Source organism: Triturus cristatus, chromosome 12 (assembly GCF_964204655.1).
Source record: "Triturus cristatus chromosome 12, aTriCri1.1, whole genome shotgun sequence".
Classification (NCBI taxonomy): Eukaryota; Metazoa; Chordata; class Amphibia; order Caudata; family Salamandridae; genus Triturus; species Triturus cristatus.
In genome coordinates, this window is record NC_140595.1 from 346888992 (window position 1) to 347177349 (window position 288358).

Here is a 288358-nt window from a genome sequence, read left to right on the forward strand (position 1 = left end):
CTACTTTGAAGCATGCCCTAAAGCCTACCTCACTAAAAGACTACATGCTAAGTGACTGAATGATTACACTACTAAAAGGAGACACACTGGGTGAGTACCAGGGTGTTTGCTAGAAGTATATGAATACTAACTGGGGAATTGAAGGTGCGAAAGACAACTGTGTAGCTGATTAGAGAACTGAATGCATACTGGATAGGCATTTAAAGCAGTCCATGTGATAAGGCCCGGCTCACTGCATGAGTACTTGGGTATTGACTGAATGATTAGACTACAGCAAGGAGACTGCCTGGATGAATTTATAAGTGGTAGGCTTTTCACACAGGGAATGGATTAGTACTTGGTACTGAATGGGTCACTAGAAGAGTGCAAAGGGAGTGGCAGGATGTTTGCTGGAATATATGGATACTGACTAGGTAATTGAAAGTGTAAAAGACAAGCCTGTAGGTGGTTAGAAGACTGCATGCATAGTGCATAGGGGTTTGAAGCAGTCCATGTGCTAAGGCCTGGCTCAGTGCATGAATACTTTGACAGTGACTGAATCATTAGAGTACTGTAAAGAGAGTGTCTTAGTGAATTTATAAGTGTTTGGGTTTTGGCACAGTGAATGGATTACTACATGGTGCTGAATGGGTCACTAGAAGACTGCAGAGGGACTGACAGGGTGTTTCCTAGAAGTGTATGGATACTGACTAGGGAATTGAAGGTGTGAAAACAACTGTGTAGGTGGTTAGAGAACTACATGCATACTGCATAGACACTTGAAGCAGTCTATTTGGTAATGAATGGTTCACAACATAGGTACTTAGAACCTGACTAAATCATCAGACTACTTCTAGGACAGTGCCTGGGTAAAATATTTTTAATTTTCAGCTCTGGTGCAGTGAAGGCAATACTACATGGTACTGCACTTTAGTGTCAAATCATGACTCATTTTATCAATGCATAAGCAAACACTGGCTTCTAATGCTACTAAAACTTGACAACATGACAGGTTTTATAACAGTTATCTGTCAGCAAATACACGATGTTACCAAACGCTTCTCTCACGGTGGTTCCCAAGTGCACACAGACTCAAAGTCTGATTCTAGACAAGCACCACTATCCCTAGGAGTTTACCAAAACTCATTCACTACACTGGAAGTGGTAAGGGAACTGCACACAATCTACATATTTCACGACTACACTTTACAGTCAATACCTGACTCATTTAATGAAAGCATAAGCCATAACTGTCTTCTAATGCTACTAAAACTTGAGAACATGACATGTTTTAAAACAGTTATCTGTCAGCAAATACACAATGTTACCAAACGCTTCTATCACAGTGGTTCCCAAATGTACACAGACTCACAGTTTGATTCTAGACAAGCACCACTATCCCTAGGAGTTTACCAAAACTCATTCACTACAGTGGAAGATATAAGGGAACTGCACACAATCTACATATCTCACAACTGCACTTTAGTGTCAATGCCTGACTCATTTAATCAACACATAAGCAAAGACTGGCTTCTAATGCTACTAAAACTTGAGAACATGACATGTTTTAAAACAGTTATCTGTCAGCAAATACACGATGTTACCAAACGCTTCTCTCACAGTGGTTCCCAAATGTACACAGACTCACAGTGTGATTCTAGACAAGCACCACTATCCCTAGGACTTTACCAAAACTCATTCACTACAGTGGAAGTGATAAAGGAACTGCACACAATCTACATATTTCACGACTGCAGTCTTTAGCTGGTTCAACACCAATCACTTGAAATGCAACTCCGATAAATCTGAAATGATTTTTTTCGGCGGGGCACCGTTGAAAATTGGCGTGATTGGTGGCCGCCTAATATGCCTCCGCCGACCAACTTGGCTACCACGGTTAAGAACCTGGGGGATAAACTGGATAGTAAGCTCTCCATGAATGCCGAGGTTCAATCGGTGGTAGGCTCATGCTTCAGCTTACTCAGGATGTTACAGAAATTTCTTCCTCTGCTTTCTCAATCACACAGAAGGATAGTCGTGCAGGCCTTGATCTTGTCTCGCCTCGATTATGTGAATGTTCTGTATCTGGGTCTACAGGAATACCTACTTAATCGTCTCCAGGTGGCTCAGAATGCTGCTGCTTGAGCGATTTTTCTTGCTGATCGACGCACCCATACAACCCCCCTTCTGAGAACACTACACTGGCTGCCAATACGCAAGAGCATTCTCTTAAAAGCATTGGTACTTGCCTTTAAGGCCTCTCATAATATCGGCACACCTTATTTAAGAGCTCGCTGTCAACACTATGTACCTGCACGTTTGTTACGGTCCTCTTCTGCCTACCTGTTTTACACGCCCAGGTTCTACCTCTCACGACAGGGCGGCCGTACCTTTCAGGTACTGGTATCTTCATTATGGAATAAACTTCCTATTGATCTACGCCAGGAAAATGACCTTCTGTGCTTCCGTCGCAAATTAAAGACAGTGTTGTTTTAATTGCTCTCTGTTTGTGGTATCTGACTGCTGAGTGTTCTTGAGTTACGGGTCCTATGATAAGCGCCGGGACACTCTTGGGAGTAGCCGCGCGCTCAACAAATACCCAGTAACATAACATAACATAATGTCAATGCCTGATTAATGTAATCAACGCATAAGCAAGACTGGCTTCTAATGCTACTAAAACTTGACAACATGACAGCTTTTAAAACAGTTATCTGTCAGCAAATACACAATGTTACCAAACGCTTATCTCACAGTGGTTCTCAAATGCACACATACTCACAGTGTGATTCTAGACAATCACCACTATCCCTAGGAGTTTACCAAAACTCATTCACTACACTGGAAATGGTAAGGGAACTGCCCACAATCTACATATTTCACGACTACACTTTACTGTCAATACCTAACTCATTTAATGGAAGCATAAGCCATAACTGTCTTTTAATGCTACTAAAACTTGAGAACATGACATGTTTTAAAACAGTTATCTGTCAGCAAACCAGGAGTATTTGCTATTTTCATCTCACTAGTCACTTAATGATGACCAATATTGATATGTTTCCCCTTTTTTAGTGTTAATAACAAATACTAGTGTGTTTTGATGATATATCTTGTTAGGTTGACCATTAACCAGAACCCATTTGTACTTCTTTGTTTAATTTTAAGAATCTTTTTTCTTGCTCATGGTATTTTCGTTTTCCTACATATATTATTATTGTTGCCATGATAATTAGCTATATAAATTTCTTTAGGAATACTTGGATTGGTTGAATCGAAATATCCATAGTAGTGTTTGCATACACTACAAGCACTGAACCTGAATCTTGATGCTCACTCTGAAAGTGTTTTTGATATTCTTAGTAAGGTGAGATGCTCTCCTCTACTATTTTAAATGTTTTTTGATTCTGTCTAAGTACTCAAGATTTATTCCAATATCTTTTTCAGATGACTTTAGTTCTTTGTCTCTTTTTTGAGTTTGGTCACATCTCTCTCTCTGGTTTTTCGTATGGGTTATGATCCTTTGGCTTATTTGTCTCTTGCTCTGTTTCTGTTTTTTGTTTTTCCTTTTTCACTTATAGGTTATTTTTCGATGTGTAATTTAATTTTGGTATTTAGACTGATTTGTATTCAAATTGTACTGTGGTGAAAGTGACATCTATTTTCTTCTTTATTCTTTCTTCTTCTGCGTCTCTCTCTTATTTCTATGATGCTCCTTTCCTTTTTATCTCTTATCTGTATTATCTCCTGAGCATCACTTTTTGATCAATAAACATGATTATTTGTTCTTTTCTTGTGAACTTGAAATATACAGCTTTGTTCACTATTTATAGTATGTCATTATTGTCAATAAGTATTATCTTGGTTCTGGGCCAGTCATTCTTTGGTATTTTTGTTTCTTTGATATATATGTGTTTATGAATTTTTGTTTTTTTCATTTTTTCTCTCTTATTGTGTTGTACTGTGGATTGGTTGTCTTTATTGTGCTTTTTAATGTATATATATGTATATTTATGTACAAAAAATATATTTGTGATTGTTACAGCCCTGACGAAGTTCCCGTGGCACTAGGGAACGAAACGTGTTGGCTGTGTGCCGTTTTTAGTAAAACAACTGCGAATAAAAGAAGAGTTGTTTTGGACTTCAAGTGTATTTCCTGTTTGACTTCCATTAGAGTGCACCTTCCATTTTTTGTTTGGACTGATTCATTGATTGGCATCTCCCAACAGCGGATGCGGTGAGTTGTTGCACTTGACTTTTGATATACGCTATTATTGGAATTGAGGTGCTTGACCTTGGTCAGCTGTTGTTTTCTTAATTGATCTGTCAGCAAATACACGATGTTACCAAACGCTTCTCACAGTGGTACCCAAATGTACACAGACTCCCAGTGTGATTCTAGACAAGCACCACTATCCCTAGGAGTTTACCAAAACTCATTCACTACAGTGGAAGAGGTAAGGGAACTGCACACAGTCTACATATTTCACGACTGCACTTTAGTGTCAATGCCTTACTCATTTAATCAACACATAAGCAAAGACTGGCTTCTAATGCTACTAAAACTTGACAACATGACAGGTTTTAAAACAGTTATCTGTCAGCAAATACACAATGTTACCAAACGCTTCTCTCACAGTGGTTCCCAAATGCAAACAGACTCACAGTGTGATTCTAGACAAGCACCACTATCCCTAGGACTTTACCAAAACTCATTCACTACAGTGGAAGTGGTAAAGGAACTGCACACAATCTACATATTTCACGACTGCACTTTAATGTCAATGCCTGACTAATTTAATCAACGCATAAGCAAAGATTGTCTTCTAATGCTACTAAAACTTGACAACATGACATGTTTTAAAGCAGTTATCTGACAGCAAATACACAGTGTTACCAAAGGCTTCTCTCACAGTGGTTCGCAAATGCACACAGACTCACAGTGTGATTCTAGACAAGCACCACTATCCCTAGGAGTTTACCAAAACTCATTCACTACACTGGAAGTGATAAGGGAACTGCACACAATCTACATATTTCACGACTACACTTTACTGTCAATACCTAACTCATTTAATGAAAGCATAAGCCATAACTGTCTTCTAATGCTACTAAAACTTCACAACATGACATGTTTTAAAACAGTTATCTATCAGCAAATACACGATGTTACCAAGCGCTTCTCTCACAGTGGTTCCCAAATGTACACAGACTCACAGTGTGATGCTAGACAAGCACCACTATCCCTAGGAGTTTACCAAAACTCATTCAGTACAGTGGAAGAGGTAAGGGAACTGCACACAATCTACATATTTCACGACTGCACTTTAGTGTCAATGCCTGACTCTTTTAATCAACGCATAAGCAAAGACTGGCTTCTAATGCTACTAAAACTTGACAACATGACAGATTTTAAAACAGTTATCTGTCAGCAAATACACGATGTTACCAAACGCTTCTCTCACAGTGGTTCCCAAATGCACACAGACTCACAGTGTGATTCTACACAAGCACCACTATCCCTAGGAGTTTACCAAAACTAATTCACTACAGTGCAAGTGGTAAGGGAACTGCACACAATCTGCATATTTCACGACTACACTTTAGTGTCAATGCCTGACTCATTTAATCAACGCATAAACAATGACTGGCTTCTAATGCTACTAAAACTTGACAACATGACAGGATTTAAAATAGTTATCTGTCAGCAAATAAACAATGTTACCATATGCTTCTCTCACATTGGTTCCCAAATCACACAGACTCACAGTGTGATTCTAGACAACAACCACTATCCCTACGAGTTTACCAAACCTTATTTACTACTATGAAAGTGGTAAGAGAACTGCACACAATGTGCATATTCCAAAAGTGCACTTTTGTATCATTGCCTGACTCATTTAATCAACGCATAAGCAAACACTGGCTTCTCATGCTACTAAAACTTGACAACATGACAGGTTTTAAACGAGTTATCTGTCAGCAAATACAAGATGATCCTAAATGCTTCTCTCACAGTGGTTCCCAAATGCATACAGGCTCTCTGTGTGATTCTAAAATAACAACACTGTCCCTTGCACTATACCAAAACACATTTCTTCATCTACAAGGAATACTATATTTTACTGCAGAAACATAACTCATTTCACAAATTCATAAACAATGACTGGTTTCTAATTCTACCAAAATATAAAAACTGCATAGTTATCTGTCTACAAACACATGAAAAAAACAAATCCTTATCACAAAATGGTTTCTACATGCACACACACTGCCAATAAGATTGTAGAGAAAAAAAAGTACTCCCTACACTTTAGCAGAAGAAATACATTAGTCTGATTAAAATAAAAATAGTCTACATACATCCCCTCACAATTAAATAACTCACCTTTCAAGATGTTTTGTAGATTAAGAAGTATATCAGTCACACACCAGATATCAGTCACACACCAGATTTTCTTATACAGAATCTCTGCACTGTGCACCTGTCAGCAGAACCAAAGAATGGCAAAGTTTCCCTCTCATTTTCCACACATATACATGTAAACATCAAATCACATTCCTTCCCACATAAATTCAAAAGCAAACACACATTTCTATTGGTTAAACATTTCAACCCTTTCCAAATGACATAAACTTCAACCCTTCCCCCAATCTGCCTTCTGCCCGTTACCATAGAAATAGGTCATGGAACACTGTACTGAGCACACAGGTCACAAGTTCAGCACACACAATGTTGCTAATCAAAACAGCAAGTGTGCTTGATTTCTCAACATATCAGCTTATCATATATAATGTTCCTTTCACGCACTTTTTGTTAACCAATAAGAATCATGCGTTTAAAAAACAGAAACATGCACCCTAACTTTCAGTGTAGAAGATTGTTAAACAACCAATGATTTCTTGTCTTTTTTCAAAATTGCATCTTAGCCACCATTTTAGAAACATCTTACTTTCCAAACTGCCATTTCATTTACAGAGACCATCTGAGTGCATCCAGACCTCCTTAAAGTGTGGATTGTGGGACACAGCTACATTTTCTGGAGCCAACGGTATGCAGAAAACAAAGGCATTCACAAAGACCTAGGTTTGCCAAATGTAGAAATTAAATGGATTGAACAGAGAGGGTTAAAGTGGCACCAATTGATGCCATTGGTGAAATCCTTCATACAAATCCAACACCCTGACCTCATAATAGTGCACTGTGGTGGCAATGACCTAGGCACTTTGACTGGGGTAGGTCTGGAAATGCTTATGAAGGACACCTTTGCACAACTGATTTCACTTTTCCCTAAAACTGCTTTTGTGTACTCTAACATATGCCAAAGGCAGAAATGGAACTGGTCCGATCCTTTTTGTCCACAGATTGAGAAAGCGAGGAAACATGTGAATAAATCTGTTTCTGCTTTTCTCCGAGACTACAGAATGGGGTCCATTTACAATAACAATCTGCGCTTTCATATGCAAGAGATGTATAGGAGAGATGGAGTACACTTTACTGATGAAGGAAACAGAGTCTTCCTCAACAACTTTAGACTCTGTATAGGTACTTACTTATAAGTACCAAAAACTCTCAATGAACACAACAGCTCTTTTAAGAGCCACTCAAGAACACAACACTTAAGCTTAATCTTTATCTCCCAACAATTTCATTTTTTTTCCCTTGGATCCGCGAACCCACCGCGAGAGGATCCATGCATCCAATGCGATAGAATGCGCGCACCATATGCGCATTTCGCCGTTTGTTTGTTTTTTAAAAAAGGGGGGCCCCAGGGGGTCCTTCTGGGGCCCCCTAAGCACCTCTAGAGGGTCAGAGTATTTCCACTCTGCCCCCTTTATATGTTTTACACACTTATTCCAGTTGCATCCTCAGCCTCGCTTCTACCGAGGCAGAAAATGGCCGCCAACAGTTCCTGGTTTCGAATGTAGAGAGACACTCGACAGCCAATTAGCATTCAGCGCGCGATCGGGAGGGTGCGCGCTCGTTTCGGGGAGGGTGCGTTTACGGTGCGGGTAGGGTCCGCGGATCCTCCCCTGCCATAGATATCACTAACATTTTTACCCTAATTTTCTCAGGAACTACTGAACAGATTCACACCATATATGCATAAGGTACGAGTCCAAACTGAGGACTACCTCTTTGCCAAATTTGGTGTCATTCCGTTCAGCGGTTCGGGCTGTAGCTGCGACAACAGATCCTATGGGAAATTGCATGGGGAAAACGCGTTTTGGGACCCCCCTTTTTTCTCGGCCCCCGCTTGACGGATCACTGCAAAACTTTCAGGGTCGGAGCGGAGCTGGCCAAAAGTTTGGAAAATTTCGCGAGGATTCGTCAACCGGCGCCAACGTTATTCCAAATAGAATGTTGCGGATTTCCTATGCAAAATAGGTCCTAACTATAACTATCTACTGGCGACCGCCAGTAGATAATATAGATTTAGTGGCCCTCTCAGTCCCCTGTGACGTGCTGCTTATGATCTTTCCCCAATTCTAACTTGTTTACCGTTGCGTACACAGCTCTGCAGTTCAGGTGGCCTCTTAGGCTTGAGAGTGAGCTGAACATTTACGTTACAGGTAAGATTACCCCTCATGCAAGCATCCGTCACGATTGAGTATTCTTGTCCTAAAGAAAGCATTCTCCAACAGACAACTATGTTTTTTGTCCCTCTTTCTGTAATGTACCAGACATACTTAATGTGTATTCTATGTAGTTAGGAAGCAGTATGTTTCTGGTTGGGTTTCCTTCTCCCAATAGAACCTCTGTGTGTGTTTAGTTTGTAGAGTACTCATTTGTGAATTGGGACCCAGTGGAGCTCTTTAAGGTGCATGTAGGAAGTTGAGGGAGAGCCTGTCCACAGAGTTAAAAAACAAAAATGGTAATTGTAATATAACTGAAGAAAATTGGCATAGTGATCAAGAATAATAAAACAAATAGTCATCCCATAGGAAAGCAAGCCTTTGTGAAAGGTGAAATATGTGCGTCTCCCATGCAGTTATCTGGGTCCCAGTTAGCCTCTGTGGTTGACCCTTGAAATATCTGCTCGGGGTAGAAGCCTTATAGTTGTTCTACTTAAAGTTTTTACCTTCGAACTCAGAAACTTATCTGGCAGCAAGGTAGAATGTACTGTCCATACCTCTGTACCAGCCTACAACAGAAAAGACATCAGACCCCCTTGGAGAGTCTTCAATCTGCCGCAGTACTGACTCCCTTAACTCTTATGTGTCTGGTGATTTCCTAGATTTACCAGGGATGAGGGAAATCCGAAAACACTGGTGAGATTACAGCATGTGTGGAAGACCGGCTCAGACACAACTTCGAGGATGGCTGACTGTTTAAAAGGGAGAGACAATATCGATGCAGAGGGAAAGGCTGGCTTCCGGGTCGCCAGATGAAGATCTGCAGATTTATATATTTATATTTATATATAAATATATAAACCACTCGATTAGCCACTCCTGCCAAATGGATTGTGCACCCCTGTAAAGCAGACAACTATGTTTTTTGTCCCTCTTTCTGTAATGTACCAGACATACTTAATGTGTATTCTATGTAGTTAGGAAGCAGTATGTTTCTGGTTGGGTTTCCTTCTCCCAATAGAACCTCTGTGTGTGTTTAGTTTGTAGAGTACTCATTTGTGAATTGGGACCCAGTGGAGCTCTTTAAGGTGCATGTAGGAAGTTGAGGGAGAGCCTGTCCACAGAGTTAAAAAACAAAAATGGTAATTGTAATATAACTGAAGAAAATTGGCATAGTGATCAAGAATAATAAAACAAATAGTCATCCCATAGGAAAGCAAGCCTTTGTGAAAGGTGAAATATGTGCGTCTCCCATGCAGTTATCTGGGTCCCAGTTAGCCTCTGTGGTTGACCCTTGAAATATCTGCTCGGGGTAGAAGCCTTATAGTTGTTCTACTTAAAGTTTTTACCTTCGAACTCAGAAACTTATCTGGCAGCAAGGTAGAATGTACTGTCCATACCTCTGTACCAGCCTACAACAGAAAAGACATCAGACCCCCTTGGAGAGTCTTCAATCTGCCGCAGTACTGACTCCCTTAACTCTTATGTGTCTGGTGATTTCCTAGATTTACCAGGGATGAGGGAAATCCGAAAACACTGGTGAGATTACAGCATGTGTGGAAGACCGGCTCAGACACAACTTCGAGGATGGCTGACTGTTTAAAAGGGAGAGACAATATCGATGCAGAGGGAAAGGCTGGCTTCCGGGTCGCCAGATGAAGATCTGCAGATTTATATATTTATATTTATATATAAATATATAAACCACTCGATTAGCCACTCCTGCCAAATGGATTGTGCACCCCTGTAAAGCACCAGCTAATATGTAAGGGGGTCACCGGCACTTCAGCACAAACAAATTATGTATTTAGAAACTTATCAAGAGGTTGATTATTTTATCCTTTTCACCAGTGCAAGCCTATAATATATAGCTGGAAAATGTTCCACAAGGCAGGTATTTTGTAATCTCAACAGTCCTGCCAAATCTCAGACTCCTGTCCAGGTTTTCAATTGTAGCAGGGTTCCATAACTCTTCGCTTGGGTGCACAAGAATTGTTTGTTCTGTTCCAGGGAACAGGCAGGCAAATAGCTTATTTTCCTCAAAACTAATTGCATCCTGTAGCTGCAAGAGGGAAGTTACATTTTTGCAAGGCTGCTTCTCTGAAAGGACTGTGTCATCTTGTGTTCCATAGGTAGTAATTAGAATCAGAATTTCAAAACAGAGTTGGAGTCAACACCCTCCACTCAGGGGCAAGCAGTCCCTATGGAATTCTTCAGTGCAGCAGTTCAATGCAGAATTACTCCAGGGAGAGGGTGAAGGAGAGTGCTTTAAAGAAAAACTGGTCATTTATTGTTGTTGTCTCTAGCCAATCCTAATATACTCCTCAGGCTTTCCAGCAAAATTATGCATATCCAGAACTCGACACATTCTTGGGTGCAAATAAATAGGTAAATCTCTGTCTCACCTGTATGGGCTTTCTCCATACCTCAAAACTCCAGCACTGGTCCTATCAGTTCTTCCCACTGGATTTCAAAAGACATGCTGTCACCTGAGCCAACACTTGGTCCAGGCCTCTGTTGTGTCTGTCTCCACTGGGTCTGGATGATGAATTTCTCTGATTAGGAAAGGTACTAGAGATATTCAAACCCAGATGTTCTATTTTACATGTCTCACCCTCTCATTATGTGTATTGTGCAGCTACCCATTCAAAGTAGCAGCTGACAGCGAAGGCTAATAAAGGGCACCAATGAGGTGTATTTACAGATAGAAATGTGCATGCATTTTGGAATAAAGTTCAGCTAATCTCAGGCAGAATATGTTTCATAACTGAAAAGTGTATTAGAGTAAAAGGTAATAGAGATTTAACTCCAAATCAGATAGTTTTCATCCCAGCTACAGATACACTTTGAATTTGGTTTTAATATCACTTTGATATGAAATGTTGCCAATTAAATATTTAGTTTATAGTATTTCCTATAGCAGGGGCAAGTAGCAAAAACTTGTAACCTAAAACCGCAAGCTATGCTTTATAAGTAGGTTAACTTAATTTAACCTCTTACTAATATCTTTCCTCTCGGGAACTCACTCAGCTTTAATAACGTAGTGATAGTAGCGTTCCTCTCAAAATACATTTTATACTTACACAGAGCACTTTTAGCTCAGCCCATTTAACTGACCACATCAATGTCAGAGGTAAAACACCAAGGTTGAGAGCAAAGAAATGAGGGGTGTTAGAAATTGGGGTCCCTAGTTGGCAGTGGCTTGCACCTTGTCCAAGTAGGGACTCCTTCTAGTCAAGATACGGGAGTTACACAACCAAGATAACCCCTGCTCACCCCCTTGGTAGCTTGGCACCAGCAATCAGGCCTATCTCAGAGGTAATGTGTAAAGTATTTGCACATAACAAATACAGTGAAAACACTAAATATGGACACCGCACCAGTTTAGAAAAATAAACAGTCATTATAAACCAACAAAATGACAAATATCCAACATACAGAACTCAAGATATAAATTTTTAAGGTTTTAAGCAATTCTGTCCAAAGAACTCTATGTATGCTGTGGTTTTATATAAAGTACCATAGATGCATCGAAATCCACAAGGAAACACAGCTGCAGAGGAGGGAAGTGTCAGAAAACACAGTGGTGCAGCGGATCCTGAGTCCTTGGAAAGGTGATGTATAAGTTCAGTTGATCGCAGGAGAAGCTTTGCATCGAATCTGGAGTGTAAGGAGAAGAAATTGGGCGAAATCCAACACTGTATTGGTCTGCGGAGGAAAACGTGGCTCACAGGTGCAATGCATGGAAATCCGGATGTCCTGGAGGTCGAGGCAGGGGTGGCAAACAGGCATGCCAATTTCTTCAGCTGCGGTCCCACAAAGTGTTGATTCTTTCAGCCGCACAGCAGGGCCGCCTTCGAAGTCAGTGAGGTGGTCTCCAACTTCGGAGACATGGAGTGCTGAACGCGGGCTGCAGCGGATTCATTTGCCACAGGCAGGTGCCGCGCCAATATCTTCGGCTACATGGCAGTGGTGGGTGGAAACTTTGCCCCCACAGTGGTGCTGCATCTGGAACAGCAAGCACTGGAAGAGCAGAACGTACATTTTCAAGTCTTTTATAGCTTTTGGCCGCAGGAACTACCTCCAGGGGCCAAAAACTGGAATTGGCACCACTTGGCTGGTCAGAACTCCCAGCAGTGGAGTTCAGAGATGCTGCAGGTGATGTCTTTGATGGCCCTAAGGCTTCTTAACAGGAGGCAAGCACATACAAGCCCTTGGGGAAACTTCATAAGCAAGATACACAGAAAAGTCCAGTCCTTTTCCTCTCCAAGACAGAAGCAGCAACTGTAGACCAACGCAGCAAAGCAACACACAGCAAAGGGGCAGTACTCCTTACAGCTCTTCAGCTCTTCTTCTTAGCAGAGTATCCTCTTGATCAAGAAGTGTTCTAAGGGTCTGGGGTTTTAGGTCCAGTACTTACCCCATTTTTGCCTTTGAAGTTTTCATGCTTAAAAGGAGTGTCTTTGTAGTGCACAAGTTCTTGCGTTGCCTGATCCTGGCTCTAGACACACTCCAGGGTGATGGAGACATCATTGTGAGAGGCCAGGCACAGTCCTGTTCAGGTGTCAGTGACAACGTCTCCCATAACTCTAGCTCAGGAAGGCCCATCAGCCTAGTTATGGGCCATCGGGACATGCAGGGCGCATCTTAACTCCCTTTGTGTGACTGTCTGTCTAGAGTGAATGCAAAAACAGGCCCCTGTCAGTCTAAACCAGACATTGATTCCACAGGCAGGCAGAGTCACAGGATGGTAAATCAAGAAAATGCCCACTTTCTAAAAGTGGCGTTTTCAAATACACAATTTAAAAACCACCTGTACTAAAATATGTATTTTTAAATTCTGAGCTTAGAGAGCCCTAACTCCAAATCTCTAGCTGTTCCCAATTGAAAGTTATACTTGTAAGATGTTACAAGGCAGCTCCAATGATAACTATGGGAGAGCCAGTCTTACAATAGTAAAACATGAAATTGGCAGTATTTCATTATCAGGACATTTAAAACACACCAGCACATGTCCTACCTTTCACACATACTGCACCCTGCCCATGGGGGTACCTTGGGCCTACCATAGGTGCCTTGCATGTAGTAAAAGGGAAGGTTTGGGCCTGGCACACTTGCTAGATTGACATGGCAGTTGAAAACTGCACTCACAGACACTGGAATGGCAGGCCTTATAAAGGTTTGCAGTGCCACTTTTGTGGGAGGCAACACCAGTGCTGCAGGCCCACTAATAGCGTTTTATTTACAGGCCGTGGGCACACATAGTGCACTTTACTAGGGACTTATCAATTAAATCAAAGAAGCCAATCAGGGATAGACAATCGGAATAACAATTTACACAGAGAGCACTTTAGCACTGATCAGCAGTGGTAAAGTGACCAGAGTAGATAAACCAGCAAAAACAATGTCCAGCATAACATCAAAAATACAGGAGGGAGAGGCAAAAAGACTGGGGAAACCATGCAAAGGTTGCCAGGTCTAACACGTGTCCCCTCCATCTGAAAGTATGGAGAACTACCCAATCTTTTGGGAGTTCTCATCACTAAGGCGGAAGAATCTGGACAGACCATCAAACATTGGCGTGTTCGGCCACAGGACGCTGTTCCACCGTAAAGTCCACCTCTGGAGGGGAACTGTACCACCTCAGTAGTTTTTGGTTCTCACCCCTTATCTGCATTAATCATAGGAGGGGCCTGTGGTATGTCTGAACACAGAAGTGAGTCCCAAACAAGTAGGGTCTTAGCTTCTTCAGTGCCTGGAACACAGAAGAAGCTTCTCACTTAATTGTGTTCCATCTCTGTTCCCGGGGAAGTAAAACTCCTCTAATGAAGGCTACATATTGGTCTAGGTCCTCTTAATTTAGCTGTACTAGAACTGCCCCCACACCATGCTCTGAAGTGTCTGTCTAAACAACAAATTCCTTGGAGTCGTCGGGGGCCTCCAGCACGGGCGCCATGCACATGGTAGCCTTCAGGGCATCGAAAGTGTTATGACAAGCCTCAGTTCAGTTCACTTTCCTGGGATGCTACCTACAAGTCAGCTCATTCAAGGGAGCAACAATGGTGCCATACATCTTGACAAATCTCCTGTAATAACTGGTGAGACCTAAGAAGGCTCTCACCTCAAGCTATTCTGGGTCTTGGTGGACTTCCAAGCCGTAATGATGTCAAGCTTGGGTTGTAGGGGCACCACCTGGCAGCTTCCTTCCCGGTGTTCCAAGTACACCACAGAACCCTACCCTACCTGGCACTTACAGGCCTTGATAGGGAGGCCTGTATTCTGGAGAGCCTTCAACACTTCCCAGAGGTGATGCAAGTGATCCTACCAACTGGAAAAGAACACTGCAATGTCATGTAGGTAGGCAGCTTTGAAATCCTCCAGCACAGCCAAGACCTGGTTGACCAACCTCTGAACGGTGGCAGGTGTTCTTCAACCCAAAGGGCATCACACGGAGCTGGAAATGCCCCTCTGGCGTTGAGAACGCTGACTTCTCTTTGGCACATCGGTCAAGCCAATATGCCAGTACCCAGACATTAAGTCAAACGTACTGAGGAACTTGGCAGTTCCCAACCGATCTATGAGCTCATCAGCTCTGGGGATGGGGTAGGTGCCAGTCTTAGTGATGGCATTGATCCCATGGTAGTCTACACATAACAGTAGTAGGTGCGGCACCAGGTGCAGCAGCCTTTGTGACCAAGACCACTGGGCTGACCAAAGGACTGCTGGAGGGATCTATCACCCCTAATGCTAGCATTTTGGAAACCTCTTCATTGAAGCTGGCTTTGACCTTGTTAGTTAACTTGTACATGTTGTGCTTTACAGATGGACTATCCCCAGTATCCACATCATGTGTATACCAGTGGGTGACTCCTTGGGTAAAGGAAAACAGAGAGACAAACTGTCTCAGTCACTGGCGACAGTCAATCTGCTGTTCCAGGTTCAGTGTTGATGAGAGGTTCACGCCCTCCAAAGACCAATCTTGCTCCCTGGCAGACAGGAGGTCAGGAAGAGGCTCACTCTCCTTCTCCATTCTATCATCTGTAGCCAGGATCATAGTCACATCAGACCTCTCAAAGTGAGGTTTGGGGCGGTTCACATGTAGGACCCTCAAAATGTTCCTTGGAGTCTGCAAGTTCACCAGATGGGTGAAATCACTCTTGAGCTCCACCACCTCAAAAGGTCCAGTCCACTTGTCCTGGAGAGCTTGCAGCTCCACTGGGACCATGACCCATACTTTCTGGGCAGGCTGAATCTCAATCAGAGTGGTATTCTGGTCATACCAGCATTTCATGTCCTCCTGGCTTGCTTCCAGGTTCACCTGAGTGAGTTTCCTGAAACGGGAAGTCTGGTTTCTGAAGGCCAGCATGTAGCGAAATACATCCTGGAGGAGCTTCTTATCAGCCTTCTTTCACCAGACTGAGAGGTCCCCACATAGGGTGCCTGTACAGAAGGTCAAAGGGGCTAAAGCCAATTACCTTCGTTCTGTACCTCCGTGTAAGCAAAGAGAAGACATGGCAAGAGGACATTCCATTTACGCCTCATGGAGCCGGTTAGATCCACAATCATGCCCTTCGGGGTCGGTTGAATAGCTCAACCAACCCATTTCCTTAGGGGTGTTAAGGCGTGATGAACTTGTAGGTTACTCTACACTGCTCCTACAGACACTCTTTATATGTGGAGATGAAGTTTGTACCCCAGTCGGATAACACCTCTTTGGAGAAGCGCACACAGAAAAAGATCCCCATCAATCTCCGGCCCACCACAGACACTGTCATTGTTCTCAGAGGTATAGCCTCTAGATACTGGGTGATATGGTCCACCAAGACGAGGATTAACCTGTTGCCCATGGCTGTCTTGGGATCCAGAGGCCCCAAAATATCGATGCCCACCTTCTCAAAAGGGGTGCTCATGGCAGGGAAAGGCTGGAGCGGAGCCTTACATCTCCCTCCACTCTTGCCACTTGCCTGGAAAATTAGGGAAGTACTGCAAAGTGCATCGGAGTACCTTCTCATTGGGATGCAAAAGAAGTGGGTGATAAGCCTTTCAAAGGTCTTACTCTGCCCCAAATGTCCTGCCTAAGGCACATCACAAGCCAGACCCGGTAGAAAGGCTCTAAATCAGGGTACCGCCAGCACACTGGGCTGCCCCAAGCTTAGCAACCTTAGGCTCACTATACAGGAGACCATTCTACCAATAAATCCAATGGGATCCAGACTCCTTACCAGCTGCCTGGTACGCAGACCCTGAAGAGTGGGCACTGTTTCTGCTCACTGCAGAATTCCTCCCTGGTGGGGCCCCCTTCTTGCTGCCAATGGGTCAGCTCAGGCAAGTCTCCCAGTTTGGCCACTTGCTCCCCTGTAGGTTCCCTCCTCTTCCTGGTAGGGACCTGGGCCACTCTTTCAAGCTCCACGTCCTTCTGATCACCCTTATCGGCTGCCATGGACTGAGTGATCGTGCATGCCCCCTCTGACAACCTTTCCATCTCCTAGCAGACAATCAACATGAATAGATGGGCTCACAGCTACCCTCAAGGAACCTGAGAATGCCCCCCTCAAAGGGAACCTGAGCCACCTTGTACTGACGCTCCAAGTTGTCCACTGCAACTACTTGGTGGCACATATTGGGGACTACCTTCTCTTCAGACACCAGGTGACACCTTACCGTAGTCACCCTGGCTCCTGTGTCTCTTGGAGCCTCCACCCATTGATGGTCACCCACTGCCTGTACTTCTTAGTGTTTTCAGGCACGAGGATATTCTGGACCACCTCACTTTCCTCTAGTGACACAAGGGTCATCTCAGGTGGCTCCCACCCTTCTCCTGGAACTAACTCCTCTCCAGCTGCTACATTGGCCAGCCCCCATGACTGCGCACCAGTAGGTTCCGGTGTCCACTTGGGATTCCCTCTCATGTGTCCCTCTTGACCACATGCATATTACTTGTGGGGACCCCTCTCTGCAGGCTTCCCTGTAGAGATCCAAGGTGTTTTCTCACCTGGGGGGTGGAAATCCTCACCCTGGGAACTAGATTGGGGCCCTTGAGAGAACTCTCTCTGTTTAACCTTGTCCTCTCACACTTCTTCTGGGGACCCTGGCCACCCTTTGTGAGTCTCCCACTTACTCCTTGTGGACCATGGCACTCATCCACCGGTACGGCTCATGAGCAGGTTTTCTGTGGTCAGTCAGCTTGATGTCAATCAGATGCTGGTGCAGCTCTGAAAAACAAACACTATACAAGTGCTGCCATGCAATCAAGTTATACAACCCATTATAGTCAGTTACCTGGCTGCCCTATATCCAACCATCCAGTGCTCTGCAAAAAATGATCAACACATTCCAACCAAGTATGAGAATTAGTTTTCTTAAAAGATCTAAACTTCACCTTGTACTGGTGATTAGGGCATCCTTCATGGTAGAGTAGGTAAGATCATTGGGTTGCCCTAGGGCTGTCAAGGTGTCCCTCCCCTCTACCTCAGAGTGCTTCCACAGGCCCACCCACTAGTGTGTGTCAGGGACCTCATGCATGTGGAGAGAAGACACATACCCCAAAAAACACCTGTGTATGTCATCCTCCCTCTTGTAATCCTTTACCAAATCCATGGGACTGTGCACTCTCCCCTCAGACTGCATGGGGCACATGCTGCCATCTGTTGAACTGGACTCTGTCTGCTTGGCCTTGATGTCCAGCTCCTTCAAATACAACTCATTAACTTAAAGCAATTTTATTTCCTCCAGAGCAAGGGGATCCTTCTCAAACTTTTTGCTCTCGACCCTGAGCTTCTCAAGCTCCCTCTCATGCTTTCTGGCCTGTCCTCCAGCTCATCTGGGGACAGAGTCCTGGATGACATGCTGCTGCAACCCCTGGAAGTTGCTCCTAAAGGCAGATCCTGAGCTCCAAAATCCCCTTGCTAGCTCTGTGCATCCAAATCTATATACTGATTCTTAGCCTCCCCAGCTTCTCTTGCTGTCCATTAGGCCCTCAGCACCTTTCACAGCTCCTCCTTCCTAGAAAAGCTTGTCATTGGGCATTAAAAATACTTGCAGAACTGTTTAAGGTGAGCCACTGTGTAAGACTGCAACCTCTCAATCTCAAACACCAAATCTGCAACATCACTTTCTGGCTCACCATCCTGAGGCATGATTTGTGGATACTTTAAGGGTTGTCACAAGACAGGAAACATCAAAAAGCAGTATGTGGTCACGTATTGGTCTGCACTCAGTAGTAGTGTACAACAATCACTGTGTGTCAAAGTACAAAAACAAGTCCTATCCTCACTCCTGACCACCAATGTTAAACATGGGGGGCTCTAATTGGCAGTGGTTTGTACCCTGGTCAAGTAGTGACCCTTCCTTCTAGTCAGGATAAGGGAGTTACACACCCAAGATAACACCTGCTCACCCCCTTATTAGCTTGCCTTCAGAAGTCGGGCATACCTCAGAGGCAATGTGTGAGGTATTTGTACATAACCCAAACAGTAACACAGCGAAACCACTACAAAAGGACACCACACCAGTTTAGAAAAATAAACTTTCTTCATCTAAACCAAACAGGACCAAAACAACAAATATCCAACATACAGAACTCAAGATATCACTTTTTAAAGTCCAAATAACTCTACTGATAGAGTATACATGTTATCTCTCACCTATTTATGACACATGGTGCATTGAAAATGATTTATGACATTATTTTTACAATATGACAAATGTATAATAGGTTAACATGTTTTAAGAAAACACACAAATTAAGTTTGATTTAGATACTTCATCCTAAAGGCATGCATAATGTTAGAAGTAGGCTTCTGATAACACTTAACAGTTTGTGAAGTTAACAATTATATTGAGATGTTCTCATGCATAGATGAATATGTAAATAAAGAACACAGAACATTTCTCATGTGTTAGAAAAATGGTTAATAACACTAGAATGTGAAATGTGAGCACTGACATTGATGAGAAAAATAGATGTTACACAAAGTAATGCTATGATTTGTGCTTCATAAAAGTTTATTTCAAATGTGCTTTCAATCCTGAATGATGCATTGAACCTATAATGTGCATGAAGACTTACAATTTTATATGCAAAATAATAGTGAAGAGTTGATTTTTTTTATGTTTACCATATACTTACATGAAGTAATTGCAATTCATGAATCTGCTTAATTGAAGAACTAATGTACTGTTTTGAATAATGCGAGATTCATATTTTAACCCAAATTCATCGTGCACACGTTGTGTTTCATGAAGGCCTCAAAATGTGTGTTCTTTCTTTGTATAAACTTATGAACTGAATAGTCTGAAGCCTATGTGAACCTTTCTTGAAGTTTCCACTTGTACTCTAACACTCAATTGATTTTTTCCGTGCTTGTAGCTTACTTGACTATACTAGCAACAAAATGTGTCAAGTCCTAGATCCCATTCTTGGGAAAGGTCTGACAAAGAATGTAAACATTGATTCGCCCTACTTCCTAAAAGTCACAACCAATCATATGACTAAAGTACAGTGGTCCTAAGGAAAATGCAAAGTAATGGATTACTTAATTCTTCCAGATTTGTATATTTTAACCTATTACATCATCTTATCCTATCGAAACTGACCAATGGGGCAGAATGGTTCGGCAGTTTGGTGATGTCAAGGAGTGTAAACCTGGAATCAATGGAGTATAATTGCCTAAATTTTGAACTAAGGGTTAGTTCTCACATTACCCATCTTGTGGTACAGAGACTGTCAATTGAGACAGAAACAACGCGAACTGTTATGAAAAACTGCGTTTGCTGTTGGCTGGTATGCTCCTGTATGCTCCTGTAGTCGAACATTTTTGGCTGTTAGGGTTCTTGTCTGATCAGCTGTGGCATTAATGCTGCAGTACAAACAGGGGCAGACAATCCTGTCCATGAAATGGAACGGGTCATTTGGAATTCACTGAAATTTCATTATTAGGGTTAGTATGAGAAACAGCTGAGTTTTCTATAAAATTACTTCTTAGGGCATAATCTCTCTCGGCTGAGGGAGATAGCTTCCTTCATATCTGGGTTTCACTAGCTTGTCAATCCTTATTAAATCTGATCTCATTTAAGTTTAGGTTATATGCAAATGATTTGAAAGTAGATAAACTACAAATTTAAGATCAAAAATACTCTGCAGACTGTTTCATTATTTGTTGTGGCTAAAAATTAATTTTAATTAAGATCAACTGAGCGAGGGGTAGAAACTACCTGGGAGGTTACATCAACCTATTAAATGTTAGCAATTATCTTATTCTAGGTCCTCATATGATAATTGTTCATCCCCTAAGTATTCTAGCCCCTTACAACACAGAACAAGATCCATCAGAGAACCTTAGAGAGTTGGAATGGTAGGTGAGGTTATTCTGAGATAAGAGAAATTAAATCAAGTAAAATAATTTATGATGGCCAACATGTTTACGCTACAAAACTACGGATGCGTTGCTTTTACACAAAATACCTTAGATGCATCTTAATCTTCAAGGAAAAACAGCCGCACAGGAGGGAAGCTTCTGAAAACACAGCAATGCATCTGTTCCTGAGTCCCTGGGGAGGCAATGCTTCAGTTCTGCTGCATGCAAGAGAAGTGTTGCATCGAATCCAGACTGTAAGGGGAAGCGATTTGTCCACATCCAAGACGATTCCGATCTGTGAGTGATGCAGGGGAAAACTTGGAGCACAGATTTGATACGTGGAAATCCGGATGCACTTGAGGTTGATGCAGTGGTGGCAAACAGGTGCTGCCTAAGGGTCTTCAGCTGTGGTCCAATGATGCGTAGATTCTTTCAGCCGCACAGTGGGTCTGTGTTGGAGTCAGTGCGGTGGTCTCGGACTTCAGAGACACGGTGTGCTGATCTCGGGTTGCAGCAGTTTCTTTGTGTGCGGGCAGGTGCTGCGTAAATTGCTTCGGCTGACCAGCAGTAGTTCATGGAATCATTTCCCCCATGGCAATACTGCATCGGAAAAACAAGTGCTGGAAGGGCAAAGCATCGATTTTCAAGTCTTTTGTAGCTTTTGGAAGCAGAAACTACCTACAATGGCCCAGAACTGGAATTAGTATGTACCACTTGACAGGTGTGATCCCTGTGTAAATTTTGAATGATTGGTTCTCCATGATTGGCATATTTGATTTACTGGTAAGTCCCTAGTAAAGTGCACTGAGGGTGTCCAGCGCCTGTAAATCAAATGCTACTAGTGGACTGGCAGCTAGCGGCTGCACCGTACAGGACGTCACGCGGTTCCCGGCGTTTCCCGCTGCTCTCAGATTAAATCAGACACACGCATAGGCGGCGCGCTCTCTTCAAACCAAGAAGCACATTTGAGATACAAGGGTAAGGATCCCATAGATGGTGTATACTAACTATTGGGCCACATTCTTTAAATTCTTTTCCCCACATTTAGTTTGGTTTATTCGCCAGGCGCACTTTCGAGGTTAGGGAATGTCTTGTTTATTGCATTGCTAGCACGGCTTAAGCAGTTTCTCTCTGGGGATCGCATTGTCAATTTAATGATGTTTCAGGGGCCTCATGATATGCCGCTCACTCTGCATATCGCTACCACTAATTTTCAAACGTGTTAACGCCATAAGCAACTTTGCGCGTTGTGTCACCTTAGTTTGTTTATTACCCTTCGCACTTGCAAGCACGCGCCTTGTGAACCATAATGCTTTATTTTCCTAAACCACACTACGCGTTTTTCTAGTGCCTGCACTGCCATCATTCATGCCCGCCTTTTCGTGCTTTTTTACATTTCACATTCATGACTTTAGGTCCTAACACTGACGGTTGTTTCATCCCATGTTTTTGTTTTCTCTAGAATAATTTGAATTAATTCACTGCAGTGATTCGTGATTGTTATTACTTCTGGACCGATTGTCTGTCGGCCACGGTGTTCCCAACAGTATTCATACTGCATTGCAGAATTAGTATGGATTCCTTCCCCTTTTGTTGAGTAAGTTTGCCTTTTAATCATTATGGGCCTTTTCAATTTAGTGATCCTTCATTCATTAAAGGGTTTTTGACTGACACCTTATTCCTACAGGTGTTCATCACTTTCTCCCGACTCCCCCTTTCTTGGAGCCTCTGAAGCCCCCATTGCCTTTGATGATCTGCTGCACCCACAAGGCTATCTCTTTTAATTTAGATACGGTAAATATAGTGATCCATACCTGCCATACGTCTTCGCCTTAATTCACTTGTGGCCCTGACAATTCCTTATTTCATTGTACCCTTAGGTGCCCCTGTCCTTCCACTCTCACTTCCGTCCTGAGGAAGACCCCGCCAGTAAGGATTTGAAGAAATCTACACAGCTTCAGGGGTCGAAACGTCGACACATTACTGATGCCAGTATTGCCAACAGTGCATGTCGCACTGTGACTTTCCACATTACATGGCTGTGTAATTGACTGTTATCTATCTGATTTTGACTGTTTTAAGAATATGTGGCATTGAATTGCATACCCAACAATTTGTTTGTGATACTCATTAGAATTGTCTGTCACTTGCCTCACTACCTCAATTAAGTCACCATCCCCCCTCCCCCTACACTTAGTTGGGCAGATCATCTATGGGTTTTAATGATCATTGTAAAATGCGTGTCTTAAAAAATGGCATCATGTGTTGAGTGTGATTAAATAACACTCTAGCACCTATTTAATTATCTCTTGACTTATTGTTTTTGATTTAATTTCATTGCTTTCTTTTACACTTTTTGATGTGTTAGTACTGGGACCACCACGTTCTATACTGTTCTACACCCAGGTCCCAGAGATTTTGGGTTTACCCTTTTCTATAACGATTTGTGAGCAGGCGCACGCCTGTGAGGTATTTTAAGTGATACTTCTACACTTCTTTCTAAATTGGTAGAGAGTGAGGCTCTGTCATATGAGGAGGAGTACATTAATCAGTTGCTACAGGACCCAGCAAATCAATTCTTATCATCCGATACACCAAACATTGACTTCACACTTAATGATAAAATCGCACAACTAGAACGCCTCGAGAAGAAACTCATTCGCACTCGCCTCCATGGACATCTGCTCACAAAATATCTACAGGCCAACATAATCCCAGTTGGATTACAGATAAAAAATGAACCAGCAATATTCATTGATATACCGAAATTCAAGGAAGTCTTCAGTTTTGTTGCCAACAACGCCTCTCGACACTGGATGGTATTGGGAGTGGAGAGAGCAGCCGAGCAGGTCCAACTACTCACCAGAGAGATTGCATGCCTGAAACAGGAAATTGCAGCTGATTCTACACTGACCAATGCCAAAGATGCCCTAGAAAATTTGGGCAAATCGTTGAAGGATTGTGAAACGACCACCCAACATAAGAAACTTGAGAAACTGTCTAAAGATATCCGCTTCTACGAGAAGAAGATCACCTATCCTTACCTAAATGAAGACCATTACAAACAAGACACACAAGGTCGGTTTATAGGCAGAGGCAGAGGCGGCTACAGGGGAAGAAGGAACTATTCCACTTTTTCTGATTCATCGGTGAGTTCAGACAGCGATAACGAACCACAAGGTCCGAGTTTCGACTACAACCACCGTGATAACTGGTATCCACCGCAAGGTTATTTTCCTTTTTTAGGCGCAGGCCAATGGAGACCGCCGAGAGGACGGGGCACTCATAGGCAAAGGGACCCTCCGAGAGGCCAACAGCGCATCAGCATGAATTGGGACAGAGGCAGGGGCACTGTTCCCAAGCAGGTTTGGTTCCAACCAGAGAGCCACGGGGAAATTTCAACACGACGCAAGGTCTACAGATGGTAGAACCTAACAACAATCCAGTGGTGAATATCTCATCCTACACTTTACAGGAGGAAGAACAGAAAATACTATCCAAAGGTTTATCCTTCGTACCTACAGCCTACCCTAACACCTTCAACTTAAAGACAGAATTACATCGTTTTTTTCTGAAAATCCGCCTGAGATACTTTTTCAAAACCTCTGAGAGTAGTCCATCAAAACCACTGACAGGACTAAGGGTTCCGTCCACCTTCGTTCCACCCACCAATGCGATGACTAATAGGATTTTGGTTTACGAAAGCATGGTACTGAATGACGTGACGAAACTACTCTCCACACATAAACACACCATCCCGAATACCAGCAAGCTAGAGAGAGCCGCCCTCCTGAACCTGAAGGACAATGAGGATATCGTCATCAAATCCGCGGATAAGGGCGGAGCAATTGTAATACAGGACAAGACAGCATACATATCAGAGATTATGAGACAACTCCAAGATGGTGTCAGCTACTCTCCATTAAGATTAGACCCTTCAAAGGAGCTGGCTGAAGAAATCCTCAAGATCACGTCGGAAGCACAAGAACAAGGGTTTCTGAGAAAACTTGAATTTGATTACCTCAACCAAAAACATCAGCACAGTACTGATGCCAGTATTGCCAACAGTGCATGTCGCACTGTGACTTTCCACATTACATGGCTGTGTAATTGACTGTTATCTTTCAGATTTTTACTGTTTTAAGAATATGTGGCATTGAATTGCATGCCCAACAATTTGATTGTGATACTCATTAGAATTGTCTGTCACTCGCCTCACTACCTCACTTACGTCACCATTCCCCCTCCCCCTACACTTAGTTGGGCACTTTAACTATGGTTTTTAATGATCATTGTAAAATGCGTGTCTTAAAAAATTGCATCATGTGTTGAGTGTGATTAAATAACACTCTAGCACCTATTTATTTCTCTCTTGATTTATTGTTTTTGATTTAATTTCATTGCTTTCTTTTACACTTTTTGATGTATTAGTACTGGGGCCACCACGTTCTATACTGTTCTACACCCAGGTCCCAGAGCTTTTGGGTTTACCCTTTTCTATAACGACTAGTGGACCTGCAGCACTGGTTGTGCAACCCACCTAGGGAGCCCCGTAAACTTGTCTAAGGCCTGCCATTACAGAATCTGTGAGTGCAGTTTTAAATTGCCACGTCGTCCTGGCAAGGACAACCATTTGCTAGGCCAATACTTCCCTTGTACTACATGTAAGGCACACCTAGGGTAGGCCCAAGGTACCAGCGTGGGCAGGGTGCACTGTATGGGAAAGTAGGACTTGATGTGTTTTACATGTTCTGAATGTTTTTCACTATTGCAAGGTCTGTCTCTCTGAGGGGTTAGGAGGATAAGATCTGCCTTGTAACATTTTACAAGTGTAACTTTCAATTGGAAAGAGATAGAGATTTGGAGTTTGAGCTCCCTGAGCTCAGAATTTGAAAATACATATTTTACTAAAGATTGTTTTCAAATTGTGTGTTTGAAAATGCCACTTTTAGAAAGTGATAGATAGGTAAAGGTGCCAATGGTGCATTTGTGGTGTCAACGGGCAGTGTAGGAAACAACGCTGTCCGGATACTGCTTGACGGCAGCGAGCGATAGCTACAGCTAATCCATCCGATTGCTGTTAATGATTTTTTCAATCACCTTGGAGTTTTTAATTACTCATCCAGCGTTAGTTATATGGAATTATCAATCTAATTAGGATTCTGCTGGTCTACGAAATACATTACTTGACCAGATATAAGGGTCAATCATTAAACTTTTAATTCATCGTCCTAAAGATGGTCCAACTGACTTATCAGCCATAGAGACCGAAACGTCGACTAGCTCATCTATTTCCACAATTATTTGCTTTCCTGGAATTGTTTTCTGTTGCCTGAGATTCATTTTCCACTACACAAAAACCTTGGAATAGATGTTTACATACTGGACCCTGAGGTCATAATTTTGTACAAAACTGATTTACCTCGGTCTCTGTATGTAGGTATATTATTTTGTACCCTGGTTATTTGCTTGTATTAAATATTCTGATTTGTTGAGCTATACACACCCGTGTTTAAATTGTTTTCTGGAAGATTCATCAAGGTATAAATAAGTTGATTCAAATTTTGATTGTTCATTAGTCAGTCACCATTGCTTGATACTAGATTTATTCATGTGATTGGTGTTTATTTGACTTCTTTAAAGTAAATCCCTTGTTGGCACATTTACCTATTTATTTTTATATGTCCCAAGCCTTCAAGGGTCTTTTGGGTTCCCCACGTCTTGTTTACTTTTAGAAAGTGGGCATTTTCTTGCTTTACCTTTCTATGTCCCTCTGCCTACTTGTGGAATCAACGTATGGTTCAGATTGACTGGGGCTGTTTGTGCATTCACTCCAGACACTCACACAAAGGGAGCTGAGGTGTGCTCTGCACTAGAGTGGTGGGGGCAGTTGTCACTGACACCTGAATAGGGTTGTGTCTGCCTTTCACACTGCTGTCTCCAACCAATGTAGTGTGGCTGGACCAGGGAGAACAGAACTGGTTCTAGTAAGCTAGAGAGACTTTCTTTGAAATCTGCATACTTCAAAGGCTGAAAGTAGAATAAGTAGTGGGGCCCTGACCCCAGAACTTTTGAACACTTCTATCTGGACCAAGAGGAACCTCATCCAAGGAGAAGAGCTGATGTGCTGTGAGGAGGAGTATTGCCCCTTTGGTGTGTGTTGCTTTGCTGGGTTGGCCCACAGTTGCTGCTTCTGCTTTGGAGAAAAGTGAACTTTGCTTTGTATCCTGCTTTAGACGTTTCTCCAAGGGCTTGATGACAACTTGCCTCCTGTTAAGACGTTTGTAGGGACACAAAGACTTCACCTGCAGCATCCCTGAACTCTACTGCTGGGAGTTCTCACCTGCCTTGTGGTGCCAACTCCAGTTCTGGTTCCTTTGAGGTTTGTTGCTCCTGTTGCCGAAAATCCACACATCACCATGCCAGTGCCGTATTTCTGGCCACAAGCTGCCGGGGGTTGAAAAACACATGCTTCACTGAGGCTGAACATACCAACGCAACGCCTGTCTGCAGTAAAAGAAACCGCCATAGCCCGAGCAGCGAGTCTCCAAAGTCCAAAACTCCCACTCTGACTCTAACGCAGACCCTGCTGTGTGCCTGGAAATATCGGCTCGGCACATCACCTGTCTGCGGCTGCAGAAATCGATGCAGTGCCTGGATCACCGCTGCATCGATACGTAGCACCTGGATTTTCCCACTCATCCCATCTGTGCACCAAATCTACATCGACGCTGGGCTTCCAGTAAGAAACCAATGCATCACCTCCCCTCGCAGTAAGAAACCAACGCATCACCTCCCCCCAATAAGGACCCGACACATCACCTCCTCTGCATGGCAGTAAGGAACCGACACATCACCTCCCCTGGAGCAAGGAACCAACGCATCACCTTCTCTGAGAGTAAGGAACTGATGCATCACCATCCCTGCTCCTGTTTTCGTCCTGTGATTTTGACACATCCAAGGTACTTTGTGCTAAAAGTGACACACTCATAGTTTTCTATGGACAGAATTGTTTTTATCTTTTAAAAGTCATATGTTGATGTCTGCATGTTGTATTTTTGTCATTATGGTCTTGATTAGATAAATATTTGCTATTTTTCTAAACTGGTGTGGAGTCTTTTTGTGATGTGTTCACTGTTTTACTGTACGCGAGCACAAATGCTTTACACATTACATCTATAGTTTAGCCTGACTGCTCTGTGCCAAGCTACCAGAGGGTGAGCACATGCAAACTTAGGTGTGTACTTTACTCATCCTAACTATAAAGAAGGGTCCCTACTTGGACAGGGTGTATACCACTGCCAATTAGAGACCCCCAATTCTAACAATTGCTATTCACAGACTACTCTTCTAAACTTACTACAGTCCTAAACATGTCAAAACAAACTTAAATGTACAACAGTGGAGGAAGTGAAATAGAATAACACCCCATAGGAACTAATTTAATCAATTACATTATTATACACTTATATTTACATAGATATGTGTGTGTAATTGTATTTTAAAATGTAAACTAATTATGAAAATAAAACTTGCACTAAAGAATTTGCAAATAATTTCAAATAATTCAATACTATTTTTAAAACAATTACTACATCTAAACAAAATAATTGTTTGAAAAATGATTATAAATTAAATTATTAGGAATTTATATTTAAATGTAAATATTGAATACATGTATAATCTGATGAGTTACTGTATTGCAGCTTTTATTTCCTATGTTCTAGATGAATAATAAATATTTTATATTCATTTACATTCACATCATGCATTAAAATATTTTTTGTTTATTTTGTTTAATGAACTTTAAGAATTTCTCCTACTTTTTACACTCATAAATCCTCTTGTAGGATGCTCCAACCCCTGATGTGATGGGGTTGAGACATGTAAGTCTACATCTAGGTGTAAGTCTGCTCTTGTAAATGCTGAACAGCAAAAATGTGTAGAGTTACATCAGGGTGTTGTAATGAATATACACATTTTATTTTGTGATTATGTAATTTTATTGTATTTGGAGAGTACAGTTTTGCTTCTAGTTCTTTGAAAACGAAACTGAATATTAATATATTTCCACATCCTATGTATTATTCTCTGCATGTCTTACTTTGGTCCCATTTATACAAAAATAGGAAACAACATGAGTCACTTCCGCGTGCATTTGATAGGATTTTTAAAACCATGAATTCATGACCTTCTAATTTGTGACAAAAAGCATCTCCAATTAGACTTAGGAGTGGCTAGCAGTCACATGAGTGGCTAGTAGGATTTAATACCCTTTTGACACTCATTATTTTAATTTTTTCATAATACTTTTCCTTCATGAACCTAATTGTCACAGAATTATTTATAAGAACGCATAACATTTGGAGGAAAGTTTAAGCAGTGCAATAGTTAGATTTGTACAGATGGTAGCTGGAACTGAACAGATGGAAGTAAAATCAAACCTGGTTTTACGTCTATTCTATATTGATGGAAATTAACAATATACCCTACACTTCTTTGGTTGCTCAAATTAGAAATATTTTTCAGGTTGCAAATTAGAAATTTATAAATAAATAAAAATATATGTATATATAGTTGTTGTTTTTTTCCCCAACCCAGCATTAAATATATGGAGCCAAGCCACAGTGGTAACTTTCCAAATCACCAGGCCACGTCTATAAGTTCTAAGATAAATGCAAAATATAATTCCGCTTTTTTTTTTAATAGTCTTAGCCACTGATATTTACTCTGGACAGTATTCCAGTTTGTTTTCGTCTTTTTTTGGTAAATGTGTGATGATTTACAGTGACCAACCATATACAAATTACTTTTGGCACCATGCCTTTTTTAATGTTAGGAGAAAAAAGCAGAATGCCCGTGACTCCGAATTTTGCGTTTTTTAGGTTATAACGCTCTGTAAGGTGGTCCACCCTGTTTTGGAAAAGGACTGTAAATGAAGAAAAAATACTTTACAAAATCTTTTCAGCAGACCTCACTCAGCAGAAATCAATTTCGCTGTACGAAAACACAAACATCTGTTGTGCTCACTGAAGCCTTGACATGCTGGTACTACGAGGGAGTGTGAAAATCTTATGTTTGAAAGTTATCATGCTGCTCTGAGGACCACAGTAGTACTACCTTTCAGTGTAGGGTAGCTAATTTCTCCCATTTGGTACTGTTGGGTTCCTATCAGTTGGTATTGATTTAATTTTTCCTCTATAATTTACGAAATAAGTCAGGAAGATTTTTATTGGGGCACTATAATTGTTATAGCAACACAGCAATACAAATATAGAATTTCACTACACGTAACAATTCTGAGGAAATTGTCTACCCCTTAAGTGTGAGAGATGTAGTCAATCTAATTTTTTGAATGATCTGTAAATTGATATGAAAGATACTAAAATGTATTTCTTGGTCTGAAGTTATTTCTTCTTGTATTGATAGTTTTCATTTAGAGATTGGCTTAAGATCTAAAATTTGCAGTCAAATTTGAAATAAAGAACGTATTAAAGTGTAAGGCTGATAATGCGGTCTTACTCTTGATATGGACGTATCAGACTCCAAAGGCATGAGAATCGAATATGGAGATGCTGCTGACCCATAACTTGACTTTAAAAGTAACAACAATGGTAGCATCCTTCCCATTCCATCAGGGTCTCTGCTCCATCAGAAAGTACAAAGACTCCCTAATCAAGATGATGAGAAGTACTTCCAGGACATGTTGGACAGAGACAGTATTTAACCCAGCACACATTAAAACATCCTGCCGCCCAATTGTGCATTTTGATGGGTTTCTTTGCTCTCATACCAGTTCACACCTGGCCTTACTTTCGCATGCACCTTTGTTTTTTGGTCATTACTTTGAGTTTTCCTCTAACAATATTCTGCCTAACTTCTGCTCTTCATCATTCTAGTTTTCTATTGCTATGTCCCAACACCTGGCAACCTGTTCCTACCATCTCCTCCTCTACTATAAAACCATCACTGGAGTGTTTACTTATGTTGTGGGTGATGCCTTAGCTTTAATTGGTGAATACTATCAATTAGCTTGGCACTTACTAAGAGCATTGCTTTTTCAACTGGTGTCCACACAAAATAATATACCAGGTCTCGCCATAGTTGGTGGGCAAATATAGACAAGTCTGTGGAGCCAATCCCGTGTTACTCGCTTTTTTTAATACTTCCATCTGTTTCCTTTAGTTTCATACATAGTGGTTGTTCTTTGAGTATGTGAGTCACCATTGGTATCTTTAGAACAGAATCCAGCCACAAAACTTTTGAAAATGCATTATGGAGTGCTCCAAAAACAACACTCAAATGTGACAATAAAAACAGCAAAGTTAATCTCTTTAAGCAACATTGCTGCTAAGGAATCTTTGTCTGTAAAATATATAATTAGATCTTCAGAGAAAGGTTGCAATAAAGTGGTCTGGGATACTAAATACTGTGTGCACTGTGGAAGCCTCAGTTATTCCAGTTTTTACTGCAGAAGAAAACGATGTATAACATTGGAATAAAAGAGCACTATGGAAGAGTGGTGGAATATAAAAATCATATCAAAAGAAGATTTAGAATATCTGCTGATTAGATTTCTTATTGTGCCTCCTTTCTACTTACTTCTGAAAGTTCCTAAATCGACAACCAAGCTACCTGGCTTTCCCATAATTGCCAGCATTAGATACTTGACGTAACAGCAATTGAATTAAGTGAATACATTTTTATTTCCTTATATTACAGGATTAGCATCCTTTGTACATGATTCTATAGAGGTGTTGAAGAAAAGTAAATGATCTGCCATGGCAACAAGATGACTGGATGGTGACATGAGATGTAACCATCTTACATCAGCATTGACAATGTCTCCATTCTTATGGTTGAAAATGACTTCCTACTGGAAAGATCAGTGTCCTTTTCTTTCCTACCAAAACACAATACTATTGGAATTAATGCAAACCTTATGACGGTGGCCCAGGAGAGATTCCCTTTACCCAGTCAACTGTAGTGTGTTGTGCATCAACTCATCTGTCTAGAGAGAGTGACAATATGTGTTTGATTATATGAAAACACAAAGAACAAATTCCAATAAAGTAACTGCAATCTTTTTGCTAGTCAATGTCTGCGACATGCCACTTTATCCGTGTTCATGTAGTCCTTTTTTTAGCATCTCCTGCGCACCCAGCTATCAGCATAACTCCATTGGAAAATGAAGACACCACAAAATGAATCCAGCGAACTAAGCACAATCGTTCTTTAAACAGTCTCGCTGAAGGCAGTAGCAAATCATAGGCTGCTATGGTGAGCAAAGGCAGCATTTCAAACCGTTCCAGTAACCCCGAAGATTATTGTTTGTTTAAATGTATTTGAAGATTTTACATCATCTCATCATAATTCAATATAATATACATATATCAGCAATCACAGTTTATAAAATAATGATATATAATTAATAACATTATAGATTTGCTCAAGATCTTCACATTCGCTCCACCCCACAGATTAAATTGCAGCATTACATAAACTTGTTATCAGATTTTTACTTCTGAGTCGATGAGCATCCCTATGCATCTGGATATTTTCTCCAGATCTTTCAGAACTGTCTAAACGAACCCATCCTTAATGCACAGCCTCTTTCACATTCCTTCACTCAGCATTTTCGACATCCACTGACCACCTGTAGGTATACATTTGTTTTCCTTTTCTGCAAAATTAACAATCTTGCCACTAATGTGATTATATATAATTTTCTCTATGGCTGTTGTTGCACCCTATACTTGATGAATAGCCTTAATTGTGTGTCATCTGGAAATTCAATATTTTATAAACTTTGGCAGTAACATCGTATGGAGGTCCAATATTCCGATAACATTGGGAATTCCTTAATTGAATGCGACCAATTCCCTACCATATCTGACCATATCCATAGCACAACCAAAACAATTTGCTGGTATTAGTGAATTCATTCTATTTTCACTAGCAGGTTTTCTATACAGCAGCCATTTACTATAAAATTGCATATGTAAAAAGTTAGCTCCTTTCAATATAGAGAAATTATACAGATTTAGGATTCTCCAAGATTCTGCATAATATCCAGTCCCTCTAAAGATTGCCAATTCTGGCTAATTCAGATGTTAACCTCTGTCTCATTTGATTCCATCAATCTACTTTTCCAATATTTTACCTAACTATGTGTACCTATTTCTGTCAGGTTCTTTACTAGATCAGAGTCTAAGTCCTTCAGAAAATATGCAATTTGAATAGAATAGAATAGAATAGAATAGAGGATCATTGAAAGGAGCTTTTGGCAGTACTAATATCTGGTTCGATATCTATCCATTTCTTCCATACATATATTTTTATAAAATCTTTATGGTCTCTATAGCCATTAATTCTCCCAATTGCACACAGTATTTTTATCCAATAGCGGCTGTTGCTCTAGTAAAATATCTTCCAATCCAGTGGGTATATTACACAACGGAATGGCATAATTGCAAAACACTTGCTCTTTCGTTTTTACCATCCAAATCAGTACTTTGAATCATCCTTTGTAGAGCAATTTGGTCATTTCTAGGAATCATGGATGCTATATTCATTAAACATAATATATAGGAATACCTTATTTATTGTCTTAACTAATCTCTGATTGGTACCAAATACGATAAAAGGAATGTGCAAAATAGTATTCTTTCACATTTGGCAAGGCAAGATCTCCTGCATTAAGCAGTTTGTATAGCATACTCAGTGCTAATTCAAGTATTATTTGCCCAAATGAATACCAAGAATAGTCCTTCAATTTCTTTAAAACAATTCTTGTGTAAAAAGCATGGCAGAGCAAAATAAAAAAAACAGCGGTAAAATCGACATGTGAATCAGTGCAATTCTCCACATGATACATAATGTCAAATTTCTCCATCTTGCAAATAAAGACTTAATTTTACCTATAATAGGGGAGATAGTTTAATTAAAAAAGATTGTGTGCGTCCACAGTCATATAAATATAGCATGATAGCTCTTGGGTAGTTGATTGAATAACGGCTGAAGTTCAGCGAGTAAAGTGTAGTGCTATTACATAATAAAAGTCTGTTTTCAATGTATTAATCTTATATCCTCCCAGCAGATAAAATTGTTGAAATATGTGAAAGACTCTTTGTTGAACTATGATGCCTGGTTTAAAAAAAGTGTGACATCATCAGCATATAGCTTAATCTTAGTCATCCCATTTATCAGAGCCGCAATTGTTTAATCCTTTCTTATAGCGATAGCTATGGGTTCAATATATATTGCAAATAAAATGGGAGAAAGTGGACTTCCCTTCCTAGTCCCACGTTTAATCTTACATACACCAATTTCTATAGAGTTCACAATTAAGCATGCTTGCACACCTTTATATATATTGGAATTCACTTCGATAAATGCTGCACGGAAACCAAAATCCTCCAAGATACAGAATAGGCTCTACCAATTAACAAGGTCAAATGCCTTCTCGGCATCTAACCAAATCAAAAAAATCTGGCTTGGGATTTGTTTTCTTTTTTTTAAAAAATCCAAGACTTCAATTAAACAGTTGGTATTGGAAGCCAGTTGCCAGCCCGCTTTAAAACCTGTCTGATCCTTGTTGATCAAACCTCCCACAGTAACATTCTTTCTGTTGGCAAGTCATTTCATTATTATTTTATAATCCATGTTTAAAAGATTAACAGATATATATGAATTTAAATTATCTGGATCTTTATCTTTCTTAAAAAAATTCACAATTATGGCTCCATCAAATGAGGGTGGAGTATGCCCCCCTTTCAAAATGTGATTTTGCAAGTCTGAGAATATGATAATTTAAGAATTGTGAAAATATTTTAAACAAGCATTGGTAATGCATCGGGTCACCTATGTGATGAATAAAGAGCTGTTTTTATCAATCATCGTTCGGGATAAGGAAAGAGCTCCCTGACAAATAACATGTGAATAGAGAGGATGAGGCGAGCTGCTTACTTGATAGCCGGGGATCCTGGTTCGAGTCTCGTTGGCGCAAACATCCTGTGATTCTATGCAAATGACTTAATCTCTTGGGTGGTAAATTGTAATACAAGTATGCTGCAAGAGCAAAAAGAGTCAAAACGTTATGGAAAAATATTTCCACCAAAGCGGATGTTAACAGTATTTTGGCTACAGGAAACTGATAAAAGAAGCAGACAAATAAGCGTTGGTAAATGCAGGGAAATATGCTGCAACCAATAGAAATGAAGGGAAAGTAAGTTGTACGCACAGGAACCCATGGAACCAATGAGAAGCCAGGAAAGAGAGGATGCTGGATATAAGTCCCTTTTAAGTTTATATTAAAAACAATGAATTTCTCAAGCACAACACAAGCGCTGTGAAGGTGAAACCTAGAATCTCAGCTACGATACCATCTTCCCCACAAGCTTTTCCACTAGCTAAAGACTTCCCCACTACTTCCACGTCTTCTAATGTGAACTTCCATTTCTTCTAATGTGAATGGTGCCATTAAGGCGCGTGCACGTCCCGAATCAAACCATGGGATAGAAATGCAATGTAATAATTATCTTAGTTGATCTACACCCACTTCCTGCTGGGAGTTGTATATTTTCTTATAATGTTCGCTAAACAGGTCTTGTACGGTTCTAGCATCTGTTGTGCTTGTATTCATCTCACTATCATAGAGTGACTTTTGTGTTTTGTGCTCTCTTGTCGCTTGCCTGCCAGGCTAAAAACCTCCCAGCTTATTCATTTTCCTAAATGTTTAACATCTAAGCATTCCTTGAGAGGTAAATCTGCTCATAGTACTAATCCTGCATCTGCTATGTGGCCTTTTTAATTGCATTTGTGTTCGCAGGAGATTTGTCACTCATTTACCTTTCATGTGTCTGCTTTAACTGTAACTTGAGGGCTTCTACTAACTCTTTAAAGTCCCTTTTTTTCTACTACTTCTCAGCTAATTATCTGAGCTGTAAGGGCAGCTTTAAAGGATCCCTTAACACGCACAAACGGAAAGTAAGTTATCACATATAACAGGAGGGAAAGAAGTATTTCTGGGAAACCCTTTAGTTTCTTAAAATTGCCCTTGCCCACTAGTTAGTGGCATGCTTCATCATTGGGCTGCTAACACACCCTGACGCATACCAACATTCAGTGTGGAGCTCAGTGTTTTTATATCGAAAGAAATTGACTCAAAAGGGATCAAACAATGTGAAGGAAAAGTGATGATAAAACTGTCTAAGGAGGTACCCTATCAATTTTATTATGGACCTTCCTTGGCCGAGTTAAAATCATGAAGGCGGGATACAGTTGGGAAGCTATATCCCTGCCCCACTATCTGCTAATAACATGTTTCAGCCTTATCGTACTTGACACTTCTAACACTCCAGGAAATACCAGTTTCACAGTCTCTGTTCTAAATCCGAAGTAAGAACCGGAATGCCGCCCTATACTCAAACATTAGTCCTTTCACTATCCCCACCGGTGCCCCAATAGCTTCTTATAGGGCGGGTATCGTGGGCATAGCCGACTGTCTGGTTTTGCAAAGGGAAGATAACCAAGTTAGCTGGAAAATCCTGTCCGCCCCTATATCGACTTCACATTATATTTCACATAAAGAGTTGGTCTCACTTATCTGAGTGACTATATTCGCACTACACCCCCCCTCCCCTGTTGTGGCTATCTATTTGGTGGGCAGAGGAAGCATCAATAATGAGAGGCATTATCACTGACTGCTTAGCCTGCGGCAAGGGCTTTGTTCTGTGGCTAGCACCAGCAAAAAATCAAAGGAAGGGATCAGTATTGGCCAATCCTTTTCTGACACTACCTCATGTGCTGTTCTAGATAGAAAGCATGTGCTAGCACTAATATTAGTCCAGTCGCAAGACGACAGGCTACAGGTTGAATCCTTGAAGCCCACAGTAGTAACCTATCTGAGTCTCAGCACTGTGGTCACCTCCACCAGTTATTTATGGCAGTGCAGAGGGAACTGGGAGCATTTTCTGTTATTCCGTTGTAGAACAGACACAATTAAATTCTTACTGTGCTTTACCCTTGGGTACCAACATAATCCTGAAGAGAGTATGCCCTTGTAATGGGACCGTCAATCAATCTATGCTGCACTTTCTATATTTTTGTAATGTTTATAAATTGTGTACAAAAAAACCTTTTACTCTATTTTATGAAATCAAGAAACTTTAGGTACTGTACCCCAGACTATCATTTTCCTCAACAGCTGCTGATGAAGAGTCGCGTACCGTCGTAAATGTATTTTTCCGTTCAGCCATTCGCTCACAGGGTACAATGCCTTTTTAACAAACTGGTTTTATTATTATTATTTCATCTGTGGTGTATGCCCTGTCAGTTTTTTATTCTCTGTAACTGGCTGGATGACTGATTTAGCATTTTAGCCCCTTTTCTGATTTTGATATATTCTGTGTATCTTGTGGGGTGAGGAATATCAGTATGTTAAATGAGCTTTTGCAAATATTGTATTTATTTTATGCACACTCTTAACGTTCTGCAACCAAATAATATGATATTGAATTGAATTGAACTGAGTTTTGAGCTGCACAGTCAAAGCAATACCCAAGAGAAAAATTAAATGACAGCATTATGATCCCTACAGCTTCTATCGATATAAAATGCATATTATAATTAAAGTGCCTAACAGTGCTAAAGTGCCTATCAGTCATTAAGTGACTAAGGTATCTTATATTTAAAGTGCAACAGAAGCTCATATTACCACATCGTAACTTGCCAAGTGCATTCTAATTCAACGAATTTGAAGAACTGAGCAACCTCTATGAATCCCTATCTTAACCAATTTCTATACAGCATTCAAAACCTCCAATTTATTCCCCAATTGCATTTACGCCAACATTCACCCCTGAGCCCTCCCGTCACCTCTCAGGGCCCCATCCACTGTGACCCAAAGATGCCCCTATTCCACCTAATTAACAGCACGGCACTACCCACTTTGCACCACCCGTAGCCTTCCACATCCTCGTCCTGCCTCCCCTTTCTGAGTCTTGCTTCTCGCTCGCTGTTGGAGGCATGCTGGTAAAACGCCAACAGCATTGAGAATTCTGGCCCCATCACCGGCACCACAGAGGGGCTACGAGAAAGCAGAAGCCCCCCTTCTGGCAGGTTACAGTTTACTCTCGCCGGGACACCCGAATTCTGGACACTGACTCCAAACAGCTGTGCAACAAGTGGTGTTACCTTTATGGCTAGAGAGTGGAATCTCTACGTTGCCATACAGATAGACGCTGGACCTACAGCTAACACGGGCCATGGCCGTATCTGACAGGCTACTGAACTTGGTAGCCAGTATATTTATACATTATTTTTGTGCACAGTGACTATTTATTTCGTCCTAAGGGATGCCCCAGAACCTCTAGCGGGGTCTCTTAAGCGCAGAAACATGTTGAACTCCTGCAGGGGTATATTTGTGGATAGCCCCTAGTCCTCTCTCGTTTTAACCCTGTCATAGGAGACTACGGAATAAAGGTCAATTGGTCTTCTGGAGACAGTTTTACTCTTAATTCTTTCCTTAATTTCACTCTGCCCCTCACTCCCTTCTCTTTTTCACATGAGTTTTCCTAAAACACCTCAGCTCCTCTTCAACCTTGAAGAGTTGTATCCCACACCAATTACCTTGTGGCCTTGGTTTGAGGAGGGAACCCAATGATGAAGCATGTCACCTACGGGTGAGTGAGGGTTCTTGTCCTGAAAGAGGTTGTCTCTTGTATAATAGTTGAAACACTCTGTTCGACACCAAGACTGCAACAATGTTGTGGACAGTCACTATTAATCCTTAGTTTTTCAAGATGTACTTTTTGTGAGATTCAGATAAAGACGGTGAGTAGTACGCTTTCTGGTTCAGGGCCTCTCCCGCTGGATCGTTGGTGTGTTCATGATACAGCGGAAATACCACTGCGTACTTGGAATGTGGTGGCTGCTGGCACTCGTGGCATTTTGAGACCTCACTACTTAGAGTTGCTGGTAAAATACCTCAATCCGTCTGTGGATCCCCTGGAGTGTATCAAGGAGGAATTGGATGAGATGACTTTTCGAGCCCCCTATGCCTATGGTATCACTTTTGACGTTGTACTTCCTCAACTTCTGCAGGTATTGTACTGATATTATGACCGTTATAGAGTGGGAAACAGTATTGGCATGCCCAGGATACAGTATAGTGATCCCTCAGCCTACCTTCTGATCCCTTGTTTTCTTTGGATAATGGTAGTATTCTATTTGGGGTAAGTTTGGGTAACAGCCCTTGATGCAGAAAATATTTTTGAAAAATTCACCTGAACTCTGCCAGCTAAGAGACCCAGGGAAGGAGTTAAAGCCTTTAAAGCAGTAACAGCTGGGGGAAAGAAGCAGATCCTCAGGGGCCTATAGAATGAGCAGCAGCACCAGATGAGAGGTACATTATACTGGAGTAAGCACATAAAACAGGCAGGAGGCCCAAGTGAATTTAGGAAGCAATACAACTCCGCAATCAGAGCAACAAGATAGTCAAGATACACTTGGAGGGGGCAAACAGCTCCAACTGAATTTGGGATGTCGGATTCCAATAATAGAGAGGCAACTATGAAGATTAACCCTCACATCCAAGGCATTGTAAAGATTGCCAAAGGAAAAGTCAAACTAGTGCACAGCAACTTCTCACCAAGACAGAATAGGACTACAAATATTCATTATGATATGCCTTCTATTAGTAAGCTGGCTACTATGAGTGTTCAGGTATCAATGTAGCAGGCTACTCCTCAAAAGCTTTCCTGTTTGACCGCATGCTCTAAGTCTACCGAACTTTTTCCTCTATTTCTAAATAACGGGGTCAGTACAAATCAGATTACTAGAAGAAGAGCAGAGTATTATCTCAGTAACAACTCCTTTAGAAAAACTGATTCAAGATACCCTACAGAGGGATCAAGATCTGTTAAGTATCATGAAGAGAGTTGAGTAATTTTCTGTGCTGACAAAGGAAATTCCAACTGCTCATAAGGCATAAGAGGAAACAGCAGTGGAAGTGAATATCAGTAGCAAAACCCCAGTAGCACTGTGAGAGATATTAGGTGAGGTAGTGGGGTAAATTAGGATGATTAAGCATTCACAGCAGTATTCAGCCAAACAAATGTCCAATTGCTTGGTTAAGCTTGATGAGAAAATTACTCAAATGTTGGATAGGGTGGAGGAAATGGAAAAGTGAATTTCTAATTGTAAGGACAGACTCTCGGACACCTCTAGGCTAGTAGATAAGTACGCGAAGGAGATAAAAAATACTATGGGATAAGCAGGAGGAGTTGGAGAACCTCTTCAGGAGATCTCATCTAAGAATTACAGAGATTCCGGGGCACAAAGCGAATATAGCCGGGCGGTAAACATCGTTTACCTCGAAGAGTTTTCCCCGCAGGGAATTACTACGCGGTTGTTACAACAACCACGTTATAATCACACATACATTACTCTGCAAGTCGGAACAAAAACTTGCGGAGGGGGCAGAAGGTTTTGGATTTGAAATCCAACACCTTCCCTACTGTCCGCACAGACTGGAGTTGGAATAGTACATTATACTATTCCAACATCCAGCGCCCCCCCTCCGCAAGTCATCGTTATGACTTGTGGGGTAATGGAATGCGTGGTTACAACGTGGTTGTTGTAACGACCACGTTGTAATTCCCTGCGGGGAAAAAGGATGCTTAAAAAAGAGGTATATTCTAGCTGGGCTATTGAATATGTCAATGATTTGATAAAAAAATATGCTCTACAAGGACATACACAGGATTTAAATATAGTGTGAGCACTTTGAGTTCCTCATTGTCCCCAGGAGAATGCAAAATATCCTTGCAAAATATTAGTGAATTTTGAAGACTTTAGAGTAAAAGAAAAGATTTCTGAGTAAGGCTATATAGGCCAAAACATTTGATGTATGTTAGGAGTTTTTGATCAGACTCTTCTCTGATATTACTATGAACTCAACCCGACGACATATAGATTTTAAAACACTATTAATTTCCTTGCACTTGGCTGGAGGCCAGGAAACTATTGTTCAGCCTGCAAAACTGAAAGTGCTGTACAAGGGTGAATTTAATTTGTTGTTGACTATGGTGGAAGCACAAGCTTTCTTGAAGGAGATATCATAAGGCCTGGCAGAGCCTCAGAAATAAATTTGTTGTTTAAGTGTTGGGGGGAGATACCAGGGAGAGGAGATGTGGAAGATTGGCACAAGCCCCAAGATTTAGTCACGCATTCCTTCTGCTATTTTTCCACTATGCCAGTGGTCACCACAAATGTACCAACTCACTTCTCCTACCAGTATCCTTTGGTTCTCCTACCAGTATCTCCCAGTAAATGCTGCTCTATGATTAGATTCATGAATGGCAAGCTCCCTGTGACCTTCACTGGACAATTCACAATCCATTTTGTCAAGGGACACAAAATTATGAGAAATGTGATCCTCCATAAGTGAGATTAGAGAAGGTTGTTACCTTGTTTTAGTGCCTTGCAAAACATGTAGAAAGTCTGTGCCGAAAATAAAACTGCTTCCATCTTCTAACTTTATTCTCCATACAAACTGACATTCATCTATGCTGAGCATTAGCTGAAAGCATCTTCTAGAGCACAGCACGGCAATTCACAACTTTATTAGATATCCCATGGATAAAGGAGCTGATTTGTCTAGAGGAAAAAACATCAGAGTTTAAAGAACAAGCTGAAAGATAGAAATATCAATGCGTGGGGCTTGATCATGGTTGAACTGGTGAAAGCTGATGACGGGGCACAGAAAGATGACAGAGGGAGGCAGAGAAAGTGAAAGAAGGACTAGCAAAGCAGATACTTCAGGAAAGAGGGAGACGAGGACAGAGGATGGCAGGAAAAAAGAAAGTCGGAAGGACATAAGTGAAAAGATGCCATACTACAGTATGAAAATGCATGAAACTCAAAATTGTGCCCTTGGGGGACTAGGAACCCAAATGTCCAAATGGAAATTGAAGGGAGGTAGAGAAAATAAAAAAATGTGGAGGTCAGGAATCGATGACAGGTGCAGATTGTTAAGTAAACAAGCATTTTCAATGCATTGGTCTCGCCTTTGGGACCTTATATGTATTTAGCAATGCAGCATATTCGCCTGGGTGCTGAAACATCTACTATTGTTTAATATGGAGGGGAAGTGAGCACCAAACTGCGTGACATGCCAGGTATGGGATTACATGTAGAGAAATATTGCCTTTCAGCAGGGATTGGTATAGTCCAAAGCTCGGTTTTTAATATAAAAGCAGGGCCTTCAGTGGTCATATCACTGAACATACAAGATTTGAAAAAAATATTTTTGTCTATTGTTCTTTGGGAATAAGCCTGTTAGCTTGTGCCAAGCTACCAAGGGGATGAGCAGAGGTTATCTAAAGTGTGTATCCCCTTACTCTAACTAGAAGCAAGGTCCCTACTTGGACAAAGGTACCTACCTCGGCCACCTAGAGATCCCCAGTGAGTGCTTAAACATGAACTGAGAAACACTCCTGCCCTGATGGTAATGCTATCAGTAAACTAACATGCAAGTCAGTGATCATGTGCACCCTATATGTGCGCTCAATTCGTATTATACATGCAGCAAATGTTTAGTCTATTTATTCAAACAAAAAGGTTTTGTACAGCAGAAATGCTGTTCTCACATATTTGAAGGTGCACTTATGTGAGAAGGAAGAACGAAGTGACTGTAAAATAAAATATTTGCCTATGACCACACAATTTCAGATCGGTTCAAAGGTCAAGTAAATGACACGTCAAGTATGCTAGATGTCCCCTCGTAATGAGGTGAGGAAACAGGGCTCTTTACATGTGCCTGGAACTTAATGAGGGGGCAGGACTTGGGCAATTGAAGAGGCAAGGGGGACAGGGAGGGCAATGTTTTCATCACAAGTGTGTGAGGTGTTATAGACATTTTCTGTCTACGCCCTCTCAAATAATATTCCAAAACAAATCTGACAGAGTGGGGTAGTCTGTAAAGACTGAGTGCATTTGTAAGTAATATTCACTTTGTTACGGCTCCAGTCCACACATGGTTGACTTCTAGCTGGTGTTCACACTCACTTATGGGCAGCGCCTTGAAACCTTGCTGGGTGAAGTCTGCCCTCTGTAAAAGAACAATTAAACAGGCCCTCTTGCTGCGCTCTTTTCCAGCTCCTCAATGGCTGGTGCTGCCCGGCGGAGGCACCACCCCTGAATGCAGTGGTGAGTGCCCAGTGGCAGTAGGAAGTGACACCCCAAGGGAGCTGCTGCCCGTGCCCCGGTACACCTGGTGTTTACCTAAACTTTGACTGTCCTCTGCGTCCCATTGAGAACACCCCCAGTACTTGCTAAGGCCCCGTGACCTCCAGTGCCCATACAGCACACACACTCCCCCGTTTGCCCACCATAGGGGCTGAATCGCCCTCCCAACCACCAGTGCCTGCTAGCAGCTCCCTAACCACACCTGTCCCATTCACACCCTTCTCTGGTGCACACACAGTGTTTGTGCATGGTTCACGAGGTTTGTTATTCAGCACAGTGATCTCATGCGACCGTCAGCTGGTTTACCCGTGATGCCACCCTACCCTCAACTGATTTCTCCTGGCCAGTAGTGCCAGCTACACTATCATAAACAATAGTGCCATTTGCTGCCTTCTAGCCAAAGTGCCTGCTGCATTGTCATGAACACAAGTGCGAGAAAAATACCACTTCTAACGAATCAAAGCAAAATACTACACGTTACTAAGTTCTGCTGAGGCATTTATTCCCAGTGTCCCGGGATGGCACCCTGCACCCGCCTGTGACACAGTGAGCAGCGGGGACGCTGGGTCCCATAGAGGGCTGTAGTACCCACACACACCAGCCTTACCTCGCATGAGAGCTCGTACAGTGGCGCCGCCTCCTTCTCCAGACCCTGGGCTACCCCTACGTCAGCCCGGTGAGCAGCCACACCACCTCCAACCCTTACATTGGCAGCAGCGGTTCCAGGCAGCCCTCCAACCCTGGCAGCAGCAGCCTGGGCCCGGGCCGGCTGGAGGTCTCACGTACAGTGCCACTCTAGCAGTGTGTGACCCTGCGCTCGCGCTGCTCTCTGACCCTTCCTTCGCACCTTTAACCCTTCCCTCTCACTCTGGGTACTATAAACTCCCCACTTTGGGCGCTATAACTGCTTCGCCCACACAATGAGATCCTATGCCAGGATCACAGGCTGTGGGCAAATTGCCCCTCTGTACCTCAGCTTGCTCTGTAGTTCAGAAGAGACAGACCGGCAGTGACCAATCAAAGCCGGGCACAAAGGCAGCGGCCCAATTAGCTCCTCCGGCTCATGAATATTCACGGCGGCAGAGTGAAACTTTTTAGGCGAGTGCGCTTTCTTTTGAGGGCCGAGATGCCAGCAGTTTTGTATACCTATCATGTGTAGTAATACATTTACCAGCTGAAAATAAATTCCACGCCTCTCTTACCTGCCTCACTGTTAAACATTTCATCAAAAAGGTATTTTTCTACTGCAGTTCTCCGCGGCACGGCCGATGCTGTCATAGCAGCCTCCAACAGACGTGATTAGAGGTTGAATGTGTGAATGCACACATGCACTGTGCCTGTCGAGGTGTAAAATGACTTCTCTGAGATGGGAGTCACGCCCTTGCCCTCATAGACATGCCTGACCCAGCGGTCCGCCTGTCTACAGAGATGGCTATGCCTGTGTGGTGGAAGGCTGGTGGATGCGGAGAGGATGTGGTCTGCCGGCTAGATTGCCGACTTTGGTGCTGGAAACCAAGGTTCGAGCTTCGGTGTCGCGTCCACATCCTGTGATTCTGGGCAAATCACTTAATCTCCCCATGACCCGCGCTATATAAATCTGCATTAAAAAAAAGCACTCGAACAAAAAAACAAAAAAAGCAAGCTGTTTAAAAAACCAGCAAGACGCAAGTGCAAACAGAGGCATGCTGGGATATCCAATCTGCCTCGTACGTCACAGAAAAGGACTTTATAAGCAAGCATTGAAAATGTAATAGACTCGCATTTACGCGACACCTATTGCATTAGAATATGAAGTGCGGGTGGGAAGCAGGCACGAACAGGAGTGGGGGGCCTGGTGTGGTCTGAGAAGTCACGGACTGCAGGAGGAGAGGGGAGAAGGCAGGGGAAGAAAAATACTGTTGGAAGTAAAGGGGCTGGTAGCTGTAGAAGGATACAAATGACGAATGAGGAGGGACTAACAAGCCTCAAACCAATCGAAAGGCATCAATTAAGACAAAAGCCAATAGGCAGAGAGTGGGCGGAGCTTCCACGAAGCTTCCACACTACAGTATATACTGCATGCCTCGCAAAGCGATGGCAGCGCATTTGCGCTGAAACGCTAGGCGAGACCTAAAAATGAAGGGAGGGGGAATATGACATCGAAGCTGGCCATGGGAGGAAAATGGGATATTGGAAGAAGATAGAAGGGAGAGAAAGTTAAAGCATTTCACCATAGGAAACATAGAAAAACGAAACATGACAATGGGAAAAACACTCAACTGAGCATTTGTTTGAAGCATACCAGAGCATAGGGAAGGTATGGCTTCAAGATATACAGATGCATATTCACTTTTGTAAGTATAAAATGTTTTGCTTCAATTATCTGTCATTAAAAAACAGAAGCCAGTGCCTGGTTGTGATGGTGCTAGAGATTATCAAGGAGCTGAGCCAAGTCTTTCAGCAGAATGTCCTCTGTATCAACACTAGTCAATTGAATGCGGGAAAAACATCTATATTCAATCTCTAGAACATCTTTTTAGCTAAGTTTTAGAAGGTGTTTGTGTAAGATGTGCAAGCAGACACCATTAATAAAGACAGAGTAGGAGATCAGAAACATTGGGTGCAAACAATGAGGCGAGGGAAACCCGACAGCCGGAAGCCAGAAATGCTGCAAACAGCGGGGATGGCGAGATGTAAGAGACGGGGGCGTGAGGAGAGAAATGTCCGAGATGGGAGCAGGTGAAAAGAAAGCAGATGAAAGGTGGAGGGGCAAGTGAAAGCGGGAGACGTTTGGGGAAATGAAAAGCAGGTGACAGGAGGTGGGAGGGGAACTAAGTGCTGGAGCAAGGAGTTAAACATTGGGAGGCTTTTAACAGGGCTTTTAAAGCATGGGGGAAGTAAAATTAGATGATGGGAGGCATGAGGATTTAACCAGATGACGTGAAAGGGGAATTGAAAGATGATAGTAGGGAACGTGAAAGCTGATAATCAGAGAGAAAGTGCAAGATGATGAGAGAGGGAAAGTGAGCACAGGCTAAGTGAAAGAAGCAAGTAAAGGTAGGCAGTAAGAGACGTGTAAGACTACTACTTTAAGCCTGCTATAAAAAACTAGTGGGAGCCTACTGTGACACCGTAGACTTCCACAAAATGCCACGGGCCTTCAAGCAATAGAAAACATGAACAAATGACCAATGGCTGAAGGGGTAGAACGTTGGTTTACACTCTGTGTTCCATTTCCTATTTGTACATATATAAGGTATTGGTACCATGAGTACTGCCAGGGAAGTGAAGTTGTGCCTGTCAGACCTAAAAATCCTCTCCAGTATATATTTATTTGTTCGTGACAAACAAAAATATGAATTTTTCAACGTGTTATTTAATTCACACTGTGGTGCAAAGTCAGTTTTTTGGAAGATGTCAAATAAAAAAATAAAATTGTTTCCCAGTGTTTTCTTTCTATTTTTCTTTGTCCTCTTTGCAGCTATTGAGGAAGAGCTGTGAAAGCACGCTGTCCTGTTTAGAAAGTCAATGGGCCCTAGTCAGGGCTTGGTACCATATAATACTAAGGAATACATCCTAATAAATGGCTGTGGAGTTGCAAGGCATGTTTTCAAAGATGCTTTATTTTTTTAAGAAGGGGTGCTTATGTAGATCTCCTATGAAACAACATTCATTAGGATGCAAGACTAAGATTTGTTTGAGAAAGCTCCCTCTCTGAGGGGTTGAATTTGTGTGTGGTGGCAAATGAGTTTATTGTTTTGGAGGTTAAGCTAACAAGCTCCCAAATTAAACCCTTGTAAATGTATAATTTCAAATCTTACAATTGGTTGATATACTTGAGCAGAAAACTTCTTCTGTAACGCTGTTGTGGGTTTCTTTAACATACTTCAGTCAGCTTTTGTATGTTTTAGGCTGGAGTAAATGTACGTCTATATGATCTCTATTCTTTATGGAAATAATGTTGACTAGCTATCAAAGTGATGTTTTACAGCAATCTTACTTTTACTCATTTATATATAGAAAGAGTACTTTGGTCAGGAACCACCTATTTCTGCTTCGCTGTATCCCTTGTACATCCAAGTGTAAAATAAATTTAGGACTAACATAAAGTTAGCATATAGTGTCTGTAAATTACATACATTCTTAGCATTGTAGTGTGAGAAGTGTTATAATGCCAGTCAAGTTGACGAACAAGTCGCTAAACATTAATATTTTACTGACTAAACCAAATGTAGTCGGAACTCCTTGGCAAACGAGGGAGCCCTTCCCCAGAATGAACATTAACAAAAACAGTTTTTAAGAGCAGGCAGTGGCCCCACTGAAGTTGTTGGGATAACACCACCACCAAGTCCACTCCAGACTCATTGGTCCGTGAGTGAAAAGGATGGAAACATTCAGGACATCTCAAAAACCGTTAAAAAGCCAAGATTTTCTTCAAGCCACTCAAGTCTTTATTTTTCCTAGGGCCCTTTGTAATTCTATTGTGGAACTGTCTCAACAAGTTAGTAGGAGGTGATACTTGCTCTAAAAAATAACAGAATAAAATGGTGGCAATAGTCGAGAAAGCCTAGGAAGAATCTGATTTCCATCATTGTGGTAGGTTGGGCTATATTTTGAATCACTTAAATGTCAGTGATTTGTGGGTAGGTCTTACCATTTCCCAGAATATGTCAAAGATATTTACCTTGCCAGGGTGCAACTTGGGACCCCCTTCGCAGTATCCAATTTTTGTCTTTAGCATGTGTCCTTAAAAAAATAAAACATTCTGTTGCAAAATCAATAGAACTATTTCAATTGTTACATTGGTATGTTCTACGAAATTTGTCAGAAGCTGTTTACAAAAAAACGGGTAATGCAGTTATGACCCGTTCTTCCATGCTGGTGTACAATGACCGGACTTTCAAAGTTACAAAAGACATGTTTTCTTCCCAAATTGTATCACTCAATATATTAAGAATATGTTGGATATCTCTAATCTACATTGGGGTATTATTAACCAATGAGCTCAAAAACATATCTACATATTCAGATATTTTCCCAGCCTGACATCCATTCCTTGAAAGAATGGGATGCCCAGGAGTGAAGGGTGCATTATTATGAACCTTGGAGAGAGAGAGTGTAAATACACATACATCTTAGATTAGAGATCCTCCTATACCTGTATTCATCAAAATAAACACATCATCCCAAATTTAAGACCATCATTGATGGGTTTGTTAGTCCAAACTATGGGATTACTTGCCAGTTTTACGTAACAATCCGCATTTTTTAAGTGCCCCATTTGTTCTTTGTAATAATTCACTTTGTTCACCATCCCGATATTCCCTCCTTTGTCTGGTTCTCATATGATAATCTCTTTGCCTTATTTTTAAATAGCCAGCGCATCCTTCTCTCCCATTCATAGATTTTGTTTTGCGGACAGTTATTTTAAGTCTCCTCCCATTTATCCAGATCCTTCAAATTAGTTTGAAAAAAGTATTGATAATATTTCCAGGGTTAAATTTGGCACAAACTTAGGGGCTCATTACGATGACGGACAGAAGCCCATCCATGCTGGTGGTGGTGGTGGTGGTGGCAAACCGCTATGTTTTCCGCCCCAGGTGCGGTCATTGCGACCAACAAATCACAATGGACCCACAAAGGCTATGTTCCGTCCACCGCAATCTGTCAGGCTCCTCAGGATTTTTGCGTACGCAAGGGTGGCACACAGAGCCAACATGGCAGGACCGGCGTGCGGAAACGCGTTCCGTCCACCAAGCAGATCACGATGTTGCAGACAGCCCTTCCCACCGCTCAAAAACCAACACGTTGCTGATGGCGTAAATACTACTACGGAGAGGAAGAGTCGAAACAGAAGCTATCTAAACCACCGGAGCCACCATGGATCCTGCACTACAGGCCTTCCCACTGCACCAGCTGCTGCACCTCCGGCAGACTAGATGCCGCCATGCCCAACAGCAGAGGTATGTACCAAACATTTCCACGCATGCGACCCCTGAACAACTACAACTCCCAGCAAGCATGGCAGCACCATGATAAATGTGGCAACCTGCCAAATGCAAAGTGAGAGGCCCACCCAATGTCCATGAGTGACCCTCGGTGCCGCTGAAGGCAATTGGGGCCAATGACGAGCCTCGCAGTTGCAGAGATTGCACACCGCCACATCTAAACACATAAGCCGAAGTCCCCCATTGGCTGATGGCTCATCCGCATAGTGTGTGCCACACCCTGGCCGCCCGGTAGCTGTGTCCGCAACCCTGCAACACTCAAGTGGGGCCAATACGTGTCATCACTGCGAATGCCAGCTACCGTGCATGCGAACACATACTGCATTTGCATTGGCGCCCTGCGAATTACATCACACATCACAACTCATTTGCCTAAAGGGATTGGTGCACCCCATGTGTAATGTTGTGGGGCACGAGGCCCCCATGCATAAAAAGTAACCACACAGACACCATACATGTATAGGAGAACCGGCCCAGGGCACGTGTGTCCTGCTTCGTTTGTTGGCAGGGTCACATGTCCAGTGACGCCTGTGCTGAGTGGCTGTGGGGTGGGGGGTAAGCCAGCCCTCTGGGAGTGGCTGGTACATCAGAGCAACTAGAACAGTGACCAGCTGCTCGCTACGCTGTGAAGGGATGAGAGAGTGTGACCCATGAGCCAAGTCTTCACACACATGGAATGTCCAAGGAAAGGAGAGTGAAATTACATACATAGCCATGCCTTGTGGCCAGATGGACTTAAATGAGGGAAGGAGTCAAAAAGGACAAAGGTCTCCCGCACTGTACCAATGTTGTGTAATGAAACATCCAACCTGTGAACCCGCTTGAATATCCCTTGACATCTGACTGGCTTCTCTTAGCCAGGAGTCGTCTTGTGAAGGGTCAGTGGCGTAGGTAGACAATCAGAGGTGTCCATTGTCTGCAAATCTGACATACCTGTAATAGCTAGCACTTCAGGCACACGTACTGTTGAGGCATGCAGTGTGCCTAGCTGCCACTGCCCGGAAATGACCCCACACATGTCATGAGTCAGTGCTTCTCCAGTCCAAACACCCTCAAAAATCCTGCCCACCAGTATGTACGACATGTGAATGTCCTCATGGGCTTTCGTGAAATTCCCTGCAGACTGATTTACTTACATACTTGCATGACTGATTGTCTCTGTACAATGTGTGCGTGATGTAAAGTACTGTCACACCCTACACCCATATCAGTAGCGCGATACAACAAATGAAATGCACCTGAGCGATTGGCTATGGCGTGATGAGGGGCGCTGGATGAGGGTGGCAGAGAGGGAATCCGAGGAGGAGGACATGAGTGAGAGCATGAGAAGTGTCACTTGCCTGATACTCCCACCTCAGGAAACCTCCTCCTCCCATCAGGAGTACCTTTTAAGGAATAAACACACTTCTTGAGAGTGACGACATCTAGAAAGAGAATTTGGAAGGAAATAATGCGTCTCCCTTGCCCTTGTAAAACTGAGGAGAGATAAAGGAGGGCCCTGAAGCAGGCCTGGCGAGAGACATAAGTGACAAATCAAGCACGCAGTGGCCCACCCGAATGCCGCGTTGGACCACACAAATAAAGATTCCTTGAGCCGGCCCTGCCTAAGAGGCATCACAAATGTTGATGGCAGCCATTAATGGTACACACTTTGGCCTCGTACCACTACAGGCAAGTGAACCCATTTATTGGAACCGTAAACACTACCACTCCATCAACGTGCAAGTGGTATGACAGGCGGAGCAGATCATCCCACACATGTGTGTACAGTATCCGGGGTCAGCACATGATTGCTACATTTGGTGGACCAGCAACATCTCCCCGCTCCCAACCCATACATACCCAGTGACGATGACAGTGGTGAGGAAAGAGGCCTTGACCAGCATCAACAGCTCCTCGCCAACTACTTCCGTTGAGTGTGATGCACCAATGAGGGACTATGACTGTGTCTGTGTGCCTTGCTGTTGGATCACAGACTTTGACAAATGTTCCAGAGACTTCGTACACATACTGGAAAATGCGCCGGAACACATGCATGCAGCGACTGAGCACCCCGAAGCACCCCTACGCACAGGACACCATTGCCATACTGCCTCACTTGCTTCCCTGCTCACTCTGAGGCATTCAAGCGCCTGTACACAAGCAGACAAGTTGAAGACAAGAAACATTTCCAAAAGTGAAGTTTTTACTACAGTGTCAAAGCATGCAACATAATTGCCACAACAGGTTGAAAATGCAAAAGTACCTAACCATTACCCACAGTGACATATCCATTTAATATGAAGCTAGCTGTCGCATCAATAATCCCTCTGGACATCGATCCATGTGCAACCCCTTGTAGGAAGGAGTTGTATGGGATGTCCCCGGTCCATGGTCTCGGTCAGCAGAACCCATTACTCAGCCTATACATGGTGAAATGGCACCACATTGGCTGTGTCGCACTCATCACTGGATGGATCACCCTCCAAGTGTGGGGCATCTGGCCAGCAATCCCATGTCATTCAAAGGGGATCCGTGTCCTCCTGCAGCTGTGAGACTTTGTTGAGTCTGGGTGCTATGGCCTGAACAGAACTGAATGACAAGGGACAAGGTTCTTCGACCACGGACAGAATGTCCAGACAGTACTCCAGGACCGCGCAGAGAGCAAGCTCTGTGGACACCTCTCATGTGACAGACATGTACTAAGGGACTTGCAGGGCACAAGTCCTAAAAAAAGAAGTGGGGGAGACTGACCAAGTAAGACAAAATGCAAATGACGTCACAACGTCATGACATAGCGCTATGAAAGAAGATAAATAGTGCTTCTGATGGATACATCTGCCTGTGGATTCCTCACCTTATGAATATCCCCTCTGGGCCAGCATTCTGGAATTTTTTCATAGCTCTCCATGCCGATGAGGTCATCTCAGTGTCATGGCTCCACACACGGCTCCACTTGACGTCACCGGAGCCATAAGAAGACCACTTCGGCGTGATGACGTCAGTTCCTTTTCTTCCGCACTACAAGCTAACGGATTTTCTGGGACTCTCCTGTCTTTCAACTGCTACTTTGTTTTGAGACTTTTCTTGTTATTGTTTCGACTATGTCTGTTTCAAGGAAGTCGGGTTTCCAGCCCTGCAAGGAATGCGGAGGTCACATGTCAATTACTGACCCGCATGATGACTGTCGCTGGTGCCTCTCTAGTGATCACGACGTCGAAGGTTGTTCATCCTGCAGAAAAATGAACCCTAAGGCATTGAGGGAAAGAGAGGTTAAGCTCTACATGTCCAAGGTGAGAAAGGAGAAAAGAGGTCATAAAAGATCGAAGTCGAGGTCGTCGACTTCGCATGGATCCAAGAGAAGGCACACGAAGAAGAAGAGACATGGGTCTCGACGTCGTTCGTCTAAGTCTCGAGCTTTGAAGTCACCTTCTCCTGCTCCTCGACGTTGTGCTAAAGATGTTATTTCTCCTTCACCCTCTGAGTCTCCACAGGCTTCGCCTCCTGATTTGGGTTCTCTGGCGCAGTCTCCGGCGCTGGTTGATTCTCCGGCTTCGGATGGGGATTCAAATCCAGTGGAAGAAGAGTCTCCTGCTGCTCCTGTGGCTCGTCCTGTGACTCCAGCGGATCCGACTCTGGAGACTCCTCATAAGGAAGTAGAACCGGCGCAGTATCCTTCGTTCCCGGTGCCGGGTTCGGATCTGTCGCATTTCATGAATGCGATGTATGGTATTTTTACCAGAGCCACATGCCCCTCTGGAGCACCTTTGGGTACCATGGGCCCTTTGGCGTTTAATTTGGGTGTGCCTCAGCATTATCCTCCGGCCCCCTTTATGCCTTATATGCCGATGGCACCGTCATGGCAGTTTCCGGCGCCAAGGTTGTCGACGCTGTTTGAGCAGTCTCCGGCTCCGTTTGGCGTCCCCTCTTCCAGGGTTCGTTCGACGCGGGTCCCTGTCACGGAGCCTCCTTCGATGCCGTTGCCGGAGCTGTCGATGCCGCGGATGGCGCTGCCGACGCCGCAGCCGAGGATGCGTTCTAGAAGAGAAGCTCAAAGGCTGATTGAAGAGGAGCAATATCGGGCTGGTGTCATAGAGGAAGGTGAAATTTATGAGTCTGAGGACTTTTTGGAAGACTTGTGTGAAGCAAGTGGTTTGAATGTCTCTTCAGAAGGGGACTTTGCATTACAGAAGGCTTCTCCTTCGAAGGATGTAGCTCCTTGTCACATTGTCATTAAGAAGGCAGCTGAACTGTTGGATCTACAGCTTCCTATGGCTGAATATAAGCCTAATCTTTTAATAGAGGTGCTTCATTCTCCTTCTGCTGTGGCGGAACCTCTTTTACTATTCAATGATGCCCTGACGGAGAAAGTATTAGAAGTCTGGAGTAATCCTCTTTCTGCTCCCGCAGTTTCTAGATCTGTTTCTAGAAGATAAAGACGGCACCAGGGGACCCTGATTTTCTTTCTTCTCACCCGTCACCTCAAAGTTTGGTAGTTCAAGCTTCTTGTTCAAAACAGTCGTTAGGCTCTTTTCCTCAAGCACCGGCTGATAGAGACTCAAAAAAGCTTGAGCAATCGGCAAAGAAAGTTTTTTCGTCGGCCAGTATGGCATTGAAATCCACAAATGCAACTTGTCTATTGGGCAGATATATCCCCGCCCTCATGGACTCTGCCAAGCAGATTCTCCCTAAGCTGTCGGAAGAGGATCGGAACAATTTAAGTGAGGTCTTGACGAACTCTCAGGTGGCTGTTTGCCAAGTAATCCAGTAGGGTCTGGACACTACAGATTCAGTGGCAAGGGTGATGGGTTCGTCTGTTGCTACTAGGAGGCATGCATGGTTAAGATCTTCAGGATTTTCACCTGATGTGCAAGCTGCCCTTTTGAATCTTCCCTTTGACGGTTCTAAGCTCTTCGGGGAAAAAGCTGACTTGGCATTGAAAAGATTTAAGGACAGTAAAGCCACAGCAAAATCCCTGGGTTTACAGTCTCAGTCAAGAGGGTATGGTTACAGAAGATACCGTGGTTTTAGGAAATCTTCCTTTCGTTCCCGTTAACCTCAGCAACAACAACAACAGCAGCAAAATCCTCTGTATAAGTCCTACAGAGGTAAAGGCAGAGGTCGCCTTCGTGGAGCTGGACGACATCCATCTTCCTCCTCCTTCTCTACCTCCCCTCCCCCTCCCAGTAATGCAGAAAAGGAGCCCTAGATACTCCATCCTGGATCATGTGGGTCCCGTGGGAGGCCGGCTGACCCATTTTCTACAAGACTGGAAATTAATAACTTCGGACCTTGGGGTTCTAGATCTTGTGGAAAATGGGTACACCCTTCCCTTCAGGGAATTCCCTCCTCCTTACCCTCCTTGCAAAGGGTTTTGCACGGAGGATCATTTGCTTCTCCTTCAGAAGGAGGTCCTTACCCTGTTACAAAAAGGTGCAATAGAGGTGGTTCCGGAGCAGGAAAGGGGTCAGGGATGCTACTCTCGGTATTTCCTGATTCCCAAGAAGGATGGCAGACTACGACCTCAGAATCTTGAATCTATTTCTCAAGCAGGAGAGGTTCAAGATGCTCACTCTAGCACAGGTTCTTCAGGCGCTGCAACAAGAAGACTGGATTGTGTCCATCGACTTGCAGGATGCATATTTCCACATCCCAATCCTGAAGTTGCACAGAAAGTATCTCCGTTTCACGGTTTGGTCACAACATTACCAGTTTGCGGTCCTTCCATTTGGTCTTACTACTGCACCTCGAGTCTTCACCAAGGAGATGGCAGTGGTGTCAGCCCATCTCAGAAGTTTGGGTATACCGGTTTTCCTATACCTGGATGACTGGCTTCTGAAGGCAGAGTCTCCAGAGATGGTGTGTCGTCATCTGCAGGTAACAACCCAGCTGTTGTACAAATTGTTTTTTTCAGTAAATGTACCCAAGTCTCACCTGGTGCCCTCACAGCGCAACCTGTTCATAGGGGCAGTACTGGATACCACTGCGTGTCGAGCATTCCCTCCACCTCAAAAGATTCTCGACATACAGTAAATGATTCCCTTGGTTTGCAAGGGAGCGGTTGTTCCAGTCTGAAGGTCCTTCGCCTGCTCTGTCTGTTCGCTTCCTGCATCCTGTTGGTCAACCATGCACGCTGGCACATGAGGGGGCTCCAGTGGTGTCTCCGCAGGCAGTGGTATCAGCACAACGGAGATCTCAGGGAGTCTGTGAGGATCTCCAGAGAAGCTGCAGCAGATCTGTCTTCGTGGAGCGTGGAGGGCAACCTGTCTCAAGGAAAGCCTTTCCATCTTCCTCCATCGGTGGCCACAGGTGGACCACATCTGGGGGATTAGGAGATCAAGGGTCTTTGGTCTCCAGAAGAAAGGTTGTTTCACATCAACCTTTGGGAATTACGGGCGATACGTTTGGCACTCATGGCCTTTCTCCCTTCCCTTTGCGCTCAGTCAGTTCAAGTTCTGACGGACAACATTGCTGCGATGTGGTATGTCAACAAGCAGGGAGGTGTAGTGTTGTACCATCTCTGCAGAGAGGCATTGCGACTCTGGTCCTGGGCTCAGGACCATCGGATTTGCTTGATGGCAAATCATCTGGCCGGGGTCTCAGTCAATCAATCAATCAATCAAATAATTTGTAGAGCGCACTACATACACTTCCAAGGCGCTGAGGGAGGGGAGAAGGGGGGTGCTGTAGCTACTGGTCGAACTGCCAGGTCTTGAGTTGTCTCCTGAAGGTTAGTAGGTCTTCGGTTTGTCGTAGGATGAGGGGGAGCGTGTTCCAGGTTGTGGCGGCGTGGTGGGAGAAGGATCTGCCTCCGGCTGTGGTTCTACGGATGCATGGAACGGTGGCCAGGGAGAGGTCTGTGGAGCGGAGTTTCCTGTTGGGTACGTAGAAGCAGAGTCAACTGTCGAGGTAGGCTGGGCCGGTCTTGTGGAGTTCCTTGTGGCAGTTCTCCGCCAACCACGATTGGAGGCTTCACCCAGAGGTAGTTCGACACATCTTCCGGACGTGGGGGACTCCTCGGGTGGACCTGTTTGCCACTTTCGAGAATGCGTACTGCCCGTCATTCTGCAGTCTCCAGTTTCTGATGCAAGGAGCGTTGGGGACACGTTTCAGTTGAGTTGGGGCTCACAACTCCTTTATGCGTTTCACCCCATACCCTTGATTCCTCGGGTTCTGAGGAAGATTCGCCAAGACCGGGCCCAAGTTATATTGATCGCCCCGGATTGGCCAAGAAGGGTGTGGTACACGGACCTTCTTCACCTCTCGTCGCACCCTCCGCTCCTTCTCCTTCTCAGGGCAGACCTCCTCTCTCAGATGGAGGGGTAAGTTCTACACCCCCACCTCCAGAGCCTGCACCTTCATGCCTGGACATTGAACGGGGCAACTTGAATTATTTTTCTCTCCCGCCTGACATGGTGGATGTTATATTATCGGCCAGGCGATACTCCACCAAGTCTGTCTATTCATACAGGTGGTCTAAATTTGTTAAGTGGTGCGGAGAGAAATCTATTGATCCCTTAAAAGCTCATCTATCTGATGTTCTTTGTTTTTCTCTTCATTTGGCCCAGCAGGGTTTTGCTGTGGCCACTGTAAAAGGTTATTTGTCGGCTTTGTCGGCATTTTTGTGTTTACCTGATCAGCCTTCTTTATTTAAGTCTCCTATTGTCTTAAGGTTTATTAAGGGATTGACAAACATGTTTCCTCCCACTCCTTTTATTATGCCTCAGTGGGACTTATTTTTCTCTCCCGCCTGACGTGGTGGATGTTATATTATCGGCCAGGCGATACTCCACCAAGTCTGTCTATTCATACAGGTGGTCTAAATTTGTTAAGTGGTGCGGAGAGAAATCTATTGATCCCTTAAAAGCTCATCTATCTGATGTTCTTTGTTTTTCTCTTCATTTGGCCCAGCAGGGTTTTGCTGTGGCCACTGTAAAAGGTTATTTGTCGGCTTTGTTGGCATTTTTGTGTTTACCTGATCAGCCTTCTTTATTTAAGTCTCCTATTGTCTTAAGGTTTATTAAGGGATTGACAAACATGTTTCCTCCCACTCCTTTTATTATGCCTCAGTGGGACTTGAATTTGGTGTTAACTTTTTTAATGGGTTCGTCATTCGAACCGATGAATAGTTGTCCTTTAAGACTTTTAACTTTTAAAACGGTCTTCCTGGTAGCTATCACCTCGGCCAGGAGGGTGAGTGAACTCCAGGCTTTGAGTTCAAAGCTGCCTTTTCTGACCATATATGCTGAAAGGATGGTACTTAGGACCAGGGCTGCTTTTCTGCCTAAGGTGGTGACTCCCTTCCACCTAGGTCAGTCCATCACCCTTCCTACTTTCTATCCTCCCCCTCACCCTTCCAAGGAGGAGGAGAAACTTCATCGTTTAGATCCAAAGAGGGCGATTAGTATCTATTCGGACAGAACAAAGGACATCCGTCAGGATGACCAGCTCTTTGTTGGATATGTTGGTCGTATGAAGGGCAAGGCGGTGCACAAGCGCACTTTATCACGATGGATCATCTTGTGCATCAAGATATGCTACTCCCTGGCTAGTAAGGAGCCTCCTGTAGGGATTCGAGCTCATTCCACCAGGTCTAAATCGTCTACTTCTGCATTGTCTAGAGGTGTTCCTGTTTTGGACATCTGTAAGGCCGCAACTTGGGCCTCCCTCCACACTTTCGTGAAGCATTACTGCTTAGATTCTGAAGTGGGGAGGGACGGCCATTTTGCGCGTTCTGTTTTACAGGACTTTTTGGTATAGAAGGGTGGACACCCTCCTCCGGGAGAGGTACTGCTGTGGGATTCTATTCATAAGGTGAGGAATCCACAGGCAGATGTATCCATCAGAAGAACAAGTTACACACCTTCGGGAAAGCTTTTTCTGGTGGATACAGTATCTGCCTGTGGATTCCTCACAGTCCCACCCACCTCCCCGTTGTCCACCCTTTTATACCATAAAAGCTGAGGTTTTTGTTTTTTGACGTATTATGTGTACTCAAGACTTTGTTACCTCTGTTTATATACTAATTTACTATTGTCTTGTTTGAAGTGCAAGCTTTCTTCTTTCTTTATACACTGAGGCGCCGATCACGATCCTGTAAAAACCGGGTACGAACCGTCGGACGGAGCATATTCTCCGTCCGACGCGTACCCGGTCGTCAAAATTTACAAACAAGGAATTACGATTCGCACGGGAACACCATTTCCGTACGATTCGTAAAAAAGCCCGACCGAACAAAATAAACCTACAAATGCGATCCGGGAAAGCGCCGACGTGACGTCGGGACGCTCGCAACCTGCCATTCACGAACCAGGAATTACGATTCGCACCGACGTCATCCCGCACGGTGAATATTTTCCGGCTGCCAAAAACTGCCGGGAAATCAGGACGACGCGAACAAGGACCACCAGTACGCGACGGACAGACAGGACGGCGCGAACAAGGAGGACCAGTACGCGACAGGATGACGCGAACAAGGAGGACCAGTACGCGACGGACAGACAGGACGACGCGATCAAGGAGGACCAGTACGCGACGGACACACAGGACGACGCGAACAAGGAGGACCCGTACGCGACGGACAGACATGGACCCGAACCTACGTGTCATCCCGGCCCTCATAGCAGTCGACCTCCTCTACAGGTTCGGACGCAGACGCCGCAGAAGGTCAGAATAACTAAGGGAGGGGGTAAAGTGGGGTGGGGTGGGGTGGGGGTGGCAGGATCAGGGCAGGCCACAAAACCCCCACCAAAGTCACACAGCACACATGCACAGGACATACCTGACTCCCATGCCCTGGTCACTACGAGGGGGTGGGGGCGTGTCCAGCTAAGCCAGCGACCGCCACAACGGAAGTCCGTCACCACGCGAACCTGCAACACAACCAGACCGGTACGTCCCGTACCCATGCCTGAAGAGCGTGGGTACGAGACGTACCACGCCCACACCCACGTCACCCCAACAATGGCGGGACAGATCGTACCCACTTGGCAAAGGCCTGGGTACGGGCCGCACAAGCATCACATAGCGTGGGGACGGATATGTATGGACCCTACCCCCACCCGCGTACGTATGGAGCGTACCCCCACCCCACCAGTGTAAGTACGACTCGTACCCTCACCCGCGGACGTACGGACCATACCCCCACCCCCGTAGGCATGGAGCCCACCCCCACCCCACCAGTGTAAGTACGACTCGTACCCTCACCCCGTAGGCATGGAGCCCACCCCCACCCCACCAGTGTAAGTACGACTCGTACCCTCACCCGCGGACGTACGGACCGTACCCCCACCCCCGTAGGCATGGAGCCCACCCCCACCCCACCAGTGTAAGTACGACTCGTACCCTCACCCCGTATGCATGGAGCGTACCCCCACCCCACCAGTGTAAGTACAACTCGTACCCTCACCCGCGGACGTACGGACCGTACCCCCACCCCCACCAGTGTAAGTACGACACGTACCCCCACCCCCGTAGGCATGGAGCCCACCCCCACCCCACCAGTGTAAGTACGACTCGTACCCTCACCCGCGGACGTACGGACCGTACCCCCACCCCCGTAGGCATGGAGCCTACCCCCACCCCACCAGTGTAAGTACGACTCGTACCCTCACCCCGTATGCATGGAGCGTACCCCCACCCCAACAGTGTAAGTACGACTCGTACCCCCACCCGCGGACGTACGGACCATACCCCCACCCCCGTAGGCATGGAGCCCACCCCCACCCCACCAGTGTAAGTACGACTCGTACCCTCACCCCGTATGCATGGAGCGTACCCCCACCCCAACAGTGTAAGTACGACTCGTACCCCCACCCGCGGACGTACGGACCGTACCCCCACCCCCGTAGGCATGGAGCCCACCCCCACCCCACCAGTGTAAGTACGACTCGTACCCTCACCCGCGGACGTACGGACCGTACCCCCACCCCCACCAGTGTAAGTACGACACGTACCCCCACCCCCGTAGGCATGGAGCCCACCCCCACCCCACCAGTGTAAGTATGACTCGTACCCTCACCCGCGGACGTACAGACCGTACCCCCACCCCCGTAGGCATGGAGCCTACCCCCACCCCACCAGTGTAAGTACGACTCGTACCCTCACCCCGTATGCATGGAGCGTACCCCCACCCCAACAGTGTAAGTACGACTCGTACCCCCACCCGCGGATGTACGGACCGTACCCCCACCCCCGTAGGCATGGAGCCCACCCCCACCCCACCAGTGTAAGTATGACTCGTACCCTCACCCGCAGACGTACGGACCGTACCCCCACCCCCACCAGTGTACGTACGACTCGTACCCCCACCCGCGGACGTACGGACCGTACCCCCACCCCCGTAGGCATGGAGCCCACCCCCACCCCACCAGTGTAAGTACGACTCGTACCCTCACCCCGTATGCATGGAGCGTACCCCCACCCCACCAGTGTAAGTACGACACGTACCCCCACCCCCGTAGGCATGGAGCCCACCCCCACCCCACCAGTGTAAGTACGACTCGTACCCTCACCCGCGGACGTACGGACTGTACCCCCACCCCCGTAGGCATGGAGCCCACCCCCACCCCACCAGTGTAAGTACGACTCGTACCCTCACCCGCGGACGTACGGACCGTACCACCACCCCCGTAGGCATGGAGCCCACCCCCACCCCACCAGTGTAAGTACGACTCGTACCCTCACCCCGTATGCATGGAGCGTACCCCCACCCCAACAGTGTAAGTACGACTCGTACCCTCACCTCGAATGCATGGAGCGTACCCCCACCGTGTATGTACCAAGCGTACATATCCAGAAATAGGAGGTGTGTGTGCAGAGTCCTCCCAGCAGTGCCCTGACACAGGAGGGGTGGGTGCAGAGTCCTCCCAGCAGTGCCCTGAGACAGGAGGGGTAGGTGCAGAGTCCTCCCAGCAGTGCCCTGAGACAGGAGGGGTGGGTGCAGAGTCCTCCCAGCAGTGCCCTGAGACAGGAGGGGTGGGTGCAGAGTCCTCCCAGCAGTGCCCTGACACAGGAGGGGTGTAACACATGTGTGTGAGGCTGGAAGTACACACATGCATACTGCCTACAAGGGAACATGTCCCCATGAACTCATGTCAACAGACTCCATACACAAGTACAGTGAACACCAAGGATGCCACGAATGTTGCAGGTGGAGACATGGCCCTGCATGCATGGCCAAAGTAGAAGGGCTCCGTCACACACACAGCTCATGTAGACACAGCTCTGCGCTAAATATTGGGAACACCCTGCAGGGAAGATATCAGGGTACACAGAGGGAGGAATACACCCTGGGACAATTGCACCATGCAGTAACTGCTTACATGAACAAAGAAAGTTAGCTAACACCTTGTGATGGCACACAGATCCCAGGGTCCCCCCAATGAGCAGCACACTACTACATTTCCCACACACCCAACACATAAACACCACCCAAAACCATGTAGCAGCCCCACCAACACCAATACCAGCATAGCAGTAGTGTCAGAATGAAAAAAAAAGTAAAGCTTTATTCAGCATGATCACAATGTCCGTGGATCGCTGGCAGTTCAATATTCACAAAGCCCATAGGGCAGTCAATAAGTCTCAGCTGGATGGGGGACACAGTGGGATGCGTGTCCCCTAGCTTGCCTGCACAGTTACATGCCGTCGTCGTCCACAGGGGTGAGGGCATCAGGGGGGGAGAAGCACCAGGCACCGCAGGGACATCAGGGCAAAGGGGAGGCGTTGTGGGTGCAGGGATGGAGGACTCCACCACAGGGGGTGGGGCAGGGCCAAAGGCGGAGGCCAGGATGGCACTACACACCTTTGCAAGGTCCTCCAGGGATTCCCCTGCACCCGAAGGAACCACAGGCCCCAAGGAGGGGGGGGGGGTCAGAGGGATGGGTCGCAGCGCCACTGTGGGAGGGTGTAGACAGGGGGGGGGAATCAAGCACCCTGACAGGGGACCTCCTTGACCGCTTGCGGGGTGGTGTCACTGTGGGGCTCAGGGACAGAGCGGCCATGAAGGAGTCTTTGGGGGAGAGGTGGCCAGGAGAGCTGAGGGGAGGGGATTTGGAGGGAGTGGACTGGGTGGAATGCTGACTCCCACTCTGGCTGCGTGTCACACGTTTGCCCCCCGACCCAGTGGGTGTGCCTACCTCACCCTGTGTGTGCGTGTCAGGAGGAGTGCGGTGGACCTTCCCTGCTGGTGTGGTGCCTGTGTCTGTTGATGTGGGTGCATGCTGACGTCTGGGTGTACGTGGGAAAGGCATGGGAGTAGGAAGTGTGGATGGGGCAGGGGTAGGTGGTGGGAGGTCGCGCTGCAGGAGACCCACTGCTGCAGTCAGTGTCGAGTCTATCGACCTCAGCAAGCTGCGTTGGTCAGCCTGCGATGAATGAATGCCCTCCAAGTATGCCTCGATGTTGTTGAGGGTCCGGCCGTGGGCATGGAGGACATTAAGGATCGCAGCCTGACCAACCTGCAGCTGCCGCTGGATGTCCACAGACTCGGCATTGGCGGCAGCAGTGGAGACAGGGGCAGGGGGTGCGGTGCCTGGCATGAAGGAGACATGCGGTGACCGGGCACGCTGGGAAGGGACACGAGCATGTGGGAGGCGGCTGATGGGAACGGAGGGGGTGGTGCGAGGTGTTGTTCCGCTGTCAGCTGCTGGTGCAGCCTCCGCCCACTCGGAGACATCCTCCTCAGACCTGTCAGCTTCGTATTCTGACGTGCCAGTCGACAGGTCCTCGGGCGCACTCTCCTCCACCTCTGTCCCACTCGATGTGCCAGCCACGATGTCACGGCTGGCACTGGTGCTCGGTCCCTCCGCCTGGTCTGTGTCCATGTCTCCCTCTGTGTCCCCCGACCATGCTGTGGGCAGGGTGGAGAGACAGAAATTAATCAGACACCTGTACACATCTGTCACATGAGTCCAATCTACATAGGTTACATTGCATAGCCTGAAAAGGAAGATCCCAAACATCTACTAAACAAGGTACCGATGTAGGGCATGAAACACACAGTTGGTTGAGCCACCATGCCACTGAAATACCATGGAGAGCATGAGACAATAGCAAATGACAGGAAACAGAGTCTGACATAGCACCCAGGCCCTGGGGACAATCCAGCACTGCATCTGCACCACACAGCATTGGCGAAAATAGGGATGACCAGGGACCATATCCATGAACTTGAGACACATGCTGCATAGGTAATGCTGAAAACATGGCCAACATGACTGGGTCACTGCACCTTGAGTGTATGTCCAGACAAACATCACACACTGCCCAGACCCAGCAAGTAGAAATCAGGATTTGACATATAGGCTTTGCCCGCCCCAACCACCCCCTACACGAGGCAAATTAATGAGACACAGGTGGCACCAACATCTCATAGTCTGGGTGATAAACACAGGGGCAGGCAAAATGCAAGATTGGACGCCAAACACCCAAGGTGCGCCTGTACAAATAATGAGGTACCAGTGCCCATCCTCAGATGAGTATAACAAGACACACAGGCACTGGCAACTGTGAGTATGAAGAAGGACATTCAGGTCAGGCTGCACAGTGGACACCTGTACTAAATTTCACGTCTATATACATGGTGCCAGGGGACAATGGCACAGAGCACAACCTACGCTGTAGACACTGAGAGTGTCCACGTTTTGGGATGACACGTACAACACCGAGGAAAAGGTGCCCCAGGGGACAGTAGTGGCCACACAACTCCATGCTCCTGAATGGTAATGACTGCAACACACGCCACCATCCCTGCACTATGCGTATCGCACACTCATGCACATCATGTCACAGGCCACTACATAGGACATGCGCGCTGTAAGGCATGACACTTGAGAGACTAACTCCCATGTCTTGACTCAGCATCAGTGCCAACTGACATGGAACCCACATGCAGTGTACTGGACAGGGCACAGGCAAGGTCCCAAAACCTGTTACACACCACCCCCACACATGATGCTACAGGCATAGTTCTCATGGACAAAGCGCCAGCCTACATTACCTTGTGAAGGAGTGACTACACACAGACCAGGGAACACATTGCAAGGAGGGGAAGGGTGGCAGGAGCGCAGCGCTATACTGGGGCAAACTGGATCTGCACAGCACCTTTAAACCCTGGCAGTGAATTCATGCTACTGTGCCCTTACAAATGCCGGTGACACACAACAAACACACATGTACCTACCCCCTTCCGGCTGCTGCATCTCCTGTAAGCGCCTCTCCAAGTCTGGAAAGACCACCGGCAGCACACGCCTGTGGAGGTGGCTCAGACGGCGGCGCCCGCGGTTCTTGTGGCTCACAGGTGAGTCCCCCAGCAGGACCCGTGCGATCCTCCGCGTCCAGCACCGGATATCCTGCCAGCGTTTCCTCACCTGGGACAGGCTCCGCCTCCGACCATCCACACCCCTCACGGCACTGACGGCGGTCATCCAGATCTGCTCCTTGGCAGTGGCGCCTACCTGTGAGGAAGAACAAGTGACACCACATCAATACACCAGCCACATGTCACAGAGAGACATATGAGAACAAATTAGCTGGTTACAACAAGGCATGTCATGCAGCCAACGCATTGCACCTTTGTCATAGGGACATGATCCTCTGGGGAGGGAAGAAGCAGTACGTGCCATTGTAGGTACACAGGTGGAATGATGGCAATGTCACAATCAATGATCAAGGCTCACACTGTGCATCACACCCACCCCTCCTGGCTCAGGGCACTGCTGGGTGGACTCTGCACACACCCCTCTTGTCTCAGGGCACTGCTGGGAGGACTCTGCACCCACCCCTCCTGTCTCAGGGTACTGCTGGGAGGACTCTGCACCCACCCCTCCTGTCTCAGGGCACTGCTGGGTGGACTCTGCACACACCCCTCCTGTGTCTGGGCACTGCTGGGAGGACTCTGCACCCACCCCTCCTGTCTCAGGGTACTGCTGGGAGGACTCTGCACCCACCCCTCCTGTCTCAGGGCACTGCTGGGTGGACTCTGCACACACCCCTCCTGTCTCAGGGCACTGCTGGGTGGACTCTGCACACACCCCTCCTGTCTCAGGGCACTGCTGGGTGGACTCTGCACACACCCCTCCTGTCTCAGGGCACTGCTGGGAGGACTCTGCACACACACCTCCTGTGTCTGGCCAGCACCTCAAAGCAGTCACATGCCACAGGCCACTGACGCCACCTCAGCAGAGTACACAGACACAGGACATTCACCTGCCATTGCCAAATGCAGATACAAACCTCACTGCACATGTGCCACTAGATCGGGGGGGCTCACAGGTGTGGGGCTGGCTCTGCACGTCAGACACACAGCACTGCTCCCTGCTCACATGAGATGTGCAGGGCATATCCAGGCCTCATGCATCTGGGGTGGTCCACTACACATATGCACCCAGACAAATGACATTGGACTTACACACACAGATGTCCAGGGGACGAACACATCATGTGGACACTCTCAGCATAGGTACAGTGGACAAACACACATCTGTAGGTACAGTCACCTGTCACACTGGGGTAACCACAGAATCACAGGAGGACTGTAGTAGCTCCATACCCTGGAGGATTAGACAGGCACAATGTGTAATGCCACATGCAGTGAATGTCACAGTAAACACAATGCAAGTGAGGAGAGCAGACATGCACCACAGCATGCTCTGGCTGGGAGACATTAGGCATCCCCCCCCTGGGACCCCCCCTACAGTACATAGCATGTGTGTCACACCAGGACACAATGCCAGAAGTCACAGTCACAACAAAGGGACAGTCTGTGCCAGTGGCCTATGCACTCACCTGATACCCTGGTCGCCCATACAGAAGGGGGTACTGTGGGAGGATCACATCCAGCAATGCCAGGTTCTCCTCCAGGGTGAATGGCTGTGTCCTCTCCACAGCCCTTGACATGGTTCCAGGGAATCAGTAGCAGCAGCTGGGTCGACGAATTCAAAGATGTGCAGGCAAGTTCTCCCTCATGGGACCTGGCTGCCTTATATCTGCCTTTCTGCCCTGTCTCATGCACAGGAGTACAGAGTGATTGGTCACTCACATTTGCATCCTACGTTTCCACCAATCCCTTCAAACCTAGCAGTCTGTGTGTACTCTATCGGTTTCATTCTCCTGCATGATGTCAGCCCCACAAACACATTGCAACAAAGTAGATTAATTCCAACTGACTTCTGCTGTGCACCTTCCAGAACAAATCCAAAATTTGAACTTGGTCTCCATGACAACCAGCATACATGTAGGCCTTAATACTTGTCCCTCATGTGTCCCCTATGTAATTTGGAGCTTCACACACAGGTACGGTGCGTTCCGGGGCACTAGGGCACCCCAAATGCATTGCAACGGCCCGTACACGCGTGCCTACGTTCACTATCACTATGGGTGGCCTCGCGTATGCGTACTCGTAGTGGTACGGGCCGTACACACGCCTGTACGCTCCCTATCACTATGGGTAGCCTCACGTATGCGTACACGTTGTGATAGTGAGCGTACAGGCGTGTGTACGGCCCGTACCACTACGAGTACGCATACGCGAGGCCACCCATAGTGATAGTGAACGTAGGCACGCGTGTACGCTCCCTATCACTATGGGTGACCTCGCGTATGCGTACACGTTGTGATAGTGAGCGTACAGGCGTGTGTACGGCCCGTACCACTACGAGTACGCATACGCGAGGCCACCCATAGTGATAGTGAACGTAGGCACGCGTGTACGCTCCCTATCACTATGGGTGACCTCGCGTATGCGTACACGTTGTGATAGTGAGCGTACAGGCGTGTGTACGGCCCGTACCACTACGAGTACACATACGCGAGGCCACCCATAGTGATAGTGAACGTAGGCACGCGTGTACGCTCCCTATCACTATGGGTGGCCTCGCGTATGCGTACACGTTGTGATAGTGAGCGTACAGGCGTGTGTACGGCCCGTACCACTACGAGTACGCATACGCGAGGCCACCCATAGTGATAGTGAACGTAGGCACGCGTGTACGCTCCCTATCACTATGGGTGACCTCGCGTATGCGTACACGTTGTGATAGTCAGCGTACAGGCGTGTGTACGGCCCGTACCACTACGAGTACGCATACGCAAGAACACCCATAGTGGTAGGGCCGTACACACGCCTGTATGCTCACTATCACAACGTGTACGCATACGCGAGGCCACCCATAGTGATAGGGAGCGTACAGGCGTGTGTACGGCCCTACCACTATGGGTGTTCTTGTGTATGCGTACTCGTAGTGGTACGGGCCGTACACATGCCTGTACGCTCGCCATCACGATGGGTACACATACGGCAGCACTACCATAGTGAAATGGTAACGTACACAGGCCCTCTTCGCAGCAGTACAGTGGTTTTCACACATCACAGTGGTGACAGGTGGCACACAGGTAGGGATAGGGCGGACATACTTGTCCATGGATGGACATACTTGTCCATTAATTGACATCGAGGCATCGTCTGTGCATTACTACATGTGTGGGGCACAGGTGTGACGGCCTGTGATGTGGAACATTACTCCTGAGTCGAGAAGGCACCAGATGTATGATGAGATGTGTACAGATGTACTGTATGATGGTGCAATGTGTGCCAGGCATGCCCTTGACTCCTTTGACATGTGTGCATGTCGTACTGCACACTTGGGGTGAGCGTCACTGGCATGGCACGGACACCAACACACAGAAGTGTCCCCTGATGCCCGGTACAGGGGTTACCACACCTGACTTGTCACTACCCACGGTGCACAATGTGACTATGTCATGGATGTGTGGGGGCTTCCCATCAGGTTGATGTTGGAGCACCCTCAAAAGCTGCAGCCGTTGCAGCAACCAACATGTGTCTGTGTGTAGATTGACATTGCACACTGTTCCGCACACCATGCCACATGTGGTATCGGATGTGAGGTGCACATGTATGCATGGGACACGGAGTAGCGTGACAAGGACATGTCTGCATCCTCACAATGAATGTGTGGTGAGTCATGACATGTGCACCTTCATGGCAAGGTGTGTGGGCTGTCCTAGTGTGATGTCATGTGACCTGTGGCTCTAGTGTTCCGCTACCAGTCTCTGCAATCGGCATCCTACTTCTGCTGATGTGTGGGCGTATGTCACTCCTGTCTTGCGTCTGGCTGTTCACTTGCACTGGGACACAGCTATTCCCATGGCGTGGCATGGGGAGGTTCTCAATCTCCGTGTATAGCTGGGTCTTGCTAGGAGTGTCACCTTGCATCCATACGTGTCCTGGGCATGTAGCACATACCTGACTCCCTATGTAGCATATGTGTATTGACAGATTAACATGTGCTCAGTACATATGATTTGTTGTCGTAGTGCACTCACTCTTCCTTGTCACTTCCTAATTACTGCAGAGCGCCGCCTCTTGCCCGACCAATTCCGGACTTGGCTGCCATGCAGGAGAATGACAGCATCCGGCTCTACCGCTTCACCCAACCGTTGATTCTGGAGTTGACGGCGAGACTGGCACCACACCTGCAACCGCAGCACAGGTATCCTACGGCACTGACACCCCAGCTGAAGGTAATGGCTGCCCTACATTTTCTTGCCACGGGTACCTTTCAAAATACCATAGCTCATGTTGGTGGCATGTCCCAGAGCATGTTCTGCCGTGTGCTGCATGATTTCTTAGAGGCCATGTTGATTCACCTGGATGACTTCATCAAGTTCCCAACCCCTGAACAGATGACTGCGGTCAAGCGTGGATTCTATGCCCTGGGAGGGATGCCCCATGTCATTGTGTCCATAGATGGGACACATGTAGCTTTGGTACCACCACACGCATGGGAGGTGGCGTACCGCAATCGAAAGCACTACCACTCCATTAATGCCCTTGTGGTGTGTCAGGCCAACATGGTGATTTCACATGTCTGTGCTCGTTTTCCAGGATCAGCACACGATGCCTACATCATGAGGCGTAGCAGGATGCCTGAAATGATGATGCAGCTGCGCAACGAACGGGCATGTGTTGTTGGTGGGTACAGTCTGTCTGTCCTGTATTTTGCATAACCTACCAGCACGACCGCTTCACCACTTCTAACGATGTCCATGTGCTTCCCATGTAGGGGACGCTGGCTATCCCAACATGCCTTGGCTGCTCACACCTCTCCGCAACCCCATCACGCCGGCCCAGCTCCGCTACAACACCGCCCATGGCCGGACAAGGTGAGTGATCGAGAGGACGTTTGGCCTGCTGAAGAGCCGTTTCAGGTGCCTACACAAGACCGGCGGCGCACTCCCATATGCCCCGGCGAAGGTCTGCAAGATCTTCATGGTCTGCTGCATGCTGCACAACATGGCAGTTGAAAGAGCTGTGCCACTCATCCTGAATCAACATGACGAGGACCATCCACCCGTGGAGGACGAAGGGCTTGGCAATGGGGCTAGTGATGTGGAGGATGTGGAGCCGCAAGAGGACATCTGGACTCGGCTCATACGCGACTTCTTTGCTTAGTGGTGAGTACCAGTGTCTGAGTGTGCACGCATTGGTCCCCGTGTGGCATGTGTTGTGATGTGTGTGTCCACCTGCATGTATGGCACGTGAGTCTGAGGTGTGTGTGGGTGTGTCACTGGAGTGATGGTGGCAGTGATGGTTGTATTTCCCCAGTCATAATTGTGACCTAGCATGTTGTCATCCATACATGTGTCGAGTAAATGCACATGCAAGTGGCTGTGCTTTTTGTGGCTGACTACTTGTGTGTCTCTCTTCCCCAGGTACTTGCGCATGCCGTCTGCTGCTTGCATTGTTGTGGCACTGCTATTCCTCATGGACATGACATCGTGGGCTGACTCAGCGTTACAGGCACGGACACGATTGGAAGTCTCCATAGGGTAAGGGATGCATCTGGGGTGTATTGGGTGTGGCAGTCGTACACGATGTATGCACACTGCCCCAGTCGATGTTGGGTTCCTCTGCAGCCATGTAGCATCAGCTTGGGACACGACATGCAGCTGTGTACACCTGAATAGATGGTCTGCCTGGTTGACAGTCATCAGTGATGGGATAGGGGATTGTGATGATGGCATCAATGTGTGTGACACTGCCCTCGGACACATACGGTTATCATTGGCTTGACATGGTGTGGGACTTCCACATCAGCGGATCTATGGTGTATGGCAGGCTCTCCGTGAGCAGCTGTGGGTGTTTAGCTGTTAGCCGACGCTTGTGTGCCTGTTCCATGGCGAACACGCATTTGTGCTGCAGAAGGGGGGTGCCAGTGTTGGACCCACATGTTACTCCACATGATGTGTTCATGTGTACTTCAAGTTGTCTCTGCAATCCCGAAAACATGACTAATAAAGGTGTCCCTATGCCTCCAAGGTGCCTCTTCTCAGTCAATGCTGGTGTGTTGCCACGGTGCATCCAGCATGTCTGCCATGGTATTCCCTGATTGTGGCTATGTGTCAATGTGTCGAGTAGCAAGATGCAAGCTGTGTGTGTGGGCTGAGACTGTGTATTGTGCATGATGTCCATGAATGTGTGGGTATTGTGACATGTGCCATCCCCATGCATCCAACGTTGTCCAGGACCCCATTCTCTGCATCCACCTGACTCAAGTTTGCAGGACATGGTTCTGCCACCTGTCTACACATACCTGGATGCCCCCCAGGACACTGGACTGGATCCCTGACCTCTGCGCATGACTGTTGCTGTACTCAATGTGTCTGTCAGCACGGTTGTTCTGCCACCCCCTCAGCTGGTTGGGCCCATCACGGGTGTGTATGGTGCTCCATGTCTGTCTTGCCTAATACACTGTGACCCATGTGTCCTGTGCCAGACTCAGGCCCCAGGGTGTGGATGGTTGAAGACAAAAGATGACTCAGGCATGTTTAGACTTTACAAGACACATGTTAGGTAATAATGCAACCAGCAGGCATCTACTCTTCATAGTGTGATTTATTATTGGGGGGGGGGACAAAGTGAGGGGCTTTCCGGGAGTTTGGAATCCAAAGTTCAGTAGGGGAGTTGGTGTCCTTGCCATTGGAAATCCTCATAGTCCATGCCACAGTCTTTGTCAACATTGGTCAGACAGTGACCAGCAGGGCCATGTGGCAGAGAATGTCTCTTGATGCTGTGATGCTGTTGGTCCAGTGGGCCAGGTGCCAGGCCAGGTGTCCTGGGAGATGGTGATATTGCACCGACCCTCACGGTCTTTTCCGTGGACGACCCGCCCTCCTGCGGGGACCCTCAGAAGCAGGCCGTGACGACGTCTGGGATGCTCCATCGGATGTTTCCTCCTCCTCCTCCTGATCCCTCCCTGTGGGTGGTGATGTTCTCCGCCTTCTGGCACAGGGAGGGTCGGCCATGTTGTCGGCCATCCGACGGAGTGTATCGTGAATCCCCTGGAACGCCGTCACTTGCTCAGCCTGTCTGTCCTCCATCCTCCGTTGGTGTTGCAGTAGACAGGCATGTTGCTGGGCCTGCTGGGTCTTGATCCCCTCGAGGATGGACACAACCTGGGCCATGCCCGTGGTGTCCTGCCGGTATGTGTCCATGATGTTACGGACATGGGCAAATACCGGTTCCCCAGCCAACTGGTCAGGCTCGCGCCTCCGCCGTCCTCCACTCCCACCACCCCTGCCCACTTGCACCTGGCCTGCCCTTGTGGGTACATCGGGTCTCCGGGACCCCTGAGGGGTGGCATTGGCGTTGTCGCCTGCCTCCTCCTGGGTGCCCGGGACACCGTGTCCCTCCTGGCCAGCCTGGCTGCATTGTGGTGTTGGGGCAGGGATCCTGGGTGTCTCCTGGGATGTGGCAGGAGTGGGGGTGGTGGTTGGCACAGTTGTACCTGACGCAGGTGCTGCAGGTGGTTGGACACCAGAGGGGCCAGGTCGGTCGGGGTCGTCCACAGAGTGGTGAGAGTGGTCGCTGCCGGTGGGATCGGGCTCCCGCAGATCCGGGTCCTGTGAGTCTTCCCCCCCAGTGTTGGGGGGTGAACCACGACGTTGACCTGTGTGTGAGAGAGACAATGTTAATTTTGGTCCATGCAACATCCATGTTTCATCAGTTTCAAAGTTGGGACATTTCCTCTTGGAATTGGGATCTGTCTTGCATTCCACTCACAGTGCACTTGTGCATGGGTGTGTCCCTTGTGCACCACTTTGGCCCCTTTAACTATGTGTGGCACGGTCTTCCTTGCTGCGTCAAGTGTGACTGCAGTCAGCAGTGGAGTGGGCAGGTGTGGCGAGCCATGCATTGGCGCCTTCCGTGTAGCACTGTACATGTGCACATGGAGTGGATCCACACACTTATATGGTCCAGGTAGCTGTCGTTGTGCTCATGAACAGGTTGTGACATGGCCCTGTGTTTTGCCATGGGGAAGAGGGGGGGTTCTGGGACTGGCCACCCTTGTCTACATGCACGCAGTCTACCTGCTGACGAGCAGACATTCGCACACGCCACACGGCTGATTTGCTCTCCCAGTGTCTCGCTCCCTCTCTGTCCCCCTCTCCCTCCCTCTCTGTCCCCCTCTCCCTCCCTCTGTGTGTCAGCCTCCTCCCTCTGTCCGTCTCACTGTGTCTCCCTCCCTCTGTGTCCCCCTCTCCCTCCCTCCGTGTGTCAGCCTCCTCCCTCTGTCCGTCTCCCTCCCTCTCTGTCCCCCTTTCCCTCCCTCCGTGTGTCAGCCTCCTCCCTCTGTCCGTCTCCCTCCCTCTCTGTCCCCCTTTCCCTCCCTCCGTGTGTCAGCCTCCTCCCTCTGTCCGTCTCCCTCCCTCTCTGTCCCCCTCTCCCTCCCTCTCTGTCCCCCTCTCCCTCCTTCAGTGTGTCAGCCTCCTCCCTCTGTCCGTCTCCCTGTGTCTCCCTCCCTCTCTGTCCCCCTCTCCCTCCCTCTCTGTCCCCCTCTCCCTCCCTCTGTGTGTCAGCCTCCTCCCTCTGTCCGTCTCCCTGTGTCTCCCTCCCTCTCTGTCCCCCTCTCCCTCCCTCTCTGTCCCCCTCTCCCTCCCTCTGTGTGTCAGCCTCCTCCCTCTGTCCGTCTCCCTGTGTCTCCCTCCCTCTCTGTCCCCCTCTCCCTCCCTCTGTGTGTCACCCTCTGTCACCTCAGCCCAGCTTCCTGGGCACACACTGTTAGCAGATCTTTGAGTGGCCCTTGGCTTGTTGATGTGAGTTTGTTTCTGATCTCCAGGCACCCATTGGGTGTGATGTGTGTCTGTGCGCTGCTGCTGTGGTGGTGTGTGCTGCCACTCTTTCACAATGTTGGCTGTTCATTAGCTGCTGTCATGTGCAAAACTGTGCCTTCACCCCCATGTGTTGATGCAAGGCGTCCGCCATTTGCTGGCAAGTCATTCCTGTGTTGGGACACACTGTTTGTCTGGCTGTGACCTAGGCCATATGGGCAGAGGGCATTGTTGTCTGCTTCGGAGTTGCACTATGTGATTTTTGGGGCCCGGCCTCCCGCCATCCGGGTTACCGTGTCATGTGTTGGTGTCTTGTGTGGCCTGTGACTTGACATTGTCCAGCTGGGTGCATGGGGCATGGTGGCAGCAGTGGCATGTGCGTGCTCATGGAGTGTGGTTGAGTCATGCGATGGCTTGGGGTGGTTGCGTGCCTGTTAGTGATTTTGGTTGTGGATGCCGTTCCCCCCATGTGAGGTGCGTTGTTTGTGTACTCACCCGGGTCTCGGAGTCCTTCTAATCCTTCGACTGCCTCCACCGGCAGTATGGCCATCACCCTCTCCTCCCAGGGCTGGTAGTGTACGGGTCTGCGGGAGGGCCCTCCTCCGGTGGCGTTGGCCTGGTCGTGTTCCTCCTGCCTCTTGGCTCGGACCCTCCTCCGCAGATCGTACCACCTGTTCTGGCATTCCTGCCTGGTCCTTCTGGTGTCCCCAACAGCATTCACAGCATCGATGATGGTCTGCCACATGGCTGTTTTTGCTACCATGCTGGTGTTTCTGACCAATGTTCCAAAGAGCTGTGGCTCGACTCTGAGGATTTCATCGACAAGAACCTCCAACTCTCGGTTACTGAACTTTGGATTCTTGGTAGTGGGCATGGTGAGGGGTGTGGGTGTGGATGGTGGGGGGGCGGTGTGGATGGTGGGGGGGGTGTGTGGATGGTTGTGGGTGTGTGGGTGTGGTTGTGCAGGTGTGTGTGTGAATGTGATGAGGGTGTGTTTGTGAAGGTGGTTGTGTGGAGATGTGCAAGTGTAAGGTGTGGTGAAGCTTGTAGTAAGGTGCTGTAAGTTGTGTGTGGTGTCTGACAGCAGTGAGTCTGTTGCAAAGGCTCATGGTTTGTGTGTGTGGGCCCTTTTTATTGGTCCATTGGTGGGTGTGGCTGTGTTTGAAGTTTGGGTGGGTGTGTTATAAGGAGTGGTGGTGTTTAGGGCCTCTGTTTGTTTTTGGCAGTTGCAGGTCAGTGAATGTGTGTTTCATGAGTGTTTGTTGGCCATGTTTAGTGGCTTTGTGCCATTCGAATAGTGTATTCTTGTGTTGTTTTGTTTTGTCCTGGTTGTGTACGTGCGTTTTGAGCGTGTGTACGGTGTGTAGATGGGCCATTTGGTTGTACGGTGCTGTCCTTGTGTGTGGCTTGGCACGACTCGTACATGCGGTTGTGATGTTGGGGCATGGGGTGCGCTCCATACTTCGGAGGTTGTGGTGGGGGTGCGACTGGAACGTACTGGGGTGTGGGTACACGGGGGTACGACACGTACAGGGGTGGGGGTACGACTCGAACGTACTGGGGTGTGGGTACACGGGGGTACGACACGTACAGGGGTGGGGGACGACTCGAACGTACTGGGGTGTGGGTACACGGGGGTACGACACGTACTGGGGTGGGGGTACGACTCAAACGTACTGGGGTGTACTTAGACGGTGGTACAACACGTACTGGGGTGTACATGGACGGTGGTACGACACGTACTGGGGTGGGGGTACGACTCGAACGTACTGGGGTGTGGGTACACGGGGGTACGACACGTACTGGGGTGGGGGTACGACTCGAACGTACTGGGGTGTACTTAGACGGTGGTACGACACGTACAGGGGTGGGGGTACGACTCGAACGTACTGGGGTGTGGGTACACGGGGGTACGACACGTACTGGGGTGGGGGTACGACTCGAACGTACTGGGGTGTACTTAGACGGTGGTACGACACGTACAGGGGTGGGGGTACGACTCGAATGTACTGGGGTGTGGGTACACGGGGGTACGATACGTACTGGGGTGGGGGTACGACTCGAACGTACTGGGGTGTACTTAGACGGTGGTACGACACGTACTGGGGTGGGGGTACGACTCGAACGTACTGGGGTGTACATGGATGGTGGTACGACACGTACAGGGGTGGGGGGGTGTACATAGACGGTGGTACGACACGTACAGGGGTGGGGGTACGACTCGAACGTACTGGGGTGTGGGTACACGGGGGTACGACACGTACTGGGGTGGGGGTACGACTCGAACGTACTGGGGTGTACTTAGACGGTGGTACGACACGTACTGGGGTGGGGGTACGACTCAAACGTACTGGGGTGTACATGGACGGTGGTACGACACGTACTGGGGTGGGGGTACGACTCAAACGTACTGGGGTGTGGGTACACGGGGGTATGACACGTACTGGGGTGGGGGTACGACTCGAACGTACTGGGGTGTACTTAGACGGTGGTACGACACGTACAGCGGTGGGGGTACGACTCGAACGTACTGGGGTGTGGGTACACGGGGGTACGACATATACAGGGGTGGAGGTACGACTCAAACGTACTGGGGTGTACTTAGACGGTGGTACGACACGTACAGGGGTGGGGGTACGACTCGAACGTACTGGGGTGTGGGTACACGGGGGTACGACACGTACTGGGGTGGGGGTACGACTCGAACGTACTGGGGTGTACTTAGACGGTGGTACGACACGTACTGGGGTGGGGGTACGACTCGAACGTACTGGGGTGTACATGGACGGTGGTACGACACGTACAGGGGTGAGGGGGTGTACATAGACGGTGGTACGACACGTACAGGGGTGGGGGGGTGTACATAGACGGTGGTACGACACGTACAGGGGTGGGGGTACGACTCAAACGTACTGGGGTGTGGGTTCACGGGGGTGTGACACGTACAGGGGTGGGGGTACGACTCGAACGTACTGGGGTGTACTTAGACGGTGGTACGACACGTACAGGGGTGGGGGTACGACTCGAACGTACACGGGTGTACATACGGGGGGTGTATATTGACGGGGAGTACGACTCGAACGTAAGGGTGCTGGGGGAGTGTTTGGCGCGTATGCGGGCACATATCTCCATGGTTGCAATGGGAGTTCGGTGCGGACGGTGTTTTTACCATACGGTTGTGAGTTCGGATGCACGGGTGGGATCGTGATTCCTCGGTCGGACTTGACTTTTCACGTTTGTACGGTAAATCGTCCGAGGACGTGTCAGACACATTTTCCGACCCGAGGACGTGTGGGGAATGATTCCAAATGCGGTTCGTATGGACTTTTTACCATGCGAATCGTGATTGCCAGTTCGTACGGAACTTGTACGATTCGTACGGTAAAAAGACCGGATACGAGTCGCACGGGGATTTTTTCTACAGGATCGTAATCGGCACCTGAGTGTATTTGTGTGAATTCTGTATACTATGTACACGTTGTCTCTATGTCGGTCCACCCGTTTTGCCTCTGTGGCATGGAAAAAATGGGTGGAACTGACATCATCATGCCAACGTGGTCTTCTTATGGCTCCGGTGAAGTCATGCGGAGCCGTGTGTGGAACCATGACGCTGAGACGAACTCGTCGGCTCGGAGAGCTACGAAAAATTTCCAGAATGCTGGTGCAGAGGGGATATTCATAAGGTGAGGAAGTCACAGGCAGATACTGTGTCCACTAGAAAAAGCATTACCGAAGGTAAGTAACTTGTTCAACTAACATGATTTGTGTAAATACTGGGACAGACTAACCAATCTGACAGTCTAACAGTGTCTGCATTGATATACAGGGACTGAACAAATGCAAAGGTATGCCATCCTTAAGTACCTGTGAAGAGACGGCAAGCTGTGTGCATATGTTTCCCTCTGTGGCATCTACATCTAAATGTAAGGTACAAGGCGGAGCCCGGTCAGCATGTACAAACAAAAGGAGGCCGGATGACCCCTTCACCTCGGCCCGGCTGGAGGTGAGTAAAGGCTCACTCGCTGCATGCACATTGCTGCTGGGAATGGACAGCAGTCAATGTGCGGGTGCTGCAGAACGTTTCCTGGTATCTGGAGAGTACACTGGGACAAGTTACGCATATTCATGTGGGGAACAACATCCTGGCAGGGGGGACGGCATCCAACCCGTGCATAGAGGGGGTGCACCGTGTACTTGCGTGTACCCCCGACTCGAGCCATGGGTACTTGCAAAACAACAACACCATGTAATCTTCGTGCGCTACAGCTGCATAATGGGCTCATGCCAGACGACAATGTCCACGATGGTCAGATGACAGCCTCCACTTGCTCTGGTATGTGGTACCAAGCTAAATAAACCTGAGAGCACAGCACAGTCCAAGCCAATGCAGACAGGGTCAAAGTCATAGAGCTGGTTGCCAATTCTTGTCAGGGGGCGTGAAGAAAGGGAAGCGATGATTGAATTAGTCACCGACAGTTCCTGTTGCTGGTAAACAGACATAATATCGAATAAAAAATATCGACTGGACAGAATATCGAGTTTTTAATATGGAATGGACAGAATATCGAATTGCCAAAATATAGTGGTGAAGAATATCGAAAATCAGGTAAGAAATATCGATTTAAATAATATGGAAGTAAGTAATATAGACAGTCATAATATAGGTGTTAAAAATATCGAATTTTTTTATAGTGTTTTAAGTGTTAGTATATGTGTTCAAAGTATGTATTAATTTTGGAGTGTTTGTTTGAATATTTTTAAAGTAATTAATTTTATGTTATTTAATTTTTGTGTAATTTAATTCCGTAGCGGGTTGTGGGTTTATAGGGGATTAGGGTGGGAAGTAATTTAATTATAGTACATTAAATAATAATTTTTAGGAATTATTATTATTTTTAATTTAATTTTGCGTTTTACTTCTGTAGCGGGTTGTGGGTTTATAGGGGAATAGGGTGGGAAGTAATTTAATTGTTATTAGGTAATTATTACTTGGTATTGAAAATTAATTGGTTGTTGATTAATTATTAATTGGTAAATAATTTGTATTATTTTGTGATTAATTTGTATTAATTGTTTCATTGATAATTATGTTAATTGTATTAGTTTATTATTTGTAGAGGGTTGTGGGTTTATAGGGGAATATGGTGGGATGTATTTTAATTGTAAATAATTAATTATTGAACATGTTTTTGTATATTGATAATTAATTTATTATTAATTAATTATTAATTGGTGTTATGTGTATTTAATAATTTTTGGCATCGAAAATTAATTGGTTGTCAATTAATTATTAATAGGTAATTAATTAAAAACAATTAATGGTATTTACAATTATTTAATTATTAAATCTTGTGTGATTGGTAATTAATTGTAATACTTTTATTTTGGTATTAATAATTATTTTATTTTTAATAAAATATAAAATTATTATTTTCCCTACTATTGCAGTCACTGGAGTGGGAATAGTAATTTGTACCCCTACGCTATCCAACGCTTTCCCTACTATTGCACTCACTGGAGTGGGAATAATAATTTTTACCCCTACGCTATCCAACGCTTTCCCTACTGTTGCACTCTTTGGAGTGGGAATAGTAATTTTTACCCCTATGCTATCCAACGCTTTCCCTACAGTTGCACTCACTGGAGTGGGAATAGTAAATATTGCCCTCCCGCTATCCAACGCTTTCCCTACTGTTGCACTCTCTGGAGTGGGAATAGTAATTTTTACCCCTACGCTATCCAACGCTTTCCCTACAGTTGCACTCTCTGGAGTGGAAATAGTCATTTTTACCCCTACACTATCCAACGCTTTCCCTACTGTTACACTCTTTGGAGTGGGAATAGTAATTTTTACCCCTACTCTATCCAATGCTTTCCCTACTGGTGCACTCTTTGGAGTGGGAATAGTAATTTTTATCCCTACGCTATCCAACGCTTTCCCTACTGTTGCACTCACTGGAGTGGGAATAGTAAATTTTACCCTCCCGCTATCCAAAGCTTTCCCTACTGTTGCACTCTCTTGAGTGGGAATAGTAATTTTTACCCCTACGCTATCCAATGCTTTCCCTATTATTGCACTCTCTGGAGTGGGAATAGTAATTTTTACCCTCCCGCTATCCAACGCTTTCCCTACTGTTGCACTCTCTGGAGTGGGAAGAGTAATTTTTACCCTCCCGCTATCCAACACTTTCCCTACTATTGCACTTACTGGAGTGGTAATAGTAAATTTTACCCACCCGCTAGCCTACGCAAAAAATATTGAATATTTTTCATTAATATTACGTTAATATATATGTATTAATTTTTGTTTTTACTTACATTAATTAATTATTCATTTTAAAGTTATTTAAGTATTTTTAAGCATGTTTCAGTTAATTATATAATTAATTTTACATTACTTTTAAGACATTTAAAAAATTCGATATTTTGACTAACTATATTCTTTACAACGATATTTTGGATTCTAAATTTTTGTACTTACCTGTTTGTTGATAGGCATTCGATATTTTGGCATTCTATATTTTTTCCTCGATATTTTTGTAGGTCGATATTCTCCTTCTTAATATTTTGTCAGTGATCCCCTGTTGCTGTGAAGTAGTTACAAATCCAACAAGGCACAGGCACCCTCGAAGGCAATCAGTTCCAAAAGACGATCCAGTTCCTCTTCAGCGAAGAGGATCGCCATCTAATCCAGCAGTATGAAGGAACAGATGTGCTCCTCGCACCACGAGGTTGCAATGTGCATCCCATCGCAACCTGGGAGAGGTTTGATGTAGACATTGCACAGGAGCCATTGCGCAAACGCACAGGCGCAGCTGTCAGCCTGCCTGACACATTGAAAGACATCCCATAAACGTGTGTCACCAAAGCAGTCTTGCACGTGGACCAACAAAGGAATCACCCACAGCTCATGGTCCAGGTCAGCAAGGGATGTGTTCGAACGGCAGACATCCATGGCACAAACAAACAGACATCTTATGCAGGAAAAGACAGGTTGCACGCAGGTGAAGTAGGCATCGCAGAACGTTAGCCTATAACTGATGCCCTGCACAGCCAGTGGGACATATCCAAAGAGAAGTTGTATCCGGGCACGGTACAGTTGCAACTGACTGGGCTCGGCCTGGCAAACTCAGAACCAGCGCTCAGCTGTACAGCCAAACGTATGATCAGAAAGCGTGAGATGCAGTGTGCTAATTGGAGGACTGACACCCGGTGGTACTCCCGGAAAAGCATGGAATGAAGGGACAAGGCCAGAGCCCACAAGTCTGATAAAAAGTGTGCAACGGCCTTCAGTATCAGACGCTATCAATACTCTGTGTGTCAGTTCACCGCGAAAATAGTGGGCAAGCCATGTTCAGCACTGGCTGAATGGCACGGAACGGTCAAGACACCTGGCATCCGAAGGACTTCGGGCTAGTGTGAGAGCGACTGCTTGTTTAAACAGAGGCCCATTGTGCATGCACACTCATGGAAGTTTGCTTTCACTGTGGGAATGCGAGGCCACGATTGTCTATCCACAATCACTTATGGGGGAGTTAGCAGAACGTTGGCACAAAAAGGACACGTTGCGCAACTGTTCCCATATACGTAATGCCTGGCCTGTGCACACAGGAGGGGGCCATGTAGGTCTTCCTCACCTGAACAGACCAGGGACTATGCATCCAAGGCTTCACCTTCCGGGGGAAGCTGGGGGCTGGCTGGGCTCGTCCAATGCACGGTCGCCTGCTGTTGCTACTGAGTCACCTTTTGGAGTTATGTCACTTTTGTCAGCATGTTCACAGCACAATTTAGATGTTCATGTCTGCCACATTTGAATTGAGGTGACATGACTTTTGCCTTGGCTTTACTAGGCATTGATGTCAGTATGTCATCAATCGCACATGATGTTGATGTACATACAGTTTTCACCGGTGCTGTGCATGTCCCTTTTTCTGAGTGGGCTTGGTACGGGTCTCTTTCGTGCTGTTTTATGCCCTGCCACAGGCGGTCCATTCTTTCAGCTGGAATGCATTGACAGCAGGCACATCGATGTGCGCGTGGCCACTCTCCGCACTTCTCACTGGCAGAGTCAATACGGCAGGACGTCATGCCAGGTTAGCGTTTTGGGGAGGTGAAATCCTTTGGGGGTTCATTTTGTCTCTGGAATTCACTCCTTCGGAGACTCATGAGCAGTAACATCCTTGTGGTGTCAACACAGCTTTAAGTGGAAGATTTTCCCATGTTAGATATAGGCCATAGTTGCAGCTTCTTTGTCTCATGCAACTTACAAACATTGCCAAGACCAGTAGTCCGGAGTTGTGGTAGCTTTCAAGTTACTTGTTGTATCATATATCTGGGTGAATTGGCAGTGACAGAAAAGTGCTAGTCGGGTAGCCCAATATGCTAAGCCCAGATTTAGGTCTGAGGTTTTTTGGCCACGCCCTTTAATACATTGGTCAGGCCCCTTTGAGAGACCCCCCAGTTTGTTCATCCCACTTGAAGCCCTGGGTACCTACATTGCTCGTCGTTAGCGATGTGACATGGCTAAAGGGCCAATTTCATGTGTTCTGATGTTGTGTTACCAAGGACATGTCCTCTGATACAAACTTGTTGCTCATCCCATTCAGTTAATGCTTGGACATTTGTGTCTTTCCGATGTGCATCTGACTACTGTGCTACGACTTTGTGATTTGTGTTGTGCTTTTTGTGCTTACCTCCTGTGGTTTGTGAGGTTTGACAGAGTTCGCATGCATGTGTTGTGTTGACCCGAGTCTTTCTGCTTTGTGGCTATGGGACTCGCACTTTGGCTTTTTGGGGACGCGTTCTTGCATTCTGCATTGCAGTTGCATGTGACTTCATCTGTGACACTGTGAATTATGTGGCCTCTCGATGGTGTAAGATGTAGGTGCACAGCCTATACAATTATGTGGGTTTCCGAAGTTGGCTACCCATTGTGGGATGTGGGGGCCATTTGGCTCCATGCTGTTTGTGAGGGGAGACAGATGGCCTTGTGGGAATCGTGCTCTTGCTGTCAGGTTTCAGTGACCACACCCCAGTAAGATGGCTAGCTACCTGTTGGGAGGCACTGTCGACGGAGTTAGCTGCCACATGGCTGTGGGGTGGGGAGGGTGAGCCATGCTGTTTTGGAGGGAGGCCATGGTGCATGAGCTGACCACCTACCTGTGAGGTTGAGCTGATTGAGGAGATGCTGTCCTTGTGATCCATTCATGTTGTAAGCGTGCATTCCACATGGGTTTGATGTGGGCGGGCTCACTTGTTGTGCACAACGGTGCATTGTAGTGTGATGTGGTCATTTTGTTGGCACTTGCCAGCCTCCAGTCCCTTATCGATTCATGTGAAACACTCTGGATACATTATGGCAGGCACCTTCTCCTCCCATTCAGTGAAGGTTAGTGGTGGAATGGGAGGGCCGCCACCAGTTCTCTCGGCCGCTGCGTGGTTCCTCTTTGCCCGATGCTTGACCCGGCCCTTGAGGTCACCCCACTGCTTCCAGATGTCATGCACGGTGTGTAGGGTGGTCCTTACAGCATTGACTTTGCTGTGTATCCTTGCCCACATCTGTTTCTTGTGCATAAGTGGGGTGTGTTGGACCAGGTGCCCAGACAAATGTGGTTCGACCCTGATTGTCTCGTCTGCCATCAATTTCAACTCTGATTCTGTGAGTTTGGGCATTCTTGGAAAAAAGGTATGCCCTAATGTCTTTTCAATGTCTTGTTCCACCATAGAAAGTAATAGAGAAGTATCATCCAAATCCTGCTGAGTTAAGCTACTCTCTTTTTACGAATACTTATTGTGTTGCCTCCTTATTCGTTTATCAGTAAAAACCTTTTTAAATTCGAGATTGTGTAAATGTAAACATATCAATCAATATATTGATGTTCTATTCATAGGACAAAACCTAAGTCATTTTTTAGAACACACATTATGTCGGTGGTCTATGCATTTTTCTAATAAGTTTTTTTAAAGAAATTTCATCAAACACATTATCCCTCATAGTCATAGTTACTGTATAGAGTTCACCCTTTGTCTCTATTAGAAACTCACCCATAAAACTATGACTGTGTGTTAGTAAGGCACTCCCCAAACAAGTGGGACTCCAGTCAGCAGCTGATTGATTAACAAAATGCCTGGGGTAGCAGAAGTAACATCACATGCGATTTTACCTATCAACAGCATATCAGGAAGTGACTTCTTAGGATTGTTGACCAAATGACTTAATACAAAATGACATCACATGGTCTCTGACCTGCTGTCAGTGTGTAGAATCACTGTATTCTGGACTGTTGTGCATTTTAATTCAATTCAGGTTATTTGGTATGTAGGTACAATGCAACAGCCCATATGCATCTCATGCTCGCTTACACATTCCCCTTATTTGGGGGTATGACTCGTTTTGCCAACTCAATATCATAATTTTAGTCTGAAGCTCTCAATCATCACACATCCCAATGCTTTTCCGTTGTAAGTTTAAATTGGACAAACAATTGAATATTAGAGATACCCACAGTACATCTGAGAGCAGTGCATAGTGTCCAGTTATTGAAATGCACAACATCACAACCTACGTTCTTGTTATATTTGTCAGAATAAAAATATGCAAAATGCTGTTCAATAAGCACATGATGGACAACAACAAAACAATCTATTTTTGGCTTGAGGCATTGCATTGAGGTTAAAAAAACTGTAAGCTTAGTGTGTCTCACAACAGCTCAGCAGGCCACAATGCAATGCACCTGCATATTGCTTGACACATAATTCAAAAAGTGTGCAATGCAACTCTTTAAGTACAACATATTAGCTCTCAAGTGAACTTGATTTAGTTTGGTATAAATGTGACCCACCAAATCAGATTTGCTCCATCCCAGTGCATTTGATTTATAAGTTAATGGGATGCTAGCACTTAAGAGGACCATCACTACAACAGATACGCTGAGAGCTATGTCTAATGCTCAGTTAACACTCTGTTAAGGAACTGGTTAGGCCCATGATGGAGTTCTACAGACAAAACAATGGGAAAATAGCACGGCTCCTGACATTCAGTTTTAATGAGAATTATTTTTAAAGATTTGCAATTCTTCCAAGTTGCCTCTTTGCTCTTGGTACTAAGTGATAAGTATTTCTCTAGTTTCACTTTGTGTGCACATATAGTGTTTTTTGTTTTTCTCATTTTCTACGCTTCAAGAAAGAGGCTGTATTTAAACAAACTTCAGCAGTAAGATACACAGCTACTAAGTATTGAGAGATTGTCTCTTACAGTTTATAAATCATGGTTTCTAAACTGTAAAACACATTGCCCCTCACCCAGGCTTAGACTATAATTATGGCCTATGCCTACCTTGCTATGAGCAGCATCTCTCTTCCCAGTATAAATGTATGACACAGACCTGTTCAGCTTGTCTCTCCAGCCTTGCCCATGTCATCTGCCAATAGAGAAAGAAATGACTCCCCTTTCCTGAAGGACTACAGCAAGTAAACTTAGTTCTTAGAAAGCTGTGTTTGTTTCTTGTTGCTGTTCTCTTGAGATCTCTAACACAGCAGTTGCAATGGCAGTGCCAGGAGTTGCAAAGTGAAAGCCAGGGGTCACAGCTGCGACCTCCTGCGACCCCTAAATGATGTCCAGGAGATGAATGCTTTGTGACTATCCTGCATGAGTGGTGTTATGATTGATTCTGAACTAGTTTCATTTCCCGAATCACCAGATGCTTCAAATGTCTTCTACTTTTATTTGAGAGTCTTGAGGTGCATACTAACTTTTTGGGATTTCTCAAAGTGAATAATGGTTGCCAATGCTTTTGTTCATCCTTGCTTAGACTTCTGTAATGCTATTTGGGTCTTTCGGCTAAAGCTTTAGCTCGCTATAGCACATTAATAATGCTCTGACAAACGTCCTCTTTGGCCTGGAAAATAACAGTCTCAGCTAAGCACAGAGAGCTGCTTTGGATTGATGTGCATAAGAGGATATTGTTGAAAGCAGCATGTTTTATGTATCAAATATTTGAACAACTCATCCTTTTTTTTTACAAGTAAATACTTGAGGTATGCCTCCTAAGATTTTTTTCAGTCTGCCACTAAATGTTTTATCTTTGTTCTTAAATATAAAACAACTACATTAGTTGCTAGGTATTTAAAAGTTGAGTGCCGAGTTATGGATTTTCATGCCCATTAAGATAGAAAAAGTAGAACCAATTTTTTTATCTTCCAAAGAAATTTAAAGCATGGCTGTTCAACAGTTAGGGCTAGATTTAGAGTTTGGTGGGCAGTAGTCCATCACTCAGGTGGACAGTACGTCTGCCACCCTGATGATTGTCACCCGCCAGACTTAGGCACCACCGTTGGCCCGGTGGATATCGGTGTACCTTGCGAGGAAGAGCTCTCACAGTGATTCCTGACGGTACAAAATGTTTGGTGGGTGGCCACTGTCAGTTTTGATGGCAATCTACCAAACTTTTTGTTTTTCACAAACAACCTTCCAAAGTGGGAGTTTGCTTGATTTTCAAAAACAAATAAGTAATGACCTCACACCCACAGAGGATTTTCCCTGGTTGTGGGGGCTGTAATTCTTAATTCGTTTTCCTGTCTGTGACCGCCTTGTTTATCTGCCAGTGTCGGATGAGAAAATAGCCATCAAACTGTATGCTCAAATTCGGGCAGGCAGTCTGAAGGCTATTATGGCGGCCCATGCAGAGAAATTTGCTTGCTGATGGTGGAGCCAGTGTGTGCATTGCCAGCAGAAATCTGATGGTCAACGCAACTTAATTTGAGTGAATGGACCAAGGATTTGGTGGACAGGGTGCTTTGTAATGTTTGCGAAGGCGTACCCTGTCCACCAAACTCAAAGTTGGACCTTCAGTACCATATTTAAGCTAGTCTCTCTTGACTAACCTTCTGGTCTGGTATTTTTAAGTAGTGACAAGTGACCGTCTTTGAGGGCTGACATTTGTGCTTTACAAATGGCCTATTAGAAAAATAAAGAGACATTCTTGACGATTTTTTATGATAAAAGCAGGTCTGTTTCCCTTATGCAACCCTTCTCTCCACATTATCAACCTCTCCTGTTATTCCCAAGAAAGTCTAATCTGGATGGTAGAGTTTTGATCAAGTTCTTCAAGATGCCCATTTAGTAATGTTTTGACTCTTAAACTCTCCAGCAACTCCTTTAACCATTTCGCACTCACCCTTGCTAAATCTGTCAGCCACCTACTGGGCTAACCATATGAATGCTTGTGCTTGACTCGCAAAGAATATTTACTGACATTCTCAAAACTGCATGCGGTCAAACCACTTCTTAAAAAGCTAATGCTGACCAGAAGATCTAAAGAACTGGCATTGCTCTTTTCAGGCCAAAGTTACTGATAACGGTCCAACATCTTTTCTACAAATGATCTCCTAAATCACCACCATTCTGATCTCAGAGCAGCTCATAACCTTGAAACTGTTGTGCAATTAATCATAGAGGGGGCCTGTCTTTTGAGCTTCCTTGATCTGACCTCTGCCCTTGGCTAAGTAAATCATGGAGTCCTTTTAGATACCCTCAAAATCTACCTGAATTTGATGATTAAGTCCTAATCTGATTCTCTTTCCACTTCCAAAAACAGCTTCCAGCTGGTAACATCTAAAGGTGCTCTTTCATGCCCTGTTACTCTGAACTTTTCCACACTTCAAATTTCCACCCTAGACCCTATTCTTTCAAAATGTATGTGGAAGCACTAGGGGAATTTGAAAGTAGCTTAGATGTTGGCCTTCGCCAACATAACACAAAATACAAAGCTATATATGAAAGTACCATATAATACTGAAATTCTTCAGCTGTCTCAAAACATGCCCAATCAACAAGATTTGACAATATGCCATGAGCTATAAGTGAAGACATTCAAAACATAGTTACTTCTCATCTTCTTTGCCTCGTCTATACTTATTTTCCAAAAATGGCTATCTGAACATGGCTAACCACACTACTGATGCTAAGTATCGAAATTCTCTATTGTTAACAAAGTCGGGTTCTTGAGTTTTGATAAATATGAGAAGTTACTCTTTCAATTTGATGAACATAATTTCTAACATTATCAACCTAAAACTTCATGCTCAAGCTTCTAAATTGCCTAAAACAATTGATCCCAGTGGCAGGCTACTAGTTGAAAGTCCATGCATTAACTTCTTCTCCCCAGCACAAAGACTAAGATTTTTCACCACATCACACATATCTCACATATTGATGCCAGGTGCATCTTCAAAACAGCCTGTATGTTACTGTAATTGTGTAATCTAAGTTTTTGAATTACCTAAAAGAATAAGTAATGATTTCCACATATCACAGATACTTTGTGACTATCTCAGCATTTAACACAGAACATGTGCCTGGATACAGCTGCCTTTTAAAAAATGGGGAACTTTAAACAAACCTTATTTAGGATGTGCCTTCACAGCCTGTCTCTCCTTTCCCCAAATGTTTACAGACTTCATCACAATGTATTCTTTAAAGAGACAACAGTAGGTGGCATACGTCATCATAGGGGGCATTATTCACCAGTAAACAAGTTGTTTGACTTGATCATGTAGCGTTGTAAGATATAAATGTTTTTAGCAAACTTTAATGTGTATGTCCTAACCTTCTTCCCTGTTCTTTAGAATTGTATCTGTTGATATTAACTTGTAGATTTATTTTTTTTGTAGTTCACTAGTACAGGAATAAAAATAAGCGTGCTGAAAATGTGGTAAATGATGGAACCATCCTCAGCACTTCTCAGCGGGCGACATATTAATACTACAATGTTCCTAGGCTAAAGGTCACACGACTTTCATCAGAACCTATTAGATCTCTCTCTCTATGGCTTTCACTATCCCTGACTTGTATGTGTGTGGTGTAATAAGGTGATAGTCAAAAGGGGCAGCATGGAACGGTATATCTGTTTGCCAGGATCTAACAGGTGCCCTCTTGCAATCTGGCCCTAAAATGGCAAGTAGCAAAATAATTTAATTCAAGCAGTCCAGTAAACACATTTCCTATAATGTGTATCTTTGTAGTAATGTAGTCCAGACTGGTTGAGGTATTTCATGAAGATTTATTGTAAGTTGTTAAGTAGCCTGGAATAAGCCCCACCAGGAGCAGCCATCAGGCAGCTCAGCCCCATCATAACTGTGGCTTATCTTCAACCCACACCCAACATTCCATAGTACATCACAGTGCAGAGGCATTCCACTGGAAGATCATGAAGTGGGTAAAAGCATACATAGAAATATACAATAGGCAGGATACAACAATCTTGCTTACAAATTAGTAATTTGGAGGGTCCTCTGTAACACACTTCCCCCTGTAGTCGTAATACACACTCATATGCAGCTCTTCCCTGGAGTACACACTGTTCATCGAAAAATAGCAGTTTTCGGGTGGCCTTCATTTCTGCCTTTATGGTCATAATTTTTGTGTTGGCTGTTCACTTGTTTCAGTGAAATAAACTTAGAAAGTGGCAATTTCTTTCAATGAAACAAAAAAGCAATTGCCTGACTGGGCCTCTAGGTCACATTGAAGGGGTTGTATGATGTTACAATGCATGTCATTACCCCGCATGCCGTTGCAATGCAAACTTTACCCCGACTTGCTGTCAGGGGTGCGCTGGAAGTTGGAATAATATAATTTACTATTCCAACTCCTGTGTTGCAACAGTAGGGAAGGTGTTGGAGGTAAATCCAACACTTTCTACCCCCTGCTACAAGCCTTTCGCATTTAAATGGCATGCGGGGTAATGGCATGCATTGTAACATGTGCGGTGTAACGGTTGTTTCCCCATTGAAGGTCACCATGAACTATTTAGGGTGGGCGACCACAACTCAGGCATACCGTAATTGGCCAAAATGACACTTTATATGCAGGTAGAAAAAGGACAGAGGAGAAAATGCAGAGAGAAAATGGGAGAAGAGACCCATAAATGTTTGAGGGCAGGAGCATCGGCAATTTATAAAAGTGTTCCTTTCTGGTCAACTTCTAAATTATTACCTTAGGCTTTGGACCAAATTAACCTGAATCGATTTTCTTCTAATATGTTTCAGTTCAATCATTTTTCATGGTTACTGACAATGAATGATAACATTTCAATGCATAATTAATGTATATGTAAGCAATGACTTTATTATTGGAATTTACCTGATAATATTACGTAAATTATTTATATATGATTTGTTTTTTAAGGCAAATGTGATGAAAGTGATTTTTAAATTTGTAGTTATAATGTTTAACTTTTGATATCTGAACACATTTTATTATTAAATATTGCTATTTTATTTAACACTATCAACAGATTTCCACAACAAGCAACATTATAGGGAAGATTTGCTCTCTGTATTAGTGGACATTCTCAATAGAGGTGGGCAAACCGAATGAGCACCAACGAGGACTATTACATTGGGTAAGAGTAATGCCTGTATCACCTGTGGTTTATTTAACACCAGATGGAGGTTTAAATCTATCCATAAAAACAACTTCTTATCATTCGAGCTGTGTGTTCTGTTTTTGTTGTTGTTGAAAGAAATTGACTGACTGAATGTCACATAGGTTTTAATTGTTTTACGGGTGAGGTTTTTCCTCACATGAATAGGAAAATTACAGAACAAATTCAATGGGATGTATTTTGCAAAGCATGACAGAATGCAATTTTTGCGGGGGCGGATATAAAATCACATGCATTTAATAATGGACTCAACACCGAGCTGATTTGAGATTGTTCCGATGTTAAATAAAGAGTGTCTTAACATCCCTAGCAACTATAGCCCAATTAGCCTAATAGTTTACCTCAAAAAGATAGATTGTTTGTAAGCATGTTCTTCCAAAGTTAGTGGATTGGGGGAAAATTACTTTTTAACCCATTTGCAAGCGGGTTTCCGAATGAAAACTGGCACTGTTGGGCAGGTTTTCAGTTTATTGTTGTCCACATTGAAGAGCATTGGCGGGGTGTCATTTTTGTTATCTTTGTTGATCTTTGCACTGCCTTTGTTTTGGTCCGTACAGCTAAACTCTGTGAAGTATTGCTCAACATGGGCATGCCGAGTATTCTACTTAACATTATAATGCACCTCTAAGCAGTGCTTAATTTGTAAAATATGAAGTGCAGGTGCTCAAATGTTTGTCGGAGGCCACACCTAATTTTCTCTGGCTCCACCCACTTCTCCCACTGGCTCCACCCACGTACTCTACTAACTCCACCCACACCCTCAACTAGTCACTGCTAAAAGTCAAATGTAATACCCGATCTGAATTTCAGCAAGGGAGCCTTCCTCATAGTAAGGATTTGATAGGAGGTTCTCCTGTCCTGTGAAATGTTTGAAAAAGGTTAAATCAAAAGTGCATTTAAAGGACAGTTTTGGAATAAATTAGCTAAAATCACTAATGCATTGAAAAGGGACAATTCCAGTGCTCTGTGCCGATTTGGGGAGAGGACAACACTTGGGGATGCCATTTTTAACAGAGTCTATGAGTTCAAAGATACAACTTGTACATAGCCTATGTGACAAAATAAACCCAAATGTTCTTAGAACACTCTAAACAAATAAACTGAATAAAATCATGCAATACACTTGAATGAGTCTCTTTGTCACTTCCACTTGTGACTTTTTGTCCTCTAGTTGAAAATTGTTTTTATAAATCATTTTGTTACAATCATACTTCAAATGGTGCTCTTATCACTCATCAGTCTAAACTCTACTCTCTTTAGGCAGTACCACTATAGACTCCTGTGCAACAGTTAAGGCAGTTAATAACTCTCATAAATGAGGTCTTCCAATTATACAAACTGTTTCTAGGTGTTTGATATTACACAATAGCTTAGAATAAGGTTTAATTGCAAGTGTGTTATATAACAGATGCAAAGAGAATAAGCAGTCTTCTTTCCACAACAAAATTTAAGAAAACAACTGTTACCAAAATAACAACTCAATTTAAGTTTAATGAAATTTAAAGATTTTAATAAATATTTTGCAATCTTTGTTTTTATTCACACCTGAGAGAGCACCTTTAACATGGGATGGTGACCAAAACAGATAGCTTGCCAATTACCAGACTGGGTTTAGAACACCAAAAAGCTGTACTTGTAAGCACATTATTTTTCATACGTACAGTCACCAACACACCCCAGGCACCTAAGTCTTTTCACCACCATTGCTTCTCTTGCAAGCTTTCATAATGTATAAGCAGTGGCGGCTCGCAGTGGGAGTGCTGCGGGTGGGGGAGGGGCAGGGTGAGGGGCAGTGAACTCGGACATACGACGGCCAGGAGTAAAGTAAATATTTTACTTTACTCCTGGCCGTCGTTTGTCTGACTTCACTACCCCCCCCACCCTGCCCCTCCCACGCCCCGCAGTACTTCCACTGCGAGCTGCCACTGTCTATAAGTACTTAGTTGCTGCTTCAGTTTGCGGAAACAAAAAAGTATTTCCCTTGCAGGTCACTCTCAGTGCTGACCCATTTCCTTTCTTAAACTAGGGCCCATAACACACTCCCAACATCACTATTGTGTAAGCATGCTAGTTTGTGTGTGTTGCCTGGCTATGCTGTGCACAGGTCTCATGTAATATTTTGCTATTTTATTATCCTTTGTTAAATACAACTTTATGAATTTCTTAAACATATGATTCTAGTTTGCATGATTTAGGCCACACCCCTAATTGTGTATTTTGTGCTCCAGTCGAACTCTGGGTACAGGAGCACAGAAAAGATGTGGTCTAAGAGCTAGAGCGGTCGACCTGTGCAGATCACTTAATCTCCCCGGGCCAAACAAAAAAAAAAGAATGCGTCCGTATGTAATGCAACTGGTGCTCATGTAAGGCGCTCTGATACCTTCGGGTCAAGCTCGCACTATATAAAACTCCAAACAAAAAAACAAGAATCCGCAATGCTTTACTGCGCACACTTCCCACCAGCCGGAAGCAGATGGAAAACGTCTACACTAGGGCCTGGAATCAGAGAACATCATGCATGAATGGGCCTAGTAAGCCCGAGGCCAACATTTTTACCCTGATCCCGGGCGCAGTAACTTGTTAATACTGGAGTGGAGATACCTGCTGGAATCATTAACGTTGGCCTTTGTAGCTCCCCCTCGAGATACTGTGGTGCACAGAGCACACTCGGCCTCTCCGTTTCTAAGCAGGCTTTGTGAATCACAAAATGTTATTGGTACAAAGGAAAATAAGCTTTACTCGACGTACAAACAGTTACTTGGCGCTACACAGTTCAGCACAAACGCAAAGCTGCCGCAAATCTTGCCCTTTGGAGTTCTTGGAAAGAAGCACATTAGTTCTAAGTGCTTTGTTGAAATTGTTATTTTGTGATCATTTTGGGGGGTCAAGGGTAGACTGCACTTCGCAAAAACAATACAGGACCTGAATTCAGCAAATGTGTGAAAAAATATAGTGAAATTAATTTTTTCTGTGCTTTTAACATTTGTTTTCTCGTTCTAACCACATTTTTGTTCTGAACGGACACTTTTGGTTTTGCTTTGGTTTAGTTATGACATGTCCCGCTCTAGAAATGTCATTTCTTTCGCACCTCACTTTTGTTTTCCTTCTCTGGCACATGCTCCCTCATGCACACACATTTAGATGTGGCACTTGTTAGGCGAAAAAACACTGACAGACATCCAAGGCTCTAAAAGAAGGGTTTAAATCTAAAATTGCTCAACGGGCTAAGAGGATTCTTAAACACATCTGTAAATACATCAAAGAGATGTCCCTCAGCGCCTTTGACAAGACGTCATTAAAGCTGACTGGTGCCAATATTCCGAAGTCTATAAGCAGTAGTAATGACCCGAAAAACAAGCAACAATTCGGTGCTATGGCCGGGGCACTCAGGTGTGAACTTCTTCTGCACAAGACAATAACTTACAACACTCGTTTAGTGCCAGCATATAATGTTTGTGCACCGGCCGGGCCAGCGCAGGAAAATCCTAATTTAAAGTTAAACACAGACGGACGCTGGTGCGTGCAGTGCCACACCAAGAGGCTCATTGGCGGCCATGGCCCAAGCTATGCCACAGGCTGTGCGTGGACAGTGACGAGTCCGCGTTTGTTACTGCTATAATTTTCTAATATACATACTGCTAGTGAAGGTCAGTTATTGTAAAATCGGCCATAGTTTTACCGTAAATACAGGTATTATTGAAACCAGTTATTTATTTATTTATTTATTTTGCCAACGACGTACAACAAACACTAGAATAGTGACCAGCCGGTGACCACATCCATGGTTACTATTACTAAGGAGTGCTGGGTGATTCCGAAACTCTTATCATTTATGAACCTATGTTGGATGATCAATGATAAAGCCCTGAGATTATATCGCGCTGTGAAAAAACTAATTTCAGCTTTAGCAAGGTAACTTTGGCAACTTAGGTGAAACCAACGAAATAAGTGACGCACCTGAGTTTTTGAGGATTATATTAGTAGTTGTCCTAACTTAATGCGTAAAATATATCATTTTATTAACAGTAGTGGAGACTGAAAAACAGTTGCTGTAAATAATAATTCCCGAAGTGTCTGTATTTGTAACAACTCATGACAATTGTTGTGAATTGAGTTTTCTCTGACTGAGGATGGAAGTGTCTCAGTAATATTATACTAGGAGCTACTGGGGTAAACAGTGGGGGCAGAGCCCCATTCTATCATAGGATAAAAGTGAGTGAGAAGGGGACGTGGCTTGAACGGGAATGGAGTAGGAAACAGCTCATCTGAGCTCCGGGCTCCCGTGGGCCACATAGCTCCTTTTTTGACAATTTTCACGGCTCTCCTGATGTACAGCCGTGCCATGCTGATGCCCCGGGCCAGCCTTGCTGATTAGCGACGTCTGCCTCCCAGATCTCCTCGACCGGGGGAGGCGCTGAATCTTTCAGCCTTGGGCCAGGGCTAGGGTGACATTTTATACCAACATTGTGACGCCACTTGAGAGAGACCTGGATGAGCGGAGCGGTGTATCCCGGTGAAGAGGCAATGAAGATGACGGCACAAACAGAAGATAGTGAGTGTGGACTCACCTTCAACCACTGCTGAGGGCTTCTGAGGCAGTCGTGTTCCAGGCGCGCAACACCCATTGGACTCAAAGGGCTTCAGCTCCCCCCCGTCGTGTGGGGCAGCCCGGGATGAGACAGCTTTCCTGCACACACACAGCCGCGCCCGAGCACTTCACAGGTCTTTAAAAGACCATTTGCATATTAATGAGGCCTCGCTGTTGTTTCGCCCCTTCTAAGAGCCCCTGCAGCTCCACTCTGCAAAATGCTTAAAGATTCAGCCCCCCCCGAAATCAGCTCCACTCTGCCTATTGCTTAAAGATTCAGCCCCCCCCCCCCGAAATTTTTCTTAGCCCCACCCCGAAATTTGGGTCTAGTTGCTCCTCTGTCGTGTTCCGTGGCACCCGGCAGCATTAGCCTGCTTTGCAACCCCTGGAGGGGGCCAACCATCTTGCCTGCAGCTTCATGCTCCCACGCAGGCCTCCCTCACTGACCCCCCGCCCTTTAAGCTAGATCCTGGCAACGCCTGTCTGCTAGTAAGTTGTTAGTACTTATGGATCGACGGTTACGTGGTGGGCTTGGCCGGGGCACACCTTACCTTATCCCTAGTATAAACTGGGCCTGGTGCTGCCTGCTCTCAACGTCGTCGGGCTGCCTGCCTTATTGCATGCTGATGAGGACTCATGAGGTGCGCATGTGTGCCAGTGCGTGGCGATCATCTAAATACAATCTGCGCACGCTCACGCTGCCGCACAGCCCCTACCCCGGAAGAACCAAATCCAGCCCAGCCCAATTAGTGTCCCACTCGGTCTCCCTCCGACGGGCTAAGGGCCGTGGCGCCAATGCCATCTGATTGGCTCAGGCGGTCACGGGAGACATCGAGAAGAACACTGCGCACCGAGTCAGTGAGGAGGAGAGGTATTTGTCAACCAAGTCAATAATATCATGCAAATATGACGTGCAAGCAGCAGATGCGTAGACCCGGCCCTGCTAAGTAAGTGCCGGTGCTAAGCACCGGCACAAATTAAGCCCTGCCTCTAAGAGGGCAACTAACCAGGTAGGGATTTAGTGGTGAATTAATGAACAATAATGGAGTACGCCAGGGTTGTGTCCTGGCTCCGGCCATTTTCCTTGTGTTTATCAACAGTTGAATTGGGTTTTTGGCAGATTGTGCAAACAATTGCCCCATTCTAGCTGGATAGACAGTGCTGAGGCTACTTTTAGCCGATGATACCCTTTTAATTTTCAAGATTTCTGGAGGAATGCAAAATCTTGTTCATGGATTTTCCTTATTTTGTGAGTGCCACGGCCTGAAAATCAATGCCCTGAAAACTAAATGTATCGCCTATAATAAGCGGGGGAATTTCAAGGGGAATATATACAGCTGAGTTCAAATATTCTGGAGAGGATGAAAGAAATGGATAGCCTAGGCATTTGACTGTCCGGTTCGGGTTCTTGAACATCCCAAATTACTAGGAGTTGCTTGCTGATCAGACATAGGGTTTCTGTATCAAATAGCCTTGCAAAAAGGGTACCATATTCCCCAATTTTACCAGCAGTGGAAATCTAAAATGCCCAAATCAGATCAGGAGTGCTGCTCTATACGGTGCAGATCTTTGGGGCCACTGCAGTTTATCTTCTGTGGGGGTATTTGAAAAAACAACTTTTTAAAGGCCCTTTTGAATCTTGGTCGAGGTACTGCCCTTTCGCCCCTGAGGCTTGATCTTGCTCTGAGGTCACTTACGGATCTTGCCAAGTTGCATACTATTTTATATTCAATTTAAGTCTGGAATACACAAAAACTGTATCTCTCCAGGCCCCTCTGGCAGTGCAAATTTTGAGCCAGGTGTTTGGAGTTAAATGACCTATCTTAGAGTGTGGGTAACTGGTCTAAATCCCTTTTCCTCTATAAACATATAATTATGGAAGAGGGACTCCTTAACTATATTAAGCTTGTACTCGCAAGAGCATAGTACTTGAAGTTCAAATGTAGCAATTTACCAACTGCTGTTTTTACTTCATCTTGGCGGCCTACTGTGGCTGCTTCTAAGTCTCGCCTTGTCTGTTGCTACGCAAGCTTTTGTCATGTACTGCAGTTTACTAATCAGAATATTTCATTAACACCTTGAAAAACGATACTACAGGGCATGTGATCATTGCTGTATCTAAATTTCTGTACAAGGCATGGTTGACCAGGTTCCGCATACTGGCTGCTCTCCCCTCATTTGCCTGCCAGTAGTTTTATAGGGTAGTGATATATCTGGTTTTTAAAGAAATTTTTTTTTATTATATTATCTTTTTTGATATGTGATTTTATGAATTCTAAATCGTCATATTGTAATTATTTCTTTATTGAAGTTAATGTATTGCTGAGCTGACAAGCACTGATACATTTTACCTGTATGTTCTTAATGAGTTTTTTAAATTCTATCTGAAAATAAAACTGAACTGAATTAAACACTCAAACTGGTGCAATATTTCACGCGACAACTTGTGTCTTTTTGGGAAGAAAACATTGAATTACTCATTAAACTGAAAACTGTCAGAAACAAGCTAGACAAATATACATATAAAATATTACTCCCGAGCTTGGAAATAAAATCTGACAAAAAAAATCGTCTCACTGCTTTAGAAATGGAGAAGAGGACATAAAGGCAGAAGGTTGGCAGAGTTGTCCAATTATCTACTCATCATTGTAAATCTCCCAAATATTGCTCCACTGTGGTTGTTTCCATTTTTAGCATTGTAGATTTTCGAGAACCATTTAGCTGAGGGAAAGTTTAAATAATGAGTTTTTAGTTCTCATATTAGAGGGTGTGGGAAAATGAAAAAATATGGCAGAGCAAAAATTGGTTTCAAAGGGTTCAAATTTAATGGGATTTGTCATTGCACTCCTGATCACCATCACGATAGTAGGATCATCTTGATAGTAGAATAAACTTATAGATTGAGTAGTGTAAGCTCAGACTGCGAGGAGGATCATGTTGTAGACACAGAAAAATATCAGGGCATGTATAAGAGTTATAAAAGCCTCAGACATGAGCAAGAGACATAGGGAAGTGAGGGGAATCCGTGAAGTAAGTAACTCAAAGCTGGGCAGTGATAGGAGATTTTACACTTTTGGAAATTAATTTATTTTTCCATTTTTCCTCAATTTCTTGGTCTGCTTATATGTCTTTAACCCCTGCAGTGTATGTGGACGTCTGAACAGACCATAGGCCATCCAACTATTTAAATGGACAACCTTTGAATTTCCAGAATGATGGGTTTGCCACTCTGATAGATAGACTGTCTGAGTGCAAGATATAGTCACAATATGTAAAATTAATTTAAATCTTAAACCTGTATTATTTGATAGTAAAGTTTTATCCACTTTACAGTTGCATAACAATCTGATCTAAAAAGTGCTCATCTATCTTGCTACATATTTATTCTATACTGTTCTGTTCCAATGGCATACACATTTCTATCTTTGTGCACACCTCTTTCTGAAAGAGACTTCTAACTGTAGATTCCTTACCTTAGAATATTCTCCAAGGATCAGACTGGATCCGAAAAACTTGTGCAGCGCCTCTGGATGCCAGTAGATGGCGCCAATGGCTCTGAGTCAACGTCATCCACGCTAGATATTACGTATGCAGTGCCTATATAGGTTCTACCCCAGCACATTGACATCCGCTCTTTTCTTTCTGCACCAACAAACACGGAACTTGAGAGCTATCTCCAACACTTTTTGACCAATTTTTTCTCAACTTTTGTCGAAGCATTTTTTTACAATTGTTTCCAGTGTGCTAGGGACATGTCCCCAACAAAACCTACAGGTTTTATACCTTGTGGGGAACGTTGCAGACAGATGGCTATTCACTGGAGCAAAATAGGAGCAAGGCAGGGCAGAAAAAGACCAACTTTCAATGGATTGCACTCTGCATTAAAGTCTGCAATAGATTACAGAAAAAACAGCCACCAGATGGCTTGAGGGTTCACACCACCAGTGCCAAGGCTGCTGCTGCGTTGGCATACAGATTGACTGTCTTGGACATATGAAAGGGTGGTTACGTGGGCGTTGCTTGGTAAGTTCATGAAGCAATATTGTCTGGACAGTCAGGTCAATTGAGAAGGTCTTTTGCCCACTTGGTCTTGCAGGGCTTTTTGGTTTGAGCCAGTCCCTACTCTAGGGAAGTTAATGCTTTGGTAGCTATTCTAAGGTAACCTCTTCCAGTAGAATAAGTTACTTACTTTTGGTAATGCCTTTTCTGGTAGAAACTCTACCTAATCACAGATTCCTTGACTGACCCTCCCTTCCTGGTCTGGCGGCTCAGTGGACTGAAGGGGTCTGTGTTCGACCTCATGGCCACAGGTTCAAATCCCGGTGGGTCCACTCAGCCTTTCATCTGCGGTCGATAAAATGAGTACCATTGAGTTGGGTAACAAGAAATATCTGTTATTCAGCACCAAGATACCTACGGGTGAATGTGCGCTTTACAAATACATGTTATGTTATGTTCCCAAGGCTTCAGCCAAGGGTAGGCTATGAAGATGACTCTTTCTGTGAAGATTGTGATTTTAACTGAGCAGACAGGTGATGGACTTAGGTGACAGGAAAGAATTCCATACAATGTTGCCAGTTGTCTTCTATATTACTTCTGTGTTGCATGGAAAAACCTGATGAATGCTCTCGCAAAGCATGTTGTCAGGAAAGGAAATGGAACATAATGCTGAAAAACAGAGCATGGGAAGAAATGCAATTTTATTTTGAACCTGTATGGCTCAACACAATCAGCGGACTAGTTTACCCTTTAAAACACCTTGCTTGACCCATTCTAATTTAAAAACCAGACTGACAAGGAGCCATTTCTTCTCTGCCAGAACTTCCTGCCCGTTCCTCTGAGGAATTGAGAAAATGGTCTTCCGCTCGGTCTTAAAGCTATTTGTCCTATGTTTCTTCAGAGCTGGTTACACCAGCTACCTGATGACTCACAGGGCTAATGGGTTTCAGATCCTGCCGGGGAATTTTTACCTGCCACCGATATCATCCCTCCTGAAATGAGTGGACTGGATGTCATGGGATAGAACAATATGGTGTTTTTTCATCTCTGCAGTGGCTGTGGGCAGCTAAACAGACCTAAAACATATCTCCTCTAAATATTTCAGTAGACAATCTCGTTAATTGGAGATTGATGTAGCTGTCATGCTTGTGGTATTAGCTGTGTGCAAGACATATTCCTAATGTGTAAAAATAATTTACACTGTAAAACTGTATCATTTGATAGAAAAGTGGTGTCACCACCAAATCTGCATAATAATCATGCTAAAAAGTGCTCATGTTGTTGTGTTTTCTTTACGCTATATGTATGTAGATAATTTTCAGAATGGTCATTTGAGTACACATGCCTGCATTCCAAAGGCATACCTATTTCAAAACGTCTGGAATGCTAGGACTTACATCTCCTACTTCAAATGACTGGCCAAGCAAGGGTCCCCAGGCTTTTCTGTGGTGAGAACTACTTCTGATCAGTGAAAATCATCATGAGCTTCTGAAGGTTAAACAACTCTCACATTGTTACCAGACAGACCCATGCCCAGGTTCATTGACTTTAAGCCTAATGTACATAGAGCCCTTAATATGGTTTGAACAAAAATCCTTTGATTAGGGGCACTATGACAGGGCTGTCATATGTGTCAGTAAGAGTGTGGTCTTTGGGGATATATGAACATGTGTGTGTGTATGAATGGAATGTATTTGTATGGATGACAGACAGTCTGTGCTGCATGTACTTGCTGCACAGGACATACTTCTCACCATATTTGGCACCATTAAATGTATAACGCAAACATGCCATAGTTTTTTTAAAGGGAAGAAATGTAAAGTGCAGAAAAATGTTCTGCAAAAAATGTTCATAACATGAAACATTTTCCTGCACTTTAAAAAATTGATTTATTTTTCAGTTATACTTAGGGTACAGAGTCTACTGGCCACTGGGAGCAGGAATCCTGCTGTTTGTAAATTCAACACTCTGGTATCTGAAGCATGATGATGAAGATAATAGGGAAAAATAAAAACAGCCTTCCCTTAACTTTAAAAGTAAAATATGACCTTGTGCTTATTTAAAAATGAACTCAAGGCTGTGAGCTTCTCTGAAGGTGTCTGGGAGCTACTGATAGATCATGATCCACTGGTCTGAGACACCTGATCTAAGATATAGGAGAGAAACTCCTAGATGAATGCTAAGTGGTGCATTTAATTTTCCACAAACCTATGTTGTACCTTTCTATTCAGAGCAGGCAATTCTCCAGCCTTACAGAAGCTAGCAAATAAAAGAGGACTGTTCCAAGTGATGTCTCAGGGAGGAGACTTACTTTGTTGGGGGTGAACTTAACTGGGTATTCTAGAAGGGAGCTGTGTAACAGGAGAGTATTCCATACAATATTGTCAGGTGTCCATCATTTTACTTACATGGTGCATGGAAACGTCAGATAGTTGTTGCCCCAAGGCATGCTGTCAGGAAAGGAAATGCATCCTCATGCTGAAAAACTGGGAGTGGTATTTTATTTTGTTTGGTTAGGACTTATCACCCGTAGCTGTCTGGTTTAACCTTTAAAATACCTTACTTAACCCATTCCAATGAGAAGGATCCTGTAGCACCAGTGCTATCATGAGAGGGTATTCCCTCATTTTCATGGGGGGGAGTGGCACCATGCAAATGAGGAAATCACTTTCCCTCTGTGCCTGTGTCGTATTTTGGTCACAGGTGCAGCAGTACACATGCCCTTAGGACCTGCACTGAAAGTGTGCCACAAAAAGGTGACACATTTTCAGTGCGCATCCTAAAGGCAGTCTTCTAAAGGGTAAAAAGGGGTCATATGGCTCCCAGAGATATACCTTTGCAGGCGGGTGCAGACATACACTGCACCCACCTGCAAGGGATTCTATCTCCCCTCTTGAAAGTGCAGGTGGCATGCCTCCTTCCCTATGAAACACAGAGCGGCTTTGAAACAGCTGCTCTGTATTTTACTTGAATGCACTGCCAGCAGGGCAGCACAAGCTCGCAACTGCCCTAGGGGCAGCGCAATCTTTCTAATACAGTGCACTGTCCCTTTCAGCACCCAGCACACCTTTTGAAAGGTGGGCCATGGCACAAACAGGTCAAAGACACTGTGCCATAACCATTCAATCTGTTTCCTACAACAACTAGCATGCAAGAGTGTGTCTGTCACTCCCTTCTCACACTTTTTCCCACTTACACTCGGACCTCTTCATAGTACTTGAGATATCTACAGGGAGTGAAAAGACTTGTAGGTAGAAGAGTGATTGATCTCAGCATTCTCCTCGAGTTACTAAAAGAGCTAATGGGTTTCTAAACCTGACAGATAATTTTACCCTTTAGCATAGAATATCCCCTCTGGTTCAAAAGGGTTCAGTTTGCCATGAAATTGATAAGCACTTCCTGCCTGGAAGCATAGATGTGGAGCAGTTACAAGTCAACATTTCCCTTGTTTGGCCTCATGTATCACCTCTCCTCTGGAACCTTCCTTGTGTAGCTGAATGTGCAGAAAGTTCTCAGAAAATTAGGAGATGCTGTCCGTGGTGGTAAACTCATGATAACCCGCTGGGATAGGATATTTTGCTGCAGATCTATGCTGGTGTGGAAGGCACTCTGCATAGTTTGCACATTGAAATGTTTAATCTCTGGATGACTAGGAGAAGGTGCAACTTAAAAAAAAAAAAGTAGAAGCTAATAAATGTTGAAGGGTACAATGTATCTGATCTTATGGAACCTTTATTATTTACAACGTTGAGGCTTGTCTTCTGAAAATGATTGTCCTCCAAAAAAGTCAATAGGTAAAACAATTCTTCTGTACCAACAACCATCTTTTGTCTACCAGAGTTTATATCTGCTACATAAAATCCTATAGTTCTAGTCAACAACAGAGACAACATTTTGCTTTTTTCAACTTGGTTGCATTTGCATTTTTATCCTATTGTCTGATTTTCTTCATTTTCGTGAAACTGTTCTTGTTAACATGTTCTCTTCTTTTTTAACATGGTTTGAACCAGATCAGTACAACCTTTGACTTCATTGTTCTAATAGTAATATACAGCACATTTACCATGTGCATTTTTTAGGACATCCTTGTTGATTGGACAAGCTACCAATGTTGAGCTAGAGGTTTTCCACACTACTAGTTTGCTTTTGTGGGCCAGATTGTTTGGAGGCCATGGATTTTAGGTATTGCTCGCCTCTCTCCCTCTTCACTTATCAAAATGAGACCCTGCAGATTTTATGTTTGAAATTAGATCACAAGGGAAAGATAGAGAAGCTACTGATCAGAAGTCGGTCGAGTCTGGAATGCCAAAGGCATGTTATGAAAATCATGGCTCAACCACGGACCAGTCTTTGTAGAGTTATGGCAAGGGACTGACATATTGTCTCATCATTACTTGAATTTTCTTTTTGAGCTCCATCCAATTTATGGCAAAATAAGGCTGGTTTACGGGTGACTCCTTGTTTAGGTAGAATATAATTATGGGAAAGTGGAGTATTATACAGTGATGCTGGTTAGACTTCATTATGTAATACTCTCACAGTGCCCCAAAATAGGTCCTTTGGATTCACAATAATAAATCCCTAGCTCAGTCTTTCTATTGTGACTCAGAGCAGTCAGACTTAACTAGAGGAACATGTGTTAAGCATTACACCATACCAACATGGATGATAAGTAATTGACACTACTCATAAGAAATCTGCCACCAATATATGAAAATAATTTTTATATCAATTTAAGCACCAAAATGAAGATCATCGGATGAGTATAACCAGAGTTAAGGATTTTAGAAGGAAAAATAAATCAGTGCAAATCAATATTGTAAAAATTTCACATTGCGTTCATTGGTAAAAAGCACTAGTGACAATCGGCAAATTGCCGGACTAGTTGCATGGAACCCACTGGGTAATAAGATGATGTGGGTCCCAGGACCAGGCCACGACAGTCAGTTGAATTTTACCTGGCTCATAGGTCCTGGGTGTAGAGCTGCTCTGACTGTCCTTGGTGCTAAAATGGGAGCCACGTGCGAGCTGGTTTGACTGCTTAGGCTGTGCTGGTGAGGAACCGGATGCAAAAAGTCAATAACTGGGCCACTGAGGTGGTCATTTGAAGGTGATGCAGAGTTCCCTTGTGTTGCAGCGTCAATCGAAGGTAGTGGTAGAGGGACTGGCCACCAACAAGCTTTGTATTAAAAGAAACAGTGGTCCTTGGAAAGAGAGAAAATACACTTAGGATAAATATAGTGCAGAATCGAAACTATATTGTATTTTGGGATGTCCAGCCGGACAACCCTATTTATTTCTTGAATGAAAAAATAACAATTACAATGACATACTAATGGTGGGACACAGTCCTGTATCCTTTGGGGAAAAAAGGAAGAGACAATACATATGAAACAATTACATACAAAGGGGCATTTCAGGCAAGACGTAATGAGCTTTGTTACAGATCCAATGTAAAAGCTTTTTGAGTAACAACAATTGCACTCTTTTAACACACTGGCTTAATGTGCAAGTTGTTAACTTGGGTCGACGACGTTTCGATCCTGTCTAAAATACTAGGATCATCATCAGGACAAGAATAATTGGCTGGCCTGAGCATAAGAAATTGCCTGTGAAGATAAACGGAAAAGGGTAGATATGAAGGAAGGAGAGAGTTTAAGTTTTAGAAACAAGTAAGCATGCCGAACAATAAGCATGCGACCGGTGGTGAGAAGGCGCCAAGAGCGGAGTGCTGTGAAAGAATATAACGATGGCCTGTGCTATGATTCCGTGTAATCAGAATGAATATCATGCAGACGATGGAGTGCGTGTGGGAATCAACGCACTATAAAGGGGCATAAAGTGACTAGAAATGAGCTTGCGGCATGCTTGGGGGGCCGACAGCTGTGTCGAAATCGATGGAAAAGTGGGAGTCATGCGTGGAATGAGTTATGATCAAGGGTGATGTGAGATCACTTTGGCAATTAATTGTGAGTGCATGGGGCGTAAGTGATCGCGATTTGTGTATGGAACGAATGTGCTGCGGCGAGTCTGTGAGAGCTATGAAGCTATCAAAAAATACCATGGGGATCTCTGCAACTGGTCGCGGGAGCAGGGCCAGGTGGCCGGCTGAATGAGACAGGGCTCAAACGGGAGCAAGGTCAGGTGTAGCTGACCTAAGGTAAAATAAAATAGAAATTAAAATTAAAATTAAAACCCTTATTCGGAGATGGATTGGGAAGGAATACGAAGAAAAAAGGGAAAGGGTACCTGTGTGAGGACAGGCCGGGGGTTCCTGACCAAGGGTAGGGAGACCAAGGGTTCGGAAAAAAGGCACACTGGTAGTGCCGGACAGCTAAGCGAAGCCACGGAACCAATGCCGTAATGGGTAATCCAATCGAGGTAAGAAGGCGAGGCAACCGGACTGTAAATGGCCGGGAGTTCCGGTCCGAGGGTAGGGGAATCCGCCGATTGATTGTGGCAGGGTGACAATGCACTGAGGGTAAAGGAGAAGGAAATTTCAGCGAAATGGCGGGCGGAATCAAGTCATGGTCTAAGGGGGGAAAAAAAAAAAAAAAAACCTTTAAAACCTTAGCAACAGCTTACCTCAGAGCTGCCTGGGACCTCCGGAGAAGAGATATGGAGTGACAGGGAAGCCGGGCGGTGCAAGGGTATTTAAGGGAACGGACGCGCGCTCGGAGTGGAAGCGTGACAACGTCGCGCCATCTTGGAACGGGTAGTGAAAACAGAGAGGAGGGACTGGGGAGTGCACAGTGCAATCGATGTGAGAATGCCGAAAGGGGCGCCATTTTGGAACAGGATGTGTAGCGAGTTCAGTTGACAAGTGGTGCGCATTACGATAGATATACAACTAACGAAAGTAGGGAGGAATTTAAGAATAAAGAGTACAAAAACGAATATGATATAAACTGGACATCAATAAATGCAAACCAACTTGAGGTAGAAACTGTACATCAATCATTGCGATACAATAAAGGTATTAGCCGAAACAGACAATGGAGAGAATTAAAACGAATTGCAGTAATTATAATGAGAAGATGACATGGGCTAAACATCAAATAGGGGGATGAGTTAGGCGGTTCAATGAACTAAACAGAATTTGCGATGATACTTTAAAAACAAGGAAGCAGTGGCAAAACGGACTTAAAGGTTCACAGTGCAAAAACCAACAAGGGGTCAAGGAAGGTTACAAGTGCAAGGGCATACCGAGGGTAAAACTGTACGGAAATTAAAGGTAGTCCATTCAGTAACAGTATGAAAGCAAGTATTCTGCAAAAAGGAGGAGCCAGACATTGCCTCTGTAGTGTGAAGGAGATGATTATCGAAGTACAATAGATGGTTTAAATGAGATTAGTCCAGTCTTCAACGCGATTCAGGCCATCCCTGATGCTATTGATGCGGATAATCATTTTTAATTCCTCCTTGTTCAGGATTTTGGGGATGTCTCCGCCTCTTGGCGGTTGTTTGATTGTTTTGATCACTGTCCATTTGAATTCATCTTCTTTGTGTCCCATTTCCACAAAATGTTCAACCATTGGGGCATTAAGAGTTCTACATCGTACTCTACTCCTGTGTTGGCCGATGCGTAGTTTGACCTTCTGGGTGGTCTGGCCTATGTACACTTTGTCGCAAGGACATGATATCAAGTAAATGACATTGCTAGTATTGCAATTAGAAAACGTTTTCAATTTGATAGATACATTGTTAAATACAAAATTAGTACCTTCAATGGTTGCGCTACATACATTACAATTCCCACATTTTACATGTCCAATCAGTGGCTTTCGTCCCCACAGTTCGACCAAAGTGGACATTGATCGGGGAGAGGGGAGAGCAGCTCTCACAAGATGATCCTTCAGGTTGCGGTTCTTTCGGAAGGCAAATAAGCTTTGGCAGTGGTAAGGTCAGCATGAAGATATTTTAACGCCCGGAGAAAACCTGTAGCCACCTGAAACGTGCTGGAAGTCAGGACTACATTTTCCACAATACACTGGACCATCTACTTTTGGGGCAAACCTCCGAGGGACCGATGGTCAGCGATTCTTTGGTTCCTGGAGCGTGCTTTTACTGGTAAGATGCAGGGGATTAGTGCCACTATTTCTGGGGAGTCTGGAGTTGCCTTTAGCTCTCAAAGGGATCCCTCTGTCTGGGGAAACCAGTCTGTGGTTTGGGGCGATTCGCAGTCATGCAGTTGTGGGGTTGTTGTCACAGGTGCAGCGTATCGTGCCTTTACTTTGTGCAGGTCCTGAAGTCACAGACTGGGGTCTCTTCTTTGTCCTCTGTTGAGATTCGAGTCAGCACTGAGATTCAGGTCTCAGGGTGCCCCCTAAGACCTAGATTTAGGGGTGTCATGGGTGTAGGAGGATGTAGCCAATGGGCTTCTACCCTCAGCAGCTAATTCACCCCTGATATGACCACATTCAGGGGGTGTGCCATCTTTGCTAACCAGAATCCTCTATTCTGCCACTTCTAAAGAAAGTAGAAACCTTCTTTGGCTCTACAGTCCAGGTAGTCTGCCAAAGGGGTGTGGCTAGCCTTCTGGTGGTGTACACCTCCTGACTACATAATTTTCCCACCTGCCAAGGTGCAAATGTGCCTGTGGGCAGGGGGTGGCGGTTTCCTCCTTTGGGAGGCAACCTGGATGCATATCAGAGGCAGTGAAAGCTTTGAAGCTCACCGCCATGATGTGCCATTTAACTACGCATCCTGTTATAGAGGGAGGTGCGACCTCCTTCCTGGCCAGGCCTTTATTTCTGACTCCAGGGAGTGTTCACACCTCCTGGCAGGGGGGCAGATTCCTGTCTTAGTTGCAGCAGCTGCAGGCTGTCAGTCAGGGCACAGGAGGAAAGGCTGGTGCAACCAGGTGGGCAACCTCTAAGGTAGCCACCTGGGTGCATGTCCCATCAACCTGACATGGGAATCATGTCAGGGTGAAGAAGCAAGCTTTTTTTTATAACAAATGTGACCTATTTCAGTTCCACAGTAATGGAGCTGGCAACCTCAGGGGTGTCTGGATGCCAGCCTGTGTTATCCTATGGCCCTCTGATCACTTATAATAGCCCTAACCGGAAAGAGGCTACTATAGGGATATGTAAGCCTGCTTTCTTATACATACCCACACTTTTTATCTGCACTTTCCCTCCTGGGTTCAGAAGGCCTACTGTAGGGGTGACTGGCATATATTAAAAATAGTGCTTTTACCTTGCCCCATATGGTGAGGTCAAAGTTTATTTTGAGCACTTGGCACTGATCCTGCATTCTGCAATGGCAGGACTGCTGTTAGCTGTTTACATGGGTCACTCAGGGGCGCATAAACAGTGCTTCAGGCTCTGGTGACTGCTTTAACTCCCATGCCCTGAGTACCCCTGGTACCATATACAAGAGATTTATAAGGGAGTTAAAACCCTTTTACCAATTTGCATGTATCAGATTTAGGGAGAGACCACTGGCACTGGGGCCTGGTTAGCAAGCTCCAGTGCACTTTCAGAGTCAAAACCCAGCATCTAGTAGTCCAAATGGGGGCAAAAGATGGAGGAATTAAATCTCTAGAGAGCTTGTAGCCCCCGTTAATGCTTCTTGCAGGGGCTTGTCTGGCTTTGCTTTTGCCATCCATATGATGTGTATATGCTGCATACCTCCCCCACAAATCTGTCACATCTAACTATACCCATCCAACGAAACTGTGGGTAAGGGCTTTCATAGGAGGCAATATTCTGACACAAAGTATACATTTAAAAGAGTTCAGTGTACGACAGCATTAGCTACAGCTAAGGGGCAACTACAAAGAGAATAAACTGCAGGTAACCCCCTATTTCTGGATTTGCTTTAATTACACTCCGGGCAGGTGCAATATAAGTACAATGTCATGGGCACACAAGGGTTATCACGGCCACCCAGCTTAAATTTATGTTCTGAAAAGATTAGGATAAAAATAGCTTGTAATAATGATGGCTAGAAGAAGTTCCAGCTTCCCTTTGCGGATGGACAGCAAAAGGGGGCCACTTCACCATCCTTCCCTCATCCCTGCATTTCCTTAAGGTCTCTATGGAGAGCATACGTTACTACGTAGAATACTGGAAGCAGCGCATGGGAGATTTGTAGAGAAATTGGGAAGTATTGTAATACATTCTGGACACCTTGCACCTCCCAAAGACTGATGGTCAAATCTTGACCTTGTTACCAGTCCTTTTCTCTATGTGGCTCCATGAAGTGCTCCGGACATATGTTTTAAATGTTGCTGACTGTGCCCTGCTGCTCTGCCTATGGTAGAAAATGTCAGGCCAGACTGAAAGATTTCTTCATTCTGTACTTGTCGTTCAAACTCACAAGGGTCTCCATGGTGGCAGTGCTTTTGACTGCAAGCAGAGAGAGAGAGGTTAAAGCTGAAATTGTTGAGCAGCAAAAAGTGGAGTCGATCCAGCAATTGGCACTGTCCTGGGCTCCTGGATCTCGGCAGCAACTGTGGAATGCCAAATTTCTCTTCACTGTGTTCACTGTATATGGCAATCCTCTCCTTAATTAAACACAATCACATCTCTTGGCTGGCCTGGCAGTAGAAGTTCCAAGTCGTATGTCACAATATAACTTTAATATTGACCTCCCAAAATGACTTTCGCACGATACCGTCAACTAAGTTATGGGTAACTAGTGTATATATAGGAAAGTGTAGCTGTACTATTGTTTTCAGCACACCTATTTCACCTTCCAATATGTTTGTAGCTGATGATATGGCTTTAATATTTTTGCAGACAGATATATTAAAACACAATATTGCGGTAAAACACCAATTTTTCAGTTTCATGCCAAAAAATGCCGAATTGACTAGTGTTCCAATAGAACCAAAGGCAACTTTATCCAAGCCTGGCTTGTTAACCAACAGCACCTTGTATTTTGGAACGCGTGGAAAAAAGCAAAACAGGACTTCTAAGTTTGCGCATTTGAACAAAAAAGAAGTCTGAAAAATGAGCTCCTTATGACAGGGAGACCCCACATGTTGGAACTTTACAGCCAACAAAATCTATAGATGGTAACAAAACTGTACTAACTTAAACCAAAGATTCTCAAACCCAAGTCTCAAATTGTAGACCTGGCCTACATCATCAGTTGACAGGCCAGATCAGTGACACATTATTGCTGTCACAGTCTTGGCCAGCACTCGTTCTTCACAAAGCCACATCTGCCATAAACATCTGTCCTTTCTGTGTGATGGAGATGTGCCAGTGAATGTAAGGCTGTGACTGCTGGAGCAGGGAAATTGTCAATTAGTCATCACTGCTCTGCCCTAGATCTATTAGTGACTGCATTCACTGCTGGAGTTGCTGTGTCACAAGACAGAAGTCCTCAGGACAGCCTCTGACATCTGTTCTTTTAACTCTTTTCTTGGGGTCCTGGATTCTTTAATTTCCTGCATTCATGGTGCTAGAAAAGACGAGTGGATGAAATTATTGCTCGTTATAAATAAACATTGGCTACGCCAATAGGTTTGAGGTTTTTGCAATGTGCAGATTCGGGCATGCGCATACCCCTAAGATATCAATCCTACAGACACAAGCATTGGCAAAGCCAATAAAACTTAGTCCTAAAACCTATTGACCTATGTAATGCTTGTTTGTATACTTCTCTTAAGGCAAAAATAATTACAGGAAAAAAAGGATAGGACTTGTAGGTGGTGGATTTAGTATCCTTGAATATTCAGAGGTGATTATTTATGTATTTGAAGGTTTTATATAGCGCGAACAAGACCCTTGCGGGAATCAGAGCGCTTTACACTTGTTAGCGAACAGATACATATACAATCAATACAAGTGTAATCGAAAAAGGAATATTATATGACAATCTCTGGGAGGGTGGAATCACCTTTATGATGGGAGAGAAAACAATTAAAAGTTGGAACCATTGGGGAGGATGGGCAGAGGTGTGTTCAAGCTCAGGAGGGGGCACATAATAGCAAGTGACCTGGGAGCCAGACGTACGCAGATGCATGGTAGAGGAATAGTAAATGGTGATTGGCCTATAAAACAGGCCTTCAAAGGCCCATTTATGACAGTAGATGGATCTGTTTCATTGATTAAAGAAAACACCTGCTTTCAGATCAGTGGAATAGGCTGGGAGTGGTGGTTGTTTTGAAGAGCTTGGAGATCCTGCTCTTCCATGGTACAAGAATGTACAAGCAACTCCACAGGGGCTAACTAGATCACAAAAAAAGCAGCAGCCAATATGAAGCGTACAGAATTGAGTGAAGGGGCAGGTGCAAATGAAATTCACAGGTAATGGGGGGCTGTTGAAAAATCAGGGGAAGCAAGGAATTAAATGTGTGAGGAGGCAAAGCACGGCGAAGCATGAAGGGCGTTGTTAGTGAGGTAAGTGAAGGAGAGGCAAGGCAAGGGGTTAAGCAAGAAAACACATTCACTCTGATGGCTTGCTCAAAGAGTACGAAAAACGAAGCTCCCTGAATGCAAGTAACGTCAGCAATGGAACAATACAAGTCACAACATTGTGAGACCAAAATGCTCCTGGGCAGGGCAAGTATGAATAGGGAGGAAAACCATCAAATCAAGAGCAGATCATTGAGATTGACACCAAAGCCATCCAATCATGAGCAAGAGACTAACCCGAAACTGTTGGAAACAACAGAACTCAGCAGAAGACTGTGGCAAAGACTTAAAAAACGGTTGTTTAGTTTTCCGTACATTCCATTTTAAAGTGATATTAACATCACTCATTTCCGAACATTCCCAAATCCTTCTTGAACGATTTCAGATGTAAAATAGCCCCCTCATACATTCGAATGGACGCAAAGAGACACATAAATAGCCAATAGAAAATTGTGAGGCAAAAATATTAATGTGGACTAATCGTAGATGTAATTGACATCGCCTCAAGCCATTGGCTGTAGGTCCCGAAGCAAAAGAAGTCACGGTCTGAAGCTGCTTAAATTAAGTATAGAATACAATATGTTCGCTGCGAAGGTGCAAGCGAAATACAGTTCAAACCTAAAATGCAACTCTCACAATTAATGAGTTCAATTTTCAGCCTTTCTGAACCCAAAGAAAGATCAAACAAATTAGACTTTTGGAATACCTTTCAACAAAGGCAGTCAGTGAATGCAATTTCAAGATGCTTAAAAATCTCCGCAGCTTAGCTTTTATCGCTGTTACAAGGTTAAGATGTCTGTCTATCTTAACACAATATAAATGGGAAAGGAAAACAATTTAGCTTTGCATGCAGCTTTAATGACTGCACATACCAGCGCTGCATTGTAATCACAAGATGGATGGCGGTTCCTTCAATTCCATGTTTTATTTAGAGGCTTTGTGAAGGCTTGACAAATTAATACAGATCCTTCGCATTTGTTAAGCCGGAGAACAACGAATCACAGCCCAATAAGAATGCTCATCATTTTTGTAACCCACTCAGCTTCCAAGGCTGCTTTATCCAAACGTCAATGAAAACAATATAATTTCCCGAGCTTGTGCCGAGGCAATTAGAAGCCATTTAGGTGAGAAAGGAGTAAATTAATGCGCACCTTAATTCGTGCGGTAATACATGAACACATATTTTCTTCACAAGCCTGAGATAAACTTAGTTTAGGCTAATTGCCAGGATTGATTATGTACTTTATGATAAATGGTTATGAAAAGGTCAGTTGTGGCCTCTGAAAATTGGATTTTGTACTGGGTCATTTCTTCTGCTTAAGCAGATGCACACTTAAGATGGTAGTGGATTTCACTCAGTTCAAGGGTATTCTGCATCGTGCTTGTCTGAATCTTGCAAGCAGGGGCGGCCACGCATGATAACAAGCATTTGCAATGCAATCGGTCTCGCCTTTGGGGCCTTATAAGTATTTAGCCATGGTATTTAGCCATGCAGCACATTTTTGTAGTTGGAGGGCCAGTAGCTGTTCCTCCAGGAAGCAGGAAAGGGAAACAGTGCTCTAAACCGGCCATGCTTTTTGTTTATAATAGCCCAATAAAGAAAGGTCATTCACTGGCATAACGAAAATTGAGGGGGCCTCCCTGCACGGTAAGAAGAGGGGCCCCCTCCAGGCTCAATCAGGAGCTCTCTGGCCAGAGTGCAGTGCCGAGAGAGCCCCCTGGATCCTGGGGCCCCCCCGAACCGCGGGGGCTGCGGGGGCCTGTGTTACGCCCCTGAGGACATTATGAAATGCAAGGCCGGAGCAATGACAAGGGAGATGGTTTAAATGTTTGAGCCTGCAGGGGAAAATCATCTATCAAACCACAGGGGTCGTCCAACCCAGCCCCGATATCTGAAAACAAAAGGAATGTGTTGGCTAGAAAGGGAGTATCAAAAGTACACTAACCTGAATGTCTAATTGGCTTTACAGCGATATACTCAGAAAGAAAAATGGGAACTCAATGGGTCACAGAAGGGGGTAATAGCTGGACCAAATGGGGCATAAAGGCACTTACAATCAACTAGGTTGCCGAACGAGGTGCTTCGATAAGAGGGGAGTGAGGGGGTTGCAGCAGCATTGGGAATAAGGAGTGCCTGGGGTACGATATGGAACATTAAAGTGTTTGGGCAGTGGTAGGGAGGTGCAGGGAGTATGAAATAACCCAACGGCCTCGTTTGCAGTGCAGTGATTACAGATTAAACAAAGCCATGAACTCCAACACACCCCAGGTTAAGGAAAAGGTAATGGATAGGACCGTGAGGTTCAATTATTTGAAAATATTAAAAAATGCCAGTGGGTTAATTCCCAAAGAAACTGTACTTCATGCTCAAGAGCTGTCTCCTAGGTATAACAATGCTATCTGAAGAACAGCATCCGTCTCCGTGGTCTCACACCTGCTTTATGACTCTGCTTTGTAGCTGAGCCTCCTGCTTACACCAGTACCCTGCAAGTCCACTCAGTTCTCCCCTCTACTTCCCGCAGTATATGGGCAACTCGGATTCCCAGGCACAGAAGAAAAACACACTGCCTCTTAAACATGCCCCTTGCTGGCGGTGCAGGCCAAGCTCACTCAACTGGTAGGTTGACACAGTCAAAGGAGTGAACCAGCAAATCTATCAGCAGATGCAGCAAAGCTCGCAGCCATCTTTGAATGGAAGTTATTCACGACAAGCTCGAACTACTGTAAACTACAGCTCAAAGACAACTGTTAAAGCCAAAGTGAATCAGCGAGGCGCAACAAAGGTAAATAACGCCTCACTGTTGCTGATGCAAACCTATATGCTACTGCCAAGGCGGTGGGGGATGGTCTGGCCAGTGCAGTAATATACACCTGTGAGACATGATGGCGGGACAGAGTAAGCAAGTGCTGCGGCTGCATCCCGCTCAAACTTAATGAAACCAATTTAGAACATAAGAGCAAGCATATCACAGGTCATGTGGGCAGGGTGGGGCTTGCAAAAGAGAGGCGGAAGAGGCCCCGGCACGGTCGGAGAGAGCGCAGTGCGAGTGTCTCCAAATGTTTGAATGTGGAAGGCCAACAGGACAAAAAAAGAAAGAGCAAGTTGCTAGTTTGTAGCGAAAATAAAATGGCAGAGAGGAGGACGCGGGAGGACTAGAGGCTCCAACAGTAGTGCAGAATGGATATGGGGGGGCCGGAGAAGCTAAGGTGGGAGGGCGGAAGCTGAAGAAACATCGGTATGTTTCAATTTGTTTCAGAGATGGAATAACACAGAGTGCACTAGCCTGTGTGAGCGGATGGGGAAAAAGGATAAAATGTATACAAAAAAAAGTGAAATGTTGAGCGAGAGGTGCTGGAAGAGATGGTTTCACCTGAAAACGCTCTTGTTAAGTTGAATTGTTACAGAATATTTTTGTAAAGTTGTGTCAAAGAAAACAGTCACCTCAATAGTGATCTTTTCTGAAATGAGTATTTCTGTGTGGGGGATCACTCCCCCTTGGTCCTTGAATGAAAAAAAGTATTTGTTATCCGTGCGAATAGTGCAGCTAGAAGTCTTGTATCATCGAGCAGGCCACACGTCCTAAACAAGTACATGTATATACCGTACACGATCTCGTGGAGGAGGTGGGGCTTAAGGTCTGGTTGGAGGGGTGGGGGTAAGAAACAGACATGAGAGCCCATGTTGTTATTGAAAGCGGATGCCCGTGTTAAAGAGAAAGTGGGCGCCCAGGATGTTAATTGAAAAAACGCATAATATAAGATAAAGTGCTGCCGTGCTGCTTGAAAAAATACAAGCGGTTCCAGCTCAAACAGCGCACATCCTGCCTACAGTACGAGAAACTCAATAAAGAAAATAGTGCTTATAGACAAATTAACACATACCGTGTAACAGCCGAAGTAAAAGGGACAGTAGTCATGGGAGGTTACAAATGAAGACAAGGCGGTACTAAGGAGGGACTAACAAGCCGATTACTGAATCAGAATCCTGTATTTACGAAGGACTAAGACAGAAGCCCATGACAAAAATGGGTGGAGAGTGGGCAGGGCTTCTTTGCCACACTCCAGTACAACAAGTCTCGCAGAGCAGTGCAAGCACGCTGACTCTAGGCTCGACCTAAAAAGGTTGCTGTCCTGTGTGGGAAACTGCTTGTAGGATATAGGGAAAGTGATTTTCAATTGTACTCTCCGCAAGTGTGTGCGTGTGTCCCACACTTTGAGGACTAAGTGTGTTTGTGTGGTCGACACATGCTTTAATGCCTACTGCATATTAAACATGAGTCTTTCTTCACTAAACTGAAATGTCATTTTTAGGGCAGGGTACGTCAAGACCTTTTGATTTTACTAAAATTCTATATTTAATAATATACTTTTAGGGGCTTTCATCCAGCCTTCTTCATCCATTGGTCTGTTGCTGTGTCATTCACATTTATCTTCCACCCATTACAGTTTGGAGAAAAGGGTGAGCCTACTTCACCCACGAGCTAACTACCCTGTGAGTGGCACCTTTCTGCTCTTTTACAAGGTGCACATTTGCACATAAAGTAGTTCCCTTTAGTGCCAGTGCCATGGAGTAACTACTGTACCAATCTGTGTTTTCTTAGACTAAAAAATGTGTTTTCTTTTATACAATGCTATTTTTTAATATATTGTCGAGGGCTAGAGCTCAGGAGCCCCACCAACAATAAGGGTTTACAAAAAGCATGAGAAACAAAACGAGCACTGACAAAACCAAAAAGTTGGCAGCAAATGCCATACATATTGGCTCAGCCAGTGCTTGTGTTGATAGGCTATTGAGCTTGCAAAACATGGGCCCAAACCGTAGCACACAGAACTATGTGTTATCTATCAAAACAACAACACAAGGGTGGATGCAGTGGCTAAGTCATATTCTTCGTGCCCCTCCCCTTTCCCTTTGATTCCCAGACTTCAGGCCCAGCATCAGGTAGAGGTCAGGGTAATGGTGGTGGTTGTTCCATCCTGGCCAAGACAGTCCTGGTTTCCGATTCTAAAGGCTCTTGCAGTTCAGGGTCCATGGTTTATCCCAATTCACCTGTCTCCCTTGAGGCTTCAACTATCGGTCTGGAAGTTGAGAGATAGGGGTGGTAGAATAGAGGTTTGTCCACGCATTTAGGTCCGGCCTAAATCTCGCAGGTCTTCTACTTTAAAATCCTAAGGCAAGCATTGGGGGAATTTCCAAAATTGGTATTCAGGGCAGAATATTTCGCCTAATTAGTTTTCTCTTCCTGATGTTCTTCAATTCATTTGGGAAGGTTTTGAGAAGAAGTTGTCAGTTTGCACTTTATGTGCTAAGTGGGCATCGAGTAAAGCTTTAATTAAACCCTTGGGTAATTTGGAAGATAAAGATGATTTGGATTCTCATCTATTACAAGATTTCATTCTTTCTCTTTCACTGGTGAAACCTTTTTCTCCTCTTTGGGATTGAAGACCCTCACTTCTTTTCCTTTTGAGCCTCTTGATCAGGCTGACATCAAGTTTGTTACACTGAAGGTGGTATTCTTGGTACCAGTCCTTAAACTAGGTGAAATGGGGAACTTAGAGCACTTATGCCCAGAGAACCTTTCTGTACCTTTTTTTTAGGATGGGTTGTTCTTAAGCTAGATTCTTTGTTTTGCCTAAAGTAGCTTCAAAATTTCATAAAAATCAGGAGATTGTTCTTTCAGCTCTTTTGGATGTGTTAATGTGTCAGATTCTCACCAAGAGTTTCATTGGAGTTTACTGGATGCTAAGAGGGCTTTGCAACTTTACTTGGAGAGAACTCAATAATTTAGGAGGTCGGATTTCCTTTTTGACATGTTTGGCTCTTCAAATTGGGGAGAATGGGATTCCTTGATGTCTATCAGTAGATGGATTATGCAGGCAATTTCTTTGGCCTATTCTTTATTTGATACTCCTTAACCTCTTGCCATTCAGGGCAGTTCTAACTGGGGATTGTGGGCTTAATGGGCTGATTTGAAGGAGGTGACCATATCTGAGATATGTAGAACAGTTCCAGGGACAGTTCCTAATACTTTGGGCTTGAGGTGTTGGATTCAGCCTTGGTCTAAGCTCTATTTTGTTTTGCTAGTAAATCTCTGTGTGTATTCACCATCTTTATAAGTGGTGTGGACTGTCTTTGGGATATGATGGTCAGTTACACTGCTTTGGTATTCCTCATTTGTAATGATGGAGGACAAGGACAATATGACATAGAGGTAATGCTCCAATTACTTAAAAGTAATCTTCATTACTCTACGTCTAGTTTGTCCTTGTCCCATTCATTACCGCCCTCCCTCCCGGACTTGTGATGTTCATATCACTTTTGTAGGGCTTAAGATTCCAGGAGGAGTTCTGGGTAAGGCCTAGCCTTATAGGCCTTTCACTGTGAGGGAGGGAGGGACACCCTTACAAGCATTTCCTGTTGCTTTTTTTCACTTGAGTGGTGTATTACACCTCATTAGTAATGAATGGGAAGAGAATGAACTCGACTAAGCATAATGCTGATTACTGTTAAGTAATTGGAACATTAACACTCTCTCATCTGGCAAACATCTTTCAGCTGAGGAACTCCAGCTAGCGGTCTTCAGAAGATCAAAGGCATGATGCAAACAACTGCCAGGCTTTCTCCTTTATTAAAGTGAGAGGGCTTCCAGATTGAAAGAGGTAGTCCTTCCTAAAGATTTGCTCCAAAATCAAATCATGGGCACTTTGAAATGGAGCTAAAGACACCACACTTCCAGCAAAACATTGTGTGAATACCTACTTAATTTCTCTGCATTCCTGCCAGTTGCCCCCCGGCCTCTACCCACCATCCTCTAGCTCATCTTCCAGCTTTGCTGCCGTATTCACTTCTCCTACTATAAAGTGCCACCCCTTACTGTGTAGCACTCGGTCAAATTGTAGCTAATATTGTGCTATTTTAATCCTAATCATATGTACAAACAGAGTTACCTTGTCTAACAGTCATGAAAACTCACAAATAATATCTGTGCAATTTAGACTCAATGGTTTTTGTGCTAAGACATACATTTTTTATAACCCTACGAAAAACACCACAGGCTTTTATCACTTACTACAGCACAATACCACAGAAGACTCTGTTCTTGAGAATTCATATATGGCTGCACAGCTAGGGGTGTATTGCTTCAGGGGGATTATTTGGGGTATGACTCCCTCCAAATGAATGCATTTTCTAGCTAGGTAGTTGGATCAGGAGGTCCTGAGTCAGGTCTGCTATGTCTGTGTTGGTTTTTCTTGGTGTCCTGATTTCCCTTACAGGTTTTAACTAATTTGTTTTTGGAAAAGGAGGTTAAATATATATATATAGTGACCAGTTAACCAACAAAAAGTATTGAATTTGCACCCGTAGAAGTGCTTCTTGGATGAATGCAAATGACCTTTTTTAGAATTTGTAAATAATGACAGTAGTCGACTTGAAAAGCCAGGCATACTACTGCCAATAAACACCCAAAATGTGATGGAATGAAAGCTTGCAAATAATCTAACTACTGACAATCCCTCAGTGTAGCATTGCAAACCATGTTTTGCTCACTTTGCCACTCTAGACAGAGGGCCTGACTTGGGGTTTGGCAGACAATGAAAATCCTAACAGGGTGACAGAAGACTTTTGGCCCACCACTCTGCAGAAAAATTAAACTTGATTTAATGCTGATGAGTTCTTACGAGTGATCTATAAGTAATGAATTTGGGAGGGTATAATTTTGTCATTGTATTTTAATTTTGCATCATTTGTGTCCTTGCTAGAAATGTTAATGGTTTAACAATTGAACTTAGCAACTGGTATGTAACTTTATACTGGATGGAAAACAATAAGTTTAGACAGAAACAACACTTCTGAATTCATGTTTCTGCTTGTTTTATTGATGAGCCTTGTAATAAACTCTGAAGCCTAAACTTATATGGATGCAGGACTGACAAATCTTAAACACGAAAAGAGGAAGAGCTGTATTGAGCAGGAACAAGCAAAGAGTTGGACCTGAGTCATTGTTGAGCATGGTACAGAGATGGAAAGATTTCCAGAGGAACGTTAGGCAAACTAATATTCAAAGACACTCTCTCCAGTTGTCCAAGAGGTAGGATAGGGCGGGTTCTTTTGGGGGGCTTTAAGTAATGTTAGGGGGAGACAGTCTTTACCTTGCAATGTTCTCTGTTGTATGGTTCCCTCTGTCAGCAGTTAATCCAACGTTGGCACTCCCAAACCTTTTTGTGTTTCCCTCTTTCATCTTTATGTTTTCCTCTCTTATGACATCAGAATAGTTTGCAGACTTTTCCAGAGACATTTCAGATCTACTTGCTTGCATTTTCACTCTGTTATATCCTGTGCTCTAGAACTCGTAGACCTTCTTCTAGTAATCCTAGGGTTTTGTAATCAGACTGCCTATTGGAACAGGGGATAAGCGTCAGCCGTCTGATAAAACCTACTCCAAGGGATCTTGGCACATTCCACAAATATATCTGGGTTCTTAATAAATAATCTAAGGTATTGCTTACATGACTATTTTATCGCATCAGAGAATTCTCAACTCACCAGAAATCCATCAGTTTCAAAATCACTTCCATGTCCCCCAACGTCCAAATTAACTTGACTCAGTCAATGCGCCCAGCATGTTTATGACTGGGATTATGGCAACTTTGAACAATAGCTAATAGAGCAGCATATGATTCGCCTTAAACTTAAAAGTTAATAATCTAATTAAGCTGCTGAAAATACTTAAAAAGTGAATGAAACACTTTTAGATTCGTAAGAAATACAGCTTGTAATGAAAATCATATTTAAAATTCAGTAAATTCCTCTTAAAAAAGGTGAAGGAGGAATCTATCAGTTGTGAAACTCTTGTCTTTTGCTAAATGGATGACTGTTTATAAATAAACCAGGATCCTCCTGGGTCATCTTTTTGAGGACACCAGTAAGGAACTTGTGGGGAACAGCAACCCTAGTTAGCATTATCTGGGCTATTGATCTGCCTGTATCTAGCATTAATGGACAATGCCACTTAATGTGCAATCCAGCTTAGTGAAGCTGTTGCTTGTGCCTCAAATGTGACTAAATCATCAACTCAATCGGACCTAACCTTATCTGACAAAGTTAAGTTAAATTCAGCTAATTAATTGGTAGCCAATAACCTGGAGCATCTAACCTCACTTCACCTTTGGATACGTCCAAACTCAGTCATGATGGGCCCAATACTATTGATTAATTGAACCCTCTAAACTGTGCTTCAAGCAGACCCAGGGAATTTGGGGCATAATTTGCTCAAATATGCGGAGTATACTCTAAGCTCACTTAAGGTAGCATGTTGATTATCAAATAATGTTCCTTGTATTAACTCATATGGAGCGTTAATGGAATCTCAGCCAGAGATCTCACTGAGGCAGAAGGATGCAGCAATGGGATCCTGCCAGGGACCAGTTTCCAATAGTGACATATGAGACCAACACAGAATCGGAGAGCTCTCATTCTTCATTCTCTATTTATACCACTGAGCAGATGCTTCAGAATATTATTTAAGAAATTAAAGGAGATAGGAAAATGCCGCGAGATCACAGCCCCAATATTGAGAACTTAAAGAACACGTATGTAATGGATGAAAAACTAGTTGGATTTATGTCCCAATAACGAGATATGGAGACTCGCTTCACTAACAATGAAGAACCTTTTAATGTTCACAAGTCTACACATGAGTGGCAACTATATACCCTAACTCGGAAATGTGAAGAATTGGAAATAGATCACACTGATCCAAATTCAGGATTATAGGGGTTCAAGAGGTGGTGAGTCTGGGTAAGGTAATATGCTGTCCTGGGTTATGCAGTTACTTCTCAGTAGATTCCCATATTCTGAATTGCCAGAGTTCATGAGTTCCTTTCTCACCTCCAAAGAATGGTGCTAAACCTAATAAAATCTTGCTTTTCTCAATGCAAAATCACTTTATTCAGAGAGCACTAAAGCAGAATTATCAACCCTTTGATAGGTGTCCAGGACTTAAATGATGGGCCCATTCCTTCTAATTTGGAATCATTTAATTTAATCTTTGAGGCCTCCGACACACATAATAAATAGCAGGTGCCCTCCAGGTTACCTTTTGGATCGGGTTCCCAGCTAATTGCCTGTTTTTCATCAGTAAATTGCTAACAAACCAGCTAATCTCTGTCTTTAATCGTTGACTATATTCTGGTATTTTCCCTTGTATCTGGAAGAACTCAGGGGGCAAACTTGTAAAGGATCAGCTCAATTATGACAATTAGTGTTTATCTATCTAACCCTTAGTCAGTTTAGAAAGGTACTGAAAATGTTTTTGTTAAACTGATAAAGTCCTTGATATCTTAAAATAGCTTTCAGTTGTTTATTGTCTTGAAACCTTGGTATATGTGCATTCCAGAAATAACTAATAACATAATATCTTTCTGTAAGCAAATTGCTATCCTTGTCATACGTTATAGCACTGACTGGCCATTGAGTTTATTTTGCATTGTTAGATAAGGTGTGAAACACGGCGTTTTGATTTTACAAACAATTATACATTTATATAGTATATTTACTTATAGGGGCTTTCAGCCAGCCCTTTCCATCCATTGGTCTGTTTCTGTGTCAGCACACAAGATGGAGGGTTTACATCCTGAAATTCTGAGAACAATCAAGTCAGTGCTATCACTGACTGAACTTCTCAAGGTACAGCTAATCCATTCTTTGGTGATAAGCTACCACTACCAACCTCTCAATCAATCAATCAATCATGGCATTTGTAAAACGCACTACATACCCGCGAGGGTCTCAAGGCGCTAGGGGCGGGAGGGGGGAAGCTGCTACTGTTCGAAGAGCCAGGTCTTGAGAAGTCTTCTGAAGGTCAGAGGGTCTTCGGTCTGCCGAAGGCGGATGGGGAGGGAGTTCCATGTCTTGGTGGCAAGGTGGGAGAATGTTCTGCCGCCGGCAGTCACTCTTCGGATGCGGGGGACGGTGGTGAGGGCGCGGACTTCGGAGCGGAGCTGGCGGGTGGGGGTGTAGAGGTTGAGTCGGCTGTTGAGGTACGTTGGTCTGGTGTTTTGGAGTGCCTGGTGTGCGTGGTTGAGGAGTTTGAAGGTTAACTTCTCATATGATAAGGCATGTTACTTTATAGCCCCAGCTGCAAGGGCTTATTTCTTGAGGCCCTACTCAAAGAGGTTACCCATTTATTACAACATCATTTTTGAGATGGTTGACAAGATTTAAATTTCAAAGTGATCCCTGACATACAATTTTAAACATCTACCCCAATATTTGACCTGCATCTGAAATTCACCCCACCTTTTACGATGTGTTTACACTTTATGGCTTTCTATTTCTTCACCACAATTTTTCTCCAGATATTCTGTCCATTGACTGACACTATATTTGTAAACATTGTTTTATTGAACTATACAAGGAAGGGCATAATCTGAAACAACTAGCTAGCAAACTGAGACCCCTCTTTTCACACTAAATAAAGTTGTTGGCTAGTGGGCCCAGATTCCAGGCCTGCGTGAACAGGCAGCATCTTGAAATTGTGTTCTATCAAACATCCTTTATTTCTCCCTGGCCAATCCAAACATTAACCATAAATTGATGCTGGAGCATTTCTTAATATCACTTACAGCTGTTCTTATATAACCTAGCTCTTTGTTTGTTGTAAAATGTTATTAAAGCATTTGAACAAACAGAGCAGAGTGTAAAGCGAACATTTCTGTTCCCATGTATGGACATGTGACAGTAAGTTAGGGTTGTTTATACAAAACTAAGAGTTGACAATTTTCAGTCGCACCTTAGCTCTAAATGTCCTGCATGCATGCAGCGTGTGAACCACATATTCCACAGTAGTGACACCCACCTGCTCCTATCCCAGCCAGTAAGTGCATGCGACTGCTCAATCCATGTCAATGTACTTGTGCATTTTGTGGTGCCATAACGTAATGGCATCACAAAATGCACAAGTAGACTTAGAACACTAACTACTAAAGGGGCTCCAAATGTCTTTAGGGTGGGAGTTTGCTGGCATCAGTTCCTAGTAGTCTTCTAGTCTTTCCTGACCAAGTCATTTGGGTCAACCAGTCCTTCACACGTGGGCTAGTGTAATGTTCCAAATGTATAACCAGCCTTCTGTTGGCCGATAGCAGCATCATAGATGTCAGCTGGCAGGTACCAGATGGCATGTCCACCAGATGCCCCAACAGGGCAACGAGTGGCGATTTTGACGCCCGTTGGCTAATTACGTGGTCAATGCAATCAAAAACCTCCACCCAGAAATCAGCTATCTTCTTATAGCACCAAGCTAGGTGCATAAAGTCTGCATTCATATGATCTCATCTCGAGCACCTGGCAATCAGATCGTAGATCCAGCCTGAGTAGGCCAAAGGAGGTTTGGCATATACGATGAAGGAATTTTACCTAAATGATTATACGACCTAGCACTAGCCTAAAACAAACCTGTCTTCATCCTGTAACCAAGGGGTGGGACTCCAAAGTGTCTTGTCAAATATGTTCATGCACAATTTTGCGTGCACAGCACACACCTTCGCTAGTTTGATTTTTCCAGAAATTAGTGTGCACTGTAATGTCTTTCTCAATCACACACACACAGCTGTTCTTTCCCATGCGCCCCATTGTCCACTTTTTTTTTCAAGTGAGGGAGAAGAGCTCTTTTGATTTTAATATAAGTTCTATGTAAAATACTTACAGAGGGTTTCAGCCAGCCCTCTTCATTTTTTGGTCTGTTATTGTGCTATTCACATTTTTTGTCCACCCAGTATACCAAACAGAATAGTGTAATGCACCTGACCACTTTAGCCATTAGCTAACTTCACAGTGAGCGATTGTATTCTGCTCTTTCACAAGGACCACATACATAACAAAATAGTTCCTTCCAATGCCAGTGGCTACTATGTCTAGGTGTTCTTTTTGAGACCTCAAAAATCTTTTTGCTTTTAGTCAATATGTGTTTTAGCTGGATGAGGGTCCGGCAGCTTCCATAGCAATTCAGTTTTGCAAAAACCTTGCAGAAACAAAATAAGCATTGACAAAGCCAAACGTCTGACAGGCAAATCCACGCTGGTTTTGCCATTGAGTGTTTTCTGTACCATACTGCTTCTGCGTCTCTTAACCTATCACCTAATACATGGATTGACAGATCGACTTTGGTTCTCCTGAAGTTCTTAAAAGAGAGAATTGGTGTTTTCTGTTGGTTGCAGTAGTATTGATGGCCATGTGATACCAATAAAAAACCCAGAAACTACTTAGGATACTGAGCAATTTTTACTACCTTTCCTAACACCTCAAAGATAGTCCCCAGACAGTTTGGCACATAAATAACAATTTACACAGTAAGGGGACTTTCTTTGCTGAGAAGAGACACTATACAAAAGAATTCCTGCCGCAGTGCCATCTAGCTGCACACATTTTGCATCACACATATTCAAGAGGCAGCAGGGGTCAAAGCACCCTCCCTGCATTATCTAGTACTTGAATCCAAAAAAGGACCACACCTGGTGCTAAACTGCATGTGTTCCATATTTCACAACTGAGTTCCCTATGCAAGTTCCTCTAGGTAATTTTGTAAGTGTTGGACTTGGCCCTCTCTGCAGGGTTACACTCATGCCTTTTGCCTTAACCCTCCCTTTTTTGCTGACATTTATGAAGGTTGGCTTTAGGACTCTGTGCACTTTACCAAGGCTTACCAGTGCTAAAGTGCTTGTGCTCTCTCCTGGCATGGTAAAATTGGCTTACACCTGATTGGCATATGTAATGTACATATAGGCCCCTTGTACAGTGGTATACCATATACCTAGGGCCTGTAAATTAAATATTAATATTGGGCCTACATGACTCTTTGTGCCACCCACTTAAGTAGCTCAACCAACAACCCAATTTCTCACAGGATTCAAGCAGTGAAATCCCCGAGGACAATACTAATTTTTCCACTGACTCGAAATCTGGAAGAGGGCACCAGCAGTGCTTGAGCCCAGTCCCAGATTTAATGAGTGACCCGGAATGGGTCTATGACTCTGTTGGTGTCCTCCATAAGGGTACCTAACCTGTGGTCCGTGAAATCCCGGAGGTCCGCAACATTTACTCAGGTGGTCCACGACTGCTTAGAAAATGAAATATTAGCAGAATAATATAGTATAAGTACAAACAGAATGGAGACGGCGATGGACTGAGTGGCGGAACCCACACCTCCGCACGGTCACCTGGTGCTGGCTCCTCCCCCTTCCTCCTTCTTCGGCTCCGACGACGATCGAGGCGGCTGGCAGTTGGCGTCTCTCAGCGGGAAACGTTGTGCAGGGGATTTTTGAAACTCTCCCGGCTTCTCCCTGACCTTCGTACCCATTTACTGGTCGTACCTCCAAATGGAACAGACCTGGAAAAAAAAAACGTAATCTGGAAGGCAACGCTGTGGTTCCGTATCTGAAAGTGCCTGCGCCTGTTTGAAAATTCTTATTCTTGGAACGCCTAGAGGGAACAGCAGCAGGTGAGCAAGATGTAACCGATCGCCCAGGCGCTTAGGAATTGGATCAGTATATGGACTGGGGGAAAGTACAGAGTGAAGGAGGGGAAGAGACGGGACGAGGCAAGGTGAAAAGGAGGAGGAAGGACAGAGGGAAAAGAGTATTCTCTGTGTTTTTTTTTTTTTGGTGATCCTTGTTTGAACCATGGGCAAACTTTTGAATGCGCGTGCTCTCACCAAGGCAAAAACTCGTCGTCAGCTGCCCTCGGAGATTAAGAACTCAAACAAGGTAACTGATAAGGAGCCTGGTAAAGAGCCTCAAGAAAGTTCAGATGAATTAGAAGGACCTTCCACGGCCCCAATAGGGCAATCTAGTACAGCGAATTTAGTCCAGAATGGAACGAGAGAGCTCAGCACCAGTTTGGTCGCTTTTCAGTTTGCCGAGCCATCTAAATCACTACCTTTCACTCAGCATGACTCTGATAAGGCAGCTAAAAGCGATATTAAATCGACCGAGGCTTTGAAAGAGGGTAAGCAGTTCCCTCTATTTCAGAAAAAATCTAGTATGGCAACTAATAGTCTACCTCACTCAGAGGATGCCCAAACCACAATCCTTTCAGCAGATATCCACCCCTCAGAGATGACGTCAAAGCCGGAGTCTGAATCTCTGCCTAATTCCATTTTAATACCACCTCGATTTTTGTATCAAGATGAGCATTCACTTCGGCTGCTTGTTCGAGACGATCCAATATTGATATCCGAAGCACAGTTCACTGCTTTGGAATCTAATAGTGTTCTAACGAAATCAATAAAGCCACCTTCAGTATTATCAAATTTGGATACTCCAACTTTAAGGGCGGATGAACCTTTTAGCCCTCTTCTAGATATGAATACGGAGTCAACAGGTGAAATTCAGATGTCAGTCAAAGACATGCTGAATCTAATTCTGGACGAAGTTCGGGAAATAAAAAAATACCAAAAGGCTGAATTAGCCGCTGTACATCAGTGACTGGAGAAGATAGAGGACTTAATTTCGAGCTTTCCAGTTCGTTTTCAGGAAGCCGAGGCACGAATCTCGACCTTGGAGGATCAAATGACGGTAGCTAAAAAAGAAGTTAAAATACTTAATAAAGACAGACGAGCCTTGGAATTAAAACTCGATGAGTTGGAAAATTTCACAAGAAGATCAAATTTGCGTATCGTAGGGGTTCCGGAGGGGCTTGAAGGCTCCGACACAGTACGCTGGGTATCCTCCTTTTTAAAACAGAAAGTGCTACCGGAACATGAGGGGGATTTCACAATTACTAGAGCACATCGTGTGCCTGCCCAGCCGTTCCCCCATTCTACTCTACCTCGTACAATCCTGTTAAATTTTTCAGATTATCGGATAAAGGAAGCCGTTCTGTCTAAGGCTTATCAATTAAGACAATTTGCTGTAAATGAGACGATTAAATGCCGGATTTTTCCGGACATGTCGGCAACCGCCGCACGGAGAAGGAAGGAGTTTGTAAAAATGCTTCATCTGTTTAAAGCTAATGGTGCCCAGGCAATGATTGCTCAACAATCTAAACTTAGAGTTATGGCACTTGGCAAGCAGTATATGTTGTCAGATTTGGATGAAGCACAAGACTTATTGAAGGAAATTACTCAGGGGTTCAAGGGTGAAAAGTGACGGTTGTAAAGATAAATATTCTTCCTTGCCCTGGGGTTTTTTTTTCTCTGTTTATTTTTTGGGGGAGGAGTAGTCCAGGACCTAAGGGGTGTAACACCAGGACACCCAAGGGTTAGGGGTTAGATCTGGGGCCAGTGTGGGAAGGGGAAATAGGGCTGCAGGTGAGGGGGGGGTCATGTGAATGGGGAAGGTGGGATGGGTTGAAGGGGATGCACGGGTGGGGGAGCAGAATGGGTAAAGTAAAAATAATGAAGTCTTTAGTGCTATGTTTATTAGCTATTCTATGCCTGATAGGTGATTCTTTGTTTACAAAAGATAAAATGAGAGATTCCTCCAGAAAATATGTAATCTATCTAAATATTGAGTAGCGACTGTTTGAAAATTATTTCTTTTAATGTGAACGGCTTAAATAACAAAAAGAAACTACGGGCCATAGAGTTGTGGATTAAGTCGGAAAATCCCTCGGTAATATTGCTGCAGGAGACTCATATCCCAAATGTAAAATTGGATCAATTCTCTATGTTTAAAAAATGGGCCTCATATCGTGGTTTCGCCTCATTTTCGGAAGCTCAGCGAGGGGTTGCCATATTTCTGAATAAGAATATTTATCCTGAGATCATACAAACAAATGAGGATGGCTCAGGACGTTGGTGCTGGGCCTCCTGTAGAATAAAAAACAGATTGAGACCTATTACATTTGTCAGTTTATACGCTCCGGTAGACGATTGCTCCTCAGTTTATGAAGATCTATTTCAATCTTTACTGATGGTGGTAGGAGATATCATTATTGGAGGAGATTTTAATCTAATTATGAACTTAAGGCTGGATAAAACCACGCAATCTAGGAAACAATTTAAACCTAAATCATTGAAAGTTATTCTTAATTATAAAAAAACTTTAGACCTTTGTGATCCATGGCGCACTCGGTTCCCGTTAAAAAAAGAATACACATGCTGGTCAGGCAGGTTTAAGTCTTTTTCGTGGATCGACTTTTTTCTAGCCTCCAGACAGCTTAATATGTTGAATCAAAGGCATATCCATAATGGGTTCTCAGATCATGCAATGTTGGTTATTAACTTGGCTTTGGATCCAAACTTAAAGACTCCCAAGCGTTGGGTATTCAATAAAACATACTTGAATGATGCAATGTGGGTAACGTCTTTGAAAACAGAGATCAATGATTTTGTATCTCGTAATGCTAATTCGGCCCCGATTAATATTATTTGGGATGCTATGAAAGCCTTTATTCGCGGTATAATTATAAGTAAAGATGCAGCAGTATTTAAAGCAATTAAAAGTAAAAAAGAGGCGCTGGAACAAAGAATACAAGCTTTAAATGAATTAAGACAGGCGAACTCATCCAGTACGATCTCACATCAATTAGATGAAGCCAAAAGGGCATTAAGTGCATATTATTATGCTCAAAGCGAGGAGATTTTTCGCAGAAATTCTCAAAAAATATACGAAGAAAGTAATTTTACTGGGAAGTTTCTAGCTTGGCAGGTGAGAGAACAAGCAGCGGCCAATTTGATTAGAGGATTAAGATGCCCAGCGACTCAAATAGATACATCAGACTCGATTGGGGTAGGGAAGATAATGCTCTCTCATTATAATAAAATCTATAGTCAGCAACTTAATATTGATCAAATAAAACTATTGGATTTTTTAGAAAATTGTGCATTGCCCTGCCTTTCTCAAACTGATCAGGAAGCATTGCTATGTCCTTTCTCATTGGAAGAGATAGAATTGGTGGTTAAAAATCTACCAAACGGGAAGGCTTCTGGCCCAGACGGAGACGGATTGTCAGCTGAATTTTTTAAAATGTTTTTTTGCACTTTTTCAAATATTTTTTTGTTATTATTAAATTCGATGTTGGAAGGAGGCCCGATTCCGGACTCTTTTCGAGAAGGAACGGTGGTGAGTTTTCTGAAGAAAGGGAAGGATGCTAAAGATCCAAATTCGTACCGACCAATTACTTTAATAAACACAGATTATAAAATTGTTACTAAATTAATATCAATGCGCCTGAATCAAATATCAACAGAATTGATCCACCCGGATCAGAACGGTTTTATTCCAGGAAGGCAACTGTTTACAAACACACATTATTTAGTTGATGCCTTAGATTATTTTGAGACACGAGGGATCACAGCATTGATTTTGTTATTAGATGCAGAAAAAGCTTTTGATTTGGTGGTTTGGGAGACACTTTTTATTATTTTAACGCACTTTGGTATTCCCTATAAAACTGTAAATTTAATTCGAAATCTGTATACTACGGCCAAAGCAAATATTATCATAAATACGGTAATGGTCGGCACTGTTCTTGTTAAGAGAGGTACGAGACAGGGATGTCCCTTATCCCCAGTCTTGTTTGCGTTCTTTATTGAGCCCCTTGCGGCTGCGATAAGGAACTGTGTTAATATTTCTCCCCCAATTCCCTCAATGAGTAAGATCAAACTGTATGCGGATGATATTATGTTATTAATTAAACCTGAGCTTCATTCGCAAGTTAAGATGCTTCAGATCTTCGAAGAGTTCGAAGCCCTAGGGGGCTACCGGATCAATAAAAAGAAAACAGAGATTATGATCTGTGGGAATGGAGATCCAGAAATACATCCCGATCTAAAGTGTTGCATTAATACTAAACCCAAAAGATATCTCGGGGTCTTTTTCTCACAGTCAGTTAAGGATCTATATATGCTTAACTTTGATCCCCTTCTTCTAAAGATCCGCTCAATGTTTACACGTTGGAATTCCTTGCCATTATCAATCCTGGGTCGGGTTGCCCTGATAAAAATGTCTATTCTTCCGTTATTTAATTTTCTGTTTTCTACCATTCCTTGTTTTTTATCAGGAACGTATTTTTCCAAGATTGAATCCATGTTCTCTGCATTCGTATGGGCAAAGAAGCCTCCTCGTATAGCAATCAATACTCTCTATGCGGATTTAGATCAAGGAGGACTTTCCCTGCCAAATATTAGAGATTATTACAATGCTTATTTTATACAGTATTTGTCGAGATTTAGAAATCAAACTCAAGGTCAAAATTTGTTTATTAATTGTTTCTTCGACTTAATTTGTTTTGAAAATGAGCTACCCCCCCCCCCCCCCCGCAGATTTTTAAATCTCCCAAATTAGTTCGCTATAAGATTCTTTTATGGTTTCTCAAAAAACGTACTGCTATGTTCAATAGATATTCACTTCCACTATTTAATGTAACAACTCCACTGTCCAGTATTTTTCCATTGATGGGCATTAAAGGTGGATCTGATATAGCGGACAATTGGGCCAGAGTAGGATTTAGTAAAGTAACTGATTTTTTAAAAAATGGAGGCTGGATAACTCCTAGAGAGATGGCAAGTCTTGTTCAGACAAATTTTTTGTTGGTTTTGTCATATAATACTATTTTTACATTTCTGGGACAACTTGATATTGAACAGCTTAATCAACCAACGCAATTGGTTAAAGACCTCCTTATAAATGAGTGTATAAAGAGACCAGGGGAGTGGAAACGCTGTTTAGCATATAGTAGGGAAACGGACTTAAGTCTAAAAGTAATTAAAAAATGGAAGGAACAAGAAAACCATGTATTATCTATGAATACTTGGAAGACTATTAACCATTTTAACTTTAATATACTTCGGGGAGCTAATTGGCGTAGAATGTTATTTTTGGGGAAATGGTTATTATATCGTACTCCTGCAACTATTTCCAAAATGTATTCAAATTATCCTTCAAACTGTTTTAGATGTATACAACACACATCCGCCAACTGGTCTCATGTAATGGCTCACTGTACCAATATAAGGGAATTTTGGGACGATATTTTTGTGTTTTGCCAGATTTATTTTAAAATTACGCTCCCTTTTAATGAAAAACTGATACTATATGGTTTTGATTCAGATCTTAAAATACCCGCCCAATTGGCTAAACTACTGTATATAGCAACGGCAGTTGCAAGATCTTTACTACTGCAAAACTGGCGGTCAAAACAGATTCCAAGTAAATTAGAGTGGATGCAGAAAATGAGGAGAGTAAGAAAGAGTGAACAAATTTATGCTCTGCGGGTGGGAGGAGGGAGAAAATTTGGGGTTCTTTTCTTGATTCGGATTGATGGTTACTTAGTGGATGATGTTAAACTTTATCATTTGAGAATCTTTTATGCTGAATCTGTTTTTCATTTTGTTTGATCCTGTGTATGTTTGATCAGCAATGTCTTTATTGTCACTAAAGTACTTCAATAAAAAAAACAAAAAAAAAAAAAAAACAGAATGTATAATTTAAAAATGTTCTAAAAATGTTTAGGAATTTGAATCTGGAGGATAGCAATTAAGTTGGTATCCTTAGCTTGATTCCTGAGAGCAGGGCAATATCAGCAAGCAGAATAAAGTATGGATGATGGATGACTCAAGTGAACTGACAAAAAAACACAGAGCATGCATTACGAGTATAAAAACTAAATTACGTACTAGAGTCTAGCATAGCGCTTTATCTTTTAGAGTAAAAAAAACACGTTTTGAAAAGATCCAGCCTTCCCATTAAAATGAAAAGTTAAATTTTTATATATTTTAAAATGATATACACTATTTCATCATTTCTGAATGTGTTTCATGTATACTTTTTTCAGTATTTTTGCGTATTGTTTTGCGTTAAAAGCGGAGAAACTGCTTAGGCCGTGGTTCCCGGCTTCTAGTAATGACTGACATGGTACAGGGATTCGTGTCATGATCCAGTGGCGATCCCTGAACTCAAGTAATGTTGGGTCTAGTGACTTAGTGGACTCATGCATTTACTGTAGACACCTGTGTTCGACCTCATGGTCACAGGTTCAAATCCCGGCAGGTCCCCTCAGCCTTTCATCCATCTGAGGTTGATAAAATGAGTACCATTGAGTTGGGTAATAATAAACATCTGTTATTCAGCGCCTTGAGACCCATGGGTGATAAGTGTGTGTTATGCTATGTTTTAGTGGAGGCCCACAGACGTAAAACCAATGCTGCTGTTGTGACGGACATTGTAGAACGGTGGCTCCACGCTCTTCTTTAAAGGTTGTTTTATTCTGAGATTTTATAAAATTGTGGGTGATGTTCTTTACATTGTTCTCATACCTTTGCCGGGTGTTGATAATGAAATCTTGTCCTAGAGAATAAACGTATTTTTCATTATAAAATCTTACACGGCAGCGTTCAAGCTTTTCGATCCAGAGCTGAACTCTGATGGGAGATTGCGATTGCAAGGGCGTTCGAATAAACCATTTCGCTGACAATGTGAAGAAACACACACAAATATACTGCTTAAATCCATACATGGATTTTAAATGCATGCACCCAATCAACAGCTAGAGTTAGCATTTAGCTACCAAATTATAGGCGCATGTATAATTAATAAAATTAATAATTCATTGTGACAGAAGGCACGATGTCCCAAAAATGTGCGGACGAAAAGATGCAGTAAACAGCAGTTTATTAAAAAATCTGTCATTCCAATTCCTATCAAAAGCGAGTCCATTCCAGCATAGTTTAAGAACTAAAAAGTGGGCTAAGCAAATACAGGAAGTTCGACTTTACTCGCAGCCATTAAAACACAGTCAAGATCAGGGACATCTTAAGGATTTTGAGGCCCGGGGCCAAACGAATTTTGGGGCCCCTGTTTGGGTTAGGTTTGAATTTATGAACCAAATTCAGCTTTTTCATACCTTCTCTGGCCAGGTCACAGACAGTGCACAGTCGCACTCCTCCGAATTTTAAATGCATGACATCTAATATTCAGGGATACAGCAGCAGCTCACTAATACTACAGCAAATAATTACTGTGAAATAAAATCAGTGCCTCCCTCATATTTCTCATATGTGAGGTCCAGTTTTTATCGCAAATAAACTTGTTTTTTGAATGTTGCATGAAACATAAACACAACTCTGCAAACCGTCTGCAGCAGCCTCTCATACATCACCCACATTAAAACTGAATGAAATAAAAACGGGATTTAAAACAATTTAAGAATGATTCAAGGTCATCAGGGTAAGAATCTCCGCAGAAACCAGCTGCCTCTATAAGGCGGCCCCCTAAAAGCATGGGGCCCTGGGCCACTTTGCCTATACCTTAAAACATCTCTGATCAAGATTCATGTCAACAAAAAATGACCGATTTTTGTTAAACATCATTAATAATTAAGCCAAAATATTTTTTTGAAGTACATTATTATAAAAGATCCTATGTGACACAAAGAATAACAAATTATTTATTTATTTCGGGATAATACCGCATAAAATGCACACATAAAAACGCAAATACATACATCATAATTAAGCATAAAATGTAAAGTGCATCGTTCCTCCATTTCTTAAATAGCAATACAATCTTAATAGTACATGTGTTCATTTCATCTTTAATAAAAAAGTACTAATCAAGTTTATAAAAGTGTTACATCTTTGGCACCAGGCATACAGCAGCTATCTAGACATTGAAAACACAATCCCCTCAGTAGTGTCAGATCTTAATATGCGATTAGCATCAAAAAGATTTTCCATGGTCAAAGTATCACAAATTGAAATTATCCTGGTCTTCCTCAATTATAGTAAGAGGGACAGAAAACAGTGAACAGAACGTGCTCTTTGGACTCACTGCTTGCCTTACATACAGGGCAGGTGGGTGGAACAGAACATCTGGCCACCTACAACTATATTTATTCAATAGCAAGATCCCATGTATGAAATGTAACAAAATAGATCTAGCCTGAGATGATTCAATTCTATCCAAAAATGGTTGGAATCCTAAAGTTACACTTAAAATCAAGGAATCTCCATGTCAGAGCACGAAATACTGGTTTAGACTGTCAACTTCTTGGATGTACATCTAGTATCTTGTCTTTAATTGGCCTAACATTTCCTTAGTTATCTGCTCTGTGTTGTCTAAGGCTAGGGCCCTCTTTCCGATGTTGGTGGGCCTGCCACCAACAGGCCGTCGGTGTCGGGCCCACCATCATCCACGGAAGCGGGCCGACTGCCGGATAATGATCTGGCGGTCCGAGGCATCGGGCGGAGGGACCGAGCAATGTTTTTCCAACTGGCTCAAGAAGCCCATCAGGGCAGCGGTGGGACCATAATCTCTACAATAGGGGCAATGCCTGCTCAGGCACCGCCGTAAGGATTATAATGTCCGTTTCCCTCTGCCTTTTCATGACAGTCCAACCGCCATGAAAAGGCAATGGAAAGGGACTTTGGGGGCCCCATGCAGGGCCCCGTCCCCCCTGGGCCTTCGCTATGGGGTCAGGGGGACCTGTGGTGCCCTCCCCCAACATCCATGCACTGTGTGCCAGGCACCACGTAAAAATATGCCCTTTTCAATTGCAGCATGTGCCAGGCTCTTTTCCGGGCCATAGCACTAGCTGCAATTGGAAAAGGCATATTTCCAACCGCCGTGCTGGTGGTCACATTGGAATCCGTGGGTAGAACTGCTAACTACTAGTCAGGCAGTTCCACTCCAACTGCAATGTCAGTTGGAAATTTATCGAACCTGCATAGTAATGAGCCCCTAAATTTTTACTAAACTTGTACATTCACATTTTTTTTTATTTTTTTATTTTATTTTTATTAAGCATTTCCAGAATAAACAGACAATAGCAAACAATAATAAGCCAGCAGTAAGAAAAACATAATAATAAAATACATCCATCCAGATATCATGAACTAATCTATAAGCTTAGTCCAATAAGCCATAAAAAAACCAAGGATACAAAGAAGAGAACAGAAATAAGTAAATAACTAAATAAAGAAAATAAAAAAGAGAAACATGTATTAATACATACATCCAATCATAAATACATAATTCATCTATCACTAGCCATTGTGTTGTTAATTGCTTTCTTGTGAGCCCCTTATGCTTCTGGTCCAGGTGGTAATATAAGACCAAGCCCTCTGACCCAGAATTCTAGCCCGTCTGCCCCTGCACGCATTGATAGCCTTTTCTTGATTATAAATTCCCAGGAGTCTAGCAAGCCAAATCTGGAAAATTGGTGGTTCAACATCTTTCCATCTCACCGCCAGAATTATTCTATATACTGCTGTCCCCAAGAATAAACAACATTTCTCCTCTGGGTTTGACCCCAGTGAGTCATCATAGCCAAGAACTAGCAGTGTAGGGGATATTTCCACTCTATGACGAAATACCTCCTCCCAATACCGTGATAAAGCTTGTTTTAATAAGTTTAATTTGGTGCAATCATAGAACATATGTATCAGGGTAGCTGGCCCTTGCCCACACCTAGGACAATGATCATCTGACCTTTTGTCCCATGTAAACAATTTAGCTGGCGTATAATATAAATTAAAAATTGTTTTATAAAGTTGTGCTTTTAGGCTGGATGACAAAAGTATTTTAGAAGTTAAAGAAAGACTAGTATAAAGGTCAACATTGGGGTTATCTAGCTTCCTAGCCCAAGTAGATTCAGTTTTTTCAATATCATCTGGAATTTTATCAAGGAGTAGGCTATACAAATTCCTAATTCTAATGGATTTCCTAGTTATAATATCTAGGAGTGGGATTTTATTAAGCTTTATCTCGGGAGTATTTAACATAAGAATGCTTTTAATCTGTGCAAATTTAAAATACTGATTGCCAGGAATGTCAAATACGCTCTGTAACGCTGAAAAATGAAAATCTTGTCCCCCCCTGAGAAATCTCCTATTGTTATTACACCCATTCTTTCCCATTTCTTTCCCATATCATCATTAATCTGGGGCGATAATAACGATGAGTGCCACAAGGGTGTATATCTATTGAATTTTGGAATTACCATAAATGTAGAGACTTGCTTCCAAATTTTCCATGCTCCCCGGATTACCTTAAACGTAACTTTTTTGTAGTAGCTAGGCTCCAGTTGTTTTAGCAGGAGCCCTGGAGCTTTCTTCTCGATAGAGAGTTCATAAATAGAAGGGATATTTTGTCTTTGCTCTATTCTATAACTATTCCCAATAATAAATAGAGTAGTCATTTGGTGAAGAAGGGCCGCCCAATATTATAAAGTAATATTAGGGATTGCTAAGCCGCTCCTATCCTGTGGTAAAGCCAAATATTGCATTGCTCTTCTAACTTTCCCATATTGCCATATAAAATTAGAGAGCATTGATTCCAATTTTTTAAAAACACTATCCTCTAGAGCAAGAGGTATCGATCAAAATAGATACAGAATCTTTGGGAGCATTGTCATTTTTACAAAGTTACCTCTCCCTATGATTGATAAATGTAAACCATTAACTCTCCTTAAATCATCCCCAATAGATTTCATCAAGGGCTCATAATTGCATCTATTAATTTCCTCTATGTTAGAACTTATGGTCACTCCCAAATAGGTAGCAGTATTTGCTTTTCTTGAATCATTGAAACAGATATTATCAGTACATAAAACAACTGTTTTTCCTTCGTTCAGAGCATATCCAGAGTAAAGCCCGTAACTCTCGGCAATTTTAATTATTTCTACTAAAGCCTCGGCTGGATTTGAGGTTAATACCGCCACATCATCGGCATATGCCAATACTTTGGTCTCGAAACCCTCCATAACTATTGGTTTGATATTCTGATTTTCTAATAATTTAACCAGTAGAGGATTAATGTAGAGAGCAAACAAAATCGGTGAGCAGGGACAGCCCTGCCTTGTCCCTCTTGACACCTTTATAACATTAGATTCTTTACCCATAAGTTGCAATCGGGCCCTGGGTAGACGATACATAGCTCTAACTACTTTAATAAATTGGGTCCAAAATTTATTTAATTCAAGAATCTCCCATAAATATTCCCAGGACACCCGATCAAAGCCTTTCTCGGCATCAAGGAGGATCACGGCCATCCGGCCCCCTGTCCCGGACATGATATCAAAGAGAGTGATAACTCTACGGATGTGATCAGTGGTTCCTTTGCCCGGAATGAAACCATGTTGCCAGGGGAAGACCAGATGTGCTATGACCCTCCCGAGCCGGTTAGCCAAGATTTTTGAGTATAATTTAGAATCAGAATTAATTAGGGAGATTGGACGATAAGACGAAAGATTATCTACAGGCTTACCCTTCTTGGGAAATATTATTATATCGGTTTCATTCCATGACTCCGGAGAGATCCCACTGTATTGCACTCTCCTAAACAGATCTAATAAGAGGGGAATAATTGTTGTTCCCAGGATTATATAAAGTTCTAGCGGAATTTTATCAGGTCCTGCGGCTTTACCTGAGGCCAGCCCTACCAGGGCTAGATGGATTTCCTCTAATGTTATTTCTTTTTCTAATTCATCTCTCGTTAACTGATCCAACCCCCCTTCGAATTCAGTGCCTGTAGTCAACTCTAATAGGGCCTGCCTTACTTCTACAGAACTTTTCCTAATATCGTCTTGATATAAGGTTTGATAATACCTTTGAAAGCAATCAATAATATCCTCTGGATCTGTATATTCTTGTCCGTCAATTTTAATAGAGGGTATTGCATTTAAAGAAATCTTCTGTCTAGTACGTAGAGCTAATCTTTTACCTACCAACTCTCCATTTTCATAAGACCCATTTCGATGTGATTGAAAAGCTTCTGCGGACCTTTGAGTTAACCAGCTATTTAGTGCTGTTTTTAAAACTAATATTTGATATTGTATGTGGACCACATCTGAGTTATAGCAAGAATATGCTCTTCTTCCAGTCTAGCAAGTTCACATAACATTTGCTGATTCTTATCTTTCTGCTCCTTCCTTGTTCTAGCGACATAGCTAATTGTTTCACCTCTAAGGGTGGCTACAAAACAGTCCCAAACAGCCCCCCTGCTTGCACTAAAATGATTTGTGTCAAAATAATTCTGTGTCCGTTCCTTAATAAATCCGATATAATCTTTGTTAACAAGAAGCTTTCTATCAAACGTCCACCTGGTCCGTTTGTTTTTTAAAATTGACTATAATTTCTAAGCTCAGAGGGTTATGATCTGATATGAGTTTAGGAAGTTTTGTTATCACAGCCTCTGCTAATAGATCTCTTGTTCTGAAGAAATAATCAATCCTGACAAATTTATTGTGTGGACAGGAAAAATATGTGTAGCCCGGGTCAGGAGAATTATTTAATTCCCAAATATCCACCAGACCGTGGCTACTTCTAAGATGGTTTAAGGCCCTATAGACTCGGGGTTTCCGACCAGAGTATCCAACCCGGCTTTGCCTCCCGACCTCTAGTGAGATATTTAAATCTCCACAGAAAATTATGGGGTTTGGCCAGGTGGCGAGTTCTTTTTCCAGGTCCTCAAATATTCGTGGGTCATCCTGGTTTGAGCCATATACACAGCATATCGTGATCCCTGACATAAGTTCTACTATGACCCATCTCCCCAGAGTGTCAGTTGCTTTGCGCTTAGCTAGCCCTAATGATAATTTAGCGAGAATTGCTACTCCACGAATATTAGAAGTCTGAGTTGTACAGGCCAAAATATTGTACCCCCCAACCTTTAATAGCCCTCTTTTTTCCCACGGAATGTGGGTCTCTTGCAAACAGACTATATCCATAGAGTTTAGCCTAATAATTTCAGCACAATAATTCCGCTTAACCCTATCATTCAGCCCTGCCACATTCCAAGAACAAAGCTTTATAATTCCCATTGAATTTTTGTACCAAGTAACCAAGGCCAGCATATAACCAGTCTTCTGCCCTTATATCTCTCAACAATAAAACAAACCTTTTTTTCATTAATCACAATTATCTGCTTATTTTTTTCACTTCTAATTACGGAAATGCTTTTTTTTAAAAACTTAATTCCCCTCCCCCCCTCTTCCCTTCGCCCTCCCCCCTCCCACCCCCCCAACATTCCTACCTCCCCGCTTGAGGCATACCGGATCAGCATTGAGTCAGTTTTCGTGATGAAAGTGCAACACACATCCTGAGCTCTAGAATTAGAGAATTCAAATACTACTATTCTCTAGATGCTGCTTAATGGATTCAACTACCAGGAGTTATTTTTCAAAAGCTGTGTTTTTGTTTATGCATATTTATTTATTTTGTATTTTTTTATTTTTTATTCTTTCTGCCCGCCATACCTCATATCATATTCCTTATATTCCTTACGTCCCACTAAGCAAATGTGCAAGAATTACCCAGTTTTTATATTCACTTTACTCAATCCTCTATGATAATTATACTTTCCAGCTAAACTGAACTGCTTTAACCAGTCAAAGTATCAAGATACTCTCCAGCCTTTATCTCGGACAGAAACATTTTTGTTTGCCCTCCCCAGATTACTTTAAGGGGAGCTGGATTATTTAAATAAGCCTGTGCTTTTTTATCTTGGAATGGTTTAATCAGCTGGCGCAGCCTCCACCGCCTTTCGACGGTGGAGTGACAGACATCTGGACGAACGAAATACGTTATTCCGTTCCTAGATCTCTTAGACTCAGGTCTTGCCTTATCAAAAATGGCTTGATGCAATAAAAATTTCCAAAGTATACCAAAATAGCACGAGGGAAGGAACCAGCCTTTTCTGGCTGTTTTTGAACAAAAGGGACCCGGTGAGCGCGTTGCACTTCCCGTGCCCAATCCTAATCTGTGAGCTCTGGCAGAGAGTCTTGAAATAGCTTCACAATGTATGAACGGGCATCTCCAGCCTCAACCCCTTCGAGAATACCCAAAACCCGTAGGTTGTTCCTCCGCTGGTAATTTTCAAACTCCTCCAGCTTCCATTTAACATCAACCAGCTGTGCATCATGGGAGTCCACTCGTAATTGATTCTGAGCCATCTCAGATTCATTAGAGACAATCCTAGATTCCACATCGGTCAGCCGGTCCCCGAATGAGCTGCATGTCTTAGTTAGCTTGCGAACCACGCCTTGTACCTTGCGCATAGCGGCTTGAGCCTTGCGCCCATCTTGGCGAGTCTCATCCCGATGTAGTGAGATGGCCTGAAAAATAGATTCAAGCGTTGTGGTGAATGGCTCTGAGGGGTTGGGTCTAATCGAGTCAGAAGGTAAGGGATTTAACAGTTGGTTTGTGGGGGTATAATCCCAAGACAGCTCTTTGGACCCCTCTTTAAGCGGTTCAGTGACTAAATATCGAGGGACAAAATATAGACTATACAAAAAATCAACACTAAAATATCGAGGGACAGAATATCGACTCCCTATCTACAAACAGGTAAGTACTAAAATATCGATTCCAAAATATAGACTGTCAAAATATAGTTAGCCAAAATATCGAATTTTTTTAATGTATTAAAAATAATATAAAATTAATTAAATATTAAAAACAATTAAATAAAACATATATAATATAATATAAAATAGCTTAAAATGTAAACATAATATAAGTAATTTAAAAAAAGTCGAGATTTTGTTGGATACTGAGAGCGTAAAAATGACTATTCCCACTCCAGTGAGTGCAACAGTATGGAAAGCGTTGGATAGCGTAGGGGTAAAAATTACTATTCCCACTCCAGTGAGTGCAACAGTAGGGAAAACATTGGATAGCGTAGGGGTAAAAATTACTATTCCCACTCCAGAGAGTGCAACAGTAGGGAAAGCGTTGGATAGCGTAGAGGTAAAAATTACTATTCCCACTCCAGTGAGTGCAACAGTAGGGAAAACGTTGGATAGCGTAGGGGTAAAAATTACTATTCCCACTCCAGAGAGTGCAACAGTAGGGAAAGCGTTGGATAGCGTAGGGGTAAAAATTACTATTCCCACTCCAGTGAGTGCAACAGTAGGGAAAACGTTGGATAGCGTAGGGGTAAAAATTACTATTCCCACTCCAGAGAGTGCAACAGTAGGGAAAGCGTTGGATAGCGTAGGGGTAAAAATTACTATTCCCACTCCAGTGAGTGCAACAGCAGGGAAAACGTTGGATAGCGTAGGGGTAAAAATTACTATTCCCACTCCAGAGAGTGCAACAGTAGGGAAAGCATTGGATAGCGTAGAGGTAAAAATTACTATTCCCACTCCAGTGAGTGCAACAGTAGGGAAAACGTTGGATAGCGTAGGGGTAAAAATTACTATTCCCACTCCAGAGAGTGCAACAGTAGGGAAAGCGTTGGATAGCGTAGAGGTAAAAATTACTATTCCCACTCCAGTGAGTGCAACAGTAGGGAAAACGTTGGATAGCGTAGGGGTAAAAATTACTATTCCAACTCCAAACGGTGCAACAGTAGGGAAAGCGTTGGATAGCGTAGAGGTAAACATTACTATTGCCCCTCCAGAGAGTGCAAAAGTAGGGAAAGTAATGATTTAAATTAAATATAAAATGACATTAATTATCAATACTGATAAAAAGTTAATTAAAAATAATTACCAATTAATAACAATTAATTACCATTTAAAAATATTAATTATCAATTGCTAAAAATTTAATACCAATTAATAATAATTAATTACCAATTACAAATTAATTATCAATTATCAATACACATAAATAAAAAATTAATTATTTACTTTATTACAATTAATTTACTTCCCACCCAATTCCCCTACAAACCGACAACCCGCTCCTATTAATAACAAATACAATTAACATAATTATCAATTAATCAATTAATATAAATTAATTACCAATTAATAAAAATAAATTCCCAATTAATAATTAATTATTAATTAATTAATTATCAAAACATATAAATATAATTAACATTTAATTAACCATAATTAAATTACTTCCCACCCTATTCCCCTATAAACCCACAACCCGCTACGGAATTAAATTACGCAATAATTAAATTACATAACATTCATTTGTTTAAATAAATTAAACATACATTACAACAATAATACATAATTTTAACACATATACTACCATACATAACACAAAAAAAATTCGATATTATGGTAATCTATATTTTAAAATTCGATATTATGGTATTCGATATTTTTAAGGTCTATATTTTGGTAATCTATATTTTTAAGGTCTATATTTTGGTAATCGATATTTTGTACCCCAATTTCGATATTCTGACCTATCTATATTTTGTAGAGTCGATATTCTGTCCACTCTATATTTTAACTTCGATATTCTGGGCAGTAGATATTTTGGAATCGATATTTTGGGTGTTTACCTCTTTAAGCCCCTGGCTTTTCTTCTTCCTTTTACCTAATACGGTTCTTAATTTAGCGCCAGGGTCGACGCCTGGATCAGTAACGGTCTCATCCGAAATAGATATAGATGAGATATCCTCTGACCACTCACCTCCATCAGATAGAGAGAAAAAATCACTAGGTTCTTTCTCAGGCTCAGCATCTTCCATATTAGTTTGGCTAAATTCGAAAATAGCATGAGAATGTAGTTGCTGTTGCTGTTGGAGTTGGGGTTGAGGGACCACAGGGGGCACTGAGCCAGATTGTTGTATTAAAGGTAACATTGGCGTTAAGCTCCCTCCCTCAGTTCCCCTGGAGATACTATGCCCATCCGTAAAGCCTGCAATCTGTTCACTACCAGCTGGACCTGGCAAGGTCAAAGTTTCATAAGAGGGGGGAAACCTAAACATACCGGCATTTTCAGCGCATTGCTCCAGATTAAGAGCACCCTCTGCATCAGCTTCCGCTCCCTCGTGTACCTCAGGTGCGGGTTCCAATATTCCGGGTGCGGGATCCGATGTGGCAGCGATTGCTATCGAGTTGTTGCAGGGGGCCAGGGCACTCGCAATCAAAGTGGCCCGCTGGGCGCTCGCTCGACAGCTCGCCTTACTCTTCCCGTCCTGACCCGGAACCACTTTTCCGGCCGGTCCTCGCAGGAAGTCAATCACAGAAGGGCCAACCTGACGTCCTCTCTGTGTTGCCCCACTTCCTCCTCCTCTGGAGCGTCTCAGGGTCAAGGCGGATGCTCCAAACCCCCCTCGATCAGGATTCTTTCCTTGACCTGCATCCACCTGCTTGGAGGTTTCCATCAGCGCCGTAGCCCTAGCCGCCTTCGCTTTGGTTGTCTTGGCTGTCTTTGGAGCCATTGCTCTGCTCTCGGCAGTAAGGATTAAGCACTCCGCCTCATCCGCCCTGCCGGATCCACCAGCAACTTTGCACGAAAGGTAGGAATCCCCCAGTCGGCAACGATCTGCTTTACAAATTGTTCTATCCAAATATCGAAACACAGCCAGACCAATAACTGTACCCAGTAAATATATATATCCTCTGGTTGGTCTTAACTCCTTCTCGCAGGTAGCACAGGATTCAGCATTCATTCTGCTTACTACAGCATCCTTAATTTCGTTTTACTAGAGCTCGCCTGGCTCTGTGTGCACAGCAGTCTCAAGCGACCGCCATCTTGCCTCTCCACCTGTACATTCAGATCTTGATGCATCTTAACAAGGATATTAACCTGGATTTATTCTGGTTTTTACGTCTATAAATGCTTGTCTGTTGGGAATCGGGGATTTAATTGTCCAAACCATTAGCCAGTAAGTCAAGGATTTAAGAGCTATTATATGTGTTTATTAGAAATGAGGGTCTCTAGTTGGCAGAGGTACGTACCTTTGTCCAGATAGGGACCCTTGCTTCTAGTCAGGGTAAGGGCGATGCACACTTTAGATAACCCCTGCTCACCCCCTGGGTAGCTGGGCACGAGCAGACAGACTTAACCCAAAGGCCATGTGTAAAGCATTTGTACTCAAAACACACAGTAATACAGTGATAACACCATAAATGGACACCACACCAGTTTAGGTGAAATAAATTATCTTTATCTAAACTCAACAAAACCAAAACAACAGAAATTCAACATATATTTAATAAGCATATGACTTTAAAAATGTTTCAAACAACTTGTTCCAACAAAGTACCTGTAGATGCATCAAAATTCACAAGGCCAAACAGCCGCAGAGATGGGAAGCGTCAAAAACAAAGAGATGCATCAGTTCCTGAGACCTTGGGGAGGCGATGCCACAGTTCCGCTGCACGAAGGAAAAGTGATGCGTCTAATCCGGTCTGTATGGGGAAGTGATGCGCTGATTTCAAGACGGTTCTGGTCCGCAGTTGATGCTTTGGGAAAATTTGACCCCACAGGTGTGGTGCGTGGAAATCTGGGATGCGTCGGCGATCGATGTGGTGGTGGCGAGCAGCACTGCGCTGGTTTCTTTAGCCACAATCCATTGATGCGTTGGTTCTTGCAGCAGTGACAGGCGCTGTGTCAGTTCTGCAGCGGCACGTCCATACATGGAGATTATTCTCGCATAGCGGTGCTGCATCATAAAAACAGCTGCAAGAGGAGCGATGCGTCAATGTCTGAAGTTCTTTAAGTTTCATCCATCTCCAAGCAACAAGCACTACCTCCAGAGGCTCAGAACTGGAACAGGCACCTCCTGGCAGGTCAGAACTCTCTGCAGCAGAGTTCAGGGGAGCTGGGGGTGAAGTATTTGTGTCCCTGATACTTCAGGACAGGAGGTCAGCACACACAGACCCTTGGAGATCTTCTTCAAGCAGGTTCAAAGCAAAGTTCCAGTCTTTGTCCTCTCCTTGGCAGAAACAGCAACTGCAGGCCAACCCCACACAGCACGCTGTAAAGGGGCAGTATTCCTCACAGCTCTTCAGCTCTTTTCCTTGGCAAAGGTTCCTCTTGAGACCAGAAGTGATCTAAAGTTCTGGGGTTATAGGTCTAATACTTAAACCCCAAAATGTTTTTGTTCTCTTTGTGCAAGGGTCTCTGAGCCCAGTCCAAACCAGTTCTGTCCTCACTGGTGCAGTATGACCACAGGGGGTGGAGACAGCATTGTGCAAGGGAGAGAGGCCCTATTCAGGTCACAGAAATCTCCTCCCACTACTCTAAATTCAGCCAAGGTCTATTCAGCTCAGCTATGAGTCATTCAGGAAGGGCCAGGCTCACCTGAACCCCCCCAGTGGCTGTGTGCAGTGAATGCACATCCCCAGCCCCTGTTACTCCAAAGCCAGACAGTCAATACACAAACAGGCAGCAGCACTCAGAATGTTTAAACAAGAAAATGCATTTTCACACACACAATTTAAAAACTATCTTTACTAAAAGATGTGAAAGATGTGTTATTAAATTCTGAGTTCAGAGAGCCTATACTTTATTTCTCTATCTTGTTCCAATGGAAGTTATACTTGTAAGATGTTACAAAGCATTTCCCATTCTAACCTATGGGGCAAGATATCCTTTTAATAGTGAAACACGAAATAGGCAATATTTCACAATCAGGACATGTCACACACTCAGTACATGTCCTACCATTCACATACACTGCACCATGACCAGGTGGGTACCTTGGGCCTACCATAGGGGTTCCTTACATGTAAGGAAAGGGAAGGCTAGGGCCTGGCAAGTGGGTGCACTTGCCAGGTCGACATGGTAGTTAACAACTGTGCACAGACACTGCAGTGGCAGATCTTGGATACCTTTAAGGGCTACTCATGTGGGTGGCACAATCAGTGTCGCAGGACCACTAGTAGCATTTGATTTACAGGCCCTGGCACTCTTAGCGCACTTTACATGGGGCTTACCAGTAAAACAAATATGCCACTCAGGGAGAGCAAAATGTACACACAATTTACCCAGAGAACGTATGCACTTTTGCACTGATCAGCAGTGGTGAAGTGTCCAGAGTCCTAAAACCAACAACACCAGGCCAGGAAAAAATAAGAGGAAGAAGCAAAACGTTTGGGTATAACCCTGCAAAAAGGGCCAAGTCCAACAGTGTTGCATTCTTTATACCTAGGTCTAAGCACCTTGATATTAGGGAGGCACCTTGGGACACCATAAGTACTGAACGTATGAACCTGTTCTCTATTTTCTCCAAACCCCTAGTTTGTTCTGTGCCCCAAATCTCCGCTCAATACAAGACCGCACAGAGACCTCTTGTGCCATAAATTTTAGTGCAGGTGGTAACGGTCGGAAGTTGAATTTATTTAATTTCTTCCTGACCGTTGACCCAGCATGCCGTGAGGTCAGCTGACTCTTTGCGGTCCCATGACAGTGTACTGCCATCCTCACCCCCAAATAATCAAAGCCTTTGACTTGCTCCAAGTCAGTGAGTCCTAACTTTAAATTCCCTATGAAGCCCCTGTGCAGGTGTCAACGTCATACATTACATTTTTTAAACATTAATTTTCAAACCATACTTCTCACAGTAAATTGAGAGCCAGTTCATTATGTTCTGCAGTCGCACATACGTTTTTCAAATTAATAGTGTATCATCTGTGAAAAGTAAGGCAGGTATTTGTTCTGTCAATTTCAGGGGGGTCAGTGGTACAAACGTATAGTGTGTGAATTAGCTCATTTATATAAAGTGTAAACAAAGTTGGCACAAAGGCACATCCCTGTCTAACATACCTTTTAATATTTATGGGTTCCATCAAGTCACCTTTTCTGTCCCTTCTTACTTTGGCATACTTGCTGCTATACAGACATATTATTGTGTGTAGCAAATAAATTGACATACCCATATCTTTAAATGCAGCCCATAATCTCTCTCGAGGAATCAAGGTCAAGAATAACTTTATTTCGGTTCAAAGAACCATATAAGTTTCACAATATAAGTTTTTTTTTACAATTCATAAAACTTCAGCAGGGAAAAATGAAAAGCAACAATTCGTAAAACTTCAGCAAAAACAATTACAACATCTTGTTACCCCTTTAAAAAAAGACAGCTAGATTAACAATACCATTCCCTGACAATCCTATGCAAACTTCACTCATATCGCTTTCTAATCATGATAGAGCCCCTTATGAAGTTGGCTACCGCAATGTAGATGTCAGAGGAGGCCAGTGAGTGCAAATAATTAAAACCATCACTATATGAACAAGGACAAACATTTCTCAATAATGGAAGCAGAAATCTAGTTCTCACTGACTTCTATAATGTGCAAAATAGTAAGAAGTGCATCGTGCTTTGCCTAGAAGAGTTATCGCACGGGCAAGGCTTAAGCTTGTCTGTCCATCCTCCTTGACAGGGGAACGCTAACAAAAAGTGCACAGTGCATAGTCAGAACCTAGTTAAGTAAAAGCTAAGCTAGAGATTTGTGGAAAAGGTTAGATAAAATTGTAGAGGGACAGAAGGCAGTTTAGACACTCCCCTATCGCCTCGCTGCTGACAATTATGCATGTTGCCCCTGGTAAGAAATAACTGAGTAATAATGGCCTTAGCATATCTTCAAGTGCAGCCCATAATCTCTCAAGGAATCAAATCGAATGCTGCTCACAAGTCAACGAATACTATATAGTTATCTATGACCACAGTTTTCCAAAGGATTATGATGAAGTGGAACACCTGATCTGTGGTACTTGTATGTTACCTGATGCTGGCCTGAAGGTGTGGCAAAACATGGTTCTCTTCCATGCAGGTTTGGATCTTTGCCAGTAACTGCCTACTAAATATTTTCTGTGCATTGTCCATCAGACTAATGGACCTATAATTAGCTGGGATTATTTCAGCACTTCTCCAAATTTCCGGTTACTCTGCCCCCTGTACTTTAGCATTAGATGTCTGGTTCAGTATAAATCCCCATACTACTGTCTCTGAGCAGTATAAATCACTGGGCATCTTGTCTAAACCTGGGATTTAACCACTTTTTCATGCTGTCTGTAGCCGAAAGTGACTCTTCCATAGCAACAAATTAATTTTGTCATTATCGTCACCTTAAAAGAAATCATGTCAATTAAATCATTCAAGTTTTGATTCTTCGTTCTGTAAAGGATTGGACATAAAAAAGTTACATACAAAGGTATCAAAAACACATTTCAAGCACATGAGCTGTTGATAGCCCCATTTCAAGTTTGGCAGTGGAAAAGCTTCTAGCCTCAGTTTAAATAAAGTAGTCGTCATGGCAGTTAAATCCGAGGCTAAGCAGTCTGTAGTCGGTATTATATGTTGCTGTTTCCAAAATTAACATTTGGAGAGCAGACACTAGAATAAACTTCTCCTGAATGTGTCATACAATATGATTCCATGTAAATGAAGGAATGAAATACAGTATACTATACTTTTATAAACTCAAAAAAAAAATCTGCAAGTACACCTGCAAAGGTTAGAGACAGTCTCACTTCACAGGGAAAGGCAGAGATGAGAAAATGGGCAAATGAAAATACAGTATACGTATGGATATGAAAAATACACAAACATAGTTCAAAGTGTATTAGGACCAGAAATATTTCTAGAAATCAAAATGCCGACAAGAGTGATGACCTCCTGCAATACAAACTCACTTTCTGCTGGCCTACAGCCAATGCACCTGTCTCACATCAGTACAGCATACCTTTGCTTTGGAAACGTCAGCGAGAATACTTGTAGACGTGGAGTCCCAACCAGGACAACTTTTTAGCCTATCCTCTTCGTAGAATTGTTCCTGCAACTACACTCTGCAAATTAGTGAATTTTTTGGGAGTAGTATACAAACATGCTTTTGTATAACCTTTTTGCATCCAAAATCTGCCACCAACCGCATTTGGGGTTAAAAATTGTCCCCAAAACTTTCATTACAGTGTTTCCTCACGCCACATTTTTCGCAAGCAAAATATTCAGCCAATACATTTCATGCGAAATAAAATTTAAACGATTTTCTAGGTTCATAATGGGGTGCAAACTCGAATTTTACAGAGTTTTGCTTTTGCAAATTTCATTAAATATGTGAACCTTTTAGGTTGATGCTATGAAGTGTGTGAAAGTAACGTTTCACACGAAGCTTTGTCATTGTGCAATGGTTGGCTGGTGGTAAGGGAAAACATTCTACTAGACTACTCCAAGATCCATCACGTGACCTGATCCATTGCAGGGAAGTAGATTTTCACGATGATGTACATTTTAATGCAGCAGTACTGATGATGCTGTAAATGGAAGATTATGCGTCAGATGCTGGTGCCTGCGTGGCTGCACTGCCTTAACGTTGCACTCCCAGAAGAGGAACCTGCAGGAAAGGATGTCTTTTGAAGAATCATTGAACCAAACCAGGTAATTCCTTTCAAACTTTCTTTATCATACATAACAACTCAGTGTGAAGCAACTACACCAAGCTTGAGTTAGCGACGTAGTGATGCTCACACAGCTGTGAGCCACGTCTGAGCCTGGCAATGCAGTCTAGAGTTTGGAGGAAACATGAGGAATCGGCAGTGGTCGGTGGTTACAGCATATAACGGAGGAGGCAAGAGCCAAGGCTTAAAAGCTTCGAATTTTCAGGAGAAAACAAGTCCAGCTCAGTGAAGGAAACACAGTGTGTGCAGGTACTAACAACATGGCTGTCACCAACTTCAAATCTTATTATTTGTGTGTTATCCTAATAATTAACTCTTGTTTCAACTAAGCCTTCAATAGTGAAGCAGTAGAGGCCATTAATCTGATAATTACGTGGTTCACTTTCTACTGTAAAAAGCTTCCAATGCAGGCACTTTTATCATAATAAAACATAGACAGAGGTGCCGATCACGATCCGGCAAAAACCGGGTACGAACCGTCGGACGGAGCATAATCTCCGTCCGACGCGTACCCGGTCGTTAATTTTTACAAACAAGGAATTACGATTCGCACGGGTACACCAGTACCGTACGAATCGTAAAAAAGCCCGACCGACCAAAAAAAACCTACCAATGCGATCCGGAAAAGCGCCGACCTGACGTCGGGACGCTCGCAGCCAGCCATTCACGACCCAGGAATCACGATTCGCACCGACGTCACCCCGCACGGTGAATATTTTGCGGCAGCCTAAAACTGCCGGGAAATCAGGACGACGCGAACAAGGACCACCAGTACGCGACCGACAGACGACGACGCGAACAAGGAGGACCAGTACGCGACGGACACACAGGACCACGCGACCAAGGAGGACCCGTACGCGACAGGACGACGCGATCAAGGAGGACCCGTACGCGACAGGACGACGCGATCAAGGAGTACCAGTACGCGACGGACAGACATGGACCCGAACCTACGAGTCATCCCTGCCCTCATAGCAGTCCACCTCCTCTACAGGTTACGACGCAGACGCCGCAGAAGGTCAGAATAACTAAGGGAGGGGGGAAAGTGGGGTGGGGTGGGGGTGGCACGACCAGGGCAGGCCACAAAACAACCACATAAGTCACACACCACACATGGCCTGGACATACCTGACTCCCATGCCCTGGTCACCACGAGGGGGTGGGGGCGTGTCCTGATAAGCCAGCGACCGCCACAACGGAAGTCCGTCACCACGCGAACCGGCAACACAACCAGACAGGTACGTCCCGTACCCACGCCTGAAGAGCGTGGGTACGAGTCGTACCACGCCCACACACACGTCACCCCAACAATGGCGGGACGGATCGTACCCACGTGACAAAGGCCTGGGTACGGCCCGCACAAGCATCACATAGCGTGGGGACGGATATGTACGGACCCTACCCCCACCCCGTATGCATGGAGCGTACCCCCACCCCAACAGTGTAAGTACGACTCGAACCCTCACCCGCGTATGCAAGGAGCGTACCCCCCACCCCAACAGTGTAAGTACGACCCGTACCCCCACCCGCGGACTCACGGACCGTACCCCCCATGCCAACAGTGTAAGTACGACTCGAACCCTCACCCGCGTATGCAAGGAGCGTACCCCCCACCCCAACAGTGTAAGTACGACCCGTACCCCCACCCGCGGACTCACGGACCGTACCCCCCATGCCAACAGTGTAAGTACGACTCGAACCCTCACCCGCGTATGCAAGGAGCGTACCCCCCACCCCATCAGTGTAAGTACGACCCGTACCCCCACCCGCGTATGCATGGAGCGTACCCCCCATGCCAACAGTGTAAGTACGACTCGAACCCTCACCCGCGTATGCAAGGAGCGTACCCCCCACCCCATCAGTGTAAGTACGACCCGTAGCCCCACCCGCGGACTCACGGACCGTACCCCCATGCCAACAGTGTAAGTATGACTCTAACCCTCACCCGCGTATGCAAGGAGCGTACCCCCCACCCCATCAGTGTAAGTACGACCCGTACCCCCACCCGCGTATGCATGGAGCGTACCCCCCATGCCAACAGTGTAAGTACGACTCAAACCCTCACCCGCGTATGCAAGGAGCGTACCCCCCACCCCAACAGTGTAAGTACGACCCGTACCCCCACCCGCGGACTCACGGACCGTACCCCCACCACACCAGTGTAACTAGACTCGTACCCTCACCTCGAATGCATGGAGCGCACCCCCACCGTGTATGTTCCAAGCGTACATATCCAGAAATAGGAGGTGTGTGTGCAGAGTCCACCCAGCAGTGCCCAGAGGCAGGAGGGGTGTGTGCCTATCACTCCCAGCAGTGCCCTGAGACAGGAGGGGTGTGTGCAGAGTCCTCCCAGCAGTGCCCAGAGACAGGAGGGGTGGGTGTGGAGTCCTCCCAGCAGTGCCCAGACACAGGAGGGGTGGGTGCAGAGTCCTCCCAGCAGTGCCCAGAGACAGGAGGGGTGGGTGTGGAGTCCTCCCAGCAGTGCCCAGAGACAGGAGGGGTGTGTGCAGAGTCCTCCCAGCAGTGCCCAGAGACAGGAGGGGTGTGTGCCTATCACTCCCAGCAGTGCCCAGAGACAGGAGGGGTGTGTGCAGAGTCCTCCCAGCAGTGCCCAGAGACAGGAGGGGTGTGTGCCTATCACTCCCAGCAGTGCCCAGAGACAGGAGGTGTGTGTGCAGAGTCCACCCAGCAGTGCCCAGAGGCAGGAGGGGTGTGTGCCTATCACTCCCAGCAGTGCCCAGAGACAGGAGGGGTGTGTGCCTATCACTCCCAGCAGTGCCCAGAGACAGGAGGTGTGTGTGCAGAGTCCTCCCAGCAGTGCCCAGAGACAGGAGGGGTGTGTGCAGAGTCCTCCCAGCAGTGCCCAGACACAGGAGGGGTGTGTGCAGAGTCCTCCCAGCAGTGCCCAGAGACAGGAGGGGTGGGTGCAGAGTCCTCCCAGCAGTGCCCAGACAAAGGAGGGGTGGGTGCAGAGTCCTCCCAGCAGTGCCCAGACACAGGAGGGGTGGGTGCAGAGTCCTCCCAGCAGTGCCCAGAGACAGGAGGGGTGTGTGCCTATCACTCCCAGCAGTGCCCAGAGACAGGAGGGGTGGGTGCAGAGTCCTCCCAGCAGTGCCCAGAGACAGGAGGGGTGTGTGCCTATCACTCCCAGCAGTGCCCAGAGACAGGAGGGGTGGGTGCAGAGTCCTCCCAGCAGTGCCCAGAGACAGGAGGGGTGTGTGCCTATCACTCCCAGCAGTGCCCAGAGACAGGAGGTGTGTGTGCAGAGTCCTCCCAGCAGTGCCCAGACACAGGAGGGGTGTGTGCAGAGTCCTCCCAGCAGTGCCCAGAGACAGGAGGGGTGTGTGCAGAGTCCTCCCAGCAGTGCCCAGAGACAGGAGGGGTGTGTGCAGAGTCCACCCAGCAGTGCCCAGAGGCAGGAGGGGTGGGTGCAGAGTCCTCCCAGCAGTGCCCAGACACAGGAGGGGTGGGTGTGGAGTCCTCCCAGCAGTGCCCATAGACAGGAGGAGTGTAACACATGTGTGTGAGGCCGGAATTACCCACATCCATACTGCCTACAAGGGAACATGTCCCCATGAACTCATGTCAACAGACTCCACACACAAGTACAGTGATCACCAAGGATGCCACGATTGTTGCAGGTGGAGACATGGCCATGCATGCATGGCCAAAGTAGAAGGGCTCCGTCACACACACAGCTCATGTAGACACTGCTCTGCGCTAAACATTGGGAACACCCTGCAGGGAAGAAATCTGGGTACACAGAGGAAGGAATACACCCTGGGACAATTGCACCATGCAGTAACTGCTTACATGACCAAAGGAAGTTAGCCAACACCTTGTGATGGCACACAGATCCCAGGGTCCCCCCAATGAGCAGAACACTACTACATATCCCACACACCCAAACCCTTAAACACCACCCAAAACCATGTAGCAGCCCCACCAACACCAATACCACCATAGCAGTAGTGTGATAATGAAAACAAAATTAAGCTTTATTCAGCATGAGCACAATGTCCGTGGATCGCAGGCAGTTCAATATTCACAAAGCCCATAGGGCAGTCAATGATTCGCAGCTGGATGGGGGACACAGTGGGATGCGTGTCCCCTACCTTGCCTGCACAGTCAAATGGCATCGTCTTCCATACTGGTGAGGGCATCAGGGGGGGGGGGGGAGCACCAGGCACCGCAGGGACATCAGGGCAAAGGGGCAGCGTTGTGGGTGCAGGGATGGAGGACTCAACCACAGGGGGTGTGTCATGGCCAAAGGCGGAGGCCAGGATGGCACTACACACCTTAGCAAGGTCCTCCAGGGACTCCCCTGCACCCGAAGGGACCTCAGGCCCCAAGGAGGGGGGGGGTCAGAGGGATGGGTCGCAGCGCCACCGGGGGAGGGTGGAGACAGGGGGGGAGACTCAACCACCCTGACCGAGGACTTCCTTGACCGCTTGCGTGGTGGTGTAACTGTGGGGCTCAGGGACAGAGCGGCCATGAAGGAGTCCTTGGGGGAGATGTGGCCAGGAGAGCTGAGGGGAGGGGATTTGGAGGGATGCGACTGGGTGGAATGCGGACTCCCACTATGGCTGCGTGTCACACGTTTGCCCCCCGACCCAGTGGGTGTGCCTACCTCACCCTGTGTGTGCGTGTCAGGAGGAGTGCGGTGGACCTTCCCTGCTGGTGTGGTGCCTGTGTCTGTTGATGTGGGTGCATGCCGACGTCTGGGTGTACATGGGACAGGCATGGGAGTGGGAAGTGTGGATGGGGCAGGGGTAGGTGGGGGGAGGTCGCGCTGCAGGAGACCCACTGCTGCAGTCAGTGTGGAGTCTATGGACCTCAGCAAGTTGCGTTGGTCAGCCTGCGATGAATCAATGCCCTCCAAGAATGCCTCGATGTTGGTGAGGGTTTTCCCGTGGGCATGGAGGACATTAAGGATCGCAGCCTGACCAACCTGCAGTTGCCGCTGGATGTCCACAGACTCAGCATTGGCGGCAGCAGTGGAGACAGGGGCAGGGGGTGCGGTGCCTGGCCGGAAGGAGACATGCGGTGACCGGGCACGCTGGGAAGGGACACGAGCAAGTGGGAGGCGGCTGATGGGAACTGAGGGGGCGGTGCGAGGTGTTGTTCCGCTGTCAGCTGCTGGTGCAGCCACCGCCCACTCTGAGACATCCTCCTCGGACCTGTCAGCTTCGTATTCTGACGTGCCAGTCGACAGGTCCTCGGCCGCACTATCCTCCACCTCTGTCCCACTCGATGTGCCAGCCCCGATGTCACGGCTGGCACTGGTGCTCGGTCCCTCCGCCTTGCCTGTGTCCATGTCTCCCTCTGTGTCCCCCGACGATGCTGTGGGCAGGGTGGAGAGACAGAAATTAATCAGACAGCTGTACACATCAGTCACATGAGTCCAATCGACATAGGTAACACTGCATAGCCTGAAAAGGAAGATCCCTAACATCTACTAAACAAGGTACCGATGTAGGGCATGAAACACACAGTTGGTTGAGCCACCATGCCACTGAAATACCATGGAGAGCATGAGACAATAGCTAAAGACAGGAAACGGAGTCTGACATAGCACCCAGGCCCTGGGGACAATCCAGCACTGCATCTGCACCACACAGCGTTGGCGAAAATACCGATGACCAGGGACACATGCTGCATAGGTAATGCTGAAAACATGCCCAACATGACTCGGTCACTGCACCTTGCGTGTGTGTCCAGAAACATCACACACTGCCCAGACCCAGCAAGTAGAAATCAGGATTTGACACATAGGCATTGCCCGCCCCAACAAAACCCTACACGAGGCAAATTGTTGAGACACAGGTGGCACCAACATCTCATAGTCTGGGTGATAAACACAGGGGCAGGCAAAATGCAAGATTGGACGCCAAACAGCCAAGGTGCGCCTGTACAAATAATGAGGTACCAGTGCCCATCCTCAGATGAGTATAACAAGACACACAGGCACTGGCAACTGTGAGTATGAAGAAGGACAATCAGGTCAGGCTGCACAGTGGACACCTGTACAAAATAGCACGTCTATATACATGGTGACAGGGGACAATGGCACAGAGCACAACCTACGCTGTAGACACTGAGAGTGTCCACGTTTATGATGACACATACACCACTGAGGAAAAGGTGCCCCAGGGGACAGTAGTGGGCACGCAACTACATGCTACTGAATGGTAATGACTGCAACACACGTCACCATCCCTGAACTATGCGTATCGCACACTCATGCACATCATGTCACAGGCCACTACATAGGACATGCGCGCTGTAAGGCATGACACATGAGAGACCAACTCCCATGTCTGGAGTCAGCATCAGTGCCAACTGACATGGAACCCACATGCAGTGAACTTGACAGTGCACAGGCAAGGTCCCACAACCTGTTACACACCACCCCCACACATGATGCTACAGTCATTGTTCTCGTGGACAAAGCGCCAGCCTACATTACCTTGTGAAGGAGTGACTACACACAGACCAGGGAACACATTGCAAGGAGGGGAAGGGTGGCAGGGGCGAAGCGCTATACTGGGGCAAACAGGATCTGCACAGCACCTTTAAACCCTGCCAGTGAATTCATGCTACTGTGCCCTTACAAATGCCGGTGACACACAACAAACACACATGTACCTACCCCCTTCCGGCTGCTGCATCGCCTGTAAGCGCCTCTCCAGGTCTGGAAAGACCACCGGCAGCACACGCCTGTGGAGGTGGCTCAGACGGAGGCGGCCGCGGTTCTTGTGGCTCTCAGGTGAGTCCCCCAGCAGGAGCCGTGCAATCCTCCGCGTCCAGCACCGGATATCCTGCCAGCGTTTCCTCACCTGGGGCAGGCTCCGCCTCCGACCATCCACACCCCTCACGGCACTGACGGCGGTCAGCCAGATCTGCTCCTTGGCAGTGGCGCCTACCTGTGAGGAGGAACAAGTGACACCACATCAATACACCAGCCACATGTCACAGAGAGACATATGAGTACAAATTAGCTGGTTACAACAAGGCATGTCATGCAGTCAACGCATTGCACCTTTGTCATAGGGACATCATCCCCTGGTGAGGGAAAAAGCAGTACGTGCCATAGTGGGTACACAGGTGGAATGATGGCAATGTCACAATCAATGATCAAGGCTCACACTGTGCATCACACCCACCCCTCCTGTCTCAGGGCACTGCTGTTAGTGATAGGCCCCCACCCCTCCTGTCTCAGGGCACTGCTGTGAGTGATAGGCCCCCACCCCTCCTGTCTCAGGGCACTGCTGTTAGTGATAGGCCCCCACCCCATCTGTCTCAGGGCACTGCTGTGAGTGATAGGCCCCCACCCCTCCTGTCTCAGGGCACTGCTGTGAGTGATAGGCCCCCACCCCTCCTGTCTCAGGGCACTGCTGTGAGTGATAGGCCCCCACCCCTCCTGTCTCAGGGCACTGCTGTGAGTGATAGGCCCCCACCCCTCCTGTCTCAGGGCACTGCTGTGAGTGATAGGCCCCCACCCCTCCTGTCTCAGGGCACTGCTGTGAGTGATAGGCCCCCACCCCTCCTGTCTCAGGGCACTGCTGTGAGTGATAGGCCCCCACCCCTCCTGTCTCAGGGCACTGCTGTGAGTGATAGGCCCCCACCCCTCCTGTCTCAGGGCACTGCTGTGAGTGATAGGCCCCACCCCTCCTGTCTCAGGGCACTGCTGGGAGGACTCTGCATCCACCCCTCCTGTCTCTGGGCACTGCTGTGAGTGATAGGCCCCCACCCCTCCTGTCTCAGGGCACTGCTGGGAGACATCAGGCACCCCCCCCTGGGACCCCCCCGACAGTACATGGCATGTGTGTCACACCAGGACACAATGCCTGAAGTCACAGTCACAACATAGGGACAGTCTGTGGCAGTGGCCTATGCACTCACCTGATACCCTGGTCGCCCATACAGCATGGAGTACTGTGGGAGGATCACATCCAGCAGAGCCATGTTCTCCTCCAGGGTGAATGGCTGTGTCCTCTCCACAGCCCTTGACATGGTTCCAGGGAATCAGTAGCAGCAGCTGGGTCGACGAATGCAAAGATGTGCAGGCAAGTACTCCCTCATGGGACCTGGCTGCCTTATATGTTCCCTTCTGCCCAGTCTCATGCACAGGAGTACAGAGTGATTGGTCACTCACATTTGCATCCTATGTTTCCACCAATCCCTTCAAACTTAGCAGTCTGTGGGTTCTCTATCGGTTTCATTCTCCTGCATGATGTCAGCCCCACAAACACATTGCAACAAAGTAGAAGAATTCCAACTGACTTCTGCTGTGCACCTTCCAGAACAATTTCGAAATTTGAACTTGGTCTCCATGACAACCAGCATGCATGTAGGCCTTAATATTTGTCCCCTATGTAATTTGGAGCATCACACACAGGTACGGTGCGTTTCGGGGCCCTAGGGCACCCCAAATGCATGGCAACGGCCCGTACATGCATGCCTACGTTCACTATCACTATGGGTCTGCACGCGTATGCGTACTCGTAGTGGTACGGGCCGTACACTCGCATGTACGCTCACTATCACTACGAGTACGCATACGCGTGCAGACCCATAGTGATAGTGAGCGTAGATGCGTGTGTACGGTCCGTACCACTACGGGTACGCATACGCGTGCAGACCCATAGTGATAGTGAGCGTAGATGCGTGTGTACGGTCCGTACCACTACGGGTACGCATACGCGTGCAGACCCATAGTGATAGTGAGCGTAGATGCGTGTGTACGGTCCGTACCACTACGGGTACGCATACGCGTGCAGACCCATAGTGATAGTGAGCGTAGATGCGTGTGTACGGTCCGTACCACTACGGGTACGCATACGCGTGCAGACCCATAGTGATAGTGAGCGTAGATGCGTGTGTACGGTCCGTACCACTACGGGTACGCATACGCGTGCAGACCCATAGTGATAGTGAGCGTAGATGCGTGTGTACGGTCCGTACCACTACAGGTACGCATACGCGTGCAGACCCATAGTGATAGGGCCGTACACACGCATCTACGCTCACTATCACTATGGGTCTGCACGCGTATGCGTACCCGTAGTGGTACGGACCGTACACACGCATCTACGCTCACTATCACTATGGGTCTGCACGCGTATGCGTACCCGTAGTGGTACGGACCGTACAAATGCCTGTACGCTCGCCATCACGATGGGTACACATACGGCAGCACTCCCACAGTGATTTGGGAACATACACAGGCCCTCTTAGCAGCAGTACGGCGGTTTTTACACATCACAGTGGTGATAGGCGACACACAGGTAGGAATAGGGCGGACATACTTGTCCATGGATGGACATACTTGTCCATGGATGGACATACTTGTCCAGGAATGGACATCAAGGCATCGTCTGTGCATTACTACATGTGTGGGGCACAGGTGTGACAGGCTGTGATGTGGAACATGCCTCCTGAGTGGAGAAGGCACCAGATGTATGATGAGATGGGTATAGGTGTACTGTGTGATGGTGCAATGTGTGCCAGGCATGCCCTTGACTCCTTTGACATGTGTGAATGTCGGACTGCGCACTTGGGGTGAGCGTCACTGGCATGGCACGGACACCAACACACGGAAGTGTCCCATGATGCCCGGTACAGGGGTCATGACACATGACTTGTCACTACCCACAGTGCACAATGTGATTATGTCATTTATGTGTCCGGGATTTTCATCAGGTTGATGTTGTAGCACCCTCAAAAGCTGCAGCCGTTGCAGCAACCAACATGTGTCTGTGTGTAGATTGTCATTGCACACTGTTCCGCACACCATGCCACATGTGTTATCGGATGTGAGGTGCACATGTATGCATGGGACACGGAGTAGCGTGACAAGGCCATGTCAGCATCCTCACAAGGAATGTGTGGTGAGTCATGACATGTGCACCTTCATGGCAAGGTGTGTGGGCAGGCCTAGTGTAATGTCATGTGACCTGTGGCTCCGGTGTTCCGCTACCAGTCTCTGCAATCGGCATCCCACTTCTGCTGATGTGTGGGTGTATGTCACTCCTGTCTTGCGTCGGGCTGTTCACTTGCACTGGGACACAGCTATTCCCATGGCGTGGCATGGGGAGGTTCTCAATCTCCGTGTGTAGCTGGGTCTTGGAAGGAGTGTCACCTTGCATCCATACGTGTCCTGGGCATGTAGCACATACCTGACTCCCTATGTAGCATGTGTGTATTGCCAGATTTACATGTGCTCAGTAGACATGAGTTGTTGTCGTAGTGCACTCACTCTTCCTTGTCACTTCCAAATTACTGCAGAGCGCCGCCTCTTGCCCGAAGAATTCCAGACTTGGCTGCCATGCAGGAGAATGACAGGATCCGGCTCTACCGCTTCACCCAACCGTTGATTCTGGAGCTGACGGCGAGACTGGCACCACACCTGCAACCGCAGCACAGGTATCCTACGGCACTGACACCCCAGCTGAAGGTAATGGCTGCCCTACATTTTCTTGCCACGGGTACCTTCCAAAATACCATAGCTCATGTTGGTGGCATGTCCCAGAGCATGTTCAGCGGTGTGCTGCATGATTTCTTGGAGGCCATGTTGATTCACCTGGATGACTTCATCAAGTTCCCAACCCCTGAACAGATGACTGAGGTCAAGCGTGGATTCTATGCCCTGGGAGGGATGCCCCATGTCATTGGGTCCATAGATGGGACACATGTAGCTTTGGTACCACCACACGCACGGGAGGTGGCGTACCGCAATCGGAAGCACTACCACTCCATCAATGCCCTTGTGGTGTGTCTGTCCAATATGGTGATTTCACATGTCTGTGCTCGTTTCCCAGGATCAGCACACGATGCCTACATCATGAGGCGTAGCGGGATGCCTGATATGATGATGCAGCTGCGCAACGAACGGGCATGTGTTGTTGGTGGGTACAGTCTGTCTGTCCTGTATTCTGTATAGCCGACCAGCACGACCGCTTCACCACTTCTAACGATGTCCATGTGCTTCCCATGTAGGGGACGCTGGCTATCCCAACATGCCTTGGCTGCTGACACCTCTCCGCAACCCCATCACGCCGGCCCAGCTCCGCTATAACACCGCCCATGGCCGGACAAGGCGAGTGATAGAGAGGACGTTTGGCATGCTGAAGAGCCGATTCCGGTGCCTCCACAAGACCGGCGGTGCACTCCCTTATGCCCCGGCAAAGGTCTGCAAGATCTTCATGGTCTGCTGCATGCTGCACAACATGGCAGTTGAAAGAGCTGTGCCACTCATCCTGAATCAACATGACGAGGACCATCCACCCGTGGAGGACGAAGGGCTTGGCAATGGGGCTAGTGATGTGGAGGATGTGGAGCCGCAAGAGGACATCCGGACTCGGCTCATACGCGACTTCTTTGCTTAGTGGTGAGTACCAGTGTCTGAGTGTGCACGCATTGGTCCCCGTGTGGCATGCGTTGTGATGTGTGTCTCCACCTGCATGTATGGCACGTGGGTCAGAGGTGTGTGTGGGTGTGTCACTGGAGTGATGGTGGCAGTGATGGTAGTATTTGCCCAGTCATAATTGTGACCTAGCATGTTGTCATCCATACATGTGTCGAGTAAATGCACATGCAAGTGGCTGTGCTTTTTGTGGCTGACTTCTTGTGTTTCTCTCTACCCCAGGTCCCTGCGCATGCCGTTTGCTGGTTGCATTGTTGTGGCACTGCTATTCCTCATGGACATGACATCGTGGGCTGACTCAGCGTTACAGGCACGGACACGTTTGGAAGTCTCCATGGGGTAAGGGATGCATCTGGGGTGTATTGGGTGTGGCAATTGTTCACGATGTGTGCACACTGCCCCTGTCGGGGTTTGGTTCCTCTGCAGCCATGTCGCATCCCCATGGGACACGACATGCAGCTGTGTACACCTGAATAGATGGTCTGCCTGGTTGACAGTCATCAGTGATGGGATAGTGGATTGTGATGATGGCATCGATGTGTGTGACACTGCCCTCGGACACATACGGTTAGCATTGGCTTGACATGGTGTGGGACTTCCACATCAGCGGATCTATGGTGTATGGCAGGCTCTCCGTGTGCAGCTGTGGGTATTTAGCTGTTAGCCGACGCTTGTGTGCCAGTACCATGGCTATCACGCATTTGTGCTGCAGAAGGGAGGTGCCAGTGTTGGACCCACATGTCACTCCACATGATGTGTTCATCTGTACTTCGAGTTGCCTCTGCAAACCCGAATACATGACTAATAAAGGTGTCCCTATGCCTCCAAGGTGCCTCTTCTCAGTCAATGCTGGTGTGTTGGCACGGTGCATCCTGCATGTCTGGCATGGTATTCCCTGATTGTGGCTATGTGTCAATGTGTCGAGTCGCAAGATGCAAGCTGTGTGTGTGGGCTGAGACTGTGTATTGGGCATGATGTCCATGACTGCGTGGGTATTGTGACATGTGCCATCCCCATGCATCCAACGTTGGCCAGGCCCCCATTCTCTGCATCCACCGGACTCAAGCTTGCAGGACATGGTTCTGCCACCTGTCTACACATACCTGGGTGCCACCCAGGACACTGGACTGGATCCCTGACCTCTGCGCATGACTGTTGGTGTACTCAATGTGTGTGTCAGCACGGTTGTTCGGCCACCCCCTCAGCTGGTTGTGCCCATCACGGGTGTGTATGGTGCTCCATGTCTGTCTTGCCTAATAAACTGTGACCCATGTGTCCTGTGCCAGACTCAGGCCCCAGGGTGTGGATGGTTGAAGAGAAAAGATGACTCAGGCATGTTTAGACTTTACAAGACATATGTTAGGTAATAATGCTACCAGCAGGCATCTACTCTTCATAGTGTGATTTATTATTGGGGGGGGGGGGGGGGGGGGACAAAGTGAGGGGCTTTCCGTGATTAGGGAATCCATAGTTCAGTAGGGGAGTTGGTGTCCTTGCCATTGGAAATCCTCAGAGTCCATGCCACAGTCTTTGTCAACATTGGTCAGCCAGTGACCAGCAGGGCCATGTGGCAGAGAATGTCTCTTGATGCTGTGATGCTGTTGCTCCAGTGGGCCAGGTGCCAGGCCAGGTGTCCTGGGAGATGGTGATGTAGCAGCCACCCTCACGGTCCTTTCCGTGGACGACCCGGCCGCCTGCGGGGAACCTCACCAGCAGGCCGTGACGACGTCTGGGATGCTCCGTCGGATGTTTCCTCCTCCTCCTCCTGATCCCTCCCTGTGGGTGGTGATGTTCTCCGCCTTCTGGCACAGGGAGGGTCGGCCATGGTGTCGGCCATCCGACGGAGTGTAGCGTGAATCCCCTGGAATGCCGTCACTTGCTCAGCCTGTCTGTCCTCCATCCTCCGTTGGTGTACCGGTAGACAGGCAATTAGCTCCGCATGTTGCTGGGCCTGCTGGGCCTTGATCCCCTCGAGGACGGACACAACCTGGGCCATGCCCGTGGTGTCCTGCCGGTATGAGTCCAGGATGTTACGGACATGGGAAAATACCGGATCCCCAGCCAACTGGTCAGGCTCGCGCCTCCGCCATCCTCCACTCCCACCACCCCTGCGCACTTGCGCCTGGCCTGCACTTGTGGGCACATGGGGTCTCCGGGACCCCTGAGGGGTGGCATTGGCGTTGTCGCCTGCCTCCTCCTGGGTGCCCGGGACACCGTGTCCCTCCTGGCGAGCCTGGCTGCATTGTGGTGTTGGGGCAGGGATCCTGGGTGTCTCCTGGGATGTGGCAGGAGTGGGGGTGGTGGTTGGCACAGTTGTACCTGACGCAGGTGCTGCAGGTGGTTGGACACCAGAGGGGCCAGGTCGGTCGGGGTCGTCCGCAGAGTGGTGAGAGTGGTCGCTGCTGGTGGGATCGGGCTCCTGCAGATCCGGGTCCTGTGAGTGTTCCCCCCCAGTGTTGGGGGGTGCACCACGACGTTGACCCGTGTGTGAGAGAGACAATGATAATTTTGGTCCATGCAACATCCATGTTTCATCCGTTTCAAAGTTGGCACATTTCCTCTTGGAATTAGGATCTGTCTTGCATTCCACTCACAGTGCACTTGTGCATGGGTGTGTCCCTTGGCCACCACTTTGGCCCCTTTAATTATGTGTGGCACAGTCTTACTTGCTGCGTCAAGTGTGACTGCAGTCAGCAGTGGAGTGGGCAGGTGTGGCGAGCCATGCATTGGCGCCTTCCGTGTAGCACTGTACATGCGCACATGGACTGGATCCACACACTTATATGATCCAGGTAGCTGTCCTTGTGCTCGTGTACAGGTTGTGACATGGCCCTGTGTTTTGCCATGGTGAAGAGGGGGGGTTCTGGCACTGGCCACCCTTGTCTACATGCACGCAGTCTACCTGCTGACGAGCAGACATTCACACACGCAACACGGCTGATTAGCTCTCCCTGTGTCTCGCTCCCTCTGTGTCCCCCTCTCCCTCCCTCCGTGTGTCAGCCTCCTCCCTCTGTCCGTCTCCCTCCCTCTCTGTCCCCCTCTCCCTCCATCTCTGTCCCCCTCTCCCTCCCTCTCTGTCGCCTTCTCCCTCCCTCTGTGTCCCCCTCTCCCTCCCTCCGTGTGTCAGCCTCCTCCCTCTGTCCGTCTCCCTCCCTCTCTGTCCCTCTCTCCCTCCATCTCTGTCCCCCTCTCCCTCCCTCTCTGTCGCCTTCTCCCTCCCTCTCTGTCCCCCTCTCCCTCCCTCTCTGTCCCCCTCTCCCTCCATCTCTGTCCCCCTCTACCTCCCTCTCTGTCCCCCTCTCCCTCCCTCTGTGTCCCCCTCTCCCTCCCTCTCTGTCCCCCTCTCCCTCCCTCTGTCCCCCTCTCCCTCCCTCTCTGTCCCCCTCTCCCTCCCTCCGTGTGTCACCCTCTGTCACCTCGGCCCAGCTTCCTGGGCACACACTGTTAGCAGATCTTTGAGTGGCCCTTGGCTTGTTGATGTGAGTTTGTTTCTGATCTCCAGGCACCCATTGGGTGTGATGTGTGTCTGTGCGCTGCTGCTGTGGTGGTGTGTGCTGCCACTCTTTCACAATGTTGGCTGTTCATTAGCTGCTGTCATGTGCAAAACAGTGCCTTCACCCCCATGTGTTGATGCAAGGCGTCCGCCATTTGCTGGCAAGTCATTCCTGTGTTGGGACACACTGTTTGTCTGGCTGTGACCTAGGCCATATGGGTAGAGTGAATTGTTGTCTGCTTCTGAGTTGCACTATGTGCTTTTTTGGGCCCAGCCTCCCGCCATCCGGGTTACCGTGTCATGTGTTGTTGTCTTCTGTGGCCTGTGACTTGACATTGTCCAGCTGGGTGCATGGGGCATGGTGGCAGCAGTGGCATGTGCGTGCTCATGGAGTGTGGTTGAGTCATGCGATGGCTTGTGGTGGTTGCGTGCCTGTTAGTGATGTTGGTTGTGGATGCCGTTCCCCCCATGTGAGGTGCGTTGTTTGTGTACTCACCCGGGTCTCGGAGTCCTTCTAATCCTTCGACTGCCTCCACCGGCAGTATGGCCATCACCCTCTCCTCCCAGGGATGGTAGTGTACGGGTCTGCGGGAGGGCCCTCCTCCGGTGGCGTTGGCCTGGTCGTGTTCATCCTGCCTCTTGGCTCGGACCCTCCTCCGCAGATCGTACCACCTGTTCTGGCATTCCTGCCTGGTCCGTCTGGTGTCCGCAACAGCATTCACAGCATCGACGATGGTCTGCCACATGGCTGTTTTTGCTGCCTGGCTGGTGTTTCTGACCAATGTTCCAAAGATCTGTGGCTCGACTCTGAGGATTTGATCAACAAGAACCTCCAACTCTCGGTTACTGAACTTTGGATTCTTGGTAGTGGGCATGATGAGGGGTGTGGATGGTGGGGGGGGTGTGGATGGTGGGGGTGGTGTGTGGATGGTTGTGGGTGTGTGGGTGTGGTTGTGCAGGTGCGTGTGTGTGTGAATGTGATGAGGGTGTGTTTGTGAAGGTGGTTGTGTGAGGGTGTGCAAGTGTAAGGTGTAGTAAAGGTTGAGGTCTGGTGCTGTGGGTTGTCTGTGGGGTCTGGCAGCAGTGGGTCTGTTGCAAAGGCTCATGGTTTGTGTGTGTGGGCCCTTTTTATTGGTCCATTGGTGGGTGTGGCTGTGTTTGAATTGTGGGTGGGTTGGTTATAAGGAATGGTGTTGTATTGGGCCTCTGTTTGTTTTTGGCAGTTGCAGGTCAGTGAAGGTGTTGTTTTAGTGTTTTTTGGCCATGTTTAGTGGCTTTGTGCCATTCGAATGGTGTATTGTTGTGTTGTTTTGTTTTGTCCTGGTTGTGTCCGTGCGTTTTGAGCGTCTGTACGGTGTGTACATGGGCCATTTGGTTGTACGGTGCTGTCCTTGTGTGTGGCTTGGTACGACTCGTACATGCGGTTGTGATGTTGGGGCCTGGGGTGCGCTCCGTAGTTAGGAGGTTGTGTTGGGGGTAGGACTCGAACGTACTGGGATGTACATACACGGTGGTTCGACACGTATAGGGGTGGGGGTAGGACTCGAACGTACTGGGTACACGGTGGTACGACACGTACAGGGGTGGGGGTAGGACTCGAACGTACTGGGATGTCCATACACGGTGGTTCGACACGTACAGGGGTGGGGGTAGGACTCGAACGTACTGGGATGTACATACACGGTGGTTCGACACGTACAGGGGTGGGGGTAGGACTCGAACGTACTGGGTACACGGTGGTACGACACGTACAGGGGTGGGGGTAGGACTCGAACGTACTGGGGTGGGGGTACACGGTGGTACGACACGTACAGGGGTGGGGGTACGACTGGAACGTACTGGGGTGGGGGTACACGGTGGTACGACACGTACAGGGGTGGGGGTACGACTGGAACGTACTGGGGTGGGGGTACACGGGGGTAGGACACGTACAGGGGTGGGGGTACGACTGGAACGTACTGGGGTGTACATGGACGGTGGTATGACACGTACAGGGCTGGGGGTAGGACTCGAACGTACTGGGGTGAGGGTACACGGTGGGACGACACGTACAGGGGTGGGGGTACGACTGGAACGTACTGGGGTGTGGGTACACGGGGGTAGGACATGTACAGGGGTGGGGGTACGACTGGAACGTACTGGGGTGGGGGTACACGGGGGTAGGACACGTACAGGGGTGGGGGTACGACTGGAACATACTGGGGTGTGGGTACACGGGGGTAGGACACGTACAGGGGTGGGGGTACGACTGGAACGTACTGGGGTGTGGGTACACGGGGGTAGGACACGTACAGGGGTGGGGGTACGACTGGAACGTACTGGGGTGTGGGTACACGGGGGTAGGACATGTACAGGGGTGGGGGTACGACTGGAACGTACTGGGGTGGGGGTACACGGGGGTAGGACACGTACAGGGGTGGGGGTACGACTGGAACGTACTGGGGTGTGGGTACACGGGGGTAGGACACGTACAGGGGTGGGGGTAGGACTCGAACGTACTGGGGTGTACATGGACGGTGGTATGACACGTACAGGGGTGGGGGTAGGACTCGAACGTACTGGGGTGGGGGTACACGGTGGGACGACACGTACAGGGGTGGGGGTACGACTGGAACGTACTGGGGTGGGGGTACACGGTGGTACGACACGTACAGGGGTGGGGGTACGACTGGAACGTACTGGGGTGGGGGTACACGGGGGTAGGACACGTACAGGGGTGGGGGTATGACTGGAACGTACTGGGGTGTGGGTACACGGGGGTAGGACACGTACAGGGGTGGGGGTACGACTGGAACGTACTGGGGTGGGGGTACACGGGGGTAGGACACATACAGGGGTGGGGGTATGACTGGAATGTACTGGGGTGGGGGTACACGAGGGTAGGACACGTACAGGGGTGGGGGTACGACTGGAACGTACTGGGGTGTGGGTACACGGGGGTAGGACACGTACAGGGGTGGGGGTAGGACTCGAACGTACTGGGGTGTACATGGACGGTGGTATGACACGTACAGGGGTGGGGGTAGGACTCGAACGTACTGGGGTGGGGGTACACGGTGGGACGACACGTACAGGGGTGGGGGTACGACTGGAACGTACTGGGGTGGGGGTACACGGTGGTACGACACGTACAGGGGTGGGGGTACGACTGGAACGTACTGGGGTGGGGGTACACGGGGGTAGGACACGTACAGGGGTGGGGGTAGGACTGGAACGTACTGGGGTGTGGGTACACGGGGGTAGGACACGTACAGGGGTGGGGGTACGACTGGAACGTACTGGGGTGGGGGTACACGGGGGTAGGACACGTACAGGGGTGGGGGTACGACTGGAACATACTGGGGTGGGGGTACACGGGGGTAGGACACGTACAGGGGTGGGGGTACGACTGGAACGTACTGGGGTGTGGGTACACGGTGGTACGACACGTACAGGGGTGGGGGTGGGACTGGAACGTACTGGGGTGGGGGTACACGGTGGGACGACACATACAGGGGTGGGGGTACGACTGGAACGTACTGGGGTGGGGGTACACGGGGGTAGGACACGTACAGGGGTGGGGGTAGAACTCGAACGTACTGGGGTGTACATGGACGGTGGTATGACACGTACAGGGGTGGGGGTAGGACTCGAACTGTACTGGGGTGGGGGTACACGGTGGTACGACACGTACAGGGGTGGGGGTACGACTGGAACGTACTGGGGTGGGGGTACACGGTGGTACGACACGTACAGGGGTGGGGGTACGACTGGAACGTACTGGGGTGTGGGTACACGGGGGTAGGACACGTACAGGGGTGGGGGTAGGACTCGAACGTACTGGGGTGTACATGGACGGTGGTATGACACGTACAGGGGTGGGGGTAGGACTCGAACGTACTGGGGTGGGGGTACACGGTGGGACGACACGTACAGGGGTGGGGTTACGACTGGAACGTACTGGGGTGGGGGTACACGGTGGTACGACACGTACAGGGGTGGGGGTACGACTGGAACGTACTGGGGTGGGGGTACACGGGGGTAGGACACGTACAGGGGTGGGGGTACGACTGGAACGTACTGGGGTGTGGGTACACGGGGGTAGGACACGTACAGGGGTGGGGGTAGGACTCGAACGTACTGGGGTGTACATGGACGGTGGTATGACACGTACAGGGGTGGGGGTAGGACTCGAACGTACTGGGGTGGGGGTACACGGTGGGACGACACGTACAGGGGTGGGGGTACGACTGGAACGTACTGGGGTGGGGGTACACGGGGGTAGGACACGTACAGGGGTGGGGGTACGACTGGAACGTACTGGGGTGTGGGTACACGGGGGTAGGACACGTACAGGGGTGGGGGTATGACTGGAACGTACTGGGGTGGGGGCACACGGGGGTAGGACACGTACAGGGGTGGGGGTACGACTGGAACGTACTGGGGTGTGGGTACACGGTGGTACGACACGTACAGGGGTGGGGGTAGGACTGGAACGTACTGGGGTGGGGGTACACGGGGATAGGACACGTACAGGGGTGGGGGTAGGACTCGAACGTACTGGGTACACGGTGGTACGACACGTACAGGGGTGGGGGTAGGACTCGAACGTACTGGGGTGTACCTAGACGGGTGGGGGTGTACATACACGGGGGGTACGTGTCGGACGTACGGGGGCTGGGGGGAGTGTTGGGCGCGTATGCGGGCACATGTCTCCATGGTTGCTATAGGAGTTCGGTGCGGACGGTGTTTTTTCCATACGGTTGTGACCTCGGACGCACGGGATGGATCGTGATTCCTCGGTCGGACTTGACTTTTCACGTTTGTACGGTAAATCGTCCGAGAACATGTCGGACACATTTTCCGACCCGAGGACGTGTGGGGAATGGTTCCCAATGCGGTTCGTATGGACTTTTTCCCATGCGAATCGTGATTGCCAGTTCGAAAGGCACTTGTACGATTCGTACGGTAAAAAGACCGGATACGAGTCGCACGGGATAATTTTTTACCGGATCGTGATCGGCACCTATGTATTATCTTACGTTGTCCTGTGCATATTCTCTATTTTTGTCATAAACTGCTGCAACAAGATTGCATCTGGATTAAGGTCACCTGGTGATCCAAAATTAAACAGACAAACAAATGCAGCCACCCAAATGTTATATTCCTTTTGATGTGGGTGACTTATTTATTTATTTTATTATTATCAATTGCATTTGGTAGGCGCACAAATCATCCCCGAAGGGCTCTCTAGGCGCTGTTACAGTGAGGGAGCAAAGTGGAGTCAGCCTACTAAGAGAAGAGGCAGGTATTGAAAAGTTTTTTGAATGTGGTGAAGTCAGAACATACTCGGATGGATAAGGGTAGCCTATTCCAGTGGTAGAGGGCCAGGAATGAGAAAGCGCAGCCTCCGAGCCTCGTTGTTCTGATATGTTTTGGGCATAGGAGCGATAGATCACTCGTTCTGAGCTGCAGTGCCAGGATATATGGTTGTAGTTTCTGCCTCAGGTAGAGAGGACCATTCCAGAGCAGGGTCTTACACGTCAGGCAGAGGAGTTTGAAGAGGGCAATCTTTTAGGAGCCAGTGAAGGGAATGGAGAGAGGGCTCGGAGGGGGAGCGGGATGGAAGATTTAGTATCACTCTAACAGCCGAGTTCTGCACCACCTGAACCCTTGCAAAAAGGCCTTCACTACTACCCACCAGGAGGGCATTGCCGTAGTCCAAGCAGCTCATTATTAGTGCTTGTACCTGTGTCTTCCTAGCCTGCAAAGAAGTCAATTGAAAGACGTTTTTAACGGTTAGAAAGATGCCATAACAGGTTCCCGTCACTGTTTTGACATGCTCCTTCATAGAGAACTTGTCGTCCATCATTATTCCCAGATTCCTTGCACATTTGTTGGGGGTAAGTGGCGAGCCTAACTCAGGAAGGTCACCAGTCCTCTGACAAGCAGTCTATGCCTTCCCGAACAGGAGGATCTCTGTTTTGGTCATGTTCAGTTAAAGACAGTTCTTGGACATCCATGAGGCTACTGACAGTAAGCAGTGTTTGAATCTCGCTTCAATCAGTATTTGTAGAGCGCGCTACTCCCCCATGAGGGTCTCAAGGTGCTCTGGGGTTGGGGGGGCAGCAGCTACTGGTTGAACAGCCAGGTCTTAAGGAGTTTCCTGAAGGTGAGCAGGTCCTGTGTTCTGCACAGGTGGGCGGGGAGGGTGTTCCATGTCTTCGCGGCGAGGTGGGAGAAAAATCTGCCACCTGAGGTCGTTCGGCGGATGCATGATACGGTGGCGAGGGCGAGGTCTGCGGAGCGTAGCTGGAGGTTCGGGGTGTAGAAGGACAGTCGTTCATTGAGGTATGCTGGACCAGCGTTGTGGAGTGCTTTGTAAGCGTGGGTAAGGAGTTTGAAGATGATTCTTTTGTTGACCGGGAACCAATGCAGATATCTTAGGTGGGTGGTGATGTGGCTGTGGCGAGGGAGTCTGAGGATGAGGCAAGCAGATTCGTTTTGTATGCGTTGGAGTCTTTTCTGGAGTGTAACCGAAGTTCCTGCGTAGAGGGTGTTGCCGTAGTCCAGCCTGCTGCTGATGAATGCTTGGGTGACCGTTCTCCTGGTTTCAGTGGGGATCCATCTATAGATCTTACAGAGCATGCGGAGGGTATTGAAGCAGGAGGAGAAGACAGTGTTGACTTGCTGGGTCATAGAGAGCATTGAGTCCAGGATGAAACCCAGATTGCGTGCGTGGTTAGTGGGTGTCAGGGCAGCTCCCAGCGTGGTCGGCCACCAGGAGTCGTCCCATGCGGAGGGGGAGGAGCCGAGGATGAGGACCTGTTCTGCTCGATTTTCCTGGCCTTCTTGTGTTAACAAGTGATTGAATGTGACTTCAGTCTCTTACCATTCAAGCCTAAGGGTTAGAGTAGTGAATGGAGCCTATTTACTAGGCACTTCGACATGATTCTGTGCTCTTCCCCATAGATCAGGGCTTGCACACATAGCCTAGGGGATAGATTTGTTAGTATTAGGGATAACCTGTCCTGTAGTGAGGGTATTTCATGGAGCTGTGCTGAATTCAGGCCTGGTAGGCCTCAAACGGGAGAGACTCCATCTTTCTTTCTGCTCCGGCAGCTTGGGATTCTTCTAGGTCAAGAATAATGTTTTAGTTATGAGGTGTTATTCGCTTGGAGAGAACCGGTTCAGGCTGGCCCTTATCGAAGGATTGTATTTTTCTTCATGCCGAAGACACTACATCAGGCCGGCCGGCTGGGAACGTGTCCTTGGTACGGGGAGGTACAAGAATTTGGTGGGCGGCAGGTTACGGGCCGGAATTTTCCATGAGGAAATGCACCTCTATATTAGTGAAAGTCTGAGGCAGTTACATGTTCAGTCCGTAGGCGGCATCTAGCCGTTAGCAGTAAAGCTACTACTTATTCCAGGGAAGACAGACGCCATCTTGAAGGCGGAGAAGAACTGAGAGAAAGATGCTTTCCTAACAGAATAGCCAGAGAGGAGAGAGTAGCCGATAAGGAAGAGGTCCCAGTGACTCGGAGAAGGGTGATTCCAGGCGAGCCGAGGCACAGACGAGAAGGGAGCCTAGATGACCACTGAGTGCAGGCTACATACTACTAAGGTGATGTCGACCCTTTCTTATTAGAGTGTACAACTTAATCTTTCACTTTTCTTTGCAGGTTATGTGTCATATCGTAATGTTATGTGATTGTGTATGCAATGAGTAATAAAGTATCCAGTTTGTAGTGAACCAACATGTGCTGCGTGTTCTTGTATAAGGGGGTAGCCTATTCTTCTAGTCAGCTGTGGCTACATGAACAGATGTTAACCCTGATCAGGTAAGTGGTAACTGAATAAGGGAAAGAGGAGCCCCTCAAACCTGAGAACAGGCTATGCCCGAACTGGCAATCCTTGTGTGATCTGATGAATAGTGAGACTGATTCCCTTTTTGTATGTTATGATGATCATAGGATGAACTGTCGTATGAGACTGCCGTCTAGGTAGAGAGGTCTGGATTCGTAGGGGATCGCGAGGCCGCCGATTGTGCTGATACTGTCGTATGGGCAGAGAGGTCTGGATTCGTAGGGGATCGCGAGGCCGCCGATTGTGCTGATACTGTCGTATGGGCAGAGAGGTCTGGATTCGTAGGGGATCGCGAGGCCGCCGATTGTGCTGATACTGTCGTATGGGCAGAGAGGTCTGGGTTTGTATGGGACCGCGAGGCCGCCACTTGTGATACTGTCGTATGGGCAGAGAGGTCTGGATTCATAGGGGATCGCGAGGCCGCCGATTGTGCTGATACTGTCGTATGGGCAGAGAGGTCTGGGTTCGTATGGGACCGCGAGGCCGCCACTTGTGATACTGTCGTATGGGCAGAGAGGTCTGGATTCGTAGGGGATCGCGAGGCCGCCGATTGTGCTGATACTGTCGTATGGGCAGAGAGGTCTGGGTTCGTATGGGACCGCGAGGCCGCCACTTGTGATACTGTCGTATGGGCAGAGAGGTCTGGATTCGTAGGGGATCGCGAGGCCGCCGATTGTGCTGATACTGTCGTATGGGCAGAGAGGTCTGGGTTCGTATGGGACCGCGAGGCCGCCACTTGTGATACTGTCGTATGGGCAGAAAGGTCTGGATCCGTATGGGATCGCGAGGCCGCCGATTGTGAGATCTTGGTATGCATAGTAGGAATCCCCTGTCCTTAGGTGATAGATATATGTGGTTGTAGGATTGTAAATAGGTTCTAGGGAGGGGGTAACGTTCTGGCTGGGTTAGTGAGGCTCTGATGAGCGGGTTCCGAAAACCCAAGCAGAACAGGACCTCCGTCTTGTCTGAGTTCAGTTTCAGTCGGCTGGTCTTCATCCAGTCTGCGACGGCCTTCATTCCCTCGTGGAGGTTGGATTTGTCGGTGGCCGTGTCCTTGGTGTGGGAGAGGATTAGCTGGGTGTCGTCGGCGTACAAGATGATGTTGAGGTGGTGTGCTCGGACGATGTTGGCGAGCGGTGCCATGTAGATGTTAAAGAGGGTCGGGCTGAGGGATGATCCTAGGGGAACGCCGCAGGTGATCGTGGTGGCTTCGGATCGGAATGGGGGAGGCAGACTCTCTTGGTTCTGCTGGTGAGGAAGGAGGTGATCCGGTCCAAGGTTTTGTCTCGGATCCCTGCGTCGTGGAGGCGTGTGCGCAGGGAGCGGTGGCAGATGGTGTCAAAGGCGGCCGAGAGGTCCAGGAGGATGAGGGCCGCTGTTTCGCCCTTGTACAGTATGGACCTGATGTCGTCCGTGGCGGCGATGTGGGCGGTTTCGGTGCTGTGATTGCTGCGGAAGCCCGATTGGGAGGAGTCCAGGACGTTGTTCTTCTCCAGTAAGTGGGTCAGTTGTCTGTTTGCAGTCTTCTCGATGACTTTTGCCGGGAACGGGAGCTGGGAGATGGGTCGAAAGTTCTTGAGGTCCTTTGGGTCTGCCTTGGGTTTCTTGAGGAGGGCGTTGATCTCGGCGTGTTTCCAGCTCTCTGGGAAGGTGGCGGTCTCGAAGGATCTGTTGATGATCTTTCGGAGTTGGGGAACGATGATGAAACTTGCCTTGTTGAAGATGTGGTGGGGGCAGGGGGCAGACGGTGAGCCGGAGTGGATAGTGTTCATGATTTTGATGGTGTCTTCGTCGTTGATGTTGTTCCAGGAGAGCAGGGGGTCAGTCAGTTTGGCGGGTGTTGAGTCAGAGGAGACGGCGTCTGTCGTCGGTGCCTTGGTGTTGAAGCTGTTGGATGTCTGCGATCTTGCGGTGAAAGAAGGTAGCCAGGGAGTCGCAGAGTTCTTGTGATGGCGGTATTTCATTGGAGCTGGGGGCAGCGAGTTCTTTCACGACGTTGAAGAGCTCTTTGCTGTTGCGTTGTTGTCGATGCGTTCTTTGAAGGAGGTTCTTTTGGAGGATCAGATGAGTTGGTGGTGTTTGCGTCTGGCGTTTATGAGGGCTGTGTGGTTGTCGCTTTAGTCAGGTTGGGGTCATGGTCCATGGTGATGATCAATTGTGTGTCATCAGCATTGGAAATGGTTTCAAAGCCATAAGATCTGATGAGTTGTGCCAAGGGTGCTATTTACACATTAAACAGTGTCGGGCTCACTATTGAGCCCTGTGGCACACCCTTATCAAAAGATGAGGATGCTGATGTATACTCGCCTAACTGGACCCGATTCGTACGTTCTGACAGAAAGTTGACCAGCCATTTGACTGCTTTACCTCTGATATCAAACTCCCAAAGTCTATGCGCTAAGGTCTGATGTGAGATGGTATCGAATGCGGCAGAAAGGTCTAAAAGAACCAACATGGTCGCCAATCCCTGGTCTAATGCCAGTTTGATAGTGTCCGTGACTTCAACAAGTACCCCCTCAGCTCTGTGTGAGGTGCAAAAGCCAAACTGTGAGGGATCGAGCAGATGGTTAGTTTCCAAGTATGATGAGACTTGGGCATTCCCAGCAGCGTCTAGGATTTTGGAGAAAAGAGGAAGAAGGGAAATGGGCCTGCAGTTTGCAAGGTTATGAGGGTCTGCTGTAGCTTTTTTAAGAAGGGGCTTAATGTACACTGCCTTTCATTTGTAAGGTATACTAGGCAATTGTAGGTAAAGGTTACATAGGTCTGAGATTGGAGTGCACAGAATAAGGTTTAAACTGGTGATCACATGGGTAGGTGCTGGGTCTACAGGGGACCCTGGTTTTATAGAGTTTATACGGGCTAGGGTCTGATCCTCAGCCATTGGGCTAAAGGTTTCCAACATGCAGACAGGTCATACTTCTTGGAGTTCCTGTGTGATGGAGCTTACTGGATTTGAGAATGTATTGTAGATGTTGTTTATTTTTTGTTTAAAGTAGGCTTCAAGGTTATCACAGTGATATTGGGCTGTCGGAATAGTTTGATTACCGATACTAGGGTTTGTGAATTCTTTGAGGATTATAAACAGACCCTTAGACAAGGTTTTTGCAGAGTTGATTCTCTCTGCAATATGTGTTCTTCTGGCTTGATTACAGTGTTTGAGATATGTTATCTTAGCTGCTTTGTAGGCCATTTTACCCTCATTGGTTTTGTTTTTCTTCCAGATGCATTCTAGTCTCCTTACTATGGTTTTCTCCTTCCTGAATGCCTAGAGTGCCAAGGAGCAAGAGGATGTTTTCCTTGTGATTTGGGTTTTCTTAGTGGTCCAATGGAGTCAAAAGCCTTAACGAGTTAAGCTTCAAAGGCAGTGAGGGCCAGATTTATATTGTCATGATCAGTAAAAGATGGAGGACTAAAGACTGGGAGAAGTGTGGAAGGGATCACCTTCCTCCAATATCTTGAGAGCTTGGATCCATGGCTGTACATCGCTTTATTGGCCTTGATATCTAGGTTAAACTTAATAGAAAAGTGGTCAGTTCATGTCTGCTGTATGGGGATGTCTACTGCTAAGTTGCTAGCATCAGTAAAGATTAAATCTAAAGTGTGCCCACCTCTATGCGTGGGGCCGGATACCAGTTGGTGGAGATCAAGAGACTCCATATCTGCTAGTAATTGGATAGTGTCCGGATCCGGATCTGCCGCAAGGATGTAGGGTGCTAGATGTTCCATCAGCATGGCGCTGCTTCTCCAAGGAAAAGACAGTGACACTCACTACTAATGGTTGGTGGCACTTGATTATAGTAGTAGGCTAAATGCCTTGTTACCTCTGCCCCAATTGGGTGAGTCTAGTAACTACATCTGATTAAACTGGTTTAGTATTTCATGAAGGAGTCCCTAACTCCCCATGATTTAACATGAAGTGTGCATGAAAACGTTTGGGTACATGAGAAGTGGAACATCATTGGCTTCTGTTGTGAGCCTGCACCAACTTCAAAACCTCCTGCATCATTTACAAAGCCATCATAACTAGCACTCTCACTTATCTTGTGGAAAAACTCACCATCTCTGCCGGCTATCGCACCCCCGCTGCTAGGACTCCATTAGACTGCAGATTAAGAAGGGCAAGTAAAGCAAGGCAACAAACCTGTTCAATCTATTCATTCAGGATCTGGAACAACACCTCATTTCCATAACAACCGCCCCAACACTGCTCCAATCTAGAGAATATTTGAAGACTAGAATCATTAATGAACACTACATCACAATGCAGTGACAATTCAATAACAATGGTACCTCTCCTATCCTTTGTTAACAGTTTGCTGGCTTTAATTCTCTGCCAAAGTTTTGGCTGCATTGGCACAATACAATTACCACACACATACATACAATGTAGAGATACAGGGGTCCTCAAATTGCACTTCAAACTCTGAATGCAGGGCTTATGTTGATGGGGCCATGTAGGACTGTTGATTAGCTGGGTATATCCTGTGATGAATTACACAGGGAATCTTGACTTTTCTTTTAAACGCAGTTAATCATGATTAGGTTAGCAGCATGCAGGATCAGCCAATTATTGTGTCTGATTTTAGCTGCACTTATTGATTACTGTAACAGCTTATTAACGTATTCACCTAAGGGGAAAAAATGGAAGACTCCAATGAACCCTAAGCCATGGAGTTAAGCGATGGCAGGACTTTAACCTAATACTTCCACCTGAAAGGGTTGCACCCACTTCCAATAAATGTTAGGACCATATTTAGATGTCTGCTGATTAATTTGGTGCTCAATCTTAATATTGTTGTAAATGTATTGTGGTTTATTAATATTGTTGAAGAAATATTGTGATGGTAGCAATATTGTGGAATGCTATATCATAGATAAGTATATTGTTTCTTAGTTCTATTTAAATCGTTGTTAGTAAAATTAACATTTTAAATATCATATTATAAAATGTTTTTGTATAATGTTTATTATGGTATGGGTTTTGGCTAATTGTTTATTATTCTTTATAATTAACATTTAGTTTTTGCTGTATTTAATTTAATTGTGTTTAATGAGAATGATTTAATAGCAGGTTGTAGTGGAGTAGAGGCGGAAGGGCTTTAAACACATTTGTTTTGTTATTTCATAATATTTGTATTGATTTTTTAATTGGAAATATTTTTAAAATGTATTTTAAAGATGACTTGAACATTTTATTTTTAAAATTATTGATCTATCCTTTTAATAAAATTGTCTGTTCTGCTTACATTTTTGTCCATTTGTGTTTCACTCTGATGTTATGGGCTATATATTAATGTTTGTTTCTTTAACTTATTGAAAGCTTAATTGTTTAATGTATTGATTGTTTAGTACATTTTATAAATTTTTTTGTTATTTGTAAATTATTACATTGACAATTGTTGTTCTTATAATCAATATTGAGGGGGTTGTGGGTTTTGTATTATTTAAAAAACGTATATATATATATTACCTACTGGCGGTCGCCAGTAGGTAGTTATAGTTAGGACCTAGTTTCCATAGGAAAAGCATTTTTTGTTTTCCCAATAACTTTAGCGCCGGATGACGAATCATCGCAAAATTTTCAAAACTAGTGGGGTGTTCCGGTCAGCTCCTGTCTTGAAAGTTTCTAGGTGATTCGGCAAGCGGGGGCCGAGAAAAAAGGGAGGTCCCAAAACGTGTTTTCTCCATGTTAATTCCCATAGGAAACTTTAGACACGGCTACAGCCCGAACTGCTGAACGGAATTACACCAATTTTGCAAAAAGGTAGTGCTTGGTTCAGAAAGAGCCCTTTTTTTTAAATGGTGTAAATCCGTTCAGTAGTTGTGGAGAAAATCAAAAAATAGAGGTCAAAAAATCAATTTCCCATAGGAAACTTTAGACACGGTTATAGACAAAACTGCTTAACAAAATTGCACCAAATTTGGCAAAAAGGTAGTGCTTGGTTCAGAAAGCGCCCTTTTCTTTAAAGGGTGTAAATCTGTTCAGTAGTTGCTGGGAAAATCAAAAAATAAAAGTTTCGATATCTATGGCCGCGGTGGATCCACGCACCCTGCCGTTCACAAGCTTTATTCTCATTGGCTGTCAACACTTCAAACCAGGAAGTGTTGGCAGCCATCTTGTGCCTCGGTAGAACCGAGGCACCAGAAAGTAGGAAAACAAACGCAAAAAAAAAGAAAAGGTGGCAGGGTAGAAACACCCTGACCCCCTAGGTCTGCTCAGGGGGTCCCACAAGGACCCCCAGGGCCCCAAAAAGCATTTTTGAAAAAAATAAATCGTCCGAATTCGCGCTTGCCGCCCCCCCGGGGCTCTCAATTATATTGGCGGGGGCACATTGCCCCCCGCAGCCCTGGGGACCGCCAAACCCCGGAACTTATTTTTTTATTTTTAAATTACCACCACCTCCCCGGGGCTCTACCTGGAGCCAGTGATGGCACTGGGAACCGCCACCCCCCAGGGCCGGCTCCTGCAAGTGAATTTGAATTTCAAAGGTTTTTTAAATGCTAGTTTCTAACTATGCCTACAGAGGTAGGACATATGAAGAAAGAAGAAAAAATGCACAGAAAGAAGAAAAAGAAATGCAGAAAGAAGCAACAGAAGTCCACAAAGACAAAGAAAGGTGCAGGAAGAAGCAAGACTTGTGCAGAAAGAACCAACAGAGGAGTAGAAAGAGGCCTTGTTGCAAAATCATCCTGTGCCCACAACTTTTTTAGATGGGTACTGGTGATAACTGACTCTGACTAATCAGGCCTAGAGCCAGTGCTATGCTAAAAGACACTTAGGTGCCGATCACGATCCGGTAAAAAATTACCCCGTGCGACTCGTATCCAGTCTTTTTACCCTACGAATTGTACAAGTGCCGTACGAACTGGCAATCACGATTCGCATGGTAAAAAGTCCATACGAACCGCATTGGGAATATTTCCCCACACGTCCTCGGGTCGGAAAATGTGTCCGATACGTCCTCGGACGATTTACCGTACAAACGTGAAAAGTCAAGTCCGACCGAGGAATCACGATCCATCCCGTGCGTCCGAACTCACAACCGTATGGAAAAAACACCGTCCGCACCGAACTCCTACAGCAACCATGGAGACATGTGCCCGCATACGCGCCCAACACTCCCCCCAGCCCCCGTACGTCCGACACGTACCCCCCGTGTATGTACACCCCCACCCGTCTAGGTACACCCCAGTACGTCCGAGTCCTACCCCCACACCTGTACGTGTCATACCCCCGTGTACCCACACCCCAGTACGTGTCGTCCCACCGTCTATGTACACCCCAGTACGTTCCAGTCGTACCCCCACCCCAGTACGTGTCGTACCCCCGTGTAACCCCACCCCAGTACGTGTCGTCCCACCGTCTATGTACACCCCAGTACGTTCCAGTCATACCCCCACCCCAGTACGTGTCGTACCCCCGTGTACCCCCACCCCAGTACGTGTCGTACCACCGTCAATGTACACCCCAGTACGTTCCAGTCGTACCCCCACCCCAGTACGTGTCGTACCACCGTCAATGTACACCCCAGTACGTTCCAGACCTACCCCCACCCCAGTACGTGTCGTACCATCGTCAATGTACACCCCAGTACGTTCCAGTCCTACCCCCACCCCAGTACGTGTCGTACCACCGTCTATGTACACCCCAGTACGTTCCAGTCCTACCCCCACCCCAGTACGTGTCGTACCACCGTCAATGTACACCCCAGTACCTTCCAGTCCTACCCCCACCCCAGTACGTGTCGTACCACCGTCTATGTACACCCCAGTACGTTCCAGTCCTACCCCCACCCCAGTACGTGTCGTACCATCGTCAATGTACACCCCAGTACGTTCCAGTCCTACCCCCACCCCAGTACGTGTCGTCCCACTGTCTATGTACACCCCAGTACGTTCCAGTCGTACCCCCACCCCAGTACGTGTCGTACCCCCGTGTACCCCACCCCAGTACGTGTCGTACCACCGTCAATGTACACCCCAGTACGTTCCAGTCGTACCCCCACCCCAGTACGTGTCGTACCACCGTCAATGTACACCCCCGTACGTTCCAGACCTACCCCCACCCCAGTACGTGTCGTACCATCGTCAATGTACACCCCAGTACGTTCCAGTCCTACCCCCACCCCAGTACGTGTCGTACCACCGTCTATGTACACCCCAGTACGTTCCAGTCCTACCCCCACCCCAGTACGTGTCGTACCACCGCCAATGTACACCCCAGTACGTTCCAGTCCTACCCCCACCCCAGTACGTGTCGTACCACCGTCTATGTACACCCCAGTACGTTCCAGTCCTACCCCCACCCCAGTACGTGTCGTACCATCGTCAATGTACACCCCAGTACGTTCCAGTCCTACCCCCACCCCAGTACGTGTCGTCCCACCGTCTATGTACACCCCAGTACGTTCCAGTCGTACCCCCACCCCAGTACGTGTCGTACCCCCGTGTACCCCCACCCCAGTACGTGTCGTACCACCGTCAATGTACACCCCAGTACGTTCCAGTCGTACCCCCACCCCAGTACGTGTCGTACCACCGTCAATGTACACCCCAGTACGTTCCAGTCCTACCCCCACCCCAGTACGTGTCGTACCATCGTCAATGTACACCCCAGTACGTTCCAGTCCTACCCCCACCCCAGTACGTGTCGTACCACCGTCAATGTACACCCCAGTACGTTCCAGTCGTACCCCCACCCCAGTACATGTCGTACCACCGTCAATGTACACCCCAGTACGTTCCAGTCCTACCCCCACCCCAGTACGTTCCGGTCCTACCCCCAACACAACCTCCTAAGTACGGAGCGCACCCGAGGCCCCAACATCACCACCGCATGTATGAGTCGTACCAACCCACACACAAGGACAGAACCGTACAACCAAATGGCCCATGTACACACCGTACACACGCTCAAAACGCACGTACACAACCAGGACAAAACAAAACAACACAAGAATACACCATTCGAATGGCACAAAGCCACTAAACATGTCCAACAACCACTAAAACAACACATTCACTGACCTGCAACTGCCAAAAACAAACAGAGGCCAAATACACCACCACTCCTTATAACCAACCCACCCAAGATTCAAACACAGCCACACCCACCAATGGACCAATAAAAAGGGCCCACACACACAAACCATGAGCCTTTGCAACAGACTCACTGCTGCCAGACACCACAGAACCACACTACAAGCTACACCACATCTTACACTTGCACACCTTCACACAACCACCCTCACAAACACCCCCTCATCACATTCACACACACACACACACAACCATCCACACCCCCCCCAACATCCACACACCCCCCCCACCATCCCCACCCACACCCCTCACCATGCCCACCACCAAGAATCCAAAGTTCAGTAACCGAGAATTGGAGGTCCTTGTTGATCAAATCCTCAGAGTCGAGCCACAGATCTTTGGAACATTGGTCAGAAGCACCAGCCTGGCAGCAAAAACTGCCATGTGGCAGACCATCGTCGATGCTGTGAATGCTGTTGCGGACACCAGACGGACCAAGCAGGAATGCCAGAACAGGTGGTACGATCTGCGGAGGAGGGTCCGAGCCAAGAGGCAGGATGAACACGACCAGGCCAACGCCACCGGAGGAGGGCCCTCCCGCAGACCCGTACAGTACCATCCCTGGGAGGAGAGGGTGATGGCCATACTGCCGGTGGAGGCAGTCGAAGGATTAGAAGGACTCCGAGACCCGGGTGAGTACACAAACAACGCACCTCACAAGGGGGGAACGGCATCCACAACCAAAATCACCAACAGGCACGCAACCACCACAAGCCATCGCATGACTCAACCACACTCCATGAGCACGCACATGCCACTGCTGCCACCATGCCCCATGCACCCAGCTGGACAATGTCAAGTCACAGGCCACAGAAGACAACAACACATGACACGGTAACCCGGATGGCGGGAGGCTGGGCCCAAAAAAGCACATAGTGCAACTCAGAAGCAGACAACAATTCACTCTACCCATATGGCCTAGGTCACAGCCAGACAAACAGTGTGTCCCAACACAGGAATGACTTGCCAGCAAATGGCGGACGCCTTGCATCAACACATGGGGGTGAAGGCACTGTTTTGCACATGACAGCAGCTAATGAACAGCCAACATTGTGAAAGAGTGGCAGCATACACCACCACAGCAGCAGCGCACAGACACAGACACTACACCCAATGGGTGCCTGGAGATCAGAAACAAACTCACATCAACAATCCAAGGGCCACTCAAAGATCTGCTAACAGTGTGTGCCCAGGAAGCTGGGCCGAGGTGACAGAGGGTGACACACGGAGGGAGGGAGAGGGGGACAGAGAGGGAGGGAGACGGACAGAGGGAGGAGGCTGACACACGGAGGGAGGGAGAGGGGGACTGAGAGGGAGGGAGAGGGGGACAGAGAGGGAGGGAGAGGGGGACAGAGATGGAGGGAGAGGGGGACAGAGATGGAGGGAGAGGGGGACAGAGAGGGAGGGAGACGGACAGAGGTAGGAGGCTGACACACGGAGGGAGGGAGAGGGGGACAGAGAGGGAGGGAGAGGGGGACAGAGATGGAGGGAGAGGGGGACAGAGATGGAGGGAGAGGGGGACAGAGAGGGAGGGAGACGGACAGAGGGAGGAGGCTGACACACGGAGGGAGGGAGAGGGGGACTGAGAGGGAGGGAGAGGGGGACAGAGATGGAGGGAGAGGGGGACAGAGATGGAGGGAGAGGGGGACAGAGAGGGAGGGAGAGGGGGACACAGAGGGAGCGAGACACAGGGAGAGCCAATCAGCCGTGTTGCGTGTGTGAATGTCTGCTCGTCAGCAGGTAGACTGCGTGCATGTAGACAAGGGTGGCCAGTGCCAGAAGCCCCCCTCTTCACCATGGCAAAACACATGGCCATGTCACAACCTGTTCACGAGCACAAGGACAGCTACCTGGATCATATAAGTGTGTGGATCCACTCCATGTGCACATGTACAGTGCATGGCTCGCCACACCTGCCCACTCCACTGCTGACTGCAGTCACACTTGACGCAGCAAGTAAGACTGTGCCACACATAGTTAAAGGGGCCAAAGTGGTGCCCAAGGGACACACCCATGCACAAGTGCACTGTGAGTGGAATGCAAGACCAATCCTAATTCCAAGAGGAAATGTGCCAACTTTGAAAATGATGAAACATGGATGTTGCATGGACAAAAATTAACATTGTCTCTCTCACACACAGGTCAACGTCGTGGTGCACCCCCCAACACTGGGGGGGAACACTCACAGGACCTGGATCTGCAGGAGCCCGATCCCACCGGCAGCGACCACTCTCACCACTCTGCGGACGACCCCGACCAACCTGGCCCCTCTGGTGTCCAACCACCTGCAGCACCTGCGTCAGGTACAACTGTGCCAACCACCACCCCCACTCCTGCCACATCCCAGGAGACACCCAGGATCCCTGCCCCAACACCACAATGCAGCCAGGCTCGCCAGGAGGGACACGGTGTCCCGGGCACCCAGGAGGAGGCAGGCGACAACGCCAATGCCACCCCTCAGGGGTCCCGGAGACCCCATGTGCCCACAAGTGCAGGCCAGGTGCAAGTGGGCAGGGGTGGTGGGAGTGGAGGACGGCGGAGGCGCGAGCCTGACCAGTTGGCTGGGGATCCGGTATTTTCCCATGTCCGTAACATCCTGGACTCATACCGGCAGGACACCACGGGCATGGCCCAGGTTGTGTCCGTCCTCGAGGGGATCAAGGCCCAGCAGGCCCAGCAACATGCGGAGCTAATTGCCTGTCTACTGGTACACCAACGGAGGATGGAGGACAGACAGGCTGAGCAAGTGACGGCATTCCAGGGGATTCACGCTACACTCCGTCGGATGGCCGACACCATGGCCGACCCTCCCTGTGCCAGAAGGCGGAGAACATCACCACCCACAGGGAGGGATCAGGAGGAGGAGGAGGAAACATCCGACGGAGCATCCCAGACGTCGTCACGGCCTGCTGGTGAGGTTCCCCGCAGGAGGCCGGGTCGTCCACGGAAAGGACCGTGAGGGTGGCTGCTACATCACCATCTCCCAGGACACCTGGCCTGGCACCTGGCCCACTGGAGCAACAGCATCACAGCATCAAGAGACATTCTCTGCCACATGGCCCTGCTGGTCACTGGCTGACCAATGTTGACAAAGACTGTGGCATGGACTCTGAGGATTTCCAATGGCAAGGACCCCAACTCCCCTACTGAACTTTGGATTCAAACATCCCGGAAAGACCCTTACTTTGCCCCCCCCCACTAATAAATCACACTATGATGAGTAGATGCCTGCTGGTAGCATTATTAACTAACATGTGTCTTGTAAAGTCAAAACATGCCTGAGTCATCTTTTGTCTTCAACCATCCACACCCTGGGGCCTGAGTCTGGCACAGGACACATGGGTCACAGTGTATTAGGCAAGACAGACATGGAGCACCATACACACCTGTGATGGGCCCAACCAGCTGAGGGGGTTGCCGAACAACCGTGCTGACACACACATTGAGTACAGCAACTGTCATGCGCAGTGGTCAGGGATCCAGTCCAGTGTCCTGGGGGGCACCCAGGCATGTGTACACAGGTGGCAGAACCATGTCCTGCAAGCCGGAGTCCGGTGGATGCCGAGAATGGGGGCCTGGCCAACGTTGGATGCATGGGGATGGCACATGTCACAATACCAACACAGTCATGGACATCATGCCCAATACACAGTCTCAGCCCACACACACAGCTTGCATCTTGCAACTCGACACATTGACACATAGCAACAATCAGGGAATACCATGCCAGACATGCAGGATGCACCGTGGCAACACACCAGCATTGACTGAGAAGAGGCACCTTGGAGGCATAGGGACACCTTTATTAGACATGTATTCGGGATTGCAGAGGCCACTCGAAGTACACATGAACACATCATGTGGAGTAACATGTGGGTCCAACACTGGCACCCCCCTTCTGCAGCACACATGCGTGTTTGCCATGGAAGTGGCACACAAGCGTCGGCTAACAGCTAAATACCCACAGCTGCACACGGAGAGCCTGCCATACACCATAGATCCGCTGATGTCGAGGTCCCACACCATGTCCAGCCAATGCTAACCGTATGTGGCCGAGGGCAGTGTCACACACATTGATGCCATCATCACAATCCCCTATCCCATCACTGATGCCTGTCAACCAGGCAGACCATCTATTCAGGTGTACACAGCTGCATGTCGTGTCCCATGGGGATGCGACATGGCTGCAGAGGAACAACACATCGACAGGGGCAGTGTGCATACATCGTGAACAACTGCCACACCCAATACACCCCAGATGCATCCCTTACCCCATGGAGACTTCCAAACGTATCCGTGCCTGTAACGCTGAGTCAGCCCACGATGTCATGTCCATGATGAATAGCAGTGCCACAACAATGCAACCAGCAGACGGCATGTGCAGGTACCTGGGGAAGAGAGACACACAAGAAGTCAGCCACAAAAATGCACAGCCACTTGCATGTGCATTTACTCGACACATGTATGGATGACAACATGCTAGGTCATTATAATGACTGGGGAAATACTACCATCACTGGCACCATCACTCCAGTGACACACCCACACACACCTCTGAGTCACGTGCCATACATGCAGGTGGAGACACACATCACAATGCATGCCACACGGGGACCAATGCGTGCACACTCAGACACTGGTACTCACCACTAAGCAAAGAAGTCGCGTATGAGCCGAGTCCGGATGTCCTCTTGCGGCTCCACATCCTCCACATCACTAGCCCCATTGCCAAGCCCTTCGTCCTCCACGGGTGGATGGTCCTCGTCATGTTGATTCAGGATGAGTGGCACAGCTATTTCAACTGCCATGTTGTGCAGCATGCAGCAGACCATGAAGATCTTGCAGACCTTTGCCGGGGCATAAGGGAGTACACCGCCGGTCTTGTGGAGGCACCGGAATCGGCTCTTCAGCATGCCAAACGTCCTCTCTATCACTCGCCTTGTCCGGCCATGGGCGGTGTTGTAGCGGAGCTGTGCCGGCGTGATGGGGTTGCGGAGAGGTGTGATCAGCCATGGCATGTTGGGATAGCCAGCGTCCCCTACATGGGAAGCACATGGTCATCGTTAGAAGTGGTGAAGCGGTCGTGCTGGTAGGCGATACAGAATAGAAGACAGACAGACTGTACCCACCTACAACACATGCCCGTTCGTTGCGCAGCTGCATCATCATATCAGGCATCCCGCTACGCCTCATGATGTAGGCATCGTGTGCTGATCCTGGAAAACGAGCACAGACATGTGAAATCACCATGTTGGAGAGACACACCACAAGGGCATTGATGGAGTGGTAGTGCTTCCGATTGCGGTACGCCACCTCCCGTGCGTGTGGTGGTACCAAAGCTACATGTGTCCCATCTATGGACCCAATGACATGGGGCATCCGTCCCAGGGCATAGAATCCACGCTTGACCTCAGTCATCTGTTCAGGGGTTGGGAACTTGATGAAGTCATCCAGGTGAATCAACATGGCCTCCAAGAAATCATGCAGCACACCGCTGAACATGCTCTGGGACATGCCACCAACATGAGCTATGGTATTTTGAAAGGTACCCGTGGCAAGAAAATGTAGGGCAGCCATTACCTTCAGCTGGGGTGTCAGTGCCGTAGGATACCTGTGCAGCGGTTGCAGGTGTGGTGCCAGTCTCGCCGTCAACTCCAGAATCAACGGTTGGGTGAAGCGGTAGAGCCGGATGCTGTCATTCTCCTGCATGGCAGCCAAGTCTGGAATTATTCGGGCAAGAGGCGGCGCTCTGCAGTAATTTGGAAGTGACAAGGAAGAGTGAGTGCACCACGACAACAACTCATGTCTACTGAGCACATGTTAATCTGGCAATACACACATGCTACATAGGGAGTCAGGTATGTGCTACATGGCCAGCACACGTATGGATGCAAGGTGGCACTCCTTCCAAGACCCAGCTACACACGGAGATTGAGAACCTCCCCATGCCACGCCATGGGAATAGCTGTGTCCCAGTGCAAGTGAGCAGCCAGACGCAAGACAGGAGTGACATACACCCACACATCAGCAGAAGTAGGATGCCGATTGCAGAGACTGGTCGCGGAACACTGGAGCCACAGGTCACATGACATTACACTAGAACAGCCCACACACCTTGCCATGAAGGTGCACATGTCATGACTCACCACACATTCCTTGTGAGGATGCAGACATGGCCTTGTCACGCTACTCCGTGTCCCATGCATACATGTGCACCTCACATCCGATACCACATGTGGCATGGTGTGCGGAACAGTGTGCAATGACAATCTACACACAGACACATGTTGGTTGCTGCTACGGCTGCAGCTTATGAGGGTGCTACAACATCAACCTGATGTAAATCCCCCATACATAAATGACATAGTCACATTGTGCACTGTGGGTAGTGACAAGTCAGGTGTCATAACCCCTGTACCGGGCATCATGGGACACTTCCGTGTGTTGGTGTCCGTGCCATGCCAGTGACGCTTACCCCAAGTGTGCAGTCCGACATGCACACATGTCAAAGGAGTCAAGGGCATGGCTGGCACACATTGCACCGTCACACAGTACACCTATACACATCTCATCATACATCTGGTGCCTTCTCCACTCAGGAGTCATGTTCCACATCACAGCCTGTCACACCTGTGCCCCACACATGTAGTAATGCACAGACGATGCCTTGATGTCCATTCCTGGACAAGTATGTCCATCCATGGACAAGTATGTCCATCCATGGACAAGTATGTCCGCCCTATTCCTACCTGTGTGTCGCCTATCACCACTGTGATGTGTAAAAACTGCCGTACTGCTGCTAAGAGGGCCTGTGTACGTTCCCAAATCACTGTGGGAGTGCTGCCGTATGTGTACCCATCGTGATGGCGAGCGTACAGGCATTTGTACGGTCCATACCACTACGAGTACGCATACGCGTGCAGACCCATAGTGATAGTGAGCGTAGATGCGTGTGTACGGCCCTGTCACAATGTGTGTCCTCGCGTATGCGTACTCGTAGTGGTACGGGCCGTACACACGCATCTACGCTCACTATCACTATGGGTCTGCACGCGTATGCGTACTCGTAGTGGTACGGGCCGTACACACGCATCTACGCTCACTATCACTATGGGTCTGCACGCGTATGCGTACTCGTAGTGGAACGGACCGTACACACGCATCTGCGCTCACTATCACTATGGGTCTGCACGCGTATGCGTACTCGTAGTGGTACGGACCGTACACACGCATCTACGCTCACTATCACTATGGGTCTGCACGCGTATGCGTACTCGTAGTGGTACGGACCGTACACACGCATCTACGCTCACTATCACTATGGGTCTGCACGCGTATGCGTACTCGTAGTGGTACGGACCGTACACACGCATCTACGCTCACTATCACTATGGGTCTGCACGCGTATGCGTACTCGTAGTGATAGTGAGCGTACATGCGTGTGTACGGGCCGTACCACTACGAATACGCATACACGAGGACACCCATACTGATAGTGAACGTAGGCATGCGTGTACGGGCCGTTGCAACGCATTTGGGGTGCCCTAGGGCCCCGAAACGCACCGTACCTGTGTGTGATGCTCCAAATTACATAGAGGACAAGTATTGAGGCCTACATGCATGCTGGTTGTCATGGAGACCAAGTTCAAATTCCGAAATTGTTCTGGAAGGTGCACAGCAGAAGTCAGTTGGAATTCTTCTACATTGTTGCAATGTGTTTGTGGGTCTGACATCATGCAGGAGAATGAAACCGATGGAGAACCCACAGACTTCTAGGTTTGAAGGGATTGGTGGAAACATAGGATGCAAATGTGAGTGACCAATCACTCTGTACTCCTGTGCATGAGACAGGGCAGAAAGGCAGATATAAGGCAGCCAGGTCCCATGAGGGAGTACTTGCCTGCACATCTTTGCATTCGTCGACCCAGCTGCTGCTACTGATTCCCTGGAACCATGTCAAGGGCTGTGGAGAGGACACAGCCATTCACCCTGGAGGAGAACATGGCTCTGCTGGATGTGATCCTCCCACAGTACTCCATGCTGTATGGGCGACCAGGGTATCAGGTGAGTGCATAGGCCACTGGCACAGACTGTCCCTATGTTGTGACTGAGACTTCTGGCATTGTGTCCTGGTGTGACACACATGCCATGTACTGTAGGGGGGGTCCCAGGGGGGGGGGAAGCCTGATGTCTCCCAGCAGTGCCCTGAGACAAAAGGGGTGTGTGCCTATCACTCCCAGCAGTGCCCTGAGACAGGAGGGGTGTGTGCCTATCACTCCCAGCAGTGCCCTGAGACAGGAGGGGTGGGTGTGGAGTCCTCCCAGCAGTGCCCTGAGACAGGAGGGGTGGGTGTGGAGTCCTCCCAGCAGTGCCCTGAGACAGGAGGGGTGGGTGTGGAGTCCTCCCAGCAGTGCCCTGAGACAGGAGGGGTGTGTGCCTATCACTCCCAGCAGTGCCCTGAGACAGGAGGGGTGTGTGCCTATCACTCCCAGCAGTGCCCTGAGACAGGAGGGGTGGGTGTGGAGTCCTCCCAGCAGTGCCCTGAGACAGGAGGGGTGGGTGTGGAGTCCTCCCAGCAGTGCCCTGAGAAAGGAGGGGTGTGTGCCTATCACTCCCAGCAGTGCCCTGAGACAGGAGGGGTGTGTGCCTATCATTCCCAGCAGTGCCCTGAGACAGGAGGGGTGGGTGTGGAGTCCTCCCAGCAGTGCCCTGAGACAGGAGGGGTGGGTGTGGAGTCCTCCCAGCAGTGCCCTGAGACAGGAGGGGTGGGTGTGGAGTCCTCCCAGCAGTGCCCTGAGACAGGAGGGGTGTGTGCCTATCACTCCCAGCAGTGCCCTGAGACAGGAGGGGTGGGTGCCTATCACTCCCAGCAGTGCCCTGAGACAGGAGGGGTGGGTGTGATGCACAGTGTGAGCCTTGATCACTGATTGTGACATTGCCATCATTCCACCTGTGTACCCACTATGGCACGTACAGCTTTTTCCCTCACCAGGGGATGATGTCCCTATGACAAAGGTGCAATGCGTTGGCTGCATGACATGCCTTGTTGTAAACAGCTAATTTGTTCTCATATGTCTCTCTGTGACATGTGGCTGGTGTATTGATGTGGTGTCACTTGTTCTTCCTCACAGGTAGGCGCCACTGCCAAGGAGCAGATCTGGCTGACCGCCGTCAGTGCCGTGAGGGGTGTGGATGGTCAGAGGCGGAGCCTGCCCCAGGTGAGGAAACGCTGGCAGGATATCCGGTGCTGGACGCGGAGGATTGCACGGCTCCTGCTGGGGGACTCACCTGAGAGCCACAAGAACCGCGGCCGCCGCCGTCTGAGCCACCTCCACAGGCGTGTGCTGCCGGTGGTCTTTCCAGACCTGGAGAGGCGCTTACAGGCGATGCAGCAGCCGGAAGGGGGTAGGTACATGTGCGTTTGTTGTGTGTCACCGGCATTTGTAAGGGCACGGTAGCATTAATTCACTGGCAGGGTTTAAAGGTGCTGTGCAGATCCTGTTTGCCCCAGTATAGCGCTGCGCCCCTGCCACCCTTCCCCTCCTTGCAATGTGTTCCCTGGTCTCTGTGTGGTCACTCCTTCACAAGGTAATGTAGGCTGGTGCTTTGTCCACGAGAACAATGCCTGTAGCATCATGTGTGGGGGTGGTGTGTAACAGCTTTTTGGACCTTGGCTGTGCCCTGTCAAGTGCACTGCATGTGGGTTCAATGTCAGTTGGCACTGATGCTGACTCCAGACATGGGAGTTGGTCTCTCATGTGTCATGCCTTACAGCGCGCATGTCCTATGTAGTGGCCTGTGACATGATGTGCATGAGTGTGCGATACGCATAGTGCAGGGATGGTGGCGTGTGTTGCAGTCATTACCATTCAGTAGCATGTGGTTGCGTGCCCACTACTGTCCCCTGGAGCACCTTTTCCTCAGTGGTGTGTGTCATCATAAACGTGGACACTCTCAGTGTCTACAGCGTTGGTTGTGCTCTGTGCCATTGTCCCCTGGCACCATGTATATAGACGTGCTATTTTGTACAGGTGTCCACTGTGCAGCCTGACCTGATTGTCCTTCTTCATACTCACAGTTGGCAGTGCCTGTGTGTCTTGTTATACTCATCTGAGGATGGGCACTGGTACCTCATTATTTGTACAGGTGCACCTTGGCTGTTTGGCGTCCAATCTTGCATTTTGCCAGCCCCTGTGTTTATCACCCAGACTATGAGATGTTGGTGCCACCTGTGTCTCAACAATTTGCCTTGTGTAGGGGTTGGTTGGGGCGGGCAATGCCTATATGTAAAATCCTGAATTCTACTTGCTGGGTCTGGGCAGTGTGTGATGTTTGTCTGGACACACACGCAAGGTGCAGTGACCGAGTCATGTTGGGCATGTTTCCAGCATTATCTATGCAGCATGTGTCTCAAGTTCGTGGATATGGTCCCTGGTCATCGGTATTTTCACCGACGCTGTGTGGTGCAGATGCAGTGCTGGATTGTCCCCAGGGCCTGGGTGCTATGTCAGACTACGTTTCCTGTCTTGAGCTATTGTCTCATGCTCTCCATGGTGTTTCAGTGGCATGGTGGCTCAACCAACTGTGTGTTTCATGCCCTACATCGGTACCTTGTTTAGTAGATGTCAGGGATCTTCCTTTTCAGGCTATGCAATGTTACCTATGTAGATTGGACTCATGTGACTGATGTGTACAGCTGTCCGATTAATTTCTGTCTCTCCACCCTGCCCACAGCATCGTCGGGGGACACAGAGGGAGACATGGACACAGGCAAGGCGGAGGGACCGAGCACCAGTGCCAGCCGTGACATCGGGGCTGGCACATCGAGTGGGACAGAGGTGGAGGATAGTGCGGCCGAGGACCTGTCGACTGGCACGTCAGAATACGAAGCTGACAGGTCCGAGGAGGAGGTCTCCGAGTGGGCGGTGGCTGCACCAGCAGCTGACAGCGGAACAACACCTCGCACCGCCCCCTCAGTTCCCATCAGCCGCCTCCCACTTGCTCGTGTCCCTTCCCAGCGTGCCCGGTCACAGCATGTCTCCTTCCTGCCAGGCACCGCACCCCCTGCCCCTGTCTCCACTGCTGCCACCAATGCAGAGTCTGTGGACATCCAGCGGCAACTGCAGGTTGGTCAGACTGCGATCCTTAATGTCCTCCATGCCCACGGCAAAACCCTCACCAACATCGAGGCATTCTTGGAGGGCATTCATTCATCGCAGGCTGACCAACGCAACTTGCTGAGGTCCATAGACTCCACACTGACTGCAGCAGTGGGTCTCCTGCAGCGCGACCTCCCCCCACCTACCCCTGCCCCATCCACACTTCCCACTCCCATGCCTGTCCCACGTACACCCAGACGTCGGCATGCACCCACATCAACAGACACGGGCACCACACCAGCAGGGAAGGTCCACCGCACTCCTCCTGACACGCACACACAGGGTGAGGTAGGCACACCCACTGGGTCGGGGGGCAAACGTGTGACACGCAGCCATAGTGGGAGTCCGCATTCCACCCAGTCCACTCCCTCCAAATCCCCTCCCCTCAGCTCTCCTGGCCACATCTCCCCCAAGGACTCCTTCATGGCCGCTCTGTCCCTGAGCCCCACAGTTACACCACCACGCAAGCGGTCAAGGAAGTCCTCGGTCAGGGTGGTTGAGTCTCCCCCCCTGTCTCCACCCTCCCCCGGTGGCGCTGCGACCCATCCCTCTGACCCCCCCCCCCTCCTTGGGGCCTGAGGTCCCTTCGGGTGCAGGGGACTCCCTGGAGGACCTTGCAAAGGTGTGTAGTGCCATCCTGGCCTCCGCCTTTGGCACTGACCCACCCCCTGTGGTGGAGTCCTCCATCCCTGCACCCACAACGCCGCCCCTTTGCCCTGATGTCCCTGCGGTGCCTGTTGCTTTCCCCCCCCCCTGATGCCCTCACCAGTGTGGAAGACGATGCCATTTGACTGTGCAGGCAAGGTAGGGGACACGCATCCCACTGTGTCCCCCATCCAGCTGGGAATCATTGACTGCCCTATGGGCTTTGTGAATATTGAACTGCCTGCGATCCACGGACATTGTGCTCATGCTGAATAAAGCTTAATTTTGTTTTCATTATCACACTACTGCTATGCTGGTATTGGTGTTGGTGGGGCTGCTACATGGTTTTGGGTGGTGTTTAAGGGTTTGGGTGTGTGGGATATGTAGTAGTGTGCTGCTCATTGGTGGGACCCTGGGATCTGTGTGCCATCACAAGGTGTTGGCTAACTTTCTTTGTTCATGTAAGCAGTTACTGCATGGTGCACTTGTCCCAGGGTGTATTCCTTCCTCTGTGTACCCAGCTTTCTTCCCTGCAGGGTGTTCCCAATGTTTAGCGCAGAGCTGTGTCTACATGAGCTGTGTGTGTGACGGAGCCCTTCTACTTTGGCCATGCATGCAGGGCCATGTCTCCACCTGCAACAATCGTGGCATCCTTGGTGATCACTGTACTTGTGTGTGGAGTCTGTTGACATGAGTTCATGGGGACATGTTCCCTTGTAGGCAGTATGCATGTGGATAATTCTGGCCTCACACACATGTGTTACACCCCTCCTGTCTCAGGGCACTGCTGGGAGAACTCCACACCCACCCCTCCTGTCTCAGGGCACTGCTGTTAGTGATAGGCACCCACCCCTCCTGTCTCAGGGCACTGCTGGGAGGACTCCACACCCACCCCTCCTGTCTCAGGGCACTGCTGGGAGGACTCCACACCCACCCCTCCTGTCTCAGGGCACTGCTGGGAGGACTCCACACCCACCCCTCCTGTCTCAGGGCACTGCTGGGAGTGATAGGCACCCACCCCTCCTGTCTCTGGGCACTGCTGGGAGGACTCTGCACACACCCCTCCTGTCTCTGGGCACTGCTGGGAGTGATAGGCACCCACCCCTCCTGTCTCAGGGCACTGCTGGGAGAACTCCACACCCACCCCTCCTGTCTCACGGCACTGCTGTTAGTGATAGGCACCCACCCCTCCTGTCTCAGGGCACTGCTGGGAGGACTCCACACCCACCCCTCCTGTCTCAGGGCACTGCTGGGAGGACTCCACACCCACCCCTCCTGGCTCAGGGCACTGCTGGGAGTGATAGGCACCCACCCCTCCTGTCTCTGGGCACTGCTGGGAGGACTCTGCACACACCCCTCCTGTCTCAGGGCACTGCTGGGAGTGATAGGCACCCACCCCTCCTGTCTCAGGGCACTGCTGGGAGTGATAGGCACCCACCCCTCCTGTCTCAGGGCACTGCTGTTAGTGATAGGCACCCACCCCTCCTGTCTCAGGGCACTGCTGGGAGGACTCCACACCCACCCCTCCTGTCTCAGGGCACTGCTGGGAGGACTCCACACCCACCCCTCCTGGCTCAGGGCACTGCTGGGAGTGATAGGCACCCACCCCTCCTGTCTCTGGGCACTGCTGGGAGGACTCTGCACACACCCCTCCTGTCTCAGGGCACTGCTGGGAGTGATAGGCACCCACCCCTCCTGTCTCAGGGCACTGCTGTGAGTGATAGGCACCCACCCCTCCTGTCTCAGGGCACTGCTGGGAGGACTCTGCACACACCCCTCCTGGCTCAGGGCAATGCTGGAAGTGATAGGCACCCACCCCTCCTGTCTCAGGGCACTGCTGGGAGGACTCTGCACACACCCCTCCTGTCTCAGGGCACTGCTGGGAGTGATAGGCACCCACCCCTCCTGTCTCAGGGCACTGCTGGGAGGACTCCACACCCTCCCCTCCTGTCTCAGGGCACTGCTGGGAGGACTCTGCACACACCCCTCCTGGCTCAGGGCACTGCTGGGAGTGATAGGCACCCACCCCTCCTGTCTCTGGGCACTGCTGGGAGGACTCTGCACACACCCCTTCTGTCTCTGGGCACTGCTGGGAGTGATAGGCACACACCCCTCCTGTCTCAGGGCACTGCTGGGAGGACTCCACACCCACCCCTCCTGTCTCAGGGCACTGCACGGTGGGGGTACGCTCCATGCATTCGAGGTGAGGGTACGAGTCTACTTACACTGGTGTGGTGGGGGTACGCTCCATGCATACGCGGGTGAGGGTACGGGTCGTACTTACACTGTTGGGGTGTGGGGTACGCTCCTTGCATACGCGGGTGAGGGTACGGGTCGTACTTACACTGTTGGGGTGGGGGGTACGCTCCTTGCATATGCGGGTGAGGGTACGGGTCGTACTTACACTGGTGTGGTGGGGGTACGCTCCATGCATACGCGGGTGAGGGTACGGGTCGTACTTACACTGTTGGCATGGGGGGTACGCTCCATGCATACGCGGGTGGGGGTACGGGTCGTACTTACACTGTTGGGGTGGGGGGTACGCTCCATGCATATGCGGGTGGGGGTACGGGTCGTACTTACACTGTTGGGGTGGGGGGTACGCTCCTTGCATACGCGGGTGAGGGTACGGGTCGTACTTACACTGTTGGGGTGTGGGGTACGCTCCTTGCATACGCGGGTGAGGGTACGGGTCGTACTTACACTGTTGGGGTGGGGGTACGGTCCGTGAGTCCGCGGGTGGGGGTAGGAGTCGTACTTACACTGGTGGGGGTGGGGGTACGGTCCGTACGTCCGCGGGTGAGGGTTCGAGTCGTACTTACACTGTTGGCATGGGGGGTACGCTCCATGCATACGCGGGTGGGGGTACGGGTCGTACTTACACTGTTGGCATGGGGGGTACGCTCCATGCATACGCGGGTGGGGGTACGGGTCGTACTTACACTGTTGGGGTGGGGGGTACGCTCCATGCATACGCGGGTGGGGGTACGGGTCGTACTTACACTGTTGGGGTGGGGGGTACGCTCCTTGCATACGCGGGTGAGGGTACGGGTCGTACTTACACTGTTGGGGTGGGGGTACGCTCCATGCATACGCGGGTGGGGGTACGGGTCGTACTTTCACTGTTGGGGTGGGGGGTACGCTTCTTGCATACGGGGTGGGGGTAGGGTCCGTACATATACGTCCCCACGCTATGTGATGCTTGTGCGGCCCGTACCCAGGCCTTTGCCACGTGGGTGCGATCCGTCCCGCCATTGTTGGGGTGACGTGTGTGTGGGCGTGGTACGACTCGTACCCACGCTCTTCAGGCGTGGGTACGGGACGTACCTGTCTGGTTGTGTTGCCGGTTCGCGTGGTGACGGACTTCCGTTGTGGCGGTCGCTGGCTTATCAGGACACGCCCCCACCCCCTCGTGGTGACCAGGGCATGGGAGTCAGGTATGTCCAGGCCATGTGTGGTGTGTGACTTATGTGGTTGTTTTGTGGCCTGCCCTGGTCCTGCCACCCCCACCCCACCCCACTTTCCCCCCTCCCTTAGTTATTCTGACCTTCTGCGGCGTCTGCGTCGTAACCTGTAGAGGAGGTGGACTGCTATGAGGGCAGGGATGACTCGTAGGTTCGGGTCCATGTCTGTCCGTCGCGTACTGGTACTCCTTGATCGCGTCGTCCTGTCGCGTACGGGTCCTCCTTGATCGCGTCGTCCTGTCGCGTACGGGTCCTCCTTGGTCGCGTCGTCCTGTGTGTCCGTCGCGTACTGGTCCTCCTTGTTCGCGTCGTCCTGTCTGTCCGTCGCGTACTGGTGGTCCTTGTTCGCGTCGTCCTGATTTCCCGGCAGTTTTTGGGTGCCGGAAAATATTCACCGTGCGGGATGACGTCGGTGCGAATCGTAATTCCTGGGTCGTGAATGGCTGGCTGCGAGCGTCCCGACGTCAGGTCGGCGCTTTCCCGGATGGCATTGGTAGGGTTTTTTTGTTCGGTCGGGCTTTTTTACGAATCGTACGGTGATGGTGTACCCGTGCGAATCGTAATTCCTTGTTTGTATGAATTGACGACCGGGTACGCGTCGGACGGAGATTATGCTCCGTCCGACGGTTCGTACCCGGTTTTTACCGGATCGTGATCGGCACCTTAGAGTACAGTGAAAACTCCTACATACACTAGGGAACACTATGTGTTGGGGTACCCCTGTGATTAGCATGACCTCATCTGTAAGGCCCTAGTACTTAATAGGGCAGGGGGATTAAAACTGCCTCTTTAAACGTGCTACGGGGTGCATTTACACAGTGGTGAAGGGAGGTGGGGGCCTGAGGTGGCCGTTTTAAGTTGGGAGATTAAGTCCCCTTGAATCCTGATGGTCCCTGTGGTCCATCTAGCCAACCAGGTACCTCCAGTAAGCGCCACAGAGCTGCGTTGCAGAGAGGTGTAAAAAGGGGCATGGCCTGGGCCACCTCTCTGCAACTCAGCACAGTGGCGCTTACTGGAGGTACCTGGTGGGGTTGTTGACCCCCAGGGACCCTCAGGATTGAAGAGGAATTAATTCCCCAACTTAAAACGCACCACAGGTCGTGTTTCCATACATGTCACCTCAGGCCCCACCCCCTCCCTTCACCACTGTGCAAACGCGCCCCGTGGCGCATTTTAAGTTTTAAGTCCAGGTACCTCTAGTAAGTGCCACAGAGCTGCGTTGCAGAGAGGTATAAAAAGGGGCATGACCTGGACCACTTCTCTGCAATGCAGTGCAGTGGCACTTACTGGAAGCACCTCGTAGGCTAGTTGACCCCCAGGGGCCCTCAGGATTAAAGGGCACTTAATCCCCCAACTTAAATTGCACAACAGGGCATGTTTACACACATGGCACCTCAGGTCCCGCCCCCTCCCTTCACCACTGTGCAAACGTGCCCCGTGGCGCATTTTAAGTTGGGGGATTAAGTCCACTTGAATCCTTAGGGCCCCTGGGGGCCAACTAGCCTACCAGGTACCTCCAGTAATCGCCACAGAGCTGCATTGCAGAGAGGTGTAAAAAGGGGCATGGCCTGGACCACCTCTCTGCAATGCAGCACAGTGACACTTACTGGAAGCACCTGTTGGGCTAGTTGCCCCCAGGAGCCCTCAGGATTGAAAGGGAATTAACTCCCCAACTTTAAACGTGCCACAGGGCATGTTTGTACACATGTCACCTCAGGCCATGCCCCCTCCCTTCACCACTGTGAAAAAGCGCCCCGTGGCGTGTTTTAAGTTGGGAGATTAAGTCCCCTTGAATCCTGAGGGTCCCTGGGGTCCAATTAGCCCACAAGGTACCTCCAGCTCAGCGCCACAGAGCTGCGTTGCAGAGAGGTGTATAAAGGAGCGTAGCCTCTGAACACCTCTCTGCAACGCAGCTCCCTGGTGCATATTGGAGGTACCTGGTGGGGTAGTTGGCCCCCAGGGACCCTCAGTATCCAAGGGGAATTAATTCCCCAACTTAGGGCTTAACTAATATGCTTGGTGTCACAGCGGCACCACCAGCATATTAGTGCTCCTGAACACTGCTCGCCTGCTGTGGGTTCCTTGATCCCCGGCGGTCGCAGCGGATCCGTGGCGATCTGACTGCTACACTCATAATACTGAGGACAGGCCCTCAGTGCGGTGGTTATTGGACTACCACCACGGGTTCATCTGTAAACTCGTAATAAGGCCCTAGGTGTTCTTATATATGTTTCGTCAAGGTTGTGTTTCATTGATGTGTGTGGTGTATAATTATGTGCTGTTCTGGTGCATTGAATCTATAAATAAAAATGATTTAAATACACTTTTGTCATTCAGATTTTTTTTTAAATGTGATTGTTCTAAGAGTGATTAGAAAACATTACTATTTTTTTATTATTTTCAAAATTATTTTGGGGGTTAATTACTTTGTAGTGAAACCTAGCCTGTCATTTTGAGCTTTATCGTGAATGGTGTTTTTTTAGAGTAGTGTTCTGGTTATTGTTTCAAGGTAGGGTAGCCCTTGATTATTTGGAAATAAAAGTATTTTAGTTGCTAGCATTTTATGCAGTTGCTTAGACGGTCTGCTTATTTTGGTTTATTTTGAGTTAGGGATTCTTTTACTTGTAGTTCGTGGTAGTTTTTTCTTCTTTTTTTTCAAGTATTTATAGAGTGCCAGGGGCTTCTTTCAAGTGTTCCTTGGACTTAATTGTTCCACCCTTTCACTGCGTTGTTGGGTTTTGCTCTTTCTGAAACTAAGATTCCACCATGGAATTTTAAACTTGTCCTGATGTCTACGTTGTGATTGAGGCAAACAAATGACCCTCAAATGTCTTCAAAATAACCCATAGTGGGGGACAGTTTTTGATCTTAGTTTGGTAGAATAGTGATTTTACTAGTATGCCATATTGTTTTGTAACCTCTGTGATACGAACACAGCCTAATCTATCACCTTTTTAATTTCATAAGCAAATTCACAGTTTAGAGTAATATCTTTTTGTAGTGTTGCATTTTGTAGGTGCTGGCATATACGTGGCTTAAAATGGTAGTAGCATCATTGCATAGCTGTGTGTGGGTAGATGTTTAAAATAAAGGAAATCACAGCTTGTTCAAACTATAATAATACATACATTATCTAGTTTTGGCATTGTATTAGAGTTAGTAAATTATTATTTGTTGAAAATATGACAATTCTCTTTTCTGTTTCATTATCATGCATTAGGGACTCTGGGTTAATGTTTGTTGCGCACAAATTTTCAGGGACATATGTTTTCTCCAATGACCTTGGAGCTCCTGGGATTGGCCTTTCTAACCTCATCATTCTTTTTATAACTTTTTAAGTTTGCTATAGCTGGCAGCTGTCCTGTGACTTCATTAGGAACTTCGATAGTTATTTTTTTAAGTGTAGCTTATATAGGTGCTTGTGAACTGGTGCTTTCTTCTCTTAAGTGTTGTAGCACATTTCTAACATGTATTTCTGTCATATGTTGGGGTTATTGTTTCCCCCACACTTTCTGCTATGTATTATTTTGTCCTGGCTCTACCGTTGCAGTACTTTATTTGCTTTAGGTGTATCCCCAGTAGCTTAACCTCCAGTAGCTTAACCAGTTGGGTGCAGAGGACAGCTCTGTGCCGTCCGCCGCACCAGTCCTAGTGCGCTGAGGCAGGAAACCCCTCTGGTGTGAACATCAGTGTCATTTGCGTTTGCTGTAATCCTCCTCGAGAGCTGGGGAAGTGCTTATATTCCAGAATCCATCATGGATTTCCCTAGGTGTCTAGTTTTAAAAAATGTATAGGTTTGCTAGGTTCCCCTAGGTGCAAACTGAGTGAGGACCCAAAATCCACAGCTATCCACTTTGCAAAAAACATACTCAAAACTAACTGTTAGTTTTGAGTGGAAAAATGTGATGTTTCCATGTTTCGTTTTGTACCGTTACCTCTTTTTTCAGGCACTAGGCCTACTCGCATAAGTGAGGTACCATTTTTATCAGAAGACATGTGGAAGCATAGAAAAGTTGAATGTTTATTATTACCTATTGGATTTCGTTGCATTTGTGGCTTCCAAATGTCAGCCAGTGTGTATTTTGAAAAATACCCTCTAAATCATATGTTTGTACAGGTACCAACAAATTTGGAGATTTACAAATAAAAACTGCTCTTAAACTCCACATCCTGTGCACATATCAGAAATACATAGGTTACCTTGATACCTATTATTCACTCTACATAACTCAGCATATTAATTGGCCTATACTCAGTACACTATGAAAAATTATTGTACGGTGCAGCTCAGTTGTTGGCATTGGGTTCCTCAAATTGTTGGCAAACCTATATATCTCAAAAACCAAAAGGATCTAGCAAACGTAATGGTACATGTTTTTTGTAAATCAGTCATTATAACAAAAAGTTACAGATGAAAATATTGTAACAAATGACAGTTTTTTCCTACTCGTTTTCAATATTTTTTTATTTCAACAGTCGTCTACTTTTCACAAATATATAGCTTTCCTGGATCACCCATGGGTTTCACTCTGGTTTGCACCACATACTGGAAGTAGGTTGAAAGCACAGAAAATAGGAAAAATGGGCTACCGCTTTGAAAAATGCCAAACCTGTGGTAAACATGTAGTTTTTGTGATTCAGCTCCTCATGTTCCTGAAAGCTGGGAAAATGGTGACTTTAGCACATGAAACTGTTCGTTGATGCTGTTTGTATGAGAAAAAAACAGACACTTCATCCAGAGCACTTTTTTGATATTTTTCTCCCAGAACTCACAATCTAGCCATATTTTCATAGTGCCTTCAAGAGGAATCCTCAAACTCAATGTACCTTTGGAAGCCCCAAGATATTTGGAAAAAAGAACACAATTGTGTCATGGATAACTTATGTGCAAAAAAACTCATGAAGGCCAAAGCGCAAACTGAGGATACTTGTCATACCGTGTCATACCTTTGTGAGTTCTGCATGGACATGTGTCCATTTTCCTGTGTGTACCTTACACCTACTTTATCTAGATACGTTGAGTCTGTGAGCAACAATATGACCATATCTTGTCTGTTAGGGGGATTCCCAATTCTTCCACCACACCCCCGCACCAGCGTGGTAGTATCAGGTTTCATGGTGATACACAAATGGTACAGTCTTGAGGTCATGCGATTGCATCCACATCAGACATCACAAGTGGCAAAGGCCATAAATCCTCTGGGGTCAGTGGATAAGATGTAAGAAGAAATCGTCTCCAAAAGATAAAAAGGTCCATGTAAGATGTGTCATGCAAGTGGGGGTCTACAGTTGAATGTATAACATGTAGACTACACACAGGATAACCTAAATAAGGATACATAGGATCAATCTAATATCCCATATACATATACACCATCTATTTTTAACATTGACTGGGAATCCTCGAACCCCAAAATAAAGGAAATTTCGTGAGGCCCCCCGAGCCAATTTTTACTTTTCACCACGTCATTTACACACAAATCGCAAAAAACAACCAGCTCCATAGTAATTCTGGCGTTGCAGCACACCCTGGAAGTATTCGGCAACCAGGGTGGGAACCCAATGATGAATCATTTCACCTACTAGGTAAGTGAGTGAGGGTTCTTTTAAAAAACCCTGCAGATTCCTGTGTCCCCCAGAAAACAAACACACAAAAAGGGACATACAAGGATCGAAGAAAAAATGCCTGGTGGCTGATCCGTTCTATTTCTGTTTGAGAGGTTGTATAACATGGCTATTTGGAAAGATGTCTCCCATGGTGAATAGGCTGTGATAGCGAAATGCGCAGTGCACCAACTTTTCATGTGTGAGTGGGAGCCAAGAATTATCATGAAGTGGAGAGCAAGGGAGTAAAGGGGACCACCACCCAATGTCTGCCGAAGTCCACGTCATGCCCAGCATTGTGTGGATCCATTTGAATGTCGTTGGTATCTAATGGGATGCCCTTCAGCAGGATCAAGGAGTATGAGAGACCGTCCAATTAATTCTGCTCAGGCTTCAAATAGGGGATGCGGGCGTCTGGATGGTGCCATCAATGTGTGTACTGACACTGGTCAGCAATGTAATATAAGTAGAGATCAGGGACCACAAATCATCCATGGTTGTAAGGAAGAGTGAGAGCATCCCAGAAAACACATGGTCAACCCCGGGCCCAAAGAAGAGGAGACTACGCAGAGAGTGGAAGAAGGTCTGCAATGGAAGAATGGGAATGTTTAAGAAAAGGTATTCACAACGGTGAAGTATTGCCATTTTAATGATAGCCACACGTCCAGCCATAGAGAGGGATAATTTAATTCAGCCATCTATTTGCATGCCAAGGTCCGCTATTGCCTGGCCATAATTAAGCTGCAATATTTGGTTCTTGTCTCTGTGGAGCTGTATGCCTAAATATCTGGTGCCATCCGCAGCCCAAATGACGGGGTAATCTGCAGGGGCAGGCTGTGCGAAGTCTGTCAATGGAAGAAATTCTGATTTGACCTAGTTAATCTGGAGCCCAGATAGATTGCTGAATCGGACAATCTCTTGCATTAGAGGAGAGAGGTTGTCTGACGGGTGGCGGATGAATAGCAGAATATCATCTGCATATAAAGATAGCCATAGAGGGCCATAAATGAGCTGAAGGCCCGATTCAATTGGCAGTCTTGCATATAGCGGTCCAGTGGGTCCATTGCAATAATGAAGAGGAGGGGAGACGGGACAGCCCTGTCTGGGTCCCATCATGATAGGAATTGCTTCAATGAATGATCCATTCACCCGTACACAAGCTACCAGGTTGGAGTACAATAGCATGATTAGGGATGTGAAAGGAGACAGAATACCCAGCTTACCTAGGACTGCCCTAAGAAGGGCCATTCAAGAGAATCAAATGCTTTTCAGTATCTAATAAGGCTACAACTGCAGGTGTAGATTGTGATATCTTATTAAGTACTGCAAAGATAGTACGTAAGTTGAGAGAAGTGGATCGATGAGGAACAAATTCGGATTGAACAAAGGAGATAATCTGCTCATTTAAAAGAGACAATCTGGTGGTTAGGACGTTGGCCAACATTTTATTGTCAAAGTTCAAAGGGAGAGGGGGCGATAGGAGGAACATCGGTAGGGATCCTTACCCAGTTTTAGCAATGGTGTAAGAACAGCTTCATGTAGCGATGGAGGTAATGCACCGGTGGTTAAGGACTCTTTATACAGAGCCAGGAGGTGGGGAGCTAGTTGCTGCTTGAAAGTTTTATAGTAGGCCACAGTTAGACCTTCTAGTCCTGGTGCCTTAGAACCATCAAGAGCATTGATAGCCTGGACAATTTCCTCTACAGTGATTGGCTCGAGAAACTGTTGCTGGCCGTCTGTGAGCCAGACCATCACAACTTCCTCAAGGTACATAGAGGGGATGTCAGGCACCAAGAAACATAGAGGCACCTATACTACTGTTGAGATACAGCCAAAACTCACTCTATGCCTAGTATTCACAGTCCGGAGTCCACTGGCAGCTCGTGCCATAATTATATAGGGGTCATTACGATGGCAGACGGACTTCAGTGTGTCAGCCATCGTATCGGATTTGGGCCCGGCCACCTATGAGGTGGCTTACCCACCAGCTGAATTATTATTATTATTATTATTTTTTGTTTAAAGTCCTCATTGCCCAGGTAAGCAGAAGTCTGCTCCCAGATCAATTCCCGATAGGCGCCTCTAGTGATCTTTTAGAGACCTGGAATGGTACCCTCTACACCTTGCATCCTTACTCAACCATTGGTGCCTATTCCACCCTGACGTCCATCGGCAACCACCAGAGTATTTTGCAATATGGTATAGGGGCCTAATCCTTGGACTCATTCATTAGTGACTGTACCCAATCCTCATAAGGGAGCCAAAAAGCATTCCGCTTACATTTATGTGATCTGTCTAGAGTATTAGTATACTTTTTTGAGGCCAACCATTCTATTTTGCTAGGGGGAGTGGCCTTAGCCCATTTTTTTTTTACAGATTTCCCTACGAGCAAGTAGTATTAAGTAGAAAATCAATTTTTTCGTATTTTTTGACAAAGATTCATAATTATTTGTGTGCCCGAAAAAGACCAGCAGATCACTTACCTGGGGTGCTTCACCAAGTATAGAGAATATTGTGCTACTCACTTCCAGCCAGAAACCTTGGATCACCGGACAAGACATAAACATGTGAGTATCGTCACCTTTCTCCTTTTTGCATTTAGGGCATTTAGGAGCTGCTCCACTCCCCGGTTTAGATAATTTATATGGAGTCCAATAAACCCTATGAAGACAAAAGAGTGGTTCCGCCTTAAATTTGCAGGACGGACTGTGGAATATAACATGCCGCAAGATACTTGCCATAAATCTTGAATCTGCCCTTCTCCCATAGCTCAGTTGGCAAGTTAAAGTCCCCATCCGCCATCTCTATTAGCAACCAATAGCCTTTCACCACCTCTTTTTTATGAATTACTCCAGCTCCCAAGCTTTCTTCCAGTTTGTTAGGCAGTCCTGCTCCAAGGCCATCAGTGAGACTCCAACTTAGCATTTGCAGATACTTAAATCTCGAAAGTTGGCCATTGAACAATATTTGGCTCTCTTCCCAAGGTATTAAGGCGCCGTTCATTATCAATTGACTCCAGGTAGTAATTCCTGCATCTTTTAATGGACGCGCCAGACAGTCCTTCGACCATTCTGGAGATCCAGGAGAGTCAAAAATAGGCGCCATCCCGCTATAATAGTCGATTTTTAACTCTCTCCTAACTTTGTGCCATGTTATCGCTCAGCTCTGCAGGGTTTTTAATCGTATTTTTGTTTTTTTAATCGTGGGTCTCTATATTTATAAATAAAACCATATTCTCCCCCTTTTATATCTTTTAACATTGCTGTGTGCAACTTGCCTATTTCTGAGTCATCTGGTGCTTTGAACAGCCCTTTCCCTCCTTTTAACAAAAAGACCCAGGCATAATAAGATAAGTCTGGCAGCCTTAGGCCCCCTTTCTCATATTGTCATCTCAGTTTTTTTCACGAAATACGCACGCCTTTAGAGGCCCAAATGAAACTAGTTATTTTGGACTGTGTTTTTTTAAGCCACTCATCCTTAAAAGCCATTGGAATATTCTGGAATAGGAAAGTGATTTTAGGGAGGATTGTCATTTTAATGATATTAACTCTCCCATAGATGGATAAGGGCAAGTGAGACCACCCCAACAATAGTTTCCCTATTTCCTCATTGGTCGTTTGAAAGTTGGTTTCAGGAATTTGTTCTATCTTCTCAGTAATTTTAATACCCAAGTACCTCATTTCCTTTTAACACAACTCTCTTGTGTAGTCATACTCCAAACCATTATAGCCGTTTTCCCTTGGTTGATTTCATATCCTGAAATCTTCCCAAAACCTGCCGCCAGCTCATAAACTTTAGGTAGTGCTAGACTGAGATTTGAGGTATACACCACCAAATCATCCGCATATAACCCCACTTTCTTCTGCCAACCCCTGGCCTGAAAAGGAAATATCTCCTCATGTTTCCTAATTTTCTCTGCCAGGGGTTCAATGTAAAGGTTAAAAAGAAGTGGGGACAGCGGGCACCCCTGTCTCGTTCCTCTAAGGATGTTGAATTTTTCCGATAACCTCCCGTTTATTAATGTTTTTGCCGTCGGGTTTTTATATATCTGCTTTACTGCCCTGCAAAAGTTTCCTCCCAAGTTTGATAATCTTAAAACTTCATGTAGATAAGACCAATTAACTCGGTCAAACAAATGGGGGATGGGAGCACACTGCCTCACCTCCCAGCACAGTTCGCCCCTTAGCATTGTGGTAAATGCAGTTCACAGTGATTTCTTACTTGAATTTTGGCTGTAGTCGTTCACCAAAGTTGGTGCAGGTTAGTGCTGTGAATCTCTAGACACATGTGTTTCTGGATATTATCCGTCTTCAGTAGAGATAAAAAACAAAAATTCCTTCTGGGGTTGCTGGAAAGGCTGCCATTGTCTCTCAGGTCTCAGTACCTCTCTCTGGCGCACAGGTGCATCGCCAAGAGCTTGTCAGCTCAGTGGCTCAAGGGAGCCTTTTCAAACAAACTCAGTCAAACGCTTTAGTTGCGTCAACTGTGATGACCGCTAATGGCTCCTTTTCTACAGAGGCTAAATCAATAGCTCCTATGAGACTATAGGTTAAATCCTTGATACTCCTTCCTTGCACAAACCCTTTTTGATCTTCATGAAGGAGTGCTCCCACCACCCCATTCAACCTATCTGCTAGTATCTTCGAATAGATCTTATAATCTGAGTTTAGCAGGGATATAGGTCTCTATTAATCGCAGCAGTTTGGTTTTTCGTCGGGCTTAAGGATCAAGGTCACAATGGCATCATTCCATGAGGGGAGAATCTCTTCTCCTTTATCAAAAATAGCTGTAAATAACCCACTTATTGCTGGCATCAATTAGTTACTTAACTTCTTAAAAACTTCCACGGGCAGACCATCGGAACCTGCTGCCTTGCTGGATTTCCCTGACTTAATGGCCTTTTCTATTTCTTGCTCAGTTATTGTGTTGTTGATAGCAACCTTTTGGGGTTCGGATGCTTTAAGAGGTATTTCTTGTTCTAGCCAATCTAGAACTCCCTTCCTAGTCGTGCATAGGTCTTCTTTATATACTTCCTCATAATATTTTAGCAAAGTATCTTCTATGCTGGCCCCTGCTGTAATTGGACATCCAGCATTACCATAATTGAGCTCTTTTATGAAACTCCTAGCCTGATCACTCTTTACCTTTCAGGCCTTGGAACTTGCCACATCCTTCCCCATAATTAAAATGGGCCAGCTTACTGGCTTGCCATCTTTCTTGCAGCCGCCTTTCTACTACCGCCAAGAAATCCGTCTTAAGAGTTTGGATCAATGATTGTTCCACCTCACCCTCTACTTCATTGCATAGTATTTTATGTTCCAAACTCTGAATTTTCTTTTCTATACTTAGAATTTCTGCCCTCCGCTGTTTATTTTTATACAGCTGAATTGATGTAATCCTGCCCCTCAAAAAGGCCTTGTACGTATCCCAGACAATCCCTATCGAGGCACTGCCCCGATTATTACAAAAGAATTCCTGAGACTCTAAACCAAATTTATTTATCACCTCATCGTCGGACAATATGGAGCGATCCATAGTTCATCTCCGTTGTATCGCTACAGTCAAAGGGGCCAACGTCAACGTTATCGCAGAGTGGTCAGACAAGTGTGCTCCTACATGATTTACATCACGAACCTGGTCTTTTATATTTTGGTCCACTAAAAACAGATCTATTCTGGATTGGTGTCCATATTTTTTATTATTAAAAGTAAAACTTCTTAAGGCTTCCTTCTCTTCTCTCCATATATCGCACCATCCAAGGTTCTTTATTGTGTTTTTTATCAATGCTCTTGACTTGTTATGCATTATACTTCTGCCTTTAGTAGTACGGTCAAGGTTGCCATCAAGAACCACATCAAAGTCATCTGCCAATATGACAGGGTCAGAGAAATCCAGCAATTCAGAATTGATAAATGTCGTGGGGTCGTCAATATTAGGCCCATAATAGCCCACTACTGTATATAGTTGGTCAAAGTATTTTACTTTTACAATTACCCACCTTCCAGTCAACTTTCAATTACAACCAACTGAGGATTGACTTTTATCAAAATTGCCACCCCCCTTATAGTGAGTTGCTGCTCTGTACAAACCGTATTCTGTATCCATCTCCTGCTTTTAAACAACTCTCTCATCTCATCACCAGTTAGATGTGTCTCCTGATGTAAGATGACTTGGGCTGAAGAATCTTTTAGATATTGTAAAATCCTCTCTCGCCTATGACACCCCCTTAATCCATTAACATTCCATGATAAGAACACTATTAATGGTTTCTGATGTGCTGTCATTTCTTATCCTTTTTTGTTTTTGTGACCATGCAACTACCTGAGTTTCGATATGTAAAGAGGACTTCATATTTTTGTTTTTTTATGCTCCCACATCCGTGCACCAAAAACTACCCGTGATCCCCTCCCATCCCCACCCCTTGGGAAACCCTCCTCTTCCTTCCTAATGGCCTAGGCCTGAGTAGGCCCTGATTTGGAGCATTCAATAATCCACTTAACCCACCCAAAAATAATAATATGCCGCTAGGGAGCATTAAGGAGCATTAACTCAGCACCAACAGCACTGTGTACCTTACCAATTTAATAAGAGTCACGTCTATCAAAAGCCAGCTACTGATATTGATCTTAAAAATTCTTCCGCCTCCTCAACCCTACGAAAAATCTGCATCTTATCATTGTGCATTACACGTAGGCTGACCGGAAATTTTAACTGTGCAGTGGCTCCCAAACTCTTGAAAGACTCGATCAAATTTCCTGGTTCCCATTGCTTGTTAGCCGTCAGTTGTGAGATATCAGACCTGATCTCAAAATTGATACTATCTACTATCAGAGATCTTTGTTTTAATGCTTGAGAATGATTTCTTCTTTAAAACTGTAGGTATGGAAGTTTACCAATATTTTCCTTGGTTTAACTTTGTTGACATTCCTTCTATATGGGTCTCTATGGACCCTTTGTATATCCATGCTTAGTTCTTCTTCTGTCCATTTTAATTGTAACCCTATCTTGAATAAATGTCCTTAAGCACCCGAAGATTACATCTTCGTTGGTTGTTTTCCAGTGACTCTATTTTGTCTTTCAATTGCTGTTCATTGCCCCTAAGGTCGCTGATCTCCTTTGTGTTGACCGTCACCTGAGATACCAGATCTTTCATCCCGATCGCCAACTGTGAAGTTCTTTCAGCTATATCGTCCAACTTTTGTCCTAGTTTCTCCCAAACAGACCGGAGCTCTTTCTCATTTAACTCAGATATTTCGAACCTGTTTCTGACCTAAACTGTCAATAAATGTATCAACTCCGCTACTGTTTGTGCCTGGACTTGTGGTTGAGGCTGTATTTGTGGTAGAGATTTGTTTTCCGCTTGAACTGTCTCAGTTACGCATTTGTTACCCCCCTCTTTAGCTGCTCCATTGGAGAGTCCAATCGACAACTCCGGAGTCGCTGCCTGCAATTGGGCTTGTAAATGAGGTTGTACAGGTTGAACCTCCATTCTTTCACAGCTGGAATGCTGAGATTCCGGAGATTCCGGTAGTGCTGCAAAAACCTGAAACCTATTACTATTAACTGTCTCTGCCCCTCTTAGTCAGTCAATTTTAGGGGGACCTACAGTGGTATTCTTTAATAGCAGTGTTTTAGGAGCTACCTTGAAGAAAGTTCTCAAAGAGGGAGTGATCTTAAGATTTAATGCTTGAGCCTCTCGATTCACTTTAGATTTCCTCCTTCTCTTTGGCCTTGCCCACTGTCCTGTGGCCATGCCCCCTTGTTTCGATGGAGGGGAAGGTTTTGCTCTGTTATTTGACTTAAGAGAGCCCTGCCCCCCCTTCATACAGCTTTTAATTAGCCCACTCCTCAAGTGATAGCGATTTTGCTCCGTTATTGCTCCCACTATTCCTTCCACTTGTTCAACTAAGCAGGGGCCAGATGCCCTTAGGCTCCCATCTGCTCCTCCTTCCTTTACCAAAGGTGCACTTAAAACCTCTGCAGCGGCAATGCGGCCCCCAGTATCAACCCCACTAGCACCTAAAGCTGCTATCTCTTTGGCCAGTACCTGCCCACTTTCACCCTGTGCTTTATCACAATGACCTGCACTAACCTGCTTCTTGGAGTCACCTTCCGCCTTCGTGCTCGACTTTGTGCCTACCTTGCTCGACCTTAGTTTATGCGTGCCTCCATTTCCTGCCTGCTGCATCAATGCCTTTTGGCCCCTGCCGAGCTCCTGAGCAGCTCGTGCCCAGCAGGGGTCCAGCATCAGGGAAGCTCGCAGATCGTCTGGGCTTGAGGGACCCAGGGCTCCAGCCCCGCCTGCAGACACGTCCGCTCCTTTGCTCCCCGGCGTCCCGCCGCACCGCCGTCCCAACTCCGCCTCCTCCTCCAAGTCAGCAGCACAGGTGAAGAAGAAACAGAACCGCCACTAATGGGGGAATGGAAAAGCCGCACCCTAACCGGAGGAAGGTACCGCACTCCCCGCACCTCCGTCACAGCACAGCACGGATCAGGAGCAAAAAACAAACCGGTAAAAATACCTCCCTTTCTTTACATTTAGCTTTCACGCATTTCTACATTCCATATTCCGTATTATCCTTATCCTTAGCGGTCCAAAAAAAACAAAAAACATTGCTTGTAAACTGTGGGTTGTTTCTCCGTTAAACCCGCATACTCTTCTCCATGAATCAGGAGCCTCCGCGACCGCGAACTAAGCGGCCGCCATGTTTCCCGTGATCACCCTGTACTCTCACCAGCCGAATTATTATGCAACCGCCACCGTGTCGCATTACCTATATTTTGTATTTGGGCGGGGATGCAGTCAGCAGCCCCCGCAGCAATACAAAAATAGGGTGCAGACGTATCTCTGCACTACGTGGCAGGCACCATGCGGGGCAGCCTGCCAAATGGTGCGGGGATATGTAGGGGGGCACATAGGTGCCCCCAGGGTACATGTCCCTGCCCCAGGGATTAAGGGGGGCCCACTATGGGCCCCCAAATCCGTGTCTGCCAGCCGTTTTGCGGCAGGTTGACAACCGCATAAAGTCAGGGGAAAAGAGATATCATAATCCCTACAGTGGTGCCTGACAGTCACCGAAGCAATGCAGGGATTAGCAGTTGGTCCGACGGGCAGTCGGATTTGATCTGCCCATCAGTGAGGGTCGGACTTTCCGACCACCACGCTTCCCCCGCCATCAAAATATGGTGGGGGGAAAACTGCATTGCGATGGCCGAGGCGGTCCCTCCATCATTGTAATGAGGCCCATAGTCAGTTGCTCCGCAGTAGGTGTCGGGGCACTCTCACTCCCCGTAGTGGCATACTCTGGCATGTTCCCCACATATGCGACTTCCCTGTCAGCGAGGTGGCGAAACTCTGCCAACAATACGGAACAGTGTTGTAAATTAGAATCTCTGTCTGTAGCGGCGACAGAATCTATATCCACAGGTCTGTCTCACTACGTTGTAATTGGGCACGGATATCACATAGAATTCCCATGTGCTTGCAGCCGCATACCCCGCGAATAAAGGCCTTGAAAGCCTCCCAGAGGGTGGCCTGTGTCGAAACAGTTCCTGGATTAAATTTTAAATATTCAGTTACAGATTCAAGATCTTCACTGCGGAACACCGGGTCGTGAAGGGCTCCACTGTGGAACCTCCAGATGCGTTCCAAGCCACATCCATATGTGATCTACAACTGGAGGAGGACCGGGCTATGGTAAGACAATGTTCGCAGCAGTACAGTGACCTCCGACACCCAAAGGTGCACATTAGCCAAGAGGAACCAGTAGTCCAACCTTGTCTGGACGAAATGGGGAGCAGAATAGAAAGTAAACCCAGGGGCAGATGGGTAACAGGTGTGCCAAGCGTCTCGGAGTGCATAGGTATCTGTAATATGTCGAAATATGTCCGGAGGCTTACTGCTGGGTTGCAAGCTAATCGAATCAGTGTATGAGCATTGGGGCATATTAAGATCACCGCCCAATATCACATGATCAACAACCAGACATCCCATATGGGCAAAGAGGTCCTGGAAGAAATTGGGGTCATCCATGTTTGGAGTGTAAAGATTTATTGAATAAGACCTGTTTGTCTGCAAGGATTCCCTGGAGGAGGCTATAATGGGCATTCCGATCCAAATGACTAGTATAGAGGATGAATGGGACACTTTTATGTATAAGAATGCAAGTGCCGCTGGAATACGAACTGTAACAGGAGAATAGAGATGTGTTCCCCAGGTTTTGGCATAATTGAGGCGAGTACTAGGTGGAAGGTGCGTCTCCTGGAGGAAGGCATTCTTGACACCGTGCCTGTTAAGATAGGACAATACCTGGTTCCCCATTCACGGATGGTTAATTCCACCTATATTCCAAGTGATGAGGGAGAGGTCAAGTTTCCTGTTTATGTTGGGGGATGGCATTGCAGAAAAAGAAAGGGGATGAGAAGAGCCACATTATAGATGATGGTGTGTAGGTCTTGTCATGCGTCGCAGTGAGCAAACATAAATTCACAATCAAACTTTAACAAAAACAAAACGTTAGAACCCCCAACCCCCCGCCCACACCAGCAAATAAGACATCCATCAAATCCCAGAGAAGAAAGAAAAAAAAATCCAGCTTGTAATAATTGGTATTCACCATGAGGGTGCGGCAACAACTAAGAAGAATGATCAGGCAAAGTACACGGTAATCTACTGCAATTATACAATAGTAGCATACATAGAGAATATAGTAAAATAGCTGGTGGAGCTTTAGAACAAAAATGGAACAATCACTACATCCCAGGGTGATCTGGCAAGGACAACCGTGGAGGAGTGGTGGATCCAGTTCGCTCAGGCATCACTTGTGGAGGAGAGGAAGATTTAGGAGGACGTTTTTTTACAAAAGGCAGTCATATTGGCTGGAGTATCAAAGACACAGCTTTTCCCATTATGTTTCACACGTAAATGGGCTAGATAAAGCATTGCATACTGGAGGCCTAGTTTGCAAAGAGAGTTCTTTACATAACTGAATTTTTGACGGGCACCCTGTACCATGGGGGTGAAGTCCGGATACAGTGAGATGTTGGTGCCCTGGTAGTGGCGTGAACCCTTCTCTCGGGCCAGGCATAGGGAAGTGTATACATCCTTGTAATTAAGGAGTTGTGCTATGAGATAGCGGGGTGGAGTACCCTCGGGAGGACAAGGGCCAAGGGAGTGGTGGGCACATTCCACAGCAAAAGAGGAGAAACTGGAGAAATCGAAGAGATCAGTAAGGAGTTGCTCCACAAATGCATCTGGTCCTCCCATGTTGGTAGTTTCCGCAATGCCGGGTATGCAAATTATATTTCTATGGGACCTAGCTTCTAGATCCTAATTATTAATTGTGACTTGTTTCCAGATACTTTCCATCTTGTCCAAGCATTTCTGCATAGTGGAAGTGTTATCCTCTAGTCCCGATATCCTCTCCTTGGCACCTTCAATCCTTGTCCCTTGGCAGTCCAGACGTTCCCCCATTCTGTCTATGCGGCCCACAAGGGTACCAGAAACGTGTGTCCATGGCGCAAAATCTGGCCTTGAGTTCTGCCATAATGACGGTCATGTCGCTAGTGGTAGCAGTGTCTGGTTCATGATCTGTGATCTCTTCTGTATTGGAATGAGAACCATGATCCCAGCAGGTTTTGCCTGATCCAAAGTTCACCTTTGCTGTTTAGGATCAGTGCCACCCATTTATGCAGGAGGGTGGGTGGCAGTGGTTGGGGGAATCAGTTCTGTGCTGTAGTGATGAAGGTTGTGCAAAATATTGTCTCCAAAACGAGTCCCCAGGCAGGGTGGGCGTAGTAGGGGGATGATAGTGTCAGTGATGGGAGCGGGATCAAAAGTGACAGTATTTCTTCAAAGGGGGTAACGAAGCATCCAGCCACCACAATAGGGGTATAGGGAACTCTCTGAGCACGGTTCCAAAAAGGGGAGACAGTGAAGTGGCTTTGGAACGCGGATGTAATGAAGGCCACGCAGGTATAGATTAGTGAAAATCCCAAAAGTCAAAGCAAAGTGGTGGACATACACTGGTGCTGCTTTTTCCACTATCCATGTGTGAAGGTGTCAGTGTGATGCTAATTATTGATGGCTGCACAGTGTATTTGAAGGCTTTTAGGAGCTCAGGGAGAGTCCCCCAGATATGTAGTAAGTCCAGTTCACCAGTACAAAGGAGGACAGATTATGTAGCAGGCCCAGGGGTGCTGGGTCCGATATGTAGTCGGCAGGAAGCTGCAGGCATTTGAGGGTGAAACAGAAATGATGGCCCCCCCGGGGGTGGGGGAACACCTATCGCACACGCCAGTATATGGAGTGGGACCCCCACCAGGTGGAGCAGGAAGTCTCAAGGTTAGCCCACACCGAGCCGGCAGGCCCAACCGCTAATCACAGCGGCAGCAGGAGGCAGAAAGCACAGGCAGCGATTCTAATGAGTGGGGTGGGCCAGCGAGCCCCACCAGGGGAGCCCAACTGTAGATGCTGCCCCAGCTACCCCAGAGCTCCGCAGTCCAGGCAGCACCCAGGTGAGGGGCGGACCACAATCAATCCGCACGCCACCAAGCCCACGGCAATCGAGGGGCTCAATGCAGGCGGCGGCAACCTCCATCCACCATGTATTCGACAGGGCCCTACTGGAGGCTGGAAGTGGCATGTAGCACCAGCAAGATAGGGTGATCTCGGCCATTGGCTCACCCTTGGCCCCTGTCGCCACAGGGCCTCTGAGGCAGTGCCAGGCCATGTAGGCTTCCGGTAGCAGAAATGATGGCAAGTGGGCACAAACTGCGCAATGGTCGGCTCCCACAACAGCTCCAGTCCTCAGGAGAAGCAACATGGCATCTTCTCTGAGCAGGAGGCAATGATGGCTGTGATTCTGCAGGTTTGAAGACCGCTACTGCTGGAGCCTCACAAGATTGTGGCGATCCTGGCAGTGGTCGTGGCTACGCCTCAATAGTGTACAACTTTCTAATTTTAATATTATTCAAAAACTACTCCTACAGAAGCAATCAATGCACCAAATATATCTCCAACCATTTCAGAACCACTGCTGCTTCTTTTTGTTATAATTTGTGATTCCCTATACTGGATCATCCAGTTGCCCTAACATGATAAATCTTCAGGAATACTATTTCCAAATAACATGCCATACCACCTTCGGGGCAATATAAATATGCGTGTTCCCCACAAACATCATAAACTCCAGAAATAACTGGATCCTGACCTCCCATGATTAATGGCCTATTTCCGCATATTCAAAAATGTGGCCACAATCACTCTTTCCCTCACATTTAGTGTGAACTACGGATTTACCTCTAAGCACACATAATTTTCCCTTGTGTTTCCAATCTAAAGTTAGCTCAGGCATAACTCATGTCACGTGAGGTCCTAATTCCTCTTTAGCCCACTTATTTCTACACTTTTGATCCTTATCTGTTTTGCATCTAGCATCCATTGCCCTTCTCCTGTTTGCCACGAAATCTAGAAATTTCTTTTCAACATCAGTTAAGGAACAGGTTTAAAGAAATAATCAGCTGGTTCCATCTCTTTGGCATTGGTGTGGTGATTCAAATGCTTGAACATGGGAACTTCCAAAAGCACTTAATCATAATTTCAAAACTAATAGTGAAAATGACCTTTTCCAGATAAGAGACCTATTGAAAGGTTACATGTGATACCATATGTAAGGTACATCAATTAATCAAGCAACATTTGTATGGCGCAGCACTGTCACCCCTAGGTATATCTTTGCGCTTTGGATACAACGTCTCCATCGAGTAGGCAGGTCAGAAACTAGTAGAAAGAGGGAGAATAGAGGTCAGAAATTAGCAGAAAGGACAAATACAGGTCAGAAACTAGCAGAAAGAGGCAAAAAAATGGGAATAATGAGCAGAGAGAGGTAAAAAAAAGAGGGCAGATGTGGGCAGAAAAACAAGCAGAAAAGAAGGCAGAAAACGAGCATAGGAGGCACAAACCTAAGGCTGCAGACGGTAGCGGACTGCGGGCAAGCTGGACAGAAAACTGTTGTAAGGGGAGCTGGCACGAAGACTTGCTGGTATGAGGAACTGCGACACACTTAGCAGTCCATACTATCAATATATTCATTAAGCAACTTAAAATAAGCTTTTGAAGAGAAGTATCCTCTTGATGAATCTGCATGTAATAGCTTAAAATCAAATTTATATAAATTACTTTCAGTAGGAATTTGGGTTCTAGGAGTAGTCTTAGACAAAGTTCAACTACATTGGGAAGTGTAGGTGAATTAAATCCTAAAAGCAAAACAATTAGCCCAACAACTATAGCTATTAATATACCAGCTAGTATAAGCCTACGTCTATTAGTGTTGCTAGATTCCATGACTTGACTAAAATCAGACCATTGAGCTGAAAATTAGCTGCAAATGGATTTCTTCCATAAGTTTCTACTTGTGTAAATATATGAATTATATGATAACAATATTTACAATGTCTCCATGAGTCTTACCTACCTCCTACTCTGTCTTCTTCTAAATGACACCCTTACACTCCTTCTGCAGCCTCAAACTTAGGAGATCTACTTAATTATTTTTAAACAAAGTAAATTTTATTGTCTCTAATGAAATCACAGATGAAAGTTCAGTTCAAAGATCATGCCAGTGAAAACTTGGGTCAATCCATTCAGTGACAAAGAAAATTCAAAGCTTGTCATTTGCCACAAAGTATGTCCATTCAGGGGATAAATTCCTTCAACAGGGTCCTCTAGTTCTCTTTGATCTCCTTAATGCAGGTTGTTTGTCTTCACTGTCACTCAGACCAGAATCTTCAGTATCCCTTGGGATAGTGCGTGGTACACGTTCTGCAGGTAGACTGCCTCTCTCTCTCTTGCCTTCTTGGCCAGCGGCCTCCACCGTCTACTGGGCTTGATGCAGCACTAGGCCCTTCATCAAGGTCTAAATCTAGCCCAATCAGCGCCACAGGGCAAGACTCTACTGAAAGATAGAAGAAAGATATCAATGCTTTATTCGATTTCAATGCTAAAAATCTTAAAAGCACAACATAAAAGTACATTTAAAAACAAGCTTCTGAACATTTCCCATAGAAACAAAGTTACAATGCAGATCATTGATACATTACAAAGTTATCAGCTTCCTACATTTTATCACACTTTTCAAGAAATTTGTTAAAATCCATATTGTAAATTCATTGTCTAAAAATTTTAAAGCAAAAAACGCTGGTCGACATCTTTTAAAAGCAAGCTTCTTTAAAAGTAGAACCAGACACTTTTTCCTTTGTTTATTATACAATTTACAAAAGAGAACTACATGTATTGTTGTTTGCTCCGATGTATTATCGCAAGGGCAGAGTTGCATCACCCTTGCCCAGTCATTCATATTTGGGAAACTAGTTAGGCAATGGAAAATATCGAATCTGAATCTAGTTAACAATAATCTGTCATATTGACCACGCACTAGAATAAGATAGGGTTTAATGTTCAAAGTTATTTCTAACGTTTGATGGTGCAGTACTGTGGGCTTCGCTATTTCATCTATTAGACGACGAGATTCTAGTAGTGATAGGTATTTGTGTTTCAGTTCTTTTCTAGACATAGAACTCATTGTAATAGGTTCCTTATAACACTTGGGATGTCCTAGATCACAGAAGAAGTCCCTAACGTATTTTTTCCATTTCAGTTTCAGCACATCGGTCATTCCCAAAACGTTGGTTAAAATATCCCTATTTAAGTGGGGTTCCTCAGAGGTCTATATCCTGTATCAGAGCATAATTGGTTCTATTTTTATTAGATCTGTTAAGAATGGAACCCCCAATTCCGAGTGACAGACATATGACGATACGCTACTAGGGAGAGCCAGTATGTATCTTAAAAACTGGTTCTCAACCGTTTGCATCGCTTGAGTGTTACATTGTCCCCACAATCCTGCCCCATATGGCTGTTGATATGCATTCTGCTCTATAAATTTGTAAAAGGGCTTGCGGGGGTCTCACTCCTAATTTTTTGAAAAACTTATTAGGGCTGCAGTAGATTTCATGAGGGCGAGTTTTCTCGACTTAACCGCCTGCGTCCATTTAGCTTTATTATCAAATAAAATGCCTAAGTAAGTAAAACTGTTGATAAACTGTATTCTTTGACTGTCAATAAACACGTCTCTGCATTTATTACTTCCTGAGCCACATCTCATGATAAACGTTTTTGTGGTGTTTACCCGGAGCCCTAGCTCGCGCATGTATCCAGCGAAACCGTCCAATAGTCTCTGGAGGCCCACTTGGGTACGACACATTAACACAGCATCATCTGCATACATTAATGCCGGTATGGGTCGTCCATTTATCAGAGGGTAGTCTTGTCCCGCCTTAATCAGTGCTTGTTCTAGTCCATTTGTGTACAAGTTAAAAAGGAAGGGGGCCAGCACACACCCTTGTCTGACCCCCCTCTTGATTGGGAATGGTGCAGTACATTCACCATTGAGCCCATAACGGACTCTTCCATTGGCGTTCTGATAGAGGTGTATCAGGAAGGATATAATGGCATTATTCACCCCTAGATTCCGCAATACTCCCGACAGCCTCTCGTGCATTACACAGTCAAAAGCTGCGCTTAAATCAACGAACGCTAAGAATAGCCTTCCTTTTTTCAAACAAGAGTATTTACCAATAAGAATATTTAGGTTAAGGCTTTGTTCACTGTTCCTAGTCCCTTGCGGCATCCATATTGTAAATCCGACAATATTTTGTTTTCCTCAGTCCACTCTTGTAGTCTCTCTAGAACTACCCTTCCCGCTATTTTCACAGAGGAATCTAACAGGAAAATTGGTCGGTAACAGATGGGATCTTGCCTATTCCCCTTTTTGGAAATGGGGACTAAAATAGATTGCAACCATGTCTCTATATGTTTATGAGAACTACTGGCCATGATTACTCGAGTGAGTATAGATCCCCATAATTCTATGTTACTTTTATATGCTTAAAATGGGATCCCGTCAGGACCCAGTGCCTTACCTTCCTTGCTTGCCATGATTGCCCTATTTACTTCATCCAAAGTAATTTGGAGATCATTCTCAATTGTCTGACATATTGGTGTTCTATCTTGCCCCTCCTCGTTTTGCATGCCTACGATGTTAGCTACACTATTATCTTTAAAGATTTCCAAATAGTGCTTCACCCACTGCTCTTCCGTAATTGCTATTTCAATAGTGGGGATGTCCCCTGTTTCCAGAAAGGGGGCCCTAACAGCCCGCTAAAAACCTGCCCCATCTTTAGACTGGATGGTGTCATAGAGGGTCTGCCATAGCTCTTCTTTTAACATCCGTTTGCATTCTTTAATCGCTTTATTGTAAGACTTTCTCGCCTCTTTTAGGGCCATCTGATCTCTTGGAGAGCTATGTGATATTTTTTTCAGGGCAGAATATGCCTTTGTGCAGTTCGAGTCGAACCAGCTTTTGGGCTTTTTTGTAAGACTGGACTTTGATACCCATAGGGCATCATTAATTGTTCTAGTAACATGTTGGAAGGCGGTTAGGACTATTTCATGTGACACAGTTTTATTTAGAATAGCTTCCATGGCCTCTTTGCTGTTCACTATGATTTTCCTGATAATTTCTAATGGATCAACCAGCAACCATTTCAAGGCATAACCATTTTTTCTAGTTATTTCCATATGTTGAGAGGGGTGAACAATTTTGGGGTTGTGCTCTGATTGAAACATTAATAATTTCAAAGAAATACTCAGGGGGTAGTGATCGCTAAGAATAATTTCATGCGTGTTAAATTTCCTCACCTTTGAAGCTAGGTTAGGAGAGATTAATATATAATCTATTGTTGTATGACAGCCTCTTCCATTAAAAGTACTCTTGAGGGGCACTGGGTTAAGGCTTATTTCGTTTGCAAAACCAAGGTCAAGACCACACATCATTTCAGTTAAAATATTTCCATAATGTGAGTGTAAGAAGTGTGATTCGTTTTCCTCATCTTTGATTGTACCACATACATCTATTCCATTCCTAGCACACAAGTTGATATTAAAATCCCCACCTCAAACAATCAAGGCGTCCTCAGTACCTTTACTTTGCAGTCTTTTCAAAGCATTTAGCAAACTTTCTAAAATTCTCCCAATTTTATCCGTCTGTGCATTGTTGTAAAAAGGTAAACAACCTTTACAACGCAACTTTTACAACGCAATGCTATTACAACGCATTTTTTACAACGCAAAAGCTTTTCCAACGCATGCATTTACAACGCATGCTGTTATATGGTAAGTACTTTTACAACGCATATACCATTACAACGCATTTTTTTATTTTTTTTATTTTTTTGAAAAATGATGTTAGTAAAAATAAATAAATAATATTTTACTATTTATTAAACATATTAATATTTTAAAAATATTACAGAGTGATTTTGGAGTAAAAATAAATAAATAAATAGGAAAAATGTAAAATATATGAGTAGTATTATAAAAGATTAATACTTGAGTATTTAAAAAATATGAAAGAGTAATTTATGAGTATAAATAAATAAATAAATAAAGTACAATAAATGAGTGGTATTATAAAAGATTAATACTTGAGTATTTTTAACTTTCTAATTTAAAATGTAAGTAATAATATTAATTATTTAAAAAAAGAATGAGTACTATTGGAGTATTTAAATTTTAAATAAGATAATGTTAAATAAAAGAGCATTTAAATTTTAACAAAATACTAAAGTATTAATTGAGTAAATAAAAATAATATAAAAAAAAATAGCTGGAGTATTTTTTGAATAATATAAAATAAAATGAAAAGAAAATTTAAAATACCTGAGTATTAAGTTTTATACAAAAAATAAAGGAAAAAACAAAAAATAATTACATATAGAATTAATTATTATATATTTTTATTTTTTAACTAAAAAAAGACTTAAATGAATTTAAATATTTATATGTAGAATAAATAAATACATAAATAAAAAAAAAGTTCTATTGAGACAAGACATTAATACATAAAAGTTTACATTAAATAATAAATATATTAAAATTGAAACAAATAAATATTTTTAAATTTTTTTAAAATAATTAATAAAATATTAAAAAAATTAGTAGAGTTAATAAAAAATAATTTAACTTTAAATTATACCAAAAAAAAAAGAACTAAGAAAATAGAACTTACTTTAAAAAAATTCCCACGCTTTTGTATTGAAGTCTATGGTGCCGATTACGATCCGGTAAAAACCGTGTACGAACCGTCGGTCGGAGCGAATTCCCCGTCCGACTCGTACCCGGTCGTAAAACTTTACAAACATGGAATTACGATTCGCACGGAAACACCATTTCCGTACGAATCGTAAAAAACACCGACCGACGAAAATATACATACGAATGTGATCCGGGAATGCTGCGACGTGACGTCGGGACGCTTTCAGGCAGCGTTTCACGACCCAGGAATTACGATTCGAACCGACAGCAGTCCGGACGGCAATATTTTCACGGCACCCAAAAAGTGCCGCAAAAGCGAAGTACGGCGCGAAATGACCAGAGTAGGTGGCCCGGTACGTGCCGTACCCCCCCCCAGCCCCCGTAGGTACGCGCCGACCCCCCCCAGCCCCCGTAGGTACGCGCCGACCCCCCCCCAGCCCCCGTAGGTACGCGCCGACCCCCCCAGCCCCCGTAGGTACGCGCCGACCCCCCCCCAGCCCCCGTAGGTACGCGCCGACCCCCCCCAGCCCCCGTAGGTACGCGCCGACCCCCCCTGTGTGTACACCCGTGTACGTGTCGAACCCCCCCGTGTACGGTCGAGTCAAACCCCCCCGTGTACGTTCGAGTCGTACCCCCCCGTGTACGTTCGAGTCGAACCCCCCCGTGTACGTTCGAGTCGTACCCCCCCCGTGTACGGTCGAGTCAAACCCCCCCGTGTACGTTCGAGTCGTACCCCCCCGTGTACGTTCGAGTCGTACCCCCACCCGTGTATGTACGGTGCGTACCCCCACCGTACATACACGGGTGGGGGTATGACTCGAACGTACACGGGGGGGTTCGACTCGAACGTACACGGGGGGGTACGACTCGAACGTACACGGGGGGTTCGACTCGACCGTACACGGGAGGGTTCGACTCGACCGTACACGGGGGGGTACGACTCGACCGTACACGGGGGGGTACGACTCGAACGTACACGGGGGGGTTCGACACGTACACGGGTGTACATACAGGGGGTTCGGCGCGTACCTACGGGGGCTGGGGGGGGGGTCGGCGCGTACCTACAGGGGCTGGGGGGGGTCGGCGCATACCTATGGGGGCTGGGGGGGGTTCGGCGCGTACCTACGGGGGCTGGGGGGGGGTCGGCGCGTACCTACGGGGGCTGGGGGGGGTCGGCGCGTACCTACGGGGGCTGGGGGGGGTACGGCACGTACATGCGGGGGCTGGGGGGGGTACGGCACGTACCGGGCACCTGTTTGGACGTCTCCATGGTTGTTATGGGAGTTCGGTGCGGACGGTCTTTTAACCATACGGTTGTACATTCGGACGCCCGGGATGGATCATGATTCCTCGGTCGGACTTCACCTTTCACGTTTGTACGGTGAATCGTACGAGGACGTGTCGGACACATTTTCCGACCCGAGGACGTGTGGGGAATGATTCCCAATGCGGTTCGAATGGACTTTTTACCATGCGAATCGTGATTGCCAGTTCGTACGGCACTTGTACGATTCGTACGGTAAAAAGACCGGATACGAGTCGCACGGGGATATTTTTTACAGGATCGTGATCGGCACCTAAGTGATAAATTGTCCTTCATTTATTTTGGCAGCTTAAGAAGATACAACCCGCGGAACAAGAAAGGAAGGAGTGAAAAGAGAAGAAAAAGCAAGTTTGTAAGAAAAAAGAAATTAGAGTGGAGGTAAGAAACACATTTAGTAATTTTAGAAATTAGAAAATAGATAAAACATGTTTAAATAACAAATAAATAATATACAACAGTAAACAAATAAGGTGTTCTAAATAATTCTTTATTTAAAAAAACATAGGAAAAACATTTTTGTTTTATTCTTTTTTTAACATAATGTACATATTTTATAAAAAATATACATTATTTATTATTATTTTTAAACATATATTTATTGAATTAGTAAATAAAATAGTCCTTTTTTAACATTGATGCACGCGATGACATGACGTGAACGTAAACGTAAGGCGCCATTTTGGAGAGCATCGGAGGAGGAAGCAGCAGGAAGCTGATCTGCGTCCAGGTAGGAAACTTTTTCACATTTATTTATAGATATAAAGTTAAAAAAAGATACATATATAGTAAATAAAGAATAAGGAGAGGTTGCGGAATAACTAATTGATGTTTAAAATGTAAAAAAGCATGTCCACGTTCATGTCATTAGTTTATGTCTATGTCGGGTCGCGAAAATTTATTGGTAACAAAAAAAAAAGGTAATTAACTGTAACATTAATTAAAGTTACAATTAAAAATGTAAATTTCAACACTTCGGTACGAATATGAATGATTTATATCTACATTTTAAAAAAAAATATTTTTGCGTATTCATAATTTGTGAAAAAATGATTGTAATTTATTTGGTGTTTATGCAGCAAAGTGCATTTCGAAAAATGGATTGACTTTTGAAAAATTGAATAGGTAGAGAATTTTTGGATTTTTTGGGTGGTAGTCAGTTAGGAATTTTACTACAAAATAATATCTTGCTCTTGATCTTTTGAAAGTTGGACAAATATTATGGTAAATTTGTTTTGGATACATTGGTTGTTTGGAAAAAAAATAAGATTGGAAAAAAAATTGGAAAAATTAGGAGACCCGACTCGTAATTTAGAAAAAATGTTTGTTAAAGATTTATATGCCAATTGTAATTAAAGGTTATTTAATTTTGAAGCAAAGCAGGAAAGTAAGTAGATAACCATTTTTAAAAAGAAAGAATGTTAGCAAGATTTTCCAGGTAGTCTAGAGCCTCACACAACATAAATTGTTGTAATATCGCCAATAGTCTCTCAGACATTTCCTTTGTTTTTAGAGTTACTCGTGGGTTTAGACTACCTGCAAGTGTTTGGGCAAGTCTCATTTCTTGAAAACTTTGCTCCTTCTTCAAAGTTTCCAAAAAAGAGTAGAAATTAGGATGAGGTTTGCCAATTGTATGGTTGAAGGAGTTATGCCATCCCTCTATGGCATTATTTGTTTTTGCTTCTCCCTCTAAACAGCTCGTGTAACAGTTCCACCACTCCACATGGAATCGTGGCTTCCTCCTGCGACCCGATCTGCTTAGGTGCCCAATCCATGTGTCCTCGAAATAATTTAGGATGGGTGCCAATTTCTCTTCATTACTTGTAAAATATACAGATTCTGAAATAGCAGTGTAGTACTCGTCCACACTATCGGGAGGAACAAAACAAAGTGCTGTTAATTTTTTTAATTCAAACTGTAGTTTGCTATCTCGACAGTATTCTGCAACTAGGGATGTTTTTTGTAATTTACGCCAAAATGCCTGGGTAAAATGGAAAAAACATCCCTGAATTTGGGTATCCGTGTACGTTTTAGTGATCACATTGATCATGCTCAATTCAAAATCTATTATTATTTTCCTAGGACTTTGAGAAGTTTTACTTTTAATAACTGATAAAAGTTCAGAGTATGTTGCAGAAGTCTTATCAGGTAGCAAACTATATACTAAGGGGATTACATTATTGTTAATTTTTGCATGTATAGTGTAAATTTGAGTGAAAGGATGGGGTGTACTTTTAAACGTACCATCCATCATCCAAATTTCACTATTTTCTAACTTTGCTAGGTTACGTGGGGTACTAAAAATAAGAATTCGTTTCTGAGGGTTTTGGTTATCATGCAGAAGGAAAGGTTCATCAGAAAAAGAAATAGAAAGATCATGTGGAATTCTAATATCAGAAAAAGTATGTGGTGTAGATAATTGGATGTTACTTGCCTGCTTTTGTCTTTGAATAATTCTTCTCAAATTAGGAATTATAGGCATATTACTAGCAACATGACTGGGGACATGCTGTGCAACCTCTCTTAAAATGGATCCTGTAGAATCATTGGAGGTGCTTGCAATAGCTTTCATTTCATTTACAGTTTCTCTTATTTCTACCTCCATTGCAGAGGCAGAGTGGTTATGTTCTGTTGTTTTTACAACTAAATTATCAAGTGTAACCGCTCTGCCACTGCAATGGGTAGAGTAGTATTGCACACACCTCCAATGATTTCTAGGAAAACTTATTCTTTCCTTACTATATATGTATCCTGCATGGTTTAATAAATTTTTTCCTTTCCTCGATTTTATATATTTTGCAGTTTCAAGAGTAGACATTATCTGTGAAGAGAAGAGAGAGAAGAAAAAAAAATAGGATGTAAAAGTAAATGCACTAGCTCTAATGTTACCCCTACACCATGCCACACTTTCTCTACTGCTGCACCTTTCTGGAGTTAGAATAGTAATTGTTACTCCTACACCATCCAACACTTTCCCTACTGCTGCACCTTCATGGAGTTAGAATAGTAATTTATACCCCTACACCATCCCACACTTTCCCTACTGCTGCACCTTCCTGGAGTTAGAATAGTAAATTTTACACCTACACCATCCAACACTTTCCCTACTGCTGCACATTCCTGGAGTTAGAATAGTAAATTTTAACCCTACACCATCCCACACTTTCCCAACTGCTGCACCTTCCTGGAGTTATAATAGTAAATTTTACCCCTACACCATCCAACACTTTCCCTACTGCTGCACCTTCCTGGAGTTATAATAGTAAATTTTACCCCTACACCATCCAACACTTTCCCTACTGCTGCACCTTCCTGGAGTTAGAATAGTAAATTTAATCCCTACACCATCCAACACTTTCCCTACTGCTGCACATTCCTGGAGTTAGAATAGTAAATTTTAACCCTACACCATCTCACACTTTCCCAACTGGTGCACCTTCCTGGAGTTATAACAGTAAATTTTACCCCTACACCATCCAACACTTTCCCTACTGCTGCACCTTCCTGGAGTTAGAATAGTAAATTTAACACCTACACCAACCAACACTTTCCCTAATGCTGCACCTTCCTGGAGTTAGAATAGTAATTTATACCCCTATACCATCCCACACTTTCCCTACTGCTGCACCTTTCTGGAGTTAGAATAGTAATTGAAACCCCTACACCATCCAACACTTTCCCTACTGTTGCACCTTCATGGAGATACAATAGTAATTTGTACCCCTACACCATCCAACACTTTCCCTACTGCTGCACCTTCATGGAGTTAGAATAGTAATTTATACCCCTACACCATCCCACACTTTCCCTACTGCTGCACCTTCCTGGAGTTAGAATAGTAAATTGTACACCTACACCATCCAACACTTTCCCTACTGCTGCACATTCCTGGAGTTAGAATAGTAAATTTTAACCCTACACCATCCCACACTTTCCCAACTGCTGCACCTTCCTGGAGTTATAATAGTAAATTTTACCCCTACACCATCCAACACTTTCCCTACTGCTGCACCTTCCTGGAGTTATAATAGTAAATTTTACCCCTCCACCATCCAACACTTTCCCTACTGCTGCACCTTCCTGGAGTTAGAATAGTAAATTTAATCCCTACACCATCCAACACTTTCCCTACTGCTGCACATTCCTGGAGTTAGAATAGTAAATTTTAACCCTACACCATCTCACACTTTCCCAACTGGTGCACCTTCCTGGAGTTATAACAGTAAATTTTACCCCTACACCATCCAACACTTTCCCTACTGCTGCACCTTCCTGGAGTTAGAATAGTAAATTTAACACATACACCATCCAACACTTTCCCTAATGCTGCACCTTCCTGGAGTTAGAATAGTAATTTATACCCCTATACCATCCCACACTTTCCCTACTGCTGCACCTTTCTGGAGTTAGAATAGTAATTGAAACCCCTACACCATCCAACACTTTCCCTACTGTTGCACCTTCATGGAGTTACAATAGTAATTTGTACCCCTACACCATCCAACACTTTCCCTACTGCTGCACCTTCCTGGAGTTAGAATAGTAAATTTTACCCCTACACCATCCAATACTTTCCCTACTGCTGCACCTTCCTGGAGTTAGAATAGTAAATTTTACCATTACACCATCCAACACTTTCCCTACTGCTGCACCTTGCAAGAGTTAGAATAGTAATTATTACTCATACACCATCCCTCACTTTCCCTACTGCTGCACCTTGCTTGAGTTACAATAGTAATAGTTATTCCAACTACAACCCATATTTTATGCATTGTGGGATTTTATTTTAATTACTTAAAAAAAGGTTTGACTATTATATTGATGGATTTAGAACAGTGTTCATTTAAAATACCTTTTGTTTTTGGTGTTTCTTTCTTGGTTTGGCTTCTGCTATGGTTTTGGCCTGCTGGCTGGAGTTTTTGGTTATTTGTTTTTCAGATGTTTTTCGACAAACTTGCAAACAATTGTCTGTGAAAATGAAATAAAAAAAAAAAAATGAACAACTTTGACAACGTTGGTGGCAAATGCAAAATTTGAATAATTATATGTGACATTCAACTTTCTCTACTGCTGCACATTCCTGGAGTTAGAATAGTAATAATTACTCATACACCATCCCACACTTTCCCTACTGCTGCACCTTCCTGGAGTTAGAATAGTAATAATTACTCATACACCATCCCACACTTTCCCTACTGCTGCACCTTCCTGGAGTTAGAATAGTCATTATTACTCCTACACCATCCCACACTTTCCCTACTGCTGCACCTTCTTGGAGTAAGAATAGTAATTGTTACCCCTACACCATCCCACACTTTCCCTACTACTGCACCTTCCTGGAGTTAGAATAGTAATTATTACTCCTACACCATCCCACACTTTCCCTACTGCTGCACCTTCTTTGAGTTAGAATAGTAATATTTATTCCAACTACAACTCATATATATTGATGGATTTATAACACTGTTCATTTAAAATACCTTTTGTTTTTGGTGTTTCTTTCTTGGTTTGGCTTCTGCTATGGTTTTGGCCTGCTGGCTGGAGTTTTTGGTTATTTGTTTTTCAGATGTTTTTCGACAAACTTGCAAACAATTGTCTGTGAAAATGAAACAAAAAAAATAAAAAAATTAACAACTTTGACAACGTTGGTGGCAAATGCAAAATTTGAATAATTATATGTGACATTCAACTTTCTCTACTGCTGCACATTCCTGGAGTTACAATAGTAATAATTACTCATACACCATCCCACACTTTCCCTACTGCTGCACCTTCCTGGAGTTAGAATAGTAATAATTACTCATACACCATCCCACACTTTCCCTACTGCTGCACCTTCTTGGAGTAAGAATAGTAATTGTTACCCCTACACCATCCCACACTTTCCCTACTGCTGCACCTTCCTGGAGTTAGAATAGTAATTATTACTCCCACACCATCCCACACTTTCCCTACTGCTGCACCTTCCTGGAGTTAGAATAGTAATTATTACTCCTACACCATCCCACACTTTCCCTACTGCTGCACCTTCTCTGAGTTAGAATAGTAATATTTATTCCAACTACAACTCATATTTTCTGCATTGTGTGATTTTATTTTAATTATTAAATAAAAGGTTTGACTATTATATTGATGGATTTATAACACTGTTCATTTAAAATACCTTTGGTTTTTGGTGTTTCTTTCTTGGTTTGGCTTCTGCTATGGTTTTGGCCTGCTGGCTGGAGTTTTTGGTTATTTGTTTTTCAGATGTTTTTCGACAAAGTTGCAAACAATTGTCTGTGAAAATGAAATAAAAAAAAAATAATAAATGAAAAACTTTGACAACGTTGGTGACAAATGCAAAATTTAAAAAATTGTTTGTAATGCTGACATTTTATTTAAGTATAACTACATAACATATCATACTTTTCCTGGTGCTGCACCAAACTTGAGTTAGATAAATAATTTGTACCCCTAAACATCCTACACTTTCAAAAATGCAGCACGTTCATGAACTTAGAGTAGTAATGGATACCCCTACACTATCCCTCACTTTCCCTACTGCTGCACCTTCCTGGAGTTAGAATAGTAATTGTTACCCCAACACCATCCCACACTTACTCTAATGCAGAACCAATCTGGAATTAGAATAGAAATTTAAACTCCTACACCATCCAACACTTTCCCAAATGCTGCACTTACCGGTAGTAAGAATAATAATTGTTACCCCTACACTATCCCACACTTTCCCTACTGCTGCACCTAACTGGAGTTACATTAGTAATTGTTATCCCTGCACCATTCCACACTTTCCTTTATGATGCACCTTCAATGAGTTAAAAAATTATTTTTTAACCCTACACCATCCAACACTTTTGCTAATGGTAAAGATAATGTTTTTATTTAAAAAATTAAAATTATAAGAAGTATTAAATAATTTACCTTCACATTAAGAAAGGTGAGTCGAGTAGGTTGAGATGAAGAAAAATTTGGCAAACGATATGTTGCTTTTGATAGAAAAACAAATTTCTGTTTTAGGAACAAAAATAAGATGTTATAAGTTCGTATATATTAAAGTTACTTCAGAGAAAAGAAATGGTTAGAGTACATTTTATAAAATATTAAAATTATTTTTGCTGCACTGTTTGGATGGAAATAAAACATGATTTAGGTGAAAAAATGGTATAAAAATATAATAGTAACTTACTTGTAGTAGGAGAGAAAGAATGCTTCAACAGTAGAATGCAGTGTTCACTCAGTCTAGGTGTCAGAGGGTCAGGTTTTTGCGTCTGGTCTCTCTGGTAGTTGATAATCAACTGATTGTAAAATGGTGTCTTGCTGGTATTTATAAGTTTTAGTCAGTGTCATTATTAATTTTTTTTAAAACAGCTTTCGTTGTGTTTTTTATTATACTTTTATTTGCTGTGGAAAATTATAATTTAATAAAGCATTAAAAGATGTGTTTTTTACATTTATTTGCTCCGTTTTGGCATCCATTTTGGAACATGTATTTTGCTATTGTTTTCATAGAAAGTGAGGTAGGACAAGTTTTCGAAGTGGGATGGTTAAAATGGTGACTATGTGTATGTGTTTTGTGTTTTAATCCGTTTACTTCTTTTCTGATATAATCATGATTTGCATGTATATGAACTGTTGTTTAATTATTCGTTATTTGTATAAAACTTTTAAATTTGTAAAAACTGATTTATTATGAAAATTGGAGTTTCATTTTTAGTACTCGAGTATTAATTTTAATACTCGAGTATTGATTTTAATACTCGAGCATTCATTTTGTTATGCATTTCAGTTAATTTACGTTCAGTTTTTCTCCACATTTTAATACACTTCCCCACCCTAAAACCCCTAATTTCCCTGCATCCCATGCCAGATTTTATTGAACTTTTAAAAAAATATATATATATTTTGGCGTTGTAATGGTATGCGTTGTAAATGTTTTCGTTGTAAAAGCACTTTTCCTTATTTTACTCAGTTTTGCGTTGTAACAGTATTCGTTGTAAAATATTGCGTTGTAATAGTGTTTGCGTTGTAAAAAATGCGTTGTAAAGGTGTACGTTGTAATAGCATGCGTTGTAACGTCATACATCCTTGTAAAAATTTACCAGTACTACTCTTTCTTTCTTTCCGAAATGCAGTTCCATTACTTGGTAAAATGCCTCCTCATACCTAAGTACAGTTTTATTAATGTTCCAGATATTAGATATGAAAATTGTTAGTCCCCCCTTTGCCCTCCCGTGATTCCCTTGAACCGCTGGCGTATGGTATGTTTGGTAGCCATTCAGATGTAAGGGTTCTGTTATCCATGTCTCTTGCAGACACATGATTTGGAACCCCCTTATAAATTCAGACCATATTGGGTTGCCTATTTTAGTTTGGAGGCCTGCTATGTTCCAGAAAACCATTTGTGTAAATTTGCCGTTGGCAATTTTTGTTCCTTTAATAGAATTTGCATCTATCATAATGGGGACGGGGGGGGAACCTGATGTTATAATCTGATATTTTTCTGTTTTTAGGGAGTTATCCTCTGATCTTTGTATTTGTTTGGATACTTCCTTGATTGTCACTGGCTCTACTTGATCGTCTAGAACCCTTGACTGAGAGGCAGGAGTGGAGTAGGTGTTAATGATTGATTGTCCAGTCATTCCGTCTTCTGCCTGGTACTTTTCCATAGCATGTAATATAGATGTATTTGACAGTCAGCCTCGTTCGTCTAAATTGTGCAAGCTTTCAAACCTATTTGCTGTATCTATATTGTACCTCCAGTGATTCTCCATTGGGCGATCTCTATTTTTATCTAGGTTTAGGTTCTCCGATCTTGATGGCAATTTGTAGAAATAACCTAAAGGCTCGACGTTTATGTTATGGGTGCTAGTGAGGGTGCTCCCTAAGCGCTCCAAGATTGTTCTAACCAAATCTGTGGAGCCAAAAGATAAAACCACGCAATCCCCTGTCAGAGCCTTTTGAGTTTTCCCTACCCAAGGCGTTCTTCTTACCATTTTGAATTCCAGAAACAATGGTCTGTGTAATCCTGTCCTAGACCCTAGCCAGTTTAGGGATTTATTTCTTTAAATCTCCCAGGATTCACTTTCTTGTGTTGGAAGCAGAGGGACATTTGTTAATATCACCTTATAAGGGGTTGCCTCCGGGGGGAGATCTAGAGTACGGGCAGTGTGTTCCTTTTTTGCCTGTGGATGCTATGTAGAATAGGCGCTTGAGTGAGTGTGGTACTTAGGGGTTACGGTTAATTTTCTCCCCTGTTGATTTCTCTGTTCCACCCCCTGGTCATTCTGTGATCGATGTCCTGTCCCAGGAAAGATTTTTGAGCTCCTTATTCCTAACTGTTTATCCTGGCTTGCTGACTTGGTGTCTTTTCTTGTTCGATTTACTTGGGATTTGGTGACGAAACTAGTTGAAGTATTAAATACCTCCTGTGATCTAGTGGGTATTTTGTTTTGTGAACGAGATATCATAAATGTCTCTTTCTCTCTGATCTCCTGCTCTCTATGGATGGGATACTTCTCCTGTATTTTCCCTAGAGCTAACTCGATATTTTTCAATCTTTTGTCCATCTTTCCCAATGAATCTTTTAGGGGTTTTTCTAGATCTTTTATCAGGTCGGAAACATCTCTGGGATCTCTTTGGGGATCAATTAGTGCTAGTTGTTTGTCATTCTGATCAACTTGTATTACTTTTTTCCTTTTTGACACCTTCCTACACTGTTTAAGGCTAGGAGTTTTGTGTCCAACAGGATCCCCTTGTGTAACCCCTTTTCCCCCCTTCATCCCCCCCGCTTTTTTCCACGTTTAGGAGGGGGCTGGTATTCTTCTTCCTCCTCATCACTGGGTTAAGGCTTATTTCGTTTGCAAAACCAAGGTCAAGACCACACATCATTTCAGTTAAAATATCTCCATAATGTGAGTGTAAGAAGTGTGATTCGTTTTCCTCATCTTTGATTGTACCACATACATCTATTCCATTCCTAGCACACAAGTTGATATTAAAATCCCCACCTCAAACAATCAAGGCGTCCTCAGTACCTTCACTTTGCAGTCTTTTCAAAGCACTTAGCAAACTTTCTAAAATTCTCCCAATTTTATCCGTCTGTGCATTGTTGTAAAAAGGTAAACAACCTTTACAACGCAACTTTTACAACGCAATGCTATTACAACGCATTTTTTACAACGCAAAAGCTTTTCCAACGCATGCATTTACAACGCATGCTGTTATATGGTAAGTACTTTTACAACGCATATACCATTACAACGCATTTTTTTTTTTTTTTTTTTTTGAAAAATGATGTTAGTAAAAATAAATAAATAATATTTTACTATTTATTAAACATATTAATATTTTAAAAATATTACAGAGTAATTTTTGAGTAAAAATAAATAAATAAATAGGAAAAATGTAAAATATATGAGTAGTATTATAAAAGATTAATACTTGAGTATTTAAAAAATATGAAAGATTAATTTATGAGTATAAATAAATAAATAAATAAAGTACAATAAATGAGTGGTATTATAAAAGATTAATACTTGAGTATTTTTAACTTTCTAATTTAAAATGTAAGTAATAATATTAATTATTTAAAAAAAGAATGAGTACTATTGGAGTATTTAAATTTTAAATAAGATAATGTTAAATAAAAGAGCATTTAAATTTTAACAAAATACTAAAGTATTAATTGAGTAAATAAAAATAATATAAACAAAATAGCTGGAGTATTTTTTGAATAATATAAAATAAAATGAAAAGAAAATTTAAAATACCTGAGTATTAAGTTTTATACAAAAAATAAAGGAAAAAAAAAATTACATATAGAATTAATTATTATATATTTTTATTTTTTAACTAAAAAAAGACTTAAATGAATTTAAATATTTATATGTAGAATAAATAAATACATAAATTAAAAAAAAGTTCTATTGAGACAAGACATTAATACATAAAAGTTTAAATTAAATAATAAATATATTAAAATTGAAACAAATAAATATTTTTAATTTTTTTTTAAATAATTAATAAAATATTAAAAAAATTAGTAGAGTTAATAAAAAATAATTTAACTTTAAATTATACCAAAAAAAAAAGAACTAAGAAAATAGAACTTACTTTAAAAAAATACCCACGCTTTTGTATTGAAGTCTATGTGATAAATTGTCCTTCATTTATTTTGGCAGCTTAAGAAGATACAACCCGCGGAACAAGAAAGGAAGGAGTGAAAAGAGAAGAAAAAGCAAGTTTGTAAGAAAAAAGAAATTAGAGTGGAGGTAAGAAACACATTTAGTAATTTTAGAAATTAGAAAATAGATAAAACATGTTTAAATAACAAATAAATAATATACAACAGTAAACAAATAAGGTGTTCTAAATAATTCTTTATTTAAAAAAACATAGGAAAAACATTTTTGTTTTATTCTTTTTTTTAACATAATGTACATATTTTATAAAAAATATACATTATTTGTTATTATTTTTAAACATATATTTATTGAATTAGTAAATAAAATAGTCCTTTTTTAACATTGATGCACGCGATGACGTCATGACGTGAACGTAAACGTAAGGCGCCATTTTGGAGAGCATCGGAGGAGGAAGCAGCAGGAAGCTGATCTGCGTCCAGGTAGGAAACTTTTTCACATTTATTTATAGATATAAAGTTAAAAAAAGATACATATATAGTAAATAAAGAATAAGGAGAGGTTGCGGAATAACTAATTGATGTTTAAAATGTAAAAAAGCATGTCCACGTTCATGTCATTAGTTTATGTCTATGTCGGGTCGCGAAAATTTATTGGTAACAAAAAAAAAAGGTAATTAACTGTAACATTAATTAAAGTTACAATTAAAAATGTAAATTTCAACACTTCGGTACGAATATAAATGATTTATATCTTCATTTTAAAAAAAAATATTTTTGCGTATTCATAATTTGTGAAAAAATGATTGTAATTTATTTGGTGTTTATGCAGCAAAGTGCATTTTGAAAAATGGATTGACTTTTGAAAAATTGAATAGGTAGAGAATTTTTGGATTTTTTGGGTGGTAGTCAGTTAGGAATTTTACTACAAAATAATATCTTGCTCTTGATCTTTTGAAAGTTGGACAAATATTATGGTAAATTTGTTTTGGATACATTGGTTGTTTGGAAAAAAAATAAGATTGGAAAAAAAATTGGAAAAATTAGGAGACCCGACTCGTAATTTAGAAAAAATGTTTGTTAAAGATTTATATGCCAATTGTAATTAAAGGTTATTTAATTTTGAAGCAAAGCAGGAAAGTAAGTAGATAACCATTTTTAAAAAGAAAGAATGTTAGCAAGATTTTCCAGGTAGTCTAGAGCCTCACACAACATAAATTGTTGTAATATCGCCAATAGTCTCTCAGACATTTCCTTTGTTTTTAGAGTTACTCGTGGGTTTAGACTACCTGCAAGTGTTTGGGCAAGTCTCATTTCTTGAAAACTTTGCTCCTTCTTCAAAGTTTCCAAAAAAGAGTAGAAATTAGGATGAGGTTTGCCAATTGTATGGTTGAAGGAGTTATGCCATCCCTCTATGGCATTATTTGTTTTTGCTTCTCCCTCTAAACAGCTCGTGTAACAGTTCCACCACTCCACATGGAATCGTGGCTTCCTCCTGCGACCCAATCTGCTTAGGTGCCCAATCCATGTGTCCTCGAAATAATTTAGGATGGGTGCCAATTTCTCTTCATTACTTGTAAAATATACAGATTCTGAAATAGCAGTGTAGTACTCGTCCACACTATCGGGAGGAACAAAACAAAGTGCTGTTCATTTTTTTAATTCAAACTGTAGTTTGCTATCTCGACAGTATTCTGCAACTAGGGATGTTTTTTGTAATTTACGCCAAAATGCCTGGGAAAAATGGAAAAAACATCCCTGAATTTGGGTATCCGTGTACGTTTTAGTGATCACATTGATCATGCTCAATTCAAAATCTATTATTATTTTCCTAGGACTTTGAGAAGTTTTACTTTTAATAACTGATAAAAGTTCAGAGTATGTTGCAGAAGTCTTATCAGGTAGCAAACTATATACTAAGGGGATTACATTATTGTTAATTTTTGCATGTATAGTGTAAATTTGAGTGAAAGGATGGGGTGTACTTTTAAACGTACCATCCATCATCCAAATTTCACTATTTTCTAACTTTGCTAGGTTACGTGGGGTACTAAAAATAAGAATTCGTTTCTGAGGGTTTTGGTTATCATGCAGAAGGAAAGGTTCATCAGAAAAAGAAATAGAAAGATCATGTGGAATTCTAATATCAGAAAAAGTATGTGGTGTAGATAATTGGATGTTACTTGCCTGCTTTTGTCTTTGAATAATTCTTCTCAAATTAGGAATTATAGGCATATTACTAGCAACATGACTGGGGACATGCTGTGCAACCTCTCTTAAAATGGATCCTGTAGAATCATTGGAGGTGCTTGCAATAGCTTTCATTTCATTTACAGTTTCTCTTATTTCTACCTCCATTGCAGAGGCAGAGTGGTTATGTTCTGTTGTTTTTACAACTAAATTATCAAGTGTAACCGCTCTGCCACTGCAATGGGTAGAGTAGTATTGCACACACCTCCAATGATTTCTAGGAAAACTTATTCTTTCCTTACTATATATGTATCCTGCATGGTTTAATAAATTTTTTCCTTTCCTCGATTTTATATATTTTGCAGTTTCAAGAGTAGACATTATCTGTGAAGAGAAGAGAGAGAAGAAAAAAAAATAGGATGTAAAAGTAAATGCACTAGCTCTAATGTTACCCCTACACCATGCCACACTTTCTCTACTGCTGCACCTTTCTGGAGTTAGAATAGTAATTGTTACTCCTACACCATCCAACACTTTCCCTACTGCTGCACCTTCATGGAGTTAGAATAGTAATTTATACCCCTACACCATCCCACACTTTCCCTACTGCTGCACCTTCCTGGAGTTAGAATAGTAAATTTTACACCTACACCATCCAACACTTTCCCTACTGCTGCACATTCCTGGAGTTAGAATAGTAAATTTTAACCCTACACCATCCCACACTTTCCCAACTGCTGCACCTTCCTGGAGTTATAATAGTAAATTTTACCCCTACACCATCCAACACTTTCCCTACTGCTGCACCTTCCTGGAGTTATATTAGTAAATTTTACCCCTACACCATCCAACACTTTCCCTACTGCTGCACCTTCCTGGAGTTAGAATAGTAAATTTAATACCTACACCATCCAACACTTTCCCTACTGCTGCACATTCCTGGAGTTAGAATAGTAAATTTTAACCCTACACCATCTCACACTTTCCCAACTGGTGCACCTTCCTGGAGTTATAACAGTAAATTTTACCCCTATACCATCCAACACTTTCCCTACTGCTGCACCTTCCTGGAGTTAGAATAGTAAATTTAACACCTACACCATCCAACACTTTCCCTTATGCTGCACCTTCCTGGAGTTAGAATAGTAATTTATACCCCTATACCATCCCACACTTTCCCTACTGCTGCACCTTTCTGGAGTTAGAATAGTAATTGAAACCCCTACACCATCCAACACTTTCCCTACTGTTGCACCTTCATGGAGTTACAATAGTAATTTGTACCCCTACACCATCCAACACTTTCCCTACTGCTGCACCTTCCTGGAGTTAGAATAGTAAATTTTACCCCTACACCATCCAATACTTTCCCTACTGCTGCACCTTCCTGGAGTTAGAATAGTAAATTTTACCATTACACCATCCAACACTTTCCCTACTGCTGCACTTTGCAAGAGTTAGAATAGTAATTATTACTCATACACCATCCCTCACTTTCCCTACTGCTGCACCTTGCTTGAGTTACAATAGTAATAGTTATTCCAACTACAACCCATATTTTATGCATTGTGGGATTTTATTTTAATTACTTAAAAAAAGGTTTGACTATTATATTGATGGATTTAGAACAGTGTTCATTTAAAATACCTTTTGTTTTTGGTGTTTCTTTCTTGGTTTGGCTTCTGCTATGGTTTTGGCCTGCTGGCTGGAGTTTTTGGTTATTTGTTTTTCAGATGTTTTTCGACAAACTTGCAAACAATTGTCTGTGAAAATGAAAAAAAAAAAAAAAAATGAACAACTCTGACAACGTTGGTGGCAAATGCAAAATTTGAATAATTATATGTGACATTCAACTTTCTCTACTGCTGCACATTCCTGGAGTTAGAATAGTAATAATTACTCATACACCATCCCACACTTTCCCTACTGCTGCACCTTCCTGGAGTTAGAATAGTAATAATTACTCATACACCATCCCACACTTTCCCTACTGCTGCACCTTCCTGGAGTTAGAATAGTCATTATTACTCCTACACCATCCCACACTTTCCCTACTGCTGCACCTTCTTGGAGTAAGAATAGTAATTGTTACCCCTACACCATCCCACACTTTCCCTACTACTGCACCTTCCTGGAGTTAGAATAGTAATTATTACTCCTACACCATCCCACACTTTCCCTACTGCTGCACCTTCTTTGAGTTAGAATAGTAATATTTATTCCAACTACAACTCATATTTTCTGCATTGTGGGATTTTATTTTAATTATTAAATAAAAGGTTTGACTATTATATTGATGGATTTATAACACTGTTCATTTAAAATACCTTTTGTTTTTGGTGTTTCTTTCTTGGTTTGGCTTCTGCTATGGTTTTGGCCTGCTGGCTGGAGTTTTTGGTTATTTGTTTTTCAGATGTTTTTCGACAAACTTGCAAACAATTGTCTGTGAAAATGAAATAAAAAAAATAAAAAAATTAACAACTTTGACAACGTTGGTGGCAAATGCAAAATTTGAATAATTATATGTGACATTCAACTTTCTCTACTGCTGCACATTCCTGGAGTTACAATAGTAATAATTACTCATACACCATCCCACACTTTCCCTACTGCTGCACCTTCCTGGAGTTAGAATAGTAATAATTACTCATACACCATCCCACACTTTCCCTACTGCTGCACCTTCTTGGAGTAAGAATAGTAATTGTTACCCCTACACCATCCCACACTTTCCCTACTGCTGCACCTTCCTGGAGTTAGAATAGTAATTATTACTCCCACACCATCCCACACTTTCCCTACTGCTGCACCTTCCTGGAGTTAGAATAGTAATTATTACTCCTACACCATCCCACACTTTCCCTACTGCTGCACCTTCTCTGAGTTAGAATAGTAATATTTATTCCAACTACAACTCATATTTTCTGCATTGTGTGATTTTATTTTAATTATTAAATAAAAGGTTTGACTATTATATTGATGGATTTATAACACTGTTCATTTAAAATACCTTTGGTTTTTGGTGTTTCTTTCTTGGTTTGGCTTCTGCTATGGTTTTGGTCTGCTGGCTGGAGTTTTTGGTTATTTGTTTTTCAGATGTTTTTCGACAAAGTTGCAAACAATTGTCTGTGAAAATGAAATAAAAAAAAAATAATAAATGAAAAACTTTGACAACGTTGGTGACAAATGCAAAATTTAAAAAATTGTTTGTAATGCTGACATTTTATTTAAGTATAACTACATAACATATCATACTTTTCCTGGTGCTGCACCAAACTTGAGTTAGATAAATAATTTGTACCCCTAAACATCCTACACTTTCAAAAATGCAGCACGTTCATGAACTTAGAGTAGTAATGGATACCCCTACACTATCCCTCACTTTCCCTACTGCTGCACCTTCCTGGAGTTAGAATAGTAATTGTTACCCCAACACCATCCCACACTTACTCTAATGCAGAACCAATCTGGAATTAGAATAGAAATTTAAACTCCTACACCATCCAACACTTTCCCAAATGCTGCACTTACCGGTAGTAAGAATATTAATTATTACCCCTACACTATCCCACACTTTCCCTACTGCTGCACCTAACTGGAGTTACATTAGTAATTGTTATCCCTGCACCATTCCACACTTTCCTTTATGATTCACCTTCAATGAGTTAAAAAACTTATTTTTTAACCCTACACCATCCAACACTTTTGCTAATGGTAAAGATAATGTTTTTATTTAAAAAATTAAAATTATAAGAAGTATTAAATAATTTACCTTCACATTAAGAAAGGTGAGTCGAGTAGGTTGAGATGAAGAAAAATTTGGCAAACGATATGTTGCTTTTGATAGAAAAACAAATTTCTGTTTTAGGAACAAAAATAAGATGTTATAAGTTTGTATATATTAAAGTTACTTCAGAGAAAAGAAATGGTTAGAGTACATTTTATAAAATATTAAAATTATTTTTGCTGCACTGTTTGGATGGAAATAAAACATGATTTAGGTGAAAAAATGGTATAAAAATATAATAGTAACTTACTTGTAGTAGGAGAGAAAGAATGCTTCAACAGTAGAATGCAGTGTTCACTCAGTCTAGGTGTCAGAGGGTCAGGTTTTTGCGTCTGGTCTCTCTGGTAGTTGATAATCAACTGATTGTAAAATGGTGTCTTGCTGGTATTTATAAGTTTTAGTCAGTGTCATTATTAATTTTTTTAAAAACAGCTTTCGTTGTGTTTTTTATTATACTTTTATTTGCTGTGGAAAATTATAAATTATAATTTAATAAAGCATTAAAAGATGTGTTGTTTACATTTATTTGCTCCGTTTTGGCATCCATTTTGGAACATGTATTTTGCTATTGTTTTCATAGAAAGTGAGGTAGGACAAGTTTTCGAAGTGGGATGGTTAAAATGGCGACTATGTGTATGTGTTTTGTGTTTTAATCCGTTTACTTCTTTTCTGATATAATCATGATTTGCATGTATATGAACTGTTGTTTAATTATTCGTTATTTGTATAAAACTTTTAAATTTGTAAAAACTGATTTATTATGAAAATTGGAGTTTCATTTTTAGTACTCGAGTATTAATTTTAATACTCGAGTATTAATTTTAATACTCGAGCATTCATTTTGTTATGCATTTCAGTTAATTTACGTTTTTCTCCACATTTTAATACACTTCCCCACCCTAAAACCCCTAATTTCCCTGCATCCCGTGCCAGATTTTATTGAACTTTAAAAAAATATATATATATATTTTGGCGTTGTAAGTGTATGCGTTGTAAATGTTTTCGTTGTAAAAGCACTTTTCCTTATTTTACTCAGTTTTGCGTTGTAACAGTATTCGTTGTAAAATATTGCGTTGTAATAGTGTTTGCGTTGTAAAAAATGCGTTGTAAAGGTGTACGTTGTAATAGCATGCGTTGTAACGTCATACATCCTTGTAAAAATTTACCAGTACTACTCTTTCTTTCTTTCCGAAATGCAGTTCCTGTCAAGAATTCCTGTCATACAAGAGAAACACGCCCTTATGTAAACAGGAGAGCTGTTACATAACTCAAGGAAAACACGCCCTTATGTAAACAGGAGAGCTGTTACATAACTCAAGGGAAACACGCCCTTATGTAAACAGGAGAGCTGTTACATAACTCAAGGAAACGCCCTTATGTAAACAGGAGAGCTGTTACATAACTCAAGGAAAACACGCCCTATAAAGGGAGGAACCGGGAGGTACAACGCTGTCGGATATTGTGTTCACACCGACGTACCTGCTTCGTGAAGAGCAGTGTTCCGGAGTGGTGCTCCAGTAAGGCAAGAACGGAGGTAGGTCGAGCCGTTACTCCCTGGGCCGTGTCTTGCCCCATCGTCACCTGTGAAGGACCCGGAAGCTCTACCGGTCAACCATTGAGCTTCGCTTTTTGACTCGGCTGAGTCCAAGCGCAGTGGCGCTTTTGCTGGTTGGAGTCGTAACTCCCAGCCCGATCAGAGACACAGGGACTGCCAGCTGTAACGCACACCAGGAGGTGTTTGCCGCGTTACAGACTCGGAAGTCCACAGGATCGATCGAGCGGCTGCTCTCGGTTCAGTCTTCTTGCTTGTGATTGGGGTATCGGTGACGCATCACCAGGAGGTGACTCCGCGTCCCGGTGCAGTCTGAGGAAGAGGTTGAGCGGCTGCTCCCTTCAGGTAGAGACCCCGGCTGGGTGTTTCCCTGACTCCTCGATTCTCCCCAACACTCTTCGTGCCCCTCACAGCCTACCGATTGGCATTGTCGGCCATTTCATTTCTGCCCTCTGTTGGCATACGCCGGGACCGGCGTATATGCAGAGGACGGTTAGGACCATCCGTGCTGTGGGCTGGTAACGTATTTAGCCTGGAGGATTCCAGTGACTATAACTTTTGTTTATTCTTTGTATTATATTTGCCTTCATTAAAACAACTAACCCTTCACTAGTGGTTGCGTCCTCATTGTCGTGTCTGTTAAACGATCCTGACACGTTCAGGGCGTTACAGTTCCATTACTTGGTAAAATGCCTCCTCATACCTAAGTACAGTTTTATTAATGTTCAAGATATTAGATATGAAAATTGTTAGTCCCCCCTTTGCCCTCCCGTGATTCCCTTGAACCGCTGGCGTATGGTATGTTTGGTAGCCATTCAGATGTAAGGGTTCTGTTATCCATGTCTCTTGCAGACACATGATTTGGAACCCCCTTATAAATTCAGACCATATTGGGTTGCCTATTTTAGTTTGGAGGCCTGCTATGTTCCAGAAAACCATTTGTGTAAATTTGCCGTTGGCAATTTTTGTTCCTTTAATAGAATTTGCATCTATCATAATGGGGACGGGGGGGAACCTGATGTTATAATCTGATATTTTTCTGTTTTTGGGGAGTTATCCTCTGATCTTTGTATTTGTTCGGATACTTCCTTGATTGTCACTGGCTCTACTTGATCGTCTAGAACCCTTGACTGAGAGGCAGGAGTGGAGTAGGTGTTAATGATTGATTGTCCAGTCATTCCGTCTTCTGCCTGGTACTTTTCCATAGCATGTAATATAGATGTATTTGACAGTCAGCCTCGTTCGTCTAAATTGTGCAAGCTTTCAAACCTATTTGCTGTATCTATATTGTACCTCCAGTGATTCTCCATTGGGCGATCTCTATTTTTATCTAGGTTTAGGTTCTCCGATCTTGATGGCAATTTGTAGAAATAACCTAAAGGCTCGACGTTTATGTTATGGGTGCTAGTGAGGGTGCTCCCTAAGCGCTCCAAGATTGTTCTAACCAAATCTGTGGAGCCAAAAGATAAAACCACGCAATCCCCTGTCAGAGCCTTTTGAGTTCTCCCTACCCAAGGCGTTCTTCTTACCATTTTGAATTCCAGAAACAATGGTCTGTGTAATCCTGTCCTAGACCCTAGCCAGTTTAGGGATTTATTTCTTTAAATCTCCCAGGATTCACTTTCTTGTGTTGGAAGCACAGGGACATTTGTTAATATCACCTTATAAGGGGTCGCCTCCGGGGGGAGATCTAGAGTACGGGCAGTGTGTTCCTTTTTTGCCTGTGGATGCTATGTAGAATAGGCGCTTGAGTGAGTGTGGTACTTAGGGGTTACGGTTAATTTTCTCCCCTGTTGATTTCTCTGTTCCACCCCCTGGTCATTCTGTGATCGATGTCCTGTCCCAGGAAAGATTTTTGAGCTCCTTATTCCTAACTGTTTATCCTGGCTTGCTGACTTGGTGTCTTCTCTTGTTCGATTTACTAGGGATTTGGTGACGAAACTAGTTGAAGTATTAAATACCTCCTGGGATCTAGTGGGTATTTTGTTTTGTGAACGAGATATCATAAATGTCTCTTTCTCTCTGATCTCCTGCTCTCTATGGATGGGATACTTCTCCTGTATTTTCTCTAGAGCTAACTCGATATTTTTCAATCTTTTGTCCATCTTTCCCAATGAATCTTTTAGGGGTTTTTCTAGATCTTTTATCAGGTCGGAAACATCTCTGGGATCTCTTTGGGGATCAATTAGTGCTAGTTGTTTGTCATTCTGATCAACTTGTATTACTTTTTTCCTTTTTGACACCTTCCTACACTGTTTAAGGCTAGGAGTTTTGTGTCCAACAGGATCCCCTTGTGTAACCCCTTTTCCCCCCTTCATCCCCCCCGCTTTTTTCCACGTTTAGGAGGGGGCTGGTATTCTTCTTCCTCCTCATCACTAACCCACACCTGATCAGTTATGTTTTGTACACAGCCGTTTATAATGGGGGTAGAGGGAATTATGGGAATAGATATTGTTTCTGTCCCGGAGGTTGACTGGATATTCTCAGTTTGGTTTTTCCCTCTATCTTCCGCATTCAGTGTCTCTTCAAAAGTGCTTATTTGTTTTTCTATCGCTCCCATTGCGCCCGTCAGATAGTTCAATAGAGACGAATGAGGCTTCGTTGGCTTTTTAGAGCCCATCTTCCTGCATGGTCCTTTACTAGTTTCTGCCTTTCTTTTCTCCATCCTGACTAGTGATAGAATCTTCAGGCAAACAAGTGTCGCATTACTAGCCGTGTATCTTGCAATATTAGCAATTGATTATAGTATTACATTAACCTCCCAGTGGTTAGCAGTTACTAATAGGTTGCAGCTTTGTTTTTTAAGGAAAGATGTCAAACAACAGTTACATAGGCTGTCCCTGTGAGTCAACAGGCAAGGTTAGGGCATGGTTAAGGCACTGCCGTTTTTAGCGTTGCCGATGCAAGTACTCACCAAGCGGGCAGGATGTCAGTGGAAAGGGAGGAGGCCCAGCCTGGCCTCCTCCGGCCTCTGACGGGCATGAATGGGCCCTACCTTGGCCTGAGCTTCGCCCAGGCACACCTGCGCGCGTCCCACGCCGTGGGAGCCCCGACAGGATCTTTAAAGCACCGGGTGGCGCGGAGGCACTCGTAGGTGGCTGCGCGACGGTGCAGGGAGCCGCATGGGGAGGTGGGAGTTGAAGTCCCGCTGTTCTCCCGGTCCGCTGTCCTTCCCCATTGCCCCCTGCGAGGAGCGTTACAGCAGTGAGAGCTCGTGGCAGCAGAAACAGGGTGTCTCGTGCCGCGGGAGCCCCGACAGGATCTTCAAAGCGCCGGGTGGCGCACAGGCACTCGTTAGCAGCTGTGCCAGGAGCCGCAAGGGGAGGTGGGAGTTGAAGTCCCGCTGTTCTCCCGGTCTGCTGTCCTTCCCCCTTGGCCCACTTCAGCCTAGTGCGTGTTTATCTGCGAGGCATTTGCCTTTCCAAAGTCCTCAGCTGCTTTGCTTCTCAGCTCTCAGCACCCAGATTCTACTGTCTCAACCTCAGATGTCGACTCATCAAGAACCTCCACAGCCCAAAGATGTGCTGTTCCAGGTTCATGCTAATTTTCTATAGCTTGTTCGACCACTTCCTGCTGCCTTTCAGTTGTGGTCTGCACTTCTAGGAGGGGTGCTGTCGCATCATCAAGGGGACACTCAACTCTGCGAAAATGGCCATTGTGGATCCATTTGGGAGGACCATCACACTTAGCAGCAATGTTTGTCACAAGGCACTTCTCCTGATGCCTGGTGGTAGCAGCTCCAAACTGGTGAGGCACAGAATGTACCACATCAATCAATCAATCAGTCAATCAGGGTTTGTATAGCATGCTACTCACCTGTGAGGGTCTCAAGGCACTGGGGGGGGCGGCAACTCCGGATCAGTTGAAGAGCCAGGTCTTGAGGTCCTTCCTGAACGTGTGCAGGGTCGGGGAGCGTCTGATGTTCACAGGGAGCTCGGACCAGGTCTTGGCTGTGATGTAGGAGAATGCTCTCCCGCCTGTTCAGTTTCTGTGGATGCGGGGGACCTCTGCCAAGGTGAGGTCGGCAGATCGGAGGTTCTTCTTGGGTGCGTGGAAGGATCATTTTTCATTGAGGTATTTGGGTCCGATTTTGTTGAGTGATTTGTAGGCGTAGGTGAGGAGTTTGATGGTGATCCTCTTCTGGACGGGGAGCCAGTGGAGGTCTCGTAGGTGTTGGGTCATGTGTTCGAGACATGGTGTCCCGAGGATGAGTCTGGCTGAGGCGTCCTGGATGGTTTGGAGTTTGTGTAGAAGGGTTCTGTTGATACTGGCGTAAAGGCAGTTGAAAATAGTGGGGGCAATGGCAGTGGTCTGGCAGTTCATGGAGAGGGAGGAGTTGAGGATGATGCCGAGGTGTCATGCATGGTGTGTGGGGATGGGTGGGCTCCCAAAGGCAGAGGGCCACCAGGTGTTGTCCCAGGTGGAGGTGCAGGGTCCGAGGATGAGGACCTCGGTCTTCTCAGAGTTGAGCTTCAAAATGCTGTCTTTCATCCAGGCTGCCACATTCTTCATTCCTTCCTGGATCACAGAGTCTGGTTTCTTCGGGCTTTTTTGTGAGTGAGAGGATGAGCTGGGTGTTGTCGGCGTAGGATACGATGCTGAGCCCATGCTGTCTGACGATGGCGGTGAGGGGGGCCATGTAGATGATGAAGAGTGTGGGACTGAGCGATGATCCTTGGGGAACTCCGCAGTTGGTATCGGTGGGTTCGGAGAGGAAGGGAGGGAGTCTGATCCTCTGGGTTGGGCTGGAGGGGAAGGATTGTATCCAGTCAAGGGCGGTTCCTTGTATCCCCGCGTCATGAAGTCTGGCTGAGAGTGTGCGATGTGAAACTGTGTCGAAGGCTGCAGAGAGGTCCAGAAGGATGAGAGCCGCGGTGTGTCCCTGGTCGAGTAGCATGCGGATGTCGTCAGTGGCGGCGAAGAGGGCGCTCTCAGTGCTGTGGTTGCTGTGGAATCCAGACTGGGAGGCATCCAGGATGGAGTTCTCTTCCATGAAGGCGGTCAATTGGGTGTTTACGAGTCTCTCAGTGACTTTGGCAGCAAAGGGGAGGAAAGAGATGGGCTGGTAGTTTTTCAGGTTCGTTAGGTCAGCCGTTGGTTTCTTGAGGAGGGGTTTAATCTCTGCTTGCTTCCAGTCATCTGGGAAGATGCCGGACCTGAAAGAGGCGTTGATGATCCGTCCTAGTTCGGGTGCGCTGGCAGCAGCGGCCGTGTGGAATATGTGCGGTGGGCAGGGGTCCGAAGGGGCTCCTGAGTGGGTTTTCTTCATGGTCACGGTCATGTGTTCTATGGTGGCGGGATTCCAAGTCAATATGGGTGGCTTATTGGCGGCGAGGGGTGGGGGTGGTATCTGGTGTCTGTTTGTTGAAGTTGTCGTAGAGAACCTTGATCTTCAGATGGAAGTAGGAGCTGAGCTTGTCGCAGAGTTCTTGGGAGGGTGTGATGTCTGTGGCTTCGCTGGGTGGTTTTGCAAACTGTTTTATGATGTTGAACAGTTCCTTGGCGTTGGTTGCGTTGGTCTGGACTTTGTCTCTTATGAAGGTTTGTTTAGTGTCTCTTATGCACTGGTGGTATTCCTTCAGGGCGCTCCTGTGATTGTTCCGTGCTTCCGTGGTTTTCTGGTTTCGCCAGGTTTTCTCTAGGCATCTGCAGGAGCGTCTGGCTTCTTGGAGTTCTGTGGTGAACCAGGCAGCCTTCATGGGGCGTTGTCTGGCAGGGTGGCGGAGTGGTGCAAGCTTGTCGGCACAGCAGGAGATCCAGTGGTGAAATGCCTTAGCTGTGGAGTTGGTGTCGGTTGTGGCGCTGGGGGGTTCTTTGAGGAGGATGCTGTTGAGGTGCTCCTCTGTGACCTTGCTCCAGTTTCTTAATGAAGGGCGCGGGGCGGGCTTGCGTGCGGTGGTGGTGTTGAAGGTGAAATGGATGCAGTGGTGGTCCGTCCAGAGGGGCTGGGTGGTGTGGTTGAAGCAGATGTTGGTCCCACCCACGAAGATTGGGTCGAGGGTGTGTCCAGCCTTGTGCGTGGGTGTGTTGAGCAGCTGCTTCAGTCCAAGGTTGGCGAGGTTATCGAGGAGAGTGGTGGAGTCGGGGTCCTAGCGGTTGTCGAGGTGGAAATTCAGGTCCCCGAGTAGGGTGTAGTCCGTAGAAGTGAGGGCGTGGGGTGCGGCGAGTTCGGCGATGGTAGTTGCAGACTGGGTGCGAGGTCCCGGTGGTCTGTAGATGAGAGTGCCGCGTAATGTGGTCCTGGGGCTGGTCTGGATCTGGAAGTGGAAGTGTTCTGTGTTGGAGTGGGGGTCACTCATGCTGGATGTGGAAAGTCAGAGGGGGGTCTTGTGTGCGATGGCCAGTCCTCTTCCTGGGCGGTGGGGCCGGTCCTTTCTCTGGATCTTGTAGCCATCGGGGATGGCAATGGCGATGTCGGTGCTGGAGGAGGCGTTGGTCCAGATTTCCGTGAAGAAGGCGATGTCGGGCGAGAGGGTGTCGATCAAGTCTCAGATCTCTAAAGCGTGTTGGTGGAAGGAGCGCACGTTGAGGAGAATGCACGTCAGGGTTTCAGCGATGCGTGCATCATGCGGGCCTTTGGTGGTTGAGTTGGTTTTGTCGACGGTGAAGGATTTGCGTCAGAGTCTACATGAGAAGTGCCTATGGGTGGTGATGGGCGAGGATCTTTCACAGTCAGTGAGTCTTCCGGGGTTGCGTGCGTGGAGTGCCGCTGAGTCATATCGGTGGGGTCCCGGAGATCCAGGGTTCCTGGCGCTGGCTGCGGTCGGGTCGCGTATGGGCGCAGACGGGCATGCCTTAGGTGCACCTTCACCGCAACCGCGCAGCTGCTGCCATTATGTAGGGGAGGGACGTGTAGCTGGGAGGTGGGAGCATGGCAGTCAGGGGGAGGGGTCACGGGTGAAAGCGGCAGCAGGAATGGGGAAAACGGCGGGAAAATGAGTGGAAAAAGGAGAAAAATGAGCAACAGTGAGGCACAATACCAAAGTATAAACAGCAGTCATGCACAATACAGTTAAATTAAGAGGCACAGAGCGGAAAAATAAAAGACAAGACCAGAATCAGGGTAGATTCAAACCCTGCAACAGTGGGGCTGGCAGGCTACGCAGAGCACAGCGGAGCTGCAGGGAAGAGTGCGATCCTGGGCCGAAGTCGGAGGTCTCACTCACATCACATCGCACATCAGCTAGTCCCTTGCAGTAATCAAGAATCATGTCATTTATAATTTTCACAGCACATTTGCAGGCAGTGCTGGCAGTCTCATTGTTCAACCCATGATGATTTTATGTGTGAACAGTCCTGTCTTGCCAAGACTGAATAACTCAATGGGCAAAGCATCAGGCCATTTCATAGATGTTGACACACATACTTTGGGTATCCTGGATTTCAACGTTCCATTCACCTGTTCCACAATGGCTGAGGCCTGAGGCTAATAACTGCAATGAGGGCTTTGCTCCACTTGTAATGCTGCACACACAACATTTTCAGGACCTCATTATTGGAATTAGTTCCTCAGTCTTACTCCAGCAAACTTGGGAAACCAAACCTAGGAATCTGTTCCCTCTACAACAGCTTATCTACTGTAAGGCTATTGTTTCTACTGCTTGGGTACGCTTCAACCCAATTCAAGAAGATGTACACTATCGATAGGACATATCTCAGCCCATTGCACACAGGCATATTGAAGTCCACTGCATCCTGTTGAATGGTTCTCCTGATCTTCCTATATGGCTTAATGTTACTGTGGTTCTTTTCCCTACATTCATTTGCTGGCACACAACACCACTGTGGCACAATCCTTCAGCCATCAATCAAAATCAGGGTTTAGACCAATTCTGTTGAAATAACCTGACCACGGCATCTCTCTCAACATGTGCGGGCCATTAAAATATCTAGCTATTGGGGACGCAAGCTATCCGGCAATACAGGCCGTCCATCTACTGAAACCCAAATGTCATCCTCTCTTTTAACACAACCTGCTCTGGCCCAACCCTGCTGTTCGGCCTCTGGCACTTCCTCCTGCAACCTTTTCACTTCTTCTCAAGAGTCAGCTGTTAACAAAAGATTGTAATTAATATCATATTCAGATTCATTTAAATACTCTCCATTAAATGTTTGGGACCCATGAGTAAAATATTGCGCAACCTCATCAGCATATTGGTTGTCAACTGTCACATAATCATCTCTGCCTCTGTAGGCAGAACACTTTACTAGAGCAACTTTGGCAGGCAATTGCAATACTTCCAACAGTCTCATGACATGCTCTCCATTGCGGATAGGAGATCCTCATGACATTGTTTATCCCCTCTGTGACCATAACTGTCCGAAGTCATGAACCACACCAATGCCACACTGACTATCAGTAAAAATCATCATTCTCAGCTGTTCAGAAACACAGCAAGCTTTAGTAAAGAGCGATCAATTCAATTACTTGTGTGGAAGACACCCTTCGAAGTTGGGAGGCTTCCACGACCCTAGTGACTGTACTGACTGCATAAGTAGCTCTCAGGGATACCCCATTGTCTCTCCAGCAGGACACATCATCAAACAGTATGAAATCTAACTCTGCTAGTGGCTTATCTTGTATATCTGATCTTGGCTTGGTGCATAATTCTGTGACATCGAGACAGTCATTCTCTAACTCACCATCATCACTTTCATTGTCAGGCAAAAGTAACAATGTAGCAGGATTCATATCTCTTTAGAGTAATGTTCTCCGCAGCGAGTATAATCTGTTCATATTTAGTCATTCGACTGTTGGTCAAGTGATGAGTGTATGTATGCGTCCACAAGATTTCCGTGAAATGGGGTAGCCCTTGACCCTGGTCTGGTGTGCCACACCCTAGCTCCGCTAGACTCTCCTGTGTTCTCCACCCTGAAGCCCCAGGATCGGTTTTCTGCCCAGCCTGGTAATCCTTACAAAAGGGGGTGGTGATGGACGGAGCATCAGAACCAATCAAACACTCACACCCAGTCAATAGATCTGGGTTTGATCCATCACCGTTCTTTAGCCCACTCTGCCACCCCAGTTCAGACATGGCCATATGCAAATCAGTCTGACCCTGTGCCTCATGGGAACAGTCCAGCCCGAACTGCCAAGCCGTGCCTTCCCTGGACCAGAAACAAGCTTCCGAGGACCGGTTTCTGGCATTTCAGCCGTCTTCAGCCAGGCTTGCTTGAATCCAGTGGCAAAGTGAGCAAGGGACTCGCGTCTGAGCATGCCCTGCCAACTTATGGCGAACAAAGCGGTACAAAAGGGGGTGGTGATGGACGGAGCATCAGAACCAATCAAACACTCACACCCATTCAATAGATCTGGGTTTGATCCATCACCGTTCTTTAGCCCACTCTGCCACCCCAGTTCAGACACGGCCATATGCAAATAAGTCTGACCCTGTGCCTCATGGGAACAGTCCAGCCCGAACTGCCAAGCCATGCCTTCCCTGGACCGGAAACAGGCTTCCGAGGACCGGTTTCTGGCATTTCAGCCGTCTTCAGCCAGGCTTGCTTGAATCCAATGGCAAAGTGAGCAAGGGACTCACATCTGAGCATGCCCTGCCAACTTATGGCGAACAAAGTGGTACAAAAGGGGGTGGTGGTGGACGGAGCATCAGAACCAATCAAACACTCACACCCAGTCAATAGATCTGAGTTTGATCCATCACCGTTCTTTAGCCCACTCTGCCACCCCAGTTCAGACATGGCCATATGCAAATCAGTCTGACCCTGTGCCTCATGGGAACAGTCCAGCCCGAACTGCCAAGCCGTGCCTTCCCTGGACCAGAAACAAGCTTCCGAGGACCGGTTTCTGGCATTTCAGCCGTCTTCAGCCAGGCTTGCTTGAATCCAGTGGCAAAGTGAGCAAGGGACTCGCGTCTGAGCATGCCCTGCCAACTTATGGCGAACAAAGCGGTACAAAAGGGGGTGGTGATGGACGGAGCATCAGAACCAATCAAACACTCACACCCATTCAATAGATCTGGGTTTGATCCATCACCGTTCTTTAGCCCACTCTGCCACCCCAGTTCAGACACGGCCATATGCAAATAAGTCTGACCCTGTGCCTCATGGGAACAGTCCAGCCCGAACTGCCAAGCCATGCCTTCCCTGGACCGGAAACAGGCTTCCGAGGACCGGTTTCTGGCATTTCAGCCGTCTTCAGCCAGGCTTGCTTGAATCCAATGGCAAAGTGAGCAAGGGACTCACATCTGAGCATGCCCTGCCAACTTATGGCGAACAAAGCGGTACAAAAGGGGGTGGTGGTGGACGGAGCATCAGAACCAATCAAACACTCACACCCAGTCAATAGATCTGAGTTTGATCCATCCCCGTTCTTTAGCCCACTCTGCCACCCCAGTTCAGACATGGCCATATGCAAATCAGTCTGACCCTGTGCCTCATGGGAACAGTCCAGCCCGAACTGCCAAGCCATGCCTTCCCTGGACCGGAAACAAACTTCCGAGGACCGGTTTCTGGCATTTCAGCCGTCTTCAGCCAGGCTTGCTTGAATCTAGTGGCAAAGTGAGCAAGGGACTCACGTCTGAGCATACCCTGCCAATTTATGGCAAACAAAGCGGTACAAAAGGGGGTGGTGATGGACAGAGCATCAGAACCAATCAAACACTCACACCCAGTCAATAGATCTGGGTTTGATCCATCACCATTCTTTAGCCCACTCTGCAACCCCAGTTCAGACATGGCCATATGGCCAGCAGCCTGGTAATCCTATCACACTGCTACTCGCATACTTTCAGTAGTGGTAATATTAGGCTGTGCTAGCCTATTCAGGGGGTAACTTTTGATAATTATAGCTTCTGCTTAGTTAGGCTTATGTTCTGTTTATGTGACTTTTCTATTTGGCTCTTCTGTTGACTTACTAATTTAGATCTTGGCATCTGCTCCTCTCGCTCTGCTGTTTGCTCCTGCTGGTTCCCTCTGGTTTCCCTGCTCCCCGCCTCCCTGCCAGATACTCCCTCCTCTCAGGACTAATCTGAGGTACCGTTACCCACATTTTTTCTGGTAGTCAGTGTTCACACATTTAATCTGGGCAATACACTGCGAGGTAGGCCTCTATTCACACAAGGTTATAACACCTCTACATTCATCTATCTAGTGTGCCTTCACCAAACACAATAATAATTTTTGTGTTCAAAACGGACTCCGCCTGTCAAAACTATTGATGCGTTTCGGACCCCAATATCTTCCGGGCCTCCTCAGGACGAGGGTAAGGCAACCACCCTAAGTTAATCCAAAAATATATTTATCCACATATTGGTACATACACTTTAAAAACTGTCCTCTAAGTCACACTGGGCATGCTGGGTCAACACCATGCAGGGAACCAAATAAGCAAAGTGAAAGATAAATCCGTGTTGGGACTGCAAAACTTAAATAGGTGAGGTAACACCCCACCGTGGTGATTAGAAATCCTACTAAGATTTAAAATGGTTATAGTGAACCAAAATGCTCACAAGTACTCCCAAAAGCCAAATGAAAAAATTATAAAGTGCAGAGATAAATCAAAAGAAAAAGTGTGTAAAGCTGCATCTTCCATCACGTGAAAAAGGACTCACGTTAAATCAACCGAATAATGATTAACGGGCGTGCTCCAGGCTAGCAGGGCCTCTCGGTAAGCAGATTTAAGTGCACCGTAAGGCAGGATACCCGTAAGTCTAGGTCTAGATGCTTTGGGCACTTTACCACTGCTATTCAGTGCCAAAGTGCAAGTGCTCCCTATTGTAAATTATTGTAATGTATTAGTGACTCCATGATTGGCTTATTTGATTTACTTGTCAGACCCTAGTACAGTGCACAATGTGTGCCCAGGGCCTGTAAATCAAATGCTGCTGGTGGTCTTGCAGCACTGGTTGTGCCATCCACAGAAGCAGCTTGTAAAATATGGCTCAGGCCTGCCACTGCAGAGCCTGTCTGCAGTCTGGGACTGCCATGTCGACCTAGCAAGTGCACCCACTTGCCAGTCCCTAAACCTTCCCTTTTCTACATATTAGTGACCCCTAAGGTAGGCCCGAGGGCAGGGTGCATTGTATGTTAAAGGTAAGACATGTCCTGATGTGTGTGGCATGTCCTGATAGTGAATTACAGCCAATTTCGTTTTTCAATATTGCAAGTCTATCTGTTCCCATAGGCCAAAATGGGCAGTTTGATTATAACATCGTATAATCCTAACTGACCCAGGTAACAAGGTAGAAAAAGGAATTTAGTATGCCTGAACTCAGAAATGTTAAAATACATCTTTTAGTGTGGGTGATTTTTACAGTCTGTGTTTGAAAATACCACTTTTAGAAAGTAGGTATTTTCTTGCCTAACCCTCCAGCATGACTCTTCTAGGTTTGTGTATTCCATGTCTGGTTTGTGAATGACAGGGGGCTGGAGAGGGCTTTGGCTCCAGCAGTCTGATGGGTCAGGGCAGGGCTGAATAGGACCTGCATTGAATAGAGAGTAGGGGGGGGTGTTTTCCTTTCACTTGCCTGAGCCTTCACAGAATAGAGAGTAGGGGGAGGAGATTTCCTTTCAGCTACCTGGGCCAGGTCTGCTTTCAACAATGCTGTCTCCACCTCCTGCCAGGAAGCTGCACCAGGGAGGACAGACCTGATTTTGGCTGGGCACAGGCACTCTCTGCCTTCAGAGAACAAAGGATTTTGCAGTATAATTTTGGGGCCCAGACTCCAGAACTTTAGATCACTTCTGGGAATCAATATTAACCCTTTGCCAATGAGAGAAATCATGGAATCTGAAGGAGGAGAATGCCCCTGTGCTGTTTGCTTTTTGGGGTTGGCCTGCAGTGGTTACTTATTGCCAAGCAAAGGAGAAAAGAAACTTTGTGTGTACTTTTACTATCGTGAGGAAGATCTCCAAGGGCTTGAAGCTCAGCTTGCCTCATTCTGAAATCTTAGGGACACAAAGACTTCACCACCAGCTCCCCCTGAAATTCCTTGCTGGGAATTCTACCTGCAGTGAGGTGCCTGCTGTTGTTTTGGGCCCTCTGGAGACTGTGTGTCGCTGGGAGCTAGAAGTGCTATGCAACGAGTAGAAGTGTGTCGCCGCCGCAGCAATTGCCGCCCCATCGCCACAGAAGCGTGTCGCCGCAGCTGCTGCTCGCCGTCGCATCACCAAGGAAGCATGTCGCATCACCGGAGAAGCGTGCCGCCGCCGCAGAGGTTGCCGTCGCATCACTGGAGAAGCATGGGGCCTGTCGCGACTCCAAAATTCATCTATTTCGCAGCACGGCTGTCGGGCATGCATGCATCGCATCCACGTTGTCGCATCACATCAAAGACACCATTTTGTCACATCGCAACGGATCGTCGCCTCGCATCGTAACCGAATGCAGTAAGAAACCGACGCATCACCTCCTCTCCAGTAAGGAACTGACGCATCACCTCCCCTGTGCTGCAGTAAGGAACCGACGCATCACCTCTCCCGAAGCAAGGAACCAACGCATCACCTTCCCTGTGACCCTTTTGTTTGTATTGTGTGACGCATCCAAGGAACTTTGAGAGTAAAGTGTTGCATTTACCATCTACATTTAACTAAGTTATTTCTACCATCTTAAAGTCATATTCTTGATCTTGTGGATTTTTGTCGTTTGGTCTTGTGTTAAGCCTAGTAAAGATTACTTATTTTTCTAAACTGGTGTGGTGTACATTTTTAGTGTTTTCACTGTATTACTGTATGTGTTCACAAATGCTTTACACACTGTCTCTGAGATAAGCCTGTCTGCTCATGCCAAGCTACCAAGGGGATGAGCTGGGGTTATTTTAGGCGTGTAGTCCCTTATCCTGACTAGAAGCAAGGGTCCCTATTTCGACAAAGGTGTAAACCATTGCCAACTAGAGAACCCCATTTCTAACAGTATACCACAAGGATTCATTGGAGGCTTTCCTGGTGCAATGTCCACAGCATCCTAATATTCTTCAAACATGTGTCTGCCCTTCTTTATCAGACTATCCAGGTTTTGGGCATTCTTCTGGGCTCCAAGGAATCCCTATTACGAATTGTGCATGGATGAATACCGAGCAATGTGTGAAGGAAATTCCTACCTTCTTCGTTAACTAGAATTTCACCTAAGGTGTAGAAACAATGTCATTAGGTTTGTGAATGTCATCATGCTCCCTTAGGAGTCATCTGTAAATATGCAACCATTTGTATCCTGGCTCCCATGTGGATGGGGTGGCACTGTAACCACAGATACAAGTCATGCAATCATTGTGACAAGAAACTTGTGAGTTCTACATGCAGATACTTGAGTGCTCAGCTGCCTTTTCCTAAACAGGATAATATTATAATTTGTTGTCTGCAACAGGGAAGTGACTCCTGTAGTCACACACTTCACACAAAAACACGCTTGTTATACCCCATCTCAATCATATTTAATGCCCAGTTACCTATCTCAACTCATGTAATGGTCGCAGAGTATATTTCTGACACCCACCTCTAGTTTGCTTGATTCTATTGCTTGACATCTGCTCTCAGTGTTTTATTAAAAGAAATAATTCTTAAAGCTATGTCTTGTCTCCCTGGGAAAGACAGATGATATGTCCCGTTATCAAGGCCCTGGTAATGCCATTATTCTGTAAGCAGGAACCATTCCCCTTACATGATGCTCCCATTACAAAAAAAGCCCCAATCACTCCCCTTGTCAAGGAGATACACCTTCAATGTGCCTACTTAGCCCCTACTTGCAGCCAAACTCAGTGTAGCACCTTTTCAACATCCATTGTGCATTTCTAGAGGCCCGCCGCATTGATGGGTGTGGTTATGATGCCACATAATACATCATAACCGCACGCGGGTAGCCTTCCCTAATCCTAGTATGGACCGTACTGCAATGGAGATGCTTCCCTATTTGAATTGTAGTCCCTGGGAATCGAGGCCGGGAGGTTCAGACCAGTATATCCTCTTAATTAAAATGGTTGACCCTTCCTGTGTGTTTTCTATTATCGGATTGCCTAATCAAATTACAAAGTGTAAAGGTCGACTCCACAAACAGCGTAATTGCTTTTCCATTTATTGTAGTCGTTTTCACCAACACACTTAAGTGGAGGATGGTGAAGTAACCACAACACGTCTGCTCCAAACAGTTTCCCTCAGCATCTGACAGTTACACATGGATCTGCTGGCATTCTAGAATGCCAGCTGATTACATCACAGTAACAGTGTTCTACTCATGGTATGGTATCCCACGGGAAACAATACAAGGGAAAATAATACCTACCATCACAACACAAACTAGTGGTAAATGTAGTTCTACACACAGCGGAAGTCCCCTTCTCACAAATGAGATACAAAACCAGTGAGATGCAAAAACTTGTCACAACTCCCCATATACAAATGAGTATCCAGTGGTAGCAACCGGGTTCCCTGAGGCTGGGATCCAGCTATATTGTACCCATCCTGTAATGCAACAAATGCATTACAGGAATAGGTTTTTGCTCTCTGCGGATAGACAAGAAAAAATGCTCCAACAGTGTAGTTAAATATATTTAAATTGGTCAGTCAGTGGGGCTATAGGTGTTAGGTAGGAAGAAGGTAGCCCTCCTCGAATCATTTTTCACCACACTCATTATGCTTATGAGTTAGATTAAGAACTTTAGGTGGGCCGGGTCCTGCCAGTGCTCACCACTGGCAGCTCGAAAAAACAGGTGCTGAGAGGGGTCCCTATTAGGTTCCCAATTGTTGCCCTCACCCTCAGGGTGATTTTTTTAAAAAAAAGTCTGCAGCTGTACCACCCTTCACTGCATTTGATGTAACTTCAAAGAAACTCATTATAGTTCTTTCACAGTCTTATCATTACCGAATATTCTTTTTCTTTTCACTTTTATTTAGGTAAAAAAACTCGACCCAAAGATGTGCTTTACATTAGCACCTATTACATTACACAGAGACAAATTAATTTTTTGAATCACAAGATGTTGAGCCCACGTCAAGGCTCGAACCTGCATCTTGAGCTCCAAAGTCAGCCGATCTAGCCATTACCAATAAGATCAATGGGGTCACTCTGTCTCCCTCGAAACCTGGGTTCATAGATACAAAGCTACAAGTGGTTCCGTTGGGTAAGCACCACGGGGTACTCGTTCAGAACCAAAATATTTCTTCAAAAATCGCTATTGTATTAAACATTCATGAATATACCACACCTACAACTATTTATCAAAAATAGATTTATTAATTAATTTGTTTTAGTTTTCTATTCTCCGCACCAATTTTATGAATAATTTATACAGAAAATCATAAGGGCTGTTTTAAAAAAGAACACAATAACAAATACGCAGACAATTCAGTGGGTGACTGTGGTGATATAAAGTGAAATGAGTGACCTTTCAAATTCAAACAACAAACAACACAATAACATAAATTCCCTGTCCTCTTGGGTCCTTTACTCTAGCTTCCACCACTTATTAAATTAATTGCTACAGTGAGCCTGGGCATGGGATGATTGACCGTTGACATTTCGACCCTGTAGGTATATGAGTTTATGGATTCTGGCCGCTTGCAAAAGAGGGACACCTGACTAGTGAGGTCAGGGGACCGCGTTTGGTTTCAACTCGCGTTGGTGGTAATAATGGACCGCTCAGCTTGCTAACCCAGCTATTTTGAGCTCGCGATGGCGGTAGTTCATTAGTTTCAGAACCGCTCAGTTTACTAACCCGGTTATTATATATATTTTTAGGTCGAGCCTATTTTGAAAAAATGTTTCAGTTCTGAACGAGTACCCCGTGGTACTGAACGAACGGAACCACTTGTAGCTTTGGATCTAGCCATTACGTCACAATCTCTCCCACGAGAACTAAGGCATTTTCATTATTATATACAATGAAGCCATTGTTGTTTGCTTATTTCTCTTATGCAACTAACAACCATTGACAAAGCCATTAGTCCCAAGGACATGTGTGTGCGCAACATTTGTGCACAGATCAATTTCAGGGGTGCAACAGGGTGTCCTTTTGACACCATTGCACCCTTGAAATTGCATGTGCAATTGGCGAGTACCAATTGGTACTCGCAAATTGCGCTTGCAATTTTCCATTCATTACTATGGGCCTGCAGGCCCATAGGAATGAATGGGTAGCTATTTCTTATTTGCGACTCGCTATTTGCGAGTCGCAAGTAAGGAATGTGTAGGAATCACTATGACGCTTGTGCAGATCACTGAGCACTGAGCCTTACAAACACTTACCTGCCGTGAGGGGAACGGCTCGCAGAGGGGCTGCTGGGCTGTGCTTCCTTGGAGTTTCGTCGCCGTGAGAAGAACGGCCCTAGCAAACTCCATTTCCCAGCATTCTTCGTTGCAGCGCCTGTTGATGACGACGCAACCCAGCGCCGGAACACCTTAAAATCGAACAGGTGCTCACGCAGCGCGGGACGCTTGTGCAGATCACTGAGCACTGAGCCTTACAAACACTTACCTGCCGTGAGGGGAACGGCTCAGCAGAGGGGCTGCTGGGCTGTGCTTCCTTGGAGTTTCGTCGCCGTGAGGGGAACGGCCCGAGCAAACTCCATTTCCCAGCATTCTTCGTTGCAGCGCCTGTTGATGACGACCCAACCCAGCGCCGGAACACCTTAAAATCGAACAGGTGCTCACGCAGCGCGGGACGCTTGTGCAGATCACTGAGCACTGAGCCTTACAAACACTTACCTGCCGTGAGGGGAACGGCTCGCAGAGGGGCTGCTGGGCTGTGCTTCCTTGGAGTTTCATCACCGTGAGGGGAACAGCCCGAGCAAACTCCATTTCCCAGCATTCTTCGGTGCAGCGCCTGTTGATGACGACGCAATCCAGCGCCGGAACACCTTAAAATCAAAAAGGTGCTCACGAAGCGCGGGACGCGCGCGGGCGAAGCCCGGGCCAAGGGCGGGCCCGTTTGAGCCCGTTAGAGGACGTGTGAGGACGGGATGGGCCACCCCCCCTTCAACCTCCGCAGCAAGGTCAGTTATACTTTGCCCCTCATAAGATTCACACGCCCAAAGGATATATTTATATCTATTACGTGTTGTATGTGCAGTAGTCTGCAGAGTGTTATTGGGGTTTAGGCTGAGCCAACTACATTCAACGGCCATATAATGACTGCAGCTTCTGATACGGGACGGAAGTCCCTTGCTGGCACATTAGATCAATTCCTGGTAAGGGTGTCATCTATCTTGGACAAGGAAATTGACTATACAGAGAAGCGTTTATCCCTGGGACCACTTGCAGATAGACGTTCTTCTTTGGGCCACTTGACTCATGCATATTCCCCGGTCCATAGCAAAACTCAGGGGTCAAACAAAGTTGCCAGTCCAGTGTTATGTGTGTTGGGGAAAATATTTTCTCCCACACATGGAAAATCTACCCAATGTATCCCGGAATCTGAAGGATCTAACCTTAGTACTAGATCAAGACCGGGTCAAATAAATCCTACTCAATCTGCTGGTATATCCGAGAGTGTCAAGAACAGGTCTGCTACGAACTCCAAGACAAAAATACCACCTCTAAAAAGCGGGGTAACTACGAGAAAACAGAGAACTAAAAGAAAATGCGGTGAACTGTCAAATGGAGGCCAAATTGCTAAGACAAGGCGTATTACTCCAGAGGACACCTCTGAAATGTCCCCCCCCCTCTCAGGAATAACCCTAATTGGTGGAAAGGACAATGGAAAGGCCGCAACATTAAGATCGTCATTTTTAGCACTACCAAAGGATCTACAAAATGTTGGAGAAGATGATTTCTGGGGGAAGATTGAGTCAATATTTTATAAAAACCTGTCAACCAATATATGATAGACTGGATGGTATTGAAAACAGACTGACCTGTCTGGAGCTGGCGTATGCGTCAACTCAGACTCGTCAGAAATGTTCCAGAAATTGTCAGGTGTGTAACAAATTATCTGTCACGCCTTCTAACAAAAGTACTACATCTGTTAATGTCTTTCCCCCTCTTGTTCCAACTATAGCTAAAGATAACCCGCGTATAATGGACCAACCAATTAATAATCTCATTAAACCAGCAGCATGTAACACAGAGGTTGGAGGGAGTGCCCTGCTTACAGTAAGCGATAATCAAGCAGGAAAGCAACCAGAGAGGGCAGCGATCAAAACCCCTGATATAAGAAAACTGCCAAGTATACACCTCCCCCCAGAATCAAGTCCTTATGTGATAATTTTGGCAGGGGTTAAGCCCCTGGGTCAAGATAGTAGGGAAGACTATGGGGAACTGAAAAATAAATGCGTCTTTTGGTTAAATTGTAACCGCCCTTTACCCCAGCATGTTTCAACTGAAATCCTCTTTGCACGACGAGTTAACTGGGTAGGCCCGAAGAGGAAAACATTAGAGGGAGATTGCATAGTAATTAACTTCAGAGATATTAGGGTAGTGGAACACATCTGCAAGTGGCAGAATCATACTTCTTGTACCCCCATTCTCTCCCTGCCTCTGTCTTTTTTTTACTCTGACCATCAACAGCCCAATTTAACTGATTGTGGTCAGAGAGGTATTGGCACTTGGCCTAGACATAACAGAAGACCTAATGCCCAGTATAGGGTTTCAGGGACCTCTGGATTAGAGGATTGTGACTGACGCCCAAATCCCCTCAGTAAGAAGGAAAAAATAATAAGCAAATCAGCTTCTAAATCTGTAGGAAAACGGGTTGTTTGTACTTTCCCAATTGGGACATGTGATTTTAGCAAAGAAATTGCAGAGAAAACAACATTTGACCAGTGCCAGATAGATGAGGAAAAGCAATCGATTATTGGGGCCGGAGAGACATCTCTTATAAGCTGTGTCTTAGACTTAGACGTGGAAGAAGAGTTTGGTACTGAAACCATCGTATGTAGTACCACTAAGGACAATTTAGGTCACCTAGAGAGTGAAAGTACCTATCTTCTACCAGGGAGCTCAAGCCTTATCTTAGGAGGGAACAGCGAGAGTGGCGTACTGTCCATTATATCCTGGAATATTGCAGGACTAGGGCCAAAAATGGTAGACCCTGACTGGCTGGGTTTTATATCTAAATTTGACATATGTCTCTTTCAAGAGACGTGGGCAATAGATCCCTTGTTATGTAATGGGTTTTTAAATTATCACGTCCCTGCATCAAAAAACGTGAGAGGTCGCCCGTTTGGCGGGCTTACTATATGGCTAAAACAAGATCTGGGATGTCGAGCTATTCAAGGACCTAGAACTAGTGATGATATTTTATCTGTTAAGATCACCCCGAAATCAGGGAATACGATAGAAATTTTCAATGTCTACGCACTAGGTCAGCCGGGGGGAAAAAAGTCTCCAGTTGTAAAGTTACTGGAAGAAGAAATTGACTCCTTGCCCCCGAATATTCTACCTATTGTAGTCGGTGATTTTAATACATGTTTTGAGCCCCTGGACCATGAAATGCCTCAGCTCACTGTCGATGAAGACGTCAGCTGGGGTATTCCACCTCTAGAGATTTCACCCGTAAAAAGATGGACGGAGGCGGCCATCCAATTAAACGGTCTATGTCTAGGAAATCACATGAGAGCTGCCAATGGCAGAAGTATTTCTGATAAATCCGGGGCAAATACTTTCGATAATGGTCGCAGGGCAAGCAGGATAGATTATTTGCTTATTCATGTCGCACTTTGGCATTTTTTTAGAGACATGAAGGTAGTCAATCATCATGAGAGCGACCATCACCCATTGGTTTCATCATTTAATAGGTCCTTAATGGGTAATTCTATACTGCAACAAATTTCTTATGAGCCCGACCACCTTCTGTCTAACAATATGCGCCATTTAAAATGGGATCGGATCGTAGCAGACCCAATGACTGTGCAAATAATATACGATGAGGTAACTGCTGCACTTGAAGCGTTGGGTAGTGCAATTAAGTATCAAAGTCCTTGTCAGTTAGTGGTGGAAGTTCATAACAGGCTTTTCCTGGGCCTAAAAAAATACTTTTTTAAATCCATTCCCAAAATTAACTGTAAATACAAAAGAAAAGAGGGATGGTATAATTCCGATTGCAGGAAGGCCCGGGTTGGACTAGGTAATGCACTTAAGAAGAAAGATACACTACTTGTAAGATCTGCTAGGTCAAACTATGGGAAGACAATGAAGGAGGCAAAGAAATTGTGGGACAATGACAATGGAAGGATCTTCTTGATGCATGTAGGTCCAAGAACAGCAAGGACTTCTGGGACATATGTAAGTGGGACAGGGGTGGCCTAGCAGAGCAACCACAGAACAACGTGGCCAAGAATGCATGGGTCGACTACTTTAAACCCCAATATGCTGCACCCTGTGAAAACACCCCTAGTGAGACGTTTGCCCATGTGTATTATGACAAGGCAATATTCTCATTGAAAGATGTTGATAGAGCCCTAGACAAAGTGGTTGGGGGAAAAGCTCCTGGCATAGACGGAATCCCTGCGGATGCGTTTATCAATGGTAGAAGCCTTTGGTCCAGCTACATTATGTTACTTGCCAACGCAATTGCACAGGGAGCAGATATTCCCCCCTCGTGGAAGGGAGCTGAAATTGTCCCAGTATTCAAAAAAGGGGACAAATCAATTGCAAGTAACTATAGACCAATTAGCTTGATAGATTCGATCCAAAAGATCATAGGCCGTATGTTTCTAAATGTAATTCAAACTTGGATGGACGACCAGGATATCTTAAGCCCAATGCAGGCAGGGTTCCGATCCCGAACAAGCACAATTGACCAAGTTTTTCGTTTTGTCAACTTATATTGGAAGACTGTGGTCTTGGGGCATGGAGCCCTTTATGCGGTGTTCGTGGACCTCAAAGCTGCTTTTGATTTGGTCCCACGTATAAAGCTCTGGCAGGTATTGAGGGAAATGGGCATCCTGAGTTTCTTACCGTGATTATCCGCCTGCATGGGGGAAATATCGCTCGGGTGCGGTGGGGGGTGTGGGGGAGATGACCGAGGATTTCCCGGTTGGCAGGGGCATGCGGCAGGTTTGCGTTTTGGCACCGACCCTGTTCTCGCTCTTTGTCAACGGGGTGGTCGGCCGCCTCTCGCTTACCCCCACCGACGCGCCGGCTTTGGCAGGAGTGCGCATTCCTATCCTCATGTTCGCGGATGACACGTTAATTATCTCAAAGACCCCTAGCGGTTTACAAAAGGCTCTTGGGTGTTTTGAAGAATTTTGTACAGAAAGGGGTCTGGAAATTAATACAGGAAAAACGAAGTTCATGTCTTTTAATGGCCACAAATCCTTCAAAGGAAATTTTTTTATGAATAAGCTACCTTTGGAGGAGGTCACCTCATTCACATATCTAGGTATAACATTACAGAAAGATATGCGGTGGGGTTGTCAACTAGACCGTGTTATGTTGCAACATAAACAAATATCAGGTGCCCTTATGTCGAGATTTAAATCTTCGTTTACTAAGCCAATTTCTCCAGTTTTAGAAATTTATGGGACAAAGGTCCTGTGCTCTTGCCTGTATGGTGCCGAGCTTTGGGGCCTTGACAATCTGAATAGCTTGAAGACACTAGAAAATGCGTTTTTACGCAAGGTTACAAACCTACCTTCAAGTACACCGATGCGACCTCTACTTCTGGACCTTGGCAAAAAGCCACTTGAACACCTGGCGAAGCTCCGTCCAATACTATATTGGCGTCGACTTTGGTGTACAGATGAACTTGTCCATTACAGGAGTGGCTTTGTGGACTTAATTGAATCTGACAGGTCCCAAAAAATAAAGTGGTTACACAGGATCAAACTCCTCCTGGGTAGTTTAGGCTTGATTGAACTTTGGAAAGATCCCGCAAATGCTGTTTTCCCATCTAAAGAAAATCTGAAAACATTATATTGGGAATGGGCTTACAAGCTGGAAACTTCTCAAGGTCTTTCTTCCCAGCTATTGTGCTGTTTTTTCGATCTAAAAACCTACCCTCTTTTAGAGGAGTATTGGGATATTATCGAAAAAACTATAGATCGCAAGCTATATTTCCAGCTACGGGTGGGTACTTTACCCGTTGCAGAATTTACTTCTAGATGGGGGGGCAAAGGAAGTAAGAATGATAGGTGCTATAATTGTCTGGAAGAATGCGAGACTATAGGACATGTATTATTCTTCTGCCCAATGTATGTAGCACCCCGGGAAAGATGGATAAAGCCAATTTGTAAACTCCTGGGTATCAGAAGGTATGCTATAGCTCTTCGCATCCTAAGTACAGACCCTGCACCCCCGATCTGTATAGCTGTGGCCAAATTTCTAGGGTGGGCCTGGGGCATAAGGTCAAAAACCTTGAGGAATGCTGTAACCCTCCCCACCTAAAATCTAATGACATTATTGAACTTTATCCGATGTAAATATCACATATAAGTAGATAAGCCATGTGTCCGTAAAACTCAACCTTGCTAATTTCCATGTAATACAAGTCTCCTTGGGCTGACCCTACAAAGAATGTTCCCTCTTTTTTGTTCTGTTTTAAACAAATTTTGTTAGCTGGACGGTTGTCTAAATTTAATTGTATTTTAACTCTTTTTTAGGTAATTTATTAACTATCATTTTATGTAATTATTGTAAATGTGCTTTTATGACTTAATTGCCGAATAAAGCTTATTGATTGATGACTATTATTATAGCGATTCCTACATGCATCGGATTTTGCGAGTCCTTAATTGCGAATCCTTAATATTCTCAATTAAGGACTCACACAATCCTAGCTTGATGCATGTGCCTGGTAATGACAGAAGCAGCAAAATACCAGTCGGGCGGCAAACTGTGCTAAGTACAGATTTTTTGCTTAAATGTTTTTAAGACACGCATTACATTACATTGGTCGCGCACCTTTGAGATACCCCCGCCCCCCAGTTTTTTTATCCCACGTAAAACCCTGGTTAGATCGGAGGTAGTACGATGAGTGAACCTCCATTTTTCTCCATGTGTTAGAAGTCCATCATGTCCTGAACACTTTCTGTTTTCCTATAGTCTTGCCTGCTAGACTCCTCCCTCAGCTTTTTATTAGTCCTGTCATGAGAAGGAATGTCTCCATTTCCTAATAGACAGGCTCTGTCCCAGCCCCCTGTACCTCCCATCATGTTCATAAATTCTCTATTGTCCTGTAGGTTTGCCCACTTACTGGGAATTGTGATGGGTTCCTGGACAGGCCATTCATTGGGTTGGGTGATTTATATAGACTAAAGTTGATTGTCATGTAATGCAGGATCTTGCCTTTAGTGTGCCTGGAATCTTCACTTTTCTCTGCTACATTGTAATACCCGTGACTTATACATTCCTCACAACTTATCCTGTTACAGCAATGACAAAGAAGGTCTCCTTTGAAAGGAAACTCGCCCCACAGCCAGTAAAATATCCTGCCCATCCCACAAGTGCTGGAAATCCTATCGCTGTTGTCATGCTGTGTGATAGGATGTTTTTGCCTTTATTGTCTAGTGACTCACAGATCAGGGTACAAGGCAGTGAAAACATGGGCTAAATTCTGGGCAATGCAAGATAAGGGAGGAGAGATCCTGACAGTAGATAATGTGGGCTTGATGTAGGTTTGGATGTCAAGCAGCTTAGCACTTTGTGCATATATTTATAAGGTGAGCTTACGGGGTGCGGCTAGGCATGCCTTACAAACATCTGTTAGGAGAGGTAAGTCTCAGTAAGTTTTGGAAGGCCAGAGGAAGGACCATGGAAAAGTGTCATATCATATGAGAGAGTATGGAAGACAACATCCAATGCATGGCTCCAATTCAAACTTTATCTTGGCAGGTCCTATCTGACTTGTAATGCAGCTATTTGTTTTGAATTATATCATGTTTGGTGACAGGTTATTCTTTATCTTCATTGTTTCTGTAGCCCTCTTCCCATAAAGCCCATATCCTTCTAATCTGTCAACTTGCACTTGCCCCAGAAATCCTGCTTCCAAATTGGCATACTTGTACCGTTTTCTCCCTGCTTGTGTTTCAAATGGGTACCAGACAGGAGCGCCAACCATGCTCATGCACAAAGCATGGAGGCCTTAGTGGAGAATCCAGAAAGGCAACCTTGGTTAAAGTCTTCAGCACTGAAAGCCCACACCAGGCAACTAAAGTGTAGGCAAGTAGTAGGGAAAGTCTTCACCTTGTTGCAGGTACCTGCTTTGACATAGATGCTTCTGTCTTATATGAACCCTTATCAGTTAGAGAAACAAGAGGCCATGAACATGTGTGCCTCATTCATGGTATGTGAACTGATACTTTTAGGAAACATTCTCACAGAGATTCTCCTCCTTCTGCTCCTCTATGCATGCCACATACACAAAAGATGATGTGATGCTGCTTGCAATAAGTCTAACCACTGGCAGTCGCTCAAAGTGGCATCTCAACATTCATCTTTTGCCCACCATGCCACCTCAGTTTGAACACAGCCATATACAAACCAGCCTTGACCCTGCTCCAATAGGAACAGTTCAGCCAAAACTGCCATGCTAAATCCTCATGGAACGGGAAAACAAGCAACCAAAGACAAGTTTTACCATGACTGGGGCTCTTTATCGGGTGTAGCTTGGTTCCAGTGGGACAGTAAGCACATGACCTACATCTGGGCATACTTTGCCACTTAGGGCAGTACTTCAAATACACAAAAGATGATGAGAGGAATGCTTGCAATAAGTATAACTACTGGTAAATCTCTGGGTAGTATTCCAGTGTTCTTTTGCTCACCATGCCTCCTCAGTTTGGACCCAGCTACTTCAAGTCAGTCTTGACCTTCCTCCAATCAGAACAGTTCCGGCTGAACTGCTAGGCTAGGTCCGTTCTGAACATGAACACAGCTAAGCCAAGATTGGTGGATTTGCCCTGATTGAGTCTCTTCAGTCATGGATAACTTGGTTCCTGTGGCACAGTGAGCACCGGACCCACGTCTGGACTTATCCGTCGCACTTGAGGTAGCTACTTCAATAAAACCAAGCTGATGGATGGAATGCTTGAATTAAACTAAGCCACTGGCAATCACTTTGGCCACACTCTAGTCCATTGTTTTCCACCCACCATGCCACCTCAGTTTGGACACAGCCATGTGCAAATCAGTCTTGACCCTGATCCAGTAGGAACAGCCCAGTCTGCCTGGGGCTCTTCACTCGGTGTAGTTTTGTTTCAGTAGCACAGTAAGCATGGGACCCATATTTGGGCATACCCATTGCACTTAGGACGGCAACTGCAACAACAAGGTGAGTACAAGATAAACAAGTGCCGCCATGAAGTATTACCAGTGGCTTAGATAAATACAAGCATTCCATACATCACTGGCATGGCATAAATATGTATGCGAAACAGTCATCATTAGCAATTAAATAAGTATAATTTCCATCAGAATTTCCACTGAAACAGCAATTTTTGAAGTTTTTTCATGAATCTGCACAAAAGGTTTCATTCAAATAGCAAAGCTGGCTAGGGTGCAGTATGTCACGCCGTGTGCAGATCTTTTTGTGGGGTAATAAAGGGAAGTATATTTATGAGCTTTTTCCATTCTTATCTCCATTGTAAATATTTGCTTATTGGTGCAAAATGACACCATACTTGACATAAAACTAGAACCTTTTTCAGATTTGCGCTTCTGGTTGGTTTGTTGTAAACCTGTTCATTACTTTATGGGAAATTAGTCTTTCAAAAAGTTGTTGACAGGCTTTAAAGGTTTAAATGATAGAACTACCTTGATCATCATATCATGGACAGTTTATGTACCTGGTGTCGCAAACTGCCCAAATTAAAACATAACTCCCATTAGAAGAGAGCTTTCTCTCAAATGTCTATTTCAAATTTGCAGATCAACAGCTGAGTCCACGGACCCAATACTCTAATTGGCTGGCTAAACTGGAAAAGTACCATCAGGCTGCCATTTCAGGATGAAGCTTGGTACCAGGGCCTAAATTAATTCCCTTAAGTGTAAAAGAAAAAACTTCATTCTCCATGATCAGCTCCGGAAAACCCTGATCTTGAGATTTGCAAACTGAAGACAATATGGGTCTCAAAGTTTTCAAACTTGTCAAAATCTTTGCAAATTAGATGGTGTGAGGATCTGATATGGCTGTCGGTTCCTATCATGGAATATACTCTCAAAACCTTTATTGGGTCCAGTCAGCCTCGTTTGAACAACCTAATGGTCAACCCTGGGTTGCTATGGCTTTTAAGCAGCAAGGCTTGAATAACAGAAAACAGTTAACAGCAGTAAAAAACGAAATAAGAAAGTTACCAAACAGAAAAGAAACAAGACACCAATTTATAAAAACACTGTATTCTTATGAATTTTTGGAGTGCAAGATGAGCATAATTGACAGGAGGGTCAACAAAAGTTAGCAAACTTTTGAACAGTTTGTACAAGTTAGTACCACTATTGGCTTGAGCATCAAGATCTGGCAGGATGAAGGTCTAGGGGGGCAATGGGATAGATGTAGACAGTTACCTGGCCACTGGAGCATTTTTCAGTCTAGTTACAGCTTTTACAGTTCCATTGTCATAGACGGTTATGGAGTGGTCCTGAAGATGGTGCTGCTCAAGGATGCCTTTGTGGTGGTTCCTTGGTCCACGGGTGATGTGAGGCAACTTTAGCCACAGAGGTTGGGGTCCTACAAAGTCCTCTTTTAGGGAGTCGAAGGACAGAAGTGGCTGGGTTTCATGTGTCCTGGCACAATGGTTGGGGCAAAAACCTTTAGTGGGGGCCAGTGTTTTTCTGGAGTGACCAATCGAGACTTTGATGACACTCCCGGGTTCAGTAAACTTGAGTTCAACCTTTGGCAGTTGAAAATTAGTCTCTCACAGTTCCAAACGGCAGCAAGCAGCAAATTTTCTCCAGTGGCTAGCACTTTACCGGTTTTAGCTACTTCAACTCTTTTGTCCCTGGAGCTGGTTCCAGGGTATCACCAGACTGATCATTCTAGTCATGTCTAGAGTCTGGGGATCAACTTTTCCCCAAGCTTGGAGCCACAGAGACAGTGCAAATTCACAAACCCAAAGTGCAGCAGGTGCAGTCAAGCAGAGGGTGCAGCTTCTCTTTGCATGATTCCAAGAGCAGCAGGACAGTCTTTCTTTGGCCTCTATCCAAATCCAGCGTGATCTGATGGGCAGGAAAGTGCCATGAGGGGACCACACAGTTACTAGCCAATGGTCTACCTGGTCCTCTCCCTTCTGGTGATGTATTTCCTACAATGTGTGGCATTCCCTCCTCCCTGGTCTTAGTAAGATTGCCGAAAGACTAGCGAATCGGCAGCTGTCATACTTCCTGGAGGCGAATGGCTTGTTACGAGGTTCCCAAACCGGCTTCCGGCCAGGGAAGGGCACTGACACTGCTCTTCTGGCAGTCGTTGAGGAAGCGAGGAGCATTTTAGATTCGGGAGGGTCAGTGGCAGTGATCCTCCTGGACCTCAGTGCTGCTTTCGACACGGTGAACCATCAAGTGTTGATCCAACGGCTGGCAGATATAGGGGTTGCAGGTGTGGCATTGAAGTGGCTCAAGTCATTTCTTTGCGACCGGACGTATCAGGTCTGGGAAGGTAGCGAATGTTCGGCCTCCATCCCCCTCCAGTGTGGCGTGCCTCAGGGCTCCTCTCTGAGCCCCACATTATTTAATGTATACATGGCCCCCCTGGAAGATGTGGTGGCCCCATTTGGCATTAAGATCGTCAGCTATGCCGACGACACGCAGTTGGTGGTCACCCTATCCCAACTGGTGGAGAATCCCGACTCGCTGCATTCCTGCATGTCTAAGGTTCACAACTGGATGTGCGATTCAGCGTTGAAGCTGAATGGTTCAAAGACCGAACTAATTCTGCTTGGACGCAAAACCCCCTCTCTTCCTCTTTCCAGCTGGCCCAGTTGCATGGGAGCTTTGCCGAGCCCTAAAGAAGAGATTAAAAGTTTGGGTTTTTGGCTGGAACGTGACCTGTCCTTTAGGACTCAGGCAAAAAAACGGCAGGAGTGTGCTTCGGTCTTCTCCGTGCAGCTCGGAAAGTTCTCCCCCTGCTACCTTGGCCGTCTAGGAAGCTACTTGTTCAGGGGCTTATTGTATCTAGATTAGACTACAGTAATATCATCTTTTTAGGTGCCCCTGAAGTCACGTTTAATAAACTTCAGCAAGTACAAAATGCTGCGGCTAGGCTTCTTATGAATACACCTAGGACGCAATCAGCCAGACCCGCTCTGATAGCCTTGCACTGGCTTCCGGTGCGCGAAAGGGTCAAATTTAAGGCTCTTTGTACTGCGCACAAAATTCTTCAGGGGAAGGTACCTCCTATCCTGCGGAATTTAGCTGTGCCTTATAAAGCTAACAGGGACCTTCGTTCGGACCAAAAACATCTTCTTCAAGTTCCTAGAGTTAGAAGGGCTCGGGCCGGGGGGTGGAGATATTCAGTTAATATAGCCATCCTGTGGAACAATCTTCCCCTGTGTTTGCGCACAGAGACGTGTTTCTTACGTTTCCGGAAACTTCTGAAAACTTATCTCTTTCCGGCTTAAAGCGGTCGAACTGTCAGCTTCTTTTTGTTGGTCACTCTGGATAAAGCGCTGGGATGCCCGAGGGTAACTATGCGCTATATACATTTTCCATTCATTCATCTGGCTATCCCAGAATGCACTATTCTAGCCACCCTAAAAAATTATGGATCCTTCTTTGGTTGTCAGGAGCTTGGTAGCTACCTAAGGTCTCTACCCCAATGAGGAAACCAATTTGAAGATGGCTTTTCCCTCCCTGTCCCTGTCTTCAACAGGTCTACATGCACAAAAGACGGTCTGCTCTGGAGTGCTGTCACTAGAACCCCTCCAAAGGCAGTTTACCCTTTGAATCTCACCTTTTGAGCAAACACCATGGCGTGGCCTTCCTGGGAGAGGAGGTCACACCTCACTCCCCAGCAACTGCCTTTGTTCCTAATCCTGGGGGTCGTTCACACGTCTGCCCAGGAGGGCATAACGCTGTGTGTGTGTCAGGGCCTTTGTGAAGTCAATGGACAGTCTGGGAACAGAGTGGCAACTTTCAAAAAGTTGTAGATCTTCTATGGAGACATAACATTCAATCTGAGTATCAGGTTGGATTTAATGCCACAATTAATTTGATAGCTTACAGTACCCAGTTAATTAGTCCCATTCAGACGGTAGCCTGGCTGAGTTGCCAGCCAGTAACCCTATGATAGCCAATAAGGCAAACTAACTTTCCCCAACAAAATGACAACTTTGGAGTATTACTGTTTAGACATTAAAAAAATATGCCTTACCTTACCATATATAGGTCCCAGCCATTGGGCTCCATAGGCCTTTCTTAGGGGAGTCTTAACTATGGGGTTGAGGGAAGGGATGCCTTTCCAAGGGGTTAGAACACTGCCAATAAGGTCTGGTTAGAAAGTGGAATACCTGGAAAGGCCATCTGCGTTGGCATGGTTAATCCCAGGTCTGTGTTCCACTGTAAAGTCCATTCCCTGTAGGGGAATGGACCTCCTCCATGATTTGGAGTTCTCTTCTCTCATCTGCATCAACCACCTAAGAGGCCTGTTGTCCATTTGAACTGTGAAGTGAGTCTCAAAGAGGTAGGGTATCAGCTTCTTCAGGGACCAAACCAAAGTAACAGTTTCTCTCTCAATGGCACTCCAATGCTGCTATCTGATGTGGAGTTGCTTGCTGATAAAGGCAACTGGTTGATATTGACCCGGGCCATTTAGCTGTGATAACACTGCCCCTATCCTGTGTTCTGAAATTCCTTGTTAAAGTCAAGTGACTTCAGGAAAGGTGTTGAGCACATAGCTTCCTTAAAGGTGTCAAAGGCCTTTTGATACTGGTCAGGCCACATGAAATATTTGTGGCATTATTGCGGCACTTTACATTATACGTAATCATTCCTTTTCAGCCTTTAATCAATGGAACCTGTTTTAGCAGAGTATTCCACTTTGAAATAAGCATGCTAAAGTTTATGCAACTCTTCGGAAGCACAGCTCCAACCCTATCCTCGAGGGAGGGGGCCATGTTTCTCCCAGGGATATTGTAGCGCTCATGTATGCACACCTGCCGGGGAACCAATTTCACTATTCCCTGGTTTCAGTCACACAGCTTCCCCCAATCTCTAGTTGCAGTCACACAGCCCCCCTTCACTCCCTTGTTTTAGTCATACAGCCTCCCTCACTCCCTGGTTTCAGTCAGTCTCTGGTTTCAGTCACACAGCCCCCATTGCTCCCTGGTTTCAGTCTCACAGACCGCTTTACTACCTGGTTTTAGTCACATAGCCCCCTTCCCTCCCTGGCTTTAGTCAGTCTCTGGTTTCAGTCACACAGCCCCCTGAGAGGGTATATCCTTGTTTGTTGTCTTTTTTGTATTGTCTTCTACTGTTCCCATTGAAGTTTCTATAAACATTAGCTCCTTCATAATTATTTCAAGTGTTATTACTTGCATCATCATGAAAGATTGTTGTTTGGAGAATGCAGTTTGCCAATGATGGCCTTTGTGATGAGCAATTGCATGGCCGGTTTCAAATGGCATATTCAGGTATTCCCTTTCTCTATACACTATTCCATCTAATTGGTGTGGGAAAGAATTGATGCAGTATTATTCCCCTTGAGGAGGTCCAACCCAACCTTACAGGTTGCTGATCTTTATTGTTATGTGATCAGTTAGTGCTCATTCTTTCGGTCAATACAGCAATACCAAGTAGTGCATTGATTTCTCAAAGACTGCTAACTAGGTTGGGCAGTTTCCTCAGCAAATCTTTATTATCATGCGACTGATGTGACGTGATGAAAGGATTCAGTGCAGTCAGTTTGAGCAGCATGGTGGAGCAGCGTTTTGTTTTTGGTGACTGCTAGCCACTCGGGACACAGATAAAGGACAGCCCATTAGGTACAATTATTACAGCTCTTAAATTTGGCAGAGCAGTAGTAATAGCCTGATCTCACAGTTCAGCCATAAAGCAACTGTTCATTTTAGCCTAGCGTGGGCGGAGTTGGCGGAGTGTCACTACAAGGAGTTCCATTGAGTTGCCTAAAATCTCTGTGGAACTATGCTCTGCTCCACAAGAGGAAATGGGAAGTAGGCAAAGCAGCACTTACCTGGTCTGGTGTCTCTGCTCTCCGCCATGCCCGGGCTGCCCTCCTTCTCACCGTGCTCTCCTCTCCTCCTCGCTGTCGGTCACAAACCCCTACTTTGTACGTCTTGGAAGGACTGCACATGCAAGTTGACAAAACTCCGCAAATTCCGCTGGCGGAGCAGAGTTTGCCACCCAGGGTTAGTAAAGGAGTGTTACGAACTCATATTTCAACTTAATAACAGCACCACTGAGGATATGTAGGTCATATTTTCCCTAATTGGCTATAAGAGCAATTAATTATTTATTGCCTTGGTAAGAGTAAAAATGGCTGCTTTTCCTGCCTTAATATGATCTCTTTTTCGATGACTATACATATAAGAAAGAGAACCAGGAGCAACGTTACCTGCCTCTTGCATTTTAATTAGACTTTTGTGTGACTGCGCTCTGGACTTTGCGCATTTCCTCGTTTTAAAGCCCCCCTACCTGCACTCGCTCCTGAGCGCCTCTCGCTGTTCGCTCTTCTCCTCTGCCGGTCAGGCTATTGGAGCGGGGACGGGCGAGGTCGCCATCTTGGGCTGCTCTGGGGTTGGCGGTGCAGCCTTTTGGCCCCTCCCCCCCTGGCAAGTATATCCGGTGCTCGGCAGCATCCACGTCCAGCCTTGACCTGCATTGCAGATCTCCCGAGGCACTTACCGGGAGCAACGTTACCTGCCTCTTGCATTTTAATTAGACTTTTGTGTGACTGCGCTCTGGACTTTGCGCATATCCTCGTTTTAAAGCCCCCCTACCTGCACTCACTCCTGAGCGCCTCTCGCTGTTCACTCTTCTCCTCTGCCGGTCAGGCTATTGGAGCGGGGACGGGCGAGGTCGCCATCTTGGGCTGCTCTGGGGTTGGCGGTGCAGCCTTTTGGCCCCTCCACCCCCTGCCACGCACACCATGTGTCTCTGTGTATTCTATTTTATGGTGCCACAACCCCGGCAGCGCAGCGGACGAGCGCAGCGGGCGCGCCGAACGTGCGCCGAAGTTGCGCCTAAGTTAAGCCCGTCTGCGCCCGTCCGCGACGGGCCGGGACCAGGGGCCATAAACCCTGTTTCTCCAGGGGTTTATTCTTCTGCTCAGCTTCTTTCCCTTGCTGTAAACTTACCACTTCCTCTTCCTTTGTTGCAGCGCCTTGATTCTCTTGGCATTTCTGCACCCTGTTCTTTTCCCATGTCCCCTGCCTTGTCTACCCATCCCTCCCCTTCTACGGGGTCCCCCTCTGCCCTCCTTTACCTTCCCTCCCCTTATATTGCCTCTGCCTGTCTCCTCAATACCCGCTCGGCTGGAAAGCATCAACTGGAATTATTTATCCTTCTGAACACTGAGTCCCCGGATTTTCTGTTTCTTACTGAAACCTGGTTTTCGACCGACTCACTTCCTGACGTCCTGACCATTCTCCCCGATTCCTACGATGCCCTCCGGGCGGATCGCCCTGACGGCAAGGCTGGTGGGGGTGTGGCCATGATTGTCCGTTCTTGCTCACAGTTTCAGTTTCTTCCCCATACTTCCATATCTAGTATGGACTTTCTGGTGGTTCGTTCAGTTAACCTCTCAGCTCCCCTCACGGTTGTCCTTATGTACCGACCCCCTCACAATATGCCCCTATTTGTAGCCTCCTTGCAGGAACTTTTAGCCACTCTTGTGGTAAATAATTCCTCGGTTCTCCTGTTGGGAGATTTCAATTTTTGGCCGGGCGATCCTAAGGAAGATACGTCTTCCAAAGATTTTTCGGCCACCCTTCAGTGTCTTAACTTTCAGCCCATGTTACTGTTCCTACCCATAACCAGGGCCATATACTTGACCAAATTTGGTCATCACTTTGCACGGTTCTTTCCCCTAGCATTCTCCCTTGCACCTGGTCCGACCACTCCCTCATTTTCTTTTCTATTAACCTCGGTGTCCCTGATAAACCTCCCTTACCTAAAAATATTGTGGCACGTAGTTGGAACCGGGCTGATTTGAACTCCCTTTCCCTTTCCCTTGCCTCTTCTACCCCTGATCTTTCTGCACTTCCTCTTGATTCCCAGGCCGATGCGTTTAGCGCCTGGCTGTTCCTTTCTTGCGATCAGGTTGCTCCCCTAAGGAAAATTAAGGCCGTTCGCCCACATGATGCCCATAAATGGTTCAACACGGAGCTAAAAACTCTGAAATTGGACCTTAGATGCTCTGAGCGCCACTGGAGACGTAATTATTGTCCCGTTCTTCGGGCCAAATATAAACGTCTCCTAAATGAATATAAGAGAGCCGTTCTCTCGGCCAAAACTAAGTATTTTTCCGAGAAAGTAGCTCTTTCCGCCAATAAATCCAAAGAGATTTTCTCTTTGGTTCATAATTTGGCGAGCTCAGATCGTGCCTGTCTGAATCTTATTCCCTCTCAGGCTCTTTGCTCCTCACTTAACAATTACTTCATTGAGAAGATCGTTAAGATTAAATCTAACATCCCTTCTGTACCTTGTCTTTCCTTCTCTCCTGCTTCTTGTCCGCCTTCTTCTTTTCTTGATTTTTCCTTGCCTATTTCGCTGGACGCATTTCTTGCTTTGCTTACTAAAATTAAGTCCGGCTCTCCGGCTGACTGTGCCCTGGCACGTATTCTGAGTACCTTATTTACTAACTGCCCTGCTCCCCCTCTTTCTCTTCTCAATGCTTCACTCTCCCTGGGCTTAGTTCCTTCATCCTTTAAATCCGCTATTGTTCTGCCTATTCTCAAAAAGCCTGGTTTAGATCCCTCTCTTCCTTCCAATTTCAGGCCTATCTCCCTTCTTCCTTATCTGGGCAAGATCCTGGAAAGTCATGTCACCTCCTGCCTCTCCACCTACATCGAGGAGAACCACCTGCTGGCTTCCCATCAAGCGGGCTTTCGCCCGGGCCACTCTACGGAGTCGGTGGTCCTTGCAGTCCTTGACGAGCTTAAATCTAAAGCCGATTCCACCCTTCCTCAAGCTCTGGTGCTCCTCGATCTGTCCGCTGCGTTTGACACGGTTGACCATTCCATCCTTCTCTGCCGTGTCAGCGCAGCGGGCATCCGGGGGTCAGCTTTCTCCTGGCTCGCGTCCTTTCTTAAGGGACGCTCTCAAGCGGTTCATCTTTCTGGTTTTTCTGCCCCTACTCGTATGGTTTCTTGTGGGGTTCCTCAAGGTTCTTCTCTCTCCCCTCTTCTTTTTAATCTTTATATCCATCCTCTTATTATTTCTCTTCTCGACCTGGGGTCTCTGTGTATAATTACGCAGATGACCTCCAGCTCGTTTTTGATCTTTCCTCTTCTTCTTTGTCCCTTTCAAAGTTTCGTTCCACCTTGGTCTTCATTTCTGAGTGGATGAGTTTAAATCACCTTAAACTCAACCCGGACAAGACCGAGTTGGTCTTGACGGGTGGTTCATCTAGTCCCTGGTCCTCCGCCTTTTGGCCCCCTGCTTTTGGTCCCTCTCCTGTACCTGTTCCATCTGTTAGGACCCTGGGGATTAGGGTCAGTCAGGACCTTTCTATGCACGCCCAAGTCAGCTCTGTTGTATCTTCCTGCTTCTTATCTCTTCGGCTTATCCGTAAAATTTCTCGTTTTTTTTCTTTTGACGCTCTCAAAGTCATCGTCATGGCTATGATCACTTCCCGTCTTGACTATGCGAGCAGCCTGTATGTGGGCATACCTGCCTATGAAATACGTCGCTTACAAGCTATTCAGAACCAGGCTGCCCGCCTTATCTTTCATCTTCCTAAAACTCATCATATCACTCCAGTACTCAAGTCCCTTCACTGGCTTCCTGTTCACCAGAGATCTCTTTTTAAAATGGGTTGTTTAGTTTTTCGGGCTCATGCCCGCTCGGCCCCGGCTTTTATTAGTTCTCTTATTTCTTCTCATACCCCTATCCGCACTCTTCGCTCTTCCACTTTGGCTCTCCTCCATGTTCCCCGATTCCGTAAGTCCAGAACAGGAGGTACCAGATTTTCGGTTCTGGCCCCCCTTTTCTGGAACAGTCTTCCTCTGTCCATGCGCTCTATCCCCATCTATTCCCATTTTCGTAAAGCACTGAAAACCCTTCTTTTCTCTCAGGCGTACTCCTGCTAAACTCCCGGGCTTCTGCTGTGTCTGTTGGTCAGAGCTCTCAGCGCCAGGAAGCCGCTTGGCCACAGTGCGCTTTACTAAATACTCTTTTCATTCATTCATTCATTCATTCAAGAAAGGGCCCCTTGACCCTCTGACTTTTTGATACCGAACACCTCAATGCACAATTTCAATTTAACAGAGAAGCAGGCGCGTAACACAGGCCCCCGCACTGCAGGGGGCCCCCTCAGCAAAGTACTCAGGCCTAGGGGCTCTGGTTTAAATCCGGAGTGGGGCCCCTCCAGGTACCTTGCAGGGGGGCTCTCCTCAACTTTCGTCACGCCACTGCAGAGAAGCGAGGGGCAGGGCACACCAGCACTCCGTCCCTGCTTTGGTGTCTGACCTTTGCTCTACCTCTTTCTCCTCTGGCTTAGGGACCTCGCACAGCGCTCGACCCTCCTGACTGACTCCCTCTGTATTATTCCTCCCTTTTGTCTCTCTCCAGAGTGGGCTCAGTTCTGCCTAACCTCACCTTGTCTGTGCTCAATGGTCTGGATCTCTGCTCCCAGGAAGGAATACTATGGCAGAACAAGTACTTTGCTCACCTCTACTTTCGTTTTCTAATCTTTATTTAAAAAACATTGTAATGTGGTAGAGGAAGCAGGCGGCTATTACGGCTCTACAGTGCCACATAGTTATGTGTGCAAGTACAGCCAATAATATGTCACCATTATTTTGGCCGTCTGCTGGAGACCTTTTTTGGCGGCCTCAAAGATGCATTTTGTGGTCATTGTGCTACTCAGTTTGTTTCGTGATTTATTTGCGCTTCTCAAAATCACAAAATCCGGGCGCATCGGCCTATAATACCCAATCTGAGAGAGACTACTAGCCGCAGATTCCTTCACGTAGAATTATCCCCAGGCGTGAGACTGGCTCCGGAAACTTGTTGCCACAGCATCCCTGCGCGCGTTGCGGGGCGACATCACGCGACTCCGCCCAGGCGTCATCTTCGTACGAGACGTCAACAAGGTCACATAAGACCCGCCCCAGTGCGCCCACATCAGTTTTTTCCTTTTCCGCGTGCAACGCGAATCCGTTCCTTGCTACGGGCCTGTTTAGGGTCCCCTTTCTTCCACTCTTTTTGGTTGAACAGTGTGCAAATGCCTTCAGGCTTTAAAACTTGCACGTTTTGTTGCTGTGTGTGAGTTCTGCAGGAGTTGTTGCGCAGACTTGGCCCTGAGATTGCGCCTTCTGCTTTGCTTGGTGTGCTGTCAAGCCTGCAGAGTGGGTGCTTTTTTTCCCCGTGGTTCTTTTGTTCCTCTGCTGCGAAAGTTCTTCCAAAGAGGGTTCCCATATCTTGGGACTTCACGTGCCCTATGTGGGGTTATGGTGGCTGTCATATGGCTTGCGCTCTGCTGGAGGGTTCTGGTCGCCTTCGGGTACCTGTTCTCCATGTGGTTTACATAGGTTGCTTTTGCTTCCTGAGGTTGTGTGCGCCCCCACTCGTGGTGGTGGCCCGGGCCTCTCCTCCTCTCCCTGCTCCCGTTCTGCGGTCTGGGGTGCCCCTGTGTTCTCCCTTGCCAGGCGTCGGCTACTTTGCCTTCCTGGGGTCTCGGGCTGTTCTTCTTGCTTCTGGCCTTGACTGCTGCCATTGTTCTGGCTGGCAGGATGCTCTCCATCTGGAGTGGGCTCGCCTTTTCTCCCTAGTTTCCTTGGGCTCTCTAGGCTTCTTCTTCTTCTTCTTCTTCCGTCTTCCTGTCTTGGCATTCGGCGGATGCTATGTTGCCTTGTGGGGGAGTGGGGTGCTTCCGCCTCTCAGCCCTTGCCCTTGGTTCCTCTGCTGAGAGTGTATGAGCCTCTACAGCCTTCTTTCCCTCCTATATCCCCTTGGGGTCGGTGGGGTTCTGCTTGTGGGGGTTCCCTTAGCCTGGCAGGGGCGAGGTTCTACCTGGTCCACAGATCTGGTCCCCTGTGGGGCCCTCTGTTCTGCATTGGCTGGTGGGGTCCTTTCGCAGACCCTCTTTCCCAGGGGGTATTGCTAGGGTATCTATTCTACGTGAAGGAATCTGCGGCTAGTAGTCTCTATCAGATGTACGAGTTACATACCTTCGGTAACGATGTATCTGGTAGAGACGATTCTAGCCGCAGATTCCTTCACGGCCTGCCTTTTCTCCCCTATTCTGCGAGGACCCTTGGGTTGGTCGTCAGTACCTGCCTCCCGGTGGGGGGCTGTGTCTCCTGAGAGTGCCTTCCTTGTTCTTGATGGGTGGCTCTGTCTGGGGGCGGTTCATTCCTCCCTTGGTTCTTTGGAGGATGGGGTTTTGGTGCGCCTGTGCCCTGCTGCTCTGGCTATTCCAGGTTTGGGGGGATTGCTTCTATCCTTGTCCTCCCTCCCCTCCCTTCCTTCCATTGCTATCGTCTGGTTTGAGGGTCCTCTGGCCATGTCTTGCCCTTGTCCTTGTGGGTGGTTGCCCTCTAGGTTGGGGTGGCTTGGAAGTTTGTTGACCCTGTCTGTCTTGGGACTGGTCCCATTCCTTGCTCAGGATGGGGGGGTGGGTTGCCTACGTGTGCCATGACTTTTACGTATGCTCTTGCCTCCAGGGCTAGGGATGGGAGGTTGTCTGTGCTGGCAGGGTAACTGTGCAGGTTCCTGCTTCTTCTTTCTTCTTTCCCTGCCCTTGGGTTCTGCGGTGTTGGCACTACTCTGGTGGTGTTGTTATTTCACAGTTTCTTTCCAATTGTTTCTGCTCTTTGCACACTGTTCCCATGCTTCCACAGTTTTTTTATCTGGTGATTCCACGTTGTGGTGCGGAAAAGTTCTCCGAAGAAAACTGATGTGGGCGCGCCGGGGCGGGTCTTATGTGACATCGCTGACGTCACGTTAGCGGATGGCGACTGGACAGAGTCGCGTGATGTCACCTCGCCCCAGGCGCGCAGTGATGCTGTGGCAAAAAGATTCTGGAACCAGTCTCACGCCTGGGGATAATTCTACGTGAAGGAATCTGCGGCTAGAATCGTCTCTACCAGATACATCGTTACCGAAGGTAAGTAACTCGTACCACGGGTCAAGAAAGGCTCTGGCTTACTTTTTTCTGTGTTGTAAGAGCTATCCAGGCCAGAATGGTCTGGATTATGGGCTGGAGAGGTTGTACATGGCCTCCACCTACTTGATGGCCCAAGTACACTACAGACCCTTTCCCTATATGGCCCTTACTTGCCTTAATAATTAGCCCTGCTCTTGTAGAGCTTGAATAACTTTCTTTAAGTGGACCAGGTCATTCTCCCAGGTGGAACTAAAGACCGCAATATCGTCCAGCTATGCTGCACTAAAGCGTTCCATACTTGACAGTACTCTGTTCACCAACCTATGGAAGGCAGCAGGTGCATTTTTAAATCAAATGGGAATCACTTTAAAGTAAGTGGCCTTCAGGAGTTGAAAGGGCTGACCGCTCATTGACTTCATGGGTGAGGACCATCTGCCAATAACCTGAAGTTAGGTCAAAGGTACTCTGATATTTTACATCTCCCACCCGGTATATGAGCTCATTAGCACTTGGTATGGGGTAGGCATCAGTCTTGATGACTGCATTCAGGCCTCTGTAGTCCACACAGAATCGTAACTCTGTTTCCCCCTTGGGGTTTGGTTTAGGCACCAACACCACTGGGCTGGCCGAAGGACTACTGAAGGGCTTAATCATTCCCAACTCTAGCATCTTTGCAACTTCAGCTTTGATGCTAGCTTTGACGTTGTCTGAAAACCTGTATATCTTGTACTTGACCGGTAAATTGACACCGGTGTCCGACTCATGGGAACACCATGTTGTGAAACTTGGGGTCAGGGAAAAGAATCAAACATACTGAGCAGAGTATAGCAGTAATTTTGCTGTTGTTTGGCCAAAGTGGAAGAGAGAACTACTCCATCCACTGAGGCTTCATTGGCATTAGATGACAGTGGTCTGGGAGAGGCTCACTCTCCTCCTCTTCTCCATCATCTGTCACCATGAGCATAGTGATATCTGCTCTGTCATGATGTAACTTGAGCCTATTCGCATGTATCACACTATTAGGATTTTCTGCTGTTCTTAAATCCACAATGTATATGACTTCACCCTTCTTTTCCCAGATAGCTTAAGGCCCAGTCCATTTGTCCTGGAGGATTCTGGGTGCTACAAGCTCTAACACTAACATAAGCTGTGCTTCCTAGTATTCCACCATGGAAGACTTCTGATCATACCAGTGCTTGACAAGCTCCTGGCTGGCCTCCAGATTCCTGTTTGCTTTCTTCATGTATTTAGCCATTCTGGAGCGAAGGCCTAGTACATAGTGCAGTATATCCTGTTTGGGCTCTTTGGGAGTTCTCTCCCAAACTTCTCTTACCAAACTTAAAGGACCTTTTACAAGGTGTCCAAAGAGTAGTTAAAAAGGGCTGCAACTAACTCTTTTCTGGAGGGGGAGCCTCCCTATATGGAAACATTAGGCATGGGAGAAGAATATCCCATCACCTGGGATTGTCAGGTAAACCCATATTCATACCGTTCATGGTCTTGGTAAATCTTTCCACAAGGACATTTCCTTGGGGATGGTAAGGGGTTGTGAACTTGTAAGTCACACCACACTCATCCCACATTGTCTTCAGATAGGAAGACATAAAGTTTGGGCTCTATCTGATATCTCCTCCTTAGGGAACCCTACTAAAGTAAAACTACCAAACAGAGTTCTAGCTACAGCAGGGGCAGGGACTGTCCTGAGGGGAATTGCTTCTAGATACCCGGTAGCATGGCCTGCTACCACCAGGATATACCTATGCCCAAAGGCATTAGATGGGTCTATGGGACCAACAATATCACTCCCCACCCTCTCAGAGGGAGTCCCCATCATGGTAGTGGTATCAGAAGAGCCTTTAGCTTGGTACCTGCGTTTCTATTGGCCTGGCAAGTATTACAGGAGCGACAATTCTCATGGACTTTTTCTGACATCTGGGGCTAGTAGAAATGGTTGACTAGCCTGTCCCAGATTGTGGTCTGCCCCCGATGTCCAGCTAAGGGGATGTCATGGGCTAGGTTAAGGAGGAATTCTCTGTACTACTTGGGGACATCATTCTTCTGATTGTCCTGGTTTGGGTTCCCTGGCCACACTGTACAGGATTACCTTCTCTCAGTATACTTTATGGGTACCAATGACATCAGCTTCCTACTATTTGACATCCAACTGTCTCAGGCCCTCAAAAGTGGGAAAAGTATTTTGCCTTAGGCTTAAATACTCTCTGAAGGGACCACCTGCTCCTCCGAGCTCTGCCAGGTCAGGCAGATCTCTCAGTGATGCACCCTCCTGTTCAGAAACCAGTCCTTTCCTCTGCGGGTTAGACTTTTTCTGTTCCTCTAGACTTGTGGAAGTGGCTTTGCTTTTGGTACCAGGGAGTTGGGCCATAGTTTCAGGCTCCACCACCCCCTGACTTTCCCTTTCCTTAAGGCCTTTTGTGCTCTAGTGGAAACACACACCCGTGCAGACAGACCCAACTTTGCTGCATGAGTCCTTCTCCCACCTCTGGCCAGGCAGACGTTTCAAGGTTGGTGCCCAGCAGGTACACCACTGGGATGGCAGGGGACCAAGCTACTTTCTTAGGGCCTATAATCCCTCCTCACTAAAAGTCTGCTACAGCCATGGAATGTGATTTTGTTACATTGTCAGCATTGACTACTTGATGAACATCATCAGGGATGATCTGACTTAGGGAAACAAGCTTGGCCATAACCATGGTAATGTGGGCACCTGTATCCTTCAAGTCTTGGACTTCAGTCCCATTGATTTTTGGCCACTGTCTGCACTTTATCATACTGACAGGACAGTGAGCCAAGGGTTCAATTTTCTCCCCACGCAGGGAGACTAATGTGGCTTCAGTGTAACCCCTGCAACTCCCAGGGAAACTTCCATCCCAACCCCTGCACTGGCAGCACCCTTGGAATTGTCACCAGTGGGTGATTTCTTGGTGCATGCAGAATCACCTCTCTTGCGCCCTTGTTGTTTACAGTCATAGCGTACCCCAGCCTTTGTTGGGTCATAATTCTTTCCCTCCTACCCCCTCCCCTCTGATTGGGATGTGGCTCTGGGCTACCCAACTTTGGCATCTTTTGTGATCTCTTTGGCTTTCTCTTTCTTTTTAAACTTGCCACATCTTTCCCTTGGAGGGTGGGCTGTCTCACCTTTTTGTGTTCCCCACCTTGGGATTTCATGGGCACCCTGGTGCATACCCATTCATCATCTGTCTTCCCCAGCTCTCCAGGGCTAGCTTGGAATCCACCAGATGCTGGTGTAACTTCTCTGATGTACAATTTGTTAGTATATGTTCTTTAAGCACCAAATTATAAAGCTCCTCATAGATATCTGCTCTATTTTTTTTAAAAGTGTTATATAGCTCAAACTCGACCCGAATGTGTCAGAGCTCCTTACATCAGCACCAGATGTGTTACAGACAGACAGCATTTATTTGGTTAGGCATGTGGAGATTAAGTGATTTACCCAGAGTCACAGGATGTCGATCGTCACTGCCGAGACTCAAATCTGGTTCCCCAGCTTCAAGGTCGACTGCTCTAGCCATTAGATCACATCCTCTGAGCTTTGAAACAGCCTTCCAGTGACTTCACAGAAGTGTCTACAAACTGCACCCAGGTTTATGTTGCCCCTTTCTGTGTGTTTCTATGTTTTAGTCTATACTCCTCTGGAGTAAGGGCAAATAGCTCAATGAGTGCCTCTCTCGTGTAAGGGTCTGACTCTGCCACCTCATCTTCTAGTGTCAGCAGTCTAGCTTTTCCTACTGTTGGTATAAGTTCCCACAATAAAGACCCCCAATGTTGTGCACCCACCCCTCTTATCCTGAGAGCTATTTCATAGAATGCCAGCCACTTATCTATGTCATCTCCCTAAACATACTTAGGTACATCCCTTTTTGCAACCTAGGATCATAGGCCCTGGATCTTTGTTGCTGCCACGTTATCCTTGGGGTTTTATCCCCAGCTTGGCTCTCTTCTCCTTCAGAGCCAGTCTCTTTTTTTCCAGTGCTAGCTTCCTCTTCTGAATCTCCAAGAGGCTGAGCTGGCCTCCCAAATCCTTAGGTCGTGGAGCTCTTCTCACTCCCAGACAGGGAGTTATTCCTTGAATGAGGTTCAGGGAACACACTGTTTCAGAAATATCGCTGCCATTCTCTTCTTCCCCACTCTCAGGGTGATAGCTTCCTCAAGCTGAGCCTGAGCTTTCCTGGCTTCTTCCCAGGCTCTGAGGACTTTCTCAAGATCCTTCTTTTTGACAAAATGTATATCCATGCACAGCATCCTCAGCTCATTATTCTTTAGTGTTGGCGGGGTGGCCAAGTCATTTCCCCTGTTCTCCATCTGTGAAGGCTCTTTTGCAGACTTTGCAACTTCAGAAAACTGTGTCTTTGGAATTTACAGAACTTGTAATTCATGAAAGTTTTCACTCACTTGTTGACGTGACAGATTCTATCAGTAGTTACCAACTTATTAATTGTCTGGTACAGCTAAGCACAAGTTTGAGACCCCACAGCTAGGCCACCAATGTGAAAATCTGGATGTATTATATGATATGGCAGTGGGGCCTTATTGTGGAATACGCTCTCAAAACCTTAATTGGGTCCAGTCAAGCTTGTTTGAGCAACCTTAAGCTCAACCCTGGGTAGCTATGGCTTTCAAGCAGCAAGGCTTGAACAAAGAAACTTAGTGTAAAGAATTTACTGCACCAGACAACAAAATAAAGTTCCCAAACAGAAAAGAAACGCAACACTAATTTATGAAACAGAGTGTATTTTTATACATATTTACACTGCAAAATGAGCAAAATCGATGGGAGAGTTCTGCAGATGATTTTTCACAGATTTTATCACTTTTAATTCTGACCGCAAGCAAGCATTGGTCAACAAAAACTGTTCAAAAGTTTGTAAACATTAGTACTACTGCTCCGGCCCAACTTGGGCAACCAAATCTGACAGTATGGAGGTCTAGTGGGTCAATGGGTTAGATTTAGACAGTTACCTGGTTACTAGAGTAGTTTTCAGTCCAGTTCCAGCCCTTACAGTTCGACCGCCATAGACGAAAATGGAGTGGTCCTGATGCTGGAGATGTCAGATGAAAAGATGTTCAAGGATGCTCCAGTTGTGATGCAGTCGACTTGGGGGCCTATGTGGTGGTTCCTCATTCCACAAGTGATGTGGGGTGACTTTGGCCATAGAGGACGGGGTCCCACGAAGTCCTCTTGCCAGGGGTTGAAGGTCAGCAACCAATGGGCTTGGGGTCTCTGGGTACAATGGTTAGAGCAAAATCCTTTAGTGGGGGTAGTGTCCCTCTGTAGTGACCAATACAGATTTTACGACACTCCTGGTTCCAGTGGACATGGTTGTAAGTTTTGGCTGTCAGAAATCGGTCTCTCACAGTTCCAAGCGACAGTTCGTGAATTTTCTTTGGTAGCTAGTACTGTTCCTTGTTTGGCTATTTCAGATCTTTTGTCCCTGAAGCTGGTTCCAGGGGATCAGCAGACTGATCCTTCCTGTCACAGGTCTGGTCTGGGGTTCAACTCTTCCCTGATCTAGAAGCCACAGGCTCATTCCAAACTTTGCTAGCCCAAAGTGCATCAGGTGCGGTCCATCAGACAGTGCAGCCTCTCTTTGTGTGTTTCCAAGGGCAGCAGGGCAGTCCTTCTTCGGTACTCTTTCCAAATCCAGTGTGATCTGACAGGCAGCCAGGAAAGTGCCCTGAGTGGACAATGCAATCACCAGCCAATGGGCTACGTGAACGCCTACTTTCCGGTGACGTGTTTTCTGTAATGTGTGGCATCTGGCTATCCCAGAGTGCACTAATCTAGGCACTCTCAAAATTTCAGGACACCTATTTGGTCATCAGGAGCTTGGTAGCCCACCCTAGGGGTGTGGCTACTTAAGGACTATACACACAGGGAGAAACCATTTTGCAGACAGGTTTTCCCTCTCTGTCCCTGTCTCCAACGTGTCTATGTGAACAAAAGCCAGCCTGCTCCAGAGTGTTGTCACCAAGGTCCCTTCAAAGGTGGCTTCCCCTTCGAATCTGGCCTATTGGGCTACCACCCTGAGTAGCCTTCCTGGGAGAGACAGTCCCACCTCACTCTGCGGCAACTGTCAGGTCCTTTGTGAGGCCACTGGACTGGCAGAGAACAGAGTGGCAACTTTCTAAAAGTTGCTGAATTTTAATGGTTACATTAAATTCAATCAGGGTGTTAGGTCATGTGCAATGCCATGATTATTTTGATACCTTACAGTAAACAGTTAGGTAGTCCCATTCAGACGTTAGCCAGGCTTGGGTGCCAGCCAGTAAACGTGTGTTAGCCAATGGGGCTACTAACTTTCCCCAGCTAAACAACCATGTTGAAGTGTTGCTGTTAAGACGTATTAAAAAATATATGTCTTATTTAACCATATATAGCTCCCTGGCATAGGGCTCCATTGGGCCTTCCTTAGGGGGCGACTTCTCTATAGGGTTAAGGAAAGTGATGACTTTGCCGTTAGTTTTAAATGGCAAAGTCGAACTAGCAGTGTGAACACTGCCCTTTTAATCTGCAGTGGCAAGCTGGGAGCCATTTTGCTCTTTGTCACAGGGTGGCACAAACATTGCTGCAACCCTAGGTGGACACTCTGCCTTACATGGCCTGGGTGCACTGGCTACCATATACTAGGGACTTACAAGTAAGTCAGTACTTACCATTGGATATATCCAATTGGACATATACTTTGTAAGGGTTAGAACACTGGTAGTGAGGTCTGGTCAGCAGGCCTCAATGTACTTTCAGAGTCGAAAAACCAGCAGCATCAGTCCAAAAATGTGTGGGGGAATACAAAAAGAGGCCTTTCCTTGCAGGTGGATACACTGTTTCCTCTTTATATTTTTTAAAGGAGGGCGGCAGTCACATAGTATTTGAAGATCAGCATTAAGAATGAACCCAGACTTTCTTTCCAAGCAATTAGTCTGCAGACCCAATAAACCTAGCACTGAGGGTTTGATTTCCTCTACAGTCTGCAGACTTCTGGCCGAGGTTGTGAACTTTCCAGCACCAATAAAACATTCTGATGTTTTCATTGGTTGCAACTTAACATATCCTTCCACCTCAGTGTGAAGAATGTAAAAAAACAAAAACACCCACTGCAGCGACAGCTGGCCAGGACCAAAAAAAAATGCATAAAATATTCTTAGAGAGGTGTTGCAGCAGATTAAAGAGAAGAGCAGCGCCCACCTCAGCATCTTCTCATTGTAGTGTATGCAGGGCAAAACAAATGTCTGGTGAAGAGAACAAAATACCAGGATTGGGGATGAAAAGATAGAAGACAACTACCAAAAATACCATCAACAGAAAAGAATTGAGATGCTTTACTTTACATTTGTAAGTGCCTATTTATGGATACAGTTGTACCCTAAATTTTTCGAAAGCACAAACATTCTTTAAAAACAAATAGAAAAACCTGAAAATCAGAAGAAAAAAAACTTGCTCTTCTGAGAACTACCCACCAAAGTCAATAGGTACTCCAAGGTAGTGTGACCGGGGGTTCCGGATTTGCCAGGACGGTCCCAGTTTTACACCTGCTGTCCCAGGAGATTTCAAGAAATTTAGCTCATGTCCCGGTTTTTAACAGGCAAGCTACTGGTTTTAAAAGTTGAATTTTTATGTATGTTCTTACTGCTTGTTCTGTAATTCTCTGCTGAGGAGCGCTGTCATTCTGTGCGCTCGCTTGAAGTAAAATTATAGTCCTTCTTCTCTTTTCTTGAAATGTCCCGGTTTTTGGCTTTAAAATTCTGGTCACCCTACTCCAAGGTAAATCAAGGCTGCCCTTGGTGGTTTGGAACCAGCTGCGCATTGCTGAAGCCATTTACAGAGCGGGTTGGACACCAGAGGCACTTTGGAGTGCAACGCATTTAAATGTGATTGATAATACAAAAAACCTAAAATTCACATGAAAATATTTGTTTGAGAAAAGCACACATTTCATTTAGAAAAGCACACAAAGCACGGTTATGGTTGCAAACAAAAAACAGAAACGCCCTGAAATTTGCCATTTGCGGTTAGTTCCGTGATCCATAACTTGCACGCCTCATGTGCAAACCATAATTCACACACTAAGTGCAAAAGGCATTTCAATCACTCCTACAGCCTATGGGTACCATTAGGCATGTCATTCCACTACACTTTGTGAGCAGGGTCGAAGTTAATGAACGCCCAGCAATTTATAGTGCAAGCAAGGTGAAAGTTAATGAACGCCCAGCAATTTATAGTGCAAGCAAATGTATCTCCTTGGTATGTGCCACCAGACATTACTTCTGGTACACAGACGTATACAGCGACTGAGGCAGCAAGCAGTCTGGTCATTATAGGGATGAAGATGCAACAAGTGCACACACCATGACCACTCCCATTTCTAGATCGAAGGGTATTGTACCGATGCAAAGAGAAATGAGGGGAAGCAGAAATAAAACACGGTGAAGGCTAGGACAGATGCAGGCCATTTCAGCAGAACATCTGGGACAGTATTGGGAGGTGATTTTTGAAGTTTCCTTCCAGACTATGTTTTGCTTTAAAAATTACAAATCCTTATGCATTCAACGTTTTGAAAACTATATACATTCAGAAGATTAACAGCTATGGGGCACGGTGATGAGCTTCTCAATCTTCCTTTGAAATGTATTT